This window comes from Aristolochia californica, unplaced genomic scaffold, assembly GCF_029961685.1.
Source record: "Aristolochia californica isolate CCGP_79_NKW_82.1479 unplaced genomic scaffold, dmAriCali1.0.hap1 SCAF_4, whole genome shotgun sequence".
NCBI lineage: Eukaryota > Viridiplantae > Streptophyta > Magnoliopsida > Piperales > Aristolochiaceae > Aristolochia > Aristolochia californica.
In genome coordinates, this window is record NW_027182103.1 from 45,444,402 (window position 1) to 45,709,357 (window position 264,956).

Sequence of the window (264,956 nt, forward strand, 5' to 3'; positions counted from 1 at the left end):
TGCTGCACCTTTCTTCGACTAATCCTTCCTTTCAGCCGGTTTCCTGGAAAAATTCTTGAACGTCTCGATTGATATTTATCAGCCAGTCGAGTTTCCAATGAAGACAAAAGGACGGATCCGATACATCAGTCTCTTTATGCTGTAGATATTATGCAACTTCCTGATAACTTAGGCAAGTAAAGAATCTGGACGGTCTGAAGAAGACATAAAAGCTAACCAATAAGCTTGACATTTCACTTTAACCAACCACGAACCATTTGAAGTGACAATTGTGGTATTTTTGCAAAGTCTTTCTTCAGATTAATGTTCAAGGAAGTGAAGTGTTTAACAAAAATTCTGAAGTGTTCCACAGAAATTTATATTCCATATTTATTTTGAAATTCTAAATCGAAAAGACTATGTTATGATAATCGATTTAAGTAAAAACATTATTCTAAACACACCAAACCACCTCTGACCTGATTTTATTACAAGAAATACAGTTGACAAAAGCCAATACTTCTCAACTTGGGTGACCTGAATAGGATAAATACTGAATCACAATTCCGTAGTACCATTTATCTGCTGTCTCTCAATCTATTTTCTAAGAAAGAAACTCAATCAAACGCCAGGTTGCGTTCTCTGAACAAATTGAGATTCTCCAAGGTTATAATTCGTTCATGTAAACTCCAGTCTGCAAAGAACTCTTTAAACTGAAAACCACTTGGAAAGCTAAGTCGGCAGGGGTAGGCATATCTGCTTTACTCTTCCGTCGCGTACACTCTCATATAGATAAAACAGAAATATCACCTAGTCAGGTAACTGGTAGTGGAGACTCGGAAAACGGGAAAAAAACAAGAAAGAGCACATAATATCCATCCAGAAATGGGAAGGACAAAGCCAGTGGAGAAGGTAACTAGATTAGTGCCTTGTAGCTTGAATTCCACGTTCCTTATACGGCGCCCGGACCGACCGGAATCCAAGCTTAAAATGTGCAAAGCGTCTGTGGATTTACGTTATACAACTTTACCAGAAAAAAAAAAAAGAGAAAACGATGGCTCCATGTTCTCAACAGCATCGTCGCAACCACCCTTTTCTTTCTTTTATGTGAGCCAAGAATTATGTCCGTGAAAGATTCTTAAAACGCCTGTTGTTTATTCATTAGGTTAGACTGGACCCTCTTCTTCAATTTTTTTCCTCTCTCTGTTCTCCATTACAGTGAAGTTGTTTGGTAATTTCGAAAAGTTGCATGGTAAGGTGACAGGTAGGGGAAGGCTTGAGTTAAAAAACGAAAGAAGATAAGCAGAGAAAGGAAGGGGATTTTGAAAGGACGGCAGAGGTGGGGGAGCAAGGGATTTGAATGCATTGATTCTTGACAAAGTGATGTATAAATCAAGTAAATGGGTTGTTTTGGCTTGGCCTCGAAGGGACAAATGGGATGACCTTTCCTTGGGAGGGAAAGGCACGCCAATGGCTATCAATTGCAGAGAATGGAAAAGATGAGACGGAATATAGAGCAACGAACTGACAGTATAGGATAAGAAATCAAATTTCTGACAACCTTTGATCTTATAAAATTCGTTTCCGCGGTTCATAATGTATTGAGGAAATTGTTTTGACTAGTAACAGAGGGAAATCTTTAAAGAGGTCTACGTATTTAAATAACTGAAGTTGTTAGAGCCCTTAGAAAAACTCTCTCCATGATAAAGAGAGGGGAATTTACAAACTCTATCGATCCTCTTTCTTCTAGTTTTTAAACTGTAAAACTTATTTTGCAAGTGAAGCTTCGTTTCTTTATTAATTATGCAGACTTTAATCTTCTTCTTTCATTTTTGTCCTACTGGGGTGATTGATATTTCATCTCATTACATGCAGGCAAGAGGCACGACAACGAGCGACACCCACCGAAACCCACCGGCCTGAAACGAACGGAAAAGGAGAAACAAACAATACTGAAACTTTCTTATCCCTTTCACGGCATCATTGAAATCGAATCAACCGACGAAAGAGTACTTTTCCCCTTCATCTCCTTTAGTTTAATCAAATCCCTGCCTGCGTGACCCTCTGTCACCCGCATTAAATAGTATATAAATTAAAGCTCGCTTCTGTCCTCTTGCTAATATTAGGAGGAGGCGGCGGGGCGAGTAAAGTAAATTTTTTTTTTTTTTCTGATCCCAACGAATCCTCTGCTAGTAGTTACACATGACATATCCCTTCCTGCAAAAGTAACAACCGGAGCTTGCCTACGTCACCTTACGTTATACTTCTCGCTTGCCTACTTCTTCCTCATCCTTTTTTAAAACTCGTAACCCCATTTTTGGACGTGCCTCCTCTGCTCCAGTTCTCTTTCTCGGCGAATTATACATTACAAACAAACGCCAGGAAAAAAAGGGGCCAGAGAGAGATAGAGAGAGAGAAAAGGAGAGAAAAAAAGAAAGGGAAGGAACTTGTATTCATTCTTACTTATATATAAACCATCTTGGTGATTACATTCACTGTTGCCTGCATTTAATCGAATCGCACTCGGTGACTAATGGACGCCTGTTTTTAGACATTCGTGAAAGAGAAAGAACACGGGTGTCTGCAATCCTTCGTTTGTCTCTCTCTCTCTCTCGTTAAAATCTCTTTAAACCCTAAAGGTGGTTTGTGGTTTCTTCTTCTCTGTGGGGAGGGGGAGAAGGAATTTTCAGTGTTGGGTGAGGATTTCTGAGGGGTTTTTGATTGCGAATTCATGGCTGCGGTTGCGGAGAATGCGGTGGGTCCCGATGATCAGTTCATTCATCGCTCTCCTCCGATGACTGACCCCAAATCGGAATTCCAACTCGACGTTCGCAAGCTTGTCGATTTGCTCTCTAAGTTGAACCCTTCGGCCAAGGAGTTTTTTCCTTCCTCTTACTCGGCTGATCGTCGATCTCAGAATGATCTCGCTGCCGTTGCCTCGGCTGGCGATCACCCCCACGCTGAGAACAAGGATTTCAGCAGTGATGCTACTAGAAGGGTATTCTCTCGCCCCTCTTGTTTTCCAATTCTTATTTTCAACTTCTCTTTTTAGTTCTTCGAAGAAATCAAGTTTTTTTTTTCTTTTTTTGTAAAAAAATGTATCCATTTTCGGGTGGCTAATTCGACTTCACTTCGTATAATCTCTTTCTATTACCGTCCTTTCTTCTTTTTGAAGATTATAGGATTTTTTTTTCTTTTTCTCTTTCTTTGTTGAAATATCTGGGTTGTTCAATTTATTTTTTCCTTCCTCGTGGCGTGTCTACTTCAATCCTTACTGTTCGATTAATGCATGTCCCTAACCCCGTTTGATCAATGCGAGCAAAATTTTCAAGTTTTCTCGTTCTCCTTTTTCTTCTTTACCTATGTTCTTTTCCCCATTCTCGTGGACTTTGATGAAGGTGTTTCTCTTTCATTTTTACTTCTTCAGAGGAAAAATTACCACAACCAGTGGAGGCGAAGGCTGAACGGGAGAGCGCTTAGAGCAACGAGAGAAGACAGTATTAGACGAACTGTATATGTTTCGGATATAGATCAGCATGTAAGTGATCATTTATACACATTTATAATGCTGTGCATGCCTATTCTTGATTCTCTTCTCTCCATTCAGACTACTCTGCTATTCTGACTGTTCAACTTTGTAAAAATAGGTTACCGAAGAGCGGCTTGCTGCACTATTTATTAATTGTGGACAAGTAAGTTGCCCTGATCGAGATATTATTTCCAGATGTTTCTCTTTTTCTCTATAAATGGGTGTTCTTTCTTATTTTTCATCTAGTTATAGCTTATAAAAATACTCTATGAGACCGGTGCAATTTATCATTTTATTTTTACTTTATTTACTTTCAAATGTGTGAATCAGAGCAACACTCTGTCAGGCGTTGTCTGTGCTCTATGCTCGTGGATACCTTCAGGAAGAATTAAATAGTTTGAGGTTGAATATGGAAAGTAGTTCTTATCTAAAGTTTGGAAAATCAGATATTAAGTGATGTTACAGGCACCGTTTATGGGAGTAAATCCATTTCTTCTGTTGCCATAATTGTTCTGATTGCATTCATCTTTCCATCTTTTGAAGCTTGGTTTAGCAATAGAATGTTGGCTTCCATCAGCTGCCATCATTTCCATGCATTTATGGAAGAGAATCCGATGAACCACACATATAGGTGGCTCAATTTAGAAATTATCAATTCTCTATACAACAAAATAAGAAAAGCAAAGTGCTCCTGCGAATCTTTTAGTTGCCTCTCCCAACCGGCTTCATTAAATTGGCTTTCATGGCAGTTCCATGTAAACTTGGAGCCTGCTGGCCATTGCTATGAATCTGTTGAGGTTTACTGCTGAACTCGATTTTCTCTTTTGGATCCTACTGCTATCAAGGATTCAATGAAGTCGAAGGCCATTCCCTTACTAACTGCTCCTTTCGTGTCACATGGAATTTTTTTTTTTTTCATTGCTACAGAAGGCTACTCTGTCAGGTACAACCGTGTAAACATGGAGCTAAAGAAATGGCCAATTGGGAATGAAGTTTGTCCAGACATTTTCCCGTAAAGTTTGGATATTCATCCCAATCGACTGTATATAGTTGCATACACACTGCCCTATGTAAATGGGTTTATTTGAAGTCAAATTATGTTAACCCTAGTTTTGCGTTCTCCTCCTCTTTGTCCGTCTGCTCCCCTCTTTCTCAACTATTGCATAATTTTCCTTTACAATCAAATTTTGACCATTCTTGTGATTGCTTCACCCTTTTAGGAGAAATCAGGGATATTTAACAGAAGGCTCCCTGTATATATGTAGAATGATATTTTTTGTTTTGAGTCTATGCTTGCAAATAATTTTTGTGATGACAAAAGTCTATACTGGGAGCCATGATTTAATATCAGTAACTTGTCATTTTTTAATTTAACGTCTTGCATCATAGTTTAGTTAAATTACTTGCTCATCTCAAAGAGAAAAGTGGCGGGAAACACCAAAGCTTAGACATAGTGAATATGTGCTTTTTTCAATATGTCCCTTTAGTGGAAACATTTACCATCAGATGTTTAATTGTAAAACAAGACTATGAAGATGCTTTAGGTTAATTGCATGGCTTGACTCGAATATGAATTTGGAATTTCACTTTTTTTATATGGCACACTATCCATCTGAAATACCTCTATCATCCAATTTATCGTTCATGTTATCCTTCTTTGCTCATACAAATTTGTTCATAGTTTCTCATGAGCTAGCCCGTCATTGTTTATATTGAATTTTCCACTTTGATGGTTTCTGGAAGAAGCATGCTCCAGCAGAATCACATGAATGATGATGAGTTCTTGTTTTATCTATATGGCTTCAAGAATGCAGTCTTACACTCTAGAGAACGTACTCTCCACTAGTATGGCTCCTGTCAGCCTTCTTGGCAATATATCTCTTGTTACAATCATGTCCTTATTTGCATCTGCTCGCCTCCCTGTCTACTGTGCCTGTGTGCATCTTGTTCATTTGGGGTCCTATTTGAATTGTTGATAGTGCCTGTAGGTATCATGCCCCGTCTGATTCCAAGTAACTACAAAAAACAGTAATATAATAACTCTGACATGGGATCCTCTTGTTAAGAAACTTAACTTTCCTTCCCGGAAAAGGGACTTAACATGCTTTAGCTGGGTAATTTAAAAAAAGAGCCAATTTCTCCTATTAAAAGTTTTAAAACTTGATACAGTTAATTGGCTTGTGGCAAGTTGCCGATGAGCTGTTTTGAGCTGCTACATGTTTAAAATATAAATGGTCAATTGGATTCTTGTAGGTGGGCTTGCTTCTTAGGGTCGGACTATCTATTTAGTTTTATTTTTAGTCATCACAACAATTTTGAAGAACAAGCCCCACTGCTGACTACAATAATCTCATTGTGAATGTACACATAGGGGATTCTGTTGTGAGATTCGGCAAAATGCATCTGTTACAAATGAAGAGAGCAGGAATACCCTTAAAGAACTTTGACTTCTCCTCTATCAGTCTATCAATTCAATGTTAAGGTTTTATTGTTTCATTCCAGTTTTTCTGTGGACTTTCTTCTTTGTAGTTTTCTGGGCTTTTAGGCAACTGGTTTGGTTGTTTTGTGTTTGAAGTTGCAACACTTGAGATCTATGTCAAACTGGATTGGTGCTGGATATCTTTGTAATACTGCATTTTTTCAAGTATCATGCACATCTTCTGGAGTTACTGCTAACAACCTAGGCTCCTGTGGATCACACTTCTTAGACATTGAACTGGTGATTGTGAAAAATATTTGAATTGATTGTGGAGTTAAAATAATTTCAGTTTGGTAGCTAGCAAATAGAGACTTCCACTTCCAAGAGTAGAGTTTCATTTTAGATGTATGCCATTTTACCCCTTTGTCCATTGTGTTTCTACATCTTGATAGTGGTTGGCTTGGATGTGTCGTATGATTAAGCTAATCTCAGGAACTGCTATAAATGTGTTATTGGCAAAAAGGCCAACAGTATATTTACCAGTTGAGCCTGTTGATGGACTTATTGTCACTCTGTCTGTGCATCTTATTGTTTATATGGTATGTCTTTTCAATCTACATTAATTTACAATTTCAAGCTACTGCATATTTTCAAGAAAACACTGATATCTAATTGATGTTTTCACTCTACTATATCCTCTAGTCTTCATGTGTTACTGTAAGAAACCTACATAATTATTGTTTTGTTTGTCTAAAAATCTCTTAGACCTATCATTCTTGATGTCGACTGCATGGATGTTGTAGACTGAGCGTTGTCTCATCTTAATGTCTTTTGGTGGCTCTATGTACTTGTTGAATTAAGCATTGTATAGCTTCTTATTGTGGGCATGGTTGTTTATGGCGTCTTATTCTTGGTATTTTTTATTTTGCCAAATTGGAAGGGAAAATAAGGGCCCTGATAACCAAACTAGATTAATGGTCTGAGCAAAAAATTTACTTATGATCAAGATTGTGGTGAAATTACTCTGAAGCTTAAAATGTCTGTGCTGAAGGTAGTTGACTGTCGTATTTGTGGTGACCCCCATTCAGTTCTTCGTTTTGCTTTTGTAGAGTTTGCTGATGAGGGTGAGTTGATTCATTCCCTCTTAGTCTTTGCAATTTGAGAGAAAAAACATTTCTTAAAATGACTTTGCATGGTTAACACATATGAAATGTATTCTAACAGAGGGAGCAAGGGTAGCTTTGAATCTTGCTGGGACCATGTTAGGTTATTATCCTGTTAGAGTTCTGCCTTCAAAAACTGCTATCTTGCCTGTCAATCCAACTTTTCTTCCACAGGTATGCACCAGTAAATCTTCTGATTCTTTAATATGTTGTATTTATTTGATGTTCCTTGTTAGAGGAGGGAAATTTCCTTTGAGGTCTTGATATTTATTATTCAATGCAGTCAGAAGATGAACGAGAAATGTGTGCGAGGACAGTTTATTGTACCAACATTGATAAGAAGGTAATTCAATATAATGCTACTGCCAGTGGCTGCCTGTTTTTATCATTTATTTGTTTATCAACTCATGTTTGCTTGACAGATTTTAATTGTATCATGGTGTTGAGGGATTCTTTCTTTCATCATGTTACAGGTTTCTCAAATTGATGTAAAGATGTTTTTTGAATCAACCTGTGGTGAGGTCAGGAAACTGCACTGAAGCTGTTAATGTTTCTTTGTTGGTTCTCAAGTGGACCTTCCCATTTAATAGGCATGTGTGTTCTGTACAGGTTTCCCGCTTGAGGCTCTTGGGAGATCATATGCATTCAACCCGCATTGCATTTGTTGAATTTTCTGTGGTTAGTATTGATAATGTAGTTTTCTGAAATAGATTTGTCATTTTGTGCTGAAAGGAACTTTTCATATACTACTCTTGGCATACTTTTCATAATATCAGACTTCCACATACTGCTTCCAGAATAAATTCATGTAGGCATGGTTAGGTTTTGTTTTAGTTTCCTTTTTTCCTTTTACAGCAAGTGGTATCTTCTGTATTTTTGAGTTTTCTCTTTTTCTTTTTTTGCTTATAGCTGAAGGCATTTGCAGTCGTTCTGCACCTGTTATTTCTTTGTGAATTTTTACATTAATTTGTGCATCCATTTGGAATGCATAGAGGCCGTAATCAATTCATCTTTTAATTAATGCTACATGTCCCAGTTACCTATTTTCGCTTATTGGACCCTGTTAGCTGATGCACTCTTCTTTATTGGGCTTGGGATTGTCTGTTAAATAGTTAACTGGTGGAGTTAGGAGGAAGGCAAAAGTGATAACTTTTAAATTTCTTTTGCTTGCTTAACTAATGACAGTTAAATGTCATATTAAAAATCTATGACAGAAAATTGCTTAAACTTTGAAGGGAGATTGTTTGTGTCTTATACACTGATTTTGTATTTGCTGCTGACTGAGCTTTTGTAGTTTATCCATAACACTTACATTTTTACTGGATGCTACAACTTCTGTTTCATGCAAACGTTAGTTTGATTCGCGATTTAAGCTTTTCTGTTGGTTTCTGTTCACTTTGGCAGGCTGAGAGTGCAATCATCGCTTTGAACTGCAGCGGGATGCCTCTGGGAGCTCTTCCAATCAGGTAGGGACTAGTTAAGAAACAGAAAAACTTTTTATATTGTTTGACTTGTAATCTCTCTCCTTTATGACATTTGAGCGTCTTGTGGATTATGTAGGGTGAGCCCTTCAAAGACGCCGGTGAGGCCTCGGGTCCCAAGGCTGGGGATGCATTAATACTGTGGAGGGATTGAGAAGTGGTTTTGACTCTTAGGAGATCATTTTCGGTGTTGAAGGAAATGGGTAAAATACAAATCTTATGCAACTGAACTTGATCAATCTGTTGTGTTACCAACTTTCTGTTCTCTTCTACTTCAATCCGACCCTAGTGTTGATAATTTTAGAATTAGTTGTTCTACGTAATTCCTGATGTTCTTTCTGAGGCTTATTTATGGCCGAGGCCAATTTCTGAATTTTATGGTATTTGAAGACCGCTGTTCTTGGCCCTGGTTGGTTAGCTCAACCAAACAGTTGTGAGGTTCAATGAAACTATCGTATGTTCTTCTTTTTCTGTAATTATCTGCTCTCTCTCTCTCTCTCTCTCTCTCTCTTTCCCCCCTCTTTCTCCTCCCAAAATTTTATCATAACAGCTGTTATAAGCTTTGATAAAGCGGAGGCAATTGTGGCTCCCAATCCCAAGAGGCGTCTCTGCCTGTGAGTTCTTTCATTGGAACCCAGTGATTCCGACAATGTAACGTGTGAAGCTGTCGGTAAGGATTCAGGATTTGCTGCTGTTGTGACAGCAGAATGTCAATCCTTGAATTGGGTGCCCGTATTGGTCATGACTGACGGTAGGATTCATTTATCGCGTTAATCGTGATTTTCTACTACTGATTTGACCTCCGAGGAGGATGTAATTCTCTGTTTTGAACAATTTTTATGGCAAATGTCATCATCATAAAAACTGAATCCTTTATTTCTCTACCACGTCTTTGATTGATAGCTACGCGGAACCATTGATTTGACAAGGGAACGTGACGGGAACATAGAAGCAATCAAGTAAATTGATGGTCTGAAGATCCTATCTTTTTGACTCTTGTTCATGAATGATGCCCTAATTAAAACATTACAAAAGTTTGCAGCCCCAAATGATTACATCCGTTCAAATGCTAATGCTTGCATTTTTGTCTTCTCCCCTTATGTCATATTACCCAACTAATGGAACAAGGAGAAAAGATGATAAAGGTCGGTCTCTCTCTTTTCCTCTTTTCCGTTTTCTATCCTTAGGCACATGGCTTTATAGCGTTCTTGGCTGTTCTTTGCTTCACGATTTGTCCAGGAAAAGTTTCGGTTTACAGCTTATCGGACCTTTTCTTAAAAACTGATAATTTTGTTCTTTACCATTACTAACGATTCTGTTAATCAAATTAATACTTCCTTCGAATCTACGGCAATTACTACGCGAGTATCAGAAATTCTCTACCATAAATTTTTTTAATTTTTGTGACGACAAAGGAGACGTCGGCGATAGAGACCGGTTTAACAGTTTAACCGAGTGAATGAACAGGATGACAAACTTTCTGCTTTCCCTCTCTCAAAAGGTTGATCCCGACACTAAAGCATTACCCAGAGAATACTCTTCTTTTTGGTCGTGAGAATACGCTCAAATCTTGGTCCCTTTCCTCGCTGAAGGAAGCTGCAGATGTAGATTCTTCAGAAGAGAGAAGCTTTCAAGAAGCTCTTCCTCCTTAAAAAGAGCAAAAACGAACCAAAAAATTACTGAATTAAGGCCTTTCAGTTCATGGCTGAGATCACTGATTGTTAAATAAGAGCCAGGACTCCATCTGGAAAGGATCCCATACTGATGGTACTAAGCTGAGGGAATAAAGCGGTCTCCTGCTGCTTGCGCGAGAAGGAAGACTGATACCCACAAAGGGTCGACGTTTTGCTTTCTACTTGTATATGGTTTGATCAAAAAATTTCTTTCTTTCTCTCCCTTTCCTGAAACATCAGCAAATTAAAAAAGAAAAGCGATGAAAAAGGCAGGGAAAGCGAGTCTAATTTTTATAAGAACAGGCCTGCGTTCTACATTTCCACGTTCGAAAGTGCAATCCACTCCCACTCAATCTCCAGTGCCTTCGGCTACTGAAACCGGTGCTTGGATAAACTATGTCACCGAGCGAATCATATGAAATATATATTCCTCGAAAAAGAAAAATCTTATTATTCTTAAGACTAAAAGAGCTGCTACGAACAACAACCACAACGCCCTTAAATAAATATTTCGGCAGAGACGCTAAAGGCTTATCCTCTTGAATCAAATGGGGAGGAAAAGGGATGAACTGCGTTTATTTCAGAATTCGCGATGCTAAAGTGGGGTACAGTTAAATTCGACAAAGGCAAGGAGCACCAACGGTGCAGTATTAAACTATGTCAAAGGTTGGCTTATGGAACCCCAGTGAGTCATGCAGGACAAGAAAGAAGATCTGAGCGTAATGTTCTTCTAAATTCTTCTCTCATGGGATGTCATAAAGTGAAGCTAGCCATGGTTTAAGCTCGTGGCGTGATTCTTATTGCACCAATCATGGGAGATAAATCGAGAAGGCACAAATGCAAAAGAATTTCTAATGAAAATTTTGATCAAACGAAAATGATTCTGAGAACTTTTTCTCTGCTGGGATAAACGAGGGAAACTTAAGATCTTTTCTGGATTAGAGATGCTCACCCCATTTTTTTTTTTTTTTTTTTTCTTCACTGGTTGCCGAAAGACCGATCAAACAGGAAGCGGCAGACCTCTTTGTCCTTCCCACTTTTGGGTCTGAAGAAGTAAACATTGGGCAATTGCTCACCTTCTTTGAATGCAATATTAAAATATACTAACTTTTCATTTTCATTTGACTGTTCATATAAACAATAGTACCCTAAATTAGGAGAAAAAAAAAAAAAAAACTCAGCTGTAGCTTGCTTTCTTCCAAAAAATATCCACAAAATAACCTGTTGGTTTTCTCTGTTTTCATTTTCTGGTTTCTTCTAAACTGGCCGTCTCATTAAAGCTTGGAAAGTCAATAGATATACAAATACCCAATACCACAAGCTGCCAGTTCCCTTGCTTGTTGCCTGTTTAACAATAAAATCCGTTCCGGAAACGGGAAAAGAAAACAAAAAACGAAGAATCAGATAGTTGAATCCACTACTATATCATTGTAATTGAACTGAATACGTTACAAGAATTTACAGGGTGTCTCTGTGGGTATTTAGTACAAGTGTAACCGCCTACAGTCTCCTCAGTCCTCAGCGGTGTTCTCGTTTTAGTTTTTTTCGTTTACTCAAAAGAATTAATATTTTTTACTTAGCTACAGAAATAAAGCTTAGAGAAAGAAGAGAAAATCTTCCTAAGGAAGTACCTGAGTCGCAGAAGAGGTGAGAGTAACTGAAGCTGTGGAAGTCGACTTTCCGATGAGGTCAACATTGTAAGCCATGGTTCCATCTGGTTCGTACAGCCCATAGTTCCTCTCGGAGTTCGGCCCGGGCTTCATATCTTCGTTAAACAAAGCGAACACATAGACTTCTAGCCTCTGGTGAGGCCTCAGAGGTGTCCCTTCACTGATCATCTGTCTACGAAACAAATTCCGATTATACATGGCTGCATTCTCGACAGTTGCTCCGATTTCATCTGGGTCACCTTTGGACGGCCAACCCGTCTCTGAAACTCTCACTTCCACATTTTGATAGCCAATTCTAGCCATGGCAACGATCACCGAATCAACCTGAGCGTAAAGCATATTGTCGTAATGTAATCTGGTGTAAGGGTCCACCATTCCTGAATTTGGGTTGAAGAGCACGTAATCCAAAGAAATTTTCGACGGGGCATCCTTGTATGCAAAGTATGGGTAGGCATTGATCCAGAACGGGGCCCCTGTCTCCTCCAAGAAACTCAAAAGTGGTGCAATTACTCCGGTGAGGTTGCTTCGGAACGATCCGGCGGACGGCGGGTAGGAATTTTCCAGGACGGCTAATGAATTAGCAGTTGAAACGTGGATATACTTATCGAGGCCTAGTTGAACGAGTGCCTGGTGAATGCTTGCCATTGCGGGTACTAGGTTGGACATGAGAAGGGTGTCATCGCCGGTGAATATCTCGTTCCCAACGGCGATGCCGGTGATGTTGGTAGCGGGGAAGTACGGTTTCACATTTGTCAACACCCATTGCAGCGCTTGCGACTGATCCATGACCTGGTTCATCGCTTCATTGGAAACAGTTACGATGAGTTCGACGCCTGAGTTTGCAAATGCGGTTAGAACTTGCCGGTTCGTGTCATAAATTCTTGTTTTGGAGATCCTGAGGGAGTTCAGCAGAGTCAGAACTTTCTCCGGAGGCGGCAGATTGTCGGCGACTTGGCCGTAATTGATGCCCAGTGCCGTTGCTCCTCGTAAAAAACCGAGTTCTGCAAAATTAAACGTACAGAAGGATTGATAATTTAGCAAAGAAAGCCGAAATGGACACTGGTATCGACAAGAACCAAGATCCAACTGAACAGATGCCAGTATCGAAGATAACAATGAAAACAATGTGGATTAATTAGCAGCAGCACACACAAAAAGAAAGAAAGGGTACCTGATGACAAGAAACAGAGTAGTAGGAAAATGTGGAAGACGGTAGAGTAGAAGTTAATGGTAGCCATGTCATGAGAAAGAGAGAGGGAGTTTGAGAAGGAAGGAGGAAAGAACTTATAGAGGTTAGCTGAAGAGAAGTAAAGAAAATTGAATTCTTTTCTTTCCTTGTCTGCAAATTTCTCTTTAGCTTGCCTTGCTGATGTGGGCTTAAGAAGAGACTCTTCCCTGCTGGCCTCGTTTTAAATGCTTAGTTTCAACTTTTGTATTCTCTATTTCCCTCTCCAGGTGACGGCCTCTGTTTGCCCAACCATCACACCGACCTGATAAGCAGATCATCAAGATTAGACCATAATACCCTCAGAAGTTTCTTCGAAAGAAAGAAAAGATTTTTCCTACATTTGGCAGATCCCTGGACGATATCATTAGCAGGACTACTTTTCCTATTGATTCCAAAAAATATACAGAAAGGAACCCTTTCCTTTTGGTAATCTCTGGTTCAAAAGTGCAGAAAACACCATCTTAAGAATATGGCTGTGGGTTTCTTGAACCGTATAATCAGGCCGTCTATTCATTTGGATCTTATATGAACATTCAACCCTGATTTCATGTTATAGGAAATACATATCTTTAAAAAAATCTAAAACATTTAAGATAACCCAGTTAGATTAGTCGCAACTGGCAACTAGTAGTGAGATACACTACCATTAATCAGATAATTTTTTTAATTGCAGAAAATGGTTTCTCCCCTAAACTTCCTTTTTCTCGACTCAGACAAGGAATTTGATAAAGATGTTGCATGATCAATCGTGGAGGGAAGAGTCTGTGAGAGAATCCTTTTACGGGAAGACAAAGAAAGCATGTAAATTCATCCCATTTCGTGAATTTCGGAAGCAAAAACACGATCGGAACCAGATGGTTTAAGGAAGAAAGCTGGATCGGATAACGAATGGAATACGTGGTGATGGGACGTAAGTATAAGTTTCCTTATCCACACTTTTTTGCTTTTGATTTGCTGAACAAAAAGGTGCTTACGTTTCGTCAGCTGTAATCGATGCATTGAGCCAATCTAGCTTACATCCCTCTCCTCTCTCCTCTGCCTTTCACAGTCCAATCGTAACTCTTAAACAAAGAAACCATATCATGGGTTTCAAAGGAAGTGGTAAAGGTCGACGATGAAGGCCTCTTTTTAGTGGAAAGCATGAACCTCTGCAGCCAAAGGCTGGCTTCAAAGTCTGAACAAAGACATGCGACTTGACTATGTTTTTATGGATTGAATGGATAGAACTTTGGAGAGTTATCTGTACCAAACCCTCTTGTTTTCTTCGATCTTTTCCATCGCTCTGTCACCCACGTAAATATGTTTGCATGGTGAGAGCCTTCACACCCACATCGCCGGCGGTGAGGTTTCAACACGCGTCAGCCATTACAAGATGAAGAAGATTAATGGAAAGTATCACAAGTATAAAAATTCGATATGATTATTATAACAAAGCACGTATAGTTATTTTATTGGATAATCTGATACTTATCACCTGACATAGCAAAATACTGATACGGACAACAATGTTTGTTGGTTGATTCATAATTGATTCATAAAGAATCCTCAAAAGGGATTCCACCCATTTTGTGGAGATACCTCTTCTCTTTAAAGTCTTTCTTTCTCGAGCTATTTGATCGTTCTGGGTGCTCCATGTGAAGTATGCAACATTTGCCACAAAAGTTCTCTATATCATAAAGCTACCAGATTAAAGCGAACTGACTAAGAATGTCATGGGCAGGAGGAGTCCCATTTGAAGAAGAAGAAGGACCCACCGCTCGGAGGGGGGAGGGGGGGTGGATCCTACATTCTCCGCGCTGCAAGGAAGAAGCAGGGGCACATGAGAAGGACAAAGAAAGGTGACGCGAACATGCACGAACCAGAACATTCGCAGCAAATCCTCTCTCCTTTCTGTCACAGAGCTCGAAAACTTTTCCATGGCCAACGTGTCCACGTTAGATGGTCAATGCTTTTCCCCAAAGGAAAAGAGAGGTTTGCGTTGGAAAGCAGATGCCTTCCCGCTAAAGATTAAAAAGACGATCATAGTTGTCAAAAAGATACAGAACACCAAAAGCTCTCTCGCTCCATCGGCATTCCGCACTCCTCTTATTGCTTCCTCGTTTCGCCTTATCAACACCCATCCCCGTCGCTGCGCTTCTAAGCCTCCTCTCGGTTATCGGATTTCAGAATCTGGGTAGAGTTTCCATTCAACTCACGAAATCGAAATATAGAAAATTAAGAGCGATCAGTTCTCCTTTATCCTCTGCTTTCCCAGATTTCTGTTCATCGACTCACCCAGGAAGAAAAAACAAGTTTCTTCAATTGAAAACAATGTTTAGAGTTTATTATGCGACCACATGTCTCCAGTAGAATTGGGGTTTGATCACTTTGATCTGTTTTGAGGTTTGTTATAGATCCATGACTGGATCAGAGTCCTATTTGTTTATTACTTGATCTTGTTGAATATATGTCACAGAGGATTAGTTTTCATGAGCCGGACGTGGATGGTCCACTCCAGCCATCGCCCATCGGGTTGGACCATCCCTCCTGTAAGAGTCACCATGCAAAAAGTCAGAGTGGACGGTTAAAAGCAAATATTTTCTAATGCACTGTTTTGCAAGCCATTAATGCGACAGTAGGATGAGGTGGCCCCACCAAGGTGGGCCGTTCTGGAAAAGTCATCCACGTGGATGGGTCCTACCAGCGTCGAGTGGGTCTCCTTTTTGCCTATGTAACTGTTCGTCGACTTCATTTTTTAATTTTCTATTCGGCCACCAATCATGCTTCTACGAGCATTTTGATTAACTTTGGTTGTTCAAGATTCATGGTTCTTTCTTCTGGTCTTTGGCTGAGCTTTTGAGACCTGGCATAAAACCCATCTACCAGGGAGTCTATGTTAGCGTGAACTATCAAATAGAAGCAAAAATAATTCACTTATGGTAGCATGAGTTGATCAATTATGATTTCTTTCCTGAAATCAAGAAGAACAATATGTTATCTTCCAAATTCTCTCTTCTTGTAGTATGAATACGTTATAAACCAAATAGAAATTCATTGAAGAAAAATAAAAGAGAGTTTTGTTTCATCATGGTACCAAAGCAGGCTATAGAGAGGATGAGGAAATCATTTTCATCCTCAGATCATTCTCCATCTTCTCTCCATCTTCTCTCCATCCTCTTGTGTGATATTCAGAAGAATTTCTCAGTGATCCTACTGCTTGTCCTTGTACGGGTCCCCAAATCTTAAAAAAAGAACCAAATCGTGGCAAGCCACTAAATCAATACTCCTACATCTTAAAAAAAGGAGTTCACGATACCTAATTATGAATTACGTGTCTACCAAATATTGTCAGAACCTCTTAAAGCCTTTGTGCATACAGTATCCTCGTTCAATATTTCCAATGGAATTCAACTAATCCAAAGTGGGTTCAAGCAATAAAACAAGAAATGGAGACTCTGCAAAAAAAATAATACATGGACTTTGGTCTCATTTCTGAAAGGAAAGAAAAAAATTGGGCACAAATGGTTCTTCTCCATTAAGGACAAGGCAAGTGGCTCCATCGAAAGATATAAGGTGAGACTTGTGGCGAAAGGGTAGACACAGACATACGACATTGATTATCAAATACTTTCTCGTTAGTGGCAGAACTTAATACCATTTGAGTATTATTGTCCCTTGCAGAAAACCTAAATTGGTTGTTGCATCAGTTTGACGTAAAGAATGTCATTCTTCACCGTAATCTTGAGGAGGAGGTCTACATAAATATCCCACTAGGGTATACTGCATCCTCAAAAACTAAAGTTGTGTGTAAGTTGTAACGCACATTATATGGGCTAAAACAATCATCTCGTGCTTAGTTTGGTTGGTTTAACTCGGCTATGAGAAAATATGGCTTCAAACAAAGTAACTCATACCATACTCTATTCTTGAAACATTGACTTGGAAATGTTATAACTCTAATAATCTATGTAGATTACATGATCATTACAAGGGATAACATGGAAGAGATCTTTAGAATACAAGAAAAATTGATATATGAATTTGAAATAAAAAATTTGGGAAGACTCAAATATTTTTTGGGAATTGAAGTAGCAAGATCAAGAAAAGGTATATTTCTATCTCAAATGAAATATGTGCTAGATTTGGTATCACAAGCAGGATTACTAGATTGTAAACTTGTCCACACTCCAATTATCCAAAATCATATACTTGGAGAGTATGCAAATCAGGTACCGGGTAATAAAGAAAAATATAAAAAAGTTAGTTGGTAAGATAATATTTTTTCCCATACTCGACCAAATATTGTTTATATTGTAAGTATAATAAGTCAATTTATGCATTGTCCTGGTAAAGATCATACGGAAGTTGTTTTTTGGATTATTCGTTATCTAAAGTCCTCTCCAGGAAAAGGGCTTATGTTTTCCAAGAATTATCATCTAAACATTAAGGGTTACACAAATGCATATTGGGCTAGAAATATTGTTGACAGTAAGTCCACCCCAAGTTATTTTACCTTCGTAAGAGGGAATTTGGTCACACGGAGAAGCAAGAAGCAAAAGGTAGTGTCATTATCCAGTGTTGAAGTCGAGTTTTGAGGAATGACCTAGGTTTTTTGTGAATTATTGTGGCTTAAAAGACTGATAACCAAGATTGGATTTGATCCTAGTGGTGAAATAAACTTGTTTGTGATAAAACAATCATTGATATTTCTCATAACCCAATCCAACACCATCGAACCAAACACGTTGAGGTGGATAGACATTTCATCAAACAAAATTTTGAAGCCAAGATAATTCGATTTCCATTTGTTAAATCTGAAGATCAACTAGCAAATATACTTACAAAAGTTATTTGTAACAAAACCTTCTACAACTCACTTGACAAGTTGGGTATGTCAGATATTTATGCACCAATTTGAGGGAGTATTAGTGTGAGCTATCAAATAGAAGAAGAAAATAATTTACTTATGGTAGCATGAATGTTCAAAGAGAAGTTGTAACGGATCAATTACGATCTGTTTCCTGAAATCAGAAAGAACAGTGTGACATCTTCCAAATTCTCCTCTCTTCTTGTACTATAAATACATTATAAACCAAACATATATTCATTGAAGAAAGATAAAAGAAAGAGTTTTGTTTCATCAGTTTGTACCCTTGACACATGCGGGTGATCATAGGGCTGGTATAAGGTTTTCTTCAATATAATGGTGCAAGAGATCCTATCACAAATAGGATACAACGATCTCTCAAAGATTGCTTAGATCAAGGTATCGAGTTTGATCTTCATTAAGTTTGGGTTAACTAGATATAACCCAGTTGTAATAGAATATTAAAGAAAACGTATCGTCCATGTAAGTTGGAGTTGAAGACATGTCTCCATGGTTTTATGAGAATGGAAAAGTCGAGTGATGGACTTGCATTAAAAAAACAGAGAGAGAGAGAGAGAGAGAGAGAGATCCAAGGGAATTTTGTTCATTGTATCTTTGCAATGAGAGGTCTTGCACGTTTTAAATTATTAGTTAGTAAGGCTAGGTGAACTCCTGAACGGGGCTGAACTACTCTAGTGCACATCCATGAAAATAATGCTATAAGTATTTTTTTTTTGGTTACGACATAACTTAGTGTCAGTTTAGTTAGGCTTGATTTTGAGGAATCAACAAGATGTTTACAAAGTGATCACAATGTTCCGTTTAGCCAAATTGGGTCTAATAACATGCCTAAATTATGTGACCACGGAAGTATTTATAAGTTCAAAGGGTTTTACCGTTAACTTGTTATAAAGAAAATGCATCCCCCATTACACATTGGAGAAATACATCTCATCTAGATAAATAGTCACTTATTTTGTAGATATAAGAAATACATTTCTCATGGTGGTAATTCAACAAAGGTCAATGTACCTTATTAAATTACATCAATAGGAGGATATGTTGGCTATTATTCCCTTCAATGGACATTGAAAGAGAAATCAACTAGATATAAACCCTACATTAGTAAAGTCATAATTATTTTTATATAATAATTATAAGACATTTATTTGAATCCATTAATTCAACAATCTTTCTCACTTGGTTTCAAAATCACAAAATCCATCAATTTTCAAAACCATCAGCACACGTGCGTGAGAATAATATACCCCAAGTATTATCATGAATAATATCAGGTTAAGAGTTTGTTATATATAAAATGTTGATTTACAGCACAAACTTGTCTGTAATTTCATGTCTTTATGTTATTTGGGCGTAAGAAGATAGCTTGACTTAACAATCAATTACATGAGACGAAATTAACCTTTTCAATTTGTCTTTATCTTTTCCTTCTTCTCGATCAATCCAAACTGACAAGCGTTCTGGACGACGTAACGAACGACCCTTTCCACTCATCGTCACCAGAACATCTAGAGCTGACCAAGCATCACCATTTATCCATGAGGCATGGTTGACAGCCACACAGTTCTGTCAACAAGTCTTGCCTTCACATGCGTCGGTCCCCGAATTCAAGCTAACCCTTGAATCATCGAAAATATGCCCTACAATGCCTACAGTAACCAAGATATTATAGAGCTTCACCAAAACTTTCAAATCAATTAACTGCAGGTACCCGCGTACATTGCATTACTGAGCCTTACTTGTCAGTCCATCAAGAGTGTAATTCGCACTCTTAAAGATTCACAAGATACATACGATACGACCACAGAAAAAAAAAAAAAACAATGGCAGAAAGCGGTGTCGGAACTCATGAATCGGCCCAAGGACCAAGAAACTCGTAAATGGCCGGTAGCGCTAGCAGCATTCTGTTTAAGTCTTCAGACTGTAGATGACCTTCTACCGGAGAAACTTGTTCACTCTTGGCTTTCTTCTTATCCAGTATCGCAGCTTCAGCAGTGCTGTCCGTCTCCGCACGGGAGTTCCTCCCAGTGAGGCCCTGAACAACAGATTTGAAGCTCTGGGCGTCCGTTTCGATGAACTCAGTAATGATTATCTTCACTTTAATCGGATCTTTCCCCTTGCTCGGCATGGATGACGACATAGCAACTATGGAAAGGGGGAAAAGGAATGTGGATCGACGCCTGGCTTTATTCTCTTTTCTAGCTCTAGCTCCGGGCCGCAGAGATGTCGCTTCAGTTAAGTTCGTTTACCTCAGCTTCGTCAGATTATTATTTATATGCACGAAGGAGGGGCGGCGGAGGAAGATGCGGGGCAGAAGTAAGGACGCTGAAGCTTGACTGTATAGACGCTCTCTTCAAAGACCTGGACACCATCAAAGACCCAAGCTCGCGATCGCATACTCCGTAGACGACCAAACCAGTCATCAACTTGCTCCCGCTGGAGGACCGTGAACCACTCGAAACATTTGTCACTGGTCAGGAAAGACGACGCGAGTCTTCAATAACTTTTGTCAAGTTGGGAATAAATTTTAATTGGATAAATTAGAAGTTATTGATGAGGCACATAAGTTAATTTTACATTTTACATTTGGTCACCACTCAACTACGAGTCAAAATGAGTTAAAAGGCATACCTCTGTTTTATTAAGTCAAATCAATAAGTCAGTCTAACCGAGTCAAAGCTCTTTGAACTCGATCAACCAAACTCAATAAGAGTTTCTCCGACTAACTCACTCTACAATTAAATTGCGGTTCCTGAATGGAAGGAGAACCATCAAAGAGACACGGACTGACGGAAGACTTGATCTAACATTTTTTCTCTATTTTCTACTCAGTTAATGTCAAGAATGAATAAGGCACACCCTTTCTTCCTGGACTTGATAAACGAATCAGCAGTTTAGAAAGCCCCAACAAGCAACAGTTTCTGAATTTTCGTTATGAAAAGAAATGAAGAGGACCACACGCCTCAACTACCATGAAGACGCAAATTTGTATCATATGCCTTAGTATATAAAAAAGACTTACAGCATATCAAAGAGAAACTGTTGTTTTATCCGCGTTTTGTAAGCATTAGTAAGGTTTCAACAACTATGATGCAAACATGTAAAAGCTATTTACTGGTAAACTTTGCCACTTAGAAAGCAAATTAAGGTTGAACCCCAAAAAGAATCAGAGATTATTCAACTCCCAGCAGCGGCCACCGAAAGCACCAGTCTGTTTGCTCCATGCCCTTCAACTATACTTTTGACTGCACAAATTGACAAAGAAAGATGTACTTAACAAAAACGACTTTTGACATAAAAATGTGGCTTACAAGCATAGTAAATAGATATATTTCACCAGCAGTGAGGGTATCTCTATTGACAACCTGACTGATCAAACAAGACTTTTTTAAGTCGATCATGGAGGCTACCTGACCTCAAAATTTTCAAGTCTTCAAAACTTCAGTCACAAAATGAGTCCCAGTCCCCCTATATCAAACAAAAGGACTTACTGATCGTTATCTTCTTTATGATATCCCAAGTGAACCACAAGAGGAAAGCTTTAGAAATAATTCTACAAATATTAAAATTTTTATTCATGACACAACAGAGCATATATTCCAAGGTGAACCAAAAGAGGAATGCTTTAGAAACAATCCTCCGAACGTTCAAAAATTTATCCATGACTTAAAACAGCGGGTTAATGAAAAAATAAGATAAAAGAGAAAAAATGAAATAAACATAAATCACTTCGCTGGCTCTGACAAGTCTAAATTGAATGCTTTATACTGCAAATCACCTCCTCAAGCAGGCAAATAAGAAAATGAGGAATTTACAACCAACAAACATAACTTAGTCATCTTTAGCCTTTGATACAACTAATTGAGGTCGTCCAAGGTATGAACTTTTAACATGATCCACTAGATAAGCGAATCACAAAAAAAAAAGGCTAAATGGCAAGGCGAGATATAATTTAGATTGCCAGCATATCCAGGAGAATTAGTAACCATTCAAGTTCAAGCAAAACAATGGGGCTAAAGAAGTAACACGAGTGAAAACTGAGAAGATGCCCAGTTTTTCCTTTTTCTGTCAACTTTTCCATACAACAAGCGAAATTCTTGGTAAATTCAGGCAGTAGAATACAGTTAAAGCACCACATAGTACAAATGGCTCCTAGCCACTATAAGTTAAACACCTAGCGTTCCCTATTTTCATGCACATAAACTTATACTTTAAATGGTTGTCTACTCTTTCAGGAATCAAAAATGAAAAATATTAAAGTTTCTCTCTCATAATGAATAATATTCTCTATCCAAACTACCACATTGCAATCCTTCACATACTCCTCTTCCAAGAGACCAACATATAAGCATCCTAAAAATCACATTAATATTGAATTATCCAAACCAGCCTACAACTAAAAATGGATGCTACTTAGTGAGGCAAGAGAAGCCATTTGTAATATTCTCTGTCACAAACTAATGTTATGAGGATCAATGCAATCAACTTGTAAAGAAAAGGAAACCCTGTATATATTATTTTAAAGGAGAAAATTTTCTAATAGATAAAACAAACCAATTGGGACTAACAGAGAAGCCATTGGATACAAAGACCATATAATTTAATTTTCTTGAGTTTAAGGCTTCCCCTGTTTGTTGTCAAGAAGTTATTAAAGTAGATTTCTCTCTTGAAATGCCAAACAAGACGCAAATCCAGCTACAACCAATTTTCTTTTGTCTTGAAGACTTCAAACAGCTATTAGAAGTACTTGTGAATCAACTGTCAATAACTTATTTGACCTATGAAGAGAATAATGCATCAATCAAAAGAATACAAAATGAAAAAAACAAACAAACAAAAGCTTTCAGTTTTACTGTTTTAAGAAGCAATCAATGTGAAAGGCTCTTTTTTTTTTTTTTAATAAGAGAACAGCAGTTTTTAACTACAATACTAACACCTCAGTAGACAAGATCCTCGTTATTAAAGATGGTAAGCTTAACAACCAAAAGCTGGCCCTTAGGCATACTTAATGGCACAATTGTACTACGAGAACTCAAATAATCACCAGCACCAACAACTACTCAAACTAATGAAACAATATTTGAGTATTGATCAAATTGAAAAACAACAACATGCACATGAAATATTTCCTCAGTTGCACACTATCCCTACCATGAAACACTATCATTTCTTTAAATCCTTCATTACATTTTTCATAGCTAGATAGAGTTCAATAGAATATTCTAAAGCTAGCTCTTTAGTCTAGCTAAAAATAACATAAAAACAAAGAATCGAAAAATTACAAGAAAAGACCTGCAGGTACCTGGGATTACATATAGTCCATTCCTGGATCAAAAGAACCTGGATCGAAGGACCCCTGCCAATTAACCAAAAAACTAGAGCCAAAGTTAGGGTCATCGAACAGTTAGAAACTAAAAACTAAAGAAATAAGAAAGTACGCACAGGATCACCACCGTCTTCCCAGCTTGCTTGACCCACACCCCCTGTGCCACTATCTTGCCAGCCAGTTTGATCCAAGCTCATTGTGCCACCATCTCGCCTACGTGGTTGATCAACATTCATGGTGCCGCCATCCTTCCAACCAGCTTGATCCACACTGCGCTGACCCTACCATGAACCCATGACATATCTCCGAATTAGAGCCAGTAATTTAAAAGAATTATAAATGTGGTTTCAAGAAACTGCAGAAACGTTGAGAACTGAAGTACCTCTTCCATCTACAAGCCGAACAACAACCATGCGCATCATAGCAGAATGCAACAAACAAACTAGGTTAATCAAAGCAAATAAAAGCCTAAAAGACAGAGTATGACAAATTTTATTTATTGAAGTACCAAGACCAGACCTTCCTGTAGAGGTGCAAATAAAGCTTCAGTGGCTCAATATAATCCTCAAACCCTAACGTTGAGATCGCCCACAACAAATCCTCACCATTGATAGTCTTCCGCTTCTCTTTGTTACACTTTTCGCTTGCCCTGCATTATTTTCAAAATTTTCCTTGTCGCAGAAGCTCCAACGAAAAAAAAAAAAAAAAAAAAAATAGAAATGCGAGTAAACCAAATAAAAACCACAGTAAAGGATAGAAAAAAATACTCGCTGGTGATGAAGCCGATGAATTCAGAAACACAATACTGCACACACTCTTTGGCGTCTTTAGCTATCTTCCCATTGGCTGGGATGGCTTTCTTCATGATCCGACTTATGTTGGCGATAGGCAGGAACCTATCTTGATCGCGTACAGCACTGGACTGCGCATTGTGATCGCCAGAGTGTCCGCTGTCCGGGCTCCCAGGAGCGCCGGCTTCCGCCATGAAACCCTGGAATAGTACGGTAACATTATGCAATAGAAAGAACGAAAGTAATCAAGAAACCAACACTCGCTCTTCGACTCAAACTACTTTTGAAGAAAGCCAAGAGCACGAGTTTCTTGGATTCGATGGGTCTCTGTGCACTCTACCTTGGAACGTGAAATCTTACAAAGAAAAAAGAAAAAAACGAGGAGAGAAGAAGAGAAAACACAGGGCGTCGTCCTCGTATCTACGCCGTTACTTTTCGGTATCGAAATCTACTCTTTATGTATCGTATATAAGATAGAATAGTAAAAAAAAAAAAAAAAAATCGGTAGAGTTGATAGACTCTAAAAGAAAATTTTGGGGGTTGGAAAAAACTCCGTCAATCGAGGATGGCTCCAAAAGTGAAGACTGTAAAGAGTTATAAAGCCATTGGTCCGTTTTTGAGAGAAAAAGGGTGTTTCGAGAGAAAAACAAGGGAAGTTCGGTGAGTTTGTTTATTCTTGAGCCTTTGGAGGCCTTTTAAGTTTTAACCTTAATTTTTCTAATTGCTTCGTCTGTGTCGATTAATTTTTCTAAGATTTACTACCACTTTGTATGACAACATGGACATATGGAGCACTATGAAAGACATATGGAGCACTAATTGCCTCTTATGTCTACTGGTGTGGATTGGTTGAGCATGGTCAGTCGGATAGCCTTTGTGTGCGTCTAACCCAAGTGTTTGTTGGCTTAAGGTCTTCTTTATATGATCAAATTTTAATTTCAATTTCTTAAGGTGATATTTGACTAGATTCAAACTTGGACATTTTGGTTTATTTGTAAATAGTTCTATTTCTTAAACTTAACAATGCAATGTTCAATGGAAAAATAGTCGTTTCTAGTTATAGTATATGTTTTTAATCTTTTCCCTGTGTCTAATGAAAGTCTTACTCTAGTTGTTGAGAATATTGGTCTCAAAATCCCCATTGAAATAGTTTCGATGATAACAAATATTCACGTTAATAATGACGTGTAATAAGTATGTTATGCAGCCCAAAAACCCTTAAAAGAAATTTCCGACTTCCAAGTAGCAAGAAAATATTTAAAGAGGGAACAAGGAGTTCACAAGGCCTAATAGCACTTTTGACTTAGTAAGAAATGGAAACAAACAACGAGACCTAAAGATGTTGACCACTCTAAAGCAATCGACCAAGATAGTCGACCACTTGGGAATAGTTGACTATATTTGTTTATAAAATATTATCATAGGAACCAAAAATGAGTTGACCACATGGCGAAAAGTCAACCACTCTTTTGTAAAAAATTAAAATTTCAAAGTAATTGACCAAGATCCAAAAGCTATAAATCTCCAAATCTTGTAAGTAACCTACCAAAATATTCAATAGTAAAAATAACATTTATTGATTAGTTTTTCATAATTTTTAGACCTAGTTTTTACCAACTTATATGAAAGGACAAAAATAATATCCACTCATAATGGCTAATTATTTTAACATAGAAACATGCTATTTAACACTATCACAATGAAAAAAATAAAACTCACAAGAAAATGAAGCTTGTTTTGAGAAGTTTTAGCCTCTTTGAACTTCTACAAGAAAATGAACTTCTACTAGCAAAATATATTGCTAGCAAAAGTCCAAAATTCGTTGAAATAAGTTCTCCCAAAAAAATCATTGGCAAAATTCGCTTACACATTTCCGCTAGTAAAATTTATGCCAGCAAAATGGTAAATTCACTAGCAAAAATTAAAATATCAACCAACAAGTCACTAGCAAAGAATTTAAACCTCTATAGTGAATTCCAAATTTGGTGGTAGAGGGTATTTTAATAATATTCATATTATGTGTTTCTTTCCTAACAAAATTTTGAATTTAGTAGGAAAAGCATAAAAAATTGTAATTATAGTTTTTTAAAATTAATATTTTTCCTTTTTTAAAATTGTTTAATATTAATTGAATTAATAAAAAAATTAAATCAATTTAAAAATTATTATATTGAATTATAAAAAATAATCAATTGAATATATATATATATAAAATTAAAATAATAAATTTAATTATAAAATAAAATGTATATGACATGATAAATATATACAATAAAATCCCTTAAAATTTTACAACTTATATGAAAAACTAACCAATTGTATAAAAAAAATTAACAAAAAAAAAAAAAAATAGTGGCCAGATTTTCTACTCCTAGTAGCCAGATAGCACATTAGGAAGTTAGTCTTCAAGTTTAATCTGTTTTGTAGTCTTTCTATATCTCTAGACCGAAAAGGGCTTCTACATTTTCGAGTACTCAAGCTTCAATCATTTTCCTTGCAACCCCCAAGGTTCTTCACCCTTCTTCACCAGGTTGAAAGATAAGGACAACATATCTTACCTTCATCAGTATGAACTCTCTCATTCGTAATACGAAGGAATTGCATGAGCTAAGATATTGGAGAGATCAAAGTACATCTAGTTTGAGACACTAATTTGGCTTAGGAATTAGGATCAGTAGGATTTGTTGACATTTATAAACAGTATGAGAGCTATTCAAACAAAAACTTGGTAGAAAATTTTTCCAATAAAAGAGATGATCAAAATAACATGAGAAATAGATACGTTGATTCACAACAAAAACCAAAAACCCAACGAATAACATGAAGATCTAATCCCTTTGGAACCAAACATGAATTTTTATGAGAGTTTATAATTGACTTAATTTTCAATTTTTATGAGAGCTAAGATATGGCCAAGATTTTTTAAGATTGAATTTGACTCATTCATTGTATGTGAGTTGTTGTGTGATTAACTACTACTCAAAATCTGCATTACTAAGTGCCTTCTTTATTTTTAAAACCACATTGCACATATTCATATGATGTTTTATGGGGGCATTTTAATGGTTTTTTTAAAAAAAATTGATATTTGAGGATAAGATTTCAAATCCAAGTATTTTCGTACTCGTGACTATGAGATAATTGATTATACTTGGTCGAATATACTGAATAGATCTATAATACTTCAAAATACTTCGTTTAAATTCAAATTACTACTTGTCGGTTATACTTTAAAATTAAATATTATATTCTGTTGGTCTATGTGTATTTCTCAACTTGAAAAATCAATACCATATTTACATTGAGCAAAAAATTAAAATCAAGTCATCTTGAGCAGCAAATGCTTTCAAAATAAGCCATTAAGAACTATTTTGTTGTTGATTACATTGAGTAGGTACTTAGGATTGGTGTGCCTATTTGTTTGAACTTAAATTGTTAAATTAGCTTTTTGAGAGGCAAAATACATTGGGCCACATTGTAAGAAACATTGTAAGAAAGTGATCCTTGTAATTTGAGTTAAGCCTTGAGTTAGTAAGACTATTTGTAGCCCATAGGATTTGAGAGAAGTTATTCTGGTGAGGAGTATGGGTTGACAAATTGAGTTTGCTGCTATGTCATCTGTAAGACCTTGTGTAGACAGGTGGTGTTGAAAATTACTTAGTAATTCAAATAGGGTCTTATATTTTCGATCGAGTGACATTAGTCCCTATGTAACTTGCATTGCAATTGGCCTTGGAGATGACTTGTTGTAGAATATGCTATAGGACAATCCAAACTTAGTAAAGTTTCAAGGTGCTAAAACATATTAGGGTTGGACTAACAATCTGCAAAAGGAGTGTGAACCACCTAAAATCCTATGTGTAGTTGGTATGTGATTGCTTCTGCTTATACTTTGATTATTATGTATAAACATAAATTATAAGATTGACCTTTCACTTTTATCCTGTGTAATTGATATGTGGCTACTTTTGTTTATACTTTGATTATTATGTATAAACATAAATTGTAAGATTGACCTTGTACTTTTACTAATTGAAAAGATAAATACACACACACAAAATTAAAATTAATACTAAAAATTAGCAATCCCTTAGGTTTGTTCCTTACTGAAGCTAACACTAGTAACTAAAAATATAAGACATGAAGTTATAACTATCGTATATTATGAATGAAATATGAAATTTCTTCATTCTAGTTTTTATTTTTTTGTCGTCACTTCCTAAAGAAACATTATTACGTATTTAATTTATTTTAATTGTTTACTATAAAAAAAAATAACTTTCGAGGTTCCATTGGTCCAAACCATTGAAGGAGGCCCACTCTTACCTTCCCAATCTACATAATTTAAATCGTTGATCTTGATATGGATGTTCTAGGGAGTGATGTAGGTGCAATTTGGCTTCGGTGATTGTCCCATATATCCAGCTTGTATCCTAAATATCAGTCAGGACTTGTATCTTAATAGTTCATGTTCTAGTATCAGCTTTCAAATACAGAGGAAGTGCACAATTTAGATTAAATACGAAACAACATTCTATACAAAACATGCAAAAAATAAACATCTATCTTTCAATTGAAACTATAAAACAATAGAACGACCATATCACAGTTTAATGGGAAAAGTTTTTGTGAGAAATTTTTCTGCGACTCGATTCTTCTCCTTCTCTTTCATCCACAAACCTTGTAGCTGTCAAAGTTGCCTGTTAGACTTGATGTCTAATAATAATAAAATAAACATCATAGAAATAGATATTAAATCCTCCATAATTTTTCTTATCATGAGAGCCATACATATATCATAGAATTGAAATAAGAAGACTAAATAAAGCGTACCTTTCATCTTGAAGAATATAAATAGAACTTGAAGCACACAAGATAACCTTTGATAATTCGTTTACAAGTGATAAGCTTGCTCCCATTCAGTCAGACTGGGTGTGCAATTAGCCTTAGCCTCACTTGTAAGGCCATGGAGGAATTTATAGATTTCCAAAGGGTGTGGCACTAATGACTATTCAGAAAGATACATCCCCTTAGGAGAGATACATCATTTAAGGAGAGATACATCCCCTCAAGAGAGATACATCTCCTTATGTCCAAGGGATGTGTCCAGTCAATGCACCCAATGAATCTACCTCTACAGGGGGATGTGTTGGCCATTATTCCCTATACTAAACATCCAATAACAAAGCATCTAGAAGTGGGCCCCATACCTCTAAAATCATGGTAATTTTATTTTATAAATAATATATTTGAAACCATAATTCCAACACTGCCATCCCACCATAGAGCACAGCCAAAGCAACCCACTCACAGAAGAGCTAGTTCAGCTACGTCTTATTTCTTAACTGGACGATACATCAAAAGTTCCTCTGATGACAGTACCATGTCTCTTATAGAATGCCCACATCCAATTTCATGCAATAAGCAATATGACTAAAGATTTTTCTTTCCATTGCAAGACCCTATTTGCCCATACCACTTGAAAAATCTGCTTCAAACCTGCTTTCGTTCTTTCCTGTTTAACATCCATTCTTGATTGACTTTTGAATCATCTTCATAGAATAAGGCAACAACAATTTCTAAATCCTAAGTCCAGTTCAAATGTATAAGCTTTAATGAAATCCCCGTATAGTCTAGGGAAAAAACTTTTATCACTGAGAGCACGTAGTTTCCATAAAGTCGGAGCATTGAAACATGCCATAGTGCCCTAGCTTTGAACATAAGCAACAAATTAAGATGATATTCAAAAGGCAAGTGTACATTCTGCATCAAAGTTTGCGATCAGTCTGCTTGGGCTCAAAGCGACCTTTCTAATTTGCCATTATTCTCCCCTTGAATAACATTGATACATAGAATATATCTAATTTGTATTTTCTCAGGCTATTAAGTTATTAAACTGACCAAAAGATTTTCATGTTAACTAAGGCTGTTTATATCATGGAAGAGGATCAAAAGTTCTTTATCTATGTCATTTACAAAAATAGCTTGTAACATGCTCGGTTACTTAGATCGAAGGAACGAACATATTGATACTCAATGACAATAAATTGTTACATGGAACTGATTCATTTCCTTGAGGTTGAAGTAACACTGTTGTATAATGATAAATGACATTGGGAAAGTGTGGAAGATATTATCGAGTCTCTAACACATAAAATGTACTCTATCAGCTTTTTTAGGTTTTGAAATTTGAGAGTGGGAGAGAGAGGTAGAGAGGGAGGGAGAGGGAGAGAGAGATATATATATCTTCCCCATCATCACTTTCCTCAAACAAATTCAAACCCATTTAAGCAAAGGAAGTAGTCTAACCTAAACTCTCAAATCTAATGGATTGTTTGTCAAAATTTGTTTCCAAAACCAATGATCTGACAGGACTCAACGGCTGACGGCACAACGAGCTCACGGTGGTGGACGAAACCACCACTACCTCACGGGACTAACGGAACAGTCCAAATCACCAAACGAGAGAGAATGTTGAGCTCTCTTGTTTCTCGGCAAACACAACGAACACGAGAGACAAACGATAAAAGGTTTCCATTCGGGGGTTTTCCCCCTTTCATTATATATTTAAGCTTTAAGTTTTCCTGTTACAAAATGGCCCATGGGCCCAATACAATACCACCCATCCCATTAAGCCTAATTTAATAACCCTATGTACATAACCCAAATTATATAACAAAATGAATCTCTAACACATGAATTATATACCACCTATTTGGATATTTTAGTTATTTTGCCCCTTGTTTTATTTATTCTCTTATTTCCTCACAAACCAAAGAGATAAGACCATGCTCTCTGTCAAACTAAATGAGGCTTATGACAAAATACTTGTAACTTTCTATTAAAAAATCATATTAAAATCTTGTGGAACCTTATACGTGTTGAGTACTCTGTATTGGTTGACTAATCCATTTTTTGGTGAATTATTTTAGGAACTTATATAACATAACATGGTTGTGTCAGTTTAATGAATTAGGATTCATTTTCTCAAGGTTGAGGCATGTTGAATTTATGGAAAAAACAAAAAATTTACAAACTTGATGTAATTTGAGTACATAAACCTCTATTTATAATAGAGGAAACAAGTAGAATCTAATTAAAATTAAAATACTCTTATCCTAGTTACACCCAAAGTTAAATACTAAAAGATAAGTCCTAGAATAATTGAACATAAATAAAAGACTTACATAACTAAAATACCTTTAAACCTTTTCTATGAGACCTCCTTTCATAATAATTTTGGTTCTGTAAGACTTTTTGTTACGAGAGTCATGTAAGAATATTACATACTTGCTCTTCAACAAAGTAACACCTATAAGAAGTGAATATTGTGAAAATGCAAATTAGTTTGTTAATTAATAACACCTTTTGGAAATGACAGCTCACATATAAAGTGGTCTTCCTGAGCCATTTGGACTGTTATTTATGTATACGACCAAATCACTAGAAGTGAGAGAGAGAGGGAGAGAGCGCTTTTGACGACTTCACAACATTATTCACTGTATTTACCTATTTCTTCGTATCTATTATACATAATGCTTAAAAATAGTGTCAAGAGAATTATCAAAATATTCATGATACCAATCAAGCTTTGACAAGCAACATCTTCGATCCCCTTAACCATCTGATCATGATGATAAGCCTTTGATTAAGAATTTTATCAGGAAATCTCAATTTATTATGCTCAGAGTTAGTTATTTTACGTGCCTTTATTATTTGACATGCAGCAGCTATACAACCTGTCATAACAGTCAAGCATTACTTAAATGGAGTTGAAGATTAGTGGATAATGTTCCTGTTATGCATATAACATTATCACATACTTATTCATCATGTAAATGACAAATCCTAGCTTCGTGCAGCTTAGTTGTTCATAGTTTCAGTACTTATTGTATGTAACAACGAATTATGCTTCATTTACAGATATGTTACTTTGATTGTTCATAAATATAAATGGTTTTGTTGATCAATTGCCTATTTACCTTAGTTACATGCAGACCCCATTTGTGAGACATCATTGACTGTCTTTAGGATCTTGTCTGATAATTTGTTAATCCAAAATCTGAAATCTTCTCTTCCTGAATCATCAAATCCGTAATTAAAACCGTTAAACTTCCATTTATTCAATGATAGATGATGTTTATTTCGAGTTTTCGATATTTCTGGTATATAAAGAGTAGATTTCCTTTTCAGTCTTCACTCCCATTATCATCTGGTACAAGAAGGGCAAGACCCTGACCTTCGTCCCAGAAAACCTTTTGGCCCCAGACAGAATTCCGGTGACATAACTGAAAACAGTAATCGACTATAGATACAAAAATTTCCTCAGAAGACCAAAAAGTGTCGCACTACTAGCAGACAATGGAAATTAAACACTTCCAGCAGTGACATGAGATGAATAGCATGACCCGCTAAGCGCAGGTGTTGACCTTCTGTTCAGAGGATGCAAGGGACAATAATCGCCATTTTGGAAATAAAAAACACGGTCACAATACGTAATAACAGACGGCTTTGTCAATTCCTTCACGTGTTACAGGTAAGACAGAGAAGTTCGAGAAAGAGAGAAAGAGAGAAAGATTGTCTGGGGACCGTGAATGCACGAGAGGGAAAGCCCCGTCGCCCATCCCATCAATTTCAAGAGACAGAGCACAGAAATGTAGGCGAGGAAGAAGGAGATGAACCTTGACGTTGTCACATACTCTCTTCTGTAGGCCACTCTTGACGAGGCCACCTCTTTCAAACCTTTCTTACATTCACAAACCTTAAAGTACTCCCCAACCTTAACAACCTTCCCATTTACTCTTCTAAACCTCTTGACTTTGGAAAAAAATAACCATAACATCCTGCTTGTGAAAATGTCCGAAAGAAAAGGAATCCTATGAAGGCTCCTACTCAAGCCTTTACTCAAACAAGGGTAGGCGTATCAGTTATATAAACACAAGATAGGACATGGAGCACAGCTATATAAATACAAGATGGGAATTAATGGCTGACACCATATACCTTGTAAAGTCATGCTGGCTCCCAGAAGATTCAGAGTTCATTTAACTATCTTAACTGCACTCGATTCTGTGTCATTAGTGTGTTTTAGAAAGATAGAATCGGATTTTGGAGAAGAAAGTGATAGTATAGAGCGTATAATGTGGATTCTTCCATGGATGCGATCTCCGTGTTTGACCAGGGGGAGGAAGGAGAGGGACAATGGCGTGAGAATCCCTTCGAGTCAGAAATGAAGGCGAGTGCGTTTTGTTTAATGAAACCGAGACCTCGAAACGCGTTGGGGTGTAGGGTTTGCACGTGCTTCGCCCACGGAATTTGAGAATTTTGCCGTTTTTACCCTTACCATCCTCTCTCGTGCATAACCATCTCCCTCCTCAATGTGTTCTTTTATCTGGAACCCTAGCTGCTTCTACTGCATCTCCCACCATTCACCCCTAAACATCCACTAAATTACCAAAATACCTGAACAGACTGCTTTCCTTTTCTGTTTAAAAACCCGAGCTAACTTAAACCGAGTTTGATTACAGTGTGACACTGATTAAAGGGAGACGAGTATTAGTATTGAGGATTGGCTTGGTTTTAGTAGAAATAATTTGGATTGGTAGGGTTATTAAGGAGGTGAAGAGGCAAGAGCACTCAAAAGTCAATAGACCAAGACACCAGAAAAATGTAATCGGGTTGGTTTAATTCAAATGGCATTGAGGTAGTTTATAAGAGTATGAAGGGGTATTTGCGTCACTCTCACCTTGATAATACAAAAGAATCCAACCGTATGAGAGTCAAGAAAAATAAAGAAACAGAGTTCAGACTCTCAGTAGTTTGAGAGATCATGGGAATATGGAATGAGCGATGAAATTCCTTCAGTCCCCGGACTCTGACTCTTAAGAAGGGAATGGAAGAATGAGAGATCCAATTTCATAAGTCTGCATTTTTCTTCTCCTTCTGAGGCGATTTTCGGGTAGGTCCCCTATTCAACGGACAATTAATCCCAGTCTTCTCATGCCCCAAAAGGATAATCACATCGTCTTACGTTTTAAATATATAGATCCATATTTCCAGCTTCCTCTCCCTGTATTTTTATTATATTATTCTGCTTGTTTAATGAGTTGTAAAGAGTATATCTAAGCCCTCAGTCTTCTCTTTTTAGTCCCATTCTGGAGCTTATTTTGCCAATGACTCGGTGAGGCCCTTTCGGGGTTGAGAAACAGAGGTCTCGTTCAATTGTCACTTCGAATTAGAGTTGGGTTTTTGTTCTGTTTGCCTTCTTCCGCTTGGTGAGTTTACTTCTCTAGTTTCCATACGATTTTCTTGGTGCTTTTCCTTTCTGTGCTTTTGCTTGTTTGCCATATCCAGTACTGTTTTGCGGTAGACTACTGACGGAGTTCTAACAAATGGAATTTCCTGGCGAAAGTTTGCATGAAATACTGTTGTTCCTCACTTAAACTTATACGCTTTTTATCGATTTTCGTCTCTCAGTTAAAATCTCTGCAGACTGCACTTTTTTGTTCTGTTTAGAGCTAATTGTTGGAGTTTGACGGTCTTTACGTCATCTACTCATCTTAGGCTTAACAGAAAACTGAGATCTTAAAGACAAGAGCTGCAGTTGCAAGTACGTATGAATCAAATCTACTCCATCTGTGTCTCAATTCGTGCAAAGACAAATCTCAGCTGAAAACAGTTCATTGATTTTAGGAAGAGACCACCTGCTCTTTGTTTTGTTTTCTCATTTTGATTCATCTTTTAACTCTTTGTTTTGTTTTCTCATTTTGATTCATCTCTAATTTTTTGTTTTGTTTTCTCATTTTGATTCATCTTTAGTTCTCTGTTTTTTTTTCATTTTAATTTATCTTTAGGGTGAATGTGGGAAGAGCTGATTGATATATAAAACTTTTACGAGTTGGAAGAGTTTTCCTGCTGCTCCTTACGTTAGTCTTCTTCTTCCATTCTATAGGATTAAGGGCAAGTGACGATGATGCCAGGGAATGGACATGTCACAGTCCCTCCGGGTTTCCGCTTTCATCCTACAGACGAGGAGCTTCTGTATTATTACTTGAGAAAGAAAGTTGCGTATGAAGCCATAGACCTGGATGTAATCCGTGATATAGATCTAAACAAGCTCGAGCCTTGGGACCTCACAGGTTAAATTTCTTCTTCTTCTAGGGTTTGCATGAAAAACACCCTCTCTTACTAACGTCGTGGCTCGAACGTTGAAAATAGTACATTCATGGATTGTCTTCAGAAGATGCACATTGGACTCAGCAACTATACTTTCTTTGTTGCCTATGCAGATAAATGTAGGATTGGGTCTGGCCCACAAAATGAGTGGTACTTCTTCAGCCATAAGGACAAGAAATACCCAACTGGGACCCGGACAAATAGGGCCACCACAGCTGGTTTCTGGAAAGCTACAGGGAGGGACAAGGCCATCCATCTCAGCAATTCCAAGAGGATTGGCATGAGAAAAACCCTAGTTTTCTACACTGGAAGAGCCCCTCATGGCCAGAAGACTGATTGGATCATGCACGAGTATCGTCTAGATGATGATAACTACGAAGTTCAGGTATCAAAAGAACCCAAAAATCATCTTCCAGTAACGATACCTTTTCTTCACAGAAGCCCCTTAGTATATAGTATTGTTCTTTCGTAAGACCTAAAAAACGAGAGCTACTCTTCTTTGTTCCCGCAGGAAGACGGGTGGGTCGTTTGCAGGGTATTTATGAAGAAAAACTTTCAAAGAGGCCCTCAAACGGAGATAGTAGCTGAAGACGAACAGTTTAATCACTTGAAGCCTAGTGGATCAGCTCATTTGGAGCACAAACACAACGTTCAGATGCAGTATGATTTCGGCTTCGATAACTCTATGCATCTTCCACAGCTTTTGAGCCCCGAATCTGCTGTCACGCCTTTTCTTCCACCAGTCAGATTGAACAATGTCGACATTGAGTGCTCCCAGAATTTGATGAAGCTAGGAGGTAGTGGTGGTGGTGGAGGAGGAGGAGTGGTTCAACACGAAAGGTTTCATGGTGACTGGTCTTTCTTGGACAAGCTTCTCGCCTCCCATCAAAATCTAGATCAGCTCTGCCTTGGCAAATGGAACTCTTCAACGTCCCAAGCTCTGGACATTGGCTCTTTTGTTCAAAAAGCTCCCTTCCAGTATCTTGGCTGCGAGGCTGACATTCTGAAATATTCCAAGTGAAACACTCAAAGACGTGTTTTTTTGGGCAGATGTTTAGGCACCAACTAGTTTAGAATGTTTAAGGTAAGTGTCTATCTGTATATATATATATACATACACCTGAAGTGCTTAGGGTATATGATTATTTCTTTATGCCTTTTCAACGGGGCATTTCATTTCTTATTTAGTTTCTCCATGTTAAGAGTTCTCCCTAAGAAAATATCTGGGCACCTCATTATAGAAATACCGTCATCCGATTTTAGAAATATTTCTTATATGTATTCTTAGTCTCTGGAAAGGAAAGGATTGTAATTGTTGGACTCGGTCTTGTAAACAACACCCAAAAAGAGAAAAAAAGACTAAATTCATGTTACAATTGTTTAACGTAGTTGGAGTAGATCAATTGTTGAATTTCTGGAAAAGAGAAAACTTTCACTAACTTGATGTAATTTGAGTACATAAGCCTCTATTTATAACAGAGTAAATAAATAGATTCCAATTACAATTAAACTATCCTTGTTCTAATTACATCCAAAGTTAAACATTAAAATATAAGTCCTAGAATTATTAAATAACTAAAATAACTAAAACACCTTTAACTAAGAGTCTTATGTAAGACCTTCTTCCATGAGACTTTTCTTAGACTCAACCATATTAATTCAGCCTCAGTGAGATTTTTTATAATGAGAGTCATGTAAAACTCTTTCATATTTGCTCTTCAACACTTTCCCTCAAATTGGAGTTTATAACTTCAACTTGCAAGGAAAAAAATTATTGGTCTTTAATCTTCTTTTGCTAAAAAAAATATTCATAGATGCAAAGTTATTCATCTTTTGCTCTCCCCCTTTCTTGAATATTTTGATCACAAAAAAATTATCACAACATGTAGAACAAAATATCTCGTTTGAATACTTCTTCTACTTCTCCTCCTCAAGTTGGGCAAAAAAAAAAACATAGAGACCCAACTTCCATAAAAAACAATATGGGAGAAGAAAATCATTCCTAGTTGTATGACAAAGCTCCATATACTAATAAAAAAATGGTTTTAATCTAAAACGCACTCTGCTCAATTGTAAAGGCAGAAAAACTACCCAATTTTAGAGCTTAACAAAGAGACTACTCACTTTTTAAGGGTAGCTCAAACACAAATCACGTTTTGGGTGAAGAACAAAAAAAATTGACACAACCTGGATGTTGGGCACACTCCTATAATTTTTAGGTAGTGGGTCTAAGCATTATTTTGAAATGATAAAAATACAAGACAATAAATTGAAAAAAAATATTAAAGAAAAATAATTTTAACTAGAAGGAGGCGACTATGTAACACTCATACTTTCAAACTGACCTTTTAAAAAAAATAATAAGGGAGTCTATAACTGTAAAACTTAATAAACTTGACCAAGTATAACTTTTTTTGGGGTGACCACAATTTTTCAAAGTTAACTATGCAGAAAATACACGACCAAGTAACAAAAAGCAAAAACTTGAAAACAACATTGAAGTAAGATATTGCATACCTTGAATGAGCACATCATGGAGTGATTAAGATTGACCAAATTCTCTCATTAGAAGAGAAATTTGCTAAAAAACTCAAATTTTAGGAGAAAAGGAAACTCAATTTATGTCGATGCATAGAGAGATAATAAGAGCAAAAATAGGAAAGATATTTTTTGTACAACTGACTTTTAGTACTTCTAAAAATGATATCCCAAAAAATGCAGCTTAGAAACACAAAAAGGTTTATTTCTCAATAAGCTAGAATCAAAGAGATTTAATTTGATATATAATTTGACATAAAATATTCGTTCTTGAATCTGTTATGACCTCTTATTTTCTTTGTCCTGTAGTTTGACCTTTGCTGACTCCAATGATAATATCTCCTTAAATATAGATCAAATTGACATTGAATTTTCTCCTTATGAAATTAAACTTCGATAGCTTTCATCAAAATATAATTTTTCTTCATAAAATGTACATATTTTAAGAGAATGAATTTGATTGATGTCAAACATTTTAATCTAGTCAAACCGAGTACTCTTTCTTCTTTGGCCAATATGACCATTGACACTTGTGAAATCGATATCTCTCTCTAGAAAACTCAGATTGAGAATTAGTTTGATAAAGTAGAAAATAGATTTACAAATCTTTCTTTTGACTTATAAATCTCCCTATAAAGTCTCGTTCTTGATGGCTTAAACAACTAAAAAAATGAAACTTTATGTTGATACTCGAACCTCTCTTACAATCTGATCTTTGATGCTTCAAATATCATTTTTTCTTTGTAACAAAATCCGATTGCCAAAATTCTTTTTGCATTATAAATTAGACTCAAAAATATTGTCGTAAATATATAATTTGAGATATGAAAAGTTTAGTATGGAGGTGCAAATGCCAAGAAACCAACAGCATAGGAACAAGAAAGAAAGAAAAAAAATAAAATACGAACCTAAACTACTAGAGATAATAGATCAGAAAATGATCACATTATATTTGTGGGATGATTGAGTCAACTTACAGGACACAATCTGATACTATATTGAATTTCTGGAAAAGAGAAAAATTCCAATAACTTGATGTAATTTGAGTGTAGAAGCCTCTATTTATAATAGAGAAAATAAGTAGATTCCAATGACAATTAAACGACCCTTGTCCTACTTATACCCAAAGTTAAACACTAAAAGATAAGTCCTAGAAAAATTAAATAATTGAACATAAATAGAAGACTAACATAACTAAAACACATTTAATTGAGATTTTTTTGTGAGACATTTGTCCATGAGACTCTTTTTAGACTCCACCATATTAATTCTGGCCCTATGAGACTTCTTATTTGAGAGTCAAACAAGACTCTTCCATATCTATTCTTCAACACCTAGTAAGAGAAGAATGCCAAACTAAGAGAGGGTTTCCTAGTTGGTGAAGAGAGATTCCAATGGGTAAGGCAGGTTTCTTGAATAATTCAAATGCTGAACTTGTTGTAGAAATCCTACTTAACAAAATGGTAATTGGGCAGATTCACAAGTTCAATTCCAACTAATAATTGACTTAAATAACTAATAAAAAGGGCTGAGGGGTTATCTTTCCTACAAATCTACACCTGTAAAGAGGTTTGATCATTCATCACATTCAATGTTCTTTCTCCTTTTGACAGAGTGAATGGTCCTCTTAAGAGAGCCTGATATAGAACACAAGGGTACCAAGACTTCTATATTCAACCTTTGGCTAGCTGTATCTAGTTTGCTTCTTGCGACATATTTCCAACCAGCTGCAGTTGAAGTGTTCAATTTTAATAAAAATGGGTGACAAAGAATTTGAGTCGCTTGCGTCTCAACTTCTTTTTCATCTGTAAAACAGGAAAAATAAGATCGTTATCGGATGTTTATGGAAGATTTAGGCTTATAAGGAACCTTCAATTCCCTATGATTGCTGCACTTTGAATGGACCACAGAAGTTAAATTAGAAGATCTTGCGATATGTCATAGCAAACCGATCCTTGTCTAAAGGGCAGAAGCTTGAGATATGCAAGATTGCCTTCTTGCTGCTTCATTTGTTTTTGTTCCAACACCAAATTATGTTTTATGTATTACAAGGACTTGAGGATTAATGGTGAAGACGAAGGGAGAAAAAGGGCTAAGAGATGAGAGGACAGTAAGCATCGCTAAGTTACCTAAGAACTGGAATTCGCTCTGAAAACGATACTCCTAGGCCGTCTTCTTTTCTTTCTTCTTCCTTTTTATTTTTATTTTTTAGAGTAAAATGAAGTTCCAGTTTCAAGCTTCGGATTAATGGACTTATATGAAAACCCTGATCGTGCTGGTAAATATGTTTTTCAAATTGACCCTCTCCCTTCCTGGGCTCGAGTTACAGGACCTGACCTGACTTTTCTGGTGCCCTTTCAAGCACTTGTGTGTGAAGCAATCGACATCTTCTACAGACTCCCACCCTATTTATCATTCTCATGTCTTTTGTTCAATTTGTTCGTGACAGCTTTGCGTACCATCTAGGCACATGGGTGTCTTCAACACCAAATGATACCAAACGTTTGTTCCAGTGCCACAGTCGCGTTGTCTCCTTCATAAGCCCCACTATGAACATGACAACACCATCCTTTTTCACACGAAACAGCTGCCGGCCGCTCTGCACGGAAAATTCTGCGACTTCCATTTAATACAGAATTGCAAGAAGAACAAGAGACATTTCTTCTCCACAAAGTTCGAAGATCGTAGAGACGAAAATAAACAAAAAATAACAGTAACTTAGATGTGTATACATATATATCATTAATATGCAACAAACAATTCATAAATCTATCCTCCTACTTCATATACCTGGTGTTAATTACTGCCCCAGGGATGGATTGGCGAGTCGGGACGCAATAAAAGCTAATCGCAGCAGTCTCTGTGGAAGCAGCAGTTCAATCTCTGTCTCCGTCTTACAAGGACTGTAATGGTAAATTTGATCTGACGTGTTTCACTAACTGCTCCAGTGCAACGTCAACAGCATCCTTGAATTCGATCTCTGTTGCGTTCGGATGCGTGTAAGTGATCGAAGGGATGAGATTAATCAAAGTTTTCCTCATGCTCTCCACCTTGTAGCTCGGGATCTTTATAAGCTCCTCCTCCATTCGATTCACCTTATCTTCTGGTATATAAACCGAGTACGCCGTGGGCTTCGCTGGGAAGAACCATTGGTACTGTGTGTACGCCGTATGAGGCGAAAAGAATACAGGGATGCAACCCGCCAGCACCGAGTCAAACACCGACCGCCGAGTGAACGAGTCGCCGGCGGGTTGCATGCAGAATATCGATCGCGTCATCACTTTAAGAACTTCGCTGGGTTCGTGGCAAGCGCTTGCTCCTCGGCCGCATTTGACCATGTGGCACCGCGGCGACGCCTCGCATTGCCGGAGAATCTCGTCCCTCACTGCCGCCTTCTCCACCCCCGTGCGTGGGGCGCCCACGAAGGAAAACAGGTAGGGACGGTGAGCTCGGCGCATGCCGTCCTGCCACGCCACCATCTCTTCCGTCGTCGACGGGTGGAAATACGATGTGTACGGGATGCCGTGCTGGTTGACTCCTTGCCATGGGTGCCGCTCTACGGTCAGCACCGACATGTTTAGAACATGTGGCAGCTTAAGAAGGCGATTAGCGCCGAAATCAAATCCGTCGTCGTCCCGCATGAAGTCCCACGCGGTCCTGCCTAGCGCCAAAAAGTGGTCTCCACCGTTAAATTTGTGCCACGTGGACTGTCGACCAAGGTACTCGTCAAGGTCGACTGCGAGACGGTCACGTTCTCCCCTGTCCGGTTCCCGAAACTTGCTCGATGCGTAAAGACCGCCGTAGAAGGGGACGTAGAAGAGAGTCGCCTTACTGGGGTCCTTCGTGCGGCAAGGATGGTTCTCCGCGCGGGCGTGGAAGATCATCTCGCCGATGAATTGGTGAGTGGCGTACCAGCTAGGAGAGCCGAACGAGGGGAGCGGCTGGCCCAGACCGCGATTCGCGACGTGAGGACACATGTCTGTGTAGACGCTCAGATTTCGGCACTGCCGGAGGAGACCGGAATTGAACTTCTCCGGCAGTTCGTACATGTAAAAGAACGCTTTGATGTCGCAGTTCCTCTCTTTCGGCTGACAGTTCCATCGACTGGTGGAATGAATGAAAAGCTGAGAATGGCCCGTCCGTTTAGAAGGAAACCAAGTAAGCAACAGGATAAACCAGAGAGTGATGAAGAGGAACGCGTAGACGAGAGATTTGCGGAAAGCAAGAACGGATGTGAAGCGGAATTCTTTATCTCTGAAGAAAGGCTTCTCGTCGGTCGCCATTAGAGCTGCAGATTGGAGCCTTCTGAAGAACATCAAGGCGAAAAAGTAGGAAATTATTTCTTTTCCGTCTTCCTTGTGCTCTGCTCGTGAGCAGTCGCGAAATGCAGTCAAAGCTGGAAACACATTCACCAAGACTTTTGAGCGCTAGCAGCAGTCGATGCGTGAAATTCGGTACAGCAAAATGAATGGAGAGTTCTTAGTCTTCTCACACTACTCACCCACTCCCTCTTTGTTTTTTCGTTTTTTAAGCGTTCAAGTTGCCAATCAAACTCCATTAAGAGTATCAAAATAGCATAATCCAATCGAAAGGCCGAAGTTAAATGGCCTCTGACTACCAGACTGCGTGTTTCTGTCTGGAGCGGGGAGCAACCGAGGATGACTAGCCGATCGCCACTTGGCAAACTCTCACCGACTACCAGGAATCTCCACTATTTTTACCAGGTGAACGGACGGTTCAGATCAAGCGCGGAAGGCTCAGCGACGAGAACGATTTCTCGCCTTAAAGTGAGTGCAGCCTATAAAATGATTGGCGGTAGGCAACTGTTTCACTAATTTAAATCATTTGTTAATAATTCCACAATGAATCAACAATTGAAGCGTTGATTATTATATTACAAGACGTAAAGAATGGGACCAAGCAAAAATATTTTTTAGTTGGGATTGTGGTTTAAGAAATCGCCGAACCGGACAATCACCTGACCAGGAGTGAACTGGACTAAAATTTCTTTCATTTGTCTTTTATGTGGACCCATTGCAATGGCTTTGGGGCAGGAAAGAAACCGGTGCAAAGACAATTATGTGATATTATTCTGTGTCACCAACCCAAGTAAGGTCGGGACCCTCCGAGGCCCAAAGCTGCCGGGGAAAGTGGAAAAAACAGGCGAATAAAAGAAGATTTTTTGTTCCAACTTGACCAACCCGACCGGTGCTAAGTTAAAGAGAGCTTGGAAGTGCAAAATTTTCAATTTAATAAACCGACAAATTCGTACCAAGCCACCGACAAGAGCCACGCATAAATCCGTCGTTACCATTACCAGTATCATTGCACGGCAGATGACTACAGTTGTTTCATCAAGGGTTTCATTGCTCAGCTACTGCTTATTTCGTCGTTTCCTCCTGGTGGAAGTGGACCAAAATAAAATAATAATAATAATAATAAATCAAGGCGATCTTACAGATAGCAAATGAGGAAGAAGTATTCACTTTCAGTTGGCTTTAGGTGTCCCATCTCTATAGATTTCAAGCACAAAATCATTCACAAGAGATACCATCAGCGTGTAAATGAAAGAGAAGAAATATAATTAGTAAAGAGTATCGAGTGTAAGACACTGTAAAAAAAATAAAGATTATACAGGGCAAACTTTCGACAACCTATCGCAGTCCTTGTATAGCTCCAACCCAGGCTTCTCTAGTTCTTCCTCTTTAAAGCATGCACATAGCTTGCTCATTTTCCCCGTCAAAGCGATATCCAAAGGTCTCTGAATCAGCCTTGGATAACCTTCATCACACCAAACCTGAACACAAAAAGGAACGTGTTCCAAATAAATAATAAACAAGCAATGTGCAACTTGCTTTCCCAGTAAACCAGAATGTGTTTGGTTCAACATTACAGATATGATGCTCTTCAAACCTAAAAGATGATTGCACATTGAGATTACCTCTCCTCCTTCCTCTTGACTCCACCTTGAGTTGCAACTTGGAAGTTTAGCCTCTTCATTCTTCTGTTTCTCCAAAAGCTGGGCCCCACGGGCAGCCTTTGCTTCAACTCCTTTCAAATATTTCGTTGGGTTCCCTTGGCTATCATAATATCGACCGACAAGTTTACCAGAAAATCTGAGATCAAGAGTTTGATCAGTAAAGATATTGCATGTCAAATACAAAACTTTTCACCTACAGTCACTTCCATCATTTAAAATAAGGCAAAGCAGGCCATAGTCGTAATTACTATATGCCTCCTCACAATTAAAATAATTTTAGCTTGTTCTAGCCTTTATTTGATTGAGCATATCATTGATCTGAATTCAACATATGTTATTTTTGTTGACACAAAGGCTGCTAATAATTTTCACATTTCTGGGGACGTTTCTTTAAGGGAGGCCAACCTTGTAATTTAATCAAAAAGTTTGAAAAGTGTTAAAATACAAATTCAGGGGTATTTTGGTCATTTTTTATATTACATTTTTCTCTTATAGTATGGCTATTAGATGATAGAAAATGTCTTATTTTATCTCTAGTTAAATTTTCATTCAATTTAGACATGTATTTTAGGAGATGTAATTTTGAGTGTTGAGGGGCATTTTTGTCCTTTTGTAAATTTTCACTTAAACCTTGATTATAAAGAAGCAGGGCCTTTCTAGCTTGGATTCCATGGCAACAAAGTTGCCCCTCTTCCAGAAATCTTTTTCCTCTTCTATTGTCTCCCCAAATCACCTATTTTTCATTGTATCAGAGCAGTAACGCAAGTCTTGGGCAACTTTTTTTCGATTTTGTGGATCTTTTCCCCATTTTCAGCAATCTCCTTGAAGGTTTTTCCCAAATTTCTGAACTGGTAGGGTAAATATTCTATTTTTTCCTTTTTCTGCCTGTCTTAGCGTATTGGCTAATGATTACTGCTTCTATTTGATTGAATGTTGGGATTAAGAAGTGTTTGATGATCCCAATTTGCTGCTCTTAGCAGAACTGCTAATCTCAAATATGATTTTTTCTCAGTTTATTCAAATAACTATGATCTGATTGAATGGATCGAATTATGAAAACTGGTCTAGATCAGTTTTGATGTATTTGAGGGCTAGAAGAATGGTGAAATATATAACTAATGATCCATCGGTACCCGTTATTGAAGATTGGGTAGTAGAAGATAAATTAGTAATAACCTGGTTGGTCAATAGTATGGCATCCAGATTTAGTGATCAGATTTTGAGTTGTAGTACTACTAAGGCAATGTGGACTACGTTGGTTTCCATTTTGTCTCAAGAAAGTAATTTGTCAAGGATCTATGAGTTATAAGTGAAGTTCTTTAATATGAAGCGAGGTAGATCAGTGATAGATTATTTCACTGAGATGAGGGGAGTACTACAGGAGATTAATACATTTCATCATTTTATTAAGAATGTTGAAGATATCTATAAGAAAGAAAATCAGATTCAAGTAGCCGGGTTTTTGAATGGTTTGGGGCATGAGTATGATGTTATTAGAGCCCAGTTGTTGGTCAATGAGGATGTGACCACTCTTGAACAAACCTTTAATAGAGTTCTTCGAGCTAAAGGTGCAGTTGTAAATAAGAATGAGTCAGGTGGAGCCCTCTTAGAAGCAACTGCTCTTAACCTTCAATCTTCTACTATTAAGCTTGATGGTTAGTTTCATGGAGGTAATAATAGAGGTAGAGGTCGCTCTTACACAACCCGTGGCAATGGCCGAAATGATCGAGGGGATCAGAAATGTTTTTATTGTAGTAGGACTAATCATATTTCTAAGAAATGCTGGGACAAATTTGGTAAACCTATCTGGGCCAACTCTATAGTCACAGATAAGGACGCCTACTCACACACTGGATCCTATGAGGAAATTCAGTAGTTATTACAACGGTTGGGTCAACTGACTGCTTCTCAGACTACTGAGATTCCTCCTTCTTCCTCAATGAGTGCCATGATGGCTAGTACAGGTATGAATGCACTGAATGTATCTCAATCTCCCTCTTGGATCATTGATTTATGAGCCTCTACACACATGTCAAGTAGGCCCTCTCTATTTCAGTCCATTAGTCCATCTTGTTCATATCATCAAGTTACTTTAGCTGATGGATCCATCTCTCCCATTCAGGGGGAATGTATAGTTCACACTACTCCACAAATATCCTTAGATTCTATTTTATTTGTACCAAAATTTCCAGTTAATCTCTTATCTGTGAGTCATATAACTAAATCCTTAAACTGGTCAGTAACCTTTTATCCTACTTCTTGTGTTTTTAGGACTTGCAGATGAAGAGGACGATTGGTTCAGGACATGAGAAGGGAGAACTCCAATCTTTTCCTTCTCTGTCAGCTGATATTTCATTTGACTATGAATCCTATCAACTGGGAAAGCATCATCGCTCCAGTTTCCCAGTTAGTTCTAGTCAAAGCACCAAGTTGTTTGAATTAGTCCACTTTGATGTATGGGGTCCATGTCAGGTTCCTAGCCCATTTGGTTTTAAGTATTTTGTGTCGTTCATTGATGATTTCAGTGGAGTCACTTGGGTGTATCTCCTACGGGAGAAGTCCGAAAGTATTTGATGTATTCCTCAATTTTTTCAATGAAATAACAATCAATTTGGTGCCCATGTTTATGTACTTTGTACAGACAATGGTTTGGAATATCTTAACCATAAATTTTCAGTATTTTGTGTTTTTCATGGTATTACCCATCAAACATCCTGCCCTTATACACCACAACAAAATGGGGTGGTTGTACATAAAAATAGACATCTCCTTGAGGTTACAAGGAGACTATTACTGCATATGGTTGTTCCTAAATCTTGTTGGGGAGATGCGCTTTTAGCTTCTTGTTACTTGGTTAATCGTATGCCCTCATCTGTTTTGAGTGGTCAAGTTCCTCTTCAAGTTTTAAAACCGAATTGTAAATTGTTTGGTGTGGTTCCTCATATTTTTGGATGTACCTGTTTTGTTCATATGTTTGGAATTTCGGTCGATAAGTTGCCACCTCGGTCTATCAAATGTATTTTTTTGGGACATTCTTGTCGACAAAAAGGGTACAAATGTTATAATCCTATTCGACGGAAAACATATATGTCAATCAATGTGACCTTCTTTGAACATACTCCATATTTTTCATCATCTACTGAGCTTCCTGTATTACCTAAATCTCCTTCAGACAATTTTGTTTCTGTTGCAGTTTTGGATGTACCAGTGTCATCAAGTTCTTCATTGCCTCTTCGTTTTACAGTCGTTGCTCTCATACTCTTGCAATGCCTCCAACAGTTACCTCTACAAAGCTCTCTTCTCATGATCCACCAGCTTCCTCATTGCCTGCAGATCCTGTTGTCTCTGATTTGGACCTGCCTATTAGTCTACAAAAAAGTAAACAATCTTGTACTTATCATCCGATATCCAAATATGTGTCTCTTGATTTTTCCCTATCCTTTAAGTCATGTACTTTGTCATTGTCTACTTCTCATATACCTCATTTAGTGCAGAAAACCTTGTGCTCTCTAGAATGGAAACAAGTTATGGATGATGAGATGAGTGCTTTGGTGTCTCGGGGAACATGGCGTCTATGTGATCCACCTGTAGGAGCAGCTATTATGGGGTATCGTTGGGTTTATACTATCAAATATAATGTTGATGGCTCTATTGAACGGTACAAAGCTCGGCTGGTAGCGAAAGGGTATACACACTTTTGGAGTTAATATCTTTGAGACATTCTCTCCTATGGCCTGACTTACTTCAGTACGTATCTTAATATTTGTGGTTGTTAATAAAGGTTGGCTTCTCTTTCAACTCGATGTGAAGAATGTCTTTTTATATGGTGATCTACATGAGGAAGTGTATATGGAGCAACCTCCTGGGTATGTTGCAAAGGCTATTTATGGACTTAACCAGAGTCCACGGGCCGGGTTTGAAAATTTTAGTGATGTGGTACTACGGTTTGGGTTCTATAAGAGCCATTGTGATCATTCTATGTTCCTACTTAAAAGGAAGACTGGTATGGTGGTTTTGGTTGTCTATGTAGATGACATTGTGTTGTCTGGTGATGATCTTGGTGGTATTACAAAAGTTAAACAATATCTGGCCACACATTTTCAAACAAAGGATTTGGGCTCTCTCAAGTACTTCTTTGGCATTGAAGTCGCTCGTAGCAAGCAAGGAATTGTTCTTTCTCAGAGAAAATAAATATTTGATATGTTATAGGAGTATGGTTTATTAGGTGCTAAACCCATTGACACCCCCATAGAAGTTAATCATAATCTACAGGGTCCTACACTCAAGGATACAACTCAATACCAACAGTTAGTAGGTAAATTGATCTACGCCATAGTTACCAGGCCGGATATCTCATTTGTTGTGGGAGTTGTGAGCCAGTTCATGGAAAATCCTCAAAAAGTCCATTTAGAAGTTGCTCAGAGGATTTTGAAGTACTTGAAGAGTGCACTTGGAAAAGGTTTTTTTTTTGTATTCTCATAATGGGAAAATTGATGTACTTAGGTATTCTGATGTCGATCATGCTGGGTGTAAAATGGATAAAAGTTCTACATCAGACTATTGTTGTTTTATTGGAGGCAACTTGGTAAGCTGGAAAAGTAAGAAACAGACAGTTGTGGCTAGGTCCAGTGCAAAGGCCGAGTATCGAGCAATAGTTCATACAGTTAGTGAACTTATGTGGATTAAGTTTGTGCTTCTTGAGTTTGGTCTTTCGTTAATGACTTGAGGTAGCCTTTTTTATTATCAACAACCATGTATTCCATGAGAGGACGAAACATATAGAGGTTGATTGCCACTTCATGAGAGATGCAGTTATGCAGGGGAAGTGGTAACTCCTTATGTAAAGTCTTCAGATTAGTTGGGAGATATATTTACTAAGCCTTTGGAGGGACGTGAACATGTATCCTTTAATGACAAGCTGAGATTGTTTGATATCTACTCTCCAGCTTGAGGGGGAGTGTTAAAATACAAGTTTGGGGTATTTTGGTCATTTTTTATAATTTCTATATTACACTTTTCACTTATAGTATGGCTATTAGATAGAGAATGTCTTATTTTATCTCTAGTTAAATATTTTAAGAGATATGTAATTTTGAGAGTTGAAGGGTATTTTTGTCCTTTTGTAAATTTTCACTTAAACCCTGATTATAAAGAAGCAGGAAGGGCCTTTCTGGCTTGGATTCCAAGGCAGCAAGACTGCCCCTCTTCAAGAAATCTTTTTCCTCTTCTATTTTCTCCCCAGATCACCTATTTTTCAAAAAGAGAAGCAGAGTCTAACAGAGAATGAGAAGACTTTCTTTCCCCAGAAACTTAAGTCCTACGTGCAGACATAGGAGACCTAGGCCTTCTCGAATTGGCTGAGTTATCCCTTTTCTTGTCGTTTTTTCAATCTATCCTACAACGAGCACTTCTGAGGTCATTTAATTTCACTATTTTAAACCTAACCATAATAATTGGTACCAAAGTGGAAGCATCCTCACGCAATGGGATGAAAGATAAATTTTACTCGATACAGGTAGAGGAAGAAGGAGAAGTGCAAGCTCAAAGAGGAAAGAGTAGGTGACCAATGCTTCCAGTCACTAAGCCAAAGATTTCTGTGCAGAAACCCTAGAACCGGAATACCATGTTTCCTCCAAAAAACCTTATCGCCAACCTCAAGAGTTACAAAAAACACCCTAACTGCATCTGATACAACCGGTGAGAATGCATAACTCTGGTCTGTTTTTCTCAATCATTTTTTCTTCTTGCATGAGAGAGAAATTAAGGACACAACCTTGAGCAATTCTTTAGTTCAATGTCCACACTAAGTGCTTGATAAAACTGCTCAGCATGACTCACACCTATAGTACATGACAAGCCGCATTAGAGTATCTTGCTAAACACTGGGATGGGTATTGTGAGAAGTTTAGAGCTGTAAATGCAAGGATTGACCTGTTAGCTCAGACAGTTGAGACTACATTTGAGGCCTTGCACGAACTTATGAAGGATGGATTTGCGGAGTGGGAGAGAGAGCCGAGGGATTTTTTATCGGTGAGACAATCAGAGGGTCAGGTGTTGTGATTAGAGTGTGCAAGATATGTGGATTACAAGAAACCAAGGACATGGGTAAAGATAGTGGAGCAATTTTCAAGTACCATGGAACTCAAGAGGACCAGAAAGTGAGTCTGGCTAGTTTCTATTTAGAGAGAGAGGGGCACTACAGTGGTACTATAGTCACAAAGAGGACAATGAGGAACCCATGCGGACTGATTTTGTTACAGTGTTCTGCAAACAGTTTGGTCCAAAGGAGAACGAGAATGTGCATGGTGCTCTAGCAAAGCTGAAACAGACCTCCACAATCCATGCCTATCAAGCCAAATTCAAAAGATTGTCGAATCAGCTTCGTGGCTGGCCTCATGAAGTGTAAGTTGGCTGTTTTGTTAGTGGACAATCAGGTACATGTCTGGCCTCATGAAGCAAAAATTAAATGTTTTTTTAGTGGACTCCAAAGAGACAACACAACAAAGGTGAGTTCCTTCAACCAAAAACCATAGCATAGGCTATCCAATTGTTGAATGTGCAGAAGAAAAAATTGAGGACTTAAAAAAAATTATTTCCACCCAGGAGGGGCAATTATTCACTACTGGTGCCAACAAACGGTGATAGCATTAGAACCACTACAACTAGGCCGATGAGTAATAAGGCTGTGAAACCGAATAGAAAGCTCACGTGAGAGGAAATTGACTTAGGTGAGCTCAAGGACTCTGCTTCAATTGTGATGAGAAAGTCTCTATCAAACACATATGTAAACATTACCTGATGTATCCCTACGAAGAGCCCACAGAGTAGGTCCCTGCTAAGGAGGAGGAAATAAAGGAGGAAGTGAATGAATAATTTTCCCAGGTTTCCATTCACACATTTGCTGAAAATTACAACCCCCATTCTATGAAGATTTGGGCACGGTAAAAAGTCTTACTTGATAGTGGTAGCACCCATAACTTTATGTATGGGAAGGTAACCAAGAGATTAAATCTGCCACAAACAAGCATCACTTCATCTCGCGTCATAGTGGCAATGGACAATCTCTTTTCTGTTCAGCATTGTGTAAACAGGTGGAACTGACTATGCAAAGGACTAAGATAGTCACTCATTTTGATGTTTTACTAGTCCAGCGTATTAACGTGGTACTCAGATTACAATTGTTTCAGACTTTAGGCATTGTCAAATGGAATTTCATTGAGCTGTTTTTGTTTTTTTTACTTTGCATTATTGTGATCAAGTGGTGCAATGGAACATATTAGACCAGCCAAATGGGGGATCTGACATTTCTATCAAGGCGATACCAATGGCTTGCATCACCAATGTAGTTTATCTCAATTTAAATGGCATTTCTACCTCACCTAGCATTGTTTGTACACCACCCGACACTCTCACTCCAGTTTTATCATAGTTTGATTAATTATTTCAAGAGCCTAAGAGCCTTCGCCCAATGGGCGAGCATGAGTAGAGCATACACATTATTCTTGGTGCTCCTCCGGCCAATGTGCACCCATACTGATATCCACACATACAAAAGGCAAAAATTGAAAGATTAGTTAAAGAACTTTTGGATGCAGGCATCACCTGCCAAGCTAGAGCTCATACTCTTCCTCAGTCTTGCTAGTAAAAAAGAAAGATGGCACATCGAAGTTTTGTGTTGACTACAAGACATTGAATGCTATTATTGTCAAGGACAAATTCCTACTCCTGTGATAGAAGAATTGTTGAACAAATTACGTGGAGCTACCATCTTCACTAAGCTAGACCATAAATTGAGGTACCACCATATCTGAATGGTCCCTTCAGATATTGAGGAAACGACTTTTCCAAACCCATTAAGATCACTATGAGTTCCTTGTCATGCCATTCAAACTAATGAATGCTCCCTCCACCTTTCAGGCTCTAATGAATTCTATTTTTCAACCCCACTTGAGAAACTTTATGTTGGTATTTTTCGATGACATACTTATCTCTATCAGGATTTACAGATATTATGACGCAATAGTCCCTTTGTCAAGAAATCTAAATGCTATTTTGACACCATTTTTGTGGCCTACTTAGGACATTATCTTTGTTGTAGAGGTGCCCGCAGATTCACACAAAATATGACACGGTTGTCTCTTGGCCTACTCCTACCACAATCAAGTAGCTATGCGAATTTTTGGGCCTAACAGGTGTTAAGTTGTGGAGCCTAATCAACGCCCTACGTTGAGTCAGTACGTGGATCGACCTTCGCCGCCGTGGGGTTGGAAGGGGGACGAGGAGCCCCCTTCCAGGGGGTGTGGGGGCTCCACCCCCAAAAGGTCTATTGGAAGATAAGCTCAAGCCCACACGACCAAGGAAGGCCCACAAGATGGGCTCAAACCCATAAGAAGTAGGACCCACAATGATTACCATGAGCAGGCATCCTTATCACATCAATTGGAAGATCAAGAAGGACTCAATAAAGTATCTTTATCTAATGGTCACGTCCTAGAAAAGTTTTAGTTTTAGTTAGGTTTGTCTTTTATCTATATTGAGTTATTTAATTATGTTAGGACTTATCTTTAAGTGTTAGAGTTTGGGTGTAATTGGGACAAGGGTAGTTTTATTGTAATTGGACTCTACTACCTTCCTCTATTATAAATAGAGGTTCATGTACTCTGATTACAACAAGTTATTGATGTCAATGAGTATTTCACTTTTCCATAAATGTAACAAGGTCCACGATATATTGATAGTTTTTTACTTAAGGGCAGTTGGGGATTTCACTCTTGTATCACGCTTGCCCTAATTTTCTCTTTATATTTGGAGCGCCGCTATTAGGGTTTTATTAATCATCATTTGAAGGATCATCTTGAGTTGCGGCCCCCGAGAGAGGTTAGAGAAAAACACCTGTAAGTGTGTGCGATTTCTCTTGTAAACTATTTCATCTTTATAGTGGATTACTGCAGCGGCGGAAGACATGACGAAGTTTCACCTTAAGGCGAACCTGTATAAATCTTGTTTGTTCTCGTGCATGTTTTTCCTTTCTTCCGCGATTATTATTATTGCTCTCGTTAGTTTAGAATTAGGGCATCTAACTCCTAATAACAAGTTGTTATAGATGTTCTATTAAGAACTATGGAATTATTGGACACCCATTCACAGAATTAGAAGAAGGGAGAGTTCACATTGATGGACAAGGAGGCAACTAAAGCTTTTCAAGACCTTAAGTCCGCCTTATTAAACACACCAATACTATCCTTACCCACTTCTCTAAAAAAATTGTGGTAGAATGTGACATATGAAAAGCTTTAAGGGGGTAGTGGCTTCTTTTTCAACATATGAAAAGGAATTACTTGTAATTGTGTTGGCAGTACAACATTGGCACCCCTACCTACTTGATCCTCATTTTAAAATTTTGTCGGATCATACATCACTTCAATATCCATTGGATAAGCGCATTGTGTCTTTGCAGCAGCAGTGGTGGCTGTTAAAATTAATGGGATATGATTATGAAATTGTTTATCGACACGGACTAGACAATACAAAAATTGATGCCTTGTCAAGGAGAGACACCATTGGGGCGTATTGAGAGTTACCTGATCAGATTTTTGCGATACATGACTCAGACCAGGACATCGTCACCCTCATTCATAAGATGCGTCAAAATCCTGAACTTAACCTCTTTAGATATGGCAGCATGATCTTCTTCTCCAGTAGAGCCGAATGTATGTTCCTAAAGTTGCTTTTGTATGGAAATCGACTTTATGAAAGTTTCATAATTCCATGCTAGTGGGTCACAAAGGGGAATGAAAGACATGAACGAGCAGCAACAGTTTTCTTTTGGCCAAGCATGATGAAGCACATCAAAGTGTGTGTTGCAGGGTGTGATATCTGTCTAAGGGTAAGAGTGAGAATATCTCTGGCAGGATTTTTGCAGCCATTCCCAATTCGAGAACATGTATGGGAGGATATATCCATGTACTTTATTAACGCTCTTCTTATTTCAGCCTGCTATTCTGTTATTCTAGTAGTACTCGAATGTTCCAAATATACCCATTTTTTACCACTCTGGCATCCTTATACAGTCCATACCATTGATAAACTGTTTTTGAGAGAAATAGTTCGGCCCACCTCATGGTGCTCAACAAAGATGTTATCTTTGTTAGCTAGTTTTGGACTAAGTTTTTTAGCTTACATGGCAGGGGTCTGAGTACTTCATGTCACCCTCAAACAGATGAACAGACTGAGGTGGTTAGTAGATGTCTTCAGAATTATCTGCAAAATCTTACTGGATTCAAACCAAATTCTTGGAGTAAAATGCTTTTATTGGTTAAATTGGTGTATAATACATCATTTCACTCTTATACAGGTATAACACTTTTAGGCTGTGTATGGGCAACCACCTCCCTCAATAATTTTTTACATGTGAAGCACTTTGTGTATGGGACAGAGTTCAAAAACAGATATGAGACAGTACAGATTTCGAAGCATAATCTTGTGGCAGTACAAGACCGAATGAAACAGTTGGGTAATAAGCACAAAACCGAACAAGAACTAAAAGTGGGCAATTGGGTATATTTGAAGTTTCAGCCATATCATCAACTAACGAAAGGGTGCAACTAGAAGCTTGTTTTTCGCTATTTTGGTCTTTTTAAAATATCGGAGCCAGTAGAACCCATGGCCTATAAGCTGGACCTTCCAGCTTCTTCCTCCATCCACTTGGTTTTTCATGTCTCCCCATCAAAACTTAAGCGCAGGGAGATGACTGACGCTTCCCCCACGTTGCCACAGTGAAACCCTGAGAAACAACTATTGAAGGAACCAGATACTTTCTTGCAAAAGTGTCATATGAGAGTAGTTGGCTGTTTGAAAACAGAGCTACTAGTTTGTTGGAAGCATCTCCCACTTGAAGATGCTACATGGAAGAGGATGACTCGTTAAAAATGCAGTTGCCAGACTTTGCCAAAGCTTGAAGGCAAGATTCAAATGTGGGATAGATAGATACAATTAAAATAATTTTAGCTTGTCATAGCCCTTAATTAATTCAGTAGCTCATAGATTTAAGTCAGCATTCATTATTTTTGTTGACATAAGGGTTTCTTTGAGTAATTTTCATATTACTGGTGACTTTTATACAAGAAAGGGAAAACTTCTTATTTTTCCAAAAATTATGGAAATAGAAGCCGAAATCTGACAGGGAACGAGCTTTCCCAGAAATTTAGTTCGGCATGCAGAACACAGGAGACCCAATGCTTCTTGAATTGGCTGAATTATCCCTTTTCTTGCTGTTTAATGGATCTTTTGTACCATGAGCACTTCTGTGTTTATGTAATTTCACTATTTCACACCTAACTGCATCACATGCAACCTACACAACTTTAGCATACAAAAGTGAACACAGAAAACAATCAGGCAAATCTGCAATTCCAGATTTTAACATCAATTGCATGATTTGTAAGGGAAAGGCACCATAAGCCACATATTATTGATCAAGAAGAACAATCAATGGGGTAATTGCACACAATTAGTTGCAAACATGGACTTCACTGCATCAATTCTATTTATCATACTAATAGTTTGCTTTGGTCAGTATAAATCCATTTGGGTTGAAACTCATTTACAATGGGTAAACCTCAGAAGGTGTACACATCGCTATTGACAAGCACGGCTAAACCCATTAGAGATGTCTCAACACCACCACGTTGCAGTACAATTGCAAAGCTACTATTTCTTCACATCACAACAAAGTATTCAATGTAAATTATGCACTTTCTGAGGACAGGGTGCATCCATCATGGCAAATGCACCATCTCCTTGAACAAAAGCTAAAGCTGAAACAGGCATGTATTTACCCTTAGTCTAGCATTCTCACAAGCTGAGGCTACAAAAAATAATTGCCCACTAAGATTCTTCTCTTTGATATCTTTCTTTAAGATGCAAATATAAGGTCAATTCCAATCTAGACATAGTGAATTGATTTCCTGATCCCTAGCATACATTACAAAATCAAAACTGAAAGAGAGCGTCAAGTCATCAACTTAACCTACCAGGATGACAGGACAGTCAGTTCCATGACATTTGATTTCTTAACCAGAAGATGAAGGTTCCTCTGATGACATACCATGAACTCTTATAGAATGGCCATTATCTAAATTTCATCCAATAATCAAGGTAGCTCAGAAGTTTCTTTACTTCTTCCCAATTTTGGTCAAATTTGGTATAACTCATTTGATTGAGAAGCATGAAACTCCCTGTATTGTGGCAAGTATTGCATGGCAGAGATCACATTAATTACTTATGGGAGAACTTGAATACTCTGTCTTGCATATCTTCTTCAAGTAAAAATGTTCTAACCAGAGAAAGAAATATGGATATGCAACCTTTACTGAAAAAAACAAGCTTTTCTCATTTGGCAAGACTATTGAATAGGAAAAATCCCACATTGAGAAGTATTAAGAAAAATGATTAGGTTATAAAGTTGAGGAACAGGCCTCCTAAGTGGCTAGCAATTTGGGATGGAACAGGGCTCAACCCAATAGTGGTATCAAAGCAGGTTGTCTGTGTGGTCGAGGCCCATTATGTGTTCCCCATGTTATTTGTATTGTGTGGGCTCCATGAGGTGAGATCCAGGTTATTTATGCATGTGGACACGTCGAGGCCCATTATGTGCAAGCCTAGATGTGAGGGGGAACATTGAGTGGGAAAAAGTCCCACTTTGAGAAGTGTTAAGAAAAATGATAGGGTTATAAGGATGAGCAATAAGCCTCCTAAGTGGCTAGTCATTTTTTTATGGAACTGAATTCAACCCAACAAAGACTATTTTTTATACACTAAAGTTCACTCAATTCTAGAACTAATATCCTTTAGTGAAAAGAGAACGATTTATAACTTACTTATAGCTTCTGAAATAGAAATCCCGCCAATCAACTACACCTTTTACCTACAAAAAAACAGCAGATAACATTTTCAAGTAGTAAAAAGTGACCACTTTGAATTAGAAAGATAAACATGTGGAGCTCAAAACCTACCTACTAACATTTTCTACATACAAGAGAAAAGAGAAAATTTGAAGGTAAGAAACATCTCCTTTTCAAATTGTTAAAGCACAATAGTGAGCAAGAAACAAGCTATCTAAGGAGTTTGATTATCAAAAAGGAAAAGAACAAATCCTGGCGAAAAGAAAAAGCTAGAAAAAGATGAACGAAAAATTGGACCACAAACCGGGTTAAGTAGAAACACACCTTTAGCTAAGACATCAATCTTAATTACCCCCTTTAACGCATGTGGCCAAGAATTCTTTAAAAGAGTATTGAATTTCAATGAATTTTGGTTTCCTAAATTGAAGTAACTAGATGTAATAAGACTTCCAACAGCTATGAAAAGAAACTTTCACATAAAAAAACATAGCAACTTTCTAAAAACAAAGAATTATCAAAAAAGAGAAGTTATGAGTAAAGATGATCTGAAACAAAAGTTTCCTAAAACATATCTTGACTGTTTTTTTAAGAATAGCAACTACGTGAAATAGATAGATATTTTTTTTTAATGACAGTGAGAAAAGAGGGTTCAATAAGAAAGAAACTCCCAAGCAAGGAAGTACTAGCAAAAAGAATACAAGCCAAGTAACAAAACTAAATTCAGATATTGAGCCGCTTTCTTCATTTCCCAGAATATATCCTTCTATAGTGTCATCTACATGCTCTGCATCAAATAAGCACCAGATTCGCAATCTCCATGAATTGTCCACTAAAACTTTCTCAAATATATCCAATCTAAGATATGCATTAAAAACATGGGTTCCAAAGTCTGACTCCTTATTTCTACCATTTATATCATCTGTTTATCAATTACTATGATATCGTCCTTTAAAAAAAATTACTACTACGTCGTCAGCAAACACATACAAATAGTCTCTCTCCTATATAACTGCTTTTTTTCTTTTTTGAAAAGGTACATAAGTTATTAGTTTGTTCATGATAAGGCATGATCCTTAGCAAAAAAAACCAAGCATAGGGAAGGTACTATTTTGCTAGCCCATTTTCCCTTATGAATGAGAAATGAGAAGATCTAACTGTGTTTTAAAAGATTTGAAAATAGATTTGGACTTTCCAGAAATAAACAAAACTACAATTCAGATATTGAGCCGCTTTCTTCATTTTTAGGAATATGTCCTTCTATAGTGTCATCTACTTCCTCTGCATCAAATTAGCACTGGGCTTGCATTCTTTTGAAATTTATCCACTAAATTGTGTCAAAAATATCCAATCTGAGATTTTGCAATAAAAATGTGGATCCCAAAGTCTGGCTTCGTATTTCTACTACTTATACCATCGGTTTATCAGTTACAAGTATATCAACCTTTTGAAAAACTACTGCTATGTGATCCAACAACACAAACAAAGGGATTGCGCCTCCTTACATTTGCTATTTTTAAAGGTACATAAGCTCTTGTTTCATTCATGATAAGGGCTTGATCCTTGGCGAATACCCCCAATCATTAGGAAGGTACTATTTTGCCAGTCATCTTTCCCATCATTATGAATAAGGAAAAACAATGTGAGGATCTACTGTATTTTAAAAGATTAAAAAATATGACTTGTTCTTACAACTGTAAAATTGTAAGTCACAAAAAATGCTAACATAAAAAATATGAAAAGACTATTCCAAATGGACCTCTAAAGAATAATTCAGACAGACATACAGATTGAGGATCATCAGACTTCATGCTTCCTTCATTTCTGTATGGTGAAAAACTCCCTTACCCCACTAATAGTAACTATGTAATTACTTATCTTTCTGACAATATCATAGACATGTTACCAGTAAGATGGCACTGAGCCGAGCTAGCACGAGCATCTCAGGCTCAACTTAGTATTGGTTCAGCTTGGTTCACATCTGAGCCGAGTCAGCACGAGCGTCTTGGGCTCAACTTGGTATTGGTTCAGCTCAGTTCTCATCTGAGCCGAACCAGCGCAAGTGTCTTAGGCTCAACATAGTATTGGTTCAGCTTGCTCTCATTTGAGCCAACCCCAAGCCCCACTTAGCTCGGCTTGACAAGTCTAGCCGTTTTTTTCCAAGCTGAGTCATAATTTTTGTCAAGCTGAACCAAGCTAGAGCTATGGAATTATGCTCAAGCTGAGCTTAAGCTCAAGTATGAGGCTCAAGCCTAGTTGATAGGACTCGAACCGAGTTCGAGCCTGCAAAAGCACAGCTCAGTTCGACTCGTTTCCATCCATAGTTATCAGTGTCTCTTTCTTTCTCATTATTTAATACATTGGTGTTACTTGAGAACCAACTAAACCCCCTTAGAGAAAATAAAATACTCTGTTAAGCAATTAGTCACGCTAAAAATGGTCCTATAATACTTTACTATATATCCAAAACGCAAGATTTTTCACAAAATTAACTAGGCAGACTCTCAAGCTTTAAAAGTTAAATACCTCAGTAGTGGATAAACCTTGCAGTGAATCGATTAATCCATCTCCTATAGCAAGATATCAAAATAAACCACTGTCAGATAAGTCATTAAATTCATGAATAACCATAAATATAAAGATCTAATGGAATTAAGGGGGTCACTAAGCCCACTTTTACCTGTAAAATTTCCTGAAATAAACGCACGAGACGCATCTCTGTACTCCATGAGGAAGTTGTAAAATAAGCAGACCATATGGAACAAGAATAATTAAACTACCAACCAAATGAGATCAAGGTTTATGCTCAAAAAAATGTTGTGTGAATGTGCGTGCGTGTGTTTGTGTGAGAGAGAGAGGATAGACAGGAATCTAAAGTATGAGTTTTCCTACCATTTTACTCTCTGCAAATTTTAATCTTAACACAGACATAAGAAGAAAAAACTGGATATCAGCTAAGTTCCACTTTGCAACAGATTGTAGACTATGAAAATGGGGAAAAGATTGCCACTCCAAGGGAGCAAAATTGTCAAATTTCTGTAGAATAGGATGGCTTATTAGGCTTACATTCAGGGCCAGTGGCTCTGCCTATTAGCTTTGATGAATTGTTGTTTCTGATGCCTGATTCTCTCTTTAATACTTTTTGGAATGTTCAGAGGCTCTCTTCATTTGTACATTTATTTGCCTCATCTACTTATTCTCTTCAAAAATATATAGTAAGTTACGACATCATTGGGGCGGAGAAGCATGGTAGAAAAAAATTTGGCTGCCCAACCTGCTCAACAGACAGGACAACAACCTCCAATCGCTTGAGGACACTAACTTGAAAGGAAAAGACAGTAGATGGCTGAAAGAAGTCCCAACTACCAAAGGTAGCCTAATGGATACTAACTAAGAAGTACTAAGGGTTTCTTTTAGTTCTAGAGACTGAGTAAACGACTCAATGGACATCTCCCATAAAAAGTGAAGACATTTATAAGAGAATCAGTGGAGGAGAGAAATGTCGGGTGGAGAACTTAAACCAACCTGCCAGCAAAATGGTTGTAACCACCCCCTGGACCGTAATGTGTCCTGCCTTTAGTTACATCAAACACGCTCCTGCACCCCAGCAATTTATCACGACAAAGTCCATGTTTTCTTGAAAAGCCAATCAAAAGTATGCAGAAGGTTCATATGGATTACCCAAGAATTCCAAGAAGAATAGGCAATCTATCATCAGTACCGTTATACATACTCAATTCTTCAGCAGTCCATAGCCTCTGAAAACACAAATTCAACGAGAAAACAGAAAACATGTTACTCTATGCGTGGTTCTTTTCCGTTCTGAAATTTATCTGTATGTGCGAATGTTAAACGTCAAGTGTAACTATAATTGGCGTCCAAAAATACCAATAATGAGCAGAGAGGCTTCACCAGACGTGGTATATGATAGGTTCGAAATAGAAGGGAACTTACAGATGAACTAAATTCCAGCTTATTTGAGAATCGAAGGACTAAGGCGATGAAAACTGCAGAAATTGCAAGCGCAATAAACGACGGAGACTTCGCTGCACTCATCATGCTCCAAATACCGTTCTTTATTTCTTCTTTGTGGAAAGATGTGTTCTATGGCATAGATAAAGACGAAGAGGGAAGAATCAAAGCAACAGAAAATTGAAACTACATACTCCTATAGAAGTACAAAGAAATTGGTGGTTGAACCCTTTTTTGCAAGGGAATCAGAAATGAAAGTGCCTCTTAGAAAACACAAACGATTTTAAATTTGCAGTCGTTCCTTCACAAAACTACGGAGCTATAGTTCTATCGGTTGGTCTGCCTGCTAGAAAAGGTAAGGTATGGGAATATCATTTTCACTTTTGACCATTTTTTGGGAGAAAACTTTCGATTGAAATAATTCTCAATAACTGATTTTAGTCTATGTTTAAGATTGTAGCATCTAAATCGACCATATTTATAAATACAACGTCTTAAAAGACCGTATTTAAAAATTAAAAGAATATACATCGAAGAGATCCGTCGAGTATTCGATTCATTTAGGCTCTTTCCCAATTTAAAAATTTTACTGCCCAGAATATCCTCAATAAGTAGTCCCAACTAAAAACTAGGACACCTAAGAAGTAGGGGTAGTTCCGTCAGATTAAGGCCGACGAGGGCTCCAGCGGACAGTAGCAGACGATCTGTGCTGGCTTCTGAAAATTCTTTTCTTTTCGACAGAAAATTTTGGTGAGACAATCACGACCTCCATTAGCAGAGGCTCTACTTCGGTCTCCTCCTTTTTACAAGTAGAATTGAGAGGGAGATAAGAGATCTGACAGATACTCGATCCAGAGGAAGCTCGTTTTTTCGTTGTTTTGGCACTAGCGTCATTTTCTGGTGCAGTTGGCAGATAGACTGATCTCTGCCAAAATGCTTCGATTAAGGGCGTTTCGCCCATCCAGTGATAAGATCGTGAAAATTCAGCTACATCCAACGCATCCATGGCTTGTGACGGCTGATGCATCGGATCACGTCTCCGTATGGAACTGGGAACATCGCCAGGTTTCCTTCATTGGCTTTCTTTCATTCCTATCTGTCTCTGTTCATTCTAGGATATAGTAGTTTAATTTGTCATTTTTTTCTGTTAGGTTATTTACGAGCTAAAAGCTGGTGGCGTGGATGAAAGACGCCTGGTTGGAGCGAAGCTGGAAAAGCTTGCCGAGGGAGAGTTGGGTAGGAGACAAAATTTTCACTTATATTTTTCATCACTTGTTCTTTTAAATTAAGAATCATGTTGGGCTTCAGTGAAATTCTTAGTATATGTTCGTCTGGAGACGTTGTCATTCCAGAAGATAATAGGAATTAAGATTCCAAACTTTATAGGGCAGGAAAAAGATACATGTCTTTTCTGTGGTCTGCTTCAGTCAATAGGAATTTTTTAGGTTCCTAATTACCTTCACTGGAGTATCATTGGAATAAATTCGAGAAGGGCATAACCATGGCAAACATGGAATGAAGTTTTAAAAAATGTAGAATCTATTGGGTTCTTAATGACCTCCAATAATAATGCAGGTCTCTATCTGTAGCAAAAATTCTTCACCCATGAAGTCCATGGTCGGATGCTTAACCATTTGCCGAGGGTTGTAAGCTGATGATCACACAGCTGCTCCCTAATGTATGAGTTGGTAGTCACTGAATTGTATAGCATCAGTGGCTGTGGAGTGTGGTCTTTTCTGAAGAAATAGGACTTTGAACATTACTCTTAATTCAAACGGAGTACTTTAGATGTGAGGAACTTTTTAAATTTCTGAGAAAGGTTGCAACTTGTGTGCTGAACCAGTACTGAGTTTTCAAAACTCAAACATCTCACTCTAAAACATATGCTTGCGACATTGACCTACATCATCACTCTCCACATCCACTCAATATTTGCTATGGATTCCATGATCCTTGCTTTTCCCTCTGAGGAGTTTGGGCAATAATGAGCCAGATATTATGAGAAACTTGTGGATGTGACACCTTTTCCAATTTATGGTATTACATTAACTATGTGTGGGTACACTTATATTCTGTTTCACAAAAATCATGTCTGTCCTACTCAATCAGGTGTACAAATAATTGTGTGGTCTGATAATTTGGAGGACAGTCTGACAGAAGTAAATATGCTTTACTTTATAAGTAGATAAGCTTTACTTGCCTGAGCATTTGGATATAATGTGAGTGACACTTTTCAGTTTATAAAAGCATGATGGCTGCTGACCATGTAAATGAAAATTTTCTTGTTCAGTTCAAAATTGTGCCCTGAAATTGCTGTATCACTCACCCCTCCGTTTCAAAATTATTTTTGCTCCTGTCCTTTCTCTCACAAGTCTGCCTAAATTCACTATCTGTCAATGTGCTTCATTATTATTATATTTTTAAACAAGACATGTTGGTTTGTGAGTTTATTAAGACAAACAATAGGTGATTTTTTGTCTGTTTCATTTATGTGGTCAGCAGAGTCCAAAGGAAAGCCTACAGAGGCTATGCGTGGAGGCAGGTAGTGGATTTTCTGTGACCATTTTGTTTTTACTTTCAATTGCTTTTGTGAGTTGAAACCCACCATTGGTAGCACATGGCTCCTAAAGTGTCAAGCAGGTCGCATTTTATGATGATGATGTACGCTTTTGGCAACTATGGCGCAATCGCTCTGCAGCTGCTGAGGCTCCCTCTGCAGTCCATCAACAGTCTTCTGCATTTAGTCCACCTGCTCCATCTACCAGAGGAAGGCACTTTCTTGTCATTTGCTGTGAGAATAAAGCTATTTTTTTGGACATGGTTACAATGCGTGGTCGTGATGTGCCGAAGCAAGAGCTTGATAATAGATCTCTACTCTGGTAACTCTTCTCTTTTCTGTCTAATGTCTAGTGGACTGACAATCAAGCTTTTTCTTTTGGGGAGGGGGGAGGGGAGTGATGAGAATGTGAATTCATTAAAAGCTCAAAACAGTGCAAAGTGTAGAAAGCACAAGTGATAGATGGAAAAAAAAGTAAAAGGATAGACAAAAAATCATGTCACAAGGATAAGAAGTGTCTGAAAGTGAGGTGCTGATGGGAGATTTCTTCCCTTGCTAGAGCTTCAGCTATGCTAATAGTGTTTCTAAGGGTGTGCTTCCATCTAACAATAAGAGACAAAGATCCTCAGTCTCATCGAAGTACATCAAGAGTCTTCTTGGGAAGGTTTTTTTCCCAATCCTCAAGTGATGACCACCATGAGTCTCCTTCAACAATGACGGAAGGGAGCAGAGAAGACAAGGAGAATGCCCCTCTTAGAATCCCATACTGTCCAAAGTGAGCAGAGAAGACCAGGAGAATGCCCCTCTCAGAATCCTGAATCACTTGGTCCAAGTAACATTTCTAGTTATTCCATGAATTTCTATTTGCTGTCTGAGTTTCTGTTTCTGGGGTGAACTGCCCCTAAAATTGAAGTTGCTGCTGTGTGTACGTAATTCTTATTAACTTTAAAAGTGGTTGTTGCAGAACAAGTGCAACTATATGGCTATATGGAGGCAGAGCTTGTGTACCTTTCAAAAATAAAAGCTACTACATTGTGTTCCAGATCCACTCCTATGCTGGCATCCATTTATGGCCCTGAATACCTCAATTTCTATATTTTTGGAGATGGTACATGGATTGTCCACGTTGAGTTATTGGTTTTCAGTAGTGACGGTGTTATCGCTAGTCTTTCTTTGAGTCCAGTGAATCCTAAATCCTGATTGCTGATATTGGCTCAATCAACTTTGAGAAATTTGGTAGTTTTACTTGGGCTGGTCATTTCTCATGGCCTAGGCCATTTCATCCTTGAATTTTGTTCTTTAACAGTATTTGAGCGGTTATGTCAGAACTATGGAAGTTAGGATTAAAGGTATTAGACAATCTCTGTACGGGGAAACTTGCAAGAAATTTTCAAATTTTTTGTTTGCCATGCAAGTAAACATAAATGAGCCACTTGCATCATGATTTTGCATTCAATTAAAATCGATTTTTCTGATAGATCATTCCATAAAAGGTTAGACAACTACCATATGTTATGGTATTTGGGGCCCAATCTAGAGTATGGGCGTTGGGTTAGGTTAGCTTAGTTTGGAATAGGTTTAAGGGCCTAGCTTTTCATGTTCCATACAGCTCTAGCACTTTTTTGCTAATTGGCTAGGTACCTAAAATTAGAATCAGAGTGAGTGCCACATCTTGTGTTCAAATCTCAGAAGGGGTGATCTATGAAAGGGCTACCTGATGCAAGAGGGAGAGCCTTCACATGGGTGAAAATGGCTACCTAATGCAGACTAAACGTTGTCATAGAGTAGGCCATCATGGACATTCAGTATGGAAGCATAGTGAGTTGTTATGGTCCTATAGGGCCCAACCTGGGGTATGGATGTTAGGTTGGGCCAACCTAGTATAAGACAGGTTTAAGAGCTTAGCTTTCCGTTTCCATTAACTCTGTAGCTTTTGGTGTAGTGATTAGGAAGTTAACACCATGATTAGTTGGTAATTAAAAGTTTTCAACAACTTACCTGGAATATCATGTGTGTCTCAGCTGATAATTATTTCCTTCTTGATGCTTACTCCTACTTGACTGAATTTTTGCAAAGCCCCTGTGAGATCAGTTTGGGATTGCTGTGAACAAATTCCTTCTTTTTGTGTCTTCTGCCATATTGAATCACATAACTTTTGTCTTTTGGAATTTGCAGTATGGAGTTCCTTTCGAGATCTTCAGCTGGTGATGGCCCCTTGGTTGCAATTGGTGGATCAGATGGTGTAATTCGAGTTCTTTCAATGATTACATGGAAGGTCCTGATTAGCCATCAAACTGTAGTATCATCCATTACTGTTTTTCCTAGCCATGTCATCTTAATTTCTTTAAATTCTTTTCTACAGTTAGTTAGAAGGTATACTGGAGGGCACAAGGGATCAATATCTTGCTTGATGACATTCATGGCCGCTTCTGGTGAGGTAATGCTTTTAGTGTCCAATTTCATGGTGCTGTGATTTATGATTACTATTTTTTGTTTAGATTTTTAATGAAAAAGGGACAATTTTTAATTGATTTTCTGAAACTTTTGAAATGTTCTTCCAGTAATAGTGGTTTGATTATTGCTTTTGGAGTTTACTGTTGGATCTACCCTAAAAGTATTTTTTTACTAGGATTTTTGGTGGTTTTTTCTTCTCTTGCAGGCACTATTAATTTCTGGTGCTAGTGATGGTTTACTTGTAGTTTGGAGTGCTGATCATGCTCATGATTCGCGTGAACTTGTACCCAAGCTAAGTTTGAAGGTATTTTTCTGTTTTATCTCTTTTTTAACAAGAATTTATTATTGTTGTTGTTGTTGTTTCAGAATGTTCCAAGTTCATTTTCTATACTTCTAGTTCAATTGTTTCCGCAAATTACTCTTTTGGTGATGAAATATTTGTTGGAGTTTGTATGCCAAATTGGATATTGAATGTGAGCACATGGATCTGTTCTTGCTTTGCTACTTACCTCTATTGACTCTTCTTCAAGGCTCATGACGGTGGGGTTGTCGCTGTTGAGCTTTCTAGAGTAATGGGAAATGCACCACAGCTGATTACTATAGGCGCTGACAAAAGTTTAGCTATTTGGGACACCATCTCATTTAAGGTGCTGGACTTGCTCTTCATATAGCTACTTAAGTTTCTTTGAGACACTCTTGCTGGCAAGGTGGTTCTTTGACATGTCTGTTGCTTGCTTCTGTTGCTTAGGAGCTGAGGCGTATAAAACCTGTACCTAAGCTTGCCTGCCATAGTGTGGCATCTTGGTGCCATCCTCGAGCTCCAAATCTGGACATTCTAACCTGTGTCAAGGATTCCCATATTTGGTATGAGAAAAAATCCTCTTTAAATTATAATATATATATAAGTGTGTATATATATATATATATATAAAGATGGCTAGCAAGTTATTTAGAGCAATAAATTTAACTTTTGATATACCTGGATTGCTATTCTGTGTGCCTATAGGTTGATGTGCATTTCTTTTATATAACTCTCATTTATTGCATGTCCAATACATGAAATAGGTGTTGACAGAACTCGACCAGACTGGATGTTTGAATTGGTTTCTTGTGGCACTGGGTCCTTGTCTGGTTTTTAAACAAAACCTGGCAGGGGGAGAAAATCTTCTGTCTTGGCTGGTTGGGATGGTTCAACTGCTGAACCATCAAACTTGCCCATCCAACCTGATTGGTTCTCCCCTTTCCCCCTTCACATACAATGGAGAGGGAGATCCTTTCCTCTGCTGTTGCAAAACGAGGGTGGTGGGTGCCTTCCTCTCTCCCCCTTTTTATGAGAAACAGGGTGGGGGTTGGCACCACCCTCCATCTGCCTCATTCAGCAACCAGGGAGGGTTCCTCCTGCATAATGGGGAGCCTGCCCTACTCTGCTTAGAGAGTAGAACAGAGAGGAGATCCACCCCTCTCTCTCCTCTTTTTCCTCTAACTTGAGAGGGGGAGGTGGATTCATTTAACATAATGGCAGGGAGGGCAGATCTCCCTCTTCTCTGCCTATCACTTTATTTTATTAGTATTGTAGATATATATACTATTACTCAGTAATATAATATTATATTATATTTGTTGAAGAATAAATATAGAAGAGTATTACGTGATTCTCATGGGAAGGAGCTACAACCAAGGAGGAAGTTTAATATTTTCAGATTTCTACTTTGTTAAGAGTTGTTTAATTGTAATTTCAGATTTCTACTTTGTTAAGAGCTATAATGATATGTATATTTTTAGGATAATATATCTGTAACATGTAATGTCATCTAACATAAAATGTTTGTATAAGTGTAGTAATATTGTACATGCAATGTATATAAAATGTAAGGGTGGTATATGTTACATAAATATAGGAGTATATTATAACACGTACCAGTTAAACCTAGTTGAACCTGTTCAAATGGAACTGACCACTTTTCTGTCTCAATGGTTGGATATGTTTTTGAAAATATCTCATAAAAATAGGATTATTCAAAGCAATAAGTACATTTCTATATATGGGATCAGATTTTTGACATACTGAATAACAAAACCATCCGGCAGAAAGCTGATACTAGTTTATTGGATTTTGATGAATGGATACAGGTGCTTGACATGATGTGTCAAATTTTGGAATTAGTTTTTTCAATTTTTGCTCAATTTTACACTATTGAGAAATGTCTTTGGCATTCTGTAGGGCTATTGAACACCCGACTTACTCGGCACTAACAAGACCATTGTGTGAACTGTCCTCACTTGTTCCCCCTCAAATTATTGCGCCTCATAAGAAACTAAGGGTATGTTTTTGTTTATCTAGAATCCTTAGAGGTAGTTTTCCAAAATGTTTAATAATTTTTTTTAGTAGCTATATAAAATTGTTGAGAGTATGATTGTCTTCCTCAAGTTTTTCTAACTCACAATAACTCCTGGACACCATATGGTCAAAATATCTTTCTATTTTCGGATTATGAAGCAGAACTAATTTTGTTTATTTTTTTATTGTCTTCCTCAAGATCTTAAGTCTCTGTTTCAGGTATATTGCATGGTTGCACATCCTTTACAACCACACTTAGTGGCAACTGGCACTAATATTGGTGTCATTCTTTGTGAATTTGATCCTAAATCTCTTCCAGCTGTGGCTGCATTGCCACCCCAACCTGGAAGCAGGGAACATTCTGCAGTCTATTTGGTTGAAAGGGAACTGAAACTCCTTCAATTTCAATTGTCTAATGTAACCAATCCTTCTCTGGGAGCTGCCGCATCAATATCTGAAACAGGAAGGACTAGACCTGACTTTTCAGAACATTTACACGTGAAGCAGATAAAGAAGCATATTAGTACACCTGTTCCACATGATTCATATTCTGTCCTTTCTGTAAGCAGTTCGGGGAAGTAAGTTGATGATCATACTTTTTCTGCACAGCTCTGTAATTCTTCTTTTATATCCTCAGCTAGTCTATCATGCTGTAGTTCATTGATGTGTTGCCTGTGATGACCTTCCTGATACTTTAGAGCTTTAGTTTTTTATGAGTCTTTTAGCTATTATATTGTTTTGGCTGCAGGTATCTTGCAGTTGTTTGGCCGGATATCCCTTATTTTTCTGTGTATAAGGTTCATGAGTGGTCAGTTGTAGATTCAGGGATTGGAAAACTTTTTGCTTGGGATACGTGTCGTGATAGATTTGCTTTACTTGAGACTGCATTAGCTCCTAGAGTACCACTTGTTCCTAAAGGAGGCTCAAAAAAAGCAAAGGAAGCTGCTGCAGCTGCAGCTCAAGCTGCTGTAGCAGCTGCTAATGCTGCTTCTTCAGCCACTGTTCAAGTGCGGGTCTTAGTAGATGATGGGACATCTCATGTTCTAACCAGGTCCATTGATGGGCAGAATGAACCTGTATGTTTCTTCTGATCAAATGGAGTTATTTTATCTAAATTTTATACTTGTATTTTACTTGGCGGTGATTAAAAGGGCTTTATTTTGTCTAAAAAAAAAAAAAAAAATCTTGTAGGTTATTGGTTTGCATGGAGGTGCATTACTTGGTGTTGCATATAGAACATCCCGGAGGTTTAGCCCTGCTCAAGCAACAGCTATCTCATCGGTTCAGCCCATGCCATTATCAGGCTTCAGCAGCTCTGGTGTTCTTCCAACTTTGGATGGTCCAGTTGCAGAAGGAGCACCACAAAACTTTCAACTTTACAGGTCTGAGAGATTCCTCCAATTTTGTGTTTTCACTCTGTTGTTATATTTGTTTTAAGAAAAGTAATTTTTGCACTTTGTTCTTAGAAGCAATTTTCTAGACTTCATCTTTCTAAATTCCATCTGTGGTTTGTTTGCTTTTGTTGTGTGCATGGTTTCTTTCACTTTTCCATTAAAGGCTAATTGTGTACAACATTTGGGTATTCCAATTCTTGATGGTAAATGCCAACTTGTTCATTATCTGCCCTGAATACTTGGGAATTACCATGTCAAATGTTGCAGTTGGGAAACTTTTCAACCTGTGAGCGGGCTTCTCTCTCAACCAGAATGGGCAGCATGGGACCAAACTGTTGAATACTGTGCATTTGCTTACCAGCAATACATTGTCATATCTTCCTTACGTCCTCAATATAGATATCTTGGTGATGTAGCAATACCTTGTGCAACTAGTGCAGTTTGGCATCGTAGACAGTTGTTTGTTGCTACACCAACTACCATTGAGTAAGTTCTAATGAATTTTGTGGTTTTCAATTCAAATAGACGCCTGGCCTGTATTTCTAAGTTCTCACTTAATAATCGAACCTATAAGCATGGCATACTGAAATGAATATCTCTTTTTTTTTTTAAGTTTTTACCTGTCTGCTAATATTTTCAAGTACTTCAGGTGTGTATTTGTGGATGCTGGAGTTGCAGCCATCGATTTAGAAACAAAAAGAAGAAAAGATGAAATGAGAGCCAGAGAAGCTCAATCAATAGCTGTTGCAGAGCATGGGGAGTTGGCACTGATCTCAGTGGATGGCCCAAAAGTTGAAGCGAATGAAAGGGTTTCATTGAGGCCACCTATGCTGCAGGTATTGACAGTTGGAGGATCTTTATCATTCTTCTTTTTCTTTTCCCTTCTTTGAGTAGTTAAGCAGAAAATGTAGTTGTCATTTGCTTTTGCTTTCTGGTTTGCTGGAAATGCTGTGTTTTTTAGTGTCAGATTGGTTACTTGAATCTGCTCTTTTTTTTAAATGCTGACAGTGTGAATCTCATTGAGAGAAAAGGTAAAAAGGGGCTTTGAATGGAAAGCAAAAATTTAATGCTTCAGAAACTAAAAAACATGAATGCATAACTTAAGTCCTTAAAACACATGTTGGGTGGATTCGGTAGCAAAGGAAAAATTTGTTATTAAGAATAGTTGCAAGGCTTTAATAACTCATTTTTTTGTTGCATTATTTTATTATGTGATGCATTTTATAGTTATACCTGCAACTGATGTTTGCAGTTTCGGAGCTCACCGAAACCAATTCATTACCTTGGCCCATAATTAGGCTTCAGGTCAGGTTTTGGTTGAAAGGCTGAATCTTTTTAAATTGTCTGGCAATTGCTAAATGCTCACGGGGCTGTTTTGATCTGGGGTGATGCATATGAAGATGGCCGGTTTTGGTTGGACTCGAAACCTGTTCATAGTACTAAAATCCAAACTTACCCAGATGGGAGTTACAAAGCAAGTAAAAGACATGGATAGTATGACACTATGAAATAAACAGACAAGCATTGTTTGGCTTGAACTGCAAATTATGTTTCAAGTTTGAGTGTGCCTCTCCTCGGGGGTCTTCTTCTCTGTAAAGTCTTCTTTTGCATCATTATCCCAAAAAAAATAAAAAAAATCATCTTTGAGTTTATAATCTATTGGTTAGCTCTTGGTGTTTGCTAAAATATATATTGAGGGGCGTTTTGGTTACCTAGTATTCATTTCTGGAGTTAGCAGTAGGTTATACATCATGTTGGGTACCTATGGTTCAATTTTGGTTAAATTCTGATTTGTATATATGAAGTGAAGTTATTTGTATAGAAGCGAAGAGGCGCATTGCTGTAATTTTAATCTTGTAATTACTTTAAGTGAAATAAGAGAAAGAGGAGGTCGACTTTTTGGGCCTTCAAGGAGTGTGTCACCTACACTCTCTCCCCTCATCTCTCTAATGCTATCACTTACTTTTTACTTTCCTTTTTCTTTTCTAAAAGTTAAAGCTACAAAAAGTAAGTTGCTAACTTAAGACGAAAATCTAGAAATACCCTCATTCTTTTTCTTTCTAGTTTTGTATTTTGAACTACTATGATATTAGGGGTATATAAGGGTATCTTTATAACCAAAATATAAGCCACACAGCCCTTTAGGGCGGGTTAGGTTTTTGAGGTTTACCTTGTACCAGACCCGACCACGTGTGGATTTTTAGAGGTTAACCCCATTCTTGCCCCATGGGGATAGATGGAAACCCATCCCCGCATGAAGTGGGTCAGGTTGGGTTCCCCAATGAACCACTCTGTTGCCCTGTTTCTGTCCTTTTCAAGCTCCTGAATATGATGAAATACAAATTAGTGTGGCTGGTTCATAGTGATAGATTCTCTGTTTGGTTAATGGTTCAACATGCTGCTTTCTTTCTTTTCCAGGTTGTGAGATTAGCTTCCTTCCAACATGCTCCATCAGTGCCACCATTTTTAACGTTGCCAAAACTATCTAAAGTAGAAGGGGAGGAGGCAGTTCCACCAAAAGAAATGGAAGAAAAAAAAACTAGTGAGATAGCTGTTGGTGGTGGTGGGGTCTCTGTGGCTGTAACTCGCTTTCCTCCAGAACAGAAACGTCCTATTGGACCCCTTGTTGTGGTTGGTGTCAGAGAAGGGGTGCTTTGGCTCATTGATAGGTAATGAGATCACTTTCTTTTCTTCCCTTTGTATCCTTTTGTATCAGCATATCATTCTTTCATCTTGTTCTAGCAAAGACCAGGCCACTCCAATCTGCTTACATAGATTGAGGAAATTGAAGCAGTTATTTTCATAGGTGATACTAGTTTGACAAATGTAATAGTTTAAATAAACTTCAATCACCAGGTCTGGGTCAGTATCTGGTGTCTTTCTTTGATTTTTGCATTGAACTGTGTATAAACAGTAGAAGGGAAGGATTGAGAGAGAGAAGAGAGAGGCTAGAAACTGCCTCAGTTGAGAAGAAGTCTCGTTAGGAGTCATGCTCACCCACCCTCTGTCTATCAGGATGGTCATATCTGTTTTCCATTACTTATGGACACCCTAAAATCCAATATGTATCAGCCATTAGACCCCATGTATCAACAGTATCTTCTAGGTCAAATTCGATATGTATTGGCGATACACCCACTCCTGCTGTCAAAAGTAGTTCTTAAGAGAAAAATAAATGTATGGATGGAAATACCCTTTTCCCATATTCAAGTGTATGAATAGTGTAGTGAAGGAACAATAACTTACAGTAATAATACCCATGGAGTAAAATTGGTAAACTGCCTTTGAACAGCACTTTTAACAGTTTTGCCATGCTCTCTGGGTTATAAATAATTAGGTTAGATGTTAACACTTGATCTGATTATGAGATTTAAACTTGAATATAATGCGTACTCGATTATCAAACCTTGACATCAATAAGCTATTATTGCATCCATATGTATAATATAGTAGCGAAAATATGTATAACCATCTTTAAGTAAATTGGCATGGTTTTTTGTCTACAAGCTGTCTTGTTTTGGTGAGCACTTATCCTTTTAGCACAAAGAGTTATTAAGATTAGACGCTTATGCTGCTTGTAGTTATACTAAGTTGAATTTGGGTACTGAGAAGTGAATTTCATTTGGCTCTGTACCTGAGTTTGGATGTTGACTCTCTCTCTCTCGCTCCCTCTTTCTCTCCCTCCCTCTGTGTCATTAGTGTAACAGGTCATGTGGTTTATGGTGCACCATTTGAGCTGAACAGATAACTTATAGTTTAGAAAATGTCTTACACCCGTGCCAAGCTTTCAGGTACATGTGTGCTCATGCCTTATCCCTCAGCCATCCTGGTATCCGTTGCCGGTGTCTCGCAGCTTATGGTGATGCAGTTAGTGCAGTGAAGTGGTATGTCCATGAAATGACTAATTGATATCAAATTCTTTCTATAAACACTTAAAAGGAAAAACGAGTAAAACTCTTGTTCTTTCTGCAGGGCAAGTCGGCTTGGTAGGGAGCACCATGATGATCTGGCACAGTTCATGCTTGGGATGGGATATGCCAATGAGGCACTTCACTTACCTGGAATATCTAAGAGGTTGGAGGAGAAAACAAAAATCTAATGTTGTATGAGAATTTAATGGAATTTGTTTTTAGGCTTTACTTTATTAAATTAATAATCACACTCTTGTTTATCACCATTTCACAGACTGGAGTTTGACTTGGCAATGAAGAGCAATGATTTGAAGCGAGCACTGCAGTGCCTTTTAACAATGAGTAATAGCAGGGATGTTGGGCAAGAAGTAGCAGGGCCGAATGTTACCGATATTCTTAACCTATCAGCTAAACAGGAAAACCTTATGGATGCAGTTCAAGGGATAGTAAAATTTGCAAAGGAATTTCTTGATTTGATTGATGCGGCAGATGCAACTGGACAACCTGATATTTCTCACGAGGCTCTCAAGAGGTTAGCTGCTGCAGGGTCTGTCAAAGGAGCTTTACAGGGCCAGGAGTTGAGAGGGCTGGCTCTTCGTCTTGGAAATCATGGGGAACTGACCCGTCTGAGTGTATGTTTTTTCTGTGATTCATAATGTCATGTTGCATTACTGACTAAGTTTATTAAAAATATTGCATAGATTACCTGCTAAGATGGTTCTTGTTTTGCAGGGCCTTGTAAATAATCTGACAGCAGCTGGACAAGGTCGTGAAGCAGCATTTGCGGCTGCAGTTTTAGGAGATAATGTGCTGATGGAGAAAGCATGGCAGGATACGGGGATGTTGGCAGAAGCTGTACTACATGCCCATGTAATCTTCTATTTCTGTATTTGAGAATTATAGTCTATAACTTATTTCTCAGTTACATATATTTAAATGCTCTGCAATTTTTGCATTTCGAACCCCTGAAAATATTTAATGTTTCTTATCTGTATTTCACTGGTCATGTTTCAAATGGCAAGCGTGAGGGGATTCTTGAGTTGAAGAAAGTAGCTGGAGTCCTTACTATCTGACCTTGTATTTTTTGTCCAGGCCCATGGACGCCCAACACTGAAGAGCTTGGTTGAGGCTTGGAACAAGATGCTGCAAAAAGAGCTAGAGCACACTCCAACCACTAAAACAGATGCAACTGCTGCATTTTTAGCCTCTTTAGAAGCACCAATGCTTACAAGTTTGGCTGAAGCTGGAAAGAAACCACCAATTGAGATTCTTCCTCCTGGAATGCCATCTCTTGCTGCTACAATGGCAATCCAAAAGAAGCCCCCTCCTGCTTTACAAGGCTCACCGCAGCAGCCCAATGTGCCTTTACAATTAGAGGCTCCTCCCACATCAGCCCCACCAACATCATCTCCACCAGTACCTGCCCCACCAACATCATCTCCACCAGTATCTGCCCCACCAACATCCAGTACTCAAGCCCCGCAAACATCAGCCCCACCAGCAGCCAGTATTCAACCTCCGGCAACACCTTCAGAAGCAAGTGATCGACCAGCGGCACCCCTAGTCAGTGATACAAATGCTCCTCCGAAGCCAATTGATGACCCACTTGTGCCTGGCACACCAATTAATGGGGACCAGCTTACTCCTCCAAGCATTCCAACACAAACTGAAGAGACTACTCGTACATAAGACAGCGGGAGATATTTATTGTGCATGGAGCTCTTACCTACCCCTCAGCCAGGAGCCTTCTTTGGTCCTTGTAATTCTTTTGCATTCTTTTATTTTTTAGGCTTCATATCTCGATGGTCCTTGTAATGTAAGATTAGCTGATGGGAAAAAAAAAAGTATGATTCATTGTTCTGTATTTTATTAGTCATGTTCACAGCCCTGATTTTTATCGGTTTAATCTTTTTAAGATTTAGAGAGGAAAACATTTATTTTTGGTGGAATACATGACCACTACGAAATTGTTTCTATAATATGACATTTTCATGCCATCTTTAAATGTGCTCCAGTTGACAATTCAGTTTGCAATTGGATTCATTGGCAGTAAAAAAAATTCAGAAAGAAGTTATTGTACACCCAAAATTATCCATATATCACCATGTGAGGAGTCTTTATCCAAATTATCCATGTTATACGTGAAGGAGAATTTATATTAGAGGGTCTCCTAAAGTTCTTGCCTACGAATCACCAAAAGCCAACTAGAAGGAAACATTAAAGTTTTTCTCCGTCGATTCTGGCGGGCGGGGGGTGGATAATATTCAAGGAAACATTAAAGTTTTTCTCCGTCGATTCTGGCGGGCGGGGGGGTGGATAATATTCCATCGTACAAGCAAATATTCTAGTTCTTCTCTCTTCTAATCTTTCCTTTAATGCATTTAAGTATAAATTCCCATCAACCGGCGGTGGCCAATAAGCCATACACGTCTTGTGCTTACCATGGGGCTCAGGCGATGGTCCCAAAATGCGCGACGTGAATAATATAGTGGGATCCATGCTGATTGTTGTCCCCTTCACGTTGCATTCTCCTCGACTCTTATTAACATAAACACTAACCAGTTACCAGTTGCTCCTCTCCTGGTTCAACTTCGAGTAGCTTTGATTTCTGAGAGGTGACAAGTCCTACACTGTGGGACCCTCCAGTTTATACCCTATCACATGCTCAAAGATACCCTCTCGTGTAGGAAATCTCAGCCATCACTGTTTGTGTTCGAACTGGAAAAAGAGATGTGTCGATCTCGAAGCCATGTAGGACCATGCACTTTTTAATGCCCTTCCCCTTGTCTCTTTTTACCAAGTTAGGCCATCGCTTCGGTTATTAATTTGTTACCGAACCATTAAAAGCTGAATTACTAAAAAGAAATAAGCAAAGCCACGTAACGCTCTGTCGGCAAACGCCACATTTGGCCACGCACTCGGATATGACTTCACATGCGACGTTTTTCAGCAACGGAAGAATCTCCCGCGTCCCCATCACATCATCAACAGCCAAGGAGGCACTAGCGTCTCCGGTGAAAACCACTTTTCAATGTCCCAATACCAGCCTCAGTAACCAGAAAAACTAACTCTTATCTTCTCTCCGGCTTTCGCTCTCAACTCGAGTTAGGTCTTTCATGGCATCCACTCCGCAGTCACTCCACTCTCCCTCTCTTCCTCCCCTTCCAACTTTTGCTTATAAGCGATGCAGAAATGACAGTGTAGAGTTTCTCTGCAAACAGTTCCCTACCGAGGAGGGGTTTGCATGGTGGCATGTGGCTGGAACTCTGGCGATCAGGGGAACCTACGTGTCTCACCTTTTCACATGTCTTGCCCTGCCCAAATAAAGCATTGATTTCATAAATGCGTGATGCAGTGGTGAGTAGGTATAGTAGTTAGCCAGTCAACCTCAGAAGCAAAAGCCACATGCGATCTTAAGCTCTGCAGAAAAAGAAGAAAAAAAAATTAAACCCACCAGGCCACCACCTTCATCACCGCCATGATTTACTACATATCACTGTTTTTCTTCCATCTTATTTTATTGTCACGAAAGCAGGAAAAGGGAAAGAAGATTACTAAAATTATTCCCAATTTTCTGTAGCTTTTACTCTTCCAATTACATCTTCTGGGTTCACATCAGACGGAAGAAAAGAGGATAAAACGAGCAGCTCCCGGCTGACTATAGTCGTGGTCGGCTTAGGCTGTTTCTCTTTCCGGCAAAAGAAGATAAAAAAAAAAGCCCAATTGCTGGAAAAAGAGCAGTTCCGGACGGCTGCATTTACTTTTAGTATGTAAGAAAACAATGGCCTCGGAGAGGGATTTCTGGTACAAGAAAGTTGACAGGCAGACCGACTCCAGCACAGTTCGACGTGTCGCCGACGATGCACATTATCCACTTGTGAGTAAAAAGGGTAATAAACTAATATTTCGAGTAAAAATGTCTCTACGTGGACGTGTTCCCCTGTATGGAAACGTGGGCAGTGGATACAGTGGCGCAGAATAAATCCCATTCTTTCCACTTTGAATTCAATAAAGTCGCTGCAGATTTCGTTTTCCTTCATCTCCTTGGCGAATCAAAGCCGGGAGGCGGCAAGAAAAAATGATTCGGATAATGTGGGTTCATGACTTGATCTCATCTTTTTAAAAAAAAAAAAAATGAAAACGAAAACCTGTAAGATTAGCATGCGTGTGGATTGAGTATTGGCCTTCAAGTCTCGCGAGAGTTCTATATTCCAGTCGCGATGTTCCAGAGCGCAATCTCGAAGCATGGATTCGATTGTTGAATGGATATGAATAAGACGGATTTGACACGTCGAATGGCACTGCAGATGTTTGTTGATTTGGACAAGATTGGCAGATCAGGGACGGAGATTTTCCACCTCTTGTTCAATACAGGTGACCTTAATTTGTTTCCCTGTGCAAAGGAGGCTATTTACCATTACTGAATAGATTGAGAGTTGAGACCGTCTTCCTCTCCTGGAAAGAAATTTATCAGATAACAGGCAGCTCGAGCCAATTTGATTTTATGGGAAAGCTATTCGATAAAACAAATGTGGGTTGAGGACTGTTAATTATCGAAAGCTTCATATATCACTTGTTCACCTGCTTCCATCTTTAGATCTACGATATAGTAAAAAAAGAAAAAAAGAAATCCTCGAATGTTTCTGTTCTTGAAGCACCGACACTGGAATAAAAGTATTCGTAACACCACTGAAGGCCACTCTTACGTTTCAGAAGAGACATCATGAGTTTTGGTGCAGAGCACACGCTTCCATATCTCTGTAACCGCGTCATCAGATTATTTACCACTCGAATACCAAAGCTCAAACGCTTTTAAAATTCGGAAAAAGTTGGACCAAATTGTTCGACTGAGGTTTCCGTCCCAGACCCTACTTGAATATTTCTTATTCAGATATGCCGCGAATTCATTATCTTGCTCACCCGACTTGCTAATTCTTCACCTGTTTTCACCTCTTCGAATAAACAGGCGCTTCTCCACCTGAAAATACTAAATGGCAGTTGGAAGGTGGGGGCTCTACTTACAACCGGCATGATCAATGACGTTAAAAAATTTACCATGCAGAACCTCTCATTCAAATGTCTACCCTTTTTTAACCAAACTCGTCACATGTGCTTCTTTCTTAAGTAGCAGCACTTCGAAATTTGGATCCGTTCAAGTATTTTCGCAGAAAAAGAAAAAAAAAAGGAGGTGAAGGAATCACAGCCTGGTAGGTGCGAGAGATAAACAGCATGAGTGAAAGGTGAACCACATCATTTATGCTCGTTCCGTTCTTATTTTCTCATTCCCTGCTCTTCTCAAATATAATTTACTTCTCCCTGCTCGGACCAAAAGAAGCAGAAGTTGGAACTTCGTTACTATCTATATTTACAGCAGAGTTAGAAGAGGTTAGATCACCCATTAATGAATCGAGCTTGGCAGAAATTAGGTTTTCTGTGAAGATTATGAATCGATTCATCAAATAAAAGCAGCAAAGCTACTTATACAAGATAAAATGGTAGATTTCCAGATTCGGTATGGTGTACGAGGGGAGGGAGGATACCAAATGTCGAGCTTGCCCGTGATTCCATGAAAAGCTGCTGAACGCCCTGCCAGTCAAAGTCCATGTCTGTCCAGAATAAGGCCAGTCACGTGGAGAGATGACGACATTGCGCGAGGCAGGCTGACTCGTCCAAGTGCCCTCTCGTCAACCGTCAAAAGGACCCGGCCCCGTGGCCAACTGCTAGAAGATCAGACGTCCACATTTCGCACGCGTCAACCGTCAAAACCGACGTTAACTTCCCTCGATCCATATTTGTCGACTAGACGACCGCCACGTCACGCCCGTACTCGCGCCGCGAACCCCTGGCCTTTTCCGCAGACAGAGGGACCACGTGTGCTCTCGCCAACCCGGCCGCCGCTAGTCCCGATGGGCGTGGCTCCCGATAACTCGCGTTCTCCTGTAGTTATTTGGCGGGCCCTCCTCCGCAGATTCTTAAGTGCCCGCATAATTGTCATCGATGATGGAGATTAAATCTGTGGCCCCACTGCCCCCACGTGTCCTCCCCCCGATATCTCTCTAGTGAACTAAATCAAAAAGTGGATTTCCACGCTTCTCCTTTAAGCCTTCGGGATTAAGTAAAAGACATTTTTCACTTATTTTAAACTATTATTATCTTAATGCTGCTTAATATTTATTTACAAATGCTAAGGTAGTGGTTAGTCTTAAACTAATTTTTTGGTTTAACCGGTTCGTATGACTACTCACCAGAAGAGCGTGTTTAGACTGTGGATAATGGATTTGTCGCTTCTTGGGTTCGGCTTCGTAGTCGATCGTCCCCGCCGAGGCCGGCTTTGAGCTTTCCTCATTAATATTAGTATTCGCATTTGCTCTACCTGACTTTACCAAACTCTCCTTATGATCATCTTACTCCAGGAGGAGAAATATTATTTTCCCATGTTTCTGGACATAAATCATATGAGTTGTTGGCGTCGGAGAAAGAGGAGTTGAAATCTGTAATGACGGTGAGACAGAGTCGTATTTCTGGGAAATACTTGCAGAGTCTCATTAAAGAATGGAAGCGTTGAATCGGAATTCCGGTTACTCCGAGGCCATGTGCTGCGTGTTCCCTTTTTCACGCCTTTCGTTGAACTCTGAAACTAAACCCAGCAGAGATTGAAAGACGGTGGCACCCACATGATGTTCGAGAAAATTATGCAGTGAAACCTGATCACTGGAACGGCATCTGCGATTCTGTACTGTGTAAGTCGCCTGGTAATTGGTTACCTTTCACATGGTGGGACTCTCTGAGTCTACTGTCCTTCCTGCCAAAAACACTCTCTGAACTAGAGCGAGAAAGAAGACTAAGAGTCCGTCCACTATGCTCAACTGTTAACAAGACCGTTAACACCCATACCCATTACGTACGCTTTTTATGTGGCAATGGTGAGAAATCTACCGGAGTCCGCCGTATCGGCGGTAAAACTGTGTGTTGGATCATGGATGGCCGTAGAATAATAAAGAGACTCGTCAAGAAGCCACTGGTGAGATGCGCGTGGCAATGGGCTACGAACCGAGGAGGAAATGTCAAAGGGAAATCGCCAAACAGGGAAGAACAAGCAGAAGGTTGCCTAAGGTGATTGAGGTTGAATGATTACAATTTACGCAGAAACCGGAAAAGACAAAGACCAAACAACGAAGGATGGCCGATCGAGAAGCTCTCTACGGGGAACATCGCGCGCAGTCAACATGGCGATCGAAGCAACAACGTAAAAAGAGGGACTAACGCAAAAGGAGGGGACCAGATGGTCAAAAAAGTCTGTCAGGACTTGAATGAAGCTGTCGACAAAGTCAGAAAGGTGGCAAGGAAGGACCAAAAAACCGGGATTGGCGAGTGGAGTCAACTCAGTGAGTTCACCGGGGTACATAACCTTCAAATCAAACTGCTTTAAAGGAGCACTCCCATGTGAGACTCAGACACGCCCGACATCTTGATCGGATTTCACAACCCCATCTCTTTCTACAATTATCACCTACTTGTTTCCATATCTAATCACGATCCTCTCAAGTCTCCTCCAGGATTGCTTTGACCATCTTTTACAATTCAAATCTCGACTTTGGAAGGGAAGTTCATTGAATGTTGGTTTGCCGTCTCAAGTTTCTTGGTTTCTGCCAAGGGGAAATACTGCATAGCAGAACCTAACTGGAATCGATTTCTGAACGTTCACCCTAGTGACAGTTGATAATGATAATGCAGAGGATCGCAAAGCAGTCGATTGTCAACATCTGGACTGCAGCAAGCTAAGGTCTGAGAGAAGCGAACCATCTTCTCATTGTTACTTGGACTTCAGCAAGCTAAGTTCTCAGAGAAGCGAATCATCTTCTCATTGTTACTTTAAACCCTTGCGGAGAAATCATCACGTAGCTTTAAAACGTTGACATTGCATCGGATGTGGAGGAGATTAAAGAAGCACGAGTGACGATCGTGATATCTCTTTCCATTGACGATTAAAAGCAGTTTACAGACAAGTGGAAGTCTAGAGTAGTGCAGCAGAAAACGAGTATTCCGGCAGCAAGGTTTCTGTAATCATGGAAGTTCGAATCACAGTCTTTCGTGGGTCCTTTCTTCAATGAGTCTCGAGGGTTGTCTCTCTTTTTTGCTTTCTTGCATTGTTCTTGAAAGCGTTGAGGAAACGGAAAGCGAATTTCAGCATTTCTGTTTAAGTTTCTTCTTTTTATATCTTAAACTCGCTTTCACGTATTAAATTATGACAGAAATATATAAGATTGAGGTGGTTATTGTTGCACTCGCCGGAGTGGAAGAAAAACAACTTTTTCCCTAAGCTATTGATCATGAGTTGAGAAAAATGATTACACCAATGGAAAGCTTATATCCTCTGATGTCATATCCATCATGAAAATCCCAGAAAGTAAAATCTACAACACGAACGACTCGTAAACTTGTATCACCTCCCTCAACCTCTATACGTGATAAAAGCCAATGATTAAGCTAAGTATCTAATTAGTGGACGTTGAACATAATCCTTTTTAATTATTGATGCTTTGAAAAAAAAAGTAGGCTTCACCTATCAATAAAGTGATTTGATTTTACAGATAATATAAAATAAACTATCTTCATTTTTAAGGAAAATAACTAGCTACATAATCAAATTCACCAAAAATTCGCCTGAGCTCTCTTCAAATCCATAAGTAATTAAAAATAATAATAATAATAATAATAATAATAAAACAACAACGAGATAAGGCTAAATATGGTCTGTACATCTCACGATTGTGAACCCATTGACCGAAGTTGTTTTAATTATAGAGGATTTGACAAAATGGGTTCTTCTATCAATGATGAGATAGGGATTTGCATTTGTGATCTTGTAGATAACCAAGAGTGATATACATCAGCAATCATCTAAGAAAATGACTTGAACCATTATATGCCCATTGGTAGTGATACTTGTTCCCCCTCAATGAGCACTAATGAGGGTAAAAATTCTTGTGAATACTCACAAGCTACTCATGGATTCCTGACCTGCTAATCACGGGTAATTCCATTTCTTTCTTTACTTATTATTCGGATTTCACTAACAAATTCTTGTTTAATGAGCCATGCATGAACTAGGTACTTAGATTAGGTAGGAAAGCCATGGACTTTATGCTTTAAAAGGATTTAGAAACAAACGCATGTAAGGAATGTGTTAGATCTTGAGCTAAACCACATTAGAGGATGAACTGAATAATTGATTAAAGTGGTATTTCTACAACTTTAATGGGATCTCTCGAAGCAATGCTACGTAGAGTCTGAAGCGTACTATCAGTTGTCGTCTAGAAAAGAAACGATATGATAGTCAAGGTAAGCTTTTGGAAGGTAGAAAAGTAAGTTTCCCTTTCGCATTTGGACAGAATGCAGACAGACTTGAGAATCCCTCGTATGAAACGAGTTGTCTCTGGTCTTCAGAGATTCTTATCCTAAAGTTTAAGATAAACTCAAAAGACGGAAGAATGAAGACCCTCTTTTAGACTAAGTATCCCTTTTTCCTGCTTTTTATCCACTCCATTTAACCCATTGTCACAAACCCGACATCAGCAAATATCGCCATAAGCTTTTCAGATCTCACTGAAATCTCATTTCCTCTGCCGGGGCCAATCCTAGAGAAGACGTGTTTCTTACGGATGGCTATATGCAAATGAGATGAGATTATTTATGATGTTATTTGATGAACCAAGCAACTTTGATCATAAAAAATTCCAGACAGAACAAAAGACAGAGACTTCAACGCCCCCTGCTCTAACTTCTGGACGTAAGGAACTCAGCCCGATTTAAGATGACTCGAGCCAAAATCATGTGGGTTCCCGAGTCTCTCTTCTAACGAAGATTTGAACTTGAAACCATCTTTTTAGAACGTTCTTTTTTTTTTTTTTTTTCAGTTTTCTCTTCGTTCATTGGCTTTCAGAAACCTGTACAAAAATCTCCAGAATCTCTTTGGTCGATTTGGAACGTCGTGTCCACTGCGTCGATCCACAAGTTGGTGGGGCCAGAGGGCCCTAACTCGCTCAGACCCGTCACATCCCGCACGTGCTGCACTGCCGTTTAATACTGCAAGCCTTCTAAGTGTTCGCTTTTTTCCTTTTCTTCAAGAAAAAGGAAAACAAATTCCCCGATCTTTTCTCCACTTGGTTCACGCCGGTCCAAACCCCTTTTTGACGCACTGGAGATTTCAGATTGCTTCCTCGCCAAAGTCCAGTGCCTCTCGTCTATGCAAAGCAAAGCATTTCATTCTCGAACGTTCAAACCCTAACGGATCTTTAGAAAACTCCCGTTCCGCCTCTCCGAAAGTGCGTGCACCCACCCCCGGTCCCGGATAACCTTATCCGGATTCCCTAACGAGTGAATACACTTTCCATGGAGAATTTCCCATCAATTTATCCTTTTTAAAGTTAAAACTGCCCACCTTTTTTCCGGATGACGTGTACCCTGTGTTTCGAGAAAATAAGCATATGACGTTAGCGGCAAGCCGGTAATTCGCTTTACAATGTGGGCCTTCGCAGTCAAACTAGCTTTATTCGCTAATTAATTTTTTGTTATATAAAAAATAAATTATATTTCCTATTAAATTTATTGTGTGGACCTGAGAAAACGGCTGCCGGGCCCACCGACTGTTCACTTTCCTGTTTGAATGTACTGTGAATATAGAGCACTAGGGGGGGACGAGGTAGTGACTTAAAAAAGGCTTCACGTGGTTCACTGTTGGCCCATGAATGCATAAGAAACGATGGATGATGGGACCCACTCACCCTTTACTGTTAAAAAATAAAACAGAAAAGCCGGCACCGATTGGGGAACCCTAATTCCAAGGCCTCCAATCAGTTAATGGTGGGGCCCGTGGATCCGTTCAAATAGTGAAATGAATATTCTAATTCGAAGCCGAGAATCATAATCTGAGCGTGCGGGAATCTAGGTAAACAATTTATATCGTTTAAAAATCAGTTTTTTGTTACGTGGAATAAACTTTTCTTATCGATCTCTAGCAGCCTCTCACATGTCCACTGTGCGAATCTTGTGCGAATCAGAGCTGAACCTGTGCTTCTCGTTCGCTACAGATACGGGCCTCGTGATTCTCGGGGAAACGACATTAGCATGTGAGGAGGCACTAGGGAGCACGGTTTGACTGTTTGAGCTCCCAAATATATTTTTCTTAATTCGTGCCAAATTATTCTCACTAAATATAGTTTTTCATAAATTCGTATGAAAGTTTTGATACATCATTAGAGGTATCTTTCCTAATATGGATTTTTTTAAAATAACCAATTTTTTAAAAAAATAGAAAAATACTCACTTTCTAAACTTAATTAGAAAAAATACCTAACTTTGAACGATCAAACAGACATATTGGACTGACAAGTCACAATTGATCACTAGTGTTCACACCCCCGATCTTGACTATGTGGCTTAGTATGGCAAGTCAATATTTTGACCCAATCAAAATTAGGTATTTCAATGAATAAATTCAGAAAATGGGTATTTTTTTCTAAATTCCTTTGTACATATTGAAGTATTCTTACAAATATAAGTTATATTGAGGCGGATAGAGAAACACCTACTCTAGGAAGCACAAATAAAGCTTTGATACCATATTAATTCTAATTAATAAGAATATAGCGCTTTTAAAGTATTCTTGCGCTTTCTCCTAATATGTTATACATGCATAATTTTAGGCACATGTCACATAAAGATACTCAATGGGGTCTGAATCATCAAAATAACCTTTCCTACAATTATTTTAGGAAGCATAAATAAAAGCTCTAATCATGTGTTAACATTCTCCCCCATGTGTTGACTTTTTTAAACGTCTAAAATTTAGGTAAACGTCTCCCACATGTTGACTTTTAATGTGGCTTTTATACATGAATGGTTTTAGGTGCAGTCACATAAAATACCACGTTGAATCTAAGTCCATTAACCCAATATAGGAAATATATTTTTCAACTAATGGTCATGTTACATAAGGCGTTATTCACTCTATCTAAGTCGTTAATCAAGGTAATAATCTTAATTAGATTAATAGAGGGAATAATGGGAAGAAAATCCAACCACAAGGCTTCGTTATCGTCCTAAACGCCAAGGGTCTTTTTTTAAAATTATTCAGGGAAGGACTTTTTTTAATAAGTAGCTGAAGCGCGGTTGAGCACAGACATTGACCACGGTTGGGCGCCAGGGTATTTTGGTCATGTTGTTATTTTTCTTCTATATTTTAAACATGTTTGCAGTATAAAAGTATACCGTGAGTATGAGAAAATGTGAAGCTGGGTGAGTGGAGCGAAGCGGCGCCGAGAAAGGCAGGGCCGCGCGGCGCCGAGGACTAACGAAGCGAAAAAGTGGCAGGTGGACGTGACGGTGTGGAGCCATTGGGGAGAGAGGAGTATTATATAATATAATATAATAATAAGAGATACAATAAGGATTAAATAATAAATAAATGGGTTTGTTACTAGGTAGGGTAGGGGACGGTTAAAAAACGAGTGTGGGGACAGGATTAAGGAGGGAGCTAAAGAAATTTGAGAAGGAAAAAGCAAAAAAAAACCCTAAAACTGAAAAATCTTGGCGTCTAATAAAGAAAGACAAGCGACCCCTTTGGTGGGGGCTCTATATAATTAACAAAACCCCCCTAATCCCTCTCTCGTTTTTCTCATCACTTCCACTAGCTTCCTGCTTCCTCTCTCTCTCTCTCTCTCTCTCTCTCACGCTCTTGCCAACATACTCCATCGCTGCCGCCGCACTCACAGACTCTCAGTGGCGATTGGGATTGAGACCAGAGTGAACAACGACGACGAACTTAAACGCATAAGAGAGGATAGATACAGGTTGATTTTGATTGAGGATAAAGAAGTGAAGCGGAGTCGACAGCTCTTTTTCTTTGCGCTGCCTCTGCTTCTTCTTCTTTTCCTTGTTGTTACCGCTTTTTTCGTTCGTTTACGCTGACTAACGGGGGTAGCAAGGTCTGTTGAGAGTCATTGTGGGGAATGTCGAATGTTCGTTCTTGTTTAGTAGTTTCTTAGTTTCTGACGGTGTGTTGGTGGATGGAAATAGGTGAGGTGTGCGGTTAAGATTGGAGGAAGATGAAGTACGTGTTGGTGACTGGGGGAGTGGTGAGCGGACTCGGGAAAGGTGTCACTGCCAGCAGTATTGGAGTTGTTCTGAAGGCTTGTGGACTCCGGGTTACTTCCATTAAGATTGGTGATTTTTCATTCCTTTTTTCTTCTGTTTTTTTTATCCTCTTAATTTTAGTATACCGTTTTTTCGATTCTTGTTCAAGGGAAGTGCATTCGCTTTCTTCAGTTGTTTTAGAAGAGTTAGTTTTGTGGGATTTAGGTGTGTGTTACGTTCCCAGTTGCAGGGATTTTTTTTCTAAGAAAAAAATGTTCCTGTGTTCTTAGTTTGGGTTTTGTCCACAGTTTTTTTCCTAATGGTTGGGATGGGATTGGATTTCTTTTCTAGGAAAATTTAAACGTTCTGGACTTATGCATGGATGCGGAGATTCGAGTTTCTTCCAGTAAAAACGATTTTTTCTTTTCTTGCCTTAGAACAATTACAAAGAGGTTGAACTTGTGATTTAACTTGCTCTCTTATTTTCTAGGAAATGGTAGTTTTTGAAGACTAGTGGTAGATTAATGTCTTTTCTATATTTAGTACTTTCTCTTTGAATTGATTAAAGAATGAATTTCTGATTTTTCCTTCTTTTTGTTTGTGAACACTAATTTAATTTGAGCAGCAGGAGGAAAAGTTGTGGGTGGAAGCCTTCAGACTTGTTTATTCTTTTGATCAATAGACTCTCTTAGTCGGAAAAGCTACGGTTGATTTTAATAGTAATTTTACATAAATTGCACTACTTTAACCAAGAGTCGTTGATCTGGTTCCACTGATTGAACGCCAAGACATCTGGGACCTTCATATTTGTTTTTTGTTATTTGCGTGTTTTGATTCTAGTGTAGTGTCGAGTGTCCTGAAATTTTTATCTGGTTTTGATGGCTTAAATGGGTCTGTTTCTGATCGTGCTTATGGTAAAATGTTGTGCATACAGATCCATATCTAAACACTGATGCCGGAACCATGTCTCCTTTTGAGCACGGAGAGGTGTTTGTCTTGGATGATGGCGGCGAGGTAAAACTTTTCTAGATGTGCTTTGCACTGTTTATGTGCTTCCATGTGGCTTTTCCGAGTTGAATCTTATTCAAATTGCACATTTGACAACTGCTTTCCTGTGGTTGGTTAGACCGCTACAGTAAAGCAGTTGTTTAGTTATTTGCTTTGGCTAAATGGTAAATTTTTTCTATGATTTAAGGTGGACCTGGATCTTGGGAACTATGAACGATTCCTTGATGTTAAATTGACTCGTGATAATAATATCACAACTGGGAAGATTTACCAGGTATTCTACTTTATTCCTACATCTTATATTTATAATCCCTCAGAGCCTCTTTTTGGAGTTAGTCTGACACGCTAGGAAGGAAGAAATGATCTAACTTACGCTCAGCCTATTAACTTCTTATTATATTTGCTATGTACTGATCAATTTTTCTTTGGTGTGGGTTTAACTGATCATGTAGTCTGTTATTGACAAGGAGAGAAAAGGTGATTATCTAGGGAAAACTGTTCAGGTACCTTTCTCATTGCCTTAATGTCATTGTCATAATTTTTTTTAACTTTTCAACTTTTGATCAACCTCAACTTTCTCTTATATCCATATTTTAGGTGGTTCCACATATTACAGATGCCATTCAAGAATGGATTGAACGTGTTGCTATGATACCTGTGGATGGACAAGAAGGACCAGCGGATGTTTGTGTCATAGAACTGGGTGGAACTATAGGTAATAACATTTGTTGTTTTTTTTGTAATTGCTCTAACTAATTTTTGAATATTCCACAAATTATCCTTTTATAACACCACCCGCATGATTGATGCAGGGGATATTGAATCGATGCCATTCATTGAGGCATTGGCTCAGTTCTCTGATCGTGTTGGTAAGTGGATTTTACTTAGTTTTACACTATCCTTGAGATGAATTTTCTAGTTCTTATTGTTTATTTCCACCTTCTCAGGCCCTGGCAACTTTTGCCTTGTTCATGTTAGTCTAGTTCCTGTCCTGAATGTTGTTGGTGAACAGGTATATCTAGCTGGAACTTCTTTTAGATTTTTTTTTCTGATCACGATTGCAGAATTTATGCAATGATTCATTTTTTTTTCCAGTTTTGAAACTCATATCATAGTCATTCTTTTCTGATTTTCAATTTCTTTGTATTTTTTCCAGAAAACAAAGCCTACACAACACAGTGTACGTGGATTGAGAGGTCTAGGACTCACACCAAACATCTTAGCTTGTCGCAGTGCAAAGGTTTCTATCTCCTCTCTCTCTCTCTCTCTCTCTCTCTCTCTCTCTCTCTCTCTCTCTCTCTCTCTCTCTCTTTTTCTCTCTCTTTCCTCTCTCCTCTCCTCTCTCCTCTCTTTCCCTCTTTCTCTCTTACTCTCTCTCTCTCTCTCTCTTTCTCTCTCTGTCTCTCTCTTTATCTCTCTCTCTCTCTCTCACACACACACTTTTTCCTGGTTGATCTCATTCCCAGTCTGAATTTCCTGTGCAGCCTCTGGATGAAAATGTGAAAGAAAAACTCACGCAATTTTGCCATGTGCCGGTACTGGGAGTAGATTTATATTGCTATGGTATTTCTTAATATTGTTTCATAATTTGTGGATGTCAATGCTAATTAGCAGTCTTTTGTAAATGTTTCAGGCAGCAAACATTGTAACTCTTTATGATGTCTCAAACATTTGGCATATACCCTTGCTGTTAAGGGTATGTGATTGTTTACAAAATTATATAAATTTTCAGAAATTCCCTTCTCTTGTGATTGTGCAAAAATATATGTCAAGCCAGAGCAAAGCATTACTAAGATGACTTTCTTCATCTTATAGGATCAAAAAGCACATGAAGCAATTCTTAAGGGGCTAAACCTTCTTGGGTTAGTTCTTCAGCTCTCCGCATCTATGATTTCACTTTTTCCACCTCAGTGGTGAATTGCATGAAAACTCGTGACATATTTCCTTTTGTATGTATAGCAGTGTTTCAAGGGAACCGTCATTGGAGGAATGGACAGGCCGTGCCAAGCTATGTGACATGCTTGATAACCCTGTAGGTCTCACAAATTCTCATACTGGTCATTTAAGGCTGTTTTGCTGATTGTTAATCGTTGAATACTGACAAATATGATTTACAGGTCAGAATTGCCATGGTTGGAAAATATACTGGACTACAAGATTCCTACCTCTCTGTGTTAAAGGTGAACTAAATTGTCAACCCAGGATTATTTAATTACATAGGTGTAAAAAATCCATGGTTAGCAAATCTCGTTTGCTAGTACATATCTGATGTTTCAGAAAACAGTTGCTCTTATTAGTTCCCTTAAACTGAGGAATTGTTATCTACTGCAGGCCCTTTTGCATGCTTCCGTTGCATGCCGCAGAAAACTCGTAGTGGAGTGGGTCCCATCTACTGATCTTGAGGATCAAACTGCCAAAGAGGTTTTCCTTTTATCTTTAAATACTCTGTATCTTATAGTTTCCTTGGTCACATGTTGGTTATGTTGTAAAACTTTTCTTTGTGTACAGTCTCCTGACGTTCATGAAGCTGCATGGAACTTGCTGAAGGTGAGCTCTTCTGCTAATTTTTTGTTGTTGGATGCTCATATGTCAATTTTTGCCGCTTTCTTCTCGTGTACACATTTTTTTTGGTTTGTTTTCTGAATGTTTTTTCAGTTCAGGGTGCGGATGGGGTTCTAGTTCCAGGTGGATTTGGTGACCGAGGGGTTCAAGGGAAAATTCTTGCAGCCAAATATGCTCGTGAAAACAATATACCATTTTTTGGTATTTGTCTAGGAATGCAAATAGCTGTCATTGAGTACACACGCTCAGTTCTTGGCTTTCAGGATGCAAACAGTGAAGAATTTGATCCAGACACAAGCACTCCATGTGTGATTCAAATGCCAGAGGTGAACATTTGAGTTCTAATCACCATATTTCTATATTCTTGTTTTTTGTTATTTGACCTGAGAAACACTCTTTCTGTTTTTCTTTTATGGGTTTCTTTAACTGTAAGACCTTGCTTTGTAGGCTTCTAAAACCCACATGGGAGGAACCATGCGTCTCGGGTCGAGAAAGACATACTTTCAAGTTGCAAACTGCAAATCAGCGAAGTTGTAAGATGGATGAACCCCTTATTTTTTATTCAAAACTTATTTATTTTTCATATACGTATCATATGTCTTTTTTCTCCTTTTTCCCAATCTAGAAATAGGAAGTGTTTTCACTTAAACATTTTTTCCACATACCAGATACGGCAATGTCAGATATGTAGATGAGCGACATCGACATAGATATGAGGTGCATCACAAAGATCATATTTATTCAATTGTTTGATATAGGATGATGTGTTGCTTCACTTGTTCTGTGCTGACTGAAGATTAATTTATATGTATATGTAGGTTAATCCTACTATGATTACTGCTCTTGAAAAAGCTGGATTATCTTTTGTTGGCAAGGATGAGACTAGTAAGCGTATGGAGGTGCATTTTCTGACTGCTTTGTTTAGATGTGCTTTCTGTGACTTATTTGCAGTGGAACCATATGGTTTTTATCCTAAAAACTATGTGCTGAGTGCTAACTGTATTCTGGTGTACAGATTCTGGAGTTACCTAGTCATCCTTACTTTGTGGGTGTACAGTTTCATCCTGAATTCAAGTCAAGACCAGGAAAGCCTTCCCCACTCTTCTTAGGTATTCCTTAACCATCTGGTTCTCAAGTTACATAATTCTTGTAATAGTTATCTGGTCTCGTTTACTTCTGCTCAAATTTCTTGCCATCCTGAAAAGTTGCTGCCTTCGCTATCCCAACAGGTCTAATAGCAGCTGCATGTGGTCAGTTGGATGCTTTTAAGCAAACATCCTCCCCCAACAGCAAGTTGATCGCAAAAAATGGCCCAGCTAATGGTGTGGTGAAGAAGACCTACCAAAACGGGAACTACAAATCCAACGGTTCACTGAATGGGTTCTATGCAAACGGGAATGGTGTGCATGTCTAATTAAAGCAGGTTGACTCCTTTTTTGTTACCTGTTTTTCCTCTACTTTGGTCGTTGAAGTCAGTTTTTGTGCGATGGGCTTGTTTGACAAAAGCCCTCCAAGAGTGTCATTCTGTACAGCCGTGTTGAAGAGAGGATTTTATAGTTGTCAGGGAACTGGAAAGAATGCCTCAGAGCCTCGTTCCGAGCTTTTTAACAAAAGGGAAGGCCTGTTGTATTTTGCCAGCATGTTGAAATTTTAGGGAATGACGTGTTTTAGGAGCTTTTTGCTTTGGGGCTTTTTTGGGGGGCTTTTTTTTTTTTTCTCCTTCCCGTGGACAGGAATATTGTTTTTTTTTTTTATGGGACCTTCTGGCTTTACCTGTGCCTGTACATTAGGAAATAACACAATAGTAGTACTAAAGGGACAAGAGAAAGCGAGTTTTGGTCCTTGATGCTTAAATATTCGAAGTAACTTCAAATACCATATCGTTTATTTTCTCGTATGAAAAAAGGAAAAAAAAAAAAACAGAAAGAAAGAAGAAACATGTCTCTTTTGTATGTGATCACTAAAACAGGTGAACTACGAATAAGACGATCGAGCTAGTTCTTTTTTTATGTCAGCTATTTGTTGTGTGAAATTATTCTTTAGCGCATACACCACTCCTGAACGTTCTGATTAACTTCTGTATATGCAGAATATTCTGTCCTGTAATTTCAAACTATGCCAAAATCGATAGTAAGAAAACAACTGATGACACAGCATTCCAGCACTAGCAAAAAGTCAACAACAACACTAAAAGACGCAGATGTGCTACACTGGATTAGTTACTGAGAGGACTATACATTAATCAAGCTTTCACTAATGAAACAGGGTTCTGATTCCAACCACTAGCCAACTAGTCATACTAATGGCATCGAGCATAAAAAGTTCTCCAGGCTGATTTGTGGTTTTCCAGCACCAGCAAAAAGCGTTTGATAGCCGACTCCCCAAAAGAATTGGCTCTTATGAGCACTTTTGACTTTGTTCTCTTTCAGAAAACTTGATAGTTGCATCAAAGTTCGTAGTCCGTCCATTCTTGCATCAAACTAGATGTCGACATTGAACTGTAAAAGAAACATCTCTTTGACAATTCATAATATACTAAAAGAGAATTTAGTCTTACCTGATTTCATGCCATGAACAAACTACCAAGAAGAAGGGGCTGCTTAAAAATGAAAAAGACCACACAACGCATGCTTGTATATAAGAAGGCATTTTGTAAGATATTGCCCAATGGTTCTTCATTGTTCATTCATATACTCATGCCACTGGGTTAATATTTTCCAGTGAATTTGCTAGATTTCTGTTCCCAAGTTCCCAGTTTCTTGTAGTATCTCCAGAATCCATCTTGGATATCCTTAAGACCTTGTCATGGTAATTGTACAGCGTTCTTCTGTGGCCAATGCTGATATATGTCATGCCTGCATCTTCAATCAGCTTGTACAGATGAGCCTGCATAATAATATTAAAGGTTGAACAAATCTAATGAAAAAAACAAGAAGAGCACGTCGTGCAGTGGATTTTTAAGCATTCATAGCAGTCTGATATCAACCACAGCAGACCAGGTGACCAAGCCATTGAAGATGCAAATACTCATATTGTATGTTTTGAAAGGAAACGACTATACATTATTTAAAACAAGAAAATCATTATATATCACTATCTTACCTCATTTATCTCATCTAATGCACTAGTAGATTCATCCAGTAGAACCAGTTTTGCTTTACTTAACAGAAGACGGGCAAATGCGAGGCGTTGCTGCTCTCCCAGCGAAAGAACACTAGACCATTCACAAGTTGAATCTAACCCCTTAAAGCGTGACAAAATATCACCGAGCCTGACATCTTCCAGGACCTGAATCAGATCATCTGTTGTTGGTCTTTTAGATTTTTTACCTATATCTAGACCCGTCACTTGAGATAAGAAAGGAAGGGAAGCTGCAAAACCAAGTACGCCTTCAGCTAGAAGTTGCTAAAACAATCAGTTAGTCAGAGTTGTTAATATGATACCAGAATATTGAGAGCTCGCTGAAATGATAGGAAAATCTTCAATCCACGTAGGATAGAGCAACTGCTGCCGAAGTGTGCCTAAAACCATGTATGGTCTTTGAGGAAGGAAAAATATGCTCCCAGTCTTTCGACTTTTGACGTGTGCAAGCCTGCCATCAGATGAATCATTTGCATCTTCCATATAGAATGAGATCCTGCCCCTTCCTGTACCCCAGAGACCAGCCATAGCTCTTAATAGTGAAGTCTTACCACTCCCACTAGGCCCTGTTATCTATCAATCAGATAGAACATCAACTAAATTAACTGCCTCTACATCCGATGCACTGTATGCAAAGCACAAGTGTATGCATCTAAATGGAACAACTCACCAGTAAGTGATCCTTGTTGTTAACCACCAAAGATAGGTCCCTAATAAGAGTTCTTTTACTTTTTGGTGTTTCTAGCCATAGATTCTCAATCTCCAAAAGTTTATGATCCTTAACCAGAGGCAAGGATCCATTAGATTCCAAAATGGACGATCTCTTTACATCAAGAAACTGAATGCATATCTCTTGTCTGCTATCAGGTACAGGTGAAGCAATGCTTCTATCCAGAACATCATCAAACTCACCTGTTGGAGATACCACAAGCAAATCAATGAAATCAAAGGAAGTCATGAAGAAAATTAATCAGGTCTGTTGCACATAGTAATCATGCACTAAGTTGACTTAGTGATCTACACACAATAAAAACCTTTCTGCAATCTTTATGGATTCAACATAAGCTGGTTAACAGAGACCAACTAAACAGGTAGCCGTAAATGTACTAAAGAGAAATTCCTTTTGTGATTCCGTAAAACAAAAGGAAAACATGGGAAAGAAGAAAATAAAATATGAACATTTTACCTAGTCGATCAATAACAGCTGAAAAGGCACTGATTGCTTGAAATTGGTATACGATAAGAGAAAAATCTCCAAGTATGTGATTAAATGCAGAAACAGACTGATTTATAACTCCAAACTCAATTTTCCCTGCAAAATACATGGGAGCAACAACAGCAGCAGGGAGAATCTGAATCAGATAGCGGTAGCCATCAGTGAAGAACTCCAGGTTCCGTGAGGAAATCAACAATCGCTGCAGGAAGAGAAAAACATAAGTAAATTCTTTAGTACCAAACTGACAAGGTGTACATAGGTTTTACAAAATATTTCTCATTGAATATTATACATATTTGCACACCACTTCACCATTGACACATCAGCTTGTGATTAGCTCCATACATAATTGATATAATATATATATATATATATATATATATAGATAGATAGATAATACACATATATGTCCTCTTACATAGACTTGTGAGATTTCAAAAGAGGCAAATCAATCAGATTATGAAATGATTGACAGCCTATGTGTTAAAAAAGCAGCGACTTTGCAAGGATATTTCTGACTCCAATGCATAATAATCTTTAAGAAAAATGTGGAATCAGATATCAACAACATATGAACTATTTCAAAAGATTTTTCAGTGTCTATTTTAAATATGTCAATCTTACATGACATAGCACTTTTCCACATTCAATAATACAACATTGTTAATGTTGTGTCACTAAGAAGACAGTTGCAGTAAAACAGAAATGTGGATGAAAATGCTTGAAATGTTGTCTAAAGCAAAACTTGTAAAAGCTGTAAGAAAAATTAAACCTGGAAAGGGTTGCATCTCACATACACTTAGATTCTCAAATGCTGCTTTGAACCGTTGCAACAGAAGTTGCATTTCATTACCCTCACCACCATAGAATGCAATTGATTCAGCATTTTCTCGAACACGGACAAGCCCATATCGGAAGTCTGCTTCTTTCTTCTCTTGCATGAAATTCAAGGTGACTAGACCCTGGAGAGAGAGCAGTTGATTTATTTCATTCAGTCAGAAAATGAATTCTACCAATACACCAAGTTAGCAATAAGTTAGAAAATCACCTTTCCAAGAAATACACTTATTGCAGTACCACCAAGTGAGTATACAAGAAGAACAACAAATAGTGGTGGATAGATACCGTAGAGAATGTTACTAAAAGATATCAAATCAATAGCAGCATTAAAAAGTGTTAATGAAAACGAGAGAGCTGTTCCAGTAAAAGCACTTAGATCATCAACAAGCCGCTGGTCTGGATTATCAATGATAGATTGGGATTGGATTTTATAAAATGTTTGGTTTTGGAAGTAGCGTTGTAGATAATAGCTGGTCATCCATGATCTCCATCTTAGTGAGAGAGTCTCTCTCGCATAATCTCTTAGGACAAAAAACTGCAAAAAACATAGTGAACAAAGAATCAGAACCCATAACAAATAACTATGGTAGTCGATTACAAGTTCCTAAAGTAACATAAACAGGAAATCAATAAAAAGAAGAGTTGATAGTTCAAGAAACAAGAAATTTCTTTAGCAACAAGCTAGACAACCTAGCATCTTAGTATTCACAATCAAATACAATATGACTGATGACTTGAACAATAAATTCTGCTTTCAGATTTCAATTTGTACATAAGAAACATAAAACACTTTGTACAATGTTTTAAAACTGATCAAGTCATTCAACACAGAGTGGCAAGTTGAAGTTCAAACAAGTTGGACCACCAACTCTGGGGACTATCTTGGTAACGGAGAAAAACTCCCAATATAGTACCAAACCAGGCTTCCACTAGTTGGCCAGTTTAGTCCAGGTCCAACAGCATTGCTTTGAACAGTTACATGCTCAAGCAAATGGGTGGCCCGCTCCATCATGGGAGCCTAACAGAAGGTGTAACACCAAGTCACTCATTGCTTTATGAACAGGTAAGTGACAAATATATTCTTAACATTTGCACAGAAGGAACATTCTTTATGTGATCAGCTGTCAGTCTTCCCATAAAGCTGGTTCACAATCATTATGGAGCCACCATTTGAACAATCAGAATCAACCTTCAAGTTTACAATCTGATGCCTAAAGAATGTCAGATTCACTAAAGCAGTCAGAAATCACAACTATTATTCAAATATAGAGAATCCAGAAAACAGAACCAACACAAACATAGAGAAGAACACACAAGGAAAAAATTCTGTATGTTTTTTTTGTGTAATTTCAAATCATGAAAAGTAAAAGATAAAAATAACCCAAAGAACACATGGCTTGAAGAGCAATACCTACAAGAGTGCAGCAATATGCTCACCGGAATTCCTCCAGCAAATCCTCCAAGGTAGTAGAGGAGCTGCTTCGTAAATTGTTCTTGATCTTTGTCTTGAATCAGAAGGAAAACACAAACATAACTTAATTAAGGACGAAGATTCTTTTTGGTTATGGTTTTATCTAGAGTAAGTAGAAGGCCAATAGAAGTAGTCAAAACAGTTAAAGGGAAATGATTGAAAGAACAACTCACTAGCAAGTGCATTATAGAAGTCTCGTCCAAGAAAATTAAAACCAACACTAATTCCAGTTGTTCCTAACGTAAGAGCAAACACAGCAGCAAGTCTCAGCCTAGCTTGAACTTTGTCTTCTGATGACCAATATGGAGCAGCAACTTTCCACAATCTTCTCAAAATCGTCTGAAGATCTGAACCGGTTCTTGAAGCATCCTGATGCATCAGTGAATGGTTCAAGTCAGCCAAATATCCTCTCTCTCTCTCTCTCACACACACACACACACTCATACAACAAAAACAAGAACCAATAAATTGGCAAGGGAAGGGAGCAAAGTGCGTGAGACAAGCAGTACAACTTCAAAACCAGTTATAACGAAAAGAATATATCCTGAAATATAAAAAAAATGAGAGTTTATTGTAGTTCCTACCGTGCACTTTTTAGGTCTCCTATGTCAAGTGGAGCCAAAAAAAAAAAAAACACTTTTCTTACCCCTTCCATGAATCACTCTTACACATCAAATCTTCAATATTTTTGGCTCCAGAAATATATTACCTTCGGAAACTCGAGTTATGAGCTAATCCCAAACAACAACAAGTTGATGGAAAAAGATTATTAATTTCTGATTTTCACATCGATATTTGCGCCTTCACATACTATTTCTTTCCGAGCACTTACTTTCTTTTTTCCAAGATAACCGGAAGTTCCAACCAATAAGAATCCTAGTGAGCCTAAAAAGCGGATACTGGCCAAGCAGAAATTACTTGCAGGTCTGCGTGTTACACTCTCAGAAAACGGCGAAGGTAGTGGCTGCTAACTTCAACATGTGCCATAGAACGGATGGGCAACAATATAGAAATCTACTACAGTTACTTATTCCGAAAGTAGCGAGAGTAGCTAAATACTTAGTTCACTCGTTTTATCGACCAACTATGAATTCGGGTTAACAATAGGCATGTGTCTTGGAAGCATTAATCCCTCCCCAAGTCCAACTAAAACTAGTTGCCATTCCGGCTAAGAAGTTAAATGTACAAGAGATCAAAGCAACCAAACCACCCAATTGAATTGAAAAGCCAGAAGTGTCCATTTACCTTATCTTCATCCGGGGAGGGTAAAGACTCTTCAGTAACCGTGGATGATCTGATCCTCGAGGCTGATGGAAATCTCCTCCGACGCATCGAGATTTGAGGAGTAGATATGACGGAGCACTGAGGAGACGGTGTACGCAGCGACAGCAGCGGATAACAACTGCAGAAATTGTAGGAACACGACAGAAGCATCTTTCCGCTCCTTTTCTTTCCTTTCGGTTTCCTTCTTTTTCTCTCTCTAGCAGCCCCTGTTATTCCGCGCCACTAAGCATGTGATGCATTTGCAGACATTCACAGGCAGAAACTGAAGAGATTCTTTGCGTTTGGTTTTTTTTACTCTTCTCCTATGTTCATTCACTTCGATTCAGGCGAAGCACAACAATTTAAGCCCCTACCGTGCGCCAGAGTTGTTTTTGAGCAAATTATTTCAGCCACCTATGATTTATCCGGATGATTTGAAGGACAGGAAACACGCCTCCACTAGACACCATGGGTTCACCGGCATTTCAGACCATGTATATTATTAACTTAAAAAAGATAAATAAATTTGAAACATATTTTCAGACTAATAGAAGGAAATAATAGTTATTATGTTACTATCTTAAACTATTAGCTAATATTTTACACTAATTACATTAGTATATTAATAAATATATTTTAAATATTATTATTAAAATATAAATTTAATAATATAGAATTAAAAGGATTTATAAAATTTATATTACATTATATTAACTTAAATGAGCGAGTAAATTACTTAATCAATTTCAAAGTTTTTATTAATTATTCAAATAATTATCCCTTTCATAATTAAAATAAAATATTTTATATATTATGTTAATATCTAGTCAAATACTAAACAATTTATATTATATTATTTTTAAAATATATATTATATTATAGTTGAAATAATTATAAGAATTATATAAATTTTATTCTAAATTATAACTACTAGACTATATTAAATTAAATGAGTCTCTAAATTAAACAAAATGAAAAAATATTTTTAACTTATCTTAAATTTATTTTTAAAACTATTAAAGCATATCCAATAAACTATATAAATTTGAATTTATAAATCATTACAAACAATAATTTATTTCTCTGTATTGAACCAAGGAAGATTAATTAGCGTTTTTCGATTTTGCTTCTCTTTAGGAATTCATTTGGAGAACTGAAATAAAACTCCACTCGCACTAACTCTAAAGTCACTATTAATCAGAAATTGAATTTCTATTGCAAAGCAATTTCACACTTAATTAAAAAAGATATATCACAAATAAACTATTTATTTAGAAACATAAACAGTACTATAACTGAGATAAAAACTTGGCTTGCAATTAAATTATTATTAGTACACATGTCTGACTTTCAGGGTGAAAGCCAGCGACAGAATGAAGGACATTTTGGTCTTAATACAAACGAAACCATCGGCTTAGGATGTACAAAATTAAAAACTTAAAATGGTTTTTTCTCACTAAAAGAATATATTTCGCCCACATTTTTTCCAAAACACCAAAGAAGAACAGAACCTATACTATAAGCCAAGAGTTGCTCCTGAACAAGCATGACTACCCTTGGAAAAACAGTCCGGATGTATAAGCTATAACAAGGAAGAACCCTAGATAAGACATATTAACAAGAAAAATAGATAGGACATATTAACAAGGAGAAATAATGAGTAGAGGAAGCAGATAACATAACTTTTCCGTTCGAACTAGGACCGGATATTTCCAAAATTACACGCAAAAGCTTTAACGTACCAACCTGCAACTTCAGGTAAACTCGCGTTAGATCCATTGCAAGTGTAATTATTTTCCGGTCTCACCACAAGAAGAGATTCTATAGTTCATTTTTTTAACAAGCACAGATGAAACATCGCCTGGGAAAACTTCCATCTGATAAGGAATTTCATAGTTCATCTGTATATCAATGATTTTTACGTTGTCATCTTATCCTTTGGTAGATGAACAACATGAAAAAAGTGAAATTGCATATAACTGACTTCGCAAGAAAAAGATAAGAAAAACATTACTCAAAACTGCATATGTGTATCCGTAATGCTGTTCTTAGCAGCATTGCACCAGACTAACTGCACTCATGTTGGATACTCAGGCACATGAAATTTAGGCCCCTGGAAAGGGATATGCTGAACCCTACCAATATCACCCTAGTGGACAATCTAGAGCAAAATGCCAGTACATATTAAGACTGCATCCTTTCAGTTGAAAAGGGTTGCAGAAAAGTCTAGTGTAAGAACATTAATTACTCTCCATTCGCAGGAAAACCCATCAGCAGGCCATTAGATAAAATACAGAATATATACAGCAACAGGGCCAGAACTCAAAGTTTCTACAAGCAATGAAGTTCACTTAGGGCATTAGAATGGTGAGAAAGACGTGTATCATAGCTAGGATGGATAGAAGCGAACCAACCAAAAGACAAATTCGTAGGACTAGTTTTCTCCTAGGACTCAACCAAGTGATGTAGCAAAGAGCCACCTGCAAAATGGATTCTCCATCCAGAAAATACACCTGAAATTTTGCACAGTTAAAAGATGAAACACAGTTGTTTTTATGTTAAAAGAATTGTTAATATAGGCATTATGCTCCAATGTCTAGAGGCAAAAATTTTGGGTCATGATTTTAACAATGGGATACAATTTAATATATTGTTGACGATGGAGAAAGGATAAAAGGTCAAGCAATCAGTGTCATTCATGAATGGCTGAGGATGAAAAGGAATAATATCATACATCATATAATAATAAATTCAAGAATAAGCAATATAACCCTCCACAATCCATTAAATGAATGAACGGAAAACCACAGTAATTTAACTCAATGTCAGTCATTCACATTTTATCAAACTGACAAATTGATACCTTAGATAAACATGATAGTACCTTCCATGATAAAAAGTCAAATTTTTATAAATACTCGAGGGAAAAGGCACATAAATAGAACCAACTGTAACAAAGCCTCATTGTCAAATCGCATATGCATGCTATTGTAAAATCGCATACACATGCTGTTGTCAACCTTGCACTAAAGAACAAAGAAAGACTTGCACTAGGACGGATGTGATCCAACTCCAATTGCTATTGGTATCTAATTGCCACTAAGTTAATATCTGAGTTGGAAATGTCAAGGAATCATGATGAAGTTTCATCTTATCATACCAAGTAACAAAAATTTTGATTCGCCCTATCAGCTGATGCACCCTATATCAGGCACTGAAATTCAGATAATGCCCAAGACACAATGTATAACCAACATAGCAAAACCATAGCCAAAAAGTGTTGTTCAGGTGCAACTTTGACTGGGTTCAAACAAAGCTTAAACACTCAAAACCTAAAAGTGTGTAATAATAATCTTTACTACCTTGCATCTGGTTGGGATTGAAAAAAAATTATACCACAGAGAAAATTAACCTTAGTAGGCTTGAAGAAATCGATCTAAAATCTGGTTGGACTACAGTTGATGAAACAGTAACCATAATGTACTAACAACATACACAATATGGTTAAGAACATAATTTTGTTGTCTACGACAAATGTTGCATAGTTACATCTAAGTAACACCAACAAATATATGTTGTTTCAAACTAATTCATGCTATTTGTCAAAGCAATCCATGTAAAACAGGTTGGTCAGATAAAAGGTAACAATTCACCTGATTTGATATGTTCATAATAATAGTTCTAAATATGCAACCCCCTCCCCTCTCCCGGGGTTCCCCAACATGACACCAAAAAAAAAGAATTGTAAATTTTCAAAATGCATATAATAAAAAAAGAACATACTGGCAGGCTGTTGAGAAGCGCCAAGGTAGCAGAGACATGAAATGTGTAAAGTAATATCTTTTCCAGCATATTCGGCAATGATACACCAAAACTGAATGCCCAGCGTGGCTGATAAGAAGTCAATTGAACAGCATAGGCCTCAGCGAGCACATTTCCAACAAAGATAAAACTATTGATGCAGCTGGTACCACCAAATTCAATATCAAAAGAATTGTCAGATAAATTTCCTCCAAACTGTGCACAATGTGAAGAATATGAGCTTGAATAAGTGACTTCAACCCAAGTCACACCCGGCTGCTGAACAGGAGCCAAGCAGGACTCGTCCTGTCCAAAACAAGTAGAGATGTTTTTACTTTAAAAAAAAGACTAAAATGACTGCTAACAAGAACATTAAAAGCATAATCAACTATTCTAACTCTCCTGTGTTAAATAGTTGAGTACTAAGAGTGCCACTAATGTTCTTCTTCTTCTTCTTTTGGTATTTTTGAAGTTCCCACTATCATTATTTTAAACACCTGGAATCGTGTGAAGTCCTTTAAGGTAGTCTCAGGTTTCAGCTTCAGAAATAGTATATGCTAAATTACTAAACCTACAAACAAAAGCATTCCACAATGATATGCAACATGACTTCCTCCATTCACCGGATTTAAATGATAAATATCCATTTAGAGCATGGAAAACTAATGGTTCACAAGTATATTCCATTTTTGCACACTTCACACATTTCAGATAATTGAAACACCAGATTTTGCCTTGGAGAATTATGTCATTCTTCATATATAGTAATTTGGTGGATCAGATCAAAGCCACAAAATCTTCCCTTTTCACAACGATGTCACATGAAAAATCATAACAATGTGCAGGGGAGAGAGAGAAAGAGAGAGTTAAGAAAATGCAGGGTTTTACCTTTAAACAAGGACAAGTGCTTATGTTGGTTGCTAAAGTTGGCCATCCATTGCCACATTTTTGAAACTTGGCGACTTCCTTCGCAGCCAAGCAATGTGTATTTTGTATTTGGCTTTCCATAAAAACATCTCCTTCAAACAAACTAGAATTTAAGCAGGGCCCACCAGCGAAAGCTGTAAGCTCATCTGGACAACTAAACTGATCTAGAGGTTGAACATTCCAGCCTTCGGCAATCCAAATATTAGGAACACAATACCCCTTCCTGCTACTGTCTTGCATACCCATCAGAAGCATCTTCTCCATCCATTCTTGACGATCATGGATAGGAGCTCCATCCAAGGAGAGAACTAAATCACCGGGAGACAAGTAACCAGATAATGCTGATCTTGGTTCCACACTCACAACCTGTACTACCAACAGCACTTAAGAAGATATCAAATGCATATAGAAGTTATCCATGTGAAAGACAATAAACACAACAACAAAAAAAAAAAAAAGGAACAGCAAATCACATATAGGAGATAATGCAGATGAAATGGAAATACCATTGGGCTCCGGATGAGTGCATAGAAGGGGTATAAGATCAGAGGCAGAAGGAACAGTGTTCCACCGCAAACTGCACAACTCTGTATCAACAATAGAAATAAGTCATGGATTAAGATTCAGCAAGAACTGTTTTAATTGTCAGCATGATCAACAGATTTTTTTCTTTTTTCACCACTAGGATAGGAATTTTGCACAAACATGATTCTACAAGGCAACTGCTAGTTACCAAGGGAAAAACAAGAACAGAAGTTCAACCACAAAAAAGGTGGATTTGTTAAAGTCATGATAGTACAATTCTTATACATTTGAAGGTTTAACAGGATGATCAATGACAAAATCAGTCTTCCTAATATTAACATCAAGATTATCATGTTCTGTTGTCCCACGTAACATGGGCAAAAGACACCCTTAAAGGTTATTATGCTCTTATATCAGATGTTTATATAGTACTACTAGTTTAATGTGGGTTCCACATTAAAAGATCAGCTCACTGCTTTAAGACATTCCACAAAGATTAACATCCCAATGGGTGACGTTGCTTTCACACGGAGTAGTACCTCAAATATGGCTCAAGAATCTCACTTTAAAGGAATGAGTTTTTCTTAATGCATAGTACAAGTTGAACATGCTCTCATCTAGTTTTTGTGCTTAAAAAAAAATAAAGGAAAAAACTGCCAAGGAAACTCATGAAGCCTACCATGGCATTGTGCCAGATGCCCGCACAATATACACGGAGTTCAGCAGTATGAGGTAAACTCTGCAGCATTTCATAGTTGAAAGCAACCAAAGCTCCTGGAAATATGATTGCTAGAAAGATGGCAACATACTCAATGTGTACACCTTCACTGTTTTTTATTGTGGAGGGACCTAGAGTACCACAATGAGAATCTGACTTAACAAAATTAAAAACTATAAAATATAAATCAAGGACCTGGTTACAACAAATATATTCACATGCTTTAAATTTCAGAACAATAGTCAATTGAAAATCACTATAGCCAGTAATGTGTTCTACACTAATAATGTAAAAACCACCAAAGATAGAAAATAGGTGCAATTCAAAAAACTGACCTTGCAGCAGCAATAGCATGTCCAAATTCATGGATGGCCACAGATATCACAGTTGAGAAGATCCAGTATCCAAAATCCATGATTGATACACCCAAACCAGGAATCTACAAATACAAAATAAATAAGCTACAATACAGAAACCACTTCATAAGAAAAAAAAATAGCATTATAAATACTAAATGGAAAAGCCAACCTGGGGAGAAAGACCAAACAATGTCCTTGTTGAAAGATTCCTAAGAGCAGAAGCCCCATTCCAGATATGCAAAGCTCCAGCTAATTCTTGGAGTAAAATCTGACAACCATGAGAACAGCAAGACTATGCAGTGAGTGAATATATGAATATCAAGATAATTAGTGAGACCACATGATTAGAAAAATAATAATGATGATGGAGGGCAAAACTCAGATAAACCGATTAACAAAGACAATACCATTTTGAAACACCAAAAGCTACCTAAGGATGGTATTTAACATTTCAAAGTGCTGCACAGCTGACACCCAATCAGAAACCAATATATTTAACTTTTAATCTAAAAAGTAAGAACATGAAAGCAGTTCAAGAGGTGAGGATGAAGCTGAGGAAGAACCACACTTCTTACAAGAGTTGCTCCAACCAATGCTGTGAGGCTGAATCCAACTCCAACTGTGAACCAAATTCGTAAAAATCTGAAGCAAATGAAAACATGACTGCTCAATTTAGTGCCTTTCTTATGCATTAAATCATTTATATTAATTACAAATGTTAGCATGTGCACACAAAATAGGTGAAGTTTTTTAATGGAGAAGGAATTTTCACTTTCCAGGGTTGTCACATAAGCTAGAACATGATTTTCTTACAATTAAAACAGAAACTGGAGAAAGAGAGAAGAGAGGGAATTATGCATATCCAATTAAATGAAGGATAAAAAGTAAAGGCCAAGTGGCTTTTCTCTCGAACTATCAAACATCTCTGTGCATCTTTTTTCATAGAGTTGTTGGAAGATACAATTAGGTTTTACTTATTTTTCTGAAAGTATTTTCCCTTAGAAACTAGATTTATAAGGTCTACGGCCTGTAGGGGCATGGTTGTAGTGATAATTGTTAACATGATAAATAGGGGAGAGGGGTCAAAAAACCCTAACTCTCTCCCATTGTTTCTTCCTCCAATTCCAACATGGTATTAGAGTAGGTCATGTAGGTCCTTGGGTTGATCTAATCAACTCACAAAGACAATGGTGTTCAATCCTCTTCTTCTATCTCTCTTCAATGTTCGTTAGGTTTAGTTTTGTGTGGTAAATTGTTTCAATTTCATCATCTTAGTTCAAATAAATTCTTGCTTCCTTCCTATGATTGTTCATTCTCCAACTCAAACCCCTCCTTCCTTTTAACTCAAATGTCCCAATCTCAATCTCCACACATCCTTCTGTGAAATTTCAACAATCAGGGGTTGTGGAGATTTCATCAAAACGATTTTGGCAACAACAATCGGATATAGAGAAAACGAGGCCGGGAGTAGGGAAAAAGTGAATCTTTTCTTTGGTGAAAAATATCCAAGAAAACAACTTCCTCTAATGGGATGATTTGTTGCAGCAATGATCGTCGACTGAATCCTCCTTGACAGATTACGGCTCCCTAGATTGCATCCCCCAAATTTCAAGCTAAAGAGAAAAAGCATGCAACCCAAAGCAAAGTAGTAGCAAAACCATGTTCCACGCACTAGTCTTAAACCTAACTTGCAATGTCCATGAGAACATAGTAAGTGGTGAGGAAGAAGGAAGCCTACAAGCTTTGAATTGAAGAGCTCTTCTTCGATCCTTTTCTCACCACCTCTTCTCGTCAGCGTTCCTTTTGCTGATTTATTTTATTTGTTGGGTTTTTGGTCAAATTTAGTCTATGTCATGATAGTGCGTCTATATACTACTATTGAACTATTGGTTGGGTTTATAGTCTATCTTTTTTATGATATGTTTTTTTATGGTTATACCATTAATGTCTTTTATATGTTATGCACTTTTGTTTAATCTCCTCGGTGTCAAATTTAGTCATGTTTTTACAAACATAGGTTGTCAAAGCTCTGATATTTTTTCAGTTTATCATTTTTTTTATCACTTTGGAGCAATGCATATAGACTCACTACCTATATAAAACAAGAGTACGCCCAACATCCAACATCAGTCAAGTCTTCTTATTCACCGAAGTGGTATTTTTTTCTAAGCTACCCTTAAAATAGTGAATAGTCTCTTTTTCCATGCACTAAAATTGGTCTTGCCACCTTTGAAATTACGCATTTTTTTTCAGACTTAAAACTTTTTAACTAGTGTATGGAGTCTTGTCGTTTGGTTAAGAGTGTTTTTCTTCCCTCATATTTGTTTTGTGAAAGTTGAGCCTCCAAAAAAATAAAAAGTTATTATCCGCTTGAGGGGGAGAAGTACACAAAATGAGGTATTTGATACAGCTTACAATGAAGAATTCCACAGGTTGTGGTTAATGACCAGTAATGAAAAACATCCCAAGTAAGGGGGATAATAGAAGATGAAGAATTAGAAGGCAAAGTGTAAGTTCAAAAAGTTGAAGAAACCAAAAGCCGCAAAGTTTGAAGTTGTTGAATTCACATAGAGACCAATTTTTTAAAACATTTTTAAGACCTTTTTGTAATTTATTTTTATGCTTATGAGGACTGTCATACAAATTTTGTAACAAAATAAAGCAACATTTTCCAGCTTCAGGGGGGAGTATTGGAAGATATAATTAGGTTTTGCCTTTTTTTTTAAAAAAAATCCTTAAAAACTAGATTTGTAGGGTTTACGGCTTACGGGAACATGGATGAAATGATAATTGTTTACATTATAAATAGGGGAGAGGGGTGAAAAAACCCTAAAAAAAATCCTTAAAAACTAGATTTGTAGGGTTTACGGCTTACAGGAACATGGATGAAATGATAATTGTTTACATTATAAATAGGGGAGAGGGGTGAAAAAACCCTAACTCTCTCCCACTCTTTTCTTCCTCCAACTCCAACAAGAGTGATAACAAGACCAAAAAATAGCACGGCAGACTTCATGTGTAGGTAAAGCATTCACTTATAAATCATTCTATTTGAGGATTTGAGCTCTTACACCTTGGTCATAAATGGTCCTACCTAGAATAACTATTTCCAAATTTAGCATTTATAAGACATTCCTTTTTTGGTGTTAAGTGCTTGAGAAGGGGAGAATTGCTTAAAACAAAGTAGTCAATTTCACCAAACACAAAATTGTAAGATCTTCAATCCATAGTAGAATACCTCGTATTTCTTCTTCCAAAAAAAAAGAGTGGTTCGTTAAAGACTGAAATCTTGAAATCGCAGTACCTGAAATTTAAACACAAAAGGCCGAAGTAGTTAACACGGGGCAATGTGAAAGAGAGAGAGCGGAAAAAGCTAGGTTAAATAAATGACTCGATATTGGTGTGATATATCAGACTAGAAAGGCAGACCAGCAAGAAATAGAATGCGAGAGACGTGTCGAACTGAGTGGAAGTAAAGTTTGAGATCGTCTCCTTCTTGCCCGCCTCCCTGCCATCAGGCATTTGTCTCTTTCTAACTTTCGTAACGAGCTGCAGGCGAGGAGCCTGTCTCCGTTGGAGAGTAAACTGATTTACTGAACAGCGGTCCAACTCCTAGAATAGGGCTCTACGGATGCCCGGTGGGTAGGAGCCAGGGGCAATCCAGGAACTGGAACAGAACTGCGACTCTATGGATGGATTTCTGACTCTGATGTTGCACTGACATGGCATGCATGTCACGTGAGAGGCACCATAATAACTAGTCTAGGGGTATACCAGAGCCAATCTCTCCAACTGGTTCATATGATTACTCTAGCCTAAAATTGAATCAGCCCAAAATTTTTAATACGGTTCTAACCTATATTTAAAACTATACAAATAAATAAAAATAATACTATAATAAACTGAGTAGTATTGAACTACAAAAATACTCTAATATTTCGCAATGAAATATATATTAATATATAATAACTAGCTTAATAGACTTAACAAGAAAAACAAATATTTCTATCTATAATATGTGTCAGAGTAGTTCCGTCCACTCTTGTTGGCGGTAGTTTTCCGCACCTAACAGATCAGTCTGTTGGGTTGTATTGGCTAGCTACTGTCATTATCTTAGAGTTGGGCACGCCACGTCTCGCGTTTGAATCCCGTGAGAAACAGTCAATAATGGGCGGGGTGGGTGTCAGAGTGGTTCCGTCCACTCTTGTTGGTGATAGCTTTCCGCACCTAATGGATTGGTTTGTTGAGTTTTATTGGCTAGCTATTGTCAATATGTATTTTATTGGCAAACAACCAAATTAGATATTGAGAGATCCAAAATGATTGAACTATCGATTGTCTTTGAGGTTTGAGGTAAATAGAGTAATTATTAACCAGCTAAATAGGGAATTGACGGTATCAGCTAGAATAAAGGATGTTTTCATAAAAAAATATGTACTAACTAATCGACTCGCGAGCTAATAAGCTGAGTTTGAAAAATTTAGAGTTCGACTTGTTATACTCAATGAACCTTATTTCAGTTTGAACTTGAGTTGAATTCAAGTAAAAACTAAACCGAGTCATGATTTTTTAGAGCATAACTCGAATGATTTACAAGCCAGTTTGGCTTGGTGCCACTCCTAATACCTGCAACCTTATCTCACACACTTAAACCCTAAAATTAGTTCTAAAATTTATCCTCACTAATAAATTTAACATATTTTTATACATTTTTCATGTCAAACTATTCTTTAACCATACTCAAATGTCTTTTTTATGCAATTTCCAACTAGAATTTTTCTTCAATTAAAGTTTACCAAATGATAAACATACCTAATTTTGCATCGAACTAGATTTATAAACAAAAAAATTCAGTTTAATCATGCAAAAATTTGCATTTTATCGATGTATTTGATAAGGGGGGCAGTTTTAAATCTACTAAATACGAACTTGTGTATATTATAAACATATTTAGTAGCCAATTCTATACTCATAATTAATAATTAGTTATTAATTTTCTAGTTAAATGTACCATAATTTTTGTTTATTTTATAAAAAATACCCACTTCTTCCTCGATAACAATAGAAATGGAATCAATTTCTATACATCACAAAGAGTTATTATATTTTTCAAAAAAAATTATAGATTTGATTATTTTTTTTAAAGGGTATTCCATTAATTTTACTGTATTAGATGAGATTGTTAGAATTAAATTTAATCTTGAAATGCCATATTTCAAATATATGAATAAAGTTACTTCATAAAATATTAAAATAATCATATAGTCTAAACAAACCAACGGTATGGAATTTTAGTACTTTTGGTTTTTATTGTAAGTCCATACGTTCATAGCTAATCAAAATTAAATATAATGTTCAGTATAATACGCTGAAAGCAATTAACACAAGAATAGCATAGCACAAGTAGGTTTTCGTTCTAGTTAGTAATTACCCGAAAATGTATTTCGTCTTCGTTTCTCGTTAAAAGGGGTTTATTTTCAGTGTTTTAGCCGGCATAGGTCGTACTAGGATCACAACGAGACCCTTTTCGAAGTTTCATCTCCTTTTCTTCGGTCTCTTCCGGACTCTCTTCTCGTCCAATCGGCAGGAGGTTCGGGTCGCTGGTTTTTAGGGTTTTCTTCTCTTCAAATTTCCAAAATCATATAGGCGTGTCACTCTTCTGCCCTTCGCGGGCATTCCCACCCCGAAGTGGGCCGGCGTCGTAGATTCTCACTCATGGCGAACCATCTCTACGGCGCATCCCGTGGAGGCGCTAGTCTGCCGAGTCTATACTCATCGAAGCTGGGCGGTGCCAACCCTTCTGTTATGGGTTCTTCCAGATACCTCCTTTCAGAACCTCTCTCAGGCATTGATCTTTTGAGGTACGCAACCGGCACCGACACTAGTGGACTAGGTGGTAAAGCAGGAAACGTTGCGAGCATTATTTCGAGCGGTCATGCTGCCGCAGCTGCAGGATCTATAACGCCCTCGCACTCATTGTTTAGTCAGTCCTCATGGGCCGGCCTACAAGGATTGCAACCGACTGCCTTTGAGCCTCCGATTCCTGGCCTCAAAAGGCCGAATGAAGGTTAGTTTAATGCGTTCGTTTCTTCGTACAAGTTTGATAGTATGATTTATGAGATGCTGGTTGAGTTACCTGCCATATTTTTGCAAGAAAAATCTTATTTGCTTATTTTCCGTGATAATGCTGCACACAAGCTATTCTGGAATGGCATTTGAGAGTTTGTGTTGCAAGTCTGGAGTGCTTTGCTTCTGTAGGATACCATTCTGCATCTGTTGCAATTGAATCTATCCAACTTGACGTACTTTTTTGGAAATTATCTAAATTTGCATAGAGTATGGTTACTGAGTCATTTATCTTCTCCCGTGTGCTCCTCAGTACATTCATTTTGATTCAGTAGAGTGTTAAAAAGTTATAATGATTGCTTACAATACATTCTTTTCTTTCTTCATTGTCAAAAAAAGAAAAAAAAAAGAAAAAGAATGGTAGTTATTACTGGAAAAGCAAACTCACTCTCCAAATAAAGGAAATTCTCTATTGGCTTCAGATTTATATGGGTACATTTCCCATCTATGAAGTTCTAACTTGTAGATGATGATTCATTTTTTCAAAAGACAGTGTGTACATGGAGTTTTTAGCAAACATTTGCTCTCTGTGTCTGCTTGAAACACCCGAAGAGGACATTTACATCTCTTAATGTGCAGATCATGCTAGATTAACGATAAAGTAGTCGGGGCTGACCTTTCAATGTAGATATGGGGCAAGGATAGTTGGATCACTATTCTCCTTTCACGTTGGAGACATACACTCCTTTGTGAAGTCTACTTCATGTGCCATTGAATAAGTTTATTAGTTAGGCCCTCCTTTACATTACTATGCAAGCTATGGGTGACTAGAATTGGCCATAAGAAGCTGAAATAATGCAACCTATTGAGATTACTTTTACTTTAAATACTGTACCTGTATGTTAGTGCGTGTTAATATTTATCCATTCTCCTACAAAAAAACAAATACGTTCTCTCCTTTATTTTACTCTAATTTCTTGATCGAAGTACCTTTTAATTCTTTCTGTTTGAGACGATGTTATTTATGAAATGCATTTTTTAATAATGTTATGTTAGCGAGGTAATATTTGCAAATCCCTAAATTTGAGGACTCTTAATGTTAATTGGGTCTTTATGGGGTATTTTGGTTGGAATAATATGTGTCATCTAGAAAATGTGATCATTGACTTTTCTATTAGTTTCAATTTGAAGTTGTGGACCTTGTAATGTGAGTATACCTGTTTCCCAAGGATGCAGTTTATTTTAAGATCAAGCAGAATGAAAGCAAAAGAGTATTTGTAGGAATGAATTTTTCATTTTATGAAGATGATACTGGTTTGGGCCAAAGTCATTTTCTCTAGCATCTTCTCATTATCAACTAGAAGGATAGTTTGTGCTACTGGCTGATAAAAACTTACTTTTTATGTAATTTAAAAATTTAAGGAAGAATACATGTCAGTGACAATGGAAATGATCTCTAAATGGTATAAGTTTTTTTTTTCATTTTTTTGTATGAAACAATAAAGGGTTTTGGTTTAGAAAACAATGTTTTTGTTCCTACAAAATTAGATTATGTCTCTATTATGTTTATTAACTGGGAGTTCTGATCAGGATAAATGTAATTTATGTACCAATTAAGATTAAATTACTTGAATATTGCCTCTAGGACCCTATCACCCTCTTAAATTATTGCTGTGAGGATTTTTCATCTCTTATTAATTTTTGTTAACCAGAAAACAATACTTTTGTACTGTATCAATTGTTTACTTATACACCAAAGTCAAGAAGCGATCTACTTTATATTACTCGCTGCTGTATATAAAGTATAGATTGCGATAGACAAATCCATAGTTACTTTCTGCTGTTACTATTGAGGTAAACCTATTTTTTTATGTAGAATTTAAATCATAATATGAGTATTGCGCTTGTCCCATCATCCTAATAATATTGTAAAATGATTAAGTTTAAGTACTATTATCATTGTTGTTCTTATTACTTTTGTTTTTTTAAAGCATTTTTTGGTTCAGGTTTAGAGTTTATATTTTCATAAGAAATCATTGTACACTACTGTAGCTTTCTTATGATTATCTTCTCTATTATCTACCTATAGCTGTCTATCATCCGACTGTTCTGGGAATTCATAATACTATTGAGCAAAATGAAGCTTCATTTGTTACAAATTCCTTGGCCAAACGTCCTAGATTCGACGCTACGAGTCACCTGCCCATTTATCCCCAGCGACCAGGAGAAAAGGATTGTGCTCATTACATGTTGACAAGAATGTGTAAGTTTGGAGATAGATGCAAGTTTGACCACCCTCCTTGGGTTCCTGAGGGTGGAATTCCCGACTGGAAAGAGGTGATCGCTGACTACTATTATTTCTATTACAGAAAAAAACTACTTAATTGTTCATATTATATCAGTTTTATTTCGTAATACGTATTCAATTATCATTGTATTTTTCCATGAATTTATCACTATAGTTTATCATTGTTTAGCTTCATAAAAAGACAATTGAAGTTTTATTAAATCTTATTGGTATCATTTTTTCTGTTTTTTATTATATTTGTTATGAGGTTAAACTAATGTATGACTTTTTAGTACGTTTGTATCAGATCTTCTGGCTTCAGCTTTTGGAGCTTATTCAGATGCAATATATGACTATTACTTTTTGTAGTAAAAATTTACTGGGCACATGGTCTCCTTTAATCTGAGACCTTCTAGTTTGATTTTATAAAAGTTCATTAGTTTAAATTATTTATTAGAGTTTTGATTTTATAGAAGTCATTAGTTTAAGTTATTAATAGAACTGTAAAGTTTGAACTTTTCTGTAATCAGTATCCAATTTACCAAAAATTAATTTAGAACTGCAAATCGTAAGTTGATGCATGACAACCTATGACTTGCATTGATCATTCAGACTATGAAGTTGGGTTCAAGACCCATCCCAAAATGACTAGCCAACTTAGGAAACCTCTTTCCCCAACTAATAAACTCAAGATCTTTGTACTCACTAATCTATGTGGGACTACTCCTTAACACTCCCCCTCACGTGTAGGCCCTCTTTTGTTGCTCTACAAGTGCATAATTTAGGTGTAGGCCATCTTTTTGTGGCTCTATAAGTGGATAATTTAGGTTTAGGCACTCTTTTGTGGCTCTACAAGTGGGTAATTTATGTGTAGGCCATTTTTGTAGCTCTACAAGTAGATTATTTAGGTGTAGGCCCTCTTTTGTGGCTCTACACGTGGATAATTTAGGTGTAAGCCTTTTTTTTGGCTCTACAAGTGGATAATTTAGGTGTAGCCCCACATACGAGTACTCGCTCTAATACCATGTGAAGTTGGGTCCAAGCCCCATCCCAAAATGGTTAGCCAACTTGGGAAACCTCTTTCCCAACTAATAAACTCAAGATCTTTGTATTCACTAATCTACGTGGGACTACTCCTTAACGCTGATCATCCAGCAGGTCAATTTTTCTTTCACTTTATATTAATTATGATTTGTAGGCTTGATGTGACCAGTGATATTATTTGGAGATTTTTTGCTTAGTATGGACATGAAGATAAGTAATCTTAGTCATTTATGTAAATGATCTGGGACAGTTTTTAGTTACTCCTCGAAAAGAAAATACTGTCAACTGTTTTTTTTATTTGCCTCCTCCTGAAAGTCATCTCCTTCCCCATCTCTATGTAGAACTATTGATAATTTGCTCCTGGGTAGAAGTATATAAGTATGCGATTATACTTAAATAATCTCATAGTAATTATGTACTCCCCAAGAAATTTCTTTTGGCAACTTTAGTGTACCCTCGTTATTTCTAGAACTAAAGGGAGTTGCTAATTTTCTAATGGAGGATATTTTACTTATTGCTTAGGATATTGTGTCCTCTGACACCATCCTATGTGCATCTTGCATCGGAGTAAAGCATCCAAGATTGTATTTTACTGCTCCGTTTTATAAGATCCTGAGTTAGAAAAGTTGAATGATCTATTCACAAGGAATGATAGAAAGATGTCATTGCTTGGATTAACGACCTGTGTTTTCTTCGATTATTTTTTATATATATTTTCTTCTGATTTGCTCTCATGCTTTTGCCACTTTGAATATCCCCGTGTAGTCATTTGGGTTAAAATCCATATTGTGTAAAACATGTTGAGATACATGTATAGTGTATTTTGGTAATTTTACTGGTTGCATGTCCCTCATAGGATAATAGTAAGTTGGTCTTCATGTTATAGTTTATGTTTCAATTTTTATTTTATCATGAGCTGTATTTAGGGAGTTATAATGGTTTATGTCTAGAGGGGCATTATTGTAATTTGATGTTCTTTTTTACTTAAGTGAGTATATGATACTGAAAGGGGTCAATTTCCAGCCCCTAATGAGTGCATTCTCTTTGGCATTCTTCTCCATCTCTCTTGTGCACCTCTCTCTTCTCCTTTCCCTTTGTCAAATTTACTAATCAGCTTGGTGATATCTTCATTGAAGCTTTAGGCAAGTGAGAATTAGTGAATTTTTGGAAATTAGGGTTTCTTGATATATACGCTTCAATTTGGGGGGGAGTGTTGAAATACATGTATATGGGTATTTTGGTCATTTTCTATGGTTATACGTCCCTCATAGGATAGTAGTAAGTTGGTCTTCATGTTAGAGTTTTATTTTTTGATTTTTTATTTTATTCCAAGTTGTATTAGGGTAAGGGTTTATGTGTAGAGGGGCATTATTGGAATTTGATAATCTTTTTTACTTAAGCGCATATATAATACAAAAAAGGGGTTAATTTCTAGCTTCTAAGAAGTGGTTTCTTTTTGGCACTCTTCTCCATCTCTCTCGTGCACGTCTCTCTTCTCTTTTCACTCTTTTTGGTCTTCATGTTCGAGTTTTATGTTTCGATATTTTATTTTATTCCGAATTTTATTAGGGTAAGGGTTCATGTGTAGGGAGGCATTATTGTAATTTGATATTCTGTTTTACATAAGTGTGTATATAATACAAAAAAAGGGTTAATTTCTAGCCTCTAACAAGTGGTTTCTCTTTGGCACTCTTCTCCGTCTCTCTCATCTCTTTTCACTCTTTTCTCTATTTCCTATTATTACTTCTTTCACCATTGGATTGATCCTTGTTTCATCCCAAAATGACTAGCCACTTGGGAGGTCTATTGCTCAACTTTATAACCTATTAACTTTTCTTAATTTTTCAATGTGGGCCTTTCCCAATCAACAATCCTCCTTACGTCCAGACTTACACATAACGGGCCTGAGATGTAGGCACAAACTCCCAGCGGAGCACACAACACTCAAAATAATCTGGTTCTCATCAAATGCAGCCCACAATATACAAATAGCTAGGGGAGCACGAACTAGGCCTTGGCCCATGTGCACAACCTGCTCTAATATCATTATTGGGTTGAACCTTGTTCTATTCCAAAATGACTAATTGCTTAGGTGGCTTATGACATCTTTGTAATCCATTAATTTTTTTTAACACTTTTTAATGTAAGACTTTTTCCCATTCAACAATATAGTTATGACCTGGAGGAGTAAGTAGACAGGAGATTTTTAATTTGATACTCATATGAGGTATAATAGTAACATCCTGCAAAAAATATCCTCCTGCGGCTTTGGGGGGATGACCAACACGATTGATTGTTTTTGTGGTTACTGCAGCCTATAGTATCCCATGGTAGCTTAAGAATTGACTCTTGTTAATTGTGGACCTACGCCACATTTGCTATGTGCGGCAAGGCTTTGTTGAAGAAAGTTTATCATTTAGATCATTTAAGATACATGCTGTCATTTTTTAGAAAGTTTAGAAGCCTTGCCTGAAAGAAATTGGTTGTGAAGAAGCATCAGTCATGTGCTGAAATTATTATATGGTTGAGATCAACCAACCAATCAGGTTCATAACATGATATCCCTGTCCATGTTAGTAAAAAGTATGTTACATAATTATTATCTTTTTTTCTTTTTGAACTTGTGAAATTCTGATTCATAAAATAATTTTAAGGTACAAAGAGGGAGAAATTTCAACCCTCAGGAGGGATGGAAATCCCAAATACTGGAGCAGGGCAAGAGACTCTGCCCTTAACTAACACATCTGCAGAATTATTTGCACACGGAATACATGTTGCCAAGAGATATGGAGAGGGAAGCAAACGGCCTTGATATCATCTAATATGTGCCTTATTCTCCACAGGGGAGGGGTTTCTTCTTGAAACCATTTTATTATGAAAGCTGAATCCCCTTCTGTAATTACTGCGTTGCTGAAACGCTCAGAATATATTTTAACTCCCGCAAACACTGCTTTTGGTTCTGCTTCTGCTGAATTACAGTTTCCTGTAGGGCCTGAGTAGGCCATTAGACACTGGCCAGAGAAATCCCTGATGATGCCTCCAACACCAGCAAGCCCTGGGTTACCTTTTGAACTGCCATCAAAGTTCAATTTTAGGAGGAGGATGAGGAGGAGGGGGGAGGGAAGGGTCTTACCTCTATTATCATGGAGCTAAATTTCAATTTGAGACAGGAATAAGACTTCTAATTTTTTAAAACAATCTTACATAAAGTGGAAATTTTGGCAAGTGCTTAAGAAGATGTGTGGGATTCAATGGTACGTCTAGATGCCAATTTATCTAATTTGTTGACTTGGCGATTGATCTTTTACAGCTGTTAGTGCTTGTACTCTTTGTTGCAGTAGAACTTTGTAAATACATACCTTGCTTAATAAGATTAATCAGTTCAGAATACTATTGTGAAATATGGATGTGACTGACCAGATGAGTTCTGGAGTGGTTCAAGTGAAAATGGCCTATTGAGTGGGTCTTTTGAGGTGGTTCGGAAATGTTGGGGACATGATAGTGCACACGTGAGAAGAAGTTTGAGGATCTGTGAAAACCTTAAAATGTTTTGAAGAAAGATTTGGTACAGAAAATTTCAATAAAAAGACTTAAAACAAGAAGTTATCAGGACATCAACATAGTGATGACCTTAGGGCCAGTGATGATGATTATGATTCTGTTGTAAAATAATACCAAAAAGGGGCACAAGATGACCTGACTGATGCATCTGTCAGAATCCCTTTAGCCAGTTCTCCTGATATTGCTTTCTCTTGTTTTCAGGTCCCACTCATCCCAACAAGTGAGGCTCTTCCTGAAAGACCAGGAGAACCTGATTGTCCTGTAGGCACAAAAAGTCTTCTTTTCAGTTATTTTTTACTTCAGTTGCCTTGTTTGTTATTCAATTCTCTCTCTGACATAGGTTTGACTATCTTTTGTGACATTTTATTACTCCCTCAACTGTGGTCAGTATTTCTTGAAAACTCAAAAGTGCAAGTTTGGCTCTAAATGCAAGTTCAACCATCCCAAAGATAAAGTGGAAAATGCAACTTGTAGCATTGAGGTAAATTATCTTGTGACTTTTATGCGAGTATATTTCAGATTGTCTTTTAACAGAGTTTAATTGTGACTTTGTAGGGTGTCTCCGAAATTTCTGACAAGTCTTTGTTGCCTGAGAGGCCATCTGAGCCACCATGTTCAGTAAGTTTTTTTCTTGTAAATTTGTATGACAATTTTAATTTCCTACTTTAAATTTTACTTATGTAACCCACAAAACAAAACAGTACTACATGAAAACTGGACAATGCAAGTTTGGTTTGAACTGCAAATTTCATCACCCAAAAGATGTCCCATTATCTGTGGCTCTGGATCCTGCTAGTGGAGAAGAGAATATCTCTGCTGCAAAAGATGAGGAACAAGCTGCTGCAGCTGCAAAGAATACAAAGTCCTTTACTCCTTTTATTCCAGCTTCGATGCATAACACAAAGGGGTTGCCCATACGACTAGTAAGATAACTTTCATATGCTATGTACAAATCATTTGTATACAAGCGGTCAGATGAACTGAGGCTTGTCTATTACTCTGTAGGGTGAAGCGGATTGCCCATTCTATCTCAAGACTGGCAGGTGAAGCTTTTGTTACCATGGTTGTTGCAGGAGCGTAGTCATAGCTGTTTGATTATAGTTTAATTGATCAATGAAATAATTTCCATTTCTTAGGTTTTTTAGAGAGTATTTATTTGTTTGTTTTCATATTTAACTAACTCAACTTGGTGCCATTCAGCTGCAAATATGGTTCCACTTGCCGTTACAACCATCCTGACAGATATGGTATCCTTCTTGCTTGATGTCTACTTTCTGTTCTATTGGGCTTTTCCACTTTGAGGTTTATAATTGGTTAAGAATCTTATACAGCTATAAATCCGCCTATTGCTGCTGCTCTGAGTCAAGCACTTATTCCTTCTCTAATGGCTAGTGTGCCTTTAGGAGGTCTAAATCCTGGCACCTCAATCTCATATATTGATCCCCGTTTGGGCCAAACTGCTGTAAGTTATTATTGATGCTGTTACTTAATCATCATGTGTTGAACTTCATGGTATGAACATCTCGCCATTGATCAATGACAAAATTCTATTCTCCTTCATCATTGCAGCTTCCTTCAGGCCCCACTATTTACCCTCAACGGCCAGGACAGACAGAATGTGATGTATGTTGTTACCTTTTCTCTCTTCTTTTACAGATCAGTGGATAGCCAAATTCAATATTTTCTGCATTTGTCATTGCTATTTTCTAACTTGAGAAGAGTGGGTTCGCTCAACAGCCTAGTTTTTGGTTAAAAGCAATACAAAATCTGCACTCTCGTTGTACTTATTAGAGCAAACATAAATAATTGTTGTGCTGTTGAAAAGGCCTCTAGATTTAGGAGCGTTATCCAAGCATTGGGCAGTGACTGTATGCTTTGGAAGTCGGATACTGTTGTATTCTGAATCAAAAAACGAGTTGTCACATCCTTTCTTGACTTCTATCTTTTGGTCAATGTTTTCTTATCAAGATTGATGCTCCTGAACTTCTCTTATGCAATAAATTAAGATGCATAGTTCCTTATAAAAAACAAAAAAAAAAAAAAAAAAAGAGAGCGATAGCAGAAAAGTTCACGAATAAAGATTGTTAAATTACTGAGGTGTACCTCCTAACTGAGATTTTACTGACAATATCTACAGCCGTATGACTGGCCCTCTAAGAGTAACATTTGTTGAGAAGAAGCGTCTGTCCTTTTAATCCTTTTGCTTCTTGTAACCGTGGGATCATTGATCATTGTTTTGTGCATATTGGCTTCCTTGCTTGAATGCTTAATTAGTACTTAATTTACCAAACGCACCAAGAGCTTTATGCTTTGTCCCTGTACCTTTTCTGAAACCGTCTGTATTTTCCTTCATGGTGGTGCAGTACTATATGAAAACTGGGGTATGCAAGTTTGTCGAAAGATGCAAGTTCCACCATCCTGTTGATCGAACAGCAACAGTACCATCTGTGATGAAGCAGGCTCTTCAACAGACAGTGAAGCTCAGTCTTGCAGGGCTCCCAAGAAGAGAGGTAACGCTGCCCTTGTTTCAGCCACTTGCATTTGCTTGATAATTTAAAAACAAAGAATATTACTCACTGCATAGGTTTCCCTTGTAGAATCCTTTTTAGTAGAGGTTAGGAGCTTCGTTAATTTTGTGACTTTCTTGCAATTGACATCATAATCTGGTAATAGAGCTATTGTTTCTATACGCACTCGCGCATCTGAGATAATCCAAAAATTCAATTTCCCGTTGAATGGTGGACCTATTTCCTGTGGAGTGACACTAACTGTTACGAGCTTCACTCATGATTAATTTCAGTAATGAAATGCTGATTATAGAAAAAATGGTGCAGGGTGCAGTTGTGTGCTCTTTTTACATGAAAACGGGCACGTGCAAGTTTGGCCCCGCTTGTAAGTTCGACCACCCGCCTCCTGTCGAGGCCATAGCGATGGCTGCAGGACAAGCTGCTGCCACTACTATAGCGGCAGAAGGCACAGAGGAGACTACTACTGTAGTTACCGAATGACAAAAACAAGAATAGATTTTTTTTTTTTTAATTTGTAGGAGTGCAAATATTAGATCAACTTGCTTTGCCTTGCAAATGAGTAAATTGAAATCTTTGCGTTTAATGTCTTCAATGTGCTGTTTATCTTAAGATTTTGTCATCCTCTCTTAGCTGAATTGGTAGTTTGGGTCTAGTCGTTACTCAGTGAAAACAGATTGTCTTGCAGGTAGCCCACAAAAAAATTACTAAAGAGGGGCATTTACGTATCATTCTAACCGATGGTTTAAAAGTTTTTCAGATACGAGAAGGTAATGGAAAGAATGGTCTTACGAGCAGTTTTCGCAGGCTATTTGCCTCTTCAAACTTTAAAATAAGACGTACCAGGAAATTAACCGTATGGTAATGAAGAAAACAAATAGAACAAGCTCACAATCCACACTTACCCATTGGCCATCATTTCAAATTTCTTAACCGTATGTCGTTAATCAAAAGAAAAAAGTACGTAAAGGCCGACCCAACAATCGAGTTGTTCAAAGTATGGAGGTGATAACTGGCCGTACCAACATTTTTGGAGCGTTGATAAACAGATAATTCTTTTAAGTGTACAACTCCGCATCGGTTCGAGCGTCCCGCGCGTGAAATAATTCCGTAGTTGCGCCAAATGTGGTGTTCCGCAATACATTTTTCAGTAAGAGTTTCAACAATGAAACCGCCGATTTGTCGACATCGGGCCAAGACACGCATAAAGTATCCTTCATCTTCTCAATCTGGCAGCGAGCCAGAATTGCAGCACCAAGTCCATCAATCACACTCCCAGAGGGGAAATATTCCAAATTTCTCACCATTGGGAATCTGGAACTCTGCCTCTGCTCCAATGTCTCCAGCTTATACACCACATTGTTGTCCACCGAGAGTCTTCCTCGGAAATTCTGCCTCTGCATCGAATCCAGTATGAGGACCTTCTGAGGGCGAATTTCATTGATCAGACATTGCGCCAAGGCGTAGGACCGATGGTCCGGGATGCGATACTGGACAGCCGCCACGATGGTAGAAGGGGTGCCATCTAGGGCGTAGATGTTGCAAGAATTATCTCGTAGAGAAGGGGTGATAGGGTTGGAAGAGAAAGAGGCTTCGGGGAGGAGTAGTCCGACTAGGTATTTGGGAGAAGAGTGGTGGAAGAGGAAGACAGACGGGGCAGAGATCGCCACCACGAGGAGGTCAGGATTGCGCCTCGCAGTTTGGAGGACGACGAAGGGCGAAGGGCGAAGGGAGAGGCGGATATGGAGAAGCGAAGTTGTTAAGATCTTCGTTGAAGAACCTCGAAGGTGGAGGTAACTGGGTTAGCACGTCGTCCATTGGAGACGTTTTCCTCAGACTCCGACTCTTCGAATGGCTTCGCGTTTGAAGAGTATTGACATGCCCCGCGAGCGCAGCTAGCATCAGGGTGGGGTTTTCAACTCGAACTCCGAACTTAACCGGACCGACGTATAAAAATCCGAGTTGAATCGGTCAAATCTAATTGGAACTCGTCAGTTTGGTGGCCAAACTCGAACTGAGTCGGTTAAAAGTCGACTAGTTGGAAAACCTTATAGCTAGCTAACACCGGCTTCTCTTTCCCGGAAAATAAGGGGTAAAAAATAAGTAAATAAAGGGTAAGATTAAATTAGGCAAATACTATTAACATATATGGGATTAATCATTTTTATTTTAAGAGGTTATTTTTAATCTTTACTCTATAATTGTGAACCTAACATGAAACCGATCATTTCAAAAATCCAACTCTCCAAAATCATTCATGGGTGAGAAAGGAGTTTGGTTTTCAAATTTGAAATGAGTTTTTATGGGAATTTTCAATAACACAACCTGAACTTAATCCATGCACCCCTAACTTAGAAAGAGAGGTGGAAGATTAACAGTTCTCAGCTAATTTTATACAAGAGAAAGATTTGCAGTTAATTTTAATATCCATTCCCAATTCCCTCTCGTCCTTGTTGAACAAACGCGTGCAAGTCGATATGATACTATTGCAGGCGCTGTCCAGGTTTCTACTACAGTTCTTGCTTAATCGCATCCAAAAGTAAGTTAATTTTCTTTCTTTTCGGGTGGCTGATTTGTCCGTTTGCGATGAATTGGTACTTCTTTGCGAATCGTGTTGTTTTCCCCTTTAAATAAGATTGTACTTTTAGCTGAAGAGAATGATATAATGCACTGTTAAGTGGTGTCTTGAGTTTGAAATTTCGGTTTGTGACCGCTCAACTCGACCCGATTTGGACACACGGTTCTATCCGACCCGACTTCTCAATTGGGGTTAGGGGTTTCGAATTTGGGGGTTATCGGAAGAGAAATCGAAAAATCGATTTTTGTATCAACCTCGGAGACGCACAACTCCTCTCCTTTCGATTTTAGTGGAACCTCTCGTCGTCTCTTCCCGTGGATGTAGGCCGTTGTCGAACCACGTAACTTCTCTGTGCATTGTGTTTGATTGATTCTTTATTTCCTCGTTTTCTCATTTTTTCTCATTTGATTATATACTTCGCTACTTGGATAATCTTGAATCGTTTCGGTTTCGTTTTAACAAACTGGTATCAGAGTTACCTTTCCGGCAACAGCACTGGATCTCAGCTCTTCTCTCTGCTTCCGCAGCTCTGAACGGCAATAGAGAGATCTCTGTCCTGAGAGAGAAACTCATTTTTTCGTGAGTCTTGAGGGAGCTCTGTTTCGCTGCAAGTGTCGAGAGGGCTTAATCAACCGAGCAAGGGAACTAAATTTTTTCTCTTTTGCGATTGAGATTATTTTGGTCTAATGGCTTCGAAGTATAAACTAGAGAAGTTCGATGGGCAAATGAGTCTCAGTCTATGGCGCGTGAACATGCGTGCCCTGTTGGTTCAACTGGGTTTCTACAAAGCGTTGAATAGGAAGGAGAAACTTCCAGCGACGATGTCAGAGGAAGACAAGGAAGAACTTGACATCAAATCACTTAGTTCAATTCAGTTGTGCTTGACGGATGAGGTTTTGTGGGAGGTTGCGGATGAGACTACCGCGGCTGGTTTGTGGTTCAAGTTGGAGAGTATTTATAAGACTAAATCTCTCATGAACAGGTTGTACTTGAAACAATGCCTCTACACTCTTCGGATGAAAGAAGGTACATCTATTAAAGAACATCTTAATGAATTTAATAAAATTGTTATGAATTTGAAAAATATTGATGTTACTATTGAAGATGAGGATCAAGCACTGATTGTACTGTGCTCTTTACCTTTTTCTTATGAGCACTTCGTTATGACTATGCTCCATGAGAATGATACCATATCTATGGAGGATGTTAAGACATCCTTATACGCTAAGGACTTGAGGAGGAAAATGTCTTCCAATGGGAGCGAGGAACAAACAGATTCTGTTTGTTAGAGGGAGAACAAAGGGAAATGATTTATCAAATTCTAAAGGCAGTGGTCGTTCTAGGTCGAAGTCTAAAGGGGAAAAGGGCAAGTGCAATTATTGTTGTCAACCGGGTTACTTTGTACAAGACTGTCCAAAACTCAAAGAGAAGGAGAAAAGAGAATGAAATAAAGATGTTGCTGGGGTTACTGAAGATCATTCAGATGGTTCAGAATATGTTCTCTCAGTTGATGTTTGTAATGCACACTCACAAGATTAATGGATACTTGACTCGAGTTGTTCCTACCACATGTGTCCTACCAAGGATTACTTTGTGACATATCAGTCTGTGAATGGTGGTACAATTTTGATGGGGAACAACATGCCCTGTAAAACTGTCGGGATTGGAACTGTTCAAATCAAGATGCATGACGGTATAGTGAGGACTTTGTCAGACGTTCGACATGTACTAGATTTGAAGAAAAATCTCATTTCTCTGGGTTCTCTTGATTCCCTTGGTTGCAGAAGGTGGACTTATTAAGGTCTGTAAAGGTGTTTTGGTTGTAATGAAAGGGAAAAAGGTTGGTAACCTTTATGTACTTCAGGGCAATACAATTATAGGTGTTGCATCAGTTTCCTCATCTGCAGATTCAGATTTAGACACTACTCGACTGTTGTGGCATTGCTATGTCTAAGTGTAGATGCATGTCAGTCATTCAAAATCTTATGCTTAAGACATGGCATATTTCTCTGCTCATGTTACTTGAGTCTGTTTGATATGTCAACTTCTTCCTACACGTAGCTGCATATGAAATAGGTCTCCATGACATTTATTACTTAATATGCTATCAGTATGTATTTCACACTCTTCAGTCCTTGAAAATAAATTTGCTATTGAATTTTGGAAGCATAATTTGTGCACTATAGTGGGTAGTAATGTAACTTCAATGAGATAGTGAGATCTATGATGAAAAAATCTTTTAGTCATAGAGTGCAATGCAAAACCATTGATACTATGAACATTTCTTTTCAAGTCACCACATCATATGAATAAAAGGAATAAATTGTAAGTATAAAAGCCAAACCTTGGATTTTTTTTTCAGTTTAGTAGAAAAATGTTGTTATTATTTAATGACTAAAGTGGATTGACCCTTTGGCTCGATGGCAGGAGGGTTTTTTAGTGTGAGGTTTAGGGTTCAAGTCTTGTTGGAGGAAAGGGTGCCGTATGCATGTGTAATCAACATTTTTAAAAAAAAAGACTCAGATGAAAATTGTGATCTTTTAATTGAATAAAATGAAGGTAATGAGATGCTTTAAATTTATTGGTTTAGGGAAACCATTGCAATCATTCATGACTTAGATAAATGCTATCCATTACTTTGTCTAAATTGAATGTAGCTTTAGTCAATGCCTTTGTTAGCTAAGACGAACTGTTGACATTGAATCAAGATTGATATCATTAAGCAAAGTTGAAAATGCTGTCAAATACCCTTTCTAAATGGAATGTAGCTTCGGGTATAGTTACTGGCAAGTCTTCCTTAAGATGGGAAACTTGTTCTGTTTGATACCTATTTGGGAGCAAAAAAAAAAACCTTTTTTAAATTTTCCTGGCAACCTTTTTGGACCTTCAAGGTAACGTCTTTGAAATGTTCTAAAACTAATTGTAAACTTCTATTGAAATTCCTTAGAAATTGCCATCAACAAAAAATTATTGACGTAATCCATGATTGAAAACAGGCTGACAAGGTAACGTTGATCTATCCCATGAGGTTCAAGGACCCCATTGATATTGTTTTAGCGGCTTCCTTTCTGCAGGTAGCAATACCTCTTTTTCTCTCTGTTCTATTAAAAATACCCAATTATCATTGGATTTGAAGATCCTTTGTAAATCTTCAAGTTTTACGAGATACATCTGTCTACTGTCTGATTCAGGAATTTGCGGAGGCAAGTCGGACAACTGGAATTAACAATGCTCCACCTTGTCAGTGGTCTGCATCTCCTCCTCTAGAGTTGAAAGGAGCTCCAGCTCCAGCTCAAGCTTTAACTGCAAATGCAGGAAACCAGACCCAGACAAACTCAGGAAAGCAGCACTTGCCCGGTCCTTTAAACGATTGGTTCGCTCTAAAATCCCAACCTGGTGTTGATCAATTGAAGATTTCATTGCTTGGTTGAAATAATATGATCTTACGTGAATTTATTTGGCTGCAGAATCTCAGAGTTACTCCTGTTGCGGAAGCATGTTCTCTCATTTTTTTAATTTTCTGCACCATGAATTATTGTAGTAGAAATAGATAACAGAATTCCCCTGAAAAAGATGTTCGCATCGATTCCTTATCTGAATTGAGCTCACTAAAAAGAAGGCTTTGTTAGTGATATTTGGAGGATTGAGAGTATTAGTACATGCACATCTACTGATTTAGTCCGGCGTCCAGAAGGATGCGGCATGCAATACTTGATGATAAAACTAGTTCTTTGGGCTTAGTATCTGCCAAAGACTTACGCATTGTATGCATTTCTGTTTTCGATGGTAGTGGATTCTAACGAACTGTCACTCGATATGACTTAAGGGCTTAAAAAAGAAGGAACGCCTACCGCCTAGACACGTACTAGAATGGCGCAGATGATTGAAACCCGATAAATTCCATTTCTAAAGAAAATCAGCCGCAGTCCTTGATCCGACATAGCAAAATTGAGATATTTTTTCTTTCGATAATTATTCAGACGTCGATAGAATTTAAAATTCAAGTACAAAAAAGACTTCGGTTAATAGAAGATTATAAATTGATACAAAGGATAGCATCTTTTGGTCAAAATATTACAAACATATATGACGGTAAAATCATTAGTGATCAATCAATTCATTCAATCTAATAATTGCGAATAAAAAAATTGACCTTGCCCTCTTATTACACTTTCACTACGGTCGCTGGTTTGGAGATGTAACCAAGTCGATGGTGAACTGCGGTTTTGATAATAAACCAACAGCCTATTTACCCATCGTGGTAAAAAAATGATGATAAGGTTGATAACCATGCACTCATGGGCCAACAAAAAAACAAAAACAGGGCACATGGTTGCCGTCGCTGACTGACTTATGACACTTTCCACTTGTTTACATATTTGAGAAAAGGAGGCACATAACCCTTTGGTGGGACTGAAACGCGGACTGATCTTCTGAGAACTGCAGTGTCCAAGACCACCTTCTGAGCGACTTCTTTTCCTCTTTTCTGCATCGCGGTACTGCAGGATACACCGAAGAAATTAATCAGAATATTGCTTATTACTTAGGTCTCTAGTTTCAAGAGAGAGACTAACCATATCTTTGAATAGTGCTTCTCCAACTGCAACTTAAGATCCAATTCACGTTCACCTTTTGGGTTAAGTGACCCAATCAAGCCATCAAGCTGAAATTTTCAAAACATAAAATTCGTTTCCAGAGCTAATGAACTACAATATAGATGCTTATCACGTCTAAATATTACCTCCTCCTTCGAAGCATAAAAGCCCCACTGTTCATGATCTGTACTCTCCACAAATAACCTCCCTTCCCTTTGGAAGAACCAATACCTGTTGTGATTACAGTCCTTCCCCAAGGCATTTGTTCGTATAAAGATTTTTTCCATCTCTCGCTTGAAGTGCTCTTCCTGTGCCCGAATAAATAGCAAGGTAGTCAAATAAATAACTCCCTCAATACTCCATGATCAGTTCCTTAACACAGTGATCAGTTCTCCATACACTAACTTGGTAGACTAACCTTCTGAGCTCTGAGTTTCTTCTCTTTTGCCACTTGCTCTTGGGCCTTCGTTTCTTTTTGCAACCTTCTCAGTTTAGCTGTCCTGGATGTTTCATGTGCCCTCCTTTCCTCTTCAAGACGTTTCAGCTCAGCTGTCCTAGCAGTTCCTTTTTCACCCTTTACGAGACTTTTGATTTCTAACTTATGCTTCACAGGAGCCCTTCATGATGTAGATCAAACAGTACCCACAAGCAGAAATGAATTCATCAACATGAAACACAAAATAAATGTTTTTCAAGAGTAAACATGCCCACAACTAATGAAACTAGCATTGATATGCAATACCTTTTGTCTGACTTAATAGCTTCTTCAACATTGACATGCTTCTGGATTTCTGTATTTTGCTCATGGCTGTTGAGACCACCATTCTCTTGCAAGCCTCCACTGTTGGCAGCTTTCAGCTGTTTCTCCTCCTTTTTCTTTCTTGCTTCCTCCAAACCTTCTCCCCTTTTAGCTGCAAGGAGTGCTTGTTGTTGTTCAATGCACTGATCCAATTTATCTCTGATAGCATCAGTTAGAAGTGCCCAATGGACCAATCTGCCCAAAATGTCCAGTTTGACATGAACCCCAAGTCTGAAGTATTGGCAATGCTTAATATTCACCAAGTCACCTGTTATATTAGCTTCCTCTTCCAACTCCAGAAAGTCATAAAGATAATCTTTCCAGTTCTTTGAGGTAATCTGTCACATAAAAACACACCAGACATCAAGTAAAGTAGAGAGAGAGATAGAGAGTAGCCAAATATCAAAGTTAAAAATTTGACATTACCACTTCATTCCTCTTCTTTTGTTCAATCATGCTGTAATACTCCCCATGATCCTCAATAAGCAGAGTGAGGACCGCAGAATGTATTTCCCCAATCAACCTTGAATCTCCATCATAGACAATTGCATTTTCAAAATCCTCAAGAGAAAATGGTGACAAATGCAGAAGCCTTCCAAAAGATGAGCAGAAGTCCCAGACCATCAACAGATCACCCACACTGGTCATAGGAACCACAAAATTGGTGGCAGGGCTAGGTCGCTCACAGAGTATATCACTGGGACTTGGCTTCACTAACAAATCCTCAATGGGGTACTTAACTACTTCCTCCTTTATCTTCTTTGATACTTCAATAGAGCATTGGATAGCAAGCCAGAACAGAAAAAAAATAAAAAAAATGTAATCTACGAAGCATTGAAGCAAATAAGTATTTGAAAGTAAGCTAGTTGCATAGATGCAAAAAACCCCTCTTTTGCTTTCTCTACTAATGATGACTAAAACTAAGTCATCATTTTTTCAGGTATTAATCACAGGAAATACCCAGTTTTTATCCCAATCCATCCCAAACAACTACTAGATACTTTTTGAAAGTAAGCTAAGCAAATATTTGAATAGATGCAAATATAGGTTGGGTCTATCATTAATTTCCAAAGGAAACAAAAATAAAAAACCTCTTTTGCTTTCTCCTCTAATGATAACTAAAACTAGGTTGCTATTTCAGATATAGACAACAGGAAATACCCTGTTTTTGCGAGCTTTGGATTATTGTAGGGCATTTTAACCAGATAACGGTATTTGGATCTTTAAACCTTCACCCATAGTCAGGTTGATCATTTACTAGGCCTGACCCAGGTAAAGCAATGTACTCAATGACAAGGCTTGGTTAACACTTAAAACTGCCATACCAGCCCAAATACTCATATAATTGATGTGAGAGAAAATATAATCTGTAAAAAACCTGTTCTTTGTTTCTTCACCACATGTAAGTCACCATTTTCATTCTTCACACTTTTCATCCTATGGGCATTCTTATTTTCCAGCTCCTGAAAATGAATAAAACAGCAGTCTAAGAATATATAAAAAAAATCATTTTCTTTTTTAAGCTGGTTTATACACACATTCTACAACAAAGCACCAGGACCATAAGCATAAAGTAGAAACAAGTTTAAGCACAGTATCAATCCCCCACAAATCCCCCGGCAGCCATTATGACAAAGGCCAATCCATTTAATTTTCTTAATTGATCACTAGATATCTAAAATACAGGTTAAACTTACCAACCCCATTGCTGAACAATCATTGGACCTCTTTACATTCTTAACAACCTTTTCCCTCAGATGCTCTGGAGGCTCAATAGATATTCCCTGCTGCTTTGCTAATTTACCACTGACCACCCATGGTGAACTTTGAATGGTTGACTTTTTTATTAAAAATCTTAGAAGACGTCTAGAAAATGGTGCTTTCTTCCTGATCAGACTCTGGGAATCCTCAATTGACATGTATAGCACTTTTCCACCTTCATCAAGCCATCCAACCTTATATAACAGACCTTTAGCACTTGATAAAACCTTCAAAACTCGGCAAGGCTGCTCAGATTTTTCATTTGTGCCTCGTAACTCTTCACCTTCTATAAAGAAATCCTTCAACCTCTCATATATCATGGCTACAAGATCATCTAAACTCAGTGTACCTGTCAATTTGCATTAAACAAAAAAGATTTTTCACATTAAACCTTGAGCATCAATTAGTACCCATAGAAATAAAATATAAAAAGAATGAACTCCATTAGTTCTAAAGAGTACCTATAGGTAAAAAAATATAAAAGGTGCAAACATTCAGTACAATAATTGCCAAATGTAACAAATTCCAAATAATTAGCAAGGGAGGAAATCCTCACTGAATTGGATAAAACGTAGAACAAGTGGAATGAATTCTTCAGGGAAATCTTGAGTTTTCTCAATTGCTTGGTTTTCTGATACCAATGCCTCCTCATAAGTTAACTGTGTCTTTCCAGTGACTTTACAAGCCCACACTCTTTTGCAATACAATCTCATGCGTTTCAAGTAATCTCTGCTTGAAGCTAAGGATCAAAAAGGATGCTCACCAGCAGACCCATTCAATAGCAAAAGAAATATTAAATTCAAATAAGTGTATCTACAAACGTTAAACCCCACAGAAAATCAACAAATAAATCTTAAACCACTTTACTAAAAGCAACTTTGTTTCAGTGTGTGTGTGCGTGCGTGCCATACACTTTGTTGTGATGCCAATTCCCTCACAAAAAGAAGGCAAAAAGTTCTGAATGCACACATGAAATAAAAAAAAAAAAAAAAAAACTGAATAACAAGTCTATATGCTAGACATGAAATAACTTTTCAAAAAAATATATATCAGAAAAATTCCTCCAAACAGAGAAAATATTCAAGACAGAAACTTTTAGCGAGTTAAAGGAGTCTATCCTACAATAGCATCATGACTACCAAACAGGGATCTAACTGCTGCAATTATAACAGTAACAACAGAGGAAGGCTACATTCAAAGATCATACTAGAGTCAATAATCAGATTAAGGATTATGAGCTCCTTCCATGACCATGGAGAATTTTGGGTCAAGGTCAACAGCAGAATTGGTGGTCAGTTGCATTTTATCCTGGGAAGAAGCTTCTACGGAACCTCTGATACAGATTTGCTGAAGGATAATACACTGGACCTGTAGGCCGGAAAACTGAATTGGACATTAAGAAGCAGGATTTCAGACTCCAGCTCCAGATTGCAGCCATAAAATAACTTGACCGTCTTCCTCTTGATACCATTGTGTTAATCCCACTTCACTTGTTTTCAATAGGGAGGGAAATTTTTAAAAAGTTGAAGAAAGAAAGTCCTACTTGAATTATTTATGATTTGTTACCAACTCTCCAAATCCACCGTGAGGCAATTGGCGCTTCACCTTTCAGTTTCAAGAGGCCTAACTACTCAAACATCATATCTTGAAGCAGATCCAAGATTTCAAAGGCAAAGTTGCCAGTACAAGCTCCAGCAAATTCTGAAGTTTGGGTAAAGCTCATTGCATGAAACCAGGTTCCTGATCATAGGGAGAATGAACGATAGGAACCCAAAATTTCTTTGCCAATAAGTTTTCACCTGATCCATGAATTGCTTTTTTATGTTTATTCTTACTTCCAATAATGAAACCAGCTATCTGAGAACTTTTGCGTTGGTGTTCGCAGTGGAACATTCATTACATAAAGGAGCACAACTTCCTCCAACCAATCAAGCAAAATTTACTAAGAAAATCTCTAGGACAATATAAAATCCAAGACAGCAAATGTCGCAACAAAGTCAACTATTTTGACATTGTCAAATATATTTGGCAATCAAAAGGAGAATCCGTAACAGAAACTGATGGTTCAGGCAGAAACATATTCAGCAAATAGCAAAAGAGATGAAGGAAAAAAAATGACGAGAAAGAAAGGATACTCGTAGCTCCGAAATATCTCTTTCGTGAAACGAACTTGCCAAACCTGTTCATCTGACCGCAAATACGCAGGCGTTTCCGCGAGTTGGAAATGTTTTTTCTTCAACAAAGGCATTCTACAATTCTGAAGTCCGGATTATCCTAGAACAAGTCCAAAAACACCAAACAGATCGAAGGACGAAAACAATAAATAAGAGCCCTATTAATCAACGCAATCGGTGGAAGACATTCGCCAAAAGAAGAAATTACCGAAAGAAATCTACCACGCTCGGATGCCTTCCGGACAGTGAAAAGTGCGGTTGATTGTTGACAGACCGTGTAAGTGTCTGATTTTTGAAAGCTTTCAGCGGAGAATGGCGACAGACTCGCGCGAAGATTCGAAGATGAATTTTTTATTTGCCGCCTAATAGTTTCACCGCTTTTGAGATCCCTTAGCTCTTATAACGTGTCAGTAAAGAACGATTAACCGACACGGATACCTCTCACTCCAGACATTCGCCTCTCGACTTGGCCTCCGCTGCCTGCTTATTTAACTAAAAACCCAGTCGAACGTGCCCTAAACAAAGGGGTTAATTACTCGCATTACCCTGAAAAAAACCACTATTATTTACCATTTTGTACTCTTTACTTTTTAAAGTGGAATTTAGGTAATTTCTAAATATGGTTGTTTTTATAGCTTTATTTCCAATTATATTTAATTAAATGACATTTTCTAAATATGACCTCATAATTAAGATATATGTCAAAATGTAAAATTACTAAAATTACTATATATATATATATATATATATATATATACACACACACCCAACCCTAACCCCAAAATTGAGCTCTAAACCCGAACCTGAAAAAAACTCATAGTTAGAAAGCTAACCCAGTCCTCACCACTTTTCCTTCCCTATAACTTGTTCTTTACTCCCATCAGGTGGGAGTTAGGTTTTAAAAAACGCAATTATGATCCCCAACCCCGAACCACAACCTCTAAACTTGATCCATAAAAACCCAATGGTAGAAAACCAACGAAGGCCTGCCTTATTTCCTTTTCTCCAACCCACTTTGCGTTCCCTTTTATCTTAACCTTGTTCTTGCCCCAAAACTCAACCTTGACCCTTCCTCGTTTAATTTTCCCTCAATCTCGTCTTGCACCATTTGGTCAGGATCAGTTTTTTTAAAAACTCAATTTTGAACCCAACGCTAAACTTCTAAACTTGAACCTACACCCAACCCAAAAAATTCGCAGTTAGAAAATGAACCCCAACCTGCCTCGTTTCCCTTTCCCTCAACTTCATTTTCACCTAACAACCCAACCCACCTTAAACTCGACCTCGAAACCTGACATGAAAATCCGGTGAAGCGATCAAAAAGACTGTCAACCTCTATCAATTGACTAATCAGGAACAAAAATTTTGCTCAAATTTGAATGAGTTGCAACTTGCAGACATAGATCTGTTCATCCTTGTGTCAAGAAGGATGGTGAGGCCAACGGGTTTGGACTGATTTTCATGGTTTACTTTGATTTCCTTTCTCAATAGCTTCTAATTTGTGAGAAGGAATTTAAAGATTAATTGAAAATTACATGAATGAAAGATTACCAATTATGGCTCGAGTCTGGGCCGGGCGGGTCTGCTTACATCACGAGAAGGGACTCGAAAATGAACGTACTCGAGTCGGGTCGCGTACACTAGCAAGGGTGCCCTGGGCTCTACGGGTTCTATAAGTATTCCGAACACTCTAGCGCATAGCTCCCGCGTTTCATTTCTTGCTCCGTTGGCTTGCAAACTTGCATTTTCGATCTCCAAAGATGCAAACGCCAGTTCTCGCCCTCAGTAAGTTTCTTAAGTTTATGTAGGTTATATTTGATCTCCTTTTGGTCGCTTGTTTGGATCGATACTCGTTTGTTTGTTTTGGATGTTTTAATGTTTGAGCTTTGCTGCTTAACATTCATTTTTCTGGTCCTCGGGAAAAGAATGCGTTTGTGTTTCTTTTGTCTTTGCTTTTTGATGTTCGATTGGTGTAGGATGTGTTTGATTAGCTATCGAAGACCGGAAGCCAAAACAAACTCCAAACTATTGAAATAGTTCTGTGTAGGATGTTGAAGTAATCTCTATACATCATAACTCATGGACTGGATTGGCACTGTTTCCTGCACTCAAGGCGTTATCTTACTGTTTCTGCGTGGCACTCTAGTGTACAATGTATAACTTATTACTTTTGCAGATAAGGTTATTTTTAGCTTGTGGCGCTCGGCCACTATGATGCCGGAGAAGAAGTTTCCCATGGTTAAGTAAGAATAGTTAGTGCCTTACAAGATCATTCCTAATTAATAAACTCAACCTTACATACCATATTCATCTACCATATCAAATTAGCTACGAAGAATGGAAGAGACAAATTAATTTATTAAACTATATGGGGACGTAATGTCCTACTGAAAAAAAATATGATGAAGGATACCAAATTTTTTTTTTCTAGGATGAAGACTAATTTAGAAATTACAGATGACATGCCTCATTTGGTTCACTGAGAAACTACAGATGACATGTTCATTTTGTTCAGTGGGTTAAGATATATAAATGTGAAACTTATGGAGATTGTATTTCAAAAGAGGGAGACAGCTTCATGGTTCTGGACTCACACGAGTTGCTAAAAAAATTTAGGCAGAGTTTTTGAGGAAATGAATTGGGATTACCGTCAGTCATCACACAAATGGATATGAGAGTTGGGCATCTGGCATTTTCTTCTACGTATGTAAATTATTATCTAGCAGTGCCATTTATCTTTTAATATTCTACATTTCTATCTTTTGTTAGATCCATGAATATGGAGTTGGACGTGGTCTATATACTTCATTCGTGATTTGAATATGGCAGTACCATTGTGTATCTAATGGGTTCAAAATTGTTCCAAGGAGGATATTTGGTGTTATATTCATCATCAAAATAATATTTATTTATGTTGCTGTTCCTCCTGATCTTTTCGAATGGTACTTAAAATTTCTGACGTATTCAGCCCTTTAATTGCTGCCATATCTTCTAATTAAGTCTCTTGAGAGAAAAGCACTGATGGAGTACCCTCTACAAAGTTCAGCTCAGATAGACAAAGTTGGTTAATACCTCCATGTTAGTGGGCTTTTTCAACTCCAGTTATGATGCTTGGTCTCTTGGTCATGTTCATTCTGGATCAAACATTCTGGATGTTAAAGTCATTTCTTTCTTTATAAGTATATAAATTATTTTATCTGATATACTTTTTCCAAAAAAATAAAAAAAAAACTGATCCTGCTAAAAACTTGTTTAATGAAGAGAATCTGGGATTTGGGATTATTAATTCGAAAAAAACTGAAAGTCTTGTGAGGAAGTGAGGCTATGGCTCAATGGCCTCATTTGGGGTTTACAATGTAAGGTTTTGGGTTTAAATCTCACAGGGGGAAGAGGTGTAGCATTCATGTATAACCCTATTTCTAAAAAGATACGTTAGAATAAAGTTGAAAGAGTGTTTTTTGTTTTGTGGATCTTATGGAATGCAATTTCATGAACATTTCAACATTTGGAACCTTGGACTTCAGTAGTTAAGATTTCACTTTCTTGTTTCTGATTTGGAAGGCATATGCCACCATGCTGTGCATATCCATTTTTATGTCACTATCTCTTTGCTGCTACTCTTTTCAGCAGTGTAGATATGCCAAAAAATTCACCTTGGGACACAAATCTTGATTGTGACTATTTCATTCTTTTTTGTTGTTGCATATTTGATTGTGTATTGATGTTTTTCATCTGTTAAAATTTTTTGTATGATGCTGCAAGTCTGTTTTTAGAAGACTTCAATGTTCTGTCTGTGTAACAGGTAAGTTTTCTATAACGGTATCTGCTCTGCTAAAAAGACAACGTTGTATATGTAATCATCCATAGAGGGACTGCCTGCCATAGTAACCAAACATTTTCTATTCATCTCACTGATTTCTCCTTTTACATCTCTTGATGATTTTGTTTTTTCATTCATTCCCTTTGGTGAATTTTTTTTGTTCATGTTGTGGCAATAATTTTTCATTGAGAAAGACTACCACTGTATCCCTAATGGATAATTTTGCTCTATGTTTGGACTGAACTGAGCAGAAGATTCTTTGGTCCGTGAATCTGGAAGTAAGGTGCACCATGCAAATATCCAAGCTGCCAAGGTGAGATATTTCATAATTCGAGGGAATTTATAGAACTGTATTGTTATATTCGTGATTCATTTCAAACTTGTTATATATGGATCTTTTGCCTTTTGTTCTCAGTTTGTTGGGTTGATCTTTTTAACTTTTTTTTGTTGGTTACAATTTTCAGTTACTTTCATCAGTGGGAATTTTTAGCCTTAATCTAGTCACTGAAGCTTATGCTATGAATGCAACCTTTTTTTCGTTTTGTAGCCTCCTCTTATCTATTCATTGAAATTCTTGCAATTAATGGAAAAAAGGAAGCAAGCATCAAAATGAATCAAGGAATGTACCTTTGTATTGCATATCTTCTGGCATGTGATGATATAAACTGCAAGTACTGATTTGGCTTGATAATTGGATGACATGCACTAGAAGTACCGACCTCTAATTTAGGTTGTGTTGAGCCTGCGTTTTTCCTTTCTTTTAATTTGCAGCTGTGATTTCTCACTTTTTGATTCTGCCTTTCCTCTAGCAAGTATTTCCTTGTGTTTATATGGCTACCAGAAACTCATGCAACTGCAGTCTTGTTTTTTGAGGTTAACATTTAATTTGTTAGTCATCCTAAAATAGGAAGTTTTGTGTGTTATTTGTGTTTATTTATTTTTATCCAAGTTCTGTGGGTTACAGTGAAATATTTTGTATTTTATTTGTTTTTATTATTTTTTTATTATTCTTGGCCATTGTATCGGTCTTCATATATATTATATATATACGTTGGTGGTTATTTCAGGCTATTGCTGACATAATCCGAACTACTTTGGGTCCACGGTCCATGTTGAAGATGCTTCTTGATGCTGCAGGAGGTGATCTCGTTGTTTTCTTTTTTCCTAGGTTTTTGTTATGGTCTTAATCTTGTAAATCAGTCTCGTTGGCTAGGTGGCCTCCTTTGAAATCCTTGTTTTGTATCACCTTTTCCTATATTTTTTAAGTCTCACAAAAAAAAAATCTGTAAATTAGCCTGTGAGCAGTACTTTGATTAAGATGCACATTTCCTAGTGCATGCTCTACTTGCGTTGGCCACTCTTTGGTACATGTCTTTCTGAGAATATTTTTTCATGTTTCAATGACAGGTATTGTGGTCACAAATGATGGAAATTCTATTCTGCGTGAGTTGGATATTGCTCATCCAGCTGCAAAGGTAGTTTTTTGAACAATGCTTTTAGAATCTCATGATGAAGGAAAAGGTAGATTAGATCTTTGATAAGAACCTCTTCAAGGTCTTTATCTTTTCAACTTCCAAAGAAAGAATTTTTAAAAGAGAGAGAGAGAGAGAGAGAGAGAGAGAGAGAGAGAGAGAGAGATTACAAAATTCTAAGAAGAGAATCTAGGAAACTTCAAATCAATTACATTCTTATCTTCTAGAGATTCTTTTACAAAGGAAAGTAGAAATTCTAAGAATTCGTCAAAAGAAGGAAGGTAAGACTCCCATATCTACCCTTGACTTCTAACCTTATTTCCACTTTTGCCCTTTAGTATCATTTTTCCTCTTTTACCCTTGAGCTCCTACAGCCCCCCATGCACATGTGTGGGTCCACATGTGGGCCACCTTTTCTCTTGCTTCTTCCTTATTCCTTGATTTTTTTATTTTTTTTTGAGGATTTTAGGGTTCTTATCACATTCAAAGATAAAAAAAGTAGAATTATAAAAATTTAAATATTGCTCTTGAAACATGACTGTGGCCTTTCTTTTTGGAAAAAAAGTAACCTTTTATTTTTTTAATGGCAAGATAAAGGAGAATAGAAAATAAGTGACATAGGAAAAAGAATGAAATTTGTTCATATATTTTATGATGTAGCCTAAATGGCACACAACCCTTAAATCTTCAATTACCCATGTTTAGTCTGCCCCTTTCAGCCAATCTGAGGCAATGGTGGAGTTCAAAGTCCTTACCCATGGTCTTCAACTTTACACAAACAAATTCTCCTCTTCCCTTGTGGTATGAGACTCGGCCATTGTCATCAGTTGGACTAGTGGGAGTAAGCACACTCTGAAATATTTTGATGAGATCGAGCATCTTTATAAATACTTGAGCATCGTTTCAAAAAAATAAATAAATACTTGAGCATACCCAGGAGTGCTAACAGCATCACCAACACTTTTGGAAAGGGGCCCCAGCAGCAACTTGCTCCCCCTATGAGCCTTTTTCTTGTACTCTCTCCCTTGTGAGTTTTTTTTTTTTTTTTTTTTTTAAATAGTACTGAGTTTTATTAACAAGCTCAAAAGAGCAAGATTACAAGGAGGGGGAACCGTCCCTTGGGAGTTTTTCTTAATGGAATCCACTTACCCATTGTTATTAATTAAAATTGTTCCAAAGCATGTACCCTAATTACACTGCATTTCCTTGTTCTGAGAATGAACAGGTGCCATGTTATTTTATATAATGTTCTAGAGTCTGTTTTGTTCTGTTTGCTTGACGAGCCTGACCAGAATCTGGATCCAAGACCTGGTCATGCCCAACTCATTGAGCTAGATTTTGAAAACCTGCACACTCAGGATGAAGCATGACAGATCACCTGGCTGGATTTGGGAGAGGATTTAACTTGGAATAGAAAGAAAAAATAAATTTTCTTTGTATTTATTTTATTGGATTTCTCTGAAGAGACAAACAAATATTTGATCCCTTTAACTTTATATAATTTCTTTACACTCAGCTTGGAGTCATGTTAGCCTATTGTGTAGTTTAGGTTGATGTTGTACACTTAAACAACCCTAGATGGATTAAATAGTTTTCTCAGTTCAAATGCTTTTGAAAAAAAATCATCATATTACTGCAGATATCCCCTTTGCATTTAATAGGAAAAATCTGTGTGAATGGCCTATATAAGCTATGTATTAACTAGGTGTAGTTAGTATCTTGAAGTTGTTGCCATGTTAATTTGTGGCTTCTGCCATTTTGCTTACACGGTAGCCTCTTTTGCATAACCATTTTGAGTCAATCTCCACTTAGAACCTTTTGTAATTTTCTCACTGTAATTTAGAATTCCTTCCTAAAATTTTCCTCTGTTTTTATTGTCATTAAGTCTATGATTGAACTAAGTCGGACACAAGATGAAGAAGTAGGGGATGGAACAACATCTGTCATTGTTCTCGGTATGTTGCAAATTTAAATATATAGTCTTTGCAGTATTCTGGAAGTAACTGAAGCTTGTTGCTGATTCTTTTAATTAAAATGTAATATAGCTGGTGAAATGCTGCACGTAGCAGAAGCTTTTATTAACAAGAGCTTCCATCCCACTGTTATTTGTCGAGGTAATAGAATTTGCTTCAAGGTGCATTCTTTTATTTATTTCTGTAAATAGGTCTCTTACTATATAGAATTTTCACATTTACTAGTTTGTTCAAGAAGTTTGTTCTATTTTGAATTAGATTTATGTTGATGATTTGAAATGTACCACAAATTTGCAGCTTACAATCAAGCTCTTGAGGATGCTCTTGCAGTGATTGACAAGATTGCTGTGTCTATTGATGTTAATGACCGTAAGATTCTTCTCTATGTGTGTGTCTGTGTATGTATGAGCTTGCATAGGTGTGTGTCTGTGCATTATGTTGGGTTCTTCTGTCTATGATAGAAATGCCATCAGTGTTCTCACTGATGCATTTATGAACTTGTCTGATTTATGGATTTTTTTCATTTTCCTTGTTTTACTAATGCTTCAAGAAACCCTTGATGGTTTTGTGATGCTTGGACTAATCAGAAATTGAATGGCAGAAAGGGAGCTGTTCAATTTAGGAATTTCTTTGCATATGGAATTGTGGTTTGTAGATATCTATGTCTTGTTCTGATCATATATGCCTCCATTTATCAGGTACAGCAATGCTGGATTTAGTTAAAACTTGCATTGGCACAAAGTTTACTAGTCAATTTGGGAACGTCATTGCTGTGAGTATATGTTTTCAACTTCTCTGTCTATTATTCAGTCAAACTTTCTCTCTCTCTCTCTCTCTCTATATATATATATATATATATATCTTATTAGTGTTTTGTTCTCTATATTAGGATCTAGCACTTGATGCCACTACGATGGTTGGTGTGGACCTTGGGCAAGGGTATAAAGAAGTGGACATCAAGAAGTACATCAAAGTTGAGAAGCTTCCCGGTGGTCAGTTGGAGGACTCCAAGGTTCTTAAAGGCGTCATGTTTAACAAAGATGTGGTTGCTCCTGGAAAGATGAGAAGGAAGATAGTAAATCCCCGCATCATTCTCCTCGACTGCCCCCTTGAATATAAGAAAGGAGAAAACCAGACAAATGCAGAGTTGGTTAGAGAAGAAGATTGGTAATAACTTCATTTTTTTGCTTCTAACATTCATTTCTTAAAATAACTAAGTGTTTCTGAGTAGCTGATTGTCTTTCTGGTGTCTCTAGTCACTCTATTAATTTTATTTCTATTTTCAGCATTTCATTTTATTTATTGCGACTTCTCTCTAATCCATATGCCAGGGCGCTTCTTCTAAAACTTGAAGAAGAATATATTGAGAATGTGTGCATGCAGATACTGAAGTTCAAACCTGATGTAGTAATCACAGAAAAGGGGCTTAGTGATCTTGCTTGCCATTACTTGAGTAAAGCTGGCGTGAGTGCCATACGACGTCTGAGAAAGACTGACAACAATAGAATTGCCAAAGCTTGTGGGGCTGTTATTGTTAATAGACCAGAAGAGCTTCAAGATTCTGATGTTGGAACTGGAGCTGGACTTTTTGAGGTTAAGAAAATTGGCGATGAGTTTTTCACATTTATTGTGGATTGCAAAAATCCAAAAGCTTGTACTGTTCTTCTAAGAGGTGCCAGTAAGGATCTTTTAAATGAAGTTGAGAGGAACTTGCAGGTAAATGGTTGCTCAGGCTCTGACTATAGAAAGAAAGCAGAATAATGTATATTGCGAAAGAAATATATATTTTGAACTTGACTTTATTTTCAGGATGCCCTGTCTGTGGCAAGAAATATTATAAAAAATCCAAAATTAGTTCCTGGTGGTGGTGCGACAGAGTTGACTGTATCTGCAACATTGAAGCAAAAAAGCTCGTCTATCGAAGGTATTGAGAAGGTAAACTTCTATCTTCCAGGATTTGGACTGTTGTAATCTTTTCTTGGTAATTCATGTCTTCTATTGCAGAAATTAAGAGGAAAAGTTGTGTGATTACAGATTAGTTTGCTTGATTATGGGAGGGGCTAGATACCATGGCGCAATATAGAATTTGATATAGAGAAGTAGATTGTAGTATGGTTTTCTTTAGTCTTTTCTGTAGAGCTTAATACTTAAAAAAGCAAGGAATAAGTTGGAAGTGTAAGTTGGAACAAAAACCTAGCTAATTTATGAAATGTTTGAGAAGTCTCAAAAGGAATATTGCTCAAATTTGTAAGAAATTTGAAATTTTTATTTCTTTTCTCACATCTGAAACTATGCACAAATGATGAATTCGTTATATTTCAAAATAAAAGGATAAGACTGAATACATTCAAGTCTTTGGTTTGAAGAGTTGTTTTAGTGAAATAGTGTAAAGCTTATACAAATGTCATAACTTTGTTTACTAATTGCCAAGAACTGTTGATTGAAAAAATGTAGAATTGTTTAAAAGTTATTTCTTTTTATCATTTTATATTTATGTGATTTTTACATATTTAATAGTTTTTCTTATAATTCCTAAATGATTTCTTGGTTTTTGAAACACTTCATTAAAGTTAGTGAAGTTTTCCTATATTTGTTCAAGTTCCATTTCATATATATTTTTTATTCAGATTTTGATTTCTGTTTACTGTATCACTTTCCTTTTTTTGGCTTCTTCTATGTTTATGTTTTATTCATTTAATGCATGTTATTGTGTATGAAACAGTGGCCGTATGAAGCTGCTGCCATAGCTTTTGAGGCTATTCCTCGAACCTTGGCACAGAATTGTGGAGTTAATGTTATCAGAACTATGACAGCTTTGCAAGGAAAGGTATAGTTGTAAGCATATGATTTTGATAATTGTTTTTGATTTGTCACCATGATTTCCAGAGGAAAACATTCCCTTTTCCTTACAAATGTTTTTCGCTTTTTCTTTGGTCCAGCATGCAAATGGTGAAAATGCATGGATTGGGATTGATGGCAACACTGGTGAGATCACAGATATGAAAGAGCAGAAGGTAATATATTTTAGATGTTCTGAGGGGTAATTCAACTGTTTGTTATGTTGATGATTGCTTTAATTACTTTGGCAGATTTTAAGATTGACTTGGTGTTGCTACTGCTTTATACTTTTACAGATCTGGGATGCATACAATGTAAAGGCTCAAACATTCAAAACTGCCATTGAGGCTGCCTGCATGCTTCTTAGGATTGATGATATTGTGAGTGGAATTAAAAAGAAGCAGGCTCCAGGCACTGGACAAGCTCCACAGAAACCTAAGATCGATGAAGAAGGAGATGCTGACAATGAACAAATGATTCCTGAATAGAAAAAGGACGTAGTAGAGAAGTTGCCCAGAATATGTTATATGCGAACTAGCTTAAATGTTGGGTTACATTTTTTGTCTATTCGTGGGATTTGTGTTACCTTTATGACGTAGAGTCCTTAAGCTATTTACGAGTATGTTTTTGTTTGAATTGGGGTGTCCCTCGAAGTTGGTTTCATTTGAAAGCCTCACAAGTTTTGTTTTTGTTGTAGTCGTATTTTCTTAGCTGCCGCGAGACTTTTTAACAATTGTTGGGAGTTGTAATATTTGACTAGTTTAATGCTGAAGTACGATCTTTGAGTGGTTGAATACGTAGTATTGTGTCTCTGGGCATTTGCTTGAAGAAAGGAAACTCTTATTTGGATTGTCCTCAATTTGCTCCGCAACATGTTGTAATCCTGAAGCTACTATGTATGTTGCTCAGTGAGGTCCATAGTTCTTCCCTGAAATCAAAATGACGAAGCTACGTACATACCCGAACTGAATGGCCACTTTTTATGTATTTCCATCTTGGCTTGAAATGTTTCGACATGTTACAGAATAGTGTCGAACACTAAACTTACAAGGAATCCCAGCAAGGCACCCACTACTACCTCTAGCTCCGTATGTCCAACTGATTCTTTGAGTGGCAAGTCACAGCTCATGAACACGTTTCCTGTTTCTTCTTCACCGTTTGCAGAAAAATGCGATCCTTCCTCACTGTTAATAACCAGATTAGATGGTTTTGAGTTTGGTCGCTTCCTAATGTCTTCTGAAGTGTACGATGAGGGGGCAGGTGCACTAGATGGAGAACCAACATCCCTCGAAACAGATAGAAGTGTAGAGAAACTCTCAGAATTAATGGAGGAAACCTCCTTTCCAGAGTCGATGATACACTCTTCTTCCAATAGGTTCTTTGGTCTCAACAACGTCCTATTTAGAAACTTTGCGTGTACACCAACTTCTCTCCTCACGCCCTGTAAGTAGCAAAAGAGCATAAACAAATTTAGCTAATCCAAAAGATTTTCTCAAATTGGACAAAGCACAATATGGCCTCAAGAAAGCAGATTTGCCTACTCAATTAGTTCCTAAGAACAGTGAAATTAACCAATGAAATTCAGTTTGGAATAGCACCACCAAATATGCAATGGTCAACTGCGTAATGTCTAGTAAAAGGTCGATAATAAGAAGCCTTATCTCCCGGTTCTTAAAAACACATAAATAGAAGGCAGACAGTGTTTCAGTAATATGAGTTTGACATGAATCAGTCTCTTGTGCTCTGACCAGGCATCTAAAAATTTACTTTCTTCATTAAATTCATAGAACATACTGAATGTTTCTTTGAAAGTAAAAACAACCACTGAAATTCAGTTTTTGTTTTATGCTATAAATTGCTTTTCAGACAATCCCCATATACAAGATAGTGCAGTGATGTCCTATGAATTTCGTTTGTGTTGATAGGTAGTCTCATCATTCTGATTCACTTCAGACTTTTGAGAGTTCATAAAATTGCAAAAGTCCAATGCATATCCTCGTGTTCTACCTAATGGGAAAGCCTAATGGGAAGCTGAATACTTTAGCCTTGCTACCTTATATGGTTGGATACAATGTGCTTTTCTACCATAGTTAGGTGAATCTACTTAAAGCTTCACTACTTCTAGAAACGGCTTAACTAGTCATATAGAGTTGAAATCTTGACAAGTCATAACCCTCAAGTTATTGACCTTGGGAATCAAAGAAATGGCTAGCTGAAATTAGAAACATAAACAAAACAACCAACCGGCGATTCAGTAACAGACTTTGTTGTGAGCAGAGGAACTTCCAGTGAAGAATAGGGGAAGAGATCCTTAATTCAAAAGTTGAACTACTTGGGACCTAAACAACGCATTCTTGACATATTCAATATCTTCATTTTCATTGTCTTTCTAACATAACTATGTTAAAAAGTTCTTGCACTAGGAACAGTCTTAAGATGTGATCGAACTCTTCTTCCATCACAATTGACACAGAAAACTATATTTATGGAGTTAGAAGCATTCTCTGTAGAGATGAAGAATGAGTTGAATGCTAATAGCCAAATACATTGAAGGGCAGTAAGAACCAACAAACTACCCGGGCGTCAATCCAGTCTTATATTTTGTTTTCCATCCATTATTTTATTTATTTATTTATTAATTAGGTGAAAGACATTTGTTGAACAAGAAGAAGGGAAGAAAAGAACATTTCACATTCACCTGAGCATCATACATGATAAGACCGGCAAGGACGACAGACATGCCAAAAATTGAGTCAGAAAATCCCCTGCATTAGTGTCCCTATTCAATCAGGAAAAACGACTGCCTACAAAGTAATGAACTGTTCAATTGAAAATAAATCAAAATATCTTGGTCATGTGCCAGTAATTTAGGGCATAAAATATGTGAACGATTCCTTGTTTTTCTTTTTGAAACCGTGCGTGAATGTATTTATACAGCACTGAAAATATTGACAAACACTTCTGCCTACCTTTCAAGACCAAGGCAAGTTGCAATTGCCACAACACCCTGCAAAGAAGAAAGAGATCAGCACAGAAAAACACGAATTAAACATAATTTACTAAACAACAAAATCCGAGAGCATAGCATATTGACAAATTTAACATTAAAATCACATATCCAGAAGTGGAATTCAACAAAGAGCATCCACGAAGGCAAAGAGGTCTTACCGCCGAATGGGTCGATGGCATGCCACCCGATCGAACACAAGCTTGAAGATCAAAACCTCTCCCATAAAGTACAGACGTGAAGGGCTTTGAAATCTGTCCAACTAACGAAGCAACACCGGCGGAGACCAAAACCTAATCCAAGAGAATCACATAAACACACTGAAAATCAATAAGGTCAACCCATTTTTTCATCTTATGATTGACACGGGGAGAGCAACCATGGAGTACCTTGTTATGGATTACTTCTGCAATTTCTTCGACACCAACCCTGAGGCAGACAACGGAAGAACTTGTTGGCCTTCTGGAGGTTATCGGGTTAACCTTGAAAAGCTTGTGCGTTGTAGAGGTGTGAGGAGGAAGATGACATGGAAAAGCTGCAGCGGAATATGAAGAGAACATGTTATCGTTGAACACTTGTAAGTTGGTACAACTGATAACGTACAACCGTTTTCTCGGAGACTTGCCGAGACTGGTGAGATTAGGCTCCTGTGTTTGTTATTTCGCAAAATAAATTTCTGGTGAAGGTTGTGGATTACATATTCACACATTCACGCAATCACACAATCACTAGCTTGGCAATAACTGTCTTTTTTATTTTAAAATGCCGGACGAAGAGTGGCAGAGGAAAAATGGGAAATAGGGTACTGAGAAGGAGGAGTGATTAATGAGCAGCTACACAGATTTTCCCTGAAAATATAAAAAATTACTTCCATTTTCCTGCAAATTATTTACGCTCTTTAGATTTGAAATATGTTTCTTTTAATATACACAAAACTGGTCTTAATAAAAGTATAATCCAATTAGATTTGGATTATGGAATGGATTGAATTCGACCCAATTAAATGGCTGATTATTAATAATACCCTTAACACATTTTGCTTAGTGAAAATAAATCCAGTTTCACTTTCAAAGTACACTAACAACCCATTAACAATGCACAATCCATATTGGCAATACACCCACCATTAGAAGAAGTTGCTCCTCTCTTTATATCATAGAAATGCTATCAGTAAAATGATGGGGGAGGGGCAGGCTACTCCCTTGCTTTCTTTCCTCCCTTCCAGAAAAGAGAAAGGGAATTACAAGAGCTTGGATATCTAGCTAGGGGAAGAGTGGGCTCAAAGTCACTCTCTCTGTTATTGGGTAACAGGCTACTCCCTTGCTTTCTGATACGTACACTCACACTGAATCTCATCAGTAGAGGTGCAAGTCCCCTCCCCTTTTCTCTCTTTCTAGCCAATAAAGAGACTGAGGCGAGAGAGGACCTCCTACCCATCTCATGTGCAATTGATAGAAACATGGTTCCTCTGGTTTCTCTTCTCTGCAAAGACAAAAATAGTAGGCAAACAAATGAGTGATTTGGCCCTTATTTTTTGTTAGTACGACTGGATAACTTCTTAGCACATCCTAACCTTGGGAAGGCCCTGCTCAGCTCCTACATACCGTTCATACTCTTTTTCTTTCACATAGGTCTCATGTGAGCCAATCCTTTTTTTCTATATGAATATATCTCTCTCATTTGATGTAAGAGTAAGAATTGAATAAACTATATGAAAAATATTTGCTAAGGTTTTATTTTGTTGTTTTTCTATTCTATAGGAAGTTGGTTGTGTTTTACCAATTCTTTAGGAAGAATCATTGAGTTTAAGAGTAATTAGTCAAGGGTTAGCCATTGCTTATTTTTTTCCTAAGTTTGTTTCAATTACTTCTATTTTAAATTTGTGATCCCATCAATAACACAATAGAGATTTCACAATAATTTGTCTTGTCACTTATTTTGTCTGTTAAACTCAGTTTCCAACATTTGGTATCCGACTTAGAGGGGAAAAATACAACAACTTTTTGTTTGTAGTCGCTAGAAAGCAAAAATGGCATCAGACAATTATTTTGTGCAACCAATAATCCCTTGCTTTGATGGTCACTATGATCATTGGATCATGTTGACGGAGAACTTTTTATGATCCAAAAAATACTAAACTATTGTGGAAACAGGAGTGGCTAAACTAGCCAGTGAAGTAGTATTGACAAAAACTCAACAGAAGAAACTGGAAGAACAAAAGCTGTCGGATCTCAAGGCAAATAATTATCTATTTCAAGCAATCGATCGCGCCATTTTGGAAATGATTCTCCAAAAAGATACTTTTAAATTGATCTAGGATTCCATGAAGAAAATGTATCAAGGCACAACAAGAATCAAACGTCAACATCTTCAAACTCTTCGCAAAGAATTTGAGATTCTTCACATGAAGCAAGGAGAGTCTGTTGATGAGTATTTTACAAGAACACTAGCAATAGTTAATAAGATGCGCATTCATGATAAAAAAATTGAAGATGTTGCTATGGTAGAGAAAATTCTTAGTTTAACGGCTCCAAAATTTGCCTATGTGGTCTATTCTATCGAGTCAAAAGACCTTGGCGAGCTTTCACTTGATGAATTGCAAAGTTCATTATTGGTGCATGAACAAAGAATAACAACTGGTACAACCAGTCATGGTGAAACCTCTACATGGAAAGGATCAAGTAGAGGTCGAGGTCATGGTAGAGGAAAAGGAAGAGGCAGATGTTATTACACACCAGATTCTTGAGGCAAAGGCAAAGGACATGATCACCACCAACACTATTCAACAATGAATCAAAGTTTGACAAGTCTAATATTCAGTGTTTTCACTGTCACAACTTTGGCCATTACAAGTCCAAATGCATTGCAAACTTTCATGCTGACAAATGAGAGTAGTCTAACTTTGTAGAGAACAAGGAACAAGAAACTCTTTTGAAGGCATTCCATGTCTAGGAGAACAATCTTGAACCTGACATATGGTATTTAGACACATGCTACAACAATTATCTGTGTGGTAGTAAGTCATTCTTTTCTAATTTAAATGAAGATTTTCATACTGCAGTGTGTTTTGGTTATCATTCTAAAGTAAATTTTATGGGAAAGGGTGATATTCAAATTAGGACCAAAGAAGATAATATTGAGATATCTCAAATGTTTTTTATATTCCTGACCCTAAAAGTAACTTGCTATGTGTGGACCAACTGCAAGAGAAGAGATATGTTGCTACAATCAAAATACATGTTTGTGAAATCTATGATCCTAGAAGGGGTCTAATTGCTCATGTTAAGATGGCACCAAACAAGTTATTTCCATTGCGAATCAAGAGCATCCAGACCTGCTTTATGGCCAGGATGAACAATCCAATGTAGCTTTGGCATTTTCGTTATGACCATTTGAGTTTCAATGAATTGAAGATTCTTTCTCAGAAGAACATGGTGATCGGTCTCCCTAAGATTATTCCTCCCTCCAAAGTATGTGAAGATTGTGTTGTTAGCAAACAAAATCGTAATTCATTTCTCAAAGGAAGAACATGGAGTGCAAAGAAAGCATTGGAGCTGGTGCATTTTGATTTTTACAGGCCAATAAATTCATCTTCTAATGGAGATAAAAGATACATAATTACCTTTATTGATGATTGTAGTCGAAAACATGTGTCAATTTTTTGTTGGAAAATTTTGAAGCTTTTATAACCTTTAAAAACTATAAAGCGCTTGTTGAAAAAGAGGTTGGAAGCCCAATAAAAATTCTTTGCTCTGATCGTGGTGGAGAATACAACTCACATGAATTTGTAATTTTTTGTGAGATCCATGGAATAAAAAAGTAACTTAGAGCAATGTAAATGCCTCAATAAAATAAAGTTTGTGAGAAGAAAAATTGCACTATTTTGAATATGGTGCGAAGCCTTTTGATGAGGTGTGGCATTCCGAAAAGTTTTTAGCCTGAAGTAGTTATGTGGAGCGTTCATATATTGAACAAATGTCCCACTCTTGCTGTTCAAAATATGACACTAGAAGAAGCATAGAGCAAACGAAAACCATTGGTAGATCATTTCAGATTTTGTGGGTGCATTGTATATGCACTTATTCTAGATGAGAAGAGAAAGAAGCTAGATAACAAAGGCAAAAAATGTATTATTCATGGAATAAGTGAACAATCGAAAGCCTAAAGATTGTTCAATCCCTTCACACCGAGATGTTGTTTTTATTGAAGAAAATATATAGAATTGGAATGGAAATAAAACATGACAACAAAAAATACTTGTGATTTTGATGAAAATGAAGTAGAAACACATGAGCAACCACTTCTTTCTACTGATACTCCATTGATGCAATCAGACCAGCAACCACAACAACCACTTGATGTCAATGAAGCCTAGGCAATAGGCAAAAGCTCTTGATCTCAACGAATCAGGAAGAGGCTTGTATGGATGAAGGATTATGTGGCTAGTGGTGATCTATTTGATAATACTCTTACTCATTATGCATTATTATCAGATTGTGATCCCATCACATTCCAAGAAGCTATCAAATATTTGAAATGGCAAAAAGCCATGGATGAGTAGTTCATATCTATAGAGAAAACAACACTTAGGAATTATCAGAACTTTCGAAAGGTGTTAAATGGGTTTATAAAACGAAGATGAAAAAGATGGCAGAGTTGACAAGTATAAAGTCTGGCTCGTTGCGGAATATATAAACAAGAATTTGGCATTAATTATAAGGAAGTTTTTGCTCCAGTTGCAAGACATGATATAATTTAAATGGTGGTGTCATTGGCAGCTCAAAATTCCTGGTCTATCTTTCAATTAGATGTGAAATCAGCCTTTTTACATGGCAATTTACATGAGCCGGTTTATATCGATCAATCCCATGGTTATGTGCAACAAGTGAAAAGAAGGTATACCTGTTGAAATAGTGTAATCAGCAACAAGAATTTTCATCATACAAACGAAATATGCTTTGGAGATTTTGGACAAGTTTCAGATGATGAATTTGTAACCCAATTGGAACTCTAACGGAACTAGGTTTGAACCTCACAAAGGTTTTTGAAGGAAAGAAGGTTGACAATATCTTATACAAGCAAATTATTGGAAACTTGATGTACTTATGAATAACTAGACCTTACATTATGTTTGTTGTAAGTCTTAAGAGCAGGTATATGGAAAGTCCAACAAAGCTTCTTCTCTGCTGCAAAGAGAGTCCTATGCTACTTAAAAAGTACACGTGATTTTGGTGTTTCTTTTATAAAAAACATGAGAAGGATCAGATCTTTATTTATGATGAGTTCAGGGCTATTACTTTGTCTACAACTAAAGCAGAGTTTATAGCAGCAACATCTTATGTGGGTCAAACTATTTGGTTGAAAAAAATACTTGAGTTGTTGCATCGTTTTCAATAGGGATCTATACAGATTTTTTTTGTGATAATTGTTCAATCATTAAACTCTCCAAGAATCCAGTTTAACATGGTAGGAGTAAGCACATAGATGTGAGATACCATATCCTACATGATTCCACAAAAATAAGGAGTGTTGAATTGGTTTATTGTCGTAGTGAAGACCTGGTTCTAGATATTCTAACGAAACTTCTCAAATTGGCTACATTTGTGAAACTGCCAGATTTACTTGGAGTATGTTCGATTTTACTTTTAAACTAATTATATGAATAATATTTAGTTTAAGGGAGGGTCTTAAGGTTTTATTCTGTTATGTTTTTTAGTTAGAATAATTGTTGAATTCTATTTTATAGGAAGTTGATTGTGCTTTACCAACTCTTTAAAAAACACACACGAGTTTAGGAGTTGTTAGTCATGAGTTAATCCATTTATAAAATCCCTTAATTGGATGAGATCAAAACGTCACTCTAAAATATGTTCGAATTTCGGTATGTGAAGCTGCTGCTGCGTGCCGACAACTTAGGCTGCATCGAGACAAGTGTGATGGAACGAGTCAATGCGGAGGGACAGGCAACTGCCAATTGGGTCGCTTTGTGTTTAAAAACTCGACTTCGATGACTACAGTGCGGAGTGTCTTCGCGAAGAGATTGTAATACTAAGGCTCTTGTTCTTGTAAACAGTCCATGGCTCACCTGCTCAAAGTGCTCCTGTTCCTGGTGTCTTCCCAGGAGGAGGTGGAGGCGGAGGAGGAAGATGTGGGGAAGGAAGAAAGCAACAATCAGATGTCGTCGACTTGGGGCGACTGGGCAAAGGGCAAACTCTTACAAGGGGCGGATATAAAGGACTTCGCCATCGATACCCTTGTGGACGCCATTGATTCTGTCGTCACGGGTAAGCGGAAGGCCGGCGACTTAGGCCAAGAGATAGTACAGCTGAATGAGGCAGTGAAGAAAGGAATTCAATCAATTAAGGAAATCTGCAGTACCAATGACCAAGACAAGGAGGAGCTCTAAGTTCTAACCTTGTATATGTATATTTCATATTTACCTGTAGGAAATTGTCTCTGGTTTTTCTTTTGGGATACTACGGCCTGTAGGACTCAATCACTTCTTTATTTCTGTACGCTCGCCCATGTTGGTATTAACTGTCATCCATTAAAATACAGATTTCAGGGAGGGAATTTCCCTAAAATACCCATTTAAAATAAATTATTTTCAAAAATACCGACATCATCAAAATATTTCTAAAACTACCCAACTTTGACTGGTCAAATGCCTATGTGTGCAGTCAAAAGCGACACGTAAGCTTTGATTGCTTATGTGTCACCACATCATCAATGCAGTAAACATAGATTGACACGTCGTTTACCACGTCATCTACCACATAAGTTGCCACGTCATTAAATGAAAAAATTGAATAATTTTTTAAAAAAAATAAAAAAATCAGATACATTTTTTATTACCTAATATCTACTTGACATTTATCTTTGGGAAAAGTAATAAATTTTATGTCTCGAAGCCTAAAAATTATTTGTATAATTTTAATTACATTATTTAAAAATAATAAATTATTAAAAATATATATTAGTTAATTAAAAATCTTACAACACCTTTTATTATCAATTAAAAATATTTATTAACTGAAAAATATGAAAATTTTACTTGAGTTTAAAAAATAAATGTACCGGTACACTTTTTATTACCTTATATTTAAAATAATAAGTTATAAAAAATCTTACTCTTACCATTTTAACACCTTTTTATTATCAATTTAAAATTTATTTTAATAAAAAATTTTGAAAATTTTAGTTTTGAGTTTAAAAATCAAATTTATCATTACGTTTTTCTCAAATTTATTATTGCCTTATATTTAAAATAATTTAAAATAAAATAAATATATAATTAATTAAAAAATCTTACTCTTACTAATTTAACATATTTTATTATCAATTTAAAATATTTTTTAATTTTTTAATTGAGAGGGGGGCGTCAAGGGCGAGGTCTGAGGCCGAGCAGTGAGGAGCGATGGTAGCAGGCACTGCTAGGGGGGGGGGGGGGGGGGTGGGGGGGTTGGGAAGGAGAGGAAAGGAGAGGATGGCGAGGTTGAGCGACGACAGCGAGAGGAGAGAGGGCGAGGCCAGAGGAGGCCAAGGCCGAGCGGCGGTGAGAAGGCGAGAGGAGAGGGGGCAAGAGGAGAGGAGAGGAGGTCGAGGCCAAGTGACGACAGCGAGAGGAGAGAGGGCAAGGCCAAAGGAGGTCGAGGCCAAGCGGTGGCGAGAGGGTGAGAGGAGAGGGGCGAGAGGAGAGGAGGCCGAGGCCAAGCGGTGGCGAGAGGGCTAGAGGAGAGGAGGCCAAGCGGTGGCGAGAGGGCGAGAGGAGAGGAGAGGAGGCCGAGCGGCGGTGAGAGGGTGAGAAGACAGGAGAGGAGACACATAAGGCATTTAAAACAACTTATTTTGAAAAACAATACCTATGGTGGAATATGGTGAGAATTATTTAATTTTTTATTTAATGACTTGGCAGCTTGTGACATATGACGTGGTAAAATAATGACATGGCAGACGATGTGTCGATCTATGTTTACTGCATTGATGATGTGACGTCACATGAGCAGTTAAAACTTACATGTTGCTTTTGACTGCACACATAGGCATTTGACCGGTCAAAGTTGGATAATTTTATAAATATTTTAATAACGTCAGTGTTTTTAAAAATAATTTATTTTAAATAGGTATTTTAGGAAAATTTCCTTTTTTTAAGTGATTCAACATGTATGTTTTTGTTCAGCAATGACAAGTTGCGCTAAAAATTTATATTTGTCATTCGTTGGTTGGATCTTCTGCAGCTTTTATATATCCAAAAAGTAAACATTTTAGGTAGTGTCGTGAAGCATGAGAAGACCGGAAGATCGTAGAAGCAGAGAAGGCAACCTGTTTCTTCTAGGCCTTTCTTCAGTGGTCAAAATGACAGATTGGAATTGAAAAAATGAATTAAAATCTACGATTGTTCAAGGTAGAATTAGAAATTAAAATCATAACTATTATTTGTATTTAAATGGGTCTAGCAAATGCTTTACCTGGCCTAGCAAGGCGGCCGGAAGAGAACGAGTCCTTCACTTGATGGGGCTGTTTCCGTTCTTCGCCACTTAACCGGTTGAAGTGAAAAAGTTATTTTTAGTCCCGTAGTTTTTGTGAAAATTAACCCATTCCCAAATCTCGCTTTCCAGGGACTAAACATCCATCTCGAACGGGAAGAATCCCCGACGAGGGGAATGTCTCACGGTGGCAATGCCAGTAAAAGGTTAAAAAGACTTTCGTAAATGAACGCCGACCGCTGCATTCTGGAAGAGTCTGCACAGGAAGTGTACGTGTCTCTTTCTCTGCTTCTGGGTCGCTGTCTTGGGTTCGAGAGACCGACTTGAATAAAGAGGCAAAACTGCAAACTAGTGGAAGTTGTGCCAGTGAAGGCGTGGTAACTAATGGAATATGGAGTAAGACACGTGCCTCTTCCAGCGATTCTCGCTAACATGGAAACGCCACGTCCATCTTCCTCCATCTCTCTATATATGGCATGACTCCGGTTCCAAGACTTCAACCTGCATTCTTCGCGATCAGAATTCAGAAATCTCTCCTACTCAAATACAAACATTTTTTCTCTGTGTTACACTGCCCATGGCTCGTGTAGTGCGCATTGCTCTCTTGGTGCTGTTTGTTCTGTCGTTGGCGGCCTGCGGATTTGAACGAATTTCTGTCGATGCTATGGAGGCTTATGAGGAGGAAAGCAAAGATGAATCGTCGGCGTCGTGGACGGGCTGGGCCAAGGAGAAGATATCGGGAGGCCTCGGTATGAAGGAAGAGTCTGGCAAACACCCAGATAGCACCTTCCTGGACAGTACCAAGCATGCTTCCAATAAAGCCGAAGATGTTGTCGAGGAGTTCAAAGACGATGGTGGAACAGTTGCATCAGGTAACACTCTTAAATAAAACTAGTCAGCCGTGTCTTCTATTTTAGTAAGAAACGAGTTAGACTCTAATCAGTTATTTTTTTCCGAACTGTACTGCATATACAGATGCGAGGCAGAAGCTGTCGGAGAAGGCCAAGGAAACCAAGGATGCCGCCATAGAAATGGGGAAGAAAGCAGGAGAGAAGGGAAAGGAACAGGTGGAATGGGTCAAGGATAAAGTCAAGGAGGCATATGATGCGACAAAGTCGGAGGTGGAGGGGAGTAAGGAGAAGACGGAATGGGCCATGGACGCAGCCAAGGTGAAGACTAATGAGACCTTGAATAAAGTTGGGGAAACCGGGCAAGAAAAGGCTGGATGGGCAAAAGAGAAAGCAGAGGTCGGTTACGATGCCACCAAGTCCAAGGCCGAGGAAAGTGTGGATACCGCCAAATCTAAAGCCGGAGAGTCTCTTAGCGGGGCTAAGGAGAAGCTCCGTTCCAGCGAAGAGGCTGCCAAAGAAAAATCAAAAGAAATGACCGATCAGAACATCAAAGGAAGCACGTCTTCTTACTCTCCAGAAGATGAGCTTTAAGCTTTCTTTCATGTCTATCTGTGTGCACTCGGCACTTGAAGTCTGTTTTTCTGTTTTCCTTTATTTTTGTTAGATCGATGCTTGTACTCGCTTTCTTTAAAGAGGGTTTCCTTCCTTGTGCAGCTTCCCATGTACCTGTAAATATCTGTGAAACTTGATGAGTTTGTTTTTTTTCCCTTCCCATCACCTTGACACATCCCCGACCATCCTTACCTTGTTTTATGTCCGCATCTTATCCCCACATTCCCGATCTGAAACTAGATGAGTGTTTTTTTCCCCTTCCCATCACTGACTCACAAGGTGAAAATTGAAACCGATGCCCATCTCTAAGTATGCTTTACACGGCTATGGTATGCTGTTGGGGATATTTTAACTCATCTTTCCTTTTGTGATCCAAAAACTATGGGACTAGCACTTCACCAATTACTGATGTTGAAGGAAGACAAAAACTCTTTAAAGTTATCCCTACCATGTGAAAATTTGTACACTAAATACAGTGATTGGCCTGGCCAGTAGGCGAAGGTACTTCACTTGTTTGATTACCAGGTCTTGCCTATGAAAAAATAAAGAGCTAGCAACAAAGACAGGCGTAAAGGCTATTTACAAATTGTACTGGTTACTGTACTGGTATTCATACTTGGTAGACTTACGGATCAAGCTACATAGGGTAGTTACAGTTATTTTCTGTAATAGCTAAATGCACTACTAGTTACTGTACTTACTGGGCTAAAGCAAAAACTAAGCATTTGATAAGATCAATCAAGAGTAGAGATGTCAATTTTATCTGATTACCCGATTTTTTGTTTGCCATTTACTAAACGGAATGGAAACAGAACGAAAAATCTTACCGGTATATGTAGTCTAAGTAGTTTTACCCGTTTACTTTTTATTAAACAATACAAACACTGATTGCACATATTCCATACCCGTTTTTGCCCATTTACCCATTCACTCATCATGTAAGGGTATTGTTGTAATTTTATATGTTATTATATGACTTTTTATTGTTTGAGATATTATAAACATGTTGTTATATTTTTTTCTAATTTTAATAGTTTTTATTTATTACCTGTTTACCCGTTTGTTAACTAGATAAATAAACGGAACCGGAATACATTAAAAAATAATTGAACGAAACGGATATAAAATACCGAAATGGTAATTGAAACAACATATAGAATATCATATTCTGTTTCCTGATTAAGAGCAACCACATATCTTTTTCCTAGACAAGGACTACGTTTGCGAGTGACAGTTGACCAAGGGGGCTTCCATGTCGTAGTTGGGTACTAATAGGTCAGTTAAAGATGAGTAGGCAAAGTACAGAGAAGCCACAGGGGTGCTGGTTTGAAATGATCGGTACTAAGACACTGCTTGCCTCCAAGGCTCCAACGTCTATAAAGAGAAACTTCAGTTATTTGGTGAAAAGGAAACTTAAATGTCAGCAAGAAAGTAAATTGTCATTATAAGTTCCGATTGGATCGAATGTTGGCAGTCTGTTGGGTACATATGCCAACTATCAATCCTATTGTCATATGAGTTTGTATGCTTTTTCTCCTCAACGAAGAGCTCATTGTGCAAATTGTCACCATCGGTGACTGATCGACTAGAGAGAAATAAAAAGTAATTACTATTTTTACTTCATATTTTATTTGTATTGAAGATTTACCTTGTATGCATTTTGTCTTAGTTTGGTTGTTTATATTTTTAGTGCTTATGATGATACTCAAGTTGATGTGGGCAAGCTTTGAGGTATCTTCATTTTTTGTTTTATGCCAGAAGAGGGGTTCACGATTAAACAACAGCGGGATCATAGTGCAATAGGAGTTTCCCGATTTACACTTAAGACATGACCGATTCTATAACCGAACTTGAGACGAATTAAAAGCGATTCGACTGAAACAGACTCAACTTTAAGACCCAGCCGGGACTTGAGGAGGGATTCGACGGAAACACAAAAACCGAATCTCCAAAGATTTAAATCAGCTATCAAATTACTTTGCGACCACTTAGCACAACAGATGAACTAAGGGCTTGCCTTTTTGTTAATATGTATCCAATAGAATGAAATATAGAGTATTAAGCAGCAGTCACAAATAAAAAAATGAGTGGCAATGTAAGGCATGTTATTAGAGGATACCCTATATGGCGCAAATGAGCAAAGACCTTTGCATGCTGAGTAGTAATCACAGGATCAATGGTCACACTCGGAAGATACACATTTATATAAGAAGATTAAACTTCGCCTTAGGTTTCTGATACCAATAATTCATAATTGATCTGACTTTTAAATCAATCAGACCCATTCAAGTGCAGTCTAAATTTCGTTGGATTTTTTATTCAGGTGGGATCTCTTTATCGAGAAATTTCGAGAATAGGGGAGATGGACTGGCACCACATGATGCGATGCAACATCGCAAGGGGTATTAAATTGCTTCAGATTACAACATTCCAAACCGAAAAAAAGACTCCGTTGTTCAACAAAATTCCTCTGCCGAGATGAAGAGAAAGAGGCATACAAACAATAGTGCGCCGCTAATCACCTAAAGCTAAGCACGACATAACTTTAAGCATTATTTCACCTGAAAACTTTCGCGACTTCTACTCAGGCCTGCAACAAATACAAAAGCATTCAAAAGATAACTCAACCACTGATTATCACTGAAACGAACAGAATGGACAAGCCAAAACTAAATCAACATATGATAGTTTAGACTTTAAATTGGGAAGGCATAAAGCAAAACACGTTCATATGAGCCTGTTACACTTTCCAAACAACCTACAAAAGCATTCCGAGAGAGCATCTGTACCAAAAGCGACGTAAGGCGAATCTACTTAGTCCATCAATCATTGCTTCTGGAATTATCGAACAATAGATGGAAGAACAAAGACTAATACTAACAAATGCACAAGCTAAGGAAGACATCCATTGTAAAACAAACCATTGCTTGAGTTCACAAGATGGCTGCCACTTGGATTACTATGATAAAATTCACTGCATTAAATAATTTTGAAGGAAATTCAACGAGAAAATGGGCTTTACAATTTGGATTTGCATACCAATCTGGCCTTCAGCTCATCTGCCACTGCATCAATGAACTCTTCAGTGTTTAAATACTGATCTCGTGTAACCCTGTCCAACATCATACCAATAAGTAAATCCCTAGCATTAGGAAGACAAAAAAAAAAAAGGACAAAGCAGTTACTATGGTACTTGGATCCATGTATGATGAGTGCAAGATCTTTGGTCATCTTGCCAGACTCAACTGCTCCAATGCAGGCTGCTTCCAATTTCAGTGTGAAGTCCAGCAGTCTCTCATTTGAATCCAATTTTGCCCTGTCACAAGGAAACAAATTTTGTTCAAGGCACCCATTGTCACCTTAAAAACAGATAAGAGACATACACCAATGTCAATTAACTTGATATACAAACAGATACACAATAGACAAGACAGCTTTTTAGCCGAACATAAAGTGTGTCAAAAGTATCAACCATGCAAATACTTCAGATTTTGCAATTGAATACTTGCTGTCCGTTATTTAACTGCACTGCATGGCACAGTTCCAAGATTTGAAATTCATTTGGCCATTGATTGGTGTTCATCTGTTTATCGTTTGGTCAAAATATTGTTCTGAAAAAAAAAAAAAAAAAAAAAAACTTATCCAATCGAAGGAGCAGAAAAATAGAAGAAGAAAGAAAACCTTACCTGTGTGAAAGGCCCCTAGACCACGCAAAGATTGAAGCAATGCTATTTGTACTGGTTTCACCTCCTTTCTGGTGCACTCTGTAGTGACGTGTCACTGTGCCATGTGCTGCTTCCGCTTCAATGGTTTTTCCATCAGGGCAAACCTAGAGAAGAGAATTGAGTGAGAGTTGAGTAGGTGCATATACCCTTTGTTTCAACAAAAAAGATTTTCATCGTGCATGTTTGGCTCTAATAAGTAGAGTGCATTTTTCCTCCAGATTACATTATAAAATGCATTTTTCTAGAAAAATAGATTAAAAACATAACATTTGATAAGGGCATCAAGCAAGAAATGCATACCAACACTGATGTCATCAACCCTAGTGAACCAAAACCTGGTTTAGAAAATAGATTAGAACATATAAAATTCCTCACCGAGTAACAAAGTACTGCAAACAAATCTGCAATTGCTAACCTTGAGCCAAGAAATCACTTTGGACATCTCCATCATAGTTTTTGCATGCCCACACATATCCTCCTTCACTTTTAAGAGCATATGCAACCATATCATCAATAAGCCGATGTTCGTACCTGTGGATTGGGTTGACAGCACATGAGAAACCATGCACATAGTGAATTGAATTATTCTCCAGCCAGCAAAAAGACTGCTTACCAAATTCCAGCGTCCTCAAACTTGGACTTCCATTTAGCTTCATACACTTCTTGGAAGATATCCTTAAACCTGCATATATAAAGTAAACATTTTGTTTCATAGGCTAAAATTTTTGCTTGTATTCTTCAAATAGCAGACCAAGGAGGACCATCTGGTGAGTGTTGTACATTAGCATAAACTAACATGTCTCCCAATTCACTTACCTCCCGTCATACTTCTTCAGAATTGTATTTTTTGTGCTAAGATAAAGTGGCCACTTCTTCTCATATGCTGTACTCATTGAGGCCTCAGCGAAAGCACTAATGGACTGCAAGAACAGTAAAAAGTGAAACAAAATGCATCGCATTAAGATGGGATGATTCAGATTTGAAATGCTCATAAAAAGACAAGGATACAATTTCAACCTCATCAGTGTTATACATGGCCAATGCCACTCCCCCAGCACCACTGAAGTTAAACACCTCCAGTTCAGTGATTTGATCCTTTCCCTCTGATGAAAAAGAAGACACCAAGAAACTTACCATATAGGTAAACTAAAGAAAACTAAAAAAAAAAGTCGTATTCCATCAATCACATGTTCATAAGGTATGTCAGAATTAAATTCTTACCATAGACCAATTTGAGCTTGCCGGGTCCTTTGATAACTGTGTCAGTTGCACGGTATTGATCACCAAAAGCATGTCTTCCAATGCATATGGGTTTTGTCCATCCTGAAAAATTATGGAAATTAATGATAAAGAAGCAGAGAATAACAGTTGCTAATGACAGAAAATTAGGCCATTTTTTTACCTGGGACAAGACGAGGGACGTTTTTACACATAATTGGTTCTCTAAAAACCGTACCTGCATCCGGTTCCGAAGACCGACAAAATTTAAGCAGAGATTTTGGAGAAAAGAACTTGAAATCATTTTAAACAAGAATCAGCAAGTGCATCTGACCATTCAAAATGTTTCTGATTGTCCCATTAGGACTCCTCCACATGGATTTGAGATTAAATTCCTTCACACGATCTTCATCTGTAGCCATAAAACAAGGGACAAGACAGATATATAATTTGTTAACTGTTAAAAGGAACTAAGCCTAGTCACAAAGGCAAAAGTAGTTCTGTATGATGACTACCAGGAGTTATGGTTGCACATTTGATTGCAACATTATACCTGCAATAAGATTAAGCATCTATTAATACTGATTGCTGAACAGTCAATTACAAAACGTGCATTATGAAAAATGAACGTCTGAATTGTTTTGAGATTCTCAATATAGTTTAGAAAGAAGTAAAAGCAAGGTTCCACTCAAATCCAATGTATGCTATTCAAAAAGAAGATCATTTTTTTTCTTCTTCTGAAAATGGGAAGCTAGAATTTGCGAAATGAAGACTCTTTGTTGCCATGTCTGATTGAAACAAATAAGATTCAATACAAAGAAAAAGCATCGTAGGGTTGCAAAGATAATAGCAGAATTCATAAAAACAGAAACCCTGTTAAATATTACAGGAGGAGATATAAATATGCCAAAACTTGAGACAATCTGAATAGCTAGAGCAGTATTGATGTCAGAGTATAAATTGAAGCAAAAATGCAAAAAAAAGAAATGTGTTATAGAAATGAAGGCAACTCATGTTATCTAGGAGACACAGTCAACGGTTCAGCGAAACAATTGACTAGCAGCAGCAAAAGGGGGAAATGAAGCTTACTTATGTGTAGCTTCTGCACTTTCAACTGTAACTTTATCATCTGTAGCATCACGATTTGGGAGACCAAGATCAAAGTACTTAATATCCAACTCCAAAAAGGGGAAAATGAGCTGTAGTATGCAGACACAATATCATCTCAATCTTTGATTTACTATAGAACAAAAAATTAAGAAAAAACTGCCTTCAATGAAAGAGTAAAATATAAATTTACCTTATCCTTGATTGATCTCCAAAAAACTCTTGTCATCTCATCGCCTGTACAAAAGAAATGTTATAAAAACAGTTACAGGAGAATCTGGACATGCCTTTTAACTGTCAATTCTTCCAAACCTCTAAATGATACTTCAAGAGATATCTGACATTGTAAATTGAAGAGTAGAAAATTTTATTATTGTGATGCTACTTGTGAACACGAGAAAGCATTTTCATCATTACCATTAAATAACAAAGTAAAATGCATCTTTTTGTAGTCTGTATGTCCTAATTGATCCAAAAATTATGTACAAGAGGCACCATCTCTGATGACAATTATTGAAAGGAGATACCACAAAACAAGAAAATGAATCATAATAATAGTCAAGGACCAAACTCCTCTTCTTCCCCTGCCCTAACAAGAGTGAGAAGGGCAGAGGTATGCTACTGACAAAATAATATATCCATTATCTGCTTCCACAGAGCCTTAGCAGATTATCACTATGTACTTCAATCTGCACATAGCAACTCTACCTAAGTCTATAGACACCAGAAGTAATTGACAAATTTTGTCCATTGCATCCTGTTCATCAGATAAAATGCAATTGCAAGGAAAGCAAGAAAAAGCCAACGGAAACATTAGAAACAGAAATTCAACAGTGATTTAATTAAACATATCCAACACAGACTCAGCATAACGACGTTGAAAAAGAAGAACATCATTAAAAAAAAATAGTTTACTTCCTTGGCAGAATATTAGGTCAGATGAGAACTGTAACTATGATAAAATTCTCCCCACAGGATTTTTCACTTTCAGATCAAAAAACGAAAAATTAACAGATTGAAATTGAACTATCCTTTGAAGTATAACGTTATCTGTATTGAGCTGCAATATTCACTATAGCCATTAGATTTTCAGAGAGCCTAATTCTGGCTGCTCTGTCTACCAGTTCAGTGTTCATCATCTTCCTCAAAAGTGGCAGTTTAATTGCAGTATCTCGTATGTACTTAGTTCAACAGTTCAAAGTTCTTTTTATTTCTGAAGGAAGCATAAAGTATTAGAAATCAGAGACTACGCCTAAAATCATCAACGAGAACCACCAAACTAATGGAGTCTTCAGCAACGATACGACACAAAAGTACTTAAAATATAAGACTGCGGCACACGCAACTAGAGTGAACGTAAATAATGTTTTAACAGATCGCAAAAAAAAAACAGTTTTGCCATAAACTGCAGCTTATCCAAGACCGAACTCGCACATTAATAGAACCAAAGAAAATTGACAGTAACCGATATCAAATGCAGTTTCTCGTGATGAAAACATCAGCAAAAGACGAATCGTGTGACACGAAAAACTACAGATCTCAACAGCAATGGCCAAAACCGAGATCTCACATCACGAAGCAGATTCCGAGAGTAAAGCAATAAAAAAATAACAATAAAACCTATTTCATTGAATCTTTATTGTTCTCGACAAGAATTATATTGAGATCGAAGGAGGTAAATTACAGAAAAAGTGAAACACTCACCATCCATCTCAACGACGGGATTAGCCACCTTAATCTTCTCGAAAGCCATTTGAGCGGAAAAAACGAGAACAAGAAGATCAGAGATCAGAGCCCAGAGGGACCTCTAAAGGAGAAAATGAGGAACAAAAGACTCCAAAAGGTTCCAGTTCGATCGAGGGAGCCGTGTAATAAACACACTGGGTACGAATATCTTACACGCAGAGTCTGACTCCGACTGGCAATTGCCGGTCACTTCGACCGGCTGCTTGGAGATAGACGTGCACAGATTTTGGATTTACCAAAACGCCTCGCAGAAAGTATGGGGAAGAAAAGTAGGACATCTTTGATCTATCGTTAAGAAAATCTGCTACTCTTCATGGGCCCACAAAGATGGAGGGAGGGAGGGAGGGCGCTTGGGAAAAGTCTGAAAAGGTAGTGGAGGCAGGCGTGAAGTGATTTGCAAAGCTTTTTGAAAGTATAATAAAGCCTAAGACATGGGTAATTTAGTAATTTGATATATGTGGAGCAAGGTTTGGATGGGTTCCTTATCTCACCTAGGGGTGCAACCAAGCAAAACGGGCTAGCTTGTGGATTCCAACAAAGTATTGAAATCAAAGGCTCGGCGGCTGGATGCCACCCGTTATTCTCACCTAGCAAGCCATGGGGGAAGGAGCCAAAAAGAAATAAGAAGAATGGAGCGACTCCGTAGAGGACGGATATTTATTGCAGGCCTGCGGCAATGAGTTGGACGTCTTTGAAATTTGAAGTAGAAGGCGACTGCTAACAAGCGGTGGAGGATACTCGCCGGTAACTCACAAGTGTGTTTTTTCTTTCCTTATGACTCGTCTCAAGTTGAAAGTCGCAAAGATGGGTACGGTAGGCTGCGGAAATGATCTCCAAGCATGGACAGCGGACACCTCCAGTTTTCGGCCAGCGGAGGTAGTTAAAGTATGCGGCGATAGGCAGAGGAGAACGTCAAAAAAATCCGCTCTCCCGGAGGGGTCTGTTCGTGATGGGGAGACCCGACTCAAAGATTAACGCAATTGCAAACAGACCGTATCCCTGGTATTCTGGTTTTTTTTGTTTGTTTGTCATGAATCGTTTTCAAAAGTAGAAAACAAGGTGCCAAATCTTCTGTTTACATTCAACAACTGGGCACAATAGCACTGTGAATTTCAAGGGATGTCCAAAACTCAAAAAAATTATGTTGAAACGGTTCAAGTACACACTTATGAGTCTCATTGTGCGAGATATTTTAATAATTCAAGTTTCTACAATTGTCTGAGAGGTAGCTTTCAGCACTGAGTGGAAGAGTTTTTTATTAATATAGATCTAGGTTGCTGCCAAAGAACATGGAGGTCATTATTTATGTTTAAGACCTTGGTATTACCTTAGTTATTGAATTTAATTCATTTTAAAATTTTATCTAATTTTTTAGTTTTTGATAAATATTTTAAGATCAAATTGTTCTTACCACACTTTTATTGGAAGATGATGTTACTGAAACAAGTGATGTCATTGACAATGACAATTGGTAAGATTCTTTTACTTTTTTCCAATTGCATTGAGCTATCAATTACATAGGAGTAAGTATTTAACATCCGTATGTGTATTGGTATTTGACTGATACAAGTAATTATTTTTATTTTTTGCTTAATTATCTCAAATCAACTTCAATTTAATTATATCTTTTTTTTTATAGACACTTATTTATGTTAAATAGATGCATAAAATAATAATTGAAGAAAATTATTTTCTGACAGAAGGTCCGGCGTAGTCAAATCAGGATAAGTGAAAATAGAATTAAAATTAGGAAACTAAAATGCTATATAATAAAATTACTATAATATCTTTACATAAAAAAGATATAAAATAAGAATTATCCGATAATGATTTATTTAATAAAAAAAAGGTAAATAAATAAAAATACCCATTACCTATACAGGATCGTCTCTATCGGTTCCGTTTAAAATAAAAGAAGAGAAATGAAAAATTAGAAAATTTGGATAATGTCCTTACACTTCAAATCATAGTGACACCGTAAATTTGATTGCAACAGATGCTAGGAATGGCGGCTTCAAGTTTAAAGTATAAACTGCAGTGAGTTGAAAAAAGATGAAAGAACAAAAAAAGGACGAGCGTGAATGAAAGACAAAGGAATCTTCATTAGGGAATAGACGTGTAAGAAAACGCTGGAAGAGAAGGCAAATTTTTCTCATTGGCCAAGGTACAATTTGTACAGTGGATCCCAAAAAAGGGCAGTGGTGGAAAAAGGAAAGGCAAATCCTCCAGGAGCCCAGAATTTTGGAACAAAAAAACAAATAGCTCATCGACAAGATGCGTATGGGTGACAGCCGCTGGAGGTGGGGCCACTGCGCACATTGCGCTCCGGAAGAGGCCAAGAGAGATTCCCCCCCCACAGTGCCCGCTCCTACGACTACTCCGACTCGCTGTCCATACTTTCCATCCCCTTCAATCCTCTTCGTTTCTGCAATATCCACACTCACCACTTCAGATCAAAGATCACGAATAAGATTATTCACCAGATAATAGTTTATTTGAAAAACGGTTTAATGAGAAAGCTCGCCCGGAGCTAACTTTTTTAATGGCGATTCAATATAAATATGAAAAGATACAGAGAAGTAAACAGCACGACTGGTTTTCATTGGATGTTGAAGACAAGGACCTCACGTGAAAGGGAAAGAGAACGAAAAGGATAAAACAAATGCCACATTCAGCAGCCGAGGTGTATGAGGCCGAACGGGAATAACAAATATAAAAATACCCTAAAAGAGACTACAAACAGGGTAGAAAGTATGAATTGAATTCTGAAACAGATGTTTCTTAAGAAAATTAAACTAAATTAAATTAAATTAAATTAAATTAAATTAAATTGAATTGTCCGTGCGTCAAATAATGAGGGGAGGGTTGTCACGCACCTTCTTCACGCATTTCTTCTCCCTGACTTCATACCGCCCCCTCGTTAAGTCCGACAGCCACATCCCAGGAAAACAATACTGTTCAAGTGAAGAAAACAAAGAGATGTTAGCAGAAAAAAACACAAATTACAAGTATCAATCCAACACTAATTTATTACCAAACCAAGTTGAAGAAAGACATTTCTGAATCGTAGAGAATATATTTGATTAATTTTTCCCATTTCTATACACCTGAAGGGTCTTATCCACGTTTTTGGCCCGCTTCTTGGGTCGTTGAGGTAGTTTCGTGCCTTTCATTGCAAGAAAATCATCTTCCTTCTCTTTCCTTGACAGAGAGATGTATATTCTCGGCCACTCGAACAGATCAAGGTTCAGCTTCTCGGGAACAGTCCCGTTTTCAGGTTCCCACTGAGGAAGAACAGATTCAACGTTCATCGGATCAGCTCGCGCCACAGAACCGTTTGCCTTCTCGTGGGGCTGGTTCCCAGAGGAAGAAGCTGACTTGTCTGTCTTCTCTGGCGACGGAGGAGGCCGTTTCTCTGCACTAGAACGGGAATGAATCCGATGGTTTCCGTTGGCAGAGGGGGACCTGCTTCCGGGACCCGGCCGGTCTTCTAAGTTCCTGATCATGGTTAATAACAAGGATGAGATTATGGCACCGCACAATAAATGGGTGATCTTCACCTAAATAAACACTGGAAACACATATATAGCAGAAACAGAACGATGAACGTGATTGACAGAGATGCACAATGACCTAGAAGACTTAGAAGAGACGAAAGATCAAAGAACGCGTGGCTATCATGTAATAGATTGTCGTAACCGGGGCGGAGGATAGAAAGAAGAATATCAGTATGCAACAACCAGAAAAAAACGCAGAAACGGAGAACCTTTGAAATCGAGACACAAAGATCAGTGATAATACAAAATTAGAGACTGAGAAATCAAAAATGGGAAAACCGAAATGCCTTCCAGGTACCAAATAAAACAGAGACATTTAAAGTCTCCGAGGACCAAAATGGAAGCCCACAGGAGTTAGGTTATACCGAGGATACAACAGTAAAAGCGGAGAGAGAGGAGAGGAATAGCGAAGACCACTATTTTAATTTCAGCAGTTGTCACGGCTACCCCGGTGCCCAAGGGAAAAAAAGAAAAGGCTGCCTGGTAATAGATGTTATTAGGGTTTCGAGGTCCTAGCAAAAAAACACCAAAGTGCTCCAAAAGCCAAAAGAAGAAGAAGGAAAAAGTGAACAAAATTAAGAAGCAAAAGAAAGAAAAAAAATCCAGTTCCAAAGACGTGTCTTTTCTACCAGAGAGGCATTAGCAGAAAAGTCTTCCACAAGCTTCCCTACGTAAACCTTTACTAACAGCAAAAAATTGAAAACCGCCGATAAATATTCGGCATTCCACCGAAAGCGTAACTTCAGAAGAGCAGATTGTCCCCCTCCCCCCCCAAAAAAAAAAAAAACTTCATTAATAAAGACATCCAACTAGTAATGCCTCCCGAAGAAGAAATATATTAATGAGAAACAATACCAGCGAGAGAAGGAAGCGGATCCGCTCAGCGGCACGTCTGTAAAACCAATCAAAGAAAATGATAAAATCTTTTGCAATGGACGAAGCAGGAAAACCTACAGAAACAGAGTCATGGCGTCCTCGCTGCAAATGCCGGCCAAAATGAAGAGCGCAGAGCAATAAACTCATAGCAGAAAAGTATTTATAGCTTTCATCAACAAAAGGGCGAGGATTCAATGAAGGTTCACAAAAACCTAAGACCACCAAAGGCCACTGCTTTCGCCCATAGATCAGAGAAAAAAATAATACTTATCACTATATTACATACAATAATAAAAATAGAAAAAATAAAAGAGAGAATTTGACTGAAAATAAAATCCTTCTTACAAGTGAAGCATCACGAGGAGAAGAAAGAAATAGAGGGGGAAGGCAACCAAACAGCGTAACGATCTCTTAAAGGAAAAACAGAAGAATAGACCAGAGGAACTGAGCGAGCGCACCTGGTGAGCACCGAGCCTGATGTTTCGCGGAACGGCAAAGCTGGTCTGAGGTTAGTCCCGCGACTATAAGAGGTGGTCCCACAAGGCGGAGGAGGCATCGCAGTCGTCTGATTTGGAGCTGGTTTTTCCAACCCCGAGACTCCTCGTCGGTGCAGTTTGATCACTTGCCTCGCCTGAACCGACGACTCATCGCCAACAACTCGACTCTCAGCTCTGGAACCCCGTGATCTCTTGTTATGCCCCCACTGCAGTATGACATCTCCTCCAGAACTGGTCTCACGGGTTTTCGTCGTGTGATTCTCGGCTTGCGGAGAATCCGAAGCAGAAAATTGAGGGGTAAAGTTATGATCTTGGCTGCTGGACGGGCTGCTTCCGGGTCTAAATCTTAGGGCTTTTCCTTCGAAACCATTATAATTTGGGATTCGCCCAGTATCTGCCTCGTCCTCCTTACACGTTCTCAAGTTGGATTTTCTTCCGGTGCTCAACGGAAGACAATCTGGGCTCACTCTCTGGTATCTGAAACTCAAAAACAAGATGGATTAGCATAACAGAAGCACAATTCTAAAGATCCAAATACTTCCAATCATGATTCAAAATGAACAGATTAAGCACCACGAAACGGGGAAACAGCGACCGAGAATTTTATAGACTAAAAGCAAATCAAACATTCACCAGGAACTAGCTTCAACCCCTATGAATCTGTGGAGGAAAAAAAAGACAGAACAACATTTTCTTTTGGGGATTTTGTGAGAAAAGTATTTTCAAACCCAAAAATAAAGAGAAAAATGAAAAATTAAGGATCATTTGCAGTCGTTCAAGATGAGAGATTGAGATCAGGAACTTGCAGACGCCATTAAAAAAAATACAGAAAACAAAAAAAAGATAGGAGCGGGAGATTTAAATGTCCTTTTGTCTACTTAAAGATCCAAATCTAAACGATTATCAGCTACCTTCGAGGCAGAAGAAGATTTGGGGGAGTAAACGACCGATACTCAGGAAATCAGTAAAGCAAAGCCCTTCGTCACCTAGAGAACGGAAAAAACACACTCCGTTGATCAAAAGAAGATGACAATTTTTGCCCAAAAAAGGGAAATCTCGTCGGACTGAGCTGCTAATACCAAACCATGGGTAAGTAAACCAGGGGATGGATGATTCAAAGAGAAGTTTTCCGCAGTAAACAACCATGCGGACAAATTTGTTTGATTTACACCGTAGTGTGTGCATCGGAAGATTGGAGTAACACGCGTGGCACAAGTCCGTAATCTTCGAAGCAACGAAAATCCGTCCCTGCAAATGAGACTCCGAAGACCCAGAATATCTTCTTTCGTTGGACACCCAGGATCAGTCAAGAGTTGGAACTAAGAAAATGAAGCAGAAAAGGAATCAGAACAAACGATGACGAAAACTTTGAATACTTCCATTCGCAGAGCAGCCGCTCTCTTTTCTGCATAAATCCACCGATACCTTAGACGTAAACTGGCTCAAACAGCCAGGCAGTACATGGAAATGACTCAACAAGATCCTCAGTTCCATCTCTATCAGAAACAAAAGGGATAACAGCCTGATCAGGATAGAAGTTCATCAATTGAGTAGAAACCCCATAAAACATCACCGGATTCGTAAATTTCTCAACATTTCTGCCAACAATCAATGGATTGAAACAGAAGAAATTTGTATTCCTCTCAAACCTATCCTCCATTGTAAACATTGTCAGTAGGGAAACGAGGAATGAAGAAATTGGTGCTTGAAAGGTGTATATTGCTTGAATCCAGTGAATTACTATGGAAAGGACATCAAGCCCACATTAGCTGCTTCCATCGGCCGTCATCCGCTCTCTAGAATGGGGAAAGGTTGCCGGAAACTAGAAAGAGGAGACAATCAGCACAAAATAAAGAGAAAGAACCACAAACCACAGAAAAATTACACCTCAGAGTTGGCCTAAGATCGGCCAATAAACACGTAAATCCAGTGATGGACAATTGGAAAAAAGAAGAAAGACCGAGTCACGACGCCCTGTAAGCGGATGAAAGTCATTTGGCGCCCCTACCCCAGAGAATACAACGATGTCATTGAGGAGATAGAACGAATAGGCGATTCAAATCTTACTTGGGAAATCAAAACATATTCTTGGGCAGAAGATTCGGCCAGCCAATTATCGGCCTGGAAGTAGAAAGGTCGCCGGAGAAACCATGACGCAGACACATATTCTGCCGGAGAGACCAAGAAAAAGGTTGTCACGAACTCAAAACGAGAAAATATAAGTCTATCAACAAGATTGATATTGAAGTAGTTTTAAGTAGAAAGAAAAATGCGATTAGCTCGAACAGAAGCTCCGGCAGGCAAAATTTGAAAATATTCAGAGTCAAAAGAGTGGTCGTAATACTTCTCCTTCGCCTGAGACAAGCAAGAGAGGGAGAAGAGAGACCTTACGTCTTCTGCTGCTGAAACAAAACCAGAAGACAGACATTTGGGCTATCAAAATCAGAACTGCGCATCCCCCGCAAGAGAAAGGTAATCTTATCAATCACCAAAGACAGAACTTCCTGAGACAAATCTGCAGAAGATCCCCTCTGGGAGACCGAAAGCAAACGATCTCTGGCCCTAGCTAATGAACATCACCGGAAATTGTAGAATAAATCAAAACTTGGAAAGTGAGAAAACGGAATCGGGGATTTCAACTCATACACTTCGTCGCCGAAATCAATCAATATTCTCTTGTACAAAAGCGAACCAGACGATTCTTGTCGTGAACAAACGAAAAAGGGCAGATGTAGAGCAAAAACACCAGAAATTACTGCTAGGACACAGAAATCTCTCCAGCTCGAAGAGAGCGGGGAAACGTAACCTCGACCCATGATATGCATCGCAATCCATGCTTATTTTCTACTGAAGGAAATCAGAAAATCTTTTCCAAAACACACGAAAAAGAAGACAAAATCCACGGATCTTAAGAAACATAATCAGAAAGGAAGTGGTGTAGGAATTGCGAATTTCGCAAGAGAACGGTTTTCTGAGGAAACCATCGAACCTCATCATGTCCAATGCCGAATGAGATCACGGCAAGAAGATTCAGCTGCTCAGCGCACAAAATTTTCTCCAAATATGCACTCGGTCGCAAAGTCGCATAGTTTTTAAGGAATCGAACATCAATGAAGAGTTCTTCGACTCCCTTGAGCAAAAAATTACAAAGGAAAACAAGGCGCACAGAGGCTCTCGACGGGAAGATGAAGGAGAAAAAGGAAACAGAGACTGCGACGAAGCGTCTGTGCCGAAGAAGAGAAGGCGAGTTGCAGAAACGGTGGTGAAATAATGGCTTTATCGAGATTATAGTCTCTATAATACCCCTTCTTAAGCTGAAAATATCATCCACACCCCCGGTCATTTGTTTATGTGAAACACCCAACTTGCTCATGAAGAAGGGACTTGTGGACCATAAGAACCTCCACGACTGGAATGCCTCTCAGGCTATGATCGTCTTTCTGATCCAGTAAACCTAACAGCACACATCGGCAAATCGAGGTAATAGTCTCGTTTAAAGTACCAAAACACCCACTAGTGGTAGTTTCGTCATTACGAATTAGGTAATTCTTTTATCAAGCAAACAGGGGGATAGACTTTCTAGGGCTCGCGAGCTTTGTTGCACTGAGGGTTTGTGCATGTAACCGCGTGCGCCACCTCCCCCTAGCCACGTCGGAAGGCAAATAATACTAACATCCCAAATTCGGGTCCCACTTTTTGCCACGTGGAAGATTTCCTACTGCCCAGACCGCCAGATGTTATCCGGTGGGCCGTCTTCAGACGGACGATCGGGATCAGTTCGGTGAAGCGAGCTAGGGTTAATGGTGTGCGTCCGGCGAACCGGAGGTCACGGATTCCAATCCCGTTGCGGTCATAAGAGGGGAAAATTAAATCGCGGAGAGGAAAAGGAATCTGGGTTATTAATAGTAATATATTGAAGGGTTGGTCGATTGTTGGAATTTGAAGTGAAAATGCCACGAATATAATCACTGTATTTGTGAGAGGACTTTTTTTTCCCTGAGACTCTATAACTGAATCCGATCAAACCGGAGTTGAAACAGACGTGACAGCCGATTCTGCCACCGGCGACCGATCTATTTCTTTTTCTTTCTTTTTAAAGCGGGAACATGTAATTTTTAGCTTCCGTGTGATCCGAAGATCTGAGAAGAGCCTTTTGGCGTCGCGATTGCTAGTTCTCTCTCGGAAGCCATTACGTAAGAGTTTTCATAAAAATTAAAATCTTTTGATGCTTCTTTGTTACCGTAAGAGAAGTCGTTTCCTGCTTCATCTCGCAGTCGTATTTCGTCCAAAAAATCAGGCTGAAAGATTCAGAGCTGGACGACGGTCACTCAGCCGAGCTGATTCGTTCGGAAGGTTGAGCACGCCGACCCCCATCTCGAGTTTCTCGATTAACTCAGATCTCATCTCTTCGTCGGGCTAGAATCCGGGGAAGAAAGTAAATGAAAAGGGGAAAATCATCAGGAAGGCAGAAATATGAAATCGCTGCCGGAGTAAACCATGCCGACATCAGCAGCGCGATTCACGAAAGACCGGATCCGGCAAACCTTCCCTGAAGCAGGTGGTATCCGTGGACAACCGCTGGCCAGCAATAGTTTTTGCATAAAGAAGACCGCATGGAGAAAGTTTGCTTTTTCTTTTTCCTTCTTCCTCCTCTTCTACAATTTTCTGACAACAGGTAGGGTCGGATGACTGCTAGGCGGAAGACGGAGTCTCTCTGGTTAAGTGCTCGCTGGGCCCTTTCCTGCCGGCGGGCATCATCAAGTTCGCGGACGCGATCACGCTGCGTCTGTTAGTTTAAATACTTGTACTAATGCACTCAAGGACTCGGTTGTAGTCGTCTCACGCCATTAGAACACCGACTGAGCATGAAGTAACGGTAAGGAATCCATTGGATCTTTTAATGGTGGAGACGGCTCGGGATGCTTTCCACTGTATACCTTGACGGATACAAGTAAGATTACCAGACAGCTCTTTGCAAAGTGCCTTATCGGAATCAATTTTACTTGTCAGCCTCCATTTTACTGCGTACAGACTAGTGACTCCTGAGTGACCCAATAGATCCCTTATCCTTGGTCCGTGTTAAAGCAGCGCACAAAACTATATGTTGAAAAGGTAAAAAAAAAATTTACCGTAAACAGTAATTTCATTAGCAAAAGGAAGAGATTGGAATTTAGCTTGACGTGTTTATAGATAAGCAGCAAAGGACGGATATAATTTCGGTTTTTAGGCATTTACAACGACTAATAACTAAGCTTTGACGAGCTACGTTGATTAAGGACCGAGTAGTAGTGGTTGGCATCATCGCATCAAATGCCATGTCACGATGACGTGACGCGGGAGAGAGGCTCTTCCATTAGCGAAACGGGAGCTTCAGGAGTGCGACACATCTCTGCTGGACCAACCGTTCCCGCAAAACCGGTGTAGCACGACCTCTGACCAACGTTTCTGTGCCACGTTCAGGAACGGCTTCAAGCATTGAAGTAGTGAACAATAAATAAACAAAAAAGAAACTACATATTGAATTTAAGGATTGCAGAAGATTAAATTTCAAAAGTAAATAAATAAAAATGTCACTCCAAGAGCCTGTGAGAACATGTAACACAAAGTTAAAATCTTGGTGAGGAGTGTAAACAATTCTTCCTCTCAAAACCCAGTAGGTCTCTCTCTACCCAGAGCTCTGCATACCACAGCTTGTCTTCATCTCCTACTAACTGATGTCGTGTATGATATCCAACTCCCTTTAACTCATCACAAATGTACGATGCTCGTCTCCTATTGCTCCATAAACAAAGTGTCAGCTTTGTGACTCCAGGATTGAGAAGAACCTGAAGTGAAAAATTGGGCTTTAGCATGTTCCCCCTTAGCTCATGCTAATCAGTTCAGCAAGGGACTAAACAGATCCTTTTTGTGCTACTTCATTCTATAACAAAGATCTCATCAGAAAACCTTGAAAAAGGAGCATTATAAGCACAAAAACTCTTAGGTAAAGAGGAAGATAAGGTCATTCTTTCGGTTAAGCAGCCAGTCTATTAAACCAGAGACTTGGAGGTTTGATCTCCAACAGAGTTATCCACATCAATCACCAAACAAACTTTACTTACTAGTCTAGTTAATAAGCAACAAGAGCGTACCATTTGTAGGGGTGGGTGTGGGTGTTTTTTTAATGGATTCTGAAATCGAATGAAAGATGACAGAAACTAGTACAGAGAGTCTAAATTACATGCAAGTTAACAAAACATTTTGTGTGGCTATAGAGGCATTTATTGCAATATTTTGTTTTGCCAATCTTGGCAGCTCAGCGCTAAAGGTCCTTAACAGCTATAACTACATTAATGGTGCAAGCCCAATCCTGCAATGGAATTTAACAAATGGAACCAATTAGATATGTTAGTGCCACTTTATTATTTTTTGAAAATGGTGTTAAGCTTTATTAAAGAGCTACAAAGGGTCAGAGACGCAAAATTACAATGGGAGGAGATTTCCCACAGCTAGGTGATCACAGGAGACCCAAATTTTAGCTAGATGATCAACAAGATCATTAGCTTCTCTAGGGATGTGGCTGAGTTAAACAGATCTTGGAGCACATAAATTTAAGATATTATCAAAGATGTGCACTAGCATCCAAGGAGCGTTGATCTTCTGGATCGCCAGGATATAGCATTGGCTAAGTCCCCTTCCATTATTGTTTCTGTGGAAAAAATTTGGGAGATCAATCTTAAAACCCTCGAGAGCTGCTTTCGTTTCAGCTTCAGTTTAGTCATAACAACCCAAAAACCCTGAGTACATATGGAGAATGGATCCATTTTTGTCTTTGATACCACCGCCAATCCCCACAGGCCAAAAGACAAGCCATCAAATTTCAGTTTTGAGTCATTCAAGTGGAGGAGGCTGCCAGCTGATCAGTCCCGAAGGAGAGATGTCTTGAAAGGAGCTGATAGTTCTCCAGTGATCTCTGATGATAGAGCTGGGAATAGGGGGGAAAACTTTTTATAGTGGACGCCCATGATACGATGGAGTGAATTACTACTTCAATCACAGAGCCTATGGAGCTACTCTTATGTTGAAAGGGTTGCTTATTTCTTTTGATCCCTATATTCCATATCACGACCACAGATTTCCACAGAATGTTCCCACATTTTGCGAGGGAGTGCCACTTTATTATCCAATATCATAGAAAGAGGTAACAAGAAGATAGGTATTCACTTCTGCAATAGTGACATCTGGAGCATTGTTTTTAACTAGAAATGTGTTATTCAAAAGAGCTATGTAGATGAAATGGATAGTAGCAAATTAGAAAATCTCAGTCAACACAGATCCCTCATATGATATATCAGAATTGAGAAAAAGGATACATTCATAGTCGTTTGAAACAACTTCTTGACATGAATTAGATAGTAGAAAGGTAATATTCCCTTTAGCCACACATATCTTAGTTAACAAAATTAACCTCTATAAAAGAGAGATATAACTTATAATTTTCAGAGGTACCAGAAATACATGTCACCATTTTTTTCTTCAACAGATCAACTGAAATGGAGGCACTCTTAAGGAACAAGGGACACAGTAAAGCAAGATAGCAATTCAAACCTGAGAGTTGTCACCGGAATATTAGATCCAGACCCATCTACCTAAAGAGCCTTGGTACAGACCGCCGAGGCACTTTCCCGTCAAGCTTCAGCCTTCTGTAAGCTTCTCGAATGTGGCAAGGTCTAATGGGCCCACTGTCTTTCCTCTCAGACATAACCATTCTAGCTGAGAGAAAACATTTTTTAAGTAAAAGAACACTCAGAAAGGAGATCAGAAATTCACTCTGATAGCATAAGAAGCATGTGAGCTTACCCATTTCAATAAGCTCTCCAACAAACATTTTTCCTATGCCTGAAACCACAATTGTCATTGGTATAGATATCTTTGGGCTTCCTGTAATGCTCGCAAGCAGCTGCAGTTACAACATGGTCAACTGGTAGAAAAGTATCAAAATATATTTACTTGCAAATACTTACTGGAGATGTACATCTGATTTAAAGGGAGTGCAAGGTCCTCCCTATAAAATGCTAAGTTCATTTTTTTTTTCTTGCAAAGCAAACATATCAAATTATTTTACTTTGTATGGTAACTACAAAAGCCAGAACCTGGTTTTTTAATAACTAAAGAAGAAAAGGATGGAAAATTTAGTCATCCAACTAAATATGACCAGGTAGAGAAAAAGAATACCTTCTTCATGTTCGCTTTCTGAAAACCTGATCTTCGAAAAGACTCATATCTGCTCATCTGCTCCTCTGTAAACTGGGACAAAATCGCTCTGAGGAGAAGCAAAAATACTAATATCATCACAAGTGACAAGTTATTAACCCGACATTATATTCATCGGGTATGGAGTGACATAAAAAATTAATACTAATACCATAAGAACAAGAAAATCTGAATAACATGCATTCCAAGAACACTGAGAACCAATTAACCAAAGAACTCTGAACAAACCTATGAGTCAAGAAAGTCATATGACATGCATGACGAGCATGTTCACTCCCACATTCCATGCTATGCCTCTATAGATTTTTTTAAATCACAAAAAAAGAAAAAATCCAGCATAAAAAAGTCCATTCTGCACCAAAATTAAATTTTTAACGACTAGGCATTGCGCACATGTGCTTGAAACCCAATCAATAGTTCGTCTTCAAATTTAACACCCAATTTGTGGAAAAGTTGCAACAAGTTCAGGCAAATAAAAGATATTTAAAGTAACCATACACAACATTATAACCAGCTTCGCCTCAGAGGACTTAACTGCATCTTGGCCATTTTATCGGGATCACCAGACGGCAACTTGCTGAGCTCAACATCCATGTTTTCCTCCTCCTCTTCGTCGTCTTCTTCCTTCCCTTTTCCGCCAGCAGCAGCAGGACCCGCCGAGGAATTCGTTCTGGCCGGAGCCGGTCGGCCGATGGTTTCTTCGTCATCATCACCTGTTGCAGTGGTTGGCCGAGTTTCCAAGTCCGGGGCGACCGGCGAGTCTGGTGGTGTATCCGGGTCGCCTAGAGCCGCCGCCTCGAAGGGGTCCTTGGACTGTGATTGCATCTTCCTCTCTCCGCTCCAAAATTTTAACCCCCAAACGGTGTTCTCATTTCATCGTCGGTTTCTAACTTTAACGAAAGAGGTACAGAAAAAGAGTTGCAAATAAACTGAAACACATTCGGTTTCCTAGGAGCCCATGAAGGCCCAAAAGCGACGTGTTCTATTTCAAGAAACAGTGGTCATAATGTCCCACAAGTCGAGCCATGGTCACCAACAAGAGGAGGGGCAAAGAGGGAACGATTGCACTCCTAGGATTGGAGTCTAAGATATATTGATTATTGGTTAATTAAGGATAATTTAGAGATTTCACATTTTACATTTTAATTGTATTACTATAAAGAGAGGTTAAAAAAACCACTTGAGAGTATAAAATTTCTCTTGTAATTTACTTTATCATCATAGTAAATTATTACAGCTGCGGAAGACAAAACTAGTTTAACTTTAAAACGAATCTGAATAAATCTTGTATTTTTTGTACTTAATTATTTATTCTTCTACGTCTAATTCCTATCACCGACACCATCCTATCTCTGCTTCCCTCCCAGAAATGGGAGGATGGTAGGGAGGAAAGGATCCCTCTTTATCCCTCTCATACTAAGAAGAAAACTTGATAAAGAAGGGTGGGTTTTCACATAAGCTTACAGTCACAAGTAAAATTTATCGTCTATTACAAAAAGAAGATACTCGGACCAAGTTCTACCACTCCGATGATAATTTATAAAACAAAATGATGGAAAACTCGTATAGTTGCACCAGAAGTCAGAAGAAAAAACAAAATTTTCGATGTTTTGATACGGGACCATAAACATGTATTCGACGTAAGAAGCACAAATCAGTTATGGAAAAGTCTGGTTCTCCCTTCGTAAAGAAGGTTGTTCGGAGGTCAATTCGTGGGACACAGAACATCATATCTCACAGTATGTCGGCTACCTTTCTCTTTTCCCCCTGAAGCCTGTAAACTTGAATGCTGTTGCCGCCCTGTCGTTTCTTTTGACGTTTTCTTCCTCTTGTTTATAGAACTTTCGACGTCTGCTAATGTAACTTACGGCGAATTGTCATGTTTCAGCTAGAATCCAATATTTTAGCTTCCGGAGAAGTGTACAGAAATAAGAACAGTTTCATGTTATTCAGAAAATTAATGGCCAACACCCCTTGTCTCACCTTATAAACACTTGCGAAAGCTGACCAAACTGAGGTAACCACTTGTGTCACCTATCCTTGAACAACTCCGAAGGTAAACTTGTACTGGTCACACTTACAGTTGAAGTTAAACCATATCAAACGGATATTTAAGATTACAAAGAAGGGCTTTTAAGGGGGATTGAATACCTTGTGTTGGCTGTACTTCCCTCTAATGGCAGGTAGGCTGCTGCCGTGACTGTTACAGAAGAGCCGATGCAAAGGTTTCACGCACTCACATAGCTCTGTGCTTGAAATTTTTGCACAATTCTTGATAATTTCTCTGATCAAAAGATCGAGCAAGAACGCAGACAAAAAAGAAAAGAATAACGGAAGAGGAATTAAAGATATAAGAAGAAGAAAGGAGCAAGAGCCCAACTGGGACTTGTTTCGATTTCGGACAAGCCACGAGGATGATGGAGGAGATGGAATGAAATGAAACGAAAGGAACAGAGAGCGGAGTCTCGTTTTTGTTCTTGCTTTGGAGGAGGAGAGATCCAATTCGAATGGTTGACGTAGTTGAGGAAGTCGTGGCCGCCCATCGCCTCGATCAAGAAATTTCCGTGCAGAGGAGGACAATGGGGTTCGAATTTTCCCTCGCCGATTTTTAATTCAAACTACTAGAAGGGGAGTTGGCCGGAATAGGGGAAACTGAATGCGATTTTACTATCGTTTATCCAAAAACATTAGTTCACGCACACGATGAAAAGTGAAAGTAACTCGCTCCAAGCAAGTCAAAGTGAATTCCTCCTCTCTCTCTCTCTACGTTGACCCTCTTTGCTTTCGAACGACCCTCTCTGCTACCCAACCCCCATCCCTCTTTTTCTTTAATTTTTATGTGTTATGATTAATTTATTAATAAAATACCTTATTTAATTATTTATTATATTCATTATTGTTAATGCTATATTAAATTAGTGGTTTAAGAGTAATAATTAAGATATTAAGATATTATTAAAGTAAAAATTTGATCAAGTATCTAGACATTAGAAAAGTATACATTTTTTGTTGAATTTATGGAAAAATGAAATAATTTATTGACACTTAATAACTTGTTGTAATCATAGTACATGAACTTTTATTTATAATAGATAAAGGTAGTAGAGTCCAATTACAATAAAAATATCATTGTCCCAATTACACCCAAACTTTAACACTTAAAGATAAGTCCTAACATAATTAAATAACTCAATATAGATAAAAGACAAACATAACTCAAACTAAAACTCTTATTGGTCATGACCCTAAAATAAAGATAATTTTGTGAGTCCTTCTTGATCTTGTAACTGATGTGATAAGGATGTCAGCTCTTGGTAATCATTGTGGGTCCTACTTCTTACGGGTTTGGGCCCATCTTGTTGGCCTTCCTTGATCGTGTGGCCCATCTTATAATAATCTTAGATATGTGGGCCTTCCTTGGTCGTGTGATCTTGAGTTTATCTTTCGATACTTTTTAAAATATTTTATATTTTATAATTAATTAAACTATTATATTTGTACTCATAATTATTGTATTAATTTAGATTAAATTAAAATATATCTTAATTTATTAATAAAATATCCTATTTAATTATTTATTATATTCATCATTGTTAATACTATATTAAATTAGTAGTTTAAAGATATTTTTAAAGTAAGAATTTGATCAAGTACCTAGACATTATAAAAATATACATTGTTGTTTAAATAATTTTTTTTATAATTAATTAAATCAATAATTTTTTTACTTGTAACTATTGTATTAATTAAAACTAAACTATAATATATCTTAATTTATTACAAAATATCCTATTTAATTATTTATCATGTTAATATATTTTAATATTACATTAAATTACTTATTATAAAAGTAATCATGTTTGTTTAAGTTTATTATTTATTTAGGTATATTATAAAAAATAATTCATTCTCCTATTTCCACTACATCGAACACACTAATACAAAAAAGTGATTTACTTTTCCTTTCATTTCCACTTTCACTTCCCCCCCCCCCTTTTAAGTGCATTAGTCCTAAATTTGATTTCACTCGATCGAGCCACGAGTCAACTTTGACAATTTAGAAACCTTGACATTATTCGAGTATTTTTTAAAATATTTATATTATTATTTAAAAATATTTATTATAAATTATAATGACATTGTTCTTAAGATTCCATTTATACAATAATGTGATTTTTAATAATTTTTAATATTTTATAAATTTAAGTTGTCTTTGCCATTATTTTACTTATTATACCATTAGATAAATGGATAAATAAGTTATTTTATATACCTATAATATGGTATAATATTATATTGCATAAAAGTGACAAAATTTATTGAACTATTCCGTTACATTTAAATACTAAAAAAGATGAAGCATATGACCTGCCTTGGTATGTCCATGTTTTCAAATCTCTGGTAGACACTCCGGGGTGTTAGTTTTGTCCAATTATCTGTACTTTTGTCTATTTTCCATTTCATCCGTGTATCATTTACACCCTAGTAGATGCAAATAGCAAATTACCAAACTAAATTTACGCATCTGAGCAAATCCATCGACTTGCATAGCATAGTTTAAGCAGATTGATTATATTTATTAACGTTTAATTATATTGTTATATCGATATTCTAAATAGCCGTCTTAGCTCAGCTGGTAGAGCGCATGGCTTTTAACCATGTGGTCGTGGGTTCGATTCCCACAGACGGCGAGTTCGGTTTTTTTCCTTCCCGTTTTTATCGACTCTGAAATTTTACGTTTTTGCTCGTATCCAGGGCCATCTCCATCACTTCGAAGACTGAATTTGCAGAGTTCCCTCTCTTTAATTCTTGCCCGATAATGAGTGCCTTGCGTAGCTCACCTGGGTGCTGTACGACCTCTTCTGATTCATTTCTTTACAGACAAGCTTCTATTTCACTCTCTCTGAAACAATCCTTTCTGTTGACATATCGAACTCAAACATCTCAGGCACCTATCCCCCAGGATTTCTCATCTTAGAACCCTCATAAATGCTTCTGTTGCTGGCAATAAATTCGTCGTTGCATTCCCTTCTGATTTTAAAAAACTCGCTAATCTCAAATTCCTAAATATCTCCAGTAACCAGTTCAATGGAACCTTGAACTGGAGCATGTCCCAGTTGAAGGAGCTTGAAGTATTGGATGCTTATGATAATAACTTTTCCGGATCACTTCCTCTTGAGGTTGCTGAGCTACGTAAACTTTAACACTTGAATCTCGGGGGGAATTACTTCTCCGGCGCAATTCCTCTGAAGTATGGAGACTTGAAAGAGCTGAATTATCTCTTCCTTGGAGGAAATGGGTTGGGTGGCTTTATACCAGCTGAGCTCGGTCATCTTACTAATCTGGGACAACTATACTTGTGCCACTTCAATGATTTTGATGGTGGAATACCCCCGGATCTTGGGAACCTCATCAACCTCGTTCATCTGGATCTCTCAAGTTGTGGCTTAGAGGGTTCAATACCGCACGAGCTGGGTAATCTCGAGAAGCTGGACACGCTCTTCCTCCATGCAAATCAGCTCAATGGTTCAATTCCACCTCAACTTGGCAATTTGCGCGGCTTGAAATCACTCGATCTCTCCAACAATGTTCTAACAGGGGAGATCCCAGCCGAATTTTCGAAGCTAGAGCAGCTGACGCTCTTGAACCTGTTCATCAACAGATTTCATGGAGAAATCCCGGCTTTCATATTGGAGCTACCTAATTTGGAGGTTTTGAAGCTTTGGCAGAATAACTTCACGGGCCCTACTCCTTCTAGGCTCGGGCGGAACGGCAAGTTGACCGAGCTGGATCTGTCTAGTAATAAGCTCACTGGTCTGGTCCCCCCGAACTCTGTGCAAAGGGAGGAGACTAAAGATCTTGATTTTGCTCAACAACTTTCTCTTCGGTCCTTTGCCGGACGATCTCGGGCGCTGCGAGACGCTCTCTAGAGTTCGTTTGGGACACAACTTCTTGAGCGGTTCCATCCCGCTTGGGTTTCTATACTTGCCGAAGTTAACCCTAATAGGGTTGCAGAACAATAGTAGAGGAATCGCAGAAAAATACACTAAAGGGTGATTAGTCCTTAATGAAGTGGAATGAATTTCCCTTGCATTACCTATTTCGTTAGTATAGAATGAATTATATTGAACTCTTAGGCAAAAATCGAAGAAAGTTGATTTAGGCCTATTTTGCGAATCAACCGATTGAGGCGCGCGACGCGTTGCTCCTGCCCCCTCCCCCCACGATCATTCGACAAAGTTTTTTTTTTCTCTTCTCCTTCTTCTCCCCACCCCCATTGGCCTTCCTCCCTCTCCTCTCCCTCTCGACCTCCGTCGCAGAGCACAGGAGACTGAGCCTCTGTCCCAGTGCCTCTTGCCCTCCCGGCTTCTCTCTTCTCTCGACCTCCCACTCTTCCCCCCCCCACTTGGTCGGCCTTCCTCCCTCTCAACTTCTCTTTCCTTTCCTTCCCTCTTGACCTCCGTTGCAAAGCACGGGAGGCTGAACCTTTGTCGCAGAGCCTATCGGTCTCCCTCTCTTCTCCCTCTCGGCGTACTGTCGAAGCGCCGCCTCCGTCGCCGTTGCGCGTTGGCCCGCCGCTGAGGAAGACGACGGTTTAATTTTTCCTAACTTAGGAAAAATTAAACCATCGTCATAAAAATAGTAATTTATAATGTTTATTTATAAAATAATTATTTTTATTTATTTAATATATTTATATTATAATTACTATATTAAATTAGTCATTTAATAGTCATAATTAAAATATTGTTAAAATAAATATTTGATAAATTATTTTGGTTTAATTATCCCATTGTTATAATTAATTAAATCAATGGTTTTAATATATATTTATATATTTATTATATTATTTTTTATTATTATATTAAATTATTGGTTTTTAATGTTAAAACATATCTTATGTTATTAAAAAATAATTAATTTATTTATTATATTCGCTTATGTTATTTATTTATTTATAATAATTTATTATAGTCACACGTAATTATTGTATTAATTTATAATAAACTATAATAATTAAGTAATATAATATAATTTTTTATTAAATAAGATATTAATATATTCTAATACTACACGTTAAATCACTTATAAGTGTAGTAACCAAGTTTATTTTGGTTAATTATCTGTTTAGATATATATTTTATTTAAGTATATTATAAAATATTACTCGTTCTCTTGTTTATATCATACTTTTCTTATACGGGCACTAACACTGGAATCTGTTTTCCAGTACACTTGAATTTGTCTACACTGACACCCAAAAATGAGTTGAAGTTAATTAATTCATTTAAGTTCAATTCAATTATTCACTTCAATTTCAAATTAGCTTTGCTTAACCTACATAAGACAGGGCTGCACAGGGACTCACCACATCCCAAAAATACCTTGGATCTGATTGAGAATCCCAGCCATCCGGATGATGAATCGGGAATGTCGAGTGGTGGGTCAGCCCAGACCCTTGTCTTTGCCAGGCGCAGCTGCAATGAGCTAGTAAATCCACATGGGAGCTCGCAAAATATGATCCTGGCCGTCCATTTTGGAGAGTTTAAAAATTAAACATCTTTGACAGCCCGGGCGCACATTGATGTGGATCTCGATGGTGTATAAGACGTAGATCCAATTACTGAATCTCAGTGTCAATGGATACTGATTCATCTCTTCTAAAATAAATTTTGTGAGGAAGAAGCGATATTCTTTTGCTTTTTCAGGCTGACTGTCCCATATAGTGGGAAGCATCATTGGCACTTGACAGTCGAAGAGAAGCACCCAACCAAAGCACCGTTCCACTTTTGCTTTTTTTTCTTTCCTCTCGGCTATTACAGACAGCACTGGAGTGAAGCTTTTCATTGTCTTGGAATCTATAAACCCTGCTCATTCAATTCGATCGCTGCAAAATAACTGACCCCAGTATCCAAGCGCAATTTCCTGATCCACTGATCAATTCTAACTCTCATGACCTTTACAGTTGCCACCTCTTGCCACTGCTCCAAGCTAGGGTGGTCAAGGTCTGATTAGATTCGGGTTTCTGAAATTCGAATTCGTCTCCTTACCCGGCAATCAGAACTTGAAATTTTTTTTAAAAAAAAACTGAAACCCCATCTTTGCCCATTCCGGTAAACTCGAATTAAACTTGATTCATTCCCACCGTCCCCTCGTTTGCCCGAGAGAAAAATTTCTTTTTTTTTTTTTTTGCCCATACCTAACCCACGGGGCAAAATCCGAAACCCGAAACCAAGGTTTCAGGTTAAATCAAGCATATTAAAACAAGAGTAAATACCAGTGTTACTCAACAAACATACACTTTGGTGGGTTTTGTTAAATATTATCTATATTATTCTGAAAGTGCATTAAATAATCTTCTCATTTCATTTGATTTTGGGAGAGGACGCGTACACTCTGAAAGTGGATGAGAAGCGCGATGTATACAGCTTTGGAGTAGTTCTCTTGGAGCTCATCACCGGGCGAAAACCCGTCGGTGATTTCGGGGAAGACGGGCTGGATATTGTTCCGTGGGCGAAGATAAAAACAAACTAGAGCAAGGAAGCTGTGGAGAAAATAATAGATGAACGACTGAGCAACGTTCCATTGCTGGAAGTCATGCAGGTATTCTTCGTCGGGATGCTCTGCGTACAGGAACAAAGCGTGGAGAGGCCTACGATGAGAGAAGTTGTTCAGATGTTGGCACAAGCCAGAGTCTCACCCATTTCATGTAACATAACAAGTCCGACCCTGCCACACATCTGAACAGTCTGCTGAAAGTTGAGACCTGCAATAGTGTTTTTGTCATCTAGGGCCCAGCTAAGAGAGAAAGATTTATGTAAGAATGTACTTTGACCAAGTTTCTTTTATAATAACTATGAGCAAATTGATGATAGATTCTCACTTTGTCCAAATAGATAGCAAATAAAGCAATTATAACTTATCTTTTATTTAATCCGAAGTAACGGAGACCTTCAAAGACAGCAGAACTGTCACACCGTTTAACTAAGAATCTAAATATTTGAACTTTTGAAGAGAAACGTGGAGAATTAAGCTTGGTAGAACGCACGTCTCCTGTTCGTGGAAATGCTCACAGGCTTTTATTGTTAAGCGTGAAAGAGCTGCGCGTCGGAGAGTTCATCATGAGCAGGATGAAAATCAAGAAAAAGGGAAATGAGATTTGATCCTTTGCGTGCATGGATTTCATACTCGCACAGTTGTGCCGCAGTCCCTACCCAAACAGTTCTGGCTTTCATCCGGCAGAAATCTTCTTACAGGCTACTGTCTGATAAGATCATTAGTTCATTAAGGGAGTGGACTGACATAGAGGCCTCTCGGCCCGAACGTCTGCTGAAGAAGACAAATTGCTTAGGGCTGTGTACGCTATCAGCCAAAAGGTAGAAAAGTGGGAATACGAGAATTAAAGGCCTTCGTTTCCCTAAAAGATAAAGAAAGAAGGCCTCTGGCGACAATGGACGTGAACAGAACTCCAGAAAACAAGCACCTCACATTACCTATCTGGGATTGCCAATTAACGACGAGCTCTTAATACATTAACGATAATATTATAGTCTGCATTAAGCAAGCTGTGGAGCTCAAAGCCTGAAACAGCCAATCCCTCTTCCCACTTTGCTCGCCCACCAAACGGACAGACGAGTCGGCCAAGCGTCCTTGTCCACTTGGGATCGGCCGAACACTAGGCCAGCAAAGTCACCGACAACCTCAATGCGCGCAGAATCTCGGCTTCATTGCCGCATCCCTCGAATCAAAACCGTACTTAGTGTCTAAGGAGCAACTCTGAAGAAGTCGATAGGATGGAGATAGCTGTTGGAACACTAGAAAATCTACGTGCCAAGCACTCACGCAACGCATTAGCTCTCCAATCAGAAGACGGAAGAGAAATAAAACCCAGGAATAAGCCAACGAATAGATGCGAATTGCTTCTTGAATTATTTTTCTTTGGCCGCTGGTGGAAAAGGCTTTTCCAGAACTGCTTTACATCAAAGATAATCCGAGAGTTAAGTACGAAACAGTTGAGAAAATATACTCAGCTTTTTTAAATCAGGGGCCAGAGTCAATCTTGAAAAAGAGATTGAATTATATAAATCCTCGTAGCACTGAAATGAAGATACGTTGGTCCTTTTAAGTAAGAACTATTCATGTAAGAGACGTAGGGGCCGGTGGATCCTATTCCATAATTTACTCCTGAAGCCTCTTCAGCAAGCACTAAGAAGACCTTAATGAGTTGTTATGATTTTTTATTAATGTTAAAAGAGCAGAGGTTTGCTTAAAGGGGATGTAAACGTTAAATTAAATTAAGAGGGATAGAAACGAAAGGTGGCGAGGTTCCCTGTTCGTCATGATTTCACCACCTATTCACTGGCCATACCAACTCTAGAGATCCGCCATTAATGACGTCACGGGGAATGGCGAATGCCATCTCCCTTTATGGCGGAACATTTAATATCGTAGTCTTCAAGGTTGCTGAACACCCTTATCTTCCATGAGAGTCGATCTTTTTGGGGCACTGCCTCCTCTGTGACTGATATCATATTGTGTTATCAGAAACCCCTAACCGTAACGTAGAATTATTCAATTTAAGTGCAGAAGCTTGCTTTCATTCAAGTTTCTGAGATGTCAAATATGAGAAAATATGTATTCATTTTAGTTTTCGTCTTCTGGAACGTCCATCTTTTCAGTCACTGAAATCAATCTATAGAATCAGAGATGCTTAATGTGTGGTCAACCCGCCTTTGTCCTTTGAATTCTCTTACTCGTGCGCTGATCGGAGAGATGAATTAACAGTCCGACTTATAAAGATTGGATGTTTCTTGAGCCGTGGGTTAAGGGGATTAGAAAGTAATTCGTGAAGAAATTGAATTGTTTCTTCGACATGAAATGGATTCGAAGAGCAATCGTGCCCAGACCAAAAGGAGAATATTAGGACATACGGGAGTGGAACCGATGGTGTAAGTGGATTAGCGAGAGACAACTATGTGCAAACAAGATAGGAGAAAGATCCGCGATACCTCTCTTCTCTGCCAACTTTCGCCCGTTTTATTTCTTCTTCTTCTTCTTCTTCTCTCTCTCTCTCTCACCAAACCTTCGAATTCGCAGCAGCAGCAGCATCAGTGCAGCACTCAATTCAAATCACCAGGCGTACTTCCAGCACACCCGACGCGCTCCTTTTTCCCCCTTCCACTCTTCTCGTGTTTCACAGCTCTCGACATCTAAAGGAATCATTCAGCTTTTCTGTTCTCTCTCTGCATGCCCATGTGGGTCCCCGCTTGTTTACCATCGTTTCGAGCTTTGCCAGTGATCCGGCGGAGATGAGAAGGTGAGAAGAAAGATGTGCAGCACCTCGTTACGGTCTCTGACTTAAATTCTGTGGCTTAACTAACGAATCTGGGTTCCGAATTCCGACCAACTTCGATCAGTTCCGGAGTCGTGTGGTTGAAGATGGAAATGGACAGAGAAAGGAACCCGTACGTGACCTCTGCTTCTGGTCATTACTCGAGGAACATTATAGATGATGAGGCGATATGTTCTGTACATCATTTAGAGTCTCTGCTATAAGGAATCGTCAATAAATTCGATCTAGGAATGCCCTCGCCCTCGGATTGAGTGGTGGAATATAAATGATATACATATATGTAAGGCGCATCTCAGCGCGTGCTTTATCTGAAGACACAACTTTTTAATGATATGAGAAGCTTCTGAGTGCGACGTGCATTAGAAGCTCTGTAATGGTTCTACTACCTTATGCTTATATCCAATTCGTGACCGCTAAATCGGATGGTTAGGATTTAACTCGGTGGACCCCTTTTTAAGGACCAATTACCTGTTTACATTAATAAATGTGCTCCTTGGTTTGAAGAAGAGGCCGAGAAATTAAACTTTTTCAGCGAGATAATGATGATTAGAGCCGGGAACTTTTTATCAACGGTCACGTTCCTGAGCAAAGCTAACACTAGTTAAATCCTCCACGAATAAACCTGCTTTCCCACCGGGGCTAAGGTAGCACAAAAGGCAACAGAAAACAAGAGATGAGACGCTGAAAAACAGGTAGCGCTCTTTTCTCTTGGCCTGATCTCTCACTGTTTCCGTTGAACGTTAATGGAGGTTCAGTCTCAAGACCACCTTCCGGGGAGGAAAGGATTCAGTCCGGTTACTGAGAAATCGACCCTGTTCGAGAATATCAATATGGGGTTTTGGATCCTCGTACTGGTCAATTATTTTGCCATGATTGTTGGCTCCATCTCCTCCAGTTTACTGTCCAGGTTTTACTTCATCCATGGAGGTTCAAGCAGATGGCTATCGACGTGGGTACAATCTGCGGGCTTCCCTCTCCTTCTCCTCCCAGTCTACCTCACACGCGATCCCAAACCTTTTTCCATGTTTACCAGAAGACTCTTTTTAATATCGGTGGGAGTAGGCCTGCTAACAGGCGTGAACAACTTTCTCATTTCATGGGGAATCTCTTACCTTCCCGTCTCCACCTCATCCCTCCTCCTCTCTTCCCAACTGGCTTTCAATCTCCTTCTATCCGTCCTTCTCGTGAAACAAAAACTCTACTTCACCAACATCAACTGCGTTATGCTCCTCACCTTGAGCTCCATTCTATTAGCCCTCGGCTCGAGCCACGACAGACCTGAAGGCGTGACAAAAGCCCAGTTTTTCCTGGGCTTTGCATCCATCCTCGGAGCCGCTGGCTTATTCGCTCTGTATCTGCCTATAATGGAAATGGTGTACAAAAAGGTTTTACGATTTCAAACCGTACTGGAAATGCAAGTGGTGATTCAGACTGTTGCAACCATGTTTGCTACGGTTGGAATGGTTTGCGATGGTGGGTGGGGGAAGATGAGGAGAGACAGCAAAGTGTCATTCGATCTGGGAGAGTGGAAGTACTGGCTAACGGTGGGATTTACGGTGGTAACCTGGCAGATGTGTTTTATGGGGACGGCGGGGGTGGTTTACTTGACGACGTCCTTGACGACTGGGATTTGCATGACGGCGTTACTGCCCATGAACGTGTTGGGGGGCATCATAGCTTTTGGGGATGACTTCGGAGGCCAAAAAGCTGTTTCCACTGTTTTGTGCCTTTGGGGCTTTGCCTCTTATTTGTACGGCGAGTATATAAGGCAGAAAAGCCTAGGTCAAAACCAGATTAAAGAGGAGATGAGGACGGAGATGCCTGAGAATCATAACGCTTCTAATAGTAACGTTTAAGGTTGTTTCTGCTTCTTCTAGCTACTCAAAACCGCAGGGGTCTGGAGGAGTTTTTTAAGTTATTTGAAACTAAAATGGGAACGATTTCTTTTGGTGTTCGATCATCGATGTTAACGAAATAGGAAATCTATGCTCCTTCAATGGTCAATTCATAGTTTTCTTTTCTCTTTTGTTTATGTAGTCATGGTGTCGTCTGTTGATGTCGTCTTTGTGACTAGAGATCACTGTTCTGTGTTGCTGCACTGGCTCTGTTATACGACTTTGTGCATGGTGGGAAAAAAGTTAAATAGTTGATAATACTCGCATCAAATGTTATGGTTATGTTCTATCAAGCGAGGTAATTCGAGGAGAAGCTTAAAGAGTTATCCATCTGGTGATGGGTAAATTAAGCTCCCAGTGGACTCACGAATTTCTACAAACATCTGTCACACGCTGTCTCCATCGAAATAAAACTGTAACGGTTGGGAAGTTAAAAGTAGAGACTTGGGCATCGCTCAAAGTACTTGGGCTAGGAGATTAACTCGGTGACGACCAACTCCTGGCCTTGTATTACCTCTGTAGCACCTTTTGATGAAAAACATATCCGCAGAGAATCACGCGATGAAATCTCAGTGAAAAGCTCTCTTTCTGGAAAGGTAAGGAGTTATCAGGTGCTGCCGCTGTAATTCTTATCTCAAAGCTGTACTGGAGATGCCACGTCCAGATTCATCAGATGTGGCCACTCTCCCTCACTTTGTTTTGCTCTCAAAAGACAAGGGAAAAAGGGCGGATTTGATTGAGACGCCACAACATCAGGATCACTATTTATCGAGTGGGGGTAGCTCTCCCCGGGACCCGATTCTGCTGAAATGGGAAGAAGATTCTTGGTGTGCTAAGCGTCTTTTGTCGTTGTTGAGATGGATAACTGCTTCTCCTCGCGTTAAATTTTTCTGGGCTTCTCTCCTCTCCCAGTGGAACCATCTATGCAACTCTCCACCATCCCACTTGCTTTACTGATAATTAAAGGACTAATTATTTTTCCGTTAGTTTTGTCCATGCTTTTCTGCTCTTAAATGTGACAATCAGCCTTTCAATGGATTGCCTTCCAAACACTTTTCTGTAGTTTCGGAAAAGAGACCTACATGCCTTTGGAATCTATCTGACCTCTGTTTTCTTCTTTTGTCTTTAAAAAAAAACACTGACAGGAATCTCTCTATTTTCCATTAAATCAACTTTTCAGTGAGTCATGTAAATGCAAACCCATACCAGCCTAGGCCCTTGAGGATTCTAGTTTAAGCTCATCTTTCTTTCTTTTATTACGAACCACCGAACGAAGACGAAGATCACTTTAAAGCCATTGGAGTTGCCCTTCTTTCACAAATGACAGATCTCCAGAAACACGATTAAAAGTTGCGAGTACAACCCAACTTAAAACCGAATAGCATCTTCCTCACTTGTCAATCAGCTTTCTTATCCTTTTCGCAGATATAAGATCTTGCTATCTAATAATCCATCGCTAATTCCTTATCTCACTCCCACCCTGCGGATAGACTTCCGTCCCTAGCTCTAACTCTTTCTACCGTCCCTGCCTATAAACGTCTCATATATGATATAACAAGCGTTTAGACTCTACTAAAGGCGCTTTTGTAGCCCATCTTATCGGCTGATTAAAGTCCCATGTTTTGAAAATTCATAAAAGTAGTTTCTGATCTGACAAGGCCTTACTTGTAGAGACATTTCGTGAAAACTTAACAGTTGGTCCTACTTTATCATCTTAATGTCCCTCTCTTTCAGGTTTGACACATTATTATCTTAATGGGTAATTACAACCACTCTCTCTTTTGATGGGAAAGAGGGGTTTAATGATATATGGATCTGGTCTAGCAAAACAGTATTTGTCTTCTCCATCAGAGAGACTTTGGATAGATTACACAGTTTCTTACAAGTTTCTGGAATTTGATTATTATGGCGGGAGGTATGCATCTTTGCTTCCTTGTAATTCAGTTTTATGAATTTCATTAATGCTTACTGTTAAACCTTTCTATCACCACGGGAAGGGCTCTTGTTCTATAAGATGGAAAAGGAGACTCAGTCATCACGACGAAAGTAACTCTATAGGAAGATTGGCCTTTACATTCCGCTAGATAAAACCCTAGGCAAGTCCACACTCAGAGATACAATTTCGAAGAGTCCGTGGAGGTGCTAAGTTATTGAGACTATGAAGGGAGGATAATAAAAAGGGAGTTCTTTGCTGATGGAGGTAGGAAGGATCTTCAACAAATGTGATCCGCTTTAAGGAAAATTTTCTTCTCTTTTGCATTAACTATACACTCAGGTGGTATGGAGTTAACTCCTTCATATAGCTCAAGACTTGTTTACCAACAATTGATTCACCATTTGGACAACATACTCGTCTTTCTCTGGAATGTTCAATAACTAAGATAAGGGTTTTTGAACTCTCTAAAGTTAAATTGTTCCTCATAAACCAAGTTGGGAAAATTATTGAGGGGGGTTAGTTAACAATGAACTTGAAATAAAGTTAGACTTCAAATTCAAGGCAATGAATTGATTCAATTTCAACTCATCCTTGGGTGTTAGTGTAGACGAGTTCAAGTGTATTGGAAAACAGATTCAATGTTAGTGCCCAAAAAGGAAAAATATGATGTAAATAAGAAAATGAGTAATTTTTTTATAATATACTTTAATAGAACATATACCTAAACAGATAATTAACCAAAATAAAGATGGTTACAACACTTATAAGTGATTCAATGTGTAGTATTAAAATATATTAATATACTAAATAATAAAATACTATATTATATAAATTAATGATTACAATTTATAATAAATTAATACAAAAGTTATGTGTGACTAAAATAAATTATAAAAAAAATAAAAAATTACAGAAGAGAATATAATAAATTAATTAATTAATTAATTGATCTGAATAAATAAAAAAATATTTTATTAATAAAATAAGTTGGATTTTTACGTACTATTAATTAATAATATATTTTTAAAAAATAAAAAAATGATTAGTTTACTTAATTATTTAAAATGAGATAACTAAACCAAAATAATTTATGAAATGCTCTTTTTAACAATATTTTAATTACCAGTCTTATATTTATAATTTAATATAGTAATAAAATGAATGAATATAATAAATAAATAAATAAATATATAAATATATATATATATATATATATATATATATATATATTATTTTATTAATAAACTAGGATAAATTTTTCATTATGTAAGAAAATTTTCTTACTCCCATATCAGGAACAAATTTATCTAGTAGGCTTCATACTTTGCAACCGAAGAGATTATTGTGTTACATGGTTCTATGTAAATTTATTTTGCACATGGGAGGTGACTATAGAAATTATTTCGAAGAACTTGTTTTAAAGGGTTGAAAAAACAAATAAAACAATTCCGATTGATTTGTTTACTCCTATTGCTTGGATGTGATGAGTTTTTATCCCATGCATCGGATGATCGATGCTAGACAACTAACATAATTTGCCAAGGACAATATAATAGTGAATCATCAAGTTTAGGGCTCATCTGGGATAGAAATAAAGTGACAATAGCAAAAGAGGTAGATTCCACGACAAGATTCGTATTAATTCATAGCTTGATCTTCCATTATAGATTTGTAAGAGCTAGAACTAAGATCTATTTGCCCAAACGAGAAATTTAGAGAAAAGATAGAAGACTTGGAAGGAATTTTAAAAAGGAAAAAGAAGAAACCAAATCAATTATCGTCGACAGCAACAAAAGCGCCTTTTCCATAACTTGTACCAACTTTCTTCTAGAAACCAATTTGCTCAACTCCTCACTGTTCCTCACAGCGAGTTGTATGTATCTCAACACGATTCTCGTCTTCTTGTTATCCCTAGCAGCATTCCCCAGCAAGCCCTGCATGAGATGCTAACTTCATCAAAGCCGAATCAAAATGGGGGAAAGGATAAGGAGAAAAGAGGGAGGTATTTTGGCAAAAAAGGGAATAGCGACAGGGAGAAGGGAGAACGAGAGGAGAGGGAGGCCGAGAGGGATAAGAGAGCGAAGACGAGAGGAAGAAGAGATTAGGTGAAAAAAATCATCTAGAGAGGAAAGCCGAGAGAGAGGGAGAACAAAGAGCAAATGAGGAAAAACTTTTCTTCGGGGGAGGGAACGACGCGTCCCGCGTGACGCTTCAAGTGAATGATTTAGAAAATTGGGTTGAAACACGAGTCCACGATTTTTGCCTGAGAAGATTACCTGCATGATTCAAATGATATTGGTGCTCATTCACCACTAATGGCCTAATCGAATGAACAGAATAATGCGCGTGAACTTCATTTCACCTCCCTTAGTAGCATTGTTAAGTTGAACCAAGGTAAATTGTCACACTAGTATAAAAGTCCTAAGACCAATGTGCCTCAATACTTGCAAAGCAAGGCACCAAAGGAAGGAATGAGTTGCATGGTTGTACTAAATGTGAAGGGGGAGTCAAAAGATTTGTTTGCCACAATCAAGGTCACCAAAGGTCAGTTTACGATTGAATCTGTGTCATTTCAGACTGATACAGGTAAATAGACATATCAATGGTACAAAGTTATGTGGCCACTTCCCCCAAAGCTTGCAGAACTTGTCACAAAAAGGCCGACTTCCAACTCAACCGTCAATACTTTCCTAAAGGTTCTAGTTGGGAACCCAAAGATTTGGGGATCAGGATCTTCCTACCACACGGACTTGGAAAAATAATTGAACAATACCTTGAAGCTGAACTAAAGTGAATAATCATACCAATACTAAAGTAAAGAGGCCACCCACATTAATACTTGCGAGTCACCGAATGATGGAACTAATTGCACGACCATATAGAAGGGGAAGTAGGCTAAAGTAGGCTAAAAAACAAATACACAAAGGCAGAGATAATTCAAACTTGCTTGAGATAGGGAGTGATGAGTTCACGTTGCTAGAAACTCTCCATGTCAGTTAATTACCCAAGTTTCATAACCTATAAGAAATCAAAGCTTATAACTTGAGAAGTGAAAGACTCTCTGGGAATATTTTCACCTTCAGAGACTTTTGAAGAATCACAAGCCCACTTGCATTATGCTTCAAAATTGAACCAGATAATAGCATTCAGTGGTTCATCTTTTAAGTAGGAAATACGAATTGCAAAGGCAAGTGAATGACTCCCACAACCCCCATTTTTGTGCTTTCACCAAATTAGAACCATCAAATCATGTGGATCCGCTTGTTTGGGTTCATATTGATTACTTTCCACCAAGGACTTGATTATCTTACTTCCTTTGATGAGACTATGAGGTACAAATAAAACTGAGTAAAGACATCAGTGCAAGAAAATGTTAGGAGATCATTCCATAGCAAGGTCTTTCCAAAATCAAGAGTCAAATTGACCCACGTTAATTTAGGGCATTTTTACCATGCATTTGTAGGCCTGGGGATGGGGGGGGGGAGGGAATCTTTAAGAGGGGCATTGGTAGGCATGAAAATTTAATTATCAAAATCAACGGTCCAAATCATCAACATTGATCAATGATCAAGTTTCTAGCCATGTTCGTATATAGAATAACAATGTCTGGAAGGGGGGCTTTTGTTGGCATAAAAATTAAATTATCAAAATTAGATTCCCTATCAATGGTCCATATAATCAAGATTGAAAGAACTTGATCTCTAGTTAGTCAAACAGCCATAGTCAAATCTCTAAACAATCAAACCAGGGAGGTTTAGCAAATAGTCAGTCAACCGTCAAAATCAAAGCTTAGATCAAGATTTGCATGAACTATTAAGATCAAAGCATAATTGATGAATAAGATGAAGTGGATAGTAACAAAACTGCCACCTAAGCATCACATAAGCAAAGGAGGTGGCATGAATGACACATGGAGTCATTGGAAAGCTTCACTTAAAGGGAAAAAGCGATACCATTTCAAATGGTTAAGATGAGGTATCATACCAAGTATTCTTCTCTCTTACATGCTACCTAGTTAAGGGGGAAGGGTGAAGAGAGGGAAAGAAAAAGTCGGTGTGGTTGAACCACTTCCACCACACTATAAATAGGAAAATTGTATTAGGTTCAATGTGTCAAAACTCGAGAAAAAATAAACTTTATTATACTCTGACACCTTAAATCTCAAATTAGTCTAAACTGCTGCCAGATTGTTATGGGAAAGTTGGCAACAAGCAATCATTTTTGCCTCTACCTTGCTATTGTCCATGCAACTTTGTTACAAAATTGGATTAAACCTCTCCGTCAAACATCAAGTGGAGAATATCTACAAAATTAAAACTAGTCAACTAAGGGAGTTCCAATGCATTTATTACATTAAGCAAGGCTCAAATCAAATATCTTTAGAGATTGGACCTCATGTCACCTAAAATCATTTAATTTTGTTGTTGTTGTACATACATTCACACTGCTTCACAAACTAAATCTTTTTGTACATCGATAGTTGCAAATGGAGGACAACACATATATATCAATGCTTATGTATTATGGTTAATATGGTGCACCTTATCAAATGGATGGTTACTATTTGATGAATAACAATTCATTTAAAAATGATTGAGTATCATCATCATCACAATCTTTGGTAGACGTCAATCATTGTTAGAGGAGGGTGGGTGTGGACATACAAATGAGCCAATGGTATGTGCACAAAGAAAGAGGGAGAGGGAGAGGGGGAGAGATCGTAGACATGCCTGAGAGGGCAACCATGTCCCTAGGGGTGGCATCGAGCCGAGTCGAGCCCGAACCTGCCTATGTTTGAGCTAAGCTTCGAGCCAAACCTCGTCTCGAGCCTAAAATTGTTATCGAGCCCAAAATTTTTAACCGAGCTCGAGCTTCAACATGCATTTAAAACTTTTCTAAAAACATATATCAAATAAATTGTATATAAAATCATGTATACATTTTACATAAAATTAGGCATGACCTCTACATAAAATTGGGCATAACCTATATATATAATACATGTATAAGATTGGGCATGACCTCTACTTAAAATTGAGCATAATCTATGTATATAATACCTGTATAAAATTCGGAATGACCTCTACTTAAAATTGGGCATAACCTATATACATAATACCTGCATAAACACTCCATAAAATTGTCTATACATTCCATAAACACTCCATAAAATAGTCTAAACACTCCATACACTGCAGAACATTATGAATAAACTCCATACAATATTCAAACACAACAAAATTAAATGAAATATCACTATCAATTTAATATCACCCAAGTAAAACCTATAAATCCATTATAAATTTACAAACTATAGTTGTTTCTCTACATGCTAGAAAATAATATACGTCCCTGCATGACCAAAATCTCCACCTATGACAAAAACAAAAAAAATAAAATTAGTTATTGTCAGATAAAAAAAATACTCTTTCACTACTAGTTACTTAATGTCGTTAAAAATATTAAAATTACCATGATGAGAAAAACATGAAAAATCATGTAGCTGGTAGCATTATCTCTACACTCTTCTTCTCAGGCTGTAATCATAAAACAAAATTTTAATAAATAAAACAAAAAAAATTCTAAAAAATATCATAATAAATAATTAATCAAAGAAATTCACCTTTTGATTTTTCTTTACATCGTGAAGAGCCCGAACCCAATCACTACCACAAATCAAAGCTTGAACTGTATTTGGTGCCAAGGAAGAACGATATGAGTCTATTACTAAATGTAGACTTTGAAGCTACTGTAGATATGAGAATTATAAGGGGGTGGGTTAATCAACAAACTTAAAATTTGAAGTTCATCTTATTCTCCTGCTTCAAATTCATTTCATTCATCTACATGAAATTCAATTTCAAACTTGGTATTAGTGTGGATGAGTTCACGTACACTGGAAAACAATTTCTAGTGTTAGTGTTCCAAAATGAGAAAAATATAAAAAACAAGAAAATGAGTAACTTATAATAGCATACTAGATTAAAACATAATACTTAAACCCAAAATTAGGTAAAACAAACAAGATTACAACACGAATAAGTAATTTCAGAGGAAGAAGAGAGAATGGAAGGAGGAGACCAAGAGAGCGAGAGTGCGTGAGAGAGACCAAAAAAAAAAAATCGGGAGAGAGAGCAGCATGGGAAACGACAGACTGCCAAAAATTTCCCAAATCCCACAGAATCTGCCGTTCGTTAAATTAATGAGCCGGCTTGCGAGCCGTCAAATAGAATCTGGCTTTGGTTGAGCTCGACTCGTTAATTTAAACGAACCGATTTTGGATCTCAAGCTCTGCTTGAACTCGAGAGATACCGAATCAAATCGAGCCAGCACCGAGCCGAACTCAAGCCGCTCGCGAGCCGGCTAGGTTCGAAGCCACCCCTACATGTCCCTGCCACTAAGACCCTTTCTATCGAACCTATCAATGAGGATATCAAGGCTGCCTGCTTGAGTTCGGCTCGGTGCGAAGCCACCCCTACATGTCCCTGCCACTGAGACCCTTTCTATTGAACCTATCAATGAGGACATCAAGGCTGCCTGTGAACTTGCGACACATTTGAAGAACCTTGATCTTGGCATACATAATTTTTTTTGGAATTGGCATCTTCAATAACTTCGAATACTCTGTTAGAGTTGGCATTAGTGCATCAAGTAACACCGAAGCATCGCAGCCCTGAATCAAATGGGAATGAAGCCGAACGAGTTAAACAGTTTCTTCTTTGGGAATAAACAAACTGGGAGTTTCAACTAGTAAGTTAGTAGCACTCTAAAAATTAAACAACTGTTGTTTCTAAATAACAAAATGGTAATATAAATTAGAAGAAGGGGTGATCCGTCTTAATCACACAGTTCGCTCTAACACTTTCTTCATGTGATTGAATCCTTCATTTTCAAGAAGAATGGAATTTCTCCATGGGGATTTTCTCTTAATGATTTAATTCTTTTTCCGTAGTTTTATTAGAAAAGATATGCTAAGATGAGTTAATCATCTGTGTAATCAGGGGCTGCCTTTTCACTTAAAAGCTGCAAAAGCCTTTTATTGATTATATATATGATAGTGATGTAGCTTTCTAGATAAAGCGACGTTCAGAAAACGGCAGTAAATGAAAAAAAAAAAAAAAACAACAGCAACAAGGGGAAACCTCTCCAGAATTGACGTAAAACAAGCTTAGAATCTGTTTGCCTGACAAATCAAGCATCGGACCAGACAACGTCCATCCATCCCCATTTACTCTTCGGCACCTTCAAGGCCTTCCAGACAGCCTCAGAAGCGTCAACATGGTTGTTGGGGCAAGGAGGCTGGTAGTCATGCTCTTCATCGCATCCCATGGTCGAATCGCACTCGTCGACCACCATAGCCTTCACCTTGTGACCATTCGCCGTAATGGTGATGTTGTGCAGGCACCTCCTCTTGTTCTTAAACCACCCAGTCGAGAGTGCCACCACGGGCGTGTTATCAGAGTGGTATCTGTTGTCGCAGTAGGACGGGCAACCGCCGTCTCCTCCCTTTCGGAAACTGTTCAAGGTCAAGATGGCTTTTGTGCGGGCAGACACCGGCGGGGAGCACTTGTACGTGACGTAGGATTTGCCCTGGACGCAGCACTCTGAATCGTTCTCTGTGTTGCACTTTCCTCGAGGAGGTTTCTTTCCCCTCAATCTCCCACTAGGCTGGCATCTTTGAGCCTCAGCTTGAAGACATGCCAGCGCGAAGATGAGGAAGAAGTAAAGAAGGGTGGCTCTAGAACAAACGACCTTCTTCATAATTCTTTATATTCTGAAAATTCTGAATTCTGAAACTGGTCGAGTGGCTATATATAAGGCAAATTCTCTCAAGAACTAACTACCAATCTCAATGTTATCCAAATACTGATAACTGGCATGATTCATGCATGACCTTTCTGCACCTTTTACCATTTTCATCTATTTTTCTCACTTCAAAAGCTAACAAAGAGAAGAGGAATCAATATTGGACACTCCCTTTGCTTGGTGTCAGACATGACCGATATCTGTAAAAGAGCAGTGCCTAGTTTGAAGTGGTAGTCATGGCCCACAAAATTTGCATGTGCTCGTTTCATCGGATGTGAATAATTGATGCTTAAAACGGGAATGAGCAGAGTCAAGACGCAGCTGCAATGTCTCCACAAATTTCATCGGCTGCCCATAATTGATGCTTAAAACGGAAACGAGCAGAGCCAAGACGCAAGCTGCAATGCATTGAAGGATGAGGACTAAGATGGAGGGTTTGCAGCTGAATATACTCTCTTCAATATCAGAAGAAAACAAAAGCCAGGACCCAGCAAACAATGAATTTGCAAGTCATCATACAATCGTATGAAGTCAATAGTTACCAAACTTAAACTCCAAATTTAGTGGCCAATTTCATTTGTTTGAACAAAAGAAGAAACTGAAACCACGTGAGCAGGCAGGAAGATTAAGACTGTTGTTGCATGGTTAAAACAAACGAAAAAACAAGCAGCAGTTTTATACAGATCAAGGGAAGCCATACACTCAGTAAAAGGACCACATAATACAAAACTGATTCCTGAAGTAATGACTGTTATGGTGAATATATTTTTGATTGACAACAAATGAATAAGTTACAAAATGTTTGAAAAAAAATTAAAAATTATCCATGGTTTAAACTCCTGCAAGTTCCTCCGTAGGAGATAAAACCCTCTGACACAAAACTTGAAAATAAGGAAATTTGGCAAACAAAAATGTTAGATTTAGGATCCAAATTTAGTGAGTAATCAACGAACTAGATTAAGGTGAAGAGACTAGCAAGAGTGAGAGAGAAAGAAGAGGTAATCGGGTGAGAATAGAGGGAGAATAAACGGAGAAGAGAGATTGGTTAGGAAAGAGAGAGTGAGAGATGGAGGATTAGGTTTTGGTAACGTGCCCAATCCTCCCCCTCAATGTATATTTATAATAATGAGAAGAGTTATAATTACATCATTACCCTTTATCCTACGTAGGGAAAGAAAGGGACAAAAAACAACAGAAAATTGCATCATGCCACTATAATATGATTCTACCTTCTAACAAATTTTTTTAAGGAATTAAATGCAGATGAAGGAAAAAACAAATACAAAAAAAAAGACAACGAGATTTATACAGATTCTCTTCAAGGTGAGACTACATCCTATCTTCCGTTGTTGCAATAATCCACTATGAAGATGAAATAGTTTACAAGAAAGATCGCACACACTTGCAGGTTTTATTTTTTCTCTAACCTCTCTCAGCCGCAACTGATGCTCCTCAGATGATTGTCATAAAAACCCTAATGGTGTCTCCCTCCCCCCCACCTCATATAAAGAGAAAAGTAGGGCAACCGCGATACAAGAGTGAAATTTCCAAACTACCCTTAATAAAACAGCAGTTAGTGTATCCGCGTACCGACTCAACGTAGGACATTGATTAGGCCTCACAACTTAACAAAAAATTCTCACTATCTTAACCTGATTACTAGGAACAAATTTCATCCTTCCATTTGGCTGAAGGCTACAAGGTTACCACAAATAATCATCTAAAGATGAAATTGCTTACTGTTCATAGAGTTTTTGCGTCCAGTTAACCATGTTCCCACTAGTTTACTAAATAGTTCATAAATGGGAAATATCATTCAATGAAAACGAAACTAAGAACATGGTTTACTCAAATTGGAAAAGCACCATGCATAAAAAAAATGTCATCAATAAATGAACTTTATTTAAAACAAGAACTACCAATAGTCGAGAGAAACAATATATAAATACTTGAGTGAACTTCAACTCTTAAGCAACCCATCTAGCTTGCTCGACAATAGCAAACCTGACAAATGCAAAACCTTTATTCCTGTTAGAATTCAATTATCTCGCCAATCAAACTTCCACAACTTCGCCCACCTTCGTACATATTTTTCTCCAGGTTCTCCTCCATAGCTTCCCTATCCAGTCCCCCCGACAAAAAAAATCATAATCCTTTCGCATCCTTCTTTCCTTCAGTGGCTTCGAAGTTACTTGAACTTCTTCATCTTTCTCTTGTATCCCTTTTGTTTCACCTAGACATTCTTTTTCTCCTTCCAATTGCTTTGCCTCGTCTACTTCCTCTCCTTGTATTCTTTTAGCTTTGTTTGTTAGAAGCCCGTTCTCTTGTCTACCAACCATTGTTTCTACCACGACATTCTCTTCTGCATCTCCTACAATAATTTCATCCACATAGTTAGAGAAAATGGAGGAAATCAAGAAGCAAATACATCTATCTATCTATCTATCTATCTATCTATCTATCTATATATATATATATATAGAGAGAGAGAGAGAGAGAGAGGATTGATCCATTACGAAAAGTGATTTGGTGCAAAACATGTGAAACTCTATCTCAGTCGTCCGATCATGATAGGACGACTGAGATAGTCATTTCGCATATTTCGCACCACATAGCTTTTTGTATTAGATCATCCGTGTGTGTGTGTTATGGTTCTCTTAGTGCACTCTGGAAGTGAAACTATTTTTTCACTTTTAAAAATAACCCAAAACATGTTAGTGTGCACTTTAAGTGGCAAGTGAAAATGAATTACCAAGGTAGTGAATTCACATTCACTAGCACGCTCATTCGCTCTCTCATTCTTGTTTTGGTCATTCTGCCCTCTTGCTCTTGCATTTGGACATTACAAAATTAAGCATTTGTTTAATTATTTTATTTTATACATTTAATTTAATTTAATATTAATTTAAACAAGTTGAAATTTATCTTAGTTTAAATAAAATTATCTTATAAAAATTAAATGAAACGTAGTAATTTTATATAATAGAATACCCTCTTTTTTATTTATATAAATTCATGATTTTAATATTATATTTGATTTCTAATTTAAGAGTAAGAATTTAGATGTTACAAAAGTAACAATATGATTAATTATTTGGATATAATATAAGTAAGTATTATTTAATAATTAAAATTATATATATTTAAATAAATAATTTAATAAAATATTTAATTTCTATTTATTAATTTATAACAAGTTAAAAATTATAAGTCAAAGAATACTATCTAAAATAAATTTTAATTTCAGTTTAGTTTAGTCAAATAAAATTATTAAAGTAATTTTATATAATAAAATACCTTTTAATGATATAAATTCCTTATTTTAATATTATATTTAATGACTATTTTAAGAGTGAGAATTTATATAGTTTATAAGTATTAATTTGATTAACATTTGGATATTATACAAAGTAAGTATTTTTTTAATCATTTTATTTTATATATTTAATTATATAAATAATCTTATTTTATTTCAATTATTTTTTAATTTAAAGAAATTTAAAATATATTTTAGTTTTGTTACATAGAACTATATTATAAAATTTAATCTACAAAAGTAATGTTTATTATAAAATGCCCTCTTTTTTATTACATTAAATTTTTATTTCTAAATTTATATTTAGTTAATATTTTAAGAGTGAAAATATAGATATTAAAAATTATCAACTTGATTAAGCATTTGGATATTATAAAAGCAAAATTTTTTGAAGAATTTTATTTTTATATATTTAATTAATATTTTAAGAGTGAAAATACTGTTATTAAAAAGTATCAATTTGATAATTTAAAATTTAGTTTTTTTTAGGACAAGTTGAAAAAACCATCTTATAAAAGTTAAATCTATTGGAGTTTTTTATTAATAAATTTCTTATATACTTTCCATTATATTTTTTCACTATACACTAACACAAAAACTAAATGATTATAGGATTTGCAGAAGAATGGAGGACGGGAAGTGGCGAGGAACTAAGGAAGAGCTTTTTGGGTTCGGTCTACGTTGCTTGCTTGTATAAAGGGTAGAATAGTAAACATATAAGTTAGATGAACGACTTTGAAAACTAATTGAATTGAAGTGAAAATTTGAATTGAACTTCAACTCATCTTTGGGTGTTAGTGTGGACAAGTTTAAGTGCACTGGAAAATAGATTCTATTGTTAGTGCCCCCATGTGAAAAGTATGATATAAATAAGAGAGCGAGTAACCTTTTATAATATACTTAAATATAACATATATCTAAACAGATGACAATTGATTTGTATAATATTAAAAACATTTAGATGTTGTGCAACAGATGTACCTTTTACCATCTTCAAATTGAATAACTTTTTCATCAAATAAACTTTGTTATTCGCTGAAGGTTTTTCGTACATACCTAACAAAGTCTCTTTGATATCCACAATCGTCTTCACCTTACTAACGTTGTGTGCAATGGATCTCGACAGGGTTAGTCGAATAATCCCCATAACCTGTCGATCCAACTGATTCCAATCGTCTTCCTCCATTTTTTCCGGTTTCTTTCCCAACAGTGGAAGATGGAGTTTCCTCCCATGGAGGTAGTCCTCTATCTGCATCCTCTAGAATCCAAAGTCCTTGCCATCGAACTTTTCGATCCCCAATACCTTCACTTCGTCTCCCGCCATCATTTTCCCTCGTACCTAAACCTCAGCTCTAATACCAGTTGTTATGAAAAGCCGATGACAATAACAAGACAAGTAATCACACGGCACAAAGATTTTATTTGGTTTGGCAAATTGCCTACATCCACGGAGGTGCAAAGGATTTTATTTCCGATAAGAGGATCACAATACAATAATCCCTAATTTCCCACAAAGAATTCACAACGACGCAAATATAGCGTCTCGAGAGAGTCTCTCTCTGTGTCTTCTCACAACAAGACACAACGTATCGCCCTTCTCTTCTGGAAATGGCGTCACCCTTCTCAGCCTCTCGAGCCTTCTCTGTTCAAAACAGAGTCACCTTTCTCAGGCTTTTCTTTCGGCAATGACAAGGTACAACGACCTCTCTTCCAGCAACGCACAACAACCTCTCTACTGGCAACGGCGAGGCACAACAGCCTCTCTTCCGGCAACAGCGAGAACGGTCCCGAGCTGCTGTTTCTAGGCAGCAACAATGCCGACCTCGCTCATCCGGTGGCAGTGTTCTTGCTGCTAGATCAGGTCCCGCATTGCTCTATTTCCTGCAACAGTGTCGAAGCCCCCTTTTTTTTTTGCTCTTTGTGAGTCACGAAGACCTACAAAAAAAAAAATCAAATCAGATAGAGGGAGATTTAATTTTCCCTTAAGTGTAGCCTACGCCAAATGACAAAATAAAATCACAAATGCCCTTCAAGTCCTGCTCGCACGTGTGGACCAGACTTCACCATGCTCAACAATCCTATGGCAGAGGTTACTCAATATCGAAGTGTAGTAGGGGCACTTCAGTATGTTATCTTGACTAGACCTGATATAGCCTTTGCTGTCAGTAAGGCATGCCAATTTATGCAACAACCAACACAACTCACTGGCTTTTAGTCAAAAGAATACTCCGATATCTAAGAGGAACATTACAAGATGGGCTCCTGTTAAGTCCTTCAAATAACTTCACAATAGAAGGATTCACAGACGCAGATTGGGGTGCTCAACCTGATGATAGCCGAAGCTCAAGTGGATATCTGGTTTATCTATGGGATAACTTAGTCTCTTGGTCCTCTACCAAACAAAAAGTAGTGTCTCGCAACAGTGCAAAATCTGAGTATCGAAGTCTTGCTTTAGCTACTGCTGAGATTGTTTGGATGCAAGCTTTATTGCAAGAGCTATGTGTGTTAATACCTGATATACCTTTGCTTTGGTATGATAATATCAATGCTTACCATATGGCAAAAAACCAAGTGTTTCATGCTAGAATAAAACACATAGAAATTGACCTTCATTTCATACAAGATCAGGTCATAACAGGAAAGATACAGTTGCATTTTGTTCCTACTGAAGAGCAGCCAACAGATCTATTGACTAAGTATCTCACAAGTTCTAGGTCCTTGTCCCTCAAATCTAAACTTTGTATGGCTCCAAGACCTTTTTACTTGAGGGGAGATGATAAGCCAAAGACAAAGGAGTCAGTTATAGAACTCGTGTGATGAAGCCAACTTCTTACTATTAGCTTTATTGTTATTAGTTTGTCAGTATTTTTTTACAACTGTCTTCTTCTAGAACTTTTGTTAGCTGTATTTCAGTTATACCAGCTATCATCACAGTTGGTTTTCTTCTATTGTAATCACATTCTGATGAACTATATATATTCATTTTTCTCACTCTTGCTTCTCTAAGAAAGACAGTAGAGATTACAACTTCACAAATTCTATCTCCCCCAACCTATCCACTCTAGAAGATTAGGCGTTGGCACGTTGAGGAGCCTCCTCGCCTGTAATTACTTAAATAAGATAAATATCATACCAAAAGAAAAATGTATGTGACTTAATAATTTATGTAGTCGTTTAGGGTTTATTGTTTGTTTTATTTGCTGAATTAATCATTTTTGGAGGATTTATACTATTTATTATTTCATTATATTGATTAAATAAATAATTACCAAATTATTTCAAAATTTACATTATGTTTATAATAACAATTTTCGTATTTGCCGATTTCTGAAGGAGAGATGAGGGTGATCGGAATTCGGAACTGAAGCTCCGGCTCACTCACACAAACAGGACACGTCTCCGTCAGTCCCAATGTCTTCTTCTGTCAAGGATAAGACCTATAAATGCTTACTTGTCGATTAACATGCCTAATTTGCAATGGGTTTTGCGGACAAAAACGAGTGAGGACTCTTCACGGCTTTGATGTCTGTACAGTGTCGTAAGACATTTCCGTCAATTTTTGGAAGTTTGTAGCCAAACCACGACAAGAAGTGGAGAGCTCCCGCTGGCAACTGCCCTTCGAACCGACGCGCCCACTCAAAGCAATCGCCGGACGCAGAATCTGATTTTGAGATCGTGTATCCAAAAGAAAATTGCCATAGCTGAATAAGAGAAGCCTCACGCCTGCAGTCCTCTCCCACCTCCCCACGAATCAGATTCCCAAAAGCTGCCAAGAAATAAATTAAGATGGTTTAGAGTAAGTCTAACGTCTTCTCTAGAATCATATTTTCTTCTCTCTTTGCGGATTCCTCAAGTTCCTCTTCTGATTATATAATTATCTCAAACGACTGGCCTGATGAAGAGTTTGAATTTCGAATGGTCCATCAGCATTTACTTCACCCGTGGCAGTTGAGAAACGCGTCTGAAATGGCAGAAAGTTATCATTCGCGGCGGACTCTCCAGCCTCCGCCATGAATTTTATTTACCGAACAGGACCAAATAAGGACGGGAATGAGTGACCGGTGAGACACTTTGATCGTTTTCGATTCCACAGTTCATCTTCGTCCGTTCGACACGTGTATTATCTAATTTGATCATTCTAGACCGCCTGGTTTTGTGTAGTCTCTTTTACCACGTGTCGTGGGTTGAGCCGGTTACATAGAGCTGACGTGTTGATTCCAAGTCCGGCAAATTCTTCCCGGAAAACCACTCGAGAAAAGGACTCTTTTGAAAGAATAAACGGACTCTTTTGTATGTGGTTGGATTTTTGCTGAGGATCCGGGAGAGTAAAGCGTCTTATCTGCTTTTCGGGTCTCACGCTGACGTGGCAATCAAATTTTAAATTCAAGATACAATTACCAAAATGGTCTCATATCTTGCATTTATTAACAAAGAAGGAAAAAGACGTGTAACAAACTGCAAATAGTTTAAAATTTTAAAATAATGAGAAATGAAAGCAATGCTTGAAAATTAAAAGTAGGACGGGGATATTTTGGTCTAGTTATTTATTGGTTTCGGTGAAAAATTATAAAAAGAGTAATTAATATGGATGTCCCGGGAAGAAACGATGAGTATCTGATTCCACATCATGCATGCTCCGCGGTCGGATTCTTCTCTCGTTCTACGCTTCCCGTCCTCGGTTTAATCGGACGGACAAGAATCGTCACTCTTGTAAAGCGTGAATCCAAGTAAACCGTCCGATCGCTGCGGCTCGGTTGACGTGGAACGCCTCATCAACGTTCCTTTCACCTTCACTTTCTTGCTCCCAACAAAACACTAGTTTCCCTCCTCCGCTCCATTCCCTTCCTCTCTCTCCGTTTTGGATATCTTTTGTGCTGATCTTCCAAAGCGGATTAGTCTTGCGCCGGGAAGCGGTTCGTAGCCGTTCTTCAGATCCGACTACCCGTTTTATTTTTGGTACCTCTACGGATCGGAGGCGGCGTCTCTGGTTTTGAGAAAATCTTTTAAGAATTTTTTCGAACTGGAGAAAGGAAATCAAGGTTTCTTCTGTGGAGATCTCTGGTGTGATTTGATGGCGAAGGAAACACAGCCGGAAAAACGTATCCTTTAATATCTTTGTGTTTTCTTTGTTTTTTCGTTAAAAAAAAAGTTGTTTTTTTTTTCTTTTTGGCCGCTGGAGCTCTTCTGTTTTGTCGACGTCGTGAATCCTATGTTGTGGTTTCTGGTTGTATGTCTCGTTTGTGGATCGAATCAAGCGTTTGTAAGAGGCGATTTGTGGCTTCTACCACTCCTGTTTGATGATTTCGCTTGGTTAACTAAACCTATTTCAGAACGGTTTTGCTTCTTGCCATTTAAAGCTTATCTGCTTAGGGCATGACTTTAACTGCCTTGTTTATTGTGTACCTTCTTCGTCTTTTCGTCGTCAATTGGTTTAAGGATTCTGGTGTCTTCCAGGGGAAGTTCCCCTCTTGCTTGAAATCGTATGATTCTCGGATTTTTGTTTATGGAAATCTGTTCTTGTCAATCTAACTGCTGGCTAATTGTTTCTTTTTTCTTTTTAGGTGGTTTATGTTTGCGGTAGACTAGAGGCTGCCCGATCCGTTTTTTTTATGACATGATATAGATTTTGTGTTTGTGAGGTGTCTGGTGCTGGTTTTGTTTGGTTTTATTTGAGCTCGATCTGTTTAGTCTTCCGAGAATTGTGTAGATCTGCAAGGTGCAATACCTCTGCTCTGTTGTTGTAGTTGGAAAGAACGAAACTTACTACTTTTGTGCGAAAGTTTAGTTCCGGAGATTTGTAAGCCTTGATTGGTCTATTTGGGTTATTCTAGGGCTTTATGGTGGTTATCTGTTGTGTAGTCTTTTCTGCAATTTTGTGTAATTGTTGTTATACTCCCCGAGCTGGATAGCAGATCTAAAGTGTTCAGGCGGAATTTGTTTGTTGATTTTCTTTTGGGGTTTGGAACCTTGACTTTCTTGTAATTCAGCTCTGGAGGCTATGATGAAGAATCTCAAAGTGGATCCGTCTTCAGAAGCCTGCAATGGTAATATGGTAAGTCCCCCTTCGCCGTGTTCTTCCTTTTTCTTTATTTTTTATTGTTTAAAAAACGCTCTTTGCAGGTTAATCTTGTGTTTTTGATCCTAATTTTTTGCTCGGTTTGCCTTATTCTGTTTTTATACTGTTTAGCAGGCTCCTCCAAAGGACGGGAATCCATCTGATGCAACATCCTGTATCTCCTCGACGGGTGATGCAACTAGCAGTATGAAAGAAAGTGACATGGATCAGGAATCTCTGATGGCTGAGCAGGGCACGTATTATCCAGCTGGTGGCTATTATGGATACTATTATCCAGGTATGTGGTAGTGCCGTAGTGGTGCCTACTCTTGTTTAAATCTAATGTTGTTGTGACTTGAGGCTTCTGAATTGTGTTTTATATTTCAAATATTTGTATATTTTGATTTATTTCATGGTGGAATGATTACAGCTTTTGACGGTTCATTTGCGGAGTGGGAAGATCAGGGGTGCTATGTAGGTACCGATGGAATGGAGGTTCAGTATCCTGTGAGTCTACTACCCATGCGATTCTTACTCGCTTGTTAGTCTTGTTTTGGTTGATGGAGAAACATTTAGAGTTTGTTTTTTGTTTGATTTTGTGATGTGAATTTCATTGCGATAGCGCTCTGTCTTATGTGGTTTGCACCATTTCATAATATTTTATCAATTGGATATTTTAGTCTAATGCTTTAACATCTAGTAGATCTATAAAATCTTCGGTTGTCTGTTTCTGGAATTTCTTTGAGATTCTAATCCTCCTACTTTGTTTGTTTGCTTAGGCCATGCATTCAGATAATGGATCAATCTTCTATTATACTGGACTTCAGCCAGGCTACAATGCGTACAGCCCCTATGTGCCTGGGACTGTGGTCGGCGTTGATCCACAGTGTTTGGGGCAGCAGCCAATGTTCCCAAATCCTGGGGTTCCACAAACATTTACTTCTCCAACCTATTACCCTTCTTCCATATCTTACGGGGAGGTATTTCCATTCTATCCTTGGGATTCTTCTTTTTTTGTGGATGGAAACCATGGAAATGGCTTTGGTGCTGGTGCAACAGTGTCTGGTCCTAAGCCAAGTTTTCCATCTGGCCACACCCTTTATCCCTCAAAGTCTGTACCCTCATCAAAATTCAATAATTCTGTGGAAAAGGAGTCGCCTCCAGTATTGGGGATGGCACCAACCAACCATGCTCTTAAGCCATCAAATAAGGTACTGTAGCTTTTGTTGTCATCGAATCAATTTATTGGTGTTAATTTAAAACTTTCATCAGTCAAATTTGTTTGACTATGCACAGCTATCACAACCTGGATCAGCATTTCCGGCAGCCACTGTTTTGTCAAAAGGTTATTTTCCTATTCCAAAATACCAGGGTAAAGGTGCTGGATTGCTTTATCCGAGTCGCCCGATGAATGTTAAAGCTGATGACCGCAGCTGGGTTGGATCTGACAAGCCAAAAGCAAGAGGACGATCTAATGGTATTAGTGATCTTGACTTGCTGAATGAACAGAATCGTGGTCCACGAACAAATGGTGCAAAGAATATGATGCCTGGGGTTGATCCAGTAGGATCTGACACTGATGCTGATACTAACATAATAAGTACTGTAATTAAGAGGGATCAATATAACCTTCCAGATTTTCCTTCCAAATATGAGCATGCTTTGTTTTATGTGATTAAGTCATACAGTGAGGATGACATTCATAAGAGCATCAAATATGGAGTCTGGGCAAGTACTCCGAATGGAAACAAGAGGCTTGATAGTGCTTATCAGGAGGCTCAGCAGAAAGTGGCAGAGAAGTCATCCAAGTGCCCTGTGTTTCTTTTCTTCTCGGTATGGCTTATTCTCCTTCTCTGTGATAACTACAGTCTTGGTTTCATTTCTATTATGTGGTCGGAAGATATATCTGCTGTGGAATTTATTGGATCATTTTTCTTTTTGGTTTCAGGTTAATGCAAGTGGCCAATTTTGCGGAGTAGCTGAGATGAGTGGGAGAGTTGATTTTAACAAGAATATGGACTTTTGGCAGCAGGACAAGTGGACTGGTTTCTTTCCAGTCAAGTGGCAAATCATAAAAGATGTTCCAAATCCACAATTCCGGCACATATTACTGGAAAACAATGACAACAAGCCTGTAACTAACAGTAGAGACACACAAGAGGTACTTTTTTTTCAGTCCTTCGAAGCCATATCCTAGTAGTTTTCAACTTGGGAATGATTGTTGACAAATTGTATTTTCTTGTGTCATCAATAGGTAAAATTCACTCAAGGCATTGAAATGTTGAACATTTTTAAGAATTATTCGGCTAAGACCTCCATATTGGATGATTTTGGATTTTATGAGAGCCGGCAGAAGGCAATGCAGGACAAGAAGATCGGGCCGGTCACACCCCATGTAGAGCATTTGCAGGTAATGTATACATCGTTGACAAAGTAGAAATTCATCATCATTATTATCAGCTTATTTCTCATACCCTTTTTTAACATGTTTGTGTCCTTTACCAGAGAAAGATTGATGATACTGAGCAAGTATCAAAAGCAGTTGATTTGAAATCTACTGTAGCTTGTCAAGTACCAAATGAAATTTCTCCTAATAAAAAGAGCACTGAAGACGTTGAGTTGGCCAGTGAAGCAAAGAAATGAACACAACTTCGTGAACTGGGAAGAAAATTTTGAATGGAGCAGCCTGTGCAGATTGAGTTGGTTTTTTTTATAACACCAGAGGCAGCTCGGAAGCATAAAGGTGCAAGCGATATATTACAATTCCTCGGCCAAATGTCATTTGGTCTTGAGCAGTAAGAATATGACGACGGCACCCAGTGGCAGACAGACTCTGGGCTTGTGCCATCGTTACAGAACCAGTCGGGAAGTCTACTGTGACAAGGGAGGCATTTTTAAAACTGTACTGTTTTCTCTTTTTTGGTTTTCTATTTGATGGGAAATTCCAATGTAATTTTTGCGTTGTGGTACCGGCTCAGGTGGGAATTGGGGAAGGGTGTTTTGTGTTTTTCCTTTGTTCCTCAATTTTTGGTGTACTTTTTATCTTACTTTGAAGCCCTGGAGCTTTTCTACGGAGAGAAGGGCTTGTTTTTACTTGTTGTAAAACTTCCAGTGAAATGAAAGAGAAATGAAAAAAATGAAAGTGAAAGGTGAAGGAAGACTGATCTGTGGAATCAATTGAAGGTGTTTAGATTTTTATTTATCTGTTTGGGCTAACACTAGAATGTGTCTTTTTTATCCGAACAGGACAGTGATTGTCTGGATTCATTTTGCAACTGAAGCCGTTCTTCCCAAAGCACTACTATAAAAACGCACGTAATAAGTCTAAAATTATGTCGTCCGCCCAGTTATTTAAGAACACGGCTCTCTTGTGCAAGTCACAAGTATTTGTGTAACCATTAGAAATATGGCATTTAGATTCTGTTCAAAAGGTGAAAGACGGTTGTAAATTCAGAACTCTGCTTCCGTTCCCTCTACTGCAAGTACCAGAATATTTGTCCGAACGTCGAATTAACCAAGTCGCTTGGGTTGATCGAACTAGACTTATTTATACATACTTAAAATAGGATCAATTCACTTCGTTTGTACTTCTAACTCGTCCCCAATCATTTTTGAGTTAAATCCCTTCCCCAGTGCAAAACCTGCTCTTCCTCTTCGTTTTGTAAAATTTTTCACAATGACTTTGGCAGAAACATTACTAGCTTAAGAGCCGGTTTCTTGGTCTTTAATCTCTCTTCATAGCAGGGGGCATAAAATCCGAGACGACAACGCCTGACATCCAGCACAAACTTCATTAAAGAGAATTGGATCAGATAATAGTGAATGGAGACGGGTTCAGACGATGACCAAATACTCCTCTTCCTCTTCAATGAAACATCCAATAGAGGGTACGCAAATGCAGTTCTGGACCTAGCGTCTAAAGCAGGGGGGTTGCTTCGTGGATAGCGAAATCGTGCGGTTCCTTTTACAAAACTAAAATGAATTAAGTACTAATTAAGACTGTTTGTTTCCGTTCTCATCTGCACCGAAATGTGAACTGGAAAATAAGTATGAACGGCGCACGGTTTTCTTGTTTGTTTCCGAGGAAAGACGTCCAAGCGTAGCGGTTTCAGTGTTTTTTGCTAGTTCAGAGGACGCGAGTGGTAATTCCGAAAATAGGTCAAAACAGAGGGGCGGTTCCGAAGAGGGGCGTCTTCTCGGCGTGAATCAGAACCAGCGAAGCCACGTGCGATGCGGAGTGAAGAAGATTACAGCGGGAACCGGGTGTACATATCAAAACAGGCCCATGGGGTCCACGTGTGACGTACACACCTGGAATGTGGCCATTTGCCAGCTGCCACCCTTCCAGAATTACACATCCGTTTCTCAGAAATGTACTATAATGCCCTTCGTCTCCCCTCGTGTATTATATCCGCCGTCGAATTCCAACCGACTTACGCACCTGAAATGACGTTATTAGCCCTCACTGAGAAAATTAAACCGATGGCAAATATGCGAAAATGTGGCTTTCGTAAAAGGGAGACAAACCGTGGAGACGTGTTCTAATAACCAACCCTCAATTTTCTGCTGCTAAGTTATTGGTAATGAAGGAGTGCCTATTCTGGGACTAAAAATGGGCGTTTTGTAAATTTGGTCAAGTTGGAATCTTTTTGTGCTTGCTGTCGTTCTATATGTTCTGGTTAGGACGCCCCGCTTCGACAGACAGTCGGCGAGCTCGGCCTGATTGGAGACGAGGAGAGAAAGAGAAAGCCTTCGAAACGTTCTCCTCTTACTTCAGCTCCTTCTTCCAGCTTCTAGTATGTTTCTTTTCATTCTTGTATAATGCTAGGCTTTTGTGTAATTTTCTGAATTTAATTTATTGTCTTCTGATTTTTTAGAAGTTAAAAAGGAGAGATGGGTTACTGGAAATCGAAGGTTCTTCCGAAGATCAGTAAGGTGTTCGGGAAGAACGGTAAAAAGAGTGCCGCTGCTGAAGCTTCCAAGGGTTTTGAGGAATCAAAGGTGGTTTCCGTTTGCCGTACTGTTCGACTTTTAGTCTTCTCCGATGTTTCTGCTGTGGCAACCGCAACCGAAAAGAAAATTAATATTGGTTTTGTTGTTTTTTCTCTGCTTACAGGAAGGGATTAATAAGGAGTTTGAAGAGAAGAAAGCGGAACTCCAACCTAAAGTGATAGAAATCTATGAAGCTTCATCTGCTGAAGTTAAGGTTAGCTCTTTCGATTGACACCTGGGTAGTTTTATGTAAACACAATTGTCTTCTGGTCTCTCGAAACGTAATTCCTGTGTTTTGTTTACATAGACTGTCGTCAAGGAACGCAAAGAGTTGGGACTAAAGAAGAACTCTGCGGGAGTTCAATGCTTTCTGGAAGAATTAGCGAAAATCGGTATGATCTATCAGTTATTTTAGTCCGGTTTACGGATTGGAGAACACATCTCCATCAACCGGGAAGAATGCTTCTGAGTAACCCGTGTGCTCTATTTTGTAGATTTCCCCGGATCAAAGACAGTGAGTGAGTCATCTTCACAATATGGCCCGACCTTGGTCCCAGGGCCGGTCTTCTTCGTGTTCGAGAAGGTGTCGACCTTCATCGTAACGGAAGAGAAGGATACTACAACAACTACGGAGGATACGGCTAGAGAGATAGATGCAGCAGCAGCGACAGAAGAATCCAGTAAAGAGAAGGATGCTGCATCGACGACGGAGGAAGCCGGAAAAGAGAAGGAAGTGGTTGCAGAGGAAAAGAAGGAAGAAGGGACGGAAAAAGAGGAAGTTGTGGCCGAGAAATCCGAACCTGTTTCGTCAGAGCCCGCGAAGGCCGTGCAGGAAGAAGCTCCAAAGGCGTAGAAATCCAACGCCATCATTTACCTCTCTTCTGTAAAGAAGTACAGTACCTCCCTTACAGGATTTGTTATTCTTTCGTCTTTTTTCTCTGTTGATTAAAATGGTTTTGTGTGATTATTGCTTCAAGTACTTCTGAAGATTTGTCTCTACTACCTTGTTCGTAAGGATTCAAGAGAACTGTATTTGTGGTTTATTCATGTTTTCATAGCCGAACAGGTTCTGGTCTTTTTCTTCTTCTCTCGATTCTGGGCTCACAGTAATACAAGAAACAGATTTTTTTTATTTTTTTTCACGTTGGAAGCTCATCTGTGCATCAATGGAAATTCCTTCATTTATCTCTTCCAACGTGTAAAGATTAAAAACGAAGAAGACAAAAATCAAAACATGGGTTCGCCAACACGCATCATTTCTAATGCTAAACAGAGAAGCAAGAAAAGTAGTGAAAATTATGGGAAGGCCAGGAATCAAATCAACGTGCCAAGCCTATCTAGGGTACTTGGGATTTTGCTCCCTTTGTGAACCATCGTTGTTGACAGAATAATGGCTGGCCGACCGAATGACGGGACGCGTGGCCCGTTGCATGTGCAATGTCGTTACTTCTGCCCCACAATTACGTTCCAATGATACGCGAATGGTGATCATGCCGTTCATCCGCAAGCTCACAACCCGGGCCAACTCCAAACCAACGGCTCTGATTCTTAACACTGCTCTCACGAGTCAGGGAGATTATTCTAGGGTAAGATCCGTGTACAAATGATCCGGTGATTATTCTCATTTTCTTGTCATACATCATATGAGATAATTCTTCAAAAGAAGTGTCACAATCCATCGTGTTCATATTTCATCGCCGAAATGGAATCCGTGGGCGGAGGGAAGAGTGATCCAAACCGTATCGAGAGTTGAAAGTACAGAACGGGATCGTCCAAGCGCTAGATTCTTCTATATTCAGAGTAGAAGCGAGGTGGCATTAATCTGAGTGGGCTCCTGTGATTAGGTCTCGTTTCGTGACATCATTGCTTATCTTCCCTTCTCTGCAGTTGCACAAGGGTGTAAGAAAGAGAGACGCATAAAAAAACAAGGGAAGGTGAAGGATATTCACGTTTTAGCGTTGATTGATTTGATTTCCATTGAAACGAAAACGACCCTAAACAAGTGGACAGCCTTCTGCTCAGCCACTTCCTTTTCGTTAACTTTACGACCTTGGTTGAGACGACGATGCAGACCATCCTTTTTTCTCAGCCGACCCATGCTTCCGCTTCTTAGTATCCCTCCACCCAACTTTCATCTCGTTAATTTCAATTGGAGAACCGTCGACGAAATTGACGAGTAGAGTAATTTCTGAGGTGATTGAACAGGCAGATCATGGATCAGAAGAGAGTTCGTACAAGTTAAGTCTTGTCAGGCTTTCTAAAAGAACTTAAGACGTTTTCCATACACGCAAACGAGACCCCGGAGCCTAATGTAAAGTTAAGTCTCGCGCTGATGCTTTCAAGTTTCCACGTTTTTAAATTTTATAGATAAGATTAGCATTTAGCTTGAATGGATAAACATTAATCAACAACATAATTCGGTGCGACGACCAAAAGCCCTCTTGGGTTCCGTCGTCTATAACGATCAGATGACCTTCTCTTTTAACCGGTCTCTGCGATGCAACCGACAGTCTCACAATTAGCGATAACTCCACCTTGAGAATGTAGAAACAATTAGGTTAAATTTATTCATTTTTATTTTGTATCTGGTCTCAAGTTCCGAGATCCGCAAATTCAGCAACCGATGCACTTGCTAAACAAGGAGCTACCCTACAGTCGCTGGTTGTCAGTGATATGCTCTCTTCTCTGTAATTTTTATATTTTTCTTGTTTATATATAGACATCCTTTTAAAAAAAAAGACAATTAGGTTACTCTTAAATCTTAACCATTCACTCTTTCATGCAGAAATATGAGTGCAAGACTTAAGTTTCACCGTAAGTGGTATTGACTTGTCATAGCACCACCAGTTGGATTAGTAGCTGCCAAGATGGATCATCTAGCATTAAGAGTCCTTTGTAATGCTTATCGTCTGCTGCTCCATAGCCTCACGAATAGCCACCTTTAGTCCAATCAAGGGAGATAATTCAGAGTTGGTAACTGCATTACGAGATAATAAGTGGCAATAGAAGGAAAATTAGAAACACCTGATCTCTGAGATCTATTTTGTCAAATTCATCAATACAACAGATGCCATTATCAGCAAGCTAGAGTGCTCCAGCCTGCACATAGTGGATAAACACCGTCACCCCAGATACACACTTAATAGAATTTTCTGCAGCAAGAAATTAACAATCCATAAATATGTAGGATTGATTCAAAATATGAAAATAGTAGTTCGTGTAGTATGTTCTGCTAACACGGAACTTGAGCAGACAAAATGGCAAGGCTACGTTGGAGAACAAAAGGGTCTGGTTTGTCATGCAATTAGAAAGAGGCAGTGGGGAAACATAACTATTGTCACTGCCATATGTAATGGTTTCTGCAGTAAGTAAATAAGGCAGAAGAAGTAGCATAACTCACAAGAAGATATGACTACCCTTGAGTTACTATACAAACACACCACTAAGTCAAGAATTAAAGGAGTGAATAAAAACAATATGAACTTGTTGAAGAGCAATTATAAAAAAAAACTTACATGACTCTCACAGTAAGAAATCTCACTGCTTCCATGTTGTTTTCAACTTTTGCGTTTTTGTTACTTGATTGTGTATTTTCAGCATAGTTAACTCCAAAAAATTGTTATCACCCCAAAAAAGTTATACTAGGTCAAGTTTATTAACTTCTACCATTAAAGCCTCCCCTAATTTTCAAAAAAAAAAAAAAAAAAAAGTCACTGTGGAAGTATGAGTCTTGCATAATTGCCTCCTTCCAGTTAAAGTTGTTTTCCTTTAGTATTTTTATCACTTCAATGCAATGCCTAGACCCACTACCTAAAAAGTATAAAAATGTCCCCAACATCTAACTTGAGTCAAGTCTTTTTGTTCTTCACCCAAGAGGTGATTTGTGTTTGAGCTACCTTAAAAAAACGAGTAATCTCTTTGTTAAGACCTAAAGTTTGGCAATAATTCCGCCTTTAAAATTGAGAAGAGTATGTTTTAGACTATGATCATTTTAACTGGTGTATGTAGTTTTGTCTCTATGTCCTTTTGTCCCCAACTTGAGAGAGAAAAGTAGAAGAAAAGTACGAGAAAAAAAGTATTTTGTTCCACATATTGTGGTAATTTTTATGTGACTAAGAGAGGGTGCACAAAAGATGAAATTTTTGCATCTATGAAGTTTTTTTCAACAAAAAAAAATTGAAGACTAAGAATCCTTTTCATTGCAAGCTGAAGTTATAAACTCCAGTTAGAGGGAGAGTGTTGAAGAGCAAGTATGAGAAAGTCTTAAATGACTCTCATAACAAAAAATCTCACAGAATCGGAATTATTATAGTAGAGTCTTAAAAGAATCTCATAGGAGGTCACAAAAAAATTTCAGTTAAAACTTGTTTTAGTTATGTTAGTCTTTTATTTATGTTCAGTTGTTCAATTGTTCTAGGACTCATCTTTTAGTGTTTAACTTTGGGTGTAACTGGGACAAAGGTAGTTTAATTGTAATTGGATTTTATTTGTTTCCTCTATTATAAATAGAGGCTCATTGTACTCAAATTACAACAAGTTACTGAAGTTTTTCTCTTTCCAAAAAATTCAAAAAACTCAAAAAGGACTTAAGAGAAAATGTCGTTCTCATTCTGCGTAAGGCTATTTCTACCAAAGACTCTCATGTGCAACCTACAAGAAATTTTTGTAAAGAGACAAGTTTGTCTACAGCACCAACCAAATGAAAGAAAAATGTCAAACTCCCATAGTGAATGATCTCATCAACGGCAAAAATATGCATGAGCAGGCAAGTTAACCAAATGGTTTTAATATCATTTTTTGACATGTTCAGTGGATGATGCTGCAGATCAAAGCATAGTTTTTGGGAGAATCGAAAGTGATTAGTCAGAGTTCATAACCTCAATGCAGAATTCCCCTGTTTCAGGACACAGATGTTGTCAACCCCGCTGCTAAGGAGGACTTCCCAGATGTATATACAGACCATGGAACTAGCTCAAAAGTGTACCTGCAGTAATTGCACATATTCTAGTGTTATCTCAGGCAACATGAAAAATAAAAATAAATGGAGAAAAAATATAAAAAAATGCAGGTCTACTAAAACCAATTGGAAGAAAATAACAGAATACAGAGCTTCACAAACATACTTCAGAAACTGAGACTTAGCACAACTTGGATCTCCAACAATACACACATTAATGTCCCATCTTAGGTTGATGCCTTCATGGGTGGTCTTATGCACACCACCCATTAACATAATAAGAACAGCACGCTTAATTTCTTAGTGGCCAAATACAGTTGGAGCAATGTTTTCCACGTTCTTATTAAAAAAATCGGGGGTGTTCCTCATCATTTGTATTTCCTCCAACTCTTCCGCCTGTCAATTACAAACAGAATGGCAATTTTTTAAAGGAAAATCCATGAATTCAGTACATAATTATGGCAACTAGGGAGCTCTAGAATGTGTTTGTGCAACAGTGTGTAATCTAGGCCCCAGAAATCTGTCAAAATTATCACTTAAGTCTCCACAAAGAGATATTATAAAAAAAATGCAACCTTAAAACCTTCTAGCTTTGCCAATAGACAAATCCAAACAAGAGCAACAGAACACAAATTTGCTGAAGCTTCAAGGAGGAATAACCAGGCAGAAATTATACATGTATAAAGTTAGGAATTAACTTGAGGAAAAGAACATTGCAGGCAAAGAGTAGTTTAAGAATTTCTTTCCAAGAATAATTTCAAGAAGATCAGAGCATGCCCATGATATATGTTCCCAAAGGTGGTCGTAATTTTGTGATAAAATCAACAGAAGACAAACGTAATAGTATATGCAGCATAACATCACTTTGCAAGTCAAACTAAAGGGAATCTGAACCTACAGTAAACTGAGGATTTCCATCTTCATCTGTATCCTTCTTCCTGCTTCTAATGTCAGTATACCTTGTTCCATTAGACACCTGAACATGCGCTTGAGAATCAATCAAAGACCATCATGGCCAATGACAGGTGAGAAAACTCTGAACCTTTTTACCAACTCTGACTGGATAATGTATGCAAGTAATCAAATCCCAAAAAATGTATAAATCATAGATAACACAAAATTTAAGCAGAACAGACCTGCACCAAGTTTGCAATAAATGCAAGACGATATGAAAGATCTCTCATACCCAAGGCCTTAAGACCTCGAACACCTCCATTCCCAGCAGAAGCATTCTGCCTCTGAGGTGCTTCTCTTTGGCATGCTGCTCTTTCACCAATTGAAACTAATACCATAATGTCCAGTACCACAACCACAGTTCCAGTGAAAATAACCAACCCTACAAGAAGCCCAAAAGAAAGTTTCATGTCAAGTACGATGAAAGGGTTTCACACACCAAACCAAAAAGCCAGACTCATGCTTTGATTCCCAAATGATGAATAGTTTCCTAACTGTAGTTATGGTTCAGAACCAACAGCCATAAGACAGAACTCACAATGAAGAAAGAAAGTATATGATGTTAAGAGGGGAGCTAGCCTAAGTGGTAAACGTGGAGAGTCTGAGAGTTCCCAGTGCCAGCAGGCTTACATCATAGCACATATTTGAGTGCTTACACTTTTTTACCCCTGTAATAGATGGACTAACGAATGTACTCATGCGACTCCAATTGTTATGGTTGTAGATGATATAAAAATTTGGTGGATGAAAGCAAAGAACAGTTCAATGAGATCTATAGAAGATTAACATTTTAAAACTAGCAGCATAAAAACAGTATATCTGTGACATGCAATGAGCAGGAACATTAGCATAAATGCCAGTCACAATCTATTGTTCTGAGATCCTTGAAAAACTCAAGTATTATCCTTAGTATTAAAGGGTTGGATCCACGTGGATGAATATACAGAATTAGGGCAAGGGCATGACATGTTGAGGTTGCTCTCCAAGTGTTGGTAACTGTAGAATATCGTGCTGGTCATAAGGATTTTGAAAGGACCAATTGAAGAAAATTTTCTCCATGGGAGGGCCAAGGGAGAGACCAACTGAATAAAATTTTCCACTCCAATGTAGAACAGAGACACTGAGGTGATGTGCACATATTTATTACATGAGATAACCTCAATCACATGGACCAATATGGTTGTAATCTATTTTCCTATAGCCCAACTTGTTAGGTAGCATGCCTACGACCTACTCCAAGTTTACACCCAAAGAATTGCTTATAACTGTTTCTGCTAAGATTAAAAGCTCAACATCGGGTTGCAAATCCTATGGGAAAATGTCATTTTTACTCAAAAAGAAGTCCAGCAAGACAAGCACAGAATAAAAATAAATTGGGGATTTTTGTTCATCCTAAAGAGTTATGTGACAATTGGTGATCAGAAATAAGTGATACGACATAGAATTAGGGTAATAACTACTGGGATAATTTTAAGTACAAGAAAGAAGAAAGTGAATCATAGGTAAAATAATTCAATGCAATGGCCCGCTTAACCATCTCATGAAGAAGGATCAAGAGACCCTCTGCTGGTAACTCTTTTGGTGTTTCTTGCATTCGAACTCTTTGCCAATCAGTAAATTTGCTTTTTTTGCCTAAGCAATGCCCATTTGTTCCGATTCTGACATGTTGGATTCACACAGAGTATCAGCTGCAATCGAAACGCATTAGAAAAAATAATAGTACGACCACTCAACAAGTACCACTTTCAAGCAATAACCACCTCGGTATACTTGAACTATTGCTCAACGTTCTTATTTACATTACCACAGTCTAGGCACTTGAAAGCCTCTTGAAGAAGTTCAGGCCGGACCTCGCTAATTCGGGTGATTAGCCCCATTACTGAAACTAGTTCCCTATCTCAGACGTTGTGAGATCCCTCAGTCTGCAAAACGTTGATAAAAATGGGACGAATTTTCACGTTGTGAGATCCCTCAGTCTGTAAAACGTTGATAAAAATGGGATGAATTTTCAAGTACCAAAACTATAGCCAACTTAAAGGAAAGGCTTCATTACAGGTAGTGGTAGTTAACCTCTTCAGCAATGGGATGTTATAGAAGGCTACATAGATATCTTTATTGGGGTTATCATCGGCAAAAAAAGTCGGTTACCGCTCCATAATGAATCGTTTGCAGGCATTCTTCAAGTAAGGCTCAAATCTGTAAGAAGCGATAGAAAATCTTAAAAGACCCATTTCACACCAGATTTCACTGAAAATTTGCAAATGGCGGTGATTTCTTACCTCAAATACTATTCAGAAATGGCCTTTTGGAGCACATTACTAAACCGCATTGTTAGTGTTTGTGGTCTGTGTTAATACTTGGCTTTCCACACCTTAAACGACCAGTATTTTCGGGTCGGGTTGTGTTGGATAGGTTGTATTGGATAGGTGCTTACACGCATAACATGGGAGAAATCAATAATCATAGTCGTCGAAGTCGTTGCATCCTTCATATTCTCGATCTCGATCTCATAGCTTGAATCTGAAGAGAAATCCGCAAACGATTGGAGATATTACCCTGCATAAAACCCATAACCCATGATGGTAAGAGAGTAGTACCTCTTAAGAAATTCTAAGATGATGTTTTCCACGCGTACTGCTTTCTCATCGATAAAGAAGACACTGGCGTCCATTTCTTCCTATTCTGCTAGCAAGAGAAGCTCCGGCGTCCTGGAGTACCACCAACTACCAGGTCTGGATGGGAGTGAGAGGTGATCATTGTTACTCTCGTTAGGCGCGAGAGGAAAAGGTGCGAATATTTTCCCGCCAAGAGCGTGAGGGCGGGGGAGGTGGCAGCATCCTCTATATGGGCCTTGGACCTTGAGAATGGGCTTCAGTGCCTGGAAGCGGCAAATCTATATTAGGGAAAGCTCCAGCACCCACGAAGTGGAGGCCCACCATAATTCCCTGACCAATTTATTTACATAAATAGACGTTCCTGATTCATTCTCAATTTCTCATAAATCAGATGGAAGTCATGTTTTTAAAAATTAATTCTTTAATATTATGTCTGGTAACATTTCTGCGCCGGTTGCAAACCGGTTGGGCTCGTGGCATCCCTAGCATCAGCAAAACGCTTCCATCTCTGTGGTCTTGATATAGTTGCATCCATTAAATAAAGTCCACGCAAACAAGAAACGACTTCAAAGTCCAAACCGGATCGCTTCGACGGCTCTATAAAAAATTCTGTTAGCCGCAATAACACTCTCCAATGAGAGAGACTGAAGCTTGGGTTCCAAGGCACAGCAACCACGATCGCCACTTGTTCTTTCTTTTCTTCCGCCTCGGCCTTTCCCTTCCAAGGCTCGTCTCTCGTCTCCTACTCCCTCGTGTTACTCTTCGTTGGGAGGGCAACCAAGCGAAGCAACTCGATGTCCCCCATCCGTGCACGTCGAAATATGATCCGAAGAGTACAAACGCAAATGACGGGGTCATGTAACGGCGTCCCGGAGGGGGAGACCGGAAAGCGTCATCCGTGTTGGTGGCATGTGGAGCCGGACGGAGGATTTTGATTTAAAGATTGACTGGACTGCCGCAGCGCTACTCTATCACAAGGAATAAAATGATGGAAGTTTGGTTAAGCATGTATCGAATAAATTAAACGGGAAAAGAGAGAAATGGGGAAGCGATTACTCACATGCATGGGATTCGATTACTTTTCTATTTCCGATTGGTTGGAGAAAGTGAATTGAAACACTGAGGACCACGAAAAGACGCCTAGATTTATGAAATCCACATGATCCCACCCTCTGTCTTCTTTCTCCCACCCACCACCACCCCTCCACCCTTTTTTTTGTCTATTCTCCATTATTTGTATTTCGTCCAGGACCCTGATGTTTCGCTTTTGTTTTGCTATCCGGGTTTTGAATGTTTGTAATTCCTCTGTAGAAGCGAATCCAGATTTGATAAGAGAGGTGAGATTGTCTTCCAGCGGAGTCGTTTTCTCGACTTCTCCCCAGTTCCTAGAATTGCATGATTAAGCATTTACAAATTGCAGAGTCCAGTTTCGATATGAATCAATTGAATTAAGCTAGTACATATATGCATAAACTCCCTCTGTAATCACTCTTTGCTTCGGTTCCATTAACATACATACAGTGTTTTGAAGTATTGAACAAAAAGAACGGAGTAAACAGGAAGAAGAAAAAGAATCCAAGACCGTGAATCCATCTCCTGCACCTCGAAGCTCGAACAATCTTATGAAGCGCATTTTGAAGGCCTGAACCCTAACCTTCCTCGAGCGATATCGAACTCCCAGAGGAAATTCTGTTGCAGGATATTGCCGAACATGGATACTCCCGGCGATGTAGTGGGCAAGAAACCCAGACATTTAACGCCATCCGCTACCGCCACGACGTAGCTCTTTACCGCCGGCTCGAACCGCGCGCCCCCCTTAAAGTGCACACCCAACCGGGGCACCGCCGCTTCGTCGTACCCTTGCGTCGCGTCAAAGCAGAATTCGAATGGCTGCTCGTCTACCCGGGGGAAGCTCTTCAACGCTTTGCTTAGAGCTGCCATGACCACCCGGTAAGCCTGTTCGACTAAAACGGTGAGACTCGTTCCGGAGTCGACAATTACCCCGCCATCGCGGATCAGATCCCAGGCCGACCGGGGGATCTTCAACATAGTATTGTTGACGGAGATGCCGACCACTTCTACGGCGTAAAACGGATCTGACGGCTGGCTGACGAGAAGATTGGTGTATCTCATCCGGGCAGAGGTGAAGTTGCTGCTGCCGAAGGAGATGTAGCTGGAGACTTTTTTAGTGCTGAGATGGTCGACGAGGCAGTAGGAGAATTTGCCGCCGAGTCTTGTGGTGGCTTTGGCGGCGAAAGAGTGCTTGCTGTAGCCGAGTCCCAACACCCCGTCCGCTTCCCGGAAGCTCGATCCCTCGAAAGTCGACGAACAACCGATCACCAGGTTCTTGAACTTGGCTTTTTCACCCGTCGACAGAGTCACCGTGGCCGACTCGTTGGCGTGGAAACCCAGCGTACTCGAACCGTCTCCGTATCTGCAACACGAACGCAGTGCCCACTAAGTCAGTAACTCAACAGTCGTCCGGTTGACTCAGATGAGCTTTTGGACCATGTGAGTGGGAGTTCGGAGACCTCCGGGGGCATTTATGTGAGTAGTTTATAAATCCGAGGACATATTCGGGAACTTGGGGCTTGGATTCTATTTTGCTTTTATTGGTTCTTGCGTGGCAGCGTACCCAAAAGTTTAATTACCGGACACTCTGCTCCTTGTCCCTGACATGTCCACGAACGCAATAACTGTTGATCCGCCAAAGCATAAAAAATAAAGTTATTTTGACTGAAATTTGCATGGTTGACTGGATTTTCCTAATTAACCCTTCATTAGTGGCGTTTTAGTTCTCCCCTGGTACGGTTTTGTTGGTTAGAGGTGATATCTTTGGTTATCTCCGTTTATATTTTAACTCGGTTCACGTTCCGAGGCGACTCGGTTGAAAGAAGGGAGACTCACCGGTAATCATATAAGCACGGGCTCGCCGGCGTCGGGCATTTCGTCAATGTCAAGGGTAGCTCATTTTTACACATGTTGGACGCGCAGCTGATGGGACGAAATGTACGCGACCGGTCGGCGTAAAAGATCCGGCGGCGGTCTAGACGACCGGAGTCTTCACAGTGTGGGCAATTGTACCGGCAGTTCATCCACGTCAAGTCGCTGCCGGTGTCGGCCACCAGCAAAAACCTCTGAGCCGGTGTGCCTACGCGGAACCTGACGAAGTACTGCCCGGTCCTGGAATAAGCCCCCGAAAACAAGGGCATGGAGAAGGAGGATGCGTTTTGGGGAATCTCGGCTGCCCTCCGACGATGAACCATTTCGGAAATCATCCTTGTACGCTGATTGTCGCTTTGAAGCAGCTCCTGCACTCGTTGAGACCGATTAAGAGGACGAGCCACCCGGTCGCTCAGCTCATGCGCGTGCCGGTGAATCAACTCGAATCGAATGGGGCGCGATGGGTTCTTCGCGAGTGCCGTCGTCGCGAAGAACCCAAGCAAGAGAAGAAAAGTTTGAAACCAAGAACACATGGTGTTGAGGTTGAGATTCAGATTTCTCTTCCTGCTCATCAACCCTTCTCCTCGGAGTAGGCCGCCGAATGCCGGGCTTCTTCAGCGAATTGGAAACGGAGGAAGTACGTACTTCAGAGAATGGTACGCTAAATGGAAAACATATTCAATGAACAGGTGTGGACAGAGATCGCTTCTGGAGGATGAAAATTGTTTTCATCCCTTGGTCGAGACAAAACAGATGGCATTTGATTGATATGAACCAATGTATAACTATGAACATAAACCAATTTAGTAAGTAGAAAGACCTAACCAGAGAAGAAGATTATATAGGGGGGAAAATGCCGATTAGCTCGTACAAGTAAAACATTAACAGAAACGAGGAATCCTGTCTTCTTTATCGTTGCTTCTTTCAACTGTTGCAGTTGCGGATCCCCTCCTCTATAAGCAAAAACCAAAAACGACGCGCTTTCCATTTCTTTTTTGCTATATTTAAGTGGCTGACGTTGGTATTTGTTTTTTAGTTTAGGTAAAATCATGAAAAATAAAAAATTTACTTTTTTTATCTGATTAGAAACCGGTATCGATGATCGACGCTGCTTCACATGATGATTGGATCGAAATTCAACGCTGGCATTAAAAAACTCATGGTAGGATGAATTTAAAAATGAACAAGATGGTTTAAAGAAAATAATCAGGGGCAACGTGCACCAGAGAGCTGATTTTGCCTTTGACCGGAGGTAGATGGCCAGCTGGCGGCCGATTCGGTCCTCCGAAAGTTCATGTTAGTAGCTACTTTGAAGGATTCACTCGATAATCTTTGCTGTTTATGGTTTTTGTTTTTCTTAACTTTATCCCGGCAAATGCTTCCATGATTAACCAGAGGCTTTTCTTTAGTACGAATCCTCCGGGAACCGGGATAATGCTTTAATAACCGATTTGTTCTTCTGTTCCGTTAAATGGAGAAAGAAAATGAATCATTGACGTTTCTGGGACCGGCTGGGGAAGTGGAAGCAAAACCCAGTTCAGAGGCTTTATTGCAGGTGGTGGTCTTTAAAATAAGCCATTAATGCTCGTGTTAGAGGTCGAAGGAAGCTGATTTATTGTATTTTCTCTTCTTCGACAGCCGTTTTCAGAGAGAAATAGCCCACGCTGGAGCCTGGAAGAGATGAAATGCAAAAAAACTTCATATTCAGGTAAACCTCAGAATGGGACCGGTTGAGTAATAGTAATCCTTACCTGGGCCAAGATGTCAGGAGTCCGCCCTTCCATCATTCAACTTCATGAATGGGATCAATCATTCAAGTAAAGAAGACTTAAAAGCAGATATGAATCAATCACTCCAAGCAGATATGAATCAATCACTCCATTTCTTTTTCTGGTTTACTTTCTAGTTTTTAGAATCGATTAGGTGGATCCCTCGATTGGGGGCAACGTTCAATACTGGGCTCGTCTTAGGTCACGGGTTCTGCTCGAGCCGTTTATCCGGGTGGCACGAGCTGGAGCTCGACAGGATCCCGGCTTTCCACGTACAGAATGGATCCCATGTAAGATCGATCATAAACAGAACAACTGCTCGTGAATAATACGAAACTAAAGGAAAACTGATCAATTTGGTACTTAAAAAAAAAAAAAAAAAAAAGAAAGGAAGAAAAAGCTGCTCGCGTTCTGAATTAGACGGTCTGAGATGAACTGTGTTTCATGATTCCGCAGCTTCTGCATAATGGGATGAAGAGTTTAAAAATGGGACGAAACAGCGAGCCAAAGAATCCTACTAACGTGGACACATGACTAATTAAAAGAAGTTTGAAAATCTCATTGAATTCCAATCGTTGTCAAATGGGGTGAGGCGAATTGTGGAGGAGTAGAATAATCGCCGTCCACCGCGGCAGTAGAGTACAGTAAGCAAGAACATGGATTGGCATATCCGGTGTGGGCGACAACCAGTGCGACCTCGAAATTCAGATCAACTGATCGATCGTAAACTGAGAAAACGAGCACGTTCTGGCTTCTGCGAATGTGGACCGGAACATGAAAGGAGGAATCGTTCTTCACTTTTCACAGACGACGTGATTGGCTGTCAAAGTGTCAAATTGGCATAATGGTAAGAGGGGAGAGGGGTCGAAACGACGCAGGGGGGTCTTCCCTGTGTCGGGAAAGGGACGGGACATAAAATGATAAGACAAAGTAAGGCGGAGAAGCAAGAGGAGGAGCCATGTTGATGTCCTCCGGTGGATAAGTTTACGTAAAGTGGGAGGAAATGCATCTTCGTTGTTCTCCTTCTCTCTGTCGAGGTCAGGGGACAAGCGTAACGTTTCTAGATGAAGCTTTCCGCTTTTGGGTACAAAGGTCGAAGAGAATTGGGCGAACCAACTTGACAGCTCCAAGCCCAGTAACTAGAATTGGAAAAGAAGCCCAAGTCCAGTACTACACAGTTACACGAACACCTATCACAGCTTAGCAACATGCTTGAATAGATGAATGCGACGGTAATTTTTCTTCTCTTATTATTTACCTATTAATATTAAAGTAATATTAATTCATTTTTTAATGAGAAAGAATGAAACATCGTAGATATTTTGGCAGTAATGAGAAACGACTCTTTCAAGCAAACCAACATCAGCTGAATTTGTTGTCTAATCTTAATCAAGCTATCGAGTTCCATTATTTAGTCCACAAAGTTACGATCTCTACTCAATGACTCAATCACAAAGTGTAACTGTGTATAGTAGTATTCCCGGATATTTGATAGAGATGCATATATGGAAAGAAATACAAGTACCAAACGGACTCAAACTCAAACTCAAAAGAGTTATAATCTCTAGCGTCATTGCTATAATTTTATAAATGTTTGGCTCTTCATTAATGAAAATCATTACAAATATTATTCTCAATTCCTAAATTCTATATAGTATCAAAACTCTTAATTAATTAAAACTAACTCGTTGTCGTTGGAAATCCCCACCGAAGCCGAACCTTGGGCTTAACTCTTCCCCCTATGCCGTCGTCTCCGCTCCTTGTCACCAGAAAAGACCCTGCACCCCTTTTCGTGTGCCTATCTCTCCCTCTCTGCATCTCTTGGTCCCTCCTGAAATTTGGTTCCTTGCTAGAAGATTTGTAGATGTTGTTGTCATCGTCATTGCCTTTCGTCAACCAAATTGGCTCTTCTCTCGTCATTGATTTCCCACCGAAATCTCTCCACCCTAATGCCACCAGCAGTTTCACCTCCGTCTTGTAATTGGTCAATGCTTATGTGTCACCTTTGACTGTACACATGTATAGTTGATCAGTCGAAGTTGGGTATTTTCCTAAATAAATTCAAACTGTCGTCATTTATCTAATTAAGTTTAAAAATTGGGTAAAGCCTCTTTAATAAATTCATATTCAATCATTCAAGTGGACCTTTGTATAGTATTGATACCTTAATTTTCATTTATCAATATAATAACTGGTGTTGAGAGTCTGAAATTCCACATTCCAGCCTCCAAGGTAGCTCTCCTTCAAGCTCATCTCCCCGAGAATACCCTCATCCATGGAGTCGACAAAGTCTCTCACCTTTGGTAGCTCTTTGCTCGTCCCAAGCGTGCAAGAGCTGGCCAAACAGCCCATGGAAACGATTCCACCTCGGTACCTACGGCCAGAACTGGACTCTAGGATCATCAACTCCACGGATGCGTCCCAAATTGAGATACCCGTGATCGACTTGCGTAAGTTCCATATTGGAGAATCCATATTTGCCTCCGAACTGGAGAAATTTCATATGGTTTGCAGAGACTGGGGTTTCTTCCAGGTACTACATCTCTCCCACCAAAACCTTAGATCATTCCTTCTCCCTGTGCTTGTGACTCTTTGTGATTCTTATTTACTGTAGAATGAATCATAATTAAGTTGAATCCCAGAAGAAATCCACCAAAAGAAAAAAGAAAAAAAAGTTGCTAACTGAATTGTCCCTTATCCCCAGATGAACTCCTGAGAATTAAGTTTCCTTGATAAAGGAGTAGCAATTACTCCCACACACACAGGAGTGTCTTCCCGTAAAACATCAAAGAAGATAGAACTCCGTGCCACGGATTTCCAAAAAGAATCGCGTTTTGATGTTGAGAATACCAGAAAGAAAACCTTTTTGAAATTTGATCTCCTGGTGACGCTGTTGGGGCCGTGCCCGATTACCCAGTTGACTAAAAAAGTTGGTGGATGAGCTACAGCTACTATTGGCGGCTATTGCTTGTCAGGTGGTGGTCTGTCACCACTTGTTTTACTGCCTATAATATTTGTTTCGCAGGTGTCAAAACTAAAGCCTCTATTAACCAAATACAGCTTGTATTAGTTGCAGCAGATCACCGTGTCAAATACAAAAAAAAAAAAAAAAAAAAAAAAAAAATTTAAAAGGAAAGTTTTGTCAAAATGTTGAAAGCTGCAAAAAATGGAACTGCTACTATAAGTATAAGGTATAGTTTTATTTGGCTGAACCTCCTTCTGATGTTTCAGTAGAGACCGAATACAAGCAATGTATGTTCTAATTCAACACCAATGCTATTGTTAATTTGCTAGTTGGTGAATCACGGAGTGAAATCTTCAGTGGTAGAGAAAATGAAGCTGGCGATTCAACAATTCTTTACTCTAACCATGGAAGAAAAGAAGAGATACTGGCAACAATCTGGCGAAGTGGAGGGGTTTGGACAAGCCTTCGTAGTATCTGAGGAACAGAAATTGGATTGGAACGACATCTTTTTTATGACTACACTTCCTCCTGAACTAAGAAAATCCCATTTATATGACATCCTTCCTCTGTATTTCAGGTATCACCATATATATGTTTCCATTAGTCATGTCATAATGATCATTCAAATTTTGTATATATATTTGTGATTCTAATCTCGTTCCTTTTTATACCGAGTGAATCCGGGTGTTAAAAACCTCTTCTTGCTTTTTGGAGGCCTTATGATGGCAATCACTAACCTTTTAAGTACGTTTCCGCAGAGAAGCAATGGAAGCTTACTCGCTGGAGCTGGAGAAGCTTGCCAAGGAGCTGCTGGGGCTGATGGCCAAGGCCTTGGGAATGGACGAAAAAGACATGGCAGAGACATTTGAAGGGGGGATTCAATCAATGAGGATGAATTATTACCCTCCATGTCCTCAGCCAGAAGAGGTGATTGGCCTCACCCCTCATTCTGATGCTGTGGGACTCACACTCCTCCTTCAAGTCAATGAGATGGAGGGCCTCCAGATACGGAAAGATGGGGTGTGGGTTCCTGTTAAACCCCTCCCAGATGCCTTCATCGTCAACATCGGAGACTGCTTGGAGGTAAAAGCTCTGATATGTATACAGGGATAATCTTATCCTTAGCTAAGTTTCTGCTCCTACTTACAATGCGATGCGCAATGATAACAAGCTCAGTTTAGACTTACTTCCAATACTCCCTGCCTTACCAAGCAGATCTTCACCAATGGGATTTATCGTAGCATCGAACACAGAGCAGTAGTAAACTCAACAAAAGAGAGACAATCTATCGCGACATTCTACAGCCCCAGGATGCTCGGTGAGATCGGGCCTGCACGCAGCTTGGTCACAGCAGAAGGGCCAGCCAAGTTCAAGACAGTGCCCACAGAAAAGTACTTCAAAGATTTATTCACACGAGAATTGAACGGTAAATCTTTCCTCGACTCCCTGAGAATCGAAGGGCCAACCGCGGCGCTATCTGATCAGCCCTGAGGGATGGACTGCCCATGAACTTGCCCTTGTGTGGTCAATCGTTTTTACACTCAAAAGTTATAGTTTATGACAAACTTACAATGAAAAATAAAAACTCTTAATTTTTAAGAAGAAATTCTTCATAATGTGCTCCTTGTTATGTTGATATTCTGGTAGTATAAAATTTGATTATCAGTAGTAATACCCATAGTTTGATTCGGGAAAGAGACAACCTCCGACGCATTCTAACTTTCAAATGGATTTATTAGATCAATAGAGTAAGGAAAGTGATTAAGCATGACGTAGATGGTAGAATCCTTCATACTCCTTGTATTCTTCCCCTCAAGCTTGGAAGTATAGGTGTAGTCTCACATTAAAATAAAATTTTAATTGTATTTATTATCTTCTCCATCAAGGTATACCAGGATAAAACTCGGCCAAACATAAACTCTCAAAAAGATGGGTGATATAAAAAGTTGAAACCAACTTCATATGATTTTGAAAAAATAGTGACAATAATCACTAAAAAAAAGGTTAATGCCTCTCACTCACTCAAAGGACAATGATAAAAACCCACTTAAGGGTACCAATAAAAAAAGTCTAAATAGACTTAAAACAACCACATATATAAAGGAAGAACCAATCAAAACAATACACAATAAGTTGGTCTAAAGGAGTATGCGAGAACCAAAAGAGGATGGAAGGAGAAATATAATCAATAAAAAGGGGTATTTGGGGAATGAAAGGAAGAAAAAATAACCACTACGATAACAACAAGGAGATTGTAACGGTAAAATTGAAGTAACTTAATAAATTTGACTATGTATGACCTCAAGGGAATTTTTTGGGGGAGACCAAATTTTTTCTAAGTTTAAGGATGTGGAAGATACGCAACTGATGCAAACAAATCTCCCCTTAAAACCAAAAATAGTAATTTTGTTAGAGATGGGTATGAGAACAAATGGAACTAGTTGACTTTGTTGGTCTGAATCATATAATTTTGAGTTGGACATGATTTCGGATCCAGAGTCGGACCTAATTTTAGAGCCATAATTAGATATAGACTCAGAGTAAGAAGGAGAAGTATTTAACCAGGTATCTTTCTTGGTTTTGCATGTTGTAGACGGTGACACTAGTTGGGGGACTGGATATGTATTGCTAGAAAGAGTCTTTGTTGATTATGAAAGCAAATCATCGTTTTTTTTTGTTGTTTGCTAGAAGAAGATACAAATTGATGAATACACGAACTTTGCCAAGATCTTCTAAAAGAGGAGAATACCCACCGGTTGCAAAACCATAGCTGACTCTATTTTCACCGAAGAATGTGATCCTTCAATATGACTTGAGGGCGCTATCATCAGGTTTCAGTTAAATTTCATCGTTGTCATTGGGAGCAGCTAGACGAAGATCTACAATTGGTTCACAAAGGATTTGTTGGAAAGAAGAAATTTTATTGTTCAGAATCTGATGAGCTGAAAGATAAGGTTTTATCTCCAACTGGTGTTGAAGGACATGAAACACACATTAGATTAACTATAGTCGAGGTCTCTATCAAAGTAGGTCCCTACGGCCTTGCTGAAGGCACTACCCATGTTGCAATGTGGTTTGTTCGTTTTGCTGTTTATAAAGGATTTTGGAGTGATATCTCATGCTACAACGTGTTAAGTTGTAGAGCCTAATCAATGCCTTACGCGACTCGACCTTCGCCGTAAGGTCGCTGTGGGGGTTGGAAGAGGGTGGGAAGTCCCCCGCCCGATCCACGATATATTAACTGATATTTCATTAAGGGCAGTTTGAGAATTTTACTTTTGTATCGCGGTTGCCATAGTTTCCTCTTTCTATTTGGGGGGTGCTATTATGGTTTTATCATCTGAGGAACATCAGTTGCAGCCGAGCGAGGTTAGAGAAAAACAACACATGTAAGTGTGTGCGACTTGTAAACTATTTCATCTTCATAGTAGATTACTGCACCAGCGGACAAGACGTAATCTCACCTTGAGGCGAACCTATATAAATCTTATTGTCTTTATCATGCTTCCTTTTTCTTTCTTCTGTATTTATTATTATTGTTATTGTTAGTTTAGAATTTAGGTGTCTAATTCCTAAACATAATGCAACCAGATTCTAGCATAGGCTTTGTGCTCGATGAATATGATGAAGGGTCACAACTTCACAGACTTTTTGAATTCATAAACGACACCTATATTGTAGATGGTGCTCACCAAGAGGTTGTGAGGGGACACGAAGGACAGGCCGCACCATGCATGAACGATTTTCTTAATATCTTCTCTTCCTGTAACTTCAACTTGAATGATAATGGCGATCACTTCCTTCAACATAAGTCTGTTTTGTTGTAAGACTCACCATATTAATTTTGGTTCCTAAGACTTCAACACGATGTCTTATGGGAATCTTGTAAGACTCCACCATATTAATTTTGATTCCTGAGACTTCTAGTTGTAAGAATCATGTAAGACTTAATCAAATATGTTCTTCAAGAGTATTTATGTTTTTTGCATACTTCTATGAAAATGAGAGTTGGGAGAGAGAAAAGTATTTTCATAATATATACATTTTTATTATGATTTCAAATTATTTTTTTAACAATTCATACATGGGGGTGGGGGTTAGTGTGTATGGAAATGCACCATCACCTGTAGTTCCAGAGCGTATTGTATATGAAAATTTTCTACAAAGTTTTTCAAGTGCTATGAGGGTAGTCGATTTCTACAACGGGAAGTTATGACTATTTTTTAGGGTAGTCTACTACTTTGTGCTTTGAGAGTAGTTTATTACTTCTTTGTTTGAGGAAAAAACTCCCACAAGGTACCTTATAATCAAATATACCCCTACTTTTTATCCACTCATTGATATCTTCCCCAAACCTTTATCCCAGAGCCATCTCCAACATAGATCGAAGTTGTGCCTTCATATTGCCTTCAAATCAACTTGACAAGGGATGTAAACAATGACACTCAGTTACATACTACCGGCTTAACCACCTCAAGCAAACATGGCTCAAATACCTCAACTAACCAGGATTTGTCAACTTCATCTATGCCATGCAAACATAACTCATCCACCTCAATAAATATGACTCGGTCCACCTCACATGAAGCCCCACCAATCATGGATTATTCAAATGATGTACAAGTTAACAAATATTCTCCTCTTACCAAGTTAAGAAGGCAATGTCAAGACAAATCAAGGAGATGAGTTCTAAATAAATCTCTTGAGATTTTGGCTACATAAGGATCCTAAAGAAAAGGGGTATAAAGGGAAGGAGAAATATGCTCAACATGCCACGGTCAATGAGTCTACAAATGGAGGAAACATATCCCCGTGCTACTGCATGTTAAAGGCAATTTTCTTTGTCTACATGTAAAATACACTTTAATTCCTATCAAAGATGTACTTACAAACTATTGGATAAAGAAATGTGTGTGTCTGTTGCTAACCCCTTTAAAAAAGGGTGTATTGTTGCTATTGAACAACACCGTTCCACTAACTTTTCATGTTTCACCATAGGTGAATTGAAGAAAGTTGTTAGTGTTTTTTTTTTTTTTTTTTTTTTACATTTTTTCTTTTGTTTTCTTCTTTTGCTAATACTTTTGAAGGTAGCAGACTTCTCTTTAACAGAGGAAGACTCTTATTAGGTTTGTCTTTTTTATACTCTCAGAATCGGGTCTATTTGTGTTTTTTTTTTCTTTGTCATTTTAATTTTTGAAAAGCCTTATAGAGATAAGGATACAATTTGATCAAGTTCGAGACAGACTCCAACTCAAATTGCAATTCTTGTATCTAGAGATGACACGTACCTGAAGAGTTGTATTTGTAATCGTCACGGTCTCTGTTGTAAAGATACCTTACAATCTCTATAAATATTGTCTTCCTCATCAATGAAAAGGACGTGAATTACTTCCCTCTTCCTCATCTTCTATATGGTATCAGAGCTCGATCAATAATCCCTTCGCCCGTTCCAATCACTGAAACCCGTCAAAGCTCTCCAAAGCTGCGATCATTGTCACTGTGTTCTCTCTCCCCTAGACATACCTCGATTAATCAAAAGGCTCGCCATCGCCGGAAATTGCCATCGTATTCAAACCCCAAGGGTTGTCCGAATCCGCTACCGTTCCCGCAGTCAGTGCCTAGTATTTTTCTCTCCTCTTCTATGTCTCTCTAAATAGCTCTCGGTTTACTGTAAAACCTTCGCCGAAGCAATAGCCCGTTGTCGTCATTTTTGTCGTCGCTATTTCCATCATTCACCGTTATCTCCAACGACAACCGCTTGTCGGCGCCGCCTAGACTCCCCCAACCCCCGTGTCATCTTGACAAAACCACGCCAGAGCGACCTAAATTTAGGGGAGGAATTATTTCCCACCTACATGTGCTCCTTATTTGTCTTAGTGCTCGTGCGAGCTCACACATGTCACCGTTTGCAAGTATTGAACACTTTTTCCTTTTCTCTTTTCTCCTCTCAATTAGTGCGGGATAGTTGTGCCTCCTTTGGTGTCCTAGTTAATCAAATATCCATCTTTTCGATGAAAAATATATTTCTTTTGCCTTCCATTTATAAATATCAATCTTTTCCATTTCAATGATCGGATCTACTAATGCTATAATTGTTCATTATTCTATCCTTGACATCTCTCATATAAATATTGAAACATAATTCTCTTATGTACAACAATTAAAATCTTCTTTGACTTTTTGTATTACAACATGAAATTTGTTCTAATTAAATATTTGTATTTTTGGATAGAACCACGGTTGAGAATCGCAAACTAAGAGACACGAGACTTTTTGAGTGTGTGATTCAATCAAAGGATGAAAGAAGGAACGGAGAAAGAAAATGGAACAAGGGCAGAGGGTGAAGCGGGTTCGGGAACAACTCAAAAGGTTCCCTTTCACAAGTTATTTTCATTTGCAGACCCCCTGGATGTTGTCTTGATGACCATCGGGACGCTTGTTGCGGCTGTAAATGGAATCGCCATACCGCTTACGACAATAATATTTGGGCGACTCATCGACACGTTTGGTAATGCTAGCAGAAACAATGTTGTTGATGAAATAATCAAGGTAAAATGCATAATTCAGATGATTATTTCTTATGATAATAAAATTATAGGGATTACTTGCTTAGAGCTTCGTGTTTCTGCGGATTTTTTTGGGTTCTAGTTAGATGACATTTTTTTTTGTGGGCTTCTTCGTTTTCAATCTCTTTTTTTTCACTTTGGCCCTCTTAGTGCACTTTGAAAGTGAAAAGTGGAAGTACTTCCACTAGTGAAATTAACCCAAAAACCTGTTAATGTGTACCGCAAGTGGTGAGTGGAAGTGAATTACCTAGGTAATTCACTTTCACTCATTCTTATGTAAAATGAGTAAAAGTGAAATCACTCCCTAAAGTTAGTGAATTCACTTTCACTAGCGCGCTCACTCCCTTTTTCACACTTGTTTTGCTCATTCTCTCCTATCACTCATGCATTTGGATAAAATAAAATTATGTATTTTGTTTTAGTATTTTATTTTATACATTTAATTTAAACAAATATCTTATTTTAAATTTAAATTATTTATTATTTTAAACAAGTTGGAATTTAAATTATTTTACTAACATAATAGTTAAATAAAATTATCTTATAAAAATAAATATACCAGATTAATTTATATAAAAAAATACTCTCTTTTTTATTTGTATAAATTCATGATTTCAATATTATGTTTGATTTCTAATTTAAGAGTAAAAATTTAAATATTACAAAAGTAACCATTTGATTAAGCGTTTGGATATTATAAAAGTAAGTATTTGTTTGATAATTTGTTTACATTTTAAAAAATAAATAATTACTTTTAAAAAAACAATTACTTAATTTAAAAAGCTAAAACTATTTTATTTTTTTAATTTAAAACAAGTAAAATTTTATTTTAGTTTAGTCAAATTAAATTATCTAAAATAAAATTTAAATCTATTAAAATAATTTTATATAATAAAATACCATTTTTATTTATATAAATTCCTTAGTTTTAATATTATATTTAACGACTGTTTTAAGAGTGAGAACTTAGATATTACAAAAGTAACAATTTGATTAAGTATTTGGATATTATAAAAGTAAAGATTTGTTTAATCAATTTTTGTATATAATTAAAAAAATAAATAATCTTAATTTTAATTTAAAATTAGTTGAAATATTTTTTAGTTTTGTTAAATTAAAATATATAATAAAATTAAATATATTAAATTAATTTTTTATAATTTAAATTTCTCTTTTTTATTTACATAAATTTATGATTTTTAATATTACATTTAATTAATATTTTAAGAGTGATAATTTAGATATTGAAAAGTTACAATTTGATTAAGCATTTGGATATTATCAAAGTAAATTTTTTTGAGTTTTTTATTTTTATATATTTAATTAAAAAATAAGTTAATTTTGTTTTTTATTTAATTATTAATCCTGACAAGTTAAAATCTATCTTAACTTATTATTAAAAAATTTAAATAAAAATATCATCCTTTCAACTGAGGAATGCTGATAGCATTGCTGTTGTTCACAGAGGACAAGTAGTTGAACAAGGTACTCTGCTGTCATCCTTATTGTACTGTTAAAATTTCTTCCTTTCAACTGCTTTTAAAATTAGACTTAATATTTGCTAACAGGTCCTCATTCGGAGTTGATCAAGGATCCAGAAGGGGCCTACTCTCAACTTGTTCATCTCCAAAAAGTGCAACAGGCAAATAACCTAGTAGAGGAAGTGAGCTCCAGGGATGCAGATAACATCATTTCTAGCTCTGATGCAGGAGTAGGAAGATCTGGAAGTCACAGGCTTTATACAAGATCCATAAGCCGAGGATCTTCTCATGGAGGGAGTAGTAGACGTTCCTTGTCAATCTCCTTTGGTGGCTTTCCTTGTCCCATAGGCTTACAAGAGGATGGGAAAAATAGAGAGGAAGAAGTGGAAAAAAGTGGCCATGATGAGCCCCCCAAAAAAGTCTCTCTTATGCGGCTAGCTCTTTTGAACAAACCTGAGATCCCAGTCCTACTATTAGGATCCGTGGCTGCTGCTGTACATTGTCTGATCTTTCCTATATTTGGTTCCATACTTTCAAGTGCCATCAAAATCTTCTTTGAGCCTCCACATGAGCTTCGAAAAGATTCCAAGTTTTGGGCATTGATGTTCCTCACTCTGGGGGTGGCTGCTTTTGTTTCAATACCAGTTCAACAGTATCATTTTGGAATAGCAGGTGGTAAGCTCATAAGGCGCATCCGTGCCTTGTCATTTGAGAGGGTAGTGTACCAAGATATCATCTGGTTCGATGAACCAACAAATTCCAGGTATGTGGAGTAATGGGCCAATTATACTCAAGCTGTTTGACCTTTATTACCATTGAAATGTCTGTATGGTTTTAGTGAAGCCATTGGTGCGAGGCTATCGGCCGATGCTGCAACAATGAGGAGTCTTGTTGGGGATGCATTAGCTCTTATGGTTCAGAATATATCAACAGTGGCAGCTGGGCTTGTGATTGCGATGGTTGCTAACTGGCCATTTGCTCTCATTATCTTAGCTCTACTACCATTAATGGGTCTTCAGGGTTATGCTCAGATGATGTTCCTAAAGGGATTCAGTGCGGATGCAAAGGTAAGTACCTCCAATTACCAGGGGCGACACCTCAGAATCTGTTACTGTATTTAGACCCTTAAAATCCAACATGTATCAGTCGATACAGATCATGTATCGGACTGTAGCGTTATCTTGGAACAAGAAATTCTGAAAAAGAAGAAAACGATGGTTTGTTTCATATGGGCCCCTCCACAATCTGAGGTGACTCACGGCTTGTCTCCTCTTCATCTTTTTTTTTTTTTTCCGTTGTTCGTTTGCTGTTTGCTGATCGAGTACAATGATTTCAACTGTCAAAACTAGAGACATTAGGAACCTGATTAAATGAGGTGTTTCTCCTTCTTGTGAAATATTGATTTAGAATATTTTAAAAACGTGGAAGGTTGAATGCAGGTAATGTACGAAGAAGCCAGTCAAGTAGCGAATGACGCAGTTAGTTGCATTCGTACAGTTGCAGCTTTCTGTGCAGAAGAAAGAGTGATCTTTATGAAAAGAAATGTGAAGTCCCAAGGAAAAATGGGGCAAGGTATAGCAAGTGGGATTGGCTTTGGTTTCTCCAACTTGGTTCTCTTCTGCACCTTTGCCGTTTGTTTCTATGCTGGAGCTCGTTTCATTGAGGATGGAAAGGTGAAGTTTTCTCAAGTTTTTAGAGTAAGCAGAGTACCTTATGTCTTTTGACCTGATTTGTTAACGGTTTTTGAAAGGAAAAAACCTTTTTCGTCGTCAATCGCAGGTCTTTTTTGCCTTGACAATGGCAGCTACCGGAGTTTCTCGAACAAGTGCACTGGCTCCAGATGCTACCAAAGCCAAGGATTCTGCTGCTTCAATTTTCTCTATACTTGACCGGGAACCTAAAATAGACGCAAGCAAAGATGAGGGCACTACATTACCAACTGTTAAAGGTGACATTGAACTCAGGCACGTCAGCTTCAAATACCCAACTCGACCAGATGTTCAGATCTTTAAAGACCTGTCTCAGTATCTCCTCAGGGCAGGTACCACTGACTTAACGGCCATTATGTTACTATGTTTTTCTACCAGATAGTTCCATCGAACAATTAGTTAAACGTTACAGGTTGGTCTTTTTGCAGACGGTTGCTCTTGTCGGCGAGAGTGGTTCCGGGAAATCAACTGTAATTGCATTGCTGCAAAGGTTCTACGATCCAGACTCGGGTCGAATAATGCTTGATGGTGTTGAGATTCAGAAGTTGAAGCTTAAATGGCTGAGACAACAGATGGGGTTGGTCGGCCAAGAACCTGTTTTGTTTAACGAGACAATCCGAGCCAATATAGCTTACGGGAAGCAAGGTGAAGTAGCGGAGGAGGAGATAGTTGCGGCTGCTGAAGCTGCCAACGCGCACGGGTTTATATCCAGTCTGCCTCAGGGGTATGAAACGAACGTAGGGCCGAGAGGTGTCCAATTATCAGGAGGACAGAAGCAAAGGATCGCCATTGCGAGAGCCATACTAAAAGACCCAAAGATTCTTCTTTTGGATGAGGCAACGAGCGCGCTGGACGCTGAGTCGGAGCGTGTTGTCCAAGAGGCATTGGATAAAGTGACGGTGAACAGAACCACAATTATGGTTGCTCATCGGTTAACAACGATTCATGGGGCTGATGTGATCGCTGTGGTGAAAATGGGGTCACAGCAGAGAAAGGTACACACGAGTTACCGAAGAAAATGCTTTCCGCCCCATTTTGAGAATTATCTACGGGACTCTCGCCCTGGGCTCTCTCTCGGTGCTTTTTCTGTCGTTCCGTTCCGTTCCCGCAACCCTCTCTCATTATCTGCTCTCTCTTTTGTTTCCATTCCCACCGTCCTCTCTCGTCTCCATTCCCACAACCCTCTCTCATTCTCTGCTCCCTCTCTCATTCCCGTAGCCCTCTCTCATTCCCGCAGAGCACGGGAGGTCGAGCATCTGCTACAGAGCTTCTTGGCCTCCCTCTCTTCTCCCTCTCGGTGTACCGTTGGAACGCCGCCTCTGTCGGCATTGCCCGCCACGTTGCCTTTGCCTAGCCCATCCACGTCGCCATCGCCGTTGCCCGTTGGCTCACTGCTGAGGAAGACGAAGATAGTTTAATTTTTCCTAAGTTAGGAAAAATTAAACTATCTTCATAAAAATCGTTAATTTATAATTTTTATTTATAAAATATTTTTTTTATTTTACAATTACTATATTAAAAATAGTGATTTAATAGTCATAATTAAAATATTTTTAAAATAAATATTTGATAAATTATTTTGGCATAATTATCCGATTGTTATAGTTAATTAAACCAATGGTTTTAAAATTTGTGATAATATATTATTAATTAATAATACATAAAATATATTATGTACAAATATATAGTGTGTTAAAGTTATGATTAGATCAATTTTTTCTCTTAAATTATTCATTTTTAAGTTAAAGTATATCATATGTTATTAATAAATTAATAACTTAACGTATTACTTTCGTTTTTTTATTTATAAAGTTATTTATTTATTATTTGTAATTAATCATATACGTATTTCATTGGCTCATGTAATTACCATATTAATGCATAATAAAATATCTAATTCAATTAATAAATATATTAATATATTTAATTATACATTAAATAACTTATTCTTGTAGTAATAATAGTTGTTTTACCTAATTTGGGATTTAAGGATTATGTTGTAATTAAGTGCACTGTAAAGGTTTAGAGATTTTCTTGTTTTTTATGTTTTTCTCATGTTGGGGCACTAACACTAGAAACTGTTTTCCAGTGCACATGAAGTCGTCAACATTAACACCAAGTGCAAAGATGATCTTCATGTACATGACTGACATGATCTTCATGTTGGACATGAACTTGAACTTGAAAAATCTATTTGGGAGACTAACCCCCTATGTAAAATATTGACGTATGAAAATAACAGGCAAGGAAATACAATTATAAGTTGTAACCCGGGATTGGATTCCATTAAATAGTATATCATACACACACACACATACACACACAAAACCTATAATAAACAATGACACTTTTATTATATGTGACTCATCCACTTTGGGCTATTGGATTGGCTGGTCCAAAAATTTCTTAAAATAAACTGTCCATGATGTTGGTTCAGTCCACTTTTGTGAACGGTGGTTTTCCCGATTTTTCGCACTTAATCGATTAATAGTTTAGGTTATATTGGCGAACCTCTTGACATCGGGAGTTCTGGGGCACGTTACGTTCTGCGTTCGAATTCCGTGAGAGGCGGTAGAGAATGGGTTGGGTAGGTGTTAAAGTGGTTTCGTCCACTCTTGTGAGAAGTGGCTTTCCACACTTAACTGATTAGTCTTTTAGGTTGTATTGACCTCTTGACACATGATGTCTCATGTTTAAAAATTTTGACCTTTTTCTCATAACCCACAATATTTATTTAATTTTTTTTGTAGAGTTTATTAAAGCTAGATGTGTGCCAACTTTTAGTTAACCATTCAATTTGAATTGAAGTATTTTATAATTTTATTTATTATATAATTTTTATATTGGCGGTTCATTAACTATATATATATTTACCATTTTTAGTAATATTTTATAACATCAATAAATAAATAATATTTCAAGAAATTATGTAATTATCAACAAAAAGAAAATGCTGGGATCTCCCATCCTTTAACTTAAAATTATTCAACTTTATTGTACTTCTCAAGAAAAACTGTTAATGATGTGTCGAAAATTTATTGGCGGGAGGTTTCTTTTCATTTGCGTTACACTTAGGGGGGGGTTAGTCCACAATGACGTGGAATGAATTCCCCCTGCATCACCTAGTTCATCCCACTTATGGTGTTAGTCCAGAATGACTTGAATTGAAGTGAGATAACACCGTTTCATCTCCTTGGGCAAAAACGACGGAAATCTGCCCTTTTTTTAAAGTCATCCAATTACCGTGATCGACGCGCCCCCCCCCCCCCCCGAAACTAAAAATTCACGCTCATTTCCTATTCTCCTCATCCCACTTATGGTGTTAGTCCAGAATGACTTGAATTGAAGTGAGATAACACCGTTTCATCTCCTTGGGCAAAAACGACGGAAATCTGCCCTTTTTTTAAAGTCATCCAATTACCGCGATCGACGCGCCCCCCCCCCCCCCCCCCCCCGAAACTAAAAATTCACGCTCATTTCCTATTCTCCTCTCCTCTCGCTCAACCTTCGTCTCCGGACTCGCCCGACTTCTTCTCTCTTTTTCGCTGTCTCTGCTCGCTCTGCTCCTCTTTCTGCTCCTCTTGCTCGGCTCTCGTCTGCTCGCTCTGCTCGTCTCGCTCGGCGCTCGTCTTCTGTATCTGCTCCCTCTCTCTTGTTATCTCTCGTTTTCGCCCCATCTCCCTCTCTCGTCTCTTTCTCTCTCGGCCTTTCTCTTCCCTCTCCCTCTCTCGTCTCCCTCTCTTTTTTCCCTCTAGGCCTCCATCTATTTTCACTCTCGGCCTCTCTCTTCCTTCTCGTTCTCGCTCTTCTCTTTCCTCCTCCCCCGATTTCCTTTGATTTAACCTATTCCGGTTTCGATATCCTTCAATTTCCTTCAATCTTCTTCGATTTTCGACAGTAGGCGTCGATTTCTTCCATTGGGCTTACATTTCCCCATTCGACGGTGATTTCCCCCAAATTTCAGAAGGTAATCCGAAACCCAAATTTTTTTTCAACTAATTTAGTGTTGTGTTTGAGTTAATTTGAATTTTTGTGCGTAATTTATCTTGATTTTTTGTGCGTAATTTATCTGGATTTGATCATCCGTTGTTAACTTTATGCATATACATTGTAGAAAAGTCTTATTTTGTTGGAATCTCCCTCTTTCTCTAGAATCTTGCCCGATTTCTTTCGTTGAGGTGCTAGAGAAACAGGTCCCTCTTCGAGTTCGATTTCCTCTCTTTGGCCCCATGCTGTGTTTAAATTAAAAACCCACCTCCTTGAACAAGCTACCTTCAGTCTCTCTAGTTGTTGTGTCACTGATAGATTTTGTGTAATATGCTTTATTCAAAGGGAATCAAATTACATGGTTGTGGGAACATGGAGAAGTTCATCTCTAGAACGAAGGACATACAGAAAAACTAAAAAAAAAAAAATAGATGAGTAAAAAATGATTGGCCCTTGGAGTGGTTAGTCTCGTTGACGATTATATAAATGAGAGCTTTCATCAATGGTGAGAATTACATCGGGCACTTCTGATTAATTCTTCCAATAGCCAGAAGCCTTTCCACACCTCCTTGGTAAGATGACACCGGTGATTATCTCACCTTCTTGATGATTTTCAGCCATAACTATCTATTTCTCCTCATTCCACTACTCAATGTTGTAATTCCATTCTTCTGGAAGTCCTTTGCAGTAGTCTGGTCTGCAGATACTGTTGCCTTCTTCTTGATGTACTCATGGAAGGTATGTTTTTGCTTTCTTGATATGTCTACTTAATTCTAATATTAAAAACTTAAATCTTGTGTGATCTGTTTTATCTCTATATAGATTGGGTGGCTTCAAAATTCGGAATAAGTTTACATCCAGCGTGCAGTTTTCTATCATGAAAAATCTTTTTGAGAATGCTGAAATGAATTCGTTTTTTGGTGGCTTCTTAATTGAAAAGTTTAAATAAGCTTTGCAGAATGGTGTGCTAGAAGCTAATGGATTAAGGCCAAATTGTATAGCGTATCACTAGATTAGCTGGATTTATGCAAGATGAACATTATTCAACAAAGAATGATGAATGGATATATATTTTCCATCTGTTTTCTCATGTACTCAGTTATGAATTAGAAGTTCTATAGCAAAATTGTTGCAGACCAGTCTGACGCCAAGCTTCTTGATGAACCTTGCTTGAATATTTTAACACTTCCCAGTACTCAAGTTCACCGCAATATGTTTATTTCTGAGACAAACTATGTTTTGATCTTTCATGGTTCGTGGAGTCACATGCTTGTTGAGGTTTATAAAAAAATTAGAACTCCAAATATTCTTTCAATTTCGTTCTTCAATGTTGTATAATAGAAATTAAACAACTCTTTTGGATTTTACGAAAGAATATTGTTATACTTTCAAATGATATAAAAAATCCTACATGAGCATCCATTAGCAAATCCTTTTTGTTTTAATTTTATTTATTAAGTATTTTTATACTATATATTATGTTATTAAAAAATAATTTATTTATTAATTATATTCATTTATGTTATTTTTAACTGTTTTATGTAATTTAAATAATTTATTCTACTCACACGTAATTAGTTTAATAATTTATAATAAACTGTAATCATTAATTGGTTTAATTATGCAATTTCTATAATTAATTAAACAATTAGGTTTATTTATTATATTCCCTTATGTTATTTTTAAATTTTTATTAATTTTAAATAATTTATTCTACTCACACGTAATTAGTATAATAATTTATAATAAACTGTAATCATTAATTGGTTTAATTATGCAATTTATATAATTAATTAAACAATTAAGTTTATTTATTATATTCCCTTATGTTATTTTTTAATTTTTTTAAAATTTTATATAATTTATTCATGTCACACGTAATTATTGTTTTAATTTATAATAAACTATAATCATTAATTGGTTTAACTATCCAATTATTATAATTAATTAAACCATTATATTTATTTATTATATTTTTTATATTATTTTTAATTTTTTTATTAATTTTATATAATTTATTGTAGTCACACTTAATTATTGTTTTAATTTATAATAAATTATAATTATAAAAGGTTACTTATTCTCTTTTTTATTTAGAAAAGGATACCAAAAAAGGACACTGAAATTTATTTTCCAAGCACTACCACTAGAATCTATTTTCCAGCCACTTCAACTGGCTTGGATTAAGACCCAAACATGAGTTGAAGTTGAACCAATTCCTCCCTCCCCCCCCCCCCCCCCCATTATTTCCCTGCTTCTGCATCGTAAATCTCATCTCTTTGATCCACGATTCCAGGTACTCCTCTTTGGAGCCGTCTTTTACTCTCCCCAACCTTATCTCTGTATCTCCCTTATTTGTTTCCTTGAGAGATTAGTCGATTAAGATCCACTGGTAGCTCTGTTTTCGTGGACTCAAAGGCGACTTGGTTTAATTGGTGATTAGCTTAAACTCGATGCTCGACAACGAACAGAAGCTCTGCACTGCTCTTCTAGTGGATCTGCTGGTCTTTCTTTAGAGCGATATATCACTAGTTTTGATATCTTTTTAATCGGGTGTGTTGGATTTGGCTGCGAATGACGAATTGGGTTGTTTTCACCGCGGCAATTGCTTGCTTACTGAGGGTTCTCCATGCTAGCGTTGGTGATGCAGATCCTATTTACAAGTACGTCTGTCTTTCCCTCTTTCACCTTTTAACTTTTCCTTCTGGTCACGGAGATGGTTGAAGTTAACCGCCATGTTTCTGCTCTCATCCTTTTCAAAATTTGTGGCTGATTAGATTCCTTGATTAATTGTGCAACTTGATGCTGCTGCCCCTGTACCGTTTCCAATAAACTCGGGGTTTGTTTTAAATAGTTGTCCTCCAGCCAAGTAATCTCTTTACTGAAGACATTCACACTAACCTCTGATCTGTTTGCTAATTTCTTGTCATGAATCCTTGTGAATTGTGACGTATTTTCTTTTATTTTGCTTAAAAACATTCATCGAGTAATGACGAATTAGAAAATTTGTGTGTTAAGATAAACATGATAAGATAAGTCTAGAGATTTTGCATTTATGCCACATACAGAGTTTAGTCAAGCGCTAATTTTGGATATTTTTTCTTGTTGATTTAAAGTTCATTCTGTAAAGTCTGGAATTCTTTTCGGGTCAAGGAGGCATTTCGTACTTTGAACTCATATGTGAAGTTATTTGAATCCTTATTCAAAAAAATGATATTTGAATCATTGGGAGTCATAAAAGAAACTTAATGCTGCTTACACAGATGAAAGTTATTTTGAGGAGGCTGGATATCTCAGCGAGACTGGTGGTATAATTTTTTTTAATATCATGACATCAGCTTAATTAAAATTGTGAACTTTGTGGCTGCTGCAAATTTCATTCTAATGCTCTCTTCTGTATGAAGAACGGGAGTAGAAAAAAAAATCTAAAAGTTGAAATTTATGAGGTCGATTCATTTCTCTAGTTAAATTTACGAGGCTGATCCATTTGTTCAATGACGGGGAGTGTCTTATGACAAGTATTAAGTCAGCTCCAGGATGCTTTTTGAACTGGAAAATTAAAACCTTGTGTGATGAAAGATTTTTTTTTTTTTTTTTTGAATGATGGGGATTTTATTAAGAAAGGGGAGGAAAAAGCCCACAGAACAAGCAAAAGCATCAGATGGGATACTGTACCTTATAAGAAGAAGTTGACTGCATTGTTTGCAAGAGAATGTGCAGTTTGCAGATCTAAGAATGAGACTCTGAGAAACATATAAAACCCAAGCACTGTCCCTTGCCTTGGGGAGGAAAGTGTCAAACTCCCATAGGGGGTAAATCTGATACTTCATCCAGCAAATGACCAACTTGAAATCTCCTTTACAATGTGAGGAACCCTGAAGGAGTCTTTCTAAAGCTTCAGTCCCCGAAGCATGGCAAGAACTTCAGCCTCAAGAGAGCGACTAATATTGACTGGGGCCGAGAAGGTCAACAGCATGTGACCATTATGGCTCTACACAACATCTCCTATACTTGCCAAGTCAGGGCGACCTGAGGAACATCCACTAAATTCAACTTGAGAGATCAATCTATCGGGGAGGTCCAGTGGGCATTGTTTGGGGGCTTTTCAGCTATGAGCTTGGAAATGCTTGCCAGTTTTGTCTAATTATAGCACCTTCCAATTCCGCTGTCTTTGGAACACTTGGACCTGTAGAGAATCTAGTGGACACACGATTCAATAATTCCTCCTAAAGAATTAGATCTCTTAGCAAAAATGAGGCCATTACGAGCTAACCAAGGGTTCCTAGGAACAGCAGCCAGTGTCAATCTCCATAATTTTTGCCAACTCTAGGAAGAGGGTTGGCAAGGCCTTGAACCAATAGCTCTTTGAAGGAGCTAGTGACTCAAAAATGAAGCCCATAGTGAGAGAGGAAATATCACAAAACCTAAGGTGCCATGGTGCAATTGAGGAAGATATGGTCCGCACTTCCATTGACCTGTCCACAAAATTTGCAGAGCAGCAATGCTGGTTGAAGTGGATGCTTGCAAAGCTGATCAGTGGTAAGTATTTTCCCCTTTAAGATGCACAAAATAAAGGTTGAGATCCTTCGGGGGGGCGATTAGCTGCCAAGCCAAAGTGGCGTTGTGACGAGGGTTAGGCATTGTCGCTTGGAGTGAGTTAAGTGCGGCCACAGAGAAGTGACCAGCACTGGTCCATTCCCAGAAGGTTGCATCTTCGCCGCTACCTTTGAAGTAAAAGGAATTGATCATAGACAGGAGTTGGCCAATGGTGTCAATCTTGTGGTCATTAGCATCCCTTCTAAGGTTGAAATTTCAGCTGCGCCTTCTGTTTTCTCCAATCCAGGCATTGAATGCCAAAATGGCTAGCTCTCATGTCATCTGATAGATTACAGGGAAGCTGACGCTAAGTGGGGCTTCACAAATCCATGTGTCATCCCAGAATTGAACCTGGGTGCCAGCTTCAGCATTAAACCTGATGCCTTGTGCAAAAAATGGCTTCGGCTTGATGATCTCACTCCACTCTGCAGAGGCCAGCGTTTGAGTGGGGTGCAAGACAAGTGTTTTCAGCATTTTCATATTTTCAGGTTAAAATTTCCCTCTAGAGGGCTAATCTTTCTTTTGCATGTCCATAGCCATTTAGAAGAAGGGCTTTATCATATCCATGATTCTCATAATGCCTAAGCCCCCATGTTTTTCACTTGTGCAAACATTTTTCTATTGACTAGTTTGGATTTGAATGTATCAAACTTCCTTGCCATGAAAACTTTGTTTCAGTTGCCTCAATTTGGCCAGCAACTTTAGTGGGGCGGGGTATGGGGGATAGATTTTTATTTGACTTGTCACCAAAATTTTTATGTTTTGGCCTTGAAACCGGAGTTGTTTACGTTTTCCAAGCATTGTCTATCTTGAAAAAATTAACTGGAAGAGAAGAAAACTGTTTGAGCAAAGCGAGACAGACAAGTGGTGTCAACTTTTGGATCTTTTTGCTTCAAGGTGCTAGCCTTTACATATATAATGCTTCATGTGACCACTTTGAAGGCTTTTCAGGGCTGCCTTAAGATGTGTTCCTCAAATGCCTTTCAAAGTATTTGGCAGTTCATTGTTCCTTGTGCAGATGGAATGAATGAGGTACTATGCTTTCATCACACCTTTTTCTCTGGTGAACATTGATGTTATAACAATGACTCAATGATCACTCATGAAGCTAGGGTAGACAAACTTGGCATTGCACAACTCCTTGTGGATATCTCATGGAAGAATCCAATTTTATTCTTATGCCCCGGAGTAACAGATAGTGGCTTCCTAAATAATAGGTTATCAGAATGTCTGAACTCTGGTCCAAATTATCTTGCTGAACCAGATAGATCCCACTTTTGTCATTAACATATATATACATTGTATATATGCCTATAGTTCTTTACACTGCTTAAAGACCACACAGGGACAATTTCATCCCCCCCAAAAAAAGCATACTATTGTTTCCAAGGATTAAGATCTTTAATATTGGATCAGACAGATGTAGGTCTGATTATGGCTGTTGCTGGACCTTTATCTGGATCCTTTTAGGGTCTTGGTTGTTGCATTCAACTGAAAGACTATTATAGCTGTTATAGATATAGAGAGATCAGAATAGACCTGCATGGTGCTTATATACATCTCAACAGTTTTATAATAGAACAAATGGATGTCTCGTAAGGTTATATGCTTTTGGCCACCTTTGGCTGATGGACAACGAGTAATGATGAGTTATTTTCTGTTTGTGGCATTTGCCCCTTGATTCTACCAAACTCAGTGCTACAAGGATGGAGATTTTTTGTTTCAAAGAAATACGATGGTGATTTGACCTGCATTAGGCCACCAGGTTCTAACTCAATGCAGCAAATTTAAGGATAGAAGCTAGTAAATAGCAGTGATATTATTTTAGTTTATGCAATTTATTTATCTTTTTTCAAAAAAGGAAAATCCTCTCCAAAAAAATTATTGATAAAACACATATCAAATAAGAAAACCCTTGAAGTAAGGTGCAGGTCCTTCCCAAAATGAGTGGCTGAAGTTAGGAGGCCTTTTTCCAACTAATAACCACCAGATTATTTGTGACATTAATGTATGTAGGGGTATTCCCACTAACAGTCCCCATCACCTTCAGGGCTACATAAACAAATAATGGGCCTGAAATGTAAACAACAATCACATTATAAACTTAAGAAATCATGAACTAAGCCCAACAAAATAGATGTCCTGCTTTTATAGCATGTTAAAGTTGAGCCCAAGTTCATCCCAAAATGATTAATTGAAGTGAGGAAGCCTTTTTCCTTACTAATAACACAAAATTTGCCTGACACTAATCTGTGTGATTGATCAGGTAAACAAAAAAAGATTCTTGTGTAGCTAACCTAGTGAGTTGATGATCAACAAAAAGAAAAAGAAATTATGAGCAACTTCGAATTTTCATTAATGTGCTGTTAATTGTTATTTCCTCCCATTCCAGAAAGATTGTTGTTTCCTGTCATAAAATGATAACATGTTTAATTGGTTATGTGAAGTGACGTTGTCTTGTGCCCCTTATCAGGAGTTGCATAGAACAATGTGAGCATAATGGATGTGTTGGAGATACCTGTTTTCAGAATTGTAGATTTTCTACCGACACTGCTATAGATGGTCCATGGTACATGCAGGAGCCCCTTTACCGTCAGTGGAAGCAGTGGGACTGCAAGAGTGACTGTCAATTCCAGTGTATGTTAGAAAGAGAGAAAGAGAGGGAAAAACTGGGACACAGACCTGTCAAGTACCATGGAAAATGGCCTTTCAAACGTGTCTTTGGCATCCAGGTTTGTCATTATCATATCTCATGGTAGTCTGCAACCTCCACTACTGTGCCTGCTGCTTCATTTGTCTGAACTTCTACATAAAAAATGCTTGATTTATTCAACTGTTTATGGAACTGTTTCATTGCTGTTACTGGCAATTATTTAGTGTTGGATATCTGCTCACTGAAGGCCATTGCAATGATGTTTCTGATCGATGCAGGAGCCAGTTTCTGTGGCACTGTCTGCGCTAAACCTGGCCATGCAATTTCATGGGTGGCTATCTTTCTTTGTCCTTCTGTACTATAAGTTACCTCTGCAACCTGACAACAGAAATACATATTATGAGTATACCGGTTTATGTCTCATCTATGGACTCCTGGCCATGAACTCGTCGTTCTGGAGTTCTGTATTCCACTGCCGGTAAGTTTTACTCAAAAAAGTTTTTCTAGTTTTGTATCTCCATACTGAAATCGTCTTAAAACATCTTACAGAGACATTGATTTGACGGAAAAGTTAGACTATGCATCAGCTGTGATTCTACTGGGTTTCTCCCTTACTTTATCGATACTCCGAGCTTTTAATGTAAGGGACGAAGCTGCAAGAGTCATGGTGACCGCTCCATTCATTGCGTTTGTGACAACCCATGTTTTGTACCTCAACGTCTACAAACTTGATTATGGTAAAATGCTTCCACTTCACTATTCATTACTTACCTTATTCAATTAATATCCATGTTTCTTCAATCATTTCTACAGGCCTAAACTTGTTCAAGTTCCGCAGGTTTAAACATGAAGGTCTGTGTTGCCATGGGTGTCACACAACTTCTAATATGGGGTATTTGGGCTGGCGTGACTCGCCATCCGTCGCGCTTCAAGCTGTGGGTAGTTGTATTTGGAGGTGCGGCAGCAATGCTTCTTGAGATATATGATTTTCCTCCTTACGAAGGATATGTGGATGCTCATGCTCTCTGGCATGCAACGACCATTCCCCTTACGTATTTGTGGTGGAGCTTCATAAGGGACGATGCGGAATTCAGGACCTCAATCCTCATCAAGAAGGTTAAGTGAACGACTCATCTTCACCGCTATGCTACTGACAAACAGTTAAACTGTATCAGTTGCTTCTTCTCTTCTTTTAGTATTAGCCGATTCCTTTCTCCTGCGGATGCTTCTTTACCTGAAAGCCTGTTAGGGAGTCATTAGTAGGAAAAAGAGAAATTTACAAAGCGAAAAAAGAATTCGTGGAACAAAATGGCGGTTCGAGTCTCGGAAAGCAAATTGGAAATGAAGACTAGCAATGAAAGCATAACTCTTGTTATTGTATGGGTTTTGATGTGAGTGGGATGCATGGATATTCCAAGAGTTTGCTGCAATCACACCCAAACTTCCTTCTTACAGCAATGGAAAGATGTAATTTCATCAATGGTAGTGTTTTAAGGGCTTGTTTGGAGTCGTTGAAAAAGAAAATAAAAGATGAGAGTTGTTTTCTCTCGGTTGTTTTGCAGCAGAAAATCATTTTTTGTCTTAGTTGATAAATTTTCTTTTACAAAATAATAGAATTTGAAAGAAAGATAAAAAAGTTAGGGTGAATTCACACTTACCTTATAATGAAGGGATCAATTTTTAATGACAAATCCTTTTAAGTTTAGGGTGATGTCACATTTTCAATGGTTAAAACCAATAATTTTATTGAACTTTTGTATTAAATTTTGTATAATCCGATGATGCCATCCATGTACCCTTCGTCTAAAATCTGATAAATTTTAGCCGACAAGCGACATGGATAAGTGATGCGGCCATCACTTGAATCCAATTACTTTCTCGGTCGAGTTGTGGCTGGTTCAGGTTCCTCGGTCAGGTCAACTTTCGCTACCCACGATTGAGCTAATGGTCGATGTCTATCGCGATTCAGCTGAATCTGCCCGTTGAAACAAGTCCGAAATCTGATCTGGGGGATCGCCATCAGAGTAGTCTTTGGAAGACGACGCCCTGGACGTTGCGCGATTACAGGGTGGGATGACGACGGTCAGCGCCGCTTGACTGGTATTTCGGTTAGTTTTATTTCATTAATCCGCTAACAGGAAATCGCGCCGCTCACTGCTCCAAAAAGAAACCAATCCGATATGCTTCCGTCCAGGCAACCTTTGAAAAAGTTCAGAAGCCGCCCTTCTGGGCGGCGGAGATGTCGACCGACCTTTAATCGGAAAGATACATGATACATCCTCTTTAGTCTTTAATTTTTCCTCGTTCGGTCGAAGAGGTAAAAGCCTCTCCATTGATGTTTGACCGATATCGAACATATACAAAGTACCCCAGATTTTAATTTTTATCCGCGAGCCCGAGTTTGAAGGTTCCCAGTTGCAGCATGAGTCGTCTTCGTTTTATAATTCGTTTATCCAATTGATCTCACAAACTTGACCGAATTAATTATTCCGCACCATGCATGAAGTGGAAACAAATGAGAAAGGGGGAGAGGAATGTTCTTCACCTAGAATTCCTGTAAATATTGAGTCAGATCTTAATCCATTTCCCACTTCTCGTCTCCAGCACAAAGTCAACCTTCTCCTGTACGAACTCTTTCTCTAATGCCTTTGGGTTGGATTGAGCAGGTGACTCCAACCCCAAGTCATTTTTTTAAATTCTCTGATATCAGACATCCCCTTTTCTAGGTCAACCATGGTGGTGTTAGAAGGGACTCGGTTATCCCAAAGGATGGTTCTGAGTCGCAGCTGCATAGGCGTTTGAATCTAGGTAATTGCAGGCGACTTTTCCTTAGCGCCATCCATCGCGCGTTTCAACAATTGAACTGGGGGACCAGAAAGAAACTTTCTTCCTTATAGTCTCAACATCCACCAGTTTCTTTTCTCTTTTTAATCCCAAATTGACCTGTTAGTTGTAGAAATTTCAGTTTATGGGTCTTGTTGCCAAGTTAGTGGAGGAAGAAGCGGTCTCCTGCGTCTGTCTTTTGCTTTCTGGAGCTGTTGGCGTTTGAATTTGAAGAGAAGGGATGAATCGAGTAGGGTATCAAATCTGGTAGCCATGGGTGATGGTGATGATAGAACAGTTCAACTTACTCTAAGGAGCAGTTAACCTTATACACCAAAACAATTCGAATTCGATCTTAGTGGACGGAATAATTAGGAACGAGTGGGAACACAACTAGGGGCTCCCGAAAGTAGCGGCCGAGAATTTACGGGAGCAATTCAAAACCTTGACGAAGGTGGATCGTCGATTCTGCCATCAACAGTGAAAACTGGCAATTTAACAAGGCTGGGTTAAACCAGTTTCATCATTCCAACGCCAAGTCCTTTTCATGAATTACAAGCAGCTATTAAATCGTCTGTTGCGTCCCTCGTTTTTAAGTTGTTGCAGTCTGGAAGGTGAAATGGGTGTGTGCGGCTGAGGTATGCAAATTGTCTGTAAGGATAGGAAAGAAAAAAACCAGAGGATAGGCAAAGAGATCACTGGTGGTGGTGGCACGAAAGTAATCAGAAACACCTAAATCAATTTTGTATTTCTTCGAGAAAGAATTAATACAGATATTATTGTCATTTCTCCCAAGAAAACGAAATTCGCTGCTACTATGGCAGTCAAATTGCTCTGAACTACTGTTGCAACTTCTGCGTTTGTGATCCATTGCGAGCCCTGTGTAGGAAAACAGAGGCTGCTGGCGACAAAGCCGTGAAGTACACCAAAAACTAGGATCGTCGGTTTCCTGATCAGACATAAAACCGAATCCCGACGAAAGAGACTCGAACGTGCCTTCAATCGAGCAGGGAGCCACCTCCGGCGGCTCTGCTCCGGATGGAATTTCCTCCCTTTGTCCCTCTCCGGACACCATCTTCTCCAATACGAGAACATGATCATCAACATCACTTGTCTCCACCTTGCTAGAGACGTTCATAAGCGGACGAATATCGGAATCAGCTGCCCGTACAGAGACCCAATCGTCACCGGACGAAGAAAACCAATTGGGTGCCTCTCGACCTATCGCCAGCTGCTGAATGCGGCTCGCCGGCGCCGGAGAGAAATTTGATTCCCGAAATAATTGCTTAGATTTTCCATTGATGGAATTAAGAGAGTCGGACGGCGATGAACAGGTGGAGCCCGTTGAAGAGTTCCACTGCGGGAAGTGGAAAGCACTTCTCGGGGACTCGAACAATTTCTTCGATGGAACAGAGACGAAGTATTCCTCAATGGTCTCGTCACTCCCATCAAGGAAAGGATGCTTCAAAAGCATCTCGGCGGTCCATCTCTTCGCCGGATCTCTCACGAAACACTTTCTCAAGAAATCTCTCCCCTCCTCGGAGAGCTGCAACGGAATCTCCGGCAGCTCCTCGGTGAACCCAATTCGAAACAAGAGGCCAGCGATGTCAGCGTCCGGCGAACACCTCCACGGCGGCTTGCCCGCCACCATCTCCGAAACGGCGCATCCGAAGGACCAGATATCCGACGGCGCGTCGCACTCGCCGCGAGCAACCAATTCCGGCGACATATACAGAGGCGTACCACGCAATTCCGCGGTTCTCTCCCCGGCTTCCTTGGCTAACCCAAAATCCGCGATTCTGACGTCCGAGGAAGAATAAACCAGAAGGTTCTGTAGCTTAATATCGCAGTGAACGTACCCGCTGGCATGAATAAAAGACAAACCCCGGAGAATCGACCTCGCGAAGCGACGAACATCGGACTCGGGCAACCCCGCCGCAGACTTCTTCACAACATCCGCAAGCGTACCACCGGACACGTACTCAAGAAACAGATTATAGACCTGATTCCCGTTCTCAACAGTGACATCGTCGCCAAAACAGGTGAGAATCTGGTGACAGTCGCGAAGACGTAGGAGGATCTCCTTCTCCTTACGAAGCGAGAAGGACTTGGGAAGAGCGGTAGATTTGACAGCCATAGTCCGGGGGTGATCTTCATTAGCAGCCACGGCAGTGGCAAGACTGACGGAGGCGAAGCTGCCTCTGCCGACGAGCGCTCCTCTCACCCACTCCATGGCGTTGCTCTCAGTTATTTCTGTTGCTTCGCAGCTCCGCGTTTCCTTGGGTCCAAAGCTTTCCTCAAATCGAAGGATCCACACGACGGGTCAGGCCGGCACAATATATAGCAACCACCTCGCTCTATAATCAGCACGTGGAGTCTGACGCCACGGTGATGTGTTACTTCCGAACGGCGACTTCCTTAATTAAGTAAGTCTCTAAGTAACCAAAGGGGAATAGGCTTAGCTGTGCGTGAATATCGCGGAGAGAGAGAGAGAGAGAGATAACAAAAGGCAGGTGTTCAATGTAGCGGAGGGCCGCCTAAGTACGTAATGTAATTATCCGTTTGGGTTTTTTTGCCCGCTTTAACCGACTCTTCGCCGCTTGCCGAGGTCGCGCAAGTTGGTGTCGGCTGATGCTCTCCGTCACATGGAGTGTAACCCTTCCCCTTGGGGTCGTGACTCTTTCTGTTATCCCGTTTCTTTTCAGTTTTCCCGTGGAGGAAAGAAGAGTTTTTCTTTTTACTTTTATTATTATTATTTTTAATTCTTCCTATTCCCGAGTACCGACCGGAATCCCACGCGAAGTGGGCTTCGCTCAATTTACGGCCGGCGGATACGTTCCTTCCCCCAGTAGAAAAGGTCACGTTTTCCGCCTGCCAGCTTCGTTCACCACGTGCTCACGTTCTCCTCGCCAATTAAAATTCCATTCTCTCTCCCTTCCCTACCAACTCACGTCCGCTCACCGGTCGCCCTCACGTGCCTCTCATTTGGCGACTCTTCAATACCCACCTCCCTCCTTGCCATTCCGCACTTCCCTTAACAAATCCGGAACCTTCTAATCCTACTGATTTGGAGGCTTTAGCAAAAGTTTAATCCAACCACCAGATAATTAATTACGTCTCGAGCCTCACTCTTGGTTAGTGGTCTGGGTTGTTGGATTCGTGCGCAGGGTGTTTAAATGGCTAAGTCCAACATTGAATGGGATTTTTTTTCATGTCATGTGCATAACAGAAATGTGTAAGCAAACCACCGTTGCTTTATAAAATGTCATATCATTGTTATGTAAACACATGTGTCATGACTCGTATACGATGAACGATCGTGATTTCAATCACAGAAAAATCTTATTTCTGTGGAGAAATAAGAGCTCTCCACCAGTCTCCAGATTCCTAGAGCCGGAGACGTTATTTTCCACGGAAAGACAAAACAGCGAACCCCCCAGGTTCCATGCATCAACATCATGGATTCGCGTCCGCTGGAGGCCGGAGCGGGACCCATCTCGCTTGTCAGCTCAAAGGCACGTGAACGGCCGAGCGGGGAGAAACATCCCGCTAACCGCAACCGTGGAGACAGTAGCCACCCACAGTTGAGGCCAGCTTTGAGTTACTTTCGGCCCGTCAGAGATTTAAGTCCCCAACAGTCGACGCTGTCGTCTTCTCACGGGGATGAAACAAAATCCCGACTGAACCTCGTATTGGCCAGGCATCCACCAGTCGGATACGACTTCAATTTGATATCCCCGGCACCGTATTCATTGCATGTTGGTGGGCAAAAGAAAGTCGACAAATACTTTTTCGCCGGAAGTGCGGATCGGAATCCAAAATAAAATCTAGCCGCTTGCTAGGAATTAGGATCACCCGGTTTGTACTCAAGAATATGCTTTAACTTGGTGGCACGGACAGCGGAGACCAGGTACATTGAGTCACATAATCAGCAAGTAGTAGAGGCCAAGCCAAAGTTTGGTAGTAGAGAGAGGGTCTTGAAATCACGGTGGGCCTATGGATGTGACATGACATGTCACGCCAGGATTTGGTGCAATTAGATAAGGATACCTTTCATGGGTGTTTGCATGTCCTTTCAGAGTCGCTAATTATCTGATTGGGTTGTAGTGGGTCTTATGGAGCTTCTATGTCATTCACGTCGGTCTTCTAACCAAGTGATTGGTTTGAATAAATGATAGATTGTTTATTGTTTACTTGGAGAAAGGGAAAAATGACTTCCACTAGGTAATTGCTGTCTAACATGCAGATGTTCGGTTGATTGGTCTTCTTGCCCTGAACGGAGCTTGCGGCCGCCGGCCACCAACGTGCAGAAACTTGGTTCATGAGGGAGCAAGACAAATATATGAATCCGCTGTCGATCCAAATTCGAAACGTTTTTTTTTTTTCTTTCTTAATCGCTCAATGCTCTAACATTCGATGAAGAAGCCCAGAAGGGAGGCGACTCGTACAACTGATAACTAGAGGCGGAGATACCAACCCTTGTACTCGCTTTTAGCCTAACGTTTTCGTTGCTCTTTTATTTCATCCGTTCATCAGAAACAGAGGAAATCCGCGAGCGTTGAGCGATGATTCATACACTCCAATCTGCATTCTGGAAGTTTTCGGGAAGGAAACTTCCTTTCTGTTCTCCATTCTAGTAGTCAGAAGATACTGGCAGCAAACAGTGAGTGAACAGCTTAGAGCCGACGACATCCGCTAGATTAGATGCTACACAAAGGATCCAAATCCGGATTTGCAGAGATCTTTTCGCGTGATTGCTAAGGATCTTCGTACTCGCTTCTAGGGTAAGGGATCTCTGCCTCCATTGATCGCCGTCCCTTGCCCCTTTCTAGAGGCTTGTATGTTAGAGTTTAGCTTCCGAACTCGAACTCAATTCACACTCGCCTGAAATTTTGAATCGAGCTCAATCCCAAATATTTTATCTGAGTTTTAACTCCAACTTCTACAAACCTAGTTTTAACTGAGCTTAAAAAATCTTAAACTTGGCTTGTTATATTTGACGAGCCTTTTTTCAAGTTGGAGTTCGAGCCAAACTCAAGTAAAAACTAAACTGAGCCAAGTTTTTTTCAAGTCAAGCTCGAATGGTGTGGAAGTCAGTTTAGCTTGGTGCCACCACTAACAGTAAAGATCCTTCCCCTACCTTTGAGGGAATGGGTTTTTATGCCCCTCCCTCTTCTCTATGATGAAGCACCTTCCTGCCCATAGCAACCCTAGCTGCCTCGCCTGGTCACTTGGTCCCTTGTTAAACCATCAAATTTTGACTGAGTCAATTGGGTTATTTCTCCGAGTCTTATAGACCTAGGGGTAGCATCGAGCCAAACCTGAATTTATCTATGTTTGAGGCGAACTTGATTTAAATATTTTGAACTCGAGTTCGAGTATAAAATTGTTATCGAACTCGAGCCCAATAATTTTTTAAAAAATACATGTTAAATAAATTGTATATAAAATTATGCATATATTTTACATAAAATTGGGCATGACATATGTCCATAAACCCTGCATAAAATTGTCTATACACTCCATAAACAATGCATAATATTATGAATAAACTTTATTCAATAATCAAACACAAAAACATCATTAAAATGTCAATATCAATATTAATTTGCAATCACCCAAATAAAAACTATACATCCAGTATAAATTTATAAACTCTAACTATTTCTTTTCGTACTATGGAAACAATATACGAAGTCCCTTTCGAATGAGCAAAATATCCACCTATGACAAAAATAAAATAATAAAATTTATTATTATTTGATAAAAAATACTCTTCCACTACAAATTACTTAATGTAGTTAAAAATATTAAAATTACCAAGATGAGAAAAACCTGAAAAATCATGTAACTGATAGCATTATCTCTACAATCATCTTCTCAGGCTGTAATCATAAAACAAAATTTTAATAAATAAAACTAAAAAATACTATAAAAATATCATAATAAATAATTATTCAAAAGAAGTTCACCTTTTGATTTTTCTTGACAATATGAAGAGCCCAAACCCATATGTTAATTGTTAGATACAACTCAACAGACCGGTCTGCTAAGTGTGAAAAGCCAAGTACCTAACCCAGGTAGACCAGGGGTGGACGGAACCTAACCTAGGTGGACCGCAACCACCTAGCTCTAACACCCACCATTCCCGTTCCCTATTGCTTCCGTCGGGATTCTAACACGGAACGTGGTGCCCAGCTCTGATACCATGTCAAACGCCTAGCCAATACAACTTAACAGACCGGTCTGTTAAGTGCGAAAAGCCAAGTACCTAACCCAAGTGGATCGGAACCACCTACCTCTGACAATAATTATATAATTTAAGGGGTAGTTTGGTTATTTTATAGAGTTTGTATATTTCAGTGAAAGTGTCATTAGATTTAGTATGCTTATTCTATGGTCAGAGTTTCATAGTATTTATACATGTAATTATGAAGATGTAAGGAGATGCATATAAGAGGCATAGAGAAGTTATTTTCTCTCTATACACTTAAATGAATAAAAGAGAGATGGGGTTTGCGAGTTTTCCCTATCAAGAGCAGCTCACACTCTTCACAACCCTTCTTCCTCCTCTCTCTCATACTCCTTTTCTTCATTATTTTACAGTAATAATTGACAGAACAGATGCAGTAGTCACATGGTCATCATCCTTAATATGGAAATAGAGGACAATGTTTATTGCACTGTATCCTTATCGAGAAATTGCAGAAATTGATAACATGTTGACTATTTAGAACCCATGATGGAGGGAATGACAGAGTTCCATCTTCAAACCATTCTTCAATGCCTTCCCTTCTCTTTACGAAGTCATAATACCGGGTCATTCGAGCTTGTTTGAACCATGTTGAATCCAATTCAATTCCTCAAGCCTTTTGGCTTTTCTACAATGTAAGACTTTCTTATGAAGCAATCAATGAGTAGTTACGTTCTATTCAAGCAAGTGGATTTTTGCCTTTTTTATCTTCTCATTGTGCGTGTTTCGTTGGAAACCATTTGGTGAGCTGAGCGGGAATGCGAGTCTAGAGATTATGAGGAGGACCACTCTACCTCTCTTTCAAGCTCCTCTCCTTGAGAATACCCTAGTGTCATCCATGGAGTCGACAAAGCCACCTCTGAGCTTGGGTAGGTCATTGCTCGTGCCAAGTGTGCAAGAGCTGGTGGCCAAACAGCCCATGAGAACCATCCCACCTCGGTACGTTCAGCCGCAACTGGAGCCTACGATCATCAGCTCAGCAGATGCTTCTCAAATGGAGATTCCTGTGATCGACTTCCGTAAGTTCTATCTTGAAGAATCCATGGCATCCGAATTGCAGAAACTTCACTTGGCTTGCAGAGACTGGGGTTTCTTCCAGGTACGTAGTATTCGCCACCAACAATCCCTCTCTCTCTCTCTCTCTCTCTCTCTCTCTCTCTCCCCCCTTAGTCCCATACGAAGATTTTTAACTAACAGAAAGGTGCAACACCGATTCGTTACAGCTGAAATCGACCAAAAGAACAAAAACCATTAGTTAGCACTGACTTCTGAGAAAGAAGAATGGTCACTTCGTTGGAGGATCTCACTTGGAAGATATCCCCAAGACCATCGCTTCCTTCCGTAGCTAGATGAGAGGCAATCGGTATTTTTCAGAATTAATGGCATCTGAATCCGGCTCAGTAAAATGGATTACAGACTTCGACCTGCCCTTTCTTCTCCTTATTCATGGGCATTGTACGCCATCCTTGTGGCTCCAATGGTTACAGTGGAGCAAATAGCCATAAACTTGTCCCCAATATTGCACCCACCATTGATTGACAAATTGAACTCAGTGACTTGTTTTAAATCATATAATATTGGTTGCAATAGCTGTCTAAAGTCTTCAAAACCACGTCTTGAATCACCAGCCACTACCCTCTCATATGTCAGAATAGCAATCAATGGCCTTAGACTGCAACCAAAGAAATATTTCAGTCAAATATCATATTGAACATAAATAAAACTATTAACATAGGTTTCTTATGCACTAATTTTCCAGCTTGTGAATCACGGAGTAAGCCCTTCATTAGTTGAGAAAATTAAGGGGGAGATTCAGCAATTATTCGGGCTTCCTATGGAGGAAAAAAAGAGGTATTGGCGACAACCAGGTGAATTGGAGGGATTTGGGCAAGCCTTCGTAGTATCTGAGGAGCAAAAGCTCGATTGGAGTGACATTTTCTCCCTCACTACTCTTCCTTCTGAACAAATAAAATCCCGTTTATATGACAATCTACCTCCTTCTTTCAGGTATTAATTTCCATATGCTCCCGTATTCATACCTCGGCTCAAAACAATTCTCTTTTAATTATAACTTCAAAAAACAGCCTTTTTCTTTTTGTGGTTCGAACCTTTGATTTCAGTATATACATCTTACAGTATCGAGAGGTTTAATTACCTCTTGTTTGCTTACAGAGAGACAATGGAAGCTTACTCACTGGAGCAGGAGAAGCTCACCAAGGAGCTGCTGGCACTAATTGGCCAAGGCTTTGGGAATCGAGGAAGAAGAGGTGGTGGAGGTATTTGAAGGAGGACTGCAAGCAGTGAGGTTAAACTATTACCCTCCATGTCCTCAACCAGAAGAGGCCATCGGACTCTCACCTCATTCTGACGCTTCCGGTCTCACCCTTGTTCTCCAAGTTAACGAGGTGGACGGCCTTCAGATACGGAAAGACGGGACGTGGGTTCCAGTTAAACCCCTCCCAGATGCTTTCATTGTCAACATAGGGGATGCCTTGGAGTGTTGTACAACTGTTTTTTTAAAGGAATTTCGCGGAAATCTTCTCCGTGTCTGCTATTTCTTTCTGCAAAGAGATGCACGAGCATTAACTTTCAACACTCTTTGTCGTACCAGATCGTTACCAATGGAATTTATCCTAGTATCGAACACAGAGCGGTAGTAAATTCATCGAAGGAGAGACTCTCTGTCGCAACATTCAATAGTCCCAAGTTGAGAGGTGAGGTCGGGCCTACGCGCAGCTTGATCACTGTGGAGAAGCCGGCCAAGTTCAAGAGAATAGAGACGGAGACGTACTTGAAAGAATTTTTCACACGAAAATTCGAGGGTAAATCTAACCTGGATTACCTGAGGGTGGAGGAAGTCGTTGATGCTATCTGAGAACTGGATCATCCATTGATATGTACCTGCTCAGGCATCGGTACAGACACGTCTATGAATATGTTAATGTATAGTCTTTGAGTTGGTTCTTTTGCTTGCGTACAGGACAAAAGGAGAGCTTCATCTAATGCTTTTGAAAATTAAACCATTTGAAGTAGTTTGCAATTCTACAACGAACCCGATTTCCAAGCCATAATTACAGGTGCAAGCAACTAATAACCAAGAACTATGAAGGGAAAAATGCTCTGCGGAGTTCTTCCATGTCATTGGTGACTAAAATAAGGAAAGCTTACAGGAGAAGTAAAAAAGCAGCGTTGTTCCTTGCTTTGCTTGTGGATTTTCCTTCACCTCCCCTTCTCTTTAAACTTTATGATATCCCTTCAATGAAATAACAAACCCAATAGAAAGCTCCTCGCTCGTTTTCCGTCATGGTGCAAAAACCGCAAAACCTGCAAAACCCAATATGAAAGACCGAAAACAGAGATCTTAGGCTCAAGTCTCACAAGGGATAAATGGGTGTATCATGAATGCGTAATCCAAAAAAATATACTAACCATGAGCCTAGAGCTTCTTTTCTTGTATTACCCAATGGACCGATTGAATCCAACCCAGCACCTGCCTAGCCCTTTGAGCAATGTGCATCGGTTCCACGTTGAGTGCAGTGGTTATAACCTACACTACTGAGGAATTCTCTGATTTCCCTGGCACTACTGTTACTGGCTTGAAGCAATCTTTCATCTTCTTCGTAGATAATATAAGGGGCTTCACTTCCCTTTCTTGTCAAAAGCTTTGTGGCTCCTTTGAGCACATGATGTTCCCAACCCTGAACGTCTATCTTAAGCAAGATTACAGGTACAGACTCTGGAATCACTTCATCCAACGGAATGCCCTTAACATCCATGGCAATCGCTTTATTGGACTGGAAGGCTAATCTTGCTCCCTCTTTTGAAATAGCAGTGTTGTCAAGTCGACCCTCTAACTGATTCATCGAACAATAACAAAACATCAGCGAAACAGCTAGACCTACGATGGGAACTAAGGTGGTAAAAGAAACTGAATATTTCAACAAGATAGGAACTAAGGTCAAGAATTTGCAATCTTATTAGTAAAATAATAACTGTGATACAGGTTGCTTAGCAGTAGAACAACTCAAGGTGTTTAGAGGAAGTCTTAAACCACAATGGCCTCCTCCAGTCAGAGTCAGTTATTGCTAGAAATTGGTTTTTAGTTGTTACTCACCCGTAGGAAATTGATCAACTAACAGCTCATAGAACCTGGAAACCTTCCTTTTGCAGAAAGCCTATAGTTCTGTTCATCACCATTACTACATCTTTTATCATATTGAATTTGGCATTTTTTTAAGATGCAAATCCTCATGATCTCGGAAGAATCATACCCATCAAAATGAAAACCAGTTGCATTAATAAAAGGAAGAAAAAACTACCTTATAAATAGTGATATTTCCGAGCTGATCTGATGCCGCAGCAGCAAACAGAGTAACAAGTGAACCTGCTCTGTTCAAGAAAACCCCATCGCAAATCCTCTGCAAATTCTCAAATACAGGCTCAAAAGCGAGAACCCGGAACCCAACAGCCGCTGCAGCAAAGGTGGCCATCCCCACATTGGCTCCGACGTCGACAAAGACTCCCTCTCTTCCAAGGCTTCTCATCCTCTCTAGTACCTCCTGAACTGAGACAGAAATATCAGGTTTGCGAAACCGCTTTCCTTTGAGCATCCGCTGGATGTTCTTATGGGGTTTGTCGGGGGTCCCCAGATCGGCGAGAGAGTACAAGAAGGGATACTTGACGCCTTCAACTAGATTGGCAAACACGCGCGAGGCTTGACGGCATTTGAAGCAATCGAAGGGGACAATGGGAGAGGATGGGATAAAATTTGAAGTCTTGACAGACGGAATTGAAAGATTAGGGGTTGGATTTGATGATTTGAAAAGTAAGAAGAGGAGTAGAAGGGAGACGGGAAGGATAAACAGAAACTTTTGTGGGGAAAAGAGAGATGAAGGTCTTTCTTGTTTCCAGGCGTTGGCCATGGAAGCCGAGGGGAACACTGATTCTGGTGGTACCTCAAAAGAAAATACCAGCTTAATCGGGGAGCGTCTGTCGAGCCTTCGTGTCGGGACGGACAACGATTGTCACGGCGGCGAACTCTCGGCACAGTCGATGCCGGGTGACAGTGAGAGCGGCGCAGTTCCGTCGGTGATCGAGGGGTTGGTGGTGTCGAGCTGCGCCGGCCTGTCCCTGGAGGAGGAAGGTCTGTCGAGGCGGAAAGGATACGCCGGTGATAGGGAGCGGCGACGCGGGAAACAGGCGGAAAGCCGGGGGCCGTCGCGTCGGGACGGAATCAGAGTGGCGGCGACAATGCCGGTGCGCAGAGGTGAGTAGCAGCGAAGCAGAGCTGCGATGCGCGCAGAAGAGATCGACGGGAAGCTTCTCGTCGGTAAATATGGCGATCAGAGAAACAGGAAATCAACCCGCTCTCTGGCACCATGTAAAGCTTTAAGAAAAACTTTTTATACACCGCGATCAATAACTAAGATTACATTGAGAAAATATACACAAAATTGAAAACAGAAAATGCTATTTCTGGCTCGGTGATCCGTCTGTTCCGGCTGTAGTTCACAACAGCTACCTTCTCTCGTTTCGGTTCCACGAAACTACCCTCAGCTAAAGCACAGCCTGGAGAGTGGAGACGTTATATGCGCT

The 264,956-nt window shown here is 38.4% G+C and overlaps 28 protein-coding genes, 1 long non-coding RNA gene, 1 other non-coding gene and 4 pseudogenes across 41 annotated transcripts; 16 read left to right on the top strand and 18 right to left on the bottom strand.

Moving 5' to 3' along the window:
- Window positions 1–2,307: 2,307 nt before the first annotated feature.
- Window positions 2,308–9,047, top strand: LOC137962613 (polyadenylate-binding protein-interacting protein 9-like). The gene is made up of 10 exons (XM_068809592.1): window positions 2,308–2,977; window positions 3,407–3,517; window positions 3,627–3,671; window positions 6,979–7,051; window positions 7,152–7,264; window positions 7,374–7,433; window positions 7,564–7,611; window positions 7,700–7,768; window positions 8,495–8,556; window positions 8,651–9,047. Exons 1-10 carry the CDS (start codon window positions 2,711–2,713, stop codon window positions 8,706–8,708), a joined length of 906 nt encoding a protein of 301 aa, XP_068665693.1. The 5' UTR covers window positions 2,308–2,710; the 3' UTR covers window positions 8,709–9,047.
- A 2,360-nt stretch (window positions 9,048–11,407) lies between these two features.
- LOC137963450 (glucan endo-1,3-beta-glucosidase 11-like) lies at window positions 11,408–13,152 on the bottom strand. The gene is made up of 3 exons (XM_068810570.1): window positions 13,086–13,152; window positions 11,876–12,915; window positions 11,408–11,588 (listed from the first exon to the last, which is right to left on the bottom strand). Exons 1-3 carry the CDS (start codon window positions 13,150–13,152, stop codon window positions 11,502–11,504), a joined length of 1,194 nt encoding a protein of 397 aa, XP_068666671.1. The 3' UTR covers window positions 11,408–11,501.
- Window positions 13,153–20,917: 7,765 nt separating this feature from the next.
- LOC137962614 (uncharacterized) lies at window positions 20,918–23,837 on the bottom strand. The gene is made up of 4 exons (XR_011115150.1): window positions 23,718–23,837; window positions 23,452–23,616; window positions 23,312–23,365; window positions 20,918–21,254 (listed from the first exon to the last, which is right to left on the bottom strand). It is a non-coding gene; the product is annotated as an uncharacterized lncRNA (long non-coding RNA).
- An 11-nt stretch (window positions 23,838–23,848) lies between these two features.
- On the bottom strand, window positions 23,849–24,696 carry LOC137963451 (nuclear transcription factor Y subunit B-like; the record flags this gene model as incomplete). Its single annotated transcript, XM_068810571.1, has 3 exons — window positions 24,467–24,696; window positions 24,103–24,326; window positions 23,849–23,984 (listed from the first exon to the last, which is right to left on the bottom strand). Coding segments are annotated over exons 2-3 (354 nt in total), but the record flags the coding sequence as incomplete, so codon positions are not given.
- Window positions 24,697–35,095: 10,399 nt separating this feature from the next.
- Window positions 35,096–36,322, top strand: LOC137963995 (NAC domain-containing protein 76-like). Its single transcript, XM_068811251.1, has 3 exons — window positions 35,096–35,264; window positions 35,415–35,686; window positions 35,813–36,322. Exons 1-3 carry the CDS (start codon window positions 35,096–35,098, stop codon window positions 36,320–36,322), a joined length of 951 nt encoding a protein of 316 aa, XP_068667352.1.
- Window positions 36,323–40,112: 3,790 nt separating this feature from the next.
- On the bottom strand, window positions 40,113–42,406 carry LOC137962853 (probable xyloglucan galactosyltransferase GT17). Of its 2 annotated transcripts, none has more exons than XM_068809956.1 (2): window positions 40,630–42,406; window positions 40,113–40,438 (listed from the first exon to the last, which is right to left on the bottom strand). In XM_068809956.1, exon 1 carries the CDS (start codon window positions 42,153–42,155, stop codon window positions 40,734–40,736), a length of 1,422 nt encoding a protein of 473 aa, XP_068666057.1. In that variant the 5' UTR covers window positions 42,156–42,406; the 3' UTR covers window positions 40,113–40,438; window positions 40,630–40,733. The 2 variants fall into 2 exon arrangements, with proteins under 2 accessions (XP_068666057.1, XP_068666058.1); XM_068809957.1 differs by having other exon boundaries at window positions 40,432–40,452.
- Window positions 42,407–43,258: 852 nt separating this feature from the next.
- LOC137963595 (membrane-associated progesterone-binding protein 4) lies at window positions 43,259–61,110 on the bottom strand. Its single transcript, XM_068810732.1, has 8 exons — window positions 60,673–61,110; window positions 60,400–60,476; window positions 60,244–60,315; window positions 59,399–59,436; window positions 59,245–59,288; window positions 56,698–56,744; window positions 43,781–43,955; window positions 43,259–43,636 (listed from the first exon to the last, which is right to left on the bottom strand). Exons 1-8 carry the CDS (start codon window positions 60,775–60,777, stop codon window positions 43,469–43,471), a joined length of 726 nt encoding a protein of 241 aa, XP_068666833.1. The 5' UTR covers window positions 60,778–61,110; the 3' UTR covers window positions 43,259–43,468.
- A 342-nt stretch (window positions 61,111–61,452) lies between these two features.
- Window positions 61,453–75,301, top strand: LOC137962223 (uncharacterized). 2 transcript variants are annotated; one of them, XM_068808968.1, is made up of 21 exons: window positions 61,453–61,755; window positions 61,842–61,926; window positions 63,190–63,232; window positions 63,321–63,569; window positions 65,423–65,522; window positions 65,610–65,684; window positions 65,907–66,005; window positions 66,232–66,348; window positions 66,450–66,565; window positions 67,923–68,022; window positions 68,259–68,617; window positions 68,788–69,115; window positions 69,231–69,421; window positions 69,701–69,919; window positions 70,083–70,269; window positions 71,852–72,102; window positions 73,225–73,317; window positions 73,406–73,507; window positions 73,619–73,976; window positions 74,077–74,214; window positions 74,437–75,301. In XM_068808968.1, exons 1-21 carry the CDS (start codon window positions 61,624–61,626, stop codon window positions 75,031–75,033), a joined length of 3,939 nt encoding a protein of 1,312 aa, XP_068665069.1. In that variant the 5' UTR covers window positions 61,453–61,623; the 3' UTR covers window positions 75,034–75,301. The 2 variants fall into 2 exon arrangements, with proteins under 2 accessions (XP_068665069.1, XP_068665070.1); XM_068808969.1 differs by having other exon boundaries at window positions 63,193–63,232.
- A 10,726-nt stretch (window positions 75,302–86,027) lies between these two features.
- Window positions 86,028–91,822, top strand: LOC137963952 (uncharacterized). Of its 3 annotated transcripts, none has more exons than XM_068811183.1 (22): window positions 86,028–86,330; window positions 86,422–86,568; window positions 87,413–87,492; window positions 87,674–87,760; window positions 87,939–87,989; window positions 88,084–88,201; window positions 88,299–88,355; window positions 88,434–88,498; window positions 88,643–88,726; window positions 88,971–89,021; window positions 89,120–89,182; window positions 89,302–89,348; window positions 89,446–89,518; window positions 89,604–89,666; window positions 89,818–89,907; window positions 89,995–90,033; window positions 90,147–90,374; window positions 90,496–90,581; window positions 90,717–90,765; window positions 90,867–90,947; window positions 91,064–91,157; window positions 91,278–91,822. In XM_068811183.1, the coding sequence occupies exons 2-22, from the start codon at window positions 86,451–86,453 to the stop codon at window positions 91,460–91,462; spliced, it is 1,809 nt and encodes a 602-aa protein (XP_068667284.1). In that variant the 5' UTR covers window positions 86,028–86,330; window positions 86,422–86,450; the 3' UTR covers window positions 91,463–91,822. The 3 variants fall into 3 exon arrangements, with proteins under 3 accessions (XP_068667284.1, XP_068667283.1, XP_068667285.1); XM_068811182.1 differs by having other exon boundaries at window positions 86,028–86,195; XM_068811184.1 differs by having other exon boundaries at window positions 86,028–86,195; window positions 89,449–89,518.
- An 826-nt stretch (window positions 91,823–92,648) lies between these two features.
- On the bottom strand, window positions 92,649–98,344 carry LOC137963951 (ABC transporter D family member 2, chloroplastic). The gene is made up of 10 exons (XM_068811181.1): window positions 97,962–98,344; window positions 96,890–97,085; window positions 96,683–96,750; window positions 95,454–95,780; window positions 95,203–95,367; window positions 94,376–94,604; window positions 93,860–94,101; window positions 93,492–93,762; window positions 93,151–93,419; window positions 92,649–92,934 (listed from the first exon to the last, which is right to left on the bottom strand). The coding sequence occupies exons 1-10, from the start codon at window positions 98,148–98,150 to the stop codon at window positions 92,743–92,745; spliced, it is 2,148 nt and encodes a 715-aa protein (XP_068667282.1). The 5' UTR covers window positions 98,151–98,344; the 3' UTR covers window positions 92,649–92,742.
- A 1,889-nt stretch (window positions 98,345–100,233) lies between these two features.
- Window positions 100,234–107,907, bottom strand: LOC137962844 (membrane-bound transcription factor site-2 protease homolog). The gene is made up of 10 exons (XM_068809945.1): window positions 107,739–107,907; window positions 107,548–107,613; window positions 104,885–104,951; window positions 104,479–104,577; window positions 104,286–104,389; window positions 103,912–104,059; window positions 103,214–103,294; window positions 102,669–103,073; window positions 101,763–102,086; window positions 100,234–100,492 (listed from the first exon to the last, which is right to left on the bottom strand). The coding sequence occupies exons 1-10, from the start codon at window positions 107,822–107,824 to the stop codon at window positions 100,331–100,333; spliced, it is 1,542 nt and encodes a 513-aa protein (XP_068666046.1). The 5' UTR covers window positions 107,825–107,907; the 3' UTR covers window positions 100,234–100,330.
- Window positions 107,908–109,824: 1,917 nt separating this feature from the next.
- Window positions 109,825–120,387, top strand: LOC137962310 (zinc finger CCCH domain-containing protein 8). Its single transcript, XM_068809106.1, has 12 exons — window positions 109,825–110,376; window positions 112,465–112,712; window positions 117,469–117,528; window positions 117,656–117,748; window positions 117,823–117,885; window positions 117,969–118,190; window positions 118,273–118,310; window positions 118,468–118,514; window positions 118,599–118,729; window positions 118,837–118,890; window positions 119,631–119,777; window positions 120,102–120,387. The coding sequence occupies exons 1-12, from the start codon at window positions 110,025–110,027 to the stop codon at window positions 120,273–120,275; spliced, it is 1,629 nt and encodes a 542-aa protein (XP_068665207.1). The 5' UTR covers window positions 109,825–110,024; the 3' UTR covers window positions 120,276–120,387.
- A 463-nt stretch (window positions 120,388–120,850) lies between these two features.
- Window positions 120,851–122,943, bottom strand: LOC137963453 (uncharacterized). The gene is made up of 2 exons (XM_068810572.1): window positions 122,850–122,943; window positions 120,851–121,317 (listed from the first exon to the last, which is right to left on the bottom strand). Exons 1-2 carry the CDS (start codon window positions 122,941–122,943, stop codon window positions 120,851–120,853), a joined length of 561 nt encoding a protein of 186 aa, XP_068666673.1.
- A 3,567-nt stretch (window positions 122,944–126,510) lies between these two features.
- LOC137962473 (uncharacterized) lies at window positions 126,511–132,066 on the bottom strand. 3 transcript variants are annotated; one of them, XM_068809358.1, is made up of 11 exons: window positions 131,922–132,066; window positions 131,661–131,799; window positions 130,082–130,254; window positions 129,462–129,874; window positions 129,143–129,227; window positions 128,191–128,531; window positions 127,708–128,102; window positions 127,384–127,582; window positions 127,112–127,273; window positions 126,945–127,033; window positions 126,511–126,869 (listed from the first exon to the last, which is right to left on the bottom strand). In XM_068809358.1, the coding sequence occupies exons 2-11, from the start codon at window positions 131,771–131,773 to the stop codon at window positions 126,722–126,724; spliced, it is 2,118 nt and encodes a 705-aa protein (XP_068665459.1). In that variant the 5' UTR covers window positions 131,774–131,799; window positions 131,922–132,066; the 3' UTR covers window positions 126,511–126,721. The 3 variants fall into 3 exon arrangements, with proteins under 3 accessions (XP_068665459.1, XP_068665458.1, XP_068665460.1); XM_068809357.1 differs by having other exon boundaries at window positions 131,908–132,066; XM_068809359.1 differs by lacking the exon at window positions 131,922–132,066 and having other exon boundaries at window positions 130,082–130,252; window positions 131,661–131,794.
- Window positions 132,067–133,414: 1,348 nt separating this feature from the next.
- On the top strand, window positions 133,415–142,599 carry LOC137962639 (T-complex protein 1 subunit gamma). Its single transcript, XM_068809636.1, has 14 exons — window positions 133,415–133,484; window positions 135,771–135,832; window positions 136,587–136,659; window positions 136,927–136,994; window positions 138,877–138,946; window positions 139,037–139,105; window positions 139,262–139,333; window positions 139,663–139,736; window positions 139,854–140,131; window positions 140,296–140,680; window positions 140,774–140,899; window positions 141,687–141,791; window positions 141,904–141,978; window positions 142,099–142,599. The coding sequence occupies exons 1-14, from the start codon at window positions 133,460–133,462 to the stop codon at window positions 142,288–142,290; spliced, it is 1,674 nt and encodes a 557-aa protein (XP_068665737.1). The 5' UTR covers window positions 133,415–133,459; the 3' UTR covers window positions 142,291–142,599.
- Window positions 142,593–145,507, bottom strand: LOC137962640 (uncharacterized). The gene is made up of 5 exons (XM_068809637.1): window positions 145,199–145,507; window positions 144,971–145,102; window positions 144,772–144,809; window positions 144,501–144,567; window positions 142,593–143,243 (listed from the first exon to the last, which is right to left on the bottom strand). Exons 1-5 carry the CDS (start codon window positions 145,367–145,369, stop codon window positions 142,821–142,823), a joined length of 831 nt encoding a protein of 276 aa, XP_068665738.1. The 5' UTR covers window positions 145,370–145,507; the 3' UTR covers window positions 142,593–142,820.
- An 8,230-nt stretch (window positions 145,508–153,737) lies between these two features.
- On the top strand, window positions 153,738–154,910 carry LOC137963590 (uncharacterized protein ECU03_1610-like). Its single transcript, XM_068810725.1, has 2 exons — window positions 153,738–154,167; window positions 154,271–154,910. Exons 1-2 carry the CDS (start codon window positions 153,873–153,875, stop codon window positions 154,735–154,737), a joined length of 762 nt encoding a protein of 253 aa, XP_068666826.1. The 5' UTR covers window positions 153,738–153,872; the 3' UTR covers window positions 154,738–154,910.
- A 2,138-nt stretch (window positions 154,911–157,048) lies between these two features.
- On the bottom strand, window positions 157,049–162,678 carry LOC137962051 (isocitrate dehydrogenase [NADP]). 3 transcript variants are annotated; one of them, XM_068808767.1, is made up of 16 exons: window positions 162,513–162,678; window positions 161,002–161,045; window positions 160,791–160,900; window positions 160,217–160,254; window positions 160,036–160,113; window positions 159,886–159,939; window positions 159,705–159,806; window positions 159,501–159,586; window positions 159,300–159,403; window positions 159,097–159,165; window positions 158,899–159,014; window positions 158,784–158,818; window positions 158,445–158,587; window positions 157,952–158,074; window positions 157,798–157,870; window positions 157,049–157,348 (listed from the first exon to the last, which is right to left on the bottom strand). In XM_068808767.1, the coding sequence occupies exons 1-16, from the start codon at window positions 162,559–162,561 to the stop codon at window positions 157,343–157,345; spliced, it is 1,230 nt and encodes a 409-aa protein (XP_068664868.1). In that variant the 5' UTR covers window positions 162,562–162,678; the 3' UTR covers window positions 157,049–157,342. The 3 variants fall into 3 exon arrangements, with proteins under 3 accessions (XP_068664868.1, XP_068664866.1, XP_068664867.1); XM_068808765.1 differs by having other exon boundaries at window positions 157,781–157,870; XM_068808766.1 differs by lacking the exon at window positions 157,049–157,348 and having other exon boundaries at window positions 157,777–157,870.
- Window positions 162,679–164,636: 1,958 nt separating this feature from the next.
- Window positions 164,637–170,718, bottom strand: LOC137962698 (uncharacterized). Of its 2 annotated transcripts, XM_068809711.1 has the most exons (6): window positions 170,474–170,718; window positions 169,134–169,306; window positions 167,446–167,961; window positions 165,662–166,052; window positions 165,431–165,508; window positions 164,637–164,979 (listed from the first exon to the last, which is right to left on the bottom strand). In XM_068809711.1, exons 2-6 carry the CDS (start codon window positions 169,151–169,153, stop codon window positions 164,929–164,931), a joined length of 1,056 nt encoding a protein of 351 aa, XP_068665812.1. In that variant the 5' UTR covers window positions 169,154–169,306; window positions 170,474–170,718; the 3' UTR covers window positions 164,637–164,928. The 2 variants fall into 2 exon arrangements, with proteins under 2 accessions (XP_068665812.1, XP_068665813.1); XM_068809712.1 differs by lacking the exon at window positions 169,134–169,306.
- A 2,261-nt stretch (window positions 170,719–172,979) lies between these two features.
- Window positions 172,980–176,620, bottom strand: LOC137962738 (transcription initiation factor TFIID subunit 11). The gene is made up of 5 exons (XM_068809779.1): window positions 176,273–176,620; window positions 175,699–175,786; window positions 175,324–175,423; window positions 175,072–175,236; window positions 172,980–173,309 (listed from the first exon to the last, which is right to left on the bottom strand). Exons 1-4 carry the CDS (start codon window positions 176,560–176,562, stop codon window positions 175,109–175,111), a joined length of 606 nt encoding a protein of 201 aa, XP_068665880.1. The 5' UTR covers window positions 176,563–176,620; the 3' UTR covers window positions 172,980–173,309; window positions 175,072–175,108.
- A 3,735-nt stretch (window positions 176,621–180,355) lies between these two features.
- TRNAK-UUU (transfer RNA lysine (anticodon UUU)) lies at window positions 180,356–180,428 on the top strand. Its single transcript has one exon. It is a non-coding gene; the product is annotated as a tRNA-Lys (tRNA).
- Window positions 180,396–181,794, top strand: LOC137963454 (leucine-rich repeat receptor-like serine/threonine-protein kinase BAM3; annotated as a pseudogene).
- A 6,039-nt stretch (window positions 181,795–187,833) lies between these two features.
- LOC137963455 (probable purine permease 4) lies at window positions 187,834–188,946 on the top strand. Its single transcript, XM_068810574.1, has one exon. It carries the CDS (start codon window positions 187,834–187,836, stop codon window positions 188,944–188,946), a length of 1,113 nt encoding a protein of 370 aa, XP_068666675.1.
- Window positions 188,947–197,930: 8,984 nt separating this feature from the next.
- On the bottom strand, window positions 197,931–198,715 carry LOC137963921 (kiwellin-1-like). Its single transcript, XM_068811154.1, has one exon. The coding sequence runs from the start codon at window positions 198,680–198,682 to the stop codon at window positions 198,113–198,115; it is 570 nt and encodes a 189-aa protein (XP_068667255.1). The 5' UTR covers window positions 198,683–198,715; the 3' UTR covers window positions 197,931–198,112.
- Window positions 198,716–206,692: 7,977 nt separating this feature from the next.
- LOC137962010 (YTH domain-containing protein ECT2-like) lies at window positions 206,693–211,275 on the top strand. 2 transcript variants are annotated; one of them, XM_068808701.1, is made up of 9 exons: window positions 206,693–207,142; window positions 208,031–208,095; window positions 208,231–208,396; window positions 208,529–208,605; window positions 208,878–209,309; window positions 209,395–209,931; window positions 210,047–210,259; window positions 210,353–210,508; window positions 210,604–211,275. In XM_068808701.1, exons 1-9 carry the CDS (start codon window positions 207,115–207,117, stop codon window positions 210,739–210,741), a joined length of 1,812 nt encoding a protein of 603 aa, XP_068664802.1. In that variant the 5' UTR covers window positions 206,693–207,114; the 3' UTR covers window positions 210,742–211,275. The 2 variants fall into 2 exon arrangements, with proteins under 2 accessions (XP_068664802.1, XP_068664803.1); XM_068808702.1 differs by having other exon boundaries at window positions 208,234–208,396.
- Window positions 211,276–212,778: 1,503 nt separating this feature from the next.
- Window positions 212,779–214,175, top strand: LOC137962011 (plasma membrane-associated cation-binding protein 1-like). The gene is made up of 5 exons (XM_068808703.1): window positions 212,779–212,894; window positions 212,976–213,099; window positions 213,215–213,304; window positions 213,398–213,482; window positions 213,585–214,175. The coding sequence occupies exons 2-5, from the start codon at window positions 212,992–212,994 to the stop codon at window positions 213,941–213,943; spliced, it is 642 nt and encodes a 213-aa protein (XP_068664804.1). The 5' UTR covers window positions 212,779–212,894; window positions 212,976–212,991; the 3' UTR covers window positions 213,944–214,175.
- A 1,589-nt stretch (window positions 214,176–215,764) lies between these two features.
- Window positions 215,765–221,726, bottom strand: LOC137962502 (DNA replication licensing factor MCM6-like; annotated as a pseudogene).
- Window positions 221,727–223,022: 1,296 nt separating this feature from the next.
- LOC137962512 (aspartic proteinase NANA, chloroplast-like) lies at window positions 223,023–225,401 on the bottom strand. The gene is made up of 2 exons (XM_068809416.1): window positions 224,524–225,401; window positions 223,023–224,050 (listed from the first exon to the last, which is right to left on the bottom strand). The coding sequence occupies exons 1-2, from the start codon at window positions 225,129–225,131 to the stop codon at window positions 223,237–223,239; spliced, it is 1,422 nt and encodes a 473-aa protein (XP_068665517.1). The 5' UTR covers window positions 225,132–225,401; the 3' UTR covers window positions 223,023–223,236.
- Window positions 225,402–228,559: 3,158 nt separating this feature from the next.
- LOC137963720 (protein SRG1-like) lies at window positions 228,560–230,813 on the top strand. Of its 2 annotated transcripts, none has more exons than XM_068810890.1 (4): window positions 228,560–228,912; window positions 229,623–229,870; window positions 230,052–230,376; window positions 230,509–230,813. In XM_068810890.1, exons 1-4 carry the CDS (start codon window positions 228,604–228,606, stop codon window positions 230,782–230,784), a joined length of 1,158 nt encoding a protein of 385 aa, XP_068666991.1. In that variant the 5' UTR covers window positions 228,560–228,603; the 3' UTR covers window positions 230,785–230,813. The 2 variants fall into 2 exon arrangements, with proteins under 2 accessions (XP_068666991.1, XP_068666992.1); XM_068810891.1 differs by having other exon boundaries at window positions 228,560–228,861.
- Window positions 230,814–233,377: 2,564 nt separating this feature from the next.
- LOC137963456 (ABC transporter B family member 4-like) lies at window positions 233,378–240,088 on the top strand (annotated as a pseudogene).
- Window positions 240,089–245,278: 5,190 nt separating this feature from the next.
- LOC137962587 (uncharacterized) lies at window positions 245,279–251,814 on the top strand. The gene is made up of 5 exons (XM_068809544.1): window positions 245,279–245,699; window positions 250,106–250,364; window positions 250,564–250,763; window positions 250,835–251,022; window positions 251,124–251,814. The coding sequence occupies exons 1-5, from the start codon at window positions 245,611–245,613 to the stop codon at window positions 251,408–251,410; spliced, it is 1,023 nt and encodes a 340-aa protein (XP_068665645.1). The 5' UTR covers window positions 245,279–245,610; the 3' UTR covers window positions 251,411–251,814.
- A 1,886-nt stretch (window positions 251,815–253,700) lies between these two features.
- On the bottom strand, window positions 253,701–255,368 carry LOC137963457 (mitogen-activated protein kinase kinase kinase 20-like). The gene has a single exon (XM_068810575.1). It carries the CDS (start codon window positions 255,339–255,341, stop codon window positions 253,701–253,703), a length of 1,641 nt encoding a protein of 546 aa, XP_068666676.1. The 5' UTR covers window positions 255,342–255,368.
- Window positions 255,369–260,199: 4,831 nt separating this feature from the next.
- Window positions 260,200–262,236, top strand: LOC137963458 (protein SRG1-like; annotated as a pseudogene).
- Window positions 262,237–262,355: 119 nt separating this feature from the next.
- LOC137963847 (uncharacterized) lies at window positions 262,356–264,891 on the bottom strand. The gene is made up of 3 exons (XM_068811064.1): window positions 263,681–264,891; window positions 262,791–263,215; window positions 262,356–262,685 (listed from the first exon to the last, which is right to left on the bottom strand). Exons 1-2 carry the CDS (start codon window positions 264,281–264,283, stop codon window positions 262,856–262,858), a joined length of 963 nt encoding a protein of 320 aa, XP_068667165.1. The 5' UTR covers window positions 264,284–264,891; the 3' UTR covers window positions 262,356–262,685; window positions 262,791–262,855.
- Window positions 264,892–264,956: the final 65 nt, after the last annotated feature.

Excerpts from the sequence above, each read along its gene's own strand:
- LOC137962613 (XM_068809592.1), top strand. The coding sequence starts at position 2,711 with ATGGCTGCGGTTGCGGAGAATGCGGTGGGTCCCGATGATCAGTTCATT. Across the intron at positions 2,978-3,406 it reads GCAGTGATGCTACTAGAAGG|AGGAAAAATTACCACAACCA; the intron begins GTATTCTCTCGC and ends TTACTTCTTCAG. Across the intron at positions 3,518-3,626 it reads TTTCGGATATAGATCAGCAT|GTTACCGAAGAGCGGCTTGC; the intron begins GTAAGTGATCAT and ends TTGTAAAAATAG.
- LOC137963450 (XM_068810570.1), bottom strand. The coding sequence starts at position 13,152 with ATGGCTACCATTAACTTCTACTCTACCGTCTTCCACATTTTCCTACTA. Across the intron at positions 12,916-13,085 it reads ACTCTGTTTCTTGTCATCAG|AACTCGGTTTTTTACGAGGA; the intron begins GTACCCTTTCTT and ends TTAATTTTGCAG. Across the intron at positions 11,589-11,875 it reads TCACCTCTTCTGCGACTCAG|GCAACAAGCAAGGGAACTGG; the intron begins GTACTTCCTTAG and ends ATTGTTAAACAG.
- LOC137963995 (XM_068811251.1), top strand. The coding sequence starts at position 35,096 with ATGATGCCAGGGAATGGACATGTCACAGTCCCTCCGGGTTTCCGCTTT. Across the intron at positions 35,265-35,414 it reads CGAGCCTTGGGACCTCACAG|ATAAATGTAGGATTGGGTCT; the intron begins GTTAAATTTCTT and ends TTGCCTATGCAG. Across the intron at positions 35,687-35,812 it reads ATGATAACTACGAAGTTCAG|GAAGACGGGTGGGTCGTTTG; the intron begins GTATCAAAAGAA and ends TTGTTCCCGCAG.
- LOC137962853 (XM_068809956.1), bottom strand. The coding sequence starts at position 42,155 with ATGTTCTTCAGAAGGCTCCAATCTGCAGCTCTAATGGCGACCGACGAG.
- LOC137963595 (XM_068810732.1), bottom strand. The coding sequence starts at position 60,777 with ATGATGAGTGCAGCGAAGTCTCCGTCGTTTATTGCGCTTGCAATTTCT. Across the intron at positions 59,289-59,398 it reads TATTTCAGGAAATTTTACAG|GAGATGGATTAATCGATTCA; the intron begins GTAAAAGTGGGC and ends ATCTTGCTATAG. Across the intron at positions 43,637-43,780 it reads GTCAAGAGGAAGGAGGAGAG|GTTTGGTGTGATGAAGGTTA; the intron begins GTAATCTCAATG and ends TTTTGTGTTCAG.
- LOC137962223 (XM_068808968.1), top strand. The coding sequence starts at position 61,624 with ATGCTTCGATTAAGGGCGTTTCGCCCATCCAGTGATAAGATCGTGAAA. Across the intron at positions 66,349-66,449 it reads GGGACACCATCTCATTTAAG|GAGCTGAGGCGTATAAAACC; the intron begins GTGCTGGACTTG and ends TCTGTTGCTTAG. Across the intron at positions 69,422-69,700 it reads CAAAACTTTCAACTTTACAG|TTGGGAAACTTTTCAACCTG; the intron begins GTCTGAGAGATT and ends CAAATGTTGCAG.
- LOC137963952 (XM_068811183.1), top strand. The coding sequence starts at position 86,451 with ATGAAGTACGTGTTGGTGACTGGGGGAGTGGTGAGCGGACTCGGGAAA. Across the intron at positions 89,183-89,301 it reads ATATACCCTTGCTGTTAAGG|GATCAAAAAGCACATGAAGC; the intron begins GTATGTGATTGT and ends TTCATCTTATAG. Across the intron at positions 90,375-90,495 it reads GTGTGATTCAAATGCCAGAG|GCTTCTAAAACCCACATGGG; the intron begins GTGAACATTTGA and ends CTTGCTTTGTAG.
- LOC137963951 (XM_068811181.1), bottom strand. The coding sequence starts at position 98,150 with ATGCTTCTGTCGTGTTCCTACAATTTCTGCAGTTGTTATCCGCTGCTG. Across the intron at positions 97,086-97,961 it reads CCTCCCCGGATGAAGATAAG|GATGCTTCAAGAACCGGTTC; the intron begins GTAAATGGACAC and ends CTGATGCATCAG. Across the intron at positions 92,935-93,150 it reads CATTAGATGAGATAAATGAG|GCTCATCTGTACAAGCTGAT; the intron begins GTAAGATAGTGA and ends ATTATTATGCAG.
- LOC137962844 (XM_068809945.1), bottom strand. The coding sequence starts at position 107,824 with ATGGCAGGGAGGCGGGCAAGAAGGAGACGATCTCAAACTTTACTTCCA. Across the intron at positions 107,614-107,738 it reads TCGCATTCTATTTCTTGCTG|GTACTGCGATTTCAAGATTT; the intron begins GTCTGCCTTTCT and ends TTTAAATTTCAG. Across the intron at positions 104,952-107,547 it reads TTTGGAAGAAGAAATACGAG|ATTTTTACGAATTTGGTTCA; the intron begins GTATTCTACTAT and ends CATTTGCTTCAG.
- LOC137962310 (XM_068809106.1), top strand. The coding sequence starts at position 110,025 with ATGGCGAACCATCTCTACGGCGCATCCCGTGGAGGCGCTAGTCTGCCG. Across the intron at positions 110,377-112,464 it reads CCTCAAAAGGCCGAATGAAG|CTGTCTATCATCCGACTGTT; the intron begins GTTAGTTTAATG and ends ATCTACCTATAG. Across the intron at positions 117,529-117,655 it reads CAGGAGAACCTGATTGTCCT|TATTTCTTGAAAACTCAAAA; the intron begins GTAGGCACAAAA and ends AACTGTGGTCAG.
- LOC137963453 (XM_068810572.1), bottom strand. The coding sequence starts at position 122,943 with ATGAGTTTCTCTCTCAGGACAGAGATCTCTCTATTGCCGTTCAGAGCT. Across the intron at positions 121,318-122,849 it reads CCAGTGCTGTTGCCGGAAAG|ATGGCACCCCTTCTACCATC; the intron begins GTAACTCTGATA and ends TCTACGCCCTAG.
- LOC137962473 (XM_068809358.1), bottom strand. The coding sequence starts at position 131,773 with ATGCCTTTGTTGAAGAAAAAACATTTCCAACTCGCGGAAACGCCTGCG. Across the intron at positions 127,583-127,707 it reads GCTATTAAGTCAGACAAAAG|GGCTCCTGTGAAGCATAAGT; the intron begins GTATTGCATATC and ends TACATCATGAAG. Across the intron at positions 127,034-127,111 it reads TTTATGCTTCGAAGGAGGAG|CTTGATGGCTTGATTGGGTC; the intron begins GTAATATTTAGA and ends TGAAAATTTCAG.
- LOC137962639 (XM_068809636.1), top strand. The coding sequence starts at position 133,460 with ATGCAAACGCCAGTTCTCGCCCTCA. Across the intron at positions 133,485-135,770 it reads AACGCCAGTTCTCGCCCTCA|AAGATTCTTTGGTCCGTGAA; the intron begins GTAAGTTTCTTA and ends TGAACTGAGCAG. Across the intron at positions 139,334-139,662 it reads GTCTATTGATGTTAATGACC|GTACAGCAATGCTGGATTTA; the intron begins GTAAGATTCTTC and ends TCCATTTATCAG.
- LOC137962640 (XM_068809637.1), bottom strand. The coding sequence starts at position 145,369 with ATGTTCTCTTCATATTCCGCTGCAGCTTTTCCATGTCATCTTCCTCCT. Across the intron at positions 145,103-145,198 it reads CAGAAGTAATCCATAACAAG|GTTTTGGTCTCCGCCGGTGT; the intron begins GTACTCCATGGT and ends CTCTTGGATTAG. Across the intron at positions 143,244-144,500 it reads TTATCATGTATGATGCTCAG|GGCGTGAGGAGAGAAGTTGG; the intron begins GTGAATGTGAAA and ends TGCTACTTACAG.
- LOC137963590 (XM_068810725.1), top strand. The coding sequence starts at position 153,873 with ATGGCTCGTGTAGTGCGCATTGCTCTCTTGGTGCTGTTTGTTCTGTCG. Across the intron at positions 154,168-154,270 it reads TGGTGGAACAGTTGCATCAG|ATGCGAGGCAGAAGCTGTCG; the intron begins GTAACACTCTTA and ends CTGCATATACAG.
- LOC137962051 (XM_068808765.1), bottom strand. The coding sequence starts at position 162,561 with ATGGCTTTCGAGAAGATTAAGGTGGCTAATCCCGTCGTTGAGATGGAT. Across the intron at positions 160,255-160,790 it reads AGTGCAGAAGCTACACATAA|GTATAATGTTGCAATCAAAT; the intron begins GTAAGCTTCATT and ends ATCTTATTGCAG. Across the intron at positions 157,871-157,951 it reads CTCATCATACATGGATCCAA|GGTTACACGAGATCAGTATT; the intron begins GTACCATAGTAA and ends GATGTTGGACAG.
- LOC137962698 (XM_068809711.1), bottom strand. The coding sequence starts at position 169,153 with ATGTTTACAATGGAGGATAG. Across the intron at positions 166,053-167,445 it reads TCAGGCTCGGTGCTCACCAG|GAACTTAGAAGACCGGCCGG; the intron begins GTGCGCTCGCTC and ends AACCATGATCAG. Across the intron at positions 164,980-165,430 it reads AGAAGAAATGCGTGAAGAAG|AAACGAAGAGGATTGAAGGG; the intron begins GTGCGTGACAAC and ends TGGATATTGCAG.
- LOC137962738 (XM_068809779.1), bottom strand. The coding sequence starts at position 176,562 with ATGCAATCACAGTCCAAGGACCCCTTCGAGGCGGCGGCTCTAGGCGAC. Across the intron at positions 175,787-176,272 it reads GATAAAATGGCCAAGATGCA|AGCGATTTTGTCCCAGTTTA; the intron begins GTTAAGTCCTCT and ends GCTTCTCCTCAG. Across the intron at positions 175,237-175,323 it reads TGGAGAGCTTATTGAAATGG|CTAGAATGGTTATGTCTGAG; the intron begins GTAAGCTCACAT and ends GTTTTCTCTCAG.
- LOC137963455 (XM_068810574.1), top strand. The coding sequence starts at position 187,834 with ATGGAGGTTCAGTCTCAAGACCACCTTCCGGGGAGGAAAGGATTCAGT.
- LOC137963921 (XM_068811154.1), bottom strand. The coding sequence starts at position 198,682 with ATGAAGAAGGTCGTTTGTTCTAGAGCCACCCTTCTTTACTTCTTCCTC.
- LOC137962010 (XM_068808701.1), top strand. The coding sequence starts at position 207,115 with ATGGCGAAGGAAACACAGCCGGAAAAAC. Across the intron at positions 208,606-208,877 it reads GAATGGAGGTTCAGTATCCT|GCCATGCATTCAGATAATGG; the intron begins GTGAGTCTACTA and ends TTGTTTGCTTAG. Across the intron at positions 209,310-209,394 it reads CTCTTAAGCCATCAAATAAG|CTATCACAACCTGGATCAGC; the intron begins GTACTGTAGCTT and ends GACTATGCACAG.
- LOC137962011 (XM_068808703.1), top strand. The coding sequence starts at position 212,992 with ATGGGTTACTGGAAATCGAAGGTTCTTCCGAAGATCAGTAAGGTGTTC. Across the intron at positions 213,100-213,214 it reads AGGGTTTTGAGGAATCAAAG|GAAGGGATTAATAAGGAGTT; the intron begins GTGGTTTCCGTT and ends CTCTGCTTACAG. Across the intron at positions 213,305-213,397 it reads CTTCATCTGCTGAAGTTAAG|ACTGTCGTCAAGGAACGCAA; the intron begins GTTAGCTCTTTC and ends TTGTTTACATAG.
- LOC137962512 (XM_068809416.1), bottom strand. The coding sequence starts at position 225,131 with ATGAGCAGGAAGAGAAATCTGAATCTCAACCTCAACACCATGTGTTCT. Across the intron at positions 224,051-224,523 it reads CCGTGCTTATATGATTACCG|ATACGGAGACGGTTCGAGTA; the intron begins GTGAGTCTCCCT and ends TTCGTGTTGCAG.
- LOC137963720 (XM_068810890.1), top strand. The coding sequence starts at position 228,604 with ATGGAGTCGACAAAGTCTCTCACCTTTGGTAGCTCTTTGCTCGTCCCA. Across the intron at positions 228,913-229,622 it reads CATTCCTTCTCCCTGTGCTT|TTGGTGAATCACGGAGTGAA; the intron begins GTGACTCTTTGT and ends TTAATTTGCTAG. Across the intron at positions 229,871-230,051 it reads ATCCTTCCTCTGTATTTCAG|AGAAGCAATGGAAGCTTACT; the intron begins GTATCACCATAT and ends ACGTTTCCGCAG.
- LOC137962587 (XM_068809544.1), top strand. The coding sequence starts at position 245,611 with ATGACGAATTGGGTTGTTTTCACCGCGGCAATTGCTTGCTTACTGAGG. Across the intron at positions 245,700-250,105 it reads GATGCAGATCCTATTTACAA|GAGTTGCATAGAACAATGTG; the intron begins GTACGTCTGTCT and ends GCCCCTTATCAG. Across the intron at positions 250,365-250,563 it reads AACGTGTCTTTGGCATCCAG|GAGCCAGTTTCTGTGGCACT; the intron begins GTTTGTCATTAT and ends TGATCGATGCAG.
- LOC137963457 (XM_068810575.1), bottom strand. The coding sequence starts at position 255,341 with ATGGAGTGGGTGAGAGGAGCGCTCGTCGGCAGAGGCAGCTTCGCCTCC.
- LOC137963847 (XM_068811064.1), bottom strand. The coding sequence starts at position 264,283 with ATGGCCAACGCCTGGAAACAAGAAAGACCTTCATCTCTCTTTTCCCCA. Across the intron at positions 263,216-263,680 it reads GAAATATCACTATTTATAAG|TTAGAGGGTCGACTTGACAA; the intron begins GTAGTTTTTTCT and ends TCGATGAATCAG.